Source organism: Nothobranchius furzeri, chromosome 10, assembly GCF_043380555.1.
Source record: "Nothobranchius furzeri strain GRZ-AD chromosome 10, NfurGRZ-RIMD1, whole genome shotgun sequence".
Classification (NCBI taxonomy): domain Eukaryota; kingdom Metazoa; phylum Chordata; class Actinopteri; order Cyprinodontiformes; family Nothobranchiidae; genus Nothobranchius; species Nothobranchius furzeri.
The window spans coordinates 67,722,503-68,010,860 of record NC_091750.1 but is presented as its reverse complement, the minus strand read 5'-3'; the positions used below and the strand labels follow the sequence as shown (position 1 = coordinate 68,010,860).

The following is a 288,358-nucleotide window of genomic DNA, read 5'->3' as shown; positions in this document are numbered from 1 at the left end:
GGAATTGAAACTCGATGGAAACAAAACTGCTCTATAATACATGTTTAAGTACTGTAGGTTTTTTGTCGCTAAGACCTGTGATGTCATTTTCTTTACATCTCCTGAATCCTTTCACCATAAATTAATTATATGCAGCTTTTCGATGTGAAACCGGTGAATCTCTACCTAATTTTAGCTGCTTGTATTCAGATTTTTGTTCTTTCTCTCATGATCCAAACATTGGGAACATAGATGGACTATAAGTCGTTGTAGGAGTTGGTAAATTGAGTGCTTTAAGAGCTTAATATATTACCTCTACTTATGACCAATAAGCTGTGATACTCTATATAAATATAGAATACCAACCTGTTTGGTCTTTGGATGTTTAATCAGAAGATTCTAGGATTCTTTGTTTATTCAGGGATTGTACACACTTTGTTTTGATTCAAGGAAAGAGTCAGGTTTGTAAAAGTAAGAATTTCTTATCCAAACAATTAAAACACGACAAGTTAACTAATATTTACTGTCATGTATGAATCTAGATGGAGGAGATGTGATGTATGGTGCCTTTGTGTGAATATGATGTTATCAGAACTTCCGGATCTAGGAAAGCTGAGTTCTGGGTGTAAAGGGAAAGAATTTGGTTTGCGTTAAGCTATGAAGTTGATTCTTATCAAAAAGGCATCAGATGCAATCACACTGTGTTCTACCTCGCCCTTCTCGGAGATCCTCTTCGCGGATCCGGAGGTCAGGGTGGTCGGATGACCTCTGGGCACCCAGGTCCAGTAGAATTACCACAGCACCGACTTCTCCAGTCCAGAGATGTCGCCAGGCACACAGGTTGGAACTAGTTTGCGTCTAGGAGACTCTTAAGGAGTCGGAACAATATCAGCATTGTTCTGCAGGAACCGTTTGCTGTGTCAGCTTTGCAGCAACCTCGAGGGAGTGTCAAAGATTGCTCTGGGTTAAAAAGACTTCACTACGGACAGCCATTTCCGTAGCTTCCTCTAGAACTGAGTCACCGTAAAGTGAGCTCTGTTTTTGTATTCTCTTATTATGATTTACTTAATAAATCAGAGCGTGCCATGTTAAGGGATATTACCAAGACAACCTCAGAACACATGCCTCCTTGAGAGAACAGATGCTCTGATCTGGGGTAAAGAAAATCTATGTGTCATGGGTTTAACTTAACTTTAATTTGTCCTTGTGTCTGGTGCAGATGATGATGGCCGTGTCATATCAAGCATTACTGATCCATATAAAAATCTTTGTAATACTTCATTTCATGCTTTCAGTAATTAAAGCACAGATCAATCAAACTTATTGATTTAAGCACAGATTAGTGAAAACATCATTATTATTATTATTATTATTATTATCCATATAACATTTGCTAATTTCATTTCATGAATGATCATCACATATAAGCTGAAGCACTCCTCCTATTAACAGTCCGTTCTGGCCTGGACAACGAGGCAGGCTTGGCACAGAAGGGCCTTGAGAAGGGAACAGTATTGTTGACACTTTATCATGTGTTCAGAGCTGCAGAGAGGCTCTGAACTCCAGCTGATGGAATGCAGGATCCGGCAGATTAAAAGCTAACATGCAGACTCCTGTCTCCGTGTCGACCAGATATTGAAGGGTCAAACTGTACTTAAAAACTGACCATTACTGGGCATTACATAACCCCCCTTTTCAAGGGCACGGGGTCCTGGCAGAAACCACGGGTCGTTGAATAATCCCAGAGGCCCTAGGGACTCATTCGAGGAAGGAAAGGTCAGTTCCCAGGCAGAGGCATCAGGAGTGAGGAAAAACAAAACCCCACACCAGAGAATAGTCAATAGTACTCCCAAACTTGAAGAGACAATTACAAACAAGCAAAGATAATTCCACTTAACATAGTCCTTAGGCAGTAAGCAGATGAGCAAGGACCGGGCGAACCATAGAACTCCAGCAACCACGGCAGGAACCACAGGACGTCCAAACCCAAACGAATTAAACGATTACATCATTGACTCGTGACTCGAGCTAAAGCCTCGATCCATTTGTCCATTTCTCGTTCCATTCCAAGAAATCCTGAGAATGTTACAAAGAGTCATCTCCATGTCGGTTCACAGCCTACAAGAGGACATTTCTGGAATCGAGCTGTAGAGGATGGACCTGTGTCCCAAACTGGAAAGACTTCCTCTTTACAACTGTTTAAAATGGCTGCATGCAGGGTTCTGCTTGAATAGATCATCAGTACTTTCTCTCTTTCCCCCAGGCCAGACTATCTGAAAGATTATCATTATTTCCCCCCAAAAAAGAAGCTCAACTTAATTTTCCATCATTTTAAAGCCTTAATTCAATGGGGCTGTTCTGAATGAGTGTGTGAGAGATAGATGTGTGGAAACCCACCCATCTGCCTTCTGCAAGGGTCATTTTCCTTCAACCCTGAGTAATTATGATCAACAGAGTATTCAGAGCTCACTCGTGCAATCAGCAGCATGACACATCTGCCTGTTCATCCCGGTCCAACCTCACATAATGTCCCAGCTCAGGTGTTTGCTGAAGGCAACAATAGAAGCAGATGAGAGTGACACTTTAACCTCTCCAATCACCTCTCCTGGCGTCACAGCAACCAATCATTTGTGTGGAAAATACAGTCGGCTGAATACCACCATGAAGGTTTATCGCCTCGGCTCCCAGTAGTGTGCGAATTTAATAAAAATCATTTACTAAGAAATTTACAAGAGGAGTGATATTTTGGAAACATGCTTTGAGTTGCTGGTAGTAATTTTTTTCCTTTTGCGTGGGGAAAGTCAGATTTTAGTGAATCCTTTACTTTGGCTTTCCTCAAATGGCTCTTTCTTTTGGAAATAAATAGATTGAAGGTCTTGAGGGTCTTGGCCAGCAAAGAGAAGGAGTTTACAGAAGTAGCTTTTTTCTTTTGAACCAAACTATAGGACGTGAGGGAGGTGCTGCAGCAATGACACCAAACCTCCTCCCCCATTCAGAGAGTTTTTCAAGCCACTAACAAACACACATTAACAAACACACCCACTCTGACGGAGAAACGGCAGCAGGCCTCTTAAGGTGCTTTTATAGGACACACCATGCCGACAAATCGGCGTAATATTACCGCAATGGTATGTCTATAAATGCGCAGTGCTGGCATGGTGTTGCGCGAATATTGCGGCATTTGTTCCGCCTCGCTTGGTAATAATATTGCCACATCAGCCCCTTGCCTCTGACAGCTAAACGCGTGCCAGGCTCTCTAATTCCTTTGGAGCGACTGTGGAAGGCCCCCCCGCAAAAGAGGGTGGTCGCGTTATTCATGTGTACTGCGCGTCGAGTGCCGGCCGGAATGAAAGCCGGCTGGACGAACGCGGAGACCATGGAGCGTTTGGCCGTGCGAGCAGAACAGATTAGTCGCCTTTTTACGGGGACGGTGAGAGACAGCCAGCTGTTCGACAGAGTAGTGAAAACACTGGCTGAGCGGGGCGTCAAGCGGGACAAAAAGCAGGTCACATCAAAGCTAAAGGTCCTGAAAAAGAAATTTCATCAGTCTGATGTGTCTTCCGTCTGACAGTGAATGCACGACCCTGTACGTCACATGCGGGGGGGCCGCCCAGCGACTTCCCTATATCCCACCTTGGTTTGAGAGGTGCCTGATGGCAGTTTATTCTAGCTTCAGCTTTGCTACTATAAATGCCAAAATCCTCCCCAGGGTGCCGTGGCAAATCCTGTTTTGAAAACGCTATGGTTCTATAAAAGCAGCTCTAGTCTGGAGGATTTCTCTCCTCCTCCTCCACCACTGCATTAAGGTCTTATTGGAGGAGGCAAGCGACTTCTGAGTTGCCCGAGGCAACCGGTGCCAAGCCGGATACAGGCTTGTCAGCTGCTCCAGACAGGGATGGTACCGTAACACACCACTGTACTGGCTAACATCACACAGCACTTAGCCAATAGCAATGGCTGATTAAAATGCAAATGTTGAGCAGACTTTTATCCCGAAGAGGGCAGCACGCTGATGGTTTTGAGCAAAGTATTTATATTTGAAATAAGATGCACTAAAATCCCCAAATAATTATGTCTTCAACACTATGAGAAACTCATTTATACAGTTTATCAGCAAAGAATTTTAACTTGGGTATGACTTGCTCTTGAAGGCCTCTCAAACGTTACAGACTTTACGGAAAGAAGCATTGGGTTTCTAGATTTGCAGAAGGCTGCTGCCCTTGTCTCACCGATCGCATGAAGAGGTGGAGGGGAATGAGGGACAAATTTGTTCGTGTTAAAACATCTCTGAAACCATTAGAACAATGTAAACACAAGAGTAAATACACCGTTGTGGACCGGATATGTGACTGTAATGGTGGCATGATACCTCAGAATAGCGCTACGCCTTCTGTTGCCCTGGCGGGGAATTGTTTTGCAACAATCCCCAGCTGACGGAGAAGTCTGAAAGCAAAACGTCTCTGTCAATGCGAGTGCTTCTGTCCCTCGCAGAGCTGACGGACAAGTATAAATTAGGCTTTAACTGGTTAGCTTTAGTTCTGGCGGAATTTTAAACTTAAATAGTGCAGTTTTTACAGAAGGTCAACAACAACCTGATGGGTGGATGACCAAATTCAGGATTTTCTTTCACATGACTCAATGGGACTCTGCCTCCTTGGGGTCATTCAGTGGCTGGCCTTTACATCATCTGCCCCTTTTGAGTTTATTGATTTGCTCTTAAAAATAATGTAAAGTCTATTTTAAAGATATTTCTTTGGGACTAACTGGGGATTTCTTTCTCAAAGATTTCTCAAATCCCTGAGATGATTTACCGTATTTTCCAGACCATTAGTCGCACTTTTTTTTCATAGTCTGGCTGGTCCTGCAACTAATACACCAAAGTGACTTATTTACCAAATTATGTTTACCGTGCTGCTGCGGGCCGGCTCCGGCCCAGGAATGAGCTCTCCCCGCCCGCTGGGAGGGTTTGAAACACCGCCATCCTCTACTGGAGACCGTGGCACGCTGCGCCCTGGTTGTTTATTCTGTTATTGTTACCGGTACTTGTCTTGCAATGTGTAATGCTTGGTCTCAGACTTTGTAAGAAAAATATTAAAAAATTTCCCCCAAAGTGCTACTTATATATGTTTTTTTCTTCTTCATTATACATTTTACGGCTGGTGCGACTTATACTCCAGAAAATACGGTATGCTACGTGATTAGTTAAATGTCTGAAATGTTGTTGCCAAATCTCAAACTGTAAACTCTGCTGCGCAGTGGTGGACTCCTATGTCCTCTGTGATCAGGGCTGTTTCTCAGTGTTAAGGTGTCAGACTCGAAGACTGGGTTCGGGAGTAAGAGCTTTATTTAGACTGCTGGTTGAAAGTGGTGCTGGAAAGGCTGGAGGTTGGATGAGGTCTGAGTAGGAAAGGTGGAGGTTAAGCTGTATTAGCTTCTGAATACTCTGATCATGGATCACGGTGGAACGATGACTGAGTGAAGAGCCGGTGTGGCGTCTTCCATATATAGACATGGATTGACGCAGGTGCAACGTGGAGGGAATCCCCGCGAGGGGCATGCTGGGTAATGTGGTCCAAGACGGAAGCCGGTCAGCTGGGAGAGCCCGGCCTGGGGGCTTGGACTCTGACCTTGCCTTGCGAGGCAATGTCTTGCGAGGCCAGGCGCCTTGCTTATGAGGACACTGTCCTTCCTTGGTCAAAGAAAATGGTTAAATGGTCATGTGACACGGGAGACAATGTTATATTTTATATGTATTAGTTTCAATATAAACATATAACCAGCCTTTAACTTTATAAATTGTGTATATCTTTATTAAATTAAATATATAAGTGAGTTACTACCCGCTAGTCACCGAAGCTGCAACTACTAAGCAACTAACCAACCATAGATAACTTCTTTAGATCTATAACAAACATTTTAAACTAGCTGACTTACTGTTAAACTTGAAAATACCATGGTGTATTCTGGGTAATTTTTGACCAAGGCTAGGCTACAAGACACCTCCCGTGTATCCTCACTCAGCTAGCTGAACGGCTAACAAACGGAGAACACACGCCTCGGTAGAACATGAACATTGGATCACGTCTTGGCGGCTCCCCATGACGTAGCTCCTAGAAAAGCGGTGCAAAGCCAAGACATCAAGGCAAGGTTCCTTGGCACTGAGAAACACCACTTGTCTTTGGGATGAAGATCTGCTTTCTGTCATTTCTTTTACACATGAAAAGTTTAAGTGTCCTCCCGCCTTCTGACTCGTCTAAAACCAAACTAACGCTTTTTGGTGATTTATTTATTTATTTATTTATGTCTGTTTTTCATCCACAGGGGCTCAAACCCATGGATCACAATGGGCTGTCGGATCCATACGTCAAGCTCCACCTTCTGCCTGGTGCCAGCAAGGTGCGTGTTGAAAACACTCATTGAAAACTAATCTGTCTTATGTATGCTCATCTTATTTATGATGGCAAGGCCGCCAACTCTCACGCTCAGTGCGTGAGACACACGCATTTGACCCTCTTCACACGCTCTCACACCACACCTCCAATCTCTCACTCTAAACCAATGCCTGCGCTCCCCAGACGCGCATCACGCACAGTGTGTAGGGTTATAAAAAAACAGATGATATTAATTATAGCATTAGCTACTGAACAACATGCACACAAACAACACTTAAGTAATTATTTTACTGGCATTATTTCACACACAGAATCCCATCTGTATAATTCAAGCCGATGGGTTTTTTCCGCTCTGGTTGTGAGATGGGCGGAGTGGTGAGCTCCACCTGCTGTTGATGGGATGGGCAGGCCCGGTTCTTTCTCCTAGAACCGTGAGCTGCGGCTGCGAGCGCCGCCAAAATGACATGCTTAATGCAGCCACGTCGTGGTTGCCAGCTGATGTTGACGGAGCTTCAGTCCCGAATGATTTTCTTTTGTTTTCACTCATCAGCCACAGATCCTCGCTCACAGCAAGCTGGGCTTCCTACCGTGGTGACTCACTCACATATTCCCTCTCCTACATTAGTTGGCAGCACAGTAAATTGAAACATTAGGAATCCTAGTATTTTAATTCACCGCTTCACCAGTACATTTTTCCTGTGTGTGAGATGAACCCCTCCTCCCTAGCCAGGTTACTGGTACGGAAGCCTGGAAAGGCCAAAACTCCTCAAACATTTTTTTCTTACTGGCTGATATGAATTAATAAAACAGAATAGAGTAAATTGTATCAGTCCCACAGTGGGGACATCCACTCATTACAGCAGCACACACACTTAGAGACACAGATTACAGTAAATCTGATTCCAGCCATGTTTGCTTTGATAACTTCAATAACTTCATGCTGATGAACACATGAACATAATCCTCTGTTTAATGGATGCAACTACATCATGAAGTTAGCTTAACATGATAGATTTTTTTTTCTTAGAAGGAAATAATAACTGGTAATATTAGGAATGACATGATATTGCCCACCATATTGCCCACTTCCGTACCTCTGACTTTACAGAGGGAAATGACCTTTGTTTAATACAAATGTTCGTTTTGTGAGGAAAATTGAACTTCTTCACATTATCTATCTATCTATCTATCTATCTATCTATCTATCTATCTATCTATCTATCTATCTATCTATCTATCTATCTGCTTAATAATGACTAATTCAGACTTAGTAGTTCATTAATATGCATATTAATTGGCAGCTAATTAATGGTTAATTTGTGTTGCCTAAAGTGTTACCGAACTTCGTATAGAGCTCCGGGAGTTGATGTCACTTCTCCCGGCATGCAACAGTTCACATCGAAACGGCGCCCTATTGGCAGGCAGAAGCCCGCAGCCGGACTATTTGTTATTGTCAGAAAACTCAATCAAACGGGAAATATGGTAGATTCCTGTTGTGCGCCAGGATGCAGAACAGACGCGGACGACATAAGGAATGAGCCATCTACAGGATTCCCCAAGATCTGGAGCGCCGCAAACGTTGGATCATTGTAATAAAATGCGCTAGTGACCGGGCTAAAATGAAACTGTGGGATCCCGAGAGTAAAGGTTTTCGCTTATGCAGCGACCGCTTCATATCAGGTACTTAAACCAACATTTCCTCAACTGTGTATGGTATTTATTTTAAATGCTTTTATTACGATTCTTAGTGGGCTTCCTAAACTTATTTTGGCGTGGCTTTTTCTTTCGTATTACTCATAGTAACAAGTAAACATCACGTAAAACGTTGCCTCGTGATTTCTGCGTGCTGTCGTTTACGTGTTTTATGATCACAGCAATTAACCGGCTAAGCTGTATTTAATTTTTAAGCAATGATTGATCAATTGTCAGATCACACATAAAAAGCACTTTGGATTGCTATTATCTGTCTCACCGAGACAGATCTCAGACAGATCCTGAGTCGCTCCTGCCTGACATATTTATTTTATTCACGGAAAAAAATCTAACTAGTGATTTCTCTTGGCGTTCAGTTTATACATTCAAACAGCACAGCACTCTATTTAAGCTACTTACATCTAAATCTGTTATTTGTCCATCCATCCATCCATTTTCATCCACTTATCCGGAGTCGGGCTGCGGGTGTCATGTTGTGGTGTAGATGTCTAACCCACAGAATCAGCTTGAGACGGGGAAAGTGTTTTAAATAAGAATTTATTAAAAGGAAACCAAGGGAGCAGCTTGAACGTAGCTGAGTTCTGTCACAAAGGGAGCCCGTGCGGGAAATCTGTGGACAGATGGGAGTCAGATCCAACTCAAAGGGGAAAACAAGGATTCGGAATTGTGTGGGGGACTTACAGTCTGGAGAGGGGGAAAAGTAGCTTGAGGGAGGAGTGGTCCGGTCTGGGCTGAGAGGGGATTCCTGAAAACTGAGATCCAGAAGGGGAGACGTGGAGGGAGCTGAGTTGGTGGAGATCCAGGGAGCTTAGGTGGGTAGCTGGAGGTGGTTCTGGCCAGGGAGCAGCTGAGAGACAAGCAGGTTGGAGTTCCAGAGAAATAGCCAGTCGGGGATAAAAGTGGAGGTTTGATCTGGTGAACGAGAGCAGGAAGAATAAAATGCAAAATCCAAAAATCCAAAACACATCTAAAATCTCAAAAATCCTAAATCCAAAAACAAATCTAATTCTCAAGAGGTTACGGAGCTCGAATAAGTTTCACAAGTGGCTGTTAGAAGGTACCCAGGTAGAGTAATCATCCAGCGAAGTGTAGGAGTCTCCCAGCTGCTTAAATACCCCTGGCCAGCTGATGAGCAGATCTGCTGCAGCTTGGTCACCTCCAGACACGCCCACCTGCAGAGGGAAAACTCAAAAGACAGGGAGTGACAGCAGGGAAATACCTCAGACCATGACAGCGGGGGCAGTAGCGTCGAGAGGCCCAGACTTCCCTCTTCCCAGCCACTTCGGCCAGCTCCTCCAGGGGAATCCCAAGGGGTTCCCCGGCCAGGTCCGGTAAGAAGTCCGCTCCGACAGCTTCTGGCGTTTTTAAAAAGTATCCCAGGGGCACGGTAAGGGTCGGAGATGTTTAGTCTATTTAATTTCTGACTATTTAAAACGATTTCTTCGGTTTTAAAGTGTGAAAAAAACTCCGACGAAGTAAAATCCAAGCCGATCCCGTTCAATTTGTTTACATTTGTTGCCTGCCAACATGGCGTCTACTCTCTGAGAGTCACGTGACGTCCGGAGCTCTATTGTGAGTAAATGGTATATTTGTTCCAGGAAGTTTTCTATGTTGCCAAAGCCACTAACACAAATCAGCTCTAGCCCACACCTTGGAAGGTTTAGACACCCTTGATTTAACTGATCTGCAATGATTGTTTAATACACTCAACATGAACGCTACCCCTTTGTTTCTGCTCCAATTTTTCATGAAATGGACTTAAAGATCTAAAATTCATTCTAGATACACAATATTACCTTTTCTCTCAAACATTGTTCACAAATCAGTCTAATTGTGTGATAGTGAGCACTTCTGCTTTGCTGAGATAATCCATCCCACCTCACAGGTGTGCCACATCAAGATGCTGATCCGACATCATGAGTAGTGCGCAGGTGTATCTTATACGCCCAGGACCTCCACATCCAGCAGGTTCACCTCCAAGATCGTCTGAGACCAGCCACTCAGACAGCTGCTGAAACAATTGGTTTGCATAACCAAACAATTTCTGCACAAACTGTCAAAAACCGTCTCAAGGAAGCTCAACTGCATGCTCGTCGTCCTCATTGGGGTCTTGACCTGACTCCAGCTTGTCACCGTAACAGACTTGAGTGGGCAAATGCTCACATTTGATGGCGTCTGCCACGTTGGAGAGGTGTTCTCTTCATGGATGAATCTCGGTTTACATTGTTCAGGGCATATGGCAGACAGTGTGTGTGGCGTCGTGTGGGTGAGCGCTTTGCTGATGTCAATGTTGTGGATCGAGTGGCCCATGGTGATGGTGGGGTTATGGCATGGGCAGGCATCTGTTACGGATGAAGAACACAGGTGCATTTTATTGATGGCATTTTGAATGCACAGAGATACCGTGATGAGATCCTGAGGCCCATTGTTGTGCCGTACATCCATGAACATCCCCTCATGTTTCAGCAAGATAATGCACGGTCCCATGTTGCAAGGATCTGTACACAATTCTTGGAAGCTGAAAATGTCCCAGTTCTTGCATGGCCCGCATACTCACTGGACATGTCACCCGTTGAGCATGTTTGAGATGTGCTTGATCGGCGTATACGACAGCGTGTACCAGTTCCCACTGATCTCCAACAACTTCGCACAGCCGTTGAAGAGGAGTGGACCAACATTCCACAGGCCACAATTGACAATCTGATCAACACGATGCGAAGAAGATGTGTTGCACTGCATGAGGCAAATGGTGGTCACACCAGATACTGACCGGTTCTGAGGCCCCAGACCCCCAATAAAGCAAAAAACTGCACATTCCAGAGTGGCCTTTTATTGTGGGCAGTATAAGGTACACCTGTGCACAACTCATAATGTCAGATCAGCATCTTGATGTGGCACACCTGTGAGGTGGGGTGGATTATCTCAGCAAAGCAGAAGTGCTCACTATCACACATTTAGACTGATTTGTGAGCAATGTTTGAGAGAAATGGTAATAATGTGTATCTGGAATGAATTTTAGAGTCCATCTCATGAAAAATCAGAGCAGAAACAAAAGGGTTGTGTTAATGTTTTTGTTGAGTGTATTTTCCTGAAGATTATCTAATGACATAAAAACAGACTCCCTGAGTCACATTTCCGATTTTTCATTACAAGTATTTGTCTCCTCCTCAAAGCTTCGAACCCCCAACGGTCTGATTGTTATGCAAAAGAAAAATTAAAAACCTTTAAAGATTTTTCAAACAATTTATGATTTATTAAAATTTGTAAAATTAAATCATATCTAAGAATTTGAATTTACAGGGAGTGCAGAATTATTAGGCAGGTTGTATTTTTGAGGAATAATTTTATTATTGAACAACAACCATGTTCTCAATGAACCCAAACAACTCATTAATATCAAAGCTGAATGTTTTTGGTAGTAGATTTTAGTTTGTTTTTAGTTTTAGCTATTTTAGGGGGATATCTGTGTGGGCAGGTGAATATTACTGTGCAAAATTAATAGGCAACTTAACAAAAAACTAATATATACCCATTTCAATTATTTATTTTTACCAGTGAAACCAATATAACATCTCCACATTCCCACATATACATTTCTGACATTCAAAAACAATACAAAAACTAATCAGCGACCAATATAGCCACCTTTCTTTGCAAGGACACTCAAAAGCTTGCCACCCATGGATTCTGTCAGTGTTTTGATCTGTTCGCCATCAACATTGCGTGCAGCAGCAACCACAGCCTCCCAGACACTGTTCAGAGAGGTGTACTGTTTTCCCTCCTTGTAAATCTCACATTTGATGATGGACCACAGGTTCTCAATGGGGTTCAGATCAGGTGAACAAGGAGGCCATGTCATTAGTTTTTCTTCTTTTATACCCTTTGTTACGGCCGCCGCCGTTTTGAAGCCCAGTGGTGTGCTGCGCACCGTTCCCTGTGCAGCAGCGCAGCACCACGGACAGCTACGCCTTGGGAAGCTGTCCTTACTCCAGCACCATGGACAGCGCCGGAGCGGCAGTCACGCCAGCTGGGGCTTCTCATCTCATCAGCCGGCCCTTTAAAAGCGGCCAGGTGGAGCTCATCAGGGGAGAGAAATGTTTGGTGTTGCAGAGGCAACGTGTGTTCTCTCCCCGTTGGCGGTTACCAGAAATTTTGTGGTTAATACCAGGTTGTGGTTTGCTTCTTGTGAAGAAGCAGCTTTAGAACCTTTTGTGTTTGGGATATTTGCAGTTAAGCAGTAGTTTTGGTTTTGGTGTGACTACAAGACCACCTTGTGGGTAAATTACCAGGTGGGGGTTTTCCCCCTTTTGAAGTCTCAGTTTCCTGAGCTATTTTCGTTGTTTAGGTAAACTTAAGTTAATTCAGTATTTGGTTTTGTCCTTTAGACAAACCTTATTTAATTTAAAGGGTGGGATTTTTTCCCCTTTTGAGTTTCATCCCCTTTTTAACTAAAGGAGATTTATTTAGGATTTAGGATCTAGAGTGGTTGGTCCTCTGGACATTTTCAGTTAACTAAGGATAACTTAGTTAAGTTCTAGGTAAGGGTTTTTTGGCCCTCACCCAAAGTTTTGTTGGCACCAAATTTCTGGTAACCGCCAACGGGGAGAGAACACACATTGCCTCTGCAACACCAAACATTTCTCTCCCCTGATGAGCTCCACCTGGCCGCTTTTAAAGGGCCGGCTGATGAGATGAGAAGCCCCAGCTGGCGTGACTGCCGCTCCGGCGCTGTCCATGGTGCTGGAGTAAGGACAGCTTCCCAAGGCGTAGCTGTCCGTGGTGCTGCGCTGCTGCACAGGGAACGGTGCGCAGCACACCACTGGGCTTCAAAACGGCGGCGGCCGTAACACCCTTTCTTGCCAGCCACGCTGTGGAGTACTTGAACGCATGTGATGGAGCATTGTCCTGCATGAAAATCATGTTTTTCTTGAAGGATGCAGACTTCTTCCTGCACCACTGCTTGAAGAAGGTGTCTTCCAGAAACTGGCAGTAGGACTGGGAGTTGATGAAACCAGCCCAAACCAGTACTCCACCTCCACCTTGCTGGCGTCTGAGTAGGACTGGAGCTCTCTGCCCTTTTCCAGTCCAGCCACGGGCCCATCCATCTGGCCCATCAAGACTCACTCTCATTTCATCAGTCCATAAAACCTTAGAAAAATCAGTCTTGAGATATTTCTTGGCCCAGTCTTGACGTTTCAGCTTGTGTGTCTTGTTCAGTGGTGGTCGTCTTTGAGCCTTTCTTACCTTGGCCATGTCTCTGAGTATTGCACACCTTGTGCTTTTGGGCACTCCGGTGATGTTGCAGCTCTGAAATATGGCCAAACTGGTGGCAAGTGGCATCTTGGCAGCTGCACGCTTGACTTTTCTCAGTTCATGGGCAGTTATTTTGCGCCTTAGTTTGTCCACACACTTATTGCGACCCTGTTGACTATTTTGAATGAAACGCTTGATTGTTCGATGATCACGCTTCAGAAGCTTTGCAATTTTAAGACTGCTGCATCCCTCTGCAAGATATCTCACTATTTTTGACTTTTCTGAGCCTGTCAAGTCCTTCTTTTGACCCATTTTGCCAAAGGAAAGGAAGTTGCCTAATAATTATGCACACCTGATATAGGGTGTTGATGTCATTAGACCACACCCCTTCTCATTACAGAGATGCACATCACCTAATATGCTTAATTGGTAGTAGGCTTTCGAGCCTATACAGCTTGGAGTAAGACAACATGCATGAAGAGGAGTATGTGGACAAAATACTCATTTGCCTAATAATTCTGCATTCCCTGGAGATTTACTAACTTGTATTAAATTAGCGGAACTGTGGAAAATGTAGGTTGTGTAATATCAAAAATAAATGAGTGAAATAGTGTGATTATTGTCACACAGCTTATGGAAATGGCTCATAGAATCAAAAACAGTCTGTTTACTCAGGAAATCTGCCAACTGTACAGAACATGTGGGATAATTGGAATCTGGAATAACAAAAATCTGAGCAACAGGATGCAGAATGTTGCCTGTTTTCATCTCATCCTGCAGTTACATTCAGACAGAGAAGAATCTGTGTGTTTTTGCACACATGCAACCGTTTACTCAGAATAAAGCTGATCATGAGGATAAACTAAATTCTTTTCATCAGAGACAAAAATAAACCTCCAGAAAGATTTTCTGGGTTGAAAATGAAGCCGATGTGTTCAAATGTCACCCGAACCATCACGCAGACTTTAAAACCCAGACGTTGGCTTTTCAACACACATGTATTCTCCTAGAAATGCAAAAATACTTGAAGTATTTCCAGCAGATTTCTGATTCTTACCTGATGCAGTGTTAAAACAGCTTGAAGGATGTCTGGGAATAAGCTGTATCATGAGCGATACGTGGCGAACCCACGGGAAACACGACCTTCTGCTTCACTCACAAATAAACAATCTGTTTTTGTCCGTTTTAATACTAAAGGTCAAGATGTTCACATTTGGTTTAGTATGACTCCCTGCAGCTCGTTTTCTTTCCCTGCTGATAAAGCGGAACATCTTCTGTAAGTGGCCGTCATAGCAACAGCATCTGGATCCACATTAAACAAAAAAAAACTTCACTTTAAAAGCAAATTTTAAGGTTCTTTTTAAGTTTTTGCAATGAAATGATTGTTTTGCTGTTTCTGTGACAGGTGTTTTAATCTCTCCTGTTATATTTAATTTACATGAGAATTTTCCGCTTTTCTACATCATGGTGGTTGTCAGAGCTAAGACGTTGCAACCTTACAGCTTAACTGGAATAAATATGAGTTGTCATGGCTTCTGTGACTAGCAAGTTCAATAAACCTCTCCCTGAAGGCCTGCTGCCTTTTGGATTTGTCTCCCATCTCAGCGTGAGGCCTTGCTGGAGGCAAAACAGGATGCCGTTGCCTCCCCGGTGCTCTCTGTCAGCTCCTCCTTAGAACAGCCATTAGGCTCGCTCTAAGAGCCTCATTAAGGCTCGCTAAAGAGGTCATGAGTTCTGCTGCACCCAAATCACAAGTGAAGTTTCACGCTCCGCCGCAAAGCCGGATCACCGCTTCATCACTTCTCAAACTACAATCAGCCTCGATGAAATACCCTTAATTGTTCAAGATTAAACTGTCGGACTCGACAGGAAATAAATACTGTAGGATGGAGACCTGAGGGTGAGTGGGCGCAGAAAGATACGTCGCCGCCGCAATTACCTCGTAAAGCCAAGATCTTCAATCAACCAATAGTTTTTGCAAATTACGTTTTACTTCGATATTATTAATATTATTACTGCCACAAGGCCACAACATGAATAACTGCAAATTATAAAGAAGGCAACTTCTAACAGGGATACTATAATTTATACTAAATGGCAAATTAATGTAATTCGGGAATGTTTTACTGTTTCCGTTCCTCCAGAATCTCCTAAATGCTAATTCAAATATCCAAAATATAGAAGCATCTTAAAGAGCACTGATGGTAAAATTAATAATGATAATATTCTACACGTCATATCTTGGCCAGAAGACGACCTGCTGAGGAAGCTTTGTCATGAAGATAAATTAGCTTTATTTATTTTGACTCTTAAGTACGTTAGAGAAGAAAAGCTTGTTTCCATTAGAAAATGTAGCTCTTTTATATCTAAATGACTAAAATGAAGCGGTTTTGCTTTTTTGTTGTCTCTGCAACATTAAAAGAACTTAGTGAATTAAATCTAGTTAAAATGCCTTTTAAGATGCTTTATGTTGTAGAGGATGGTGCATTTGTGCAGCTTCTCTTTCAAAACGCAGCATTCTTCCTCCTACACGTTTCTCCCTGTCAGGCTCATTAGAGCTCCGTCCAGCTCAGGTACGAGGGCCGTTAAAACTATGGCCAGTTAGAGCCAGGAACTAGGAGTCAAAGGGGAAATGTGTGTAATCATTGGCTGGAGAGCAGAGCCTTTTTAGCCTCTGCAGCGTGAAGTCATAATGACACTAGTTGCTCATTTGTAGCTGCTGCTGGGGGTGAAGAGAAGCTACAGATACGCTCATTATTTATTTAAGTCCTGTTTCTTTCATCAGTCCAGTTAAAGGAAGTAAATTTCAGACCATTCAGGACTTCAACACTTCCTGTTTTAAATGAAATCCCACTGCACCTTAACATCTACTGGCTTCAGTCTGATTTACTGACAAACGGGCCTTGAAGTCACTTAATGTCACCGCATGGAAATTTAGCTCTCTTCCTCACCCCCCTGCCTCCAAGCCACTCAATAACTTCTAACAAGAGCTTATGAAACAAAAAGGTGTTTCTGCAGCTGCACCATTCTGAAAAGAGTGGGTTTGTGTGGAGCTGCTACAGTAGTCAGCATGTTACCTGCAGCAGACAGCAGCCAGAGTGATCTCAGTTTGGAGAATCAGGCAGAAATTCTGAAGAGAAATCAAACTTACAGCATCTTGGCGTGTCGAAAGCCTGGGCACACACATCACGCGGGACTTGAGAACAGGAAGCGGGAAGTGACTCTATTGTTTATACATGATCAGATTAGCGTTAGCAACTCCACCATGGCAGCACACATTCAGCCTGTGTTATTAGTAGGGATAAAACAAAAACGTTTAACATTTTACCCAGGAAAGAAGAGCAAACGGAGGCAATGGAAGTCAGTCAGGGGTGGGCATTTGCATATCATGAATATTAATGAGCATCACTCCAAATACTGTTATCCCCCACCCCAGCTACCTTGTATTTCCAGAAACAGGAGTGCCGGAACATTTTTCCACAGAAAATGACTCACAATGCGTTATACTAGAGACCACAGCCGATTTTTTGAAAAAAAAAAAAAAAAAAACTAAAATAATAATAAAAATAAATAAATACAGTGAATGAGACCTTTAACCCTTTGGGCACCAGAGTTTTTTTTAAGAAAATATTCAATTTTGGCATGACTGATTTAAAAGGTTGTAGCTTGGAAATGGTTAGAGATAAAGGTAAACTGTAGATGCAAAAAATCTTCATTAGGACCCAAAGTTTGTGTTGGGAGCAAATTCACTCATGTAATTAGCATACTGTGAAGAGATCAGACTGCCGTATTGGAATGCATCATTTTTACAGATGTTCCGTCTTATCGCATATTATTTAGAAATTTCCATTATATTTAGAATTTTTTTGTTTTTATATAAGTATATAAAGCTCCTTTTTAATTTTAATTTAATGTTAGAATTCAATTTTTATGATTATGTGGCACACTATGACTTCCATATATAACGCATTGGCGTCTGCTGCTTTTCATGGCTTATATTTCCATTGCAGCTACGTCTGTTACATTAGCTGTGTGTTTTTCATCATTTCTACATCCATCATGTCCAAAAGACGGTGAAACAAGTGTCAAACCCAACGTTTGGAGCTTGTAAGCGCAGCACCAGCTGGCTGATGCTGCCGCAGCGCGCAGCATCAATCTTTCCAGCTGGATAAGTAATTTCATCATCAGAGAGTCAATATTCTGCTTCATATTCAGAGTCAGTCATGACCAGACAAAGAGATAAGTCAACAACGACCAGACCTGCCGGCAACTGTGAGTTTTATTCCTCTAATGTTCGCCCTCTTTGTGCTGCGCTCACCTCCAGACAAGCTGATTCCCAAAGTCAGAGACTGTCTTGGTCAGCTTGCTTCTCACACCAAACCTTCTGTCAGGAATCTTGGTGTGACCTTTGACCCAGCTCTCACCCTGGATTCTCATGTCAGTTCTCTTGTTCGCTCTTCCTTCTTCCATCTCAGGAACGTTGCTAAGCCGAGTCCCATTCTGTCCCGCTCTGAACTTGAGACTGTTCTCCACACCTTCATCTCCTCACGCTTAGACTACTGTAACTCTCTTTTCACGTGTCTGAGTAGAACCTCCCTGAACCGTCTACAGGTGGTTCAGAATGCCTGTGCTCGGCTTCTGACCAAGTCCTCCAAGCACACTCACATCACCCAGCTTCTCCTCCAGCTTCACTGGCTGCCAGTCAACTTCAGGGTTCATTTCAGGATCCTGGTTCTGGTCTATAGGGCCTTACATGGACAAGCACCATCTTACATTGGTGATCTTCGTAGTCCCTACACCCCCAGCAGGTCCCTGAGGTCCAGTGATCAAAGCCTACTGGTTGTGCAGCACCAGGCTAAAGGTCAAAGGTGACAGATCATTTGCTGCTGTGGCCCCCAGACTCTGGAACTCTCTCCCCCTGAGCCTGAGATCAGTGGACTCAGTGGTCTCCTTTAAAAACAGCTGAAGACTCACCTGTTCAAGCTGGCTTTTGTACGACCTTCTTCACCACTCTCTCTTTATTCTGCTCTCCCCACCTATTCCACCTTCCTCAGGATCCACTGATTTCCCTCTTTCCTGTTCACTCTCTCTCTTTCTTAACATTTTTTAATCACAATTGTCTATTTTTGCTCATTTTAAATATATTTTTAACTGTTTTCTAAGTGCTTTTTTATATTTTTACATTTTTTGTTTTTGTGAAGCGCCTCGTGATTTTTATCTTGAGAGGTGCTATAGAAATGATATCTTCTTCTTCTTCTTCTTCTTCTTCTTCTTCTTCTTCTTCTCTCCCCGACTGGGAACCTCTTGGTGGGAGGCGTTTCTCAAACTCCAAAAACTCCAAAACTTTCAATTTAAACACACCCATAAGTGTTGCTCAGCCCGAAGTTACACATCTCCACTATCCTCTAGTGTAAAGTAGTAACTTCATGAGGGATCATAGTTGTAGCTGTGGCTTGTTAAAGTCAGCATTGGTGCTTGTCGCAATATTGCAACTTTGGCACTTAAACGGTTAAGTTGTTTGCACATTAACCATCAGACGAAAACGCTGAGCTTTCAGAGGAATGACTCATTATTTTTGCTAAAAAAAACAAATGTGTCTGTGTTCCAGGCCAATAAACTTAGAACCAAGACCCTGCACAACACACTCAACCCCGTCTGGAACGAGACCCTGACCTACTACGGCATCACCGACGAGGATATGGTTCGCAAAACTCTCAGGTAACTAAAAGATCATCGTGTCCTGATGACTAAAAGAAAAGGAAATGGAGGGCGGTAATAAAAACTCCCAAAACTATCAGTGAAAAGTGAAAATGAATCAATGAAATGATAGCAGAGAGGAGAGAATGGAAAGGACGGGAAATGGAGGGAATTAAAGCTTAGAAAGTTGCAGAAATAAACCAAGGGAGAAAAATGAGTGATTTATCAAAATTGAAGAAAACGAGTGCAGGGGAAGGAAAATAAAAATAGATTGGATGGACAAAAAAGGCAGTAGGGAAAGAAAAATGGAGGAGGCAGAGAAGGATGATTAAAGAAAATAGCTGAATAGACATTAAAACAAAAGGACAAACAAAATAAAATACATTCTGTTTTTCCTGAAGCTTGACAGCGTTTCCTCTTTGTTCTGGTGAATAAATGATCATACTTTAGTTTTTACTCAACCTTTTAATCCAAAAAGAACTGACGTTCCTGTGTTTTCCTGTTGATTCCTGATAGTGTCAACACCCCCTAAGTCAGGAAAAACAGCTGCGGTTTTCTTTTTCCTACAACTGGACCAGAGAGATGCTGCGTCTTACTCATAAAAATATTCAATCATTTGCTGTTTCTATCAAAAAGAGAGCGAGAGGCTTAATTACAAATCTGCTGTAGAGACTTTTCTATATTTCAGCAGCCGATGAAGTTGCTGCTGAACTCTCAGGCGTGCTTATCAACGTGCTGCAGGTACGCCGGCCAATGTCGCCCATTTATTTTGTCTTTTCAAAGCTGCAGAATCTACTATATTGTTGCTGCTTTAAACTACTATAAAAGTGACACGTGACCTGATCCCTAAATAACGCCACTCATTTCTTATAAATGAAAACCTCACCTGTCCTGATAAGATCTGAAAGTGTTGTTTTTCTTCCTTGTTAGACTCAGTGTCGTATCATCCTCTGGGATGCCCATGACAAGATCAAAGGGAGTTTTCCAGCTAATTCAAAGCTTGTTTTTGTTTTAAACATCTTACTTATTGTAGACAACTTCCTCTGGAGAAATCCTTTTGCACTCGTTGCCTCTGAGCTCTAATACCAAAGCAACATGACAGTTATACAGGAATATTTCCATATTACGCAAAACTCACCTTTTGCATGTTTTTGTGCTGCGTTGTGGGTCTCTACTCCCTCTAGCAACATTCCAAATGTGAACTAAAACAGTCATCTGTTTTGTGTCAGGGACTGTTTTTAGGAATTTTGTGTCTAAAACAAGCAGTTTCAAATAATTCTCATTTGTGATGTCATAAGCAGACAAATTAGACCAGAGACAACTCTCACGTGCAAGAAAGAGCTGCTGTTGGAGGATCATCGGCTCTACTATGAGCTCCTCCTGGATATCTGAGCTTCTCGGCTTGCACGTGACGTCACACCACTCATGTGACCGCCCCCTTCACCATGATGGACGGCAAAAGACCGTTTACACCCGTTGAAACTCCAGTGAAGGTAGTCAAAACAAGCCAGTTTGTAGCCTTTTATGGCTTTCATATAGTTGATTTGACAGTAAAATGGTTTTAGCTTGCTGCGTGGTCGGCTGCACTAAGAGACAAGGACGTAAACTCAACTAGTTGTGTTTTTTTAACAACTTTGATGGAGACTGAGGACGGGGATGAACTGCAGCGTTCAATCAAGCGGACTAGCAGGCCTCAGATTAGCAGCTAACATGTTTTTAGCGAGTAAGATTAACGTTAATTTATTTCACGAGGAAGACGGGGACAGGGATAAATGTGATGTGTTTATACAAGTTATTGATAATCCTGATGGATGGGTATTTCACCACGGAGGCTGCGCTCCGTCCACTGTAGTGTAAAGCGAGACAATTATTAACAATATTAAAGCTCCGATGTATGATTACGTGTGTTAAAATTACGTTATTAATTTATATGAGCGTCGGCGTTCAGAGATCTTCTCATTCTGGTGTGAGAGCAGCAGCTGAACCCGGTAACACCAGCAGCAACAGAAGCTGGTAGGGATCCGGACTTTTTAACAATCAGCTTTGGTGTGAAGTGAAACGCTGTTTACAACATGAAGTTATAAATCCAGAGGGGTGAATTTAGGCAAAGTCAGCAACATGTTTACATCGGTGAACAGCTGCAGAGAGAACGTTTGCTAACGTTGGTAAGCTAGTTAGCATACCGCTCTCTATGAGCCCCCGCTAGATGCGCTACTTCTTCTGATAACTGAACTGGGCATGAACTAGTTGAAGGAATGCTGGAGGAGTTTTGTTTTTGCTTTGATCGCAAAAACAATTTCAGGCTCTACTTTTCCCTTTGTTTAGTAATCGTGTCGCTTTTGCCGTCCACCATGATGGACCCGACCCACGTGATTAGGTGACGTGGGTGCAAAGGGTCAAATGCAGCCTGAGTGGGGGATGAGTGGGCGTGGCCAGCAACAACTTGTGTTTTTTAAGTGAACGACTCCTCAGATAGTTCATTCAGGAAGGCACTGAAACTGTTAAGAATAAAACGACTTAAATTGTTTTATCTGAGAGAAATTTATGCGAAGAATTTCATGACGACATTTGGTATTGACAATAGACTTAAGAAAAAAGTCATATTATGCCTCCTTTAATAATAGAAAATTGTTATTTTGGAAGAAATTTTAACAGAGTCTGGACTTGACCCAGAAAGTCCAGGCTTTGTTGTTAGCACCGTTGCCTCACAGCAAGGTTTTCGGTTCAAATTCCAGCTGTGTTATTTCTGTGTGGATTTAGGATGTAAATCTCATGCATGTGAGGGTTTTGTTTGGATACTCCTTTGTTCTTCCAAAGATCAAAAACATATAGTGTAGACATATAGTATATGGTAAATGGCCTGTATTTTTATAGCACCTTCTTAGGGATCTACAACCCCCCAAGGTGCTTCACAACACAGTCAGTCATTCACTCATTCACACACTGGTGGGGAGGAGCTACGTAGCTACAGCGGCCCTGGGGCGCACTGACAGAGGTGAGGCTGCCGAGCACAGATGCCACCGGTCCCTCGGACCACCAGCAGCAGGCAAGGCGGTTTAAGTGTCTTGCCCAAGGGCACAACAGTGTAGACATAATAGTTTTAATTTGAATCCCATGGAAATGATGAAATTATTAATAAATAAAGCACAAAATTACTGGTAATGTTAAAAATTAAAGCTACTTTAATAGGGCAACAGTATACTTTTGTCTCGACTCTGCTGAGACTAGCCGTTGGCTTATCAATCAATGCAGGACAAACTATAATTCTTCAGAGGTCATTCAGAAAGTCTTTAACACATTTCAAACATCTGTAAAGTCCATTAAATATCCAACCTCGTCAGGAATATTAACGTTTTAAATCCTAAAATTACTTTCTACTTGGATTTGTGTGTCTGAAGGATCTTGAAATAGATGCCATTGAACAAGATGACCTAATCCAGGCGGCCGTGGTTCAAAATAAAAATTTAGTTTTAAATGGTTTTGATGTAATCAGGAATGTCATTTTTAGCCAAACGAATTGGCTTGTCATCTAAAAGTTTTTCTTCTTATTTGGGCCTTTTGAGGCTTTTGATCAAGTGTATGACTGAGTGCTTCCTAACTTTTAATTATCTCATTAGTCCCCGTCATTCCCTGCAGAGTGACTTGCCTTTTAGCTGTAAGTTAAATCTTTGGTGAGAGTTTAATCCCTGGGTGATGGCGTCTGGATGGAAAACAACTGCTTTTATGCATTTTTAAGCTTCATTTCTGTCTTTCCTCTGTTTCTAATTAGGATCTCAGTTTGTGATGAGGACAAATTTCGCCACAATGAGTTCATCGGGGAAACGCGAATTCCCCTCAAGAAGCTGAAGCCCAACCAAGTAAAAAACTTCAACAACTGCTTGGAAAAGCAGCTGCCGGTGAGTCCAGCCTACTTCATACAGGTGCTGTGCCAGGAAGGGTAATTAAAGCCAACCAGTGCCTCTACCTGATTACTGTATACTGATGTATTGATATTTTTTAAATATCAATATAATTTCAAACAAGAAACGAGATGCAGCATCGTTTATATCAGTGTATTTCTAGAGATAGCCGCCGCAGCTACTGCTAGCTTGCTCCATCTCTAAGCTGTCATTACATGTTTTCTCACACATCTGCGCTGCCCTAATCGTTGCATTTGGTTTCATGGTTTAAACTTTTTGGGACATTCATTCGTATTTTAGTGAGCCTTTTTGCCTTGGCAGCTGGCGGAGCTTTGTTTATCCTGCTTGTGTAGAGAGATAGGCCAAACCCCTCTCCTGTGTCAGGAAAACAGGTACAGAAAGCAGCAGTGATACCAGGCAAACCTATGGAGATGTGAACCTACATGTGTGTTAACAGACAGCTGTACCAGTTATTCTAAAGCTCAGACTTATGGAGAATGGCACTAAGGTATATGTTTGGTAAGACTGAATACATTTTCATGCATTTAATCAGCTGATGAATTTATGTATACAGTTTCAAAGGAAAGCTTGAAGGGAGTTAACTTGAAAATATTATACAGGAGAAAAAATATAGATATATATTGTATGTCGTGTATCGGAATTCAGTTAAAAGATACTGAGATATAAGTTTTGGTCCATATTGCCCAGTTCTACCTCTACCCGAAAATTCTGGTCTTTTAAAAAATAATAGAAAAAAAATGTATTTACTTTTGTGTTTTTTGTAGTGTTGGTGCCACAGCCTACTTCGTTTTTATTGCATCACCTGAAAAATCCTGTGAACATTGACTCAGTGTTGAGAATTAAAACACATTTTCATTGGTGAGGGTTTTAGACGACGGTTTTCAACAATAAAACTAGATTTGTCTTCTGGTTCAGATGAAAGTATAAATTGGGGGCTTCCTTGCTGTAGTTCTTTTTTAAAACACAGAACAGTTTTGTCACCTGTTTTCCCGCTACGTTTCGTTTGCGGCTGCAGACTTCCTCAGGCTGACGCTGATGGAGGCGTCACTTCCTTCTCCGTTTATCCGCGGGCAGCAGAGGATGTTGTCGCCCTCTGCTGCTTGCTCTCCCCTCTCCGACGATGCAGTCCCATGCACGATCCAATGTGTAAACTCCATCGTCCCTGTTCATGGTCTCACATCCACGTCTCCTTGTCTCGATAGCTTCTTTTATCCATCTTTTGTATTTTTATTGTTCGGTGTTTATGATCCTTGTGTTGTCCCAGTCCAATACGGTATTTTCTCGTATGCAGTGATCTGTTACGGCTGACTTCTTTATTGTGCTTTCTGCTTCTTCTTTTGCTGCTCTTGTGTGTTTTCGACTTGCCTCTTTCTCACACTCCTTTCTATGTTCTATTGTTCGTGTGTTGAGATGGCGTCCGGTTTCTCCTATGTATGTTTTATTGACGGGTTCGAGAAAGAGGGAGCACATCACCCCAAATTTAGCTTCGCTGCACTGGCTGCCTGTGGTTTTTAGGGTCCAGTACAAGGTTCTTTTATTGGCTTTTAGAGCTGTACATGGCCTTGCTCCGCAGTATCTGTGTGAGCTTTTAGTAACTTTCTCCCCGTCTCGGTCACTGAGGTCAGCCGACCAGTTTCTCCTGGAGGTGCCGAGAACAAAGAGAAAGCTCAGGGGTGATAGAGCTTTCTCAGTAGCAGCTCCAAAGTTGTGGAATGCACTCCCGATTCAGATTAGGATGGTTTCATCACTGTCGGATTTTAAATCACTCTTAAAGAGTCATCTGTTCTCAGTTGCTTTTAATTCAGTTTGAGAATGCATCTGTTTTTAGTAGCTTTTGTCAGTTTGATATGTTTGTTTTATCATGTTTTTACCTTGTGATGAACTTTTTATCTTGTTTTTAGAATTTTTAGGGAACTTCTGTTCGTTTTGTCTTGTTAAACACTTTGGTCAGCTTTTATGCTGTTATAAAGTGCTATATAAATAAAGTTGACTTGACTTGACTATTGCAAAGTTTGCATGGGATTTCGTAAATGACTCCACATTTAAGTCCAGCTGGTATTTTGTCTTTTGGGTGCACTAGTCTGTTTCTAACTGTTGTGTATGGTTTTGTTGGTGTGTTTATGTTGTGTTTTTTCATTGTTGCTCTTATTTTTTCTGTTATGCCTTTGATGTATGGTAGGGTTATCACTGGTTCTGGTTCTTGTCTTTCTGGGTTTCTGGTTCTTTGCTTAGGTTGTTCTTTTCTTTCTGTTTTTGTTTGTTGTTTTCCTTTGTTTATTGCCCATGTTGGGTATCCGCAGGTCTTTAAAGCATGTTGTATGTGTTTGTCCTCTTGTTTACGATCTCTTTCTTCTGTTATTATGTTTGTTCGATGATATAATGTTCTGATTACTGACATTTTGTGTATGGTGGGGTGTTCTGATGTCCATAATAGATATTGGTCTGTGTGTGTTGGTTTCCTGTATGTGTTTATGTTTAGGGTCCCGTCGGTCTGCCTGGTGATTTTCATGTCCATAAATGCTATTCTGCCTTCTGTTTCTGACTCATAAGTGAACTTTATGCTGCCTGTGTCGTCAATGTTATTCAAGTGTTGTGTTAGTGTTTCTGTTTGACCTTTTGGTATGCTTTTCAGTATGTCATCCACGTAGCGTTTCCATAGTTTTATTTTGCAGTTTGGGGGGGCGGTGGCTATGGCTTTTTGTTCCAGGTCTTCCATGAAAAACTCGCACAGGGTGGCTGTTAACGGGTTACCCATGGCGAAGCCTTCCAGTTGTTTGTATATTGTGTTGTCGTATGTGAAGTAAGTGGAGTTAGCTACCAGTCCTATCAGTTGTGCTATGTCATCTGCTGTGAGGTTTGTTCTTTTGTGTAAAGTTTTGTCTTGTCTGATTCTGTTAACTACTATGTCTATGGTTTTTTGGGTTGGTGTTTTTGTGAACAGGGATGTGACGTCATGTGAGATGAGTATGTCGTTGTCTTCTATTGTAATCTCCTTTAGTTATTTTGCCAGTTCTATGCTGTTTTTGCAGTGTTGGTCTGTATTTCCTAATAACGGGCTGATGATTCTGCTGATATCGCTTGCCATATTGTATGTTGGTGTACCTATGCTGTCAACTATTGGTCTAAGTGGGGTGTTTTGTTTGTGTAGTTTTGGTGTTCCATATATTCTTGGTGTTATGTTTGCTGTAGGTATCCAGTGTTTGTACATTTTTTCTGTTATTTTGCCTTTTTCGTGCAGTGGCTTCAGTAATTTTTTCATGTTTTTCTTAATGTTTTCTGTTGGATCTTTTTTAAGTATTTCATATGTATTTTTGTCCTCTAGCATCTGTTTCATCTGTTGTTTATATTTTTCTCTGTCCATAACTACTGTGGTTCTTCCTTTATCTGCCGGTAGAATAATTATCTGTTCATTTTTGGATAAAGCTGTCATGGCTGATTGTTCTTCTTTTGTAATATTGCTGTGTTGAATTTGGCTGTTTTTTAATATCCCAACTATGTTATTTCTGAGTTCTGCTTTCTTTCCCTCATCTGTGATCTGTTGACATGCTAGTTCTGTTGCTACAATAAATTCATCATATGGTATTTCTTTTGGTGTGACTGCAAAGTTTAAACCTTTCTTTGATATGCTTTCTTCTGCTTCTGTTAGTTCGTATTGTGAAATGTTACATACCCATGAGCTTCGTGTGGTGTTATCTTGTACTTCTTTTCTCTTTTTCTTGTTTATGAGTTTGTTTAACTTCTTTATGTGTCTTTCTTTTACTTTTGTGAACTCTTTTTCCTGTTTTTCCATCATGTGTCCTTTAATTAGTTCATCCATTTGTTTTAACAAGTTTGTAATTCCTTTTTAAGTCCAGGTGTCTCCTTTCCAGTTTGTCTTCTACTTGCTTCTGTTTGGTTATGACGTTCCTTATCCTCTCCTTGAGCAGTGCTCTCTGTGCTCTTTCTATTATATTTTGTGCCGTCTTGGTCCGGATCGGTGTTTTCAGCTGTAGGCTTGTGGGTGTGATGTTTTCGTCCCGGCATCTTAAACAGAAGCGAAGATGGTTTCTTAGACGTGCGCGTTTCTGGTGTAATCGCTCCAAATGGCAGAAATCCTTCGTTCCTTGTTGTCCATATTTCTCTTTGAACATCTTAGGTTTGTTCTTGCTGTGTCGTATTTCTAATTCCATGCTGTAGTTCTTTTTTAAAACACAGAACAGTTTTGTTACCTGTTTTCCCGCTACGTTTTGTTTGCGGCTGCAAACTTCCTCAGGCTGACGCTGATGGTGGCGTCACTTCCTTCTCCGTTTATCCGCGGGCAGCAGAGGACGTTGTCGCCCTCTGCTGCCCGCTCTACCCTAAAAATTGGGGGCTTGTCGGGGATATGAACATAGGACTTTGTTTGTGCATGATACTGGTGATGACCGTCATGTTCAAAGCAAGATTTCTCAATTCTGACCCACTTCACCATTAAAAATTACATAAATAGAAATCACTACTCCACAAACTTGATTGCGTCTTTTGCTCCTCGATTATTTAATTTAAAGCTGGGTTATTAATGTGTCCAATATATCTAAAGTTTGAGTTTGTTTAAATGATAGGAGGGACATTTAATATTCAAGCTACCGTAAAATTATTATTGCAGTTCTGAAATCCTTGAAATTGCTTGAATGTTTTCATTTATAAGGTTTTAAGAGTTGTTGAAACTGGTCCTAGCTCAGTAACATGCATGAGGCCAGGAAGCAAAATAACAGATTTGTTATTTTTCTGCCAGAATTAATTCCATCAAGCACTTTTCTGATTATTCTAAAGCAGAATCTTTAAAGAAATTGTGGATAAAACACATTTTCTTGTCGTCATTGTTTTTCAGTAAATCATCAAATCTTGGAAAGTCTTGAAAACTTTCATTGAATGTGCTTGAATAAGGTTCCGGGGAAACTTCCTGATAAAGGAGATGATTTATATTCTGCACCTCTCAAGTGGACTGAATATTGTCATGCACATCCTCCTGTTGCCTCTGTTTCCTACAGAATGTTCAACCTACTGTTGTTCACTGGTTTGTTTCTGGATTTGGCTAATTTTGTCTTTGTCTTTAAGCCCCGCCCCCTCCACACAAGTTCCTGGGTGAGGTAAAGCCCCTGGCCTGTCCAAACACATGCCAGTACTCAACAGTAACCATCTAAGTTACTCTGCATATTTTTCTTAAATTTTAAACCATGTAGGCAGATTCCAGAAGTGCAGTCAATCCCAGTTCAATGACACTCTACTCCCATGCTCTCATAACACATAATCCACTCCAGCAGCCCACTTATAGACTCAAAAACCAGCTCTGTGAACTGTTTTGTTGTTTAAATAAAGTCCTCATGGAAGGTCTGATCCTGTTTCTCCTCATCGCCACAAACCTGTGACTTTTGTTGGAACAAAACTCTTTCATTTAGATTTTTACGCAAAAACAGGCTTTCTCCAATAAAAACCTGCTATGTAAGGAACTGAATCAGTTTCTGTTCTCTGGGGAGTGGGTGCTCCCTGAATGGTCATTGCTGCAGAAATAACAAAAAAATCAGCATTTACTCATTATTTTTCTGAAAGGTGTAAAATGATTCTGTAATATTATTGGATGTTTGGGATTAGTGGCAGTAAAACATTGCCATGGGAAACACAAAGGAAGGTCAGAACTGTGTTGCCCAGCAGTCACTGAAATGTTGGATCTTTAATCAAAGAAAACAAAAAGCTGCTCATTTTGGTTGTGATCAGCGGCCCTTAAATACACCCACAGTTGGGCTACATCAGAGTGCTTTTTCTGTGGGAAAATTAGTAAATGAAACTCAAAGCACACTGATCCTACTGCTTAAAAGACCAAGTTTACTGAAAGAAAAATATTTTTTTTATGTTTTTGAAGGTTCTCAGTCATCCAGGTCATTGTAGTCTAATGAGCTTTGAAAGAAAAGCGTCTGGACTTCTTTGAGTTGCTTGAAGGCGTTTCACCTCTCATCCGAGAGGCTTCTTCAGTTCTAAGGTCAAATGGTGGAGAGTCCCAGATTTAAACCCAGTGGGAGTTTCCCCCCGAAGAGGGAACAAAAGACCCCCTGATGATCTTCTACATAAACACATGAGCCAAGGTGTGAGGGTGGGTGTGGGTCCTATTCAGCCAGAGTTTCGGGTGAGCTCATTGTGAAGCCTGGCTCCACCCTATCATGTGAATTCCTGGGTCAGATGGCCCAGGATATGCGTGGGCGTTGAGGCATCTGGGAAGGGATCTCAAAACTGGATTATAGATGGCAGACAGTTGGTGTCATCTTGAGTAGGAGTCATCTTTGACAGTGAAATGTCTTTTGTGCAGCACTGTAAGCAGCTAACGAGAAACTGCTTTTTTCAACTAAGGAACATCTCGAAACTTAGACGTATGGTGTCAAGAAATGATTTGGAGCTCCTCATTCATGCCTTTGTGTCTTCCCGTTTAGACTATTGTAATAGTTTATTTTCTAGTCTGAACCAGAAGGAGCTCCATTGTCTACAACTACTGCAGAACTCTGCCGCAAGAATCCTGACGCGCACGAATAGGAGGTTTCACACATCCCCCAACCTAAAGGAACTTCATTGGCTGCCTGTGTCTTTTAGGTTCAAGTTTAAGATTTTGGTTCTTGTTTTCAGAGCCCTGCATGGACAAGCTCCCTCCTACATTAGAGAATTGATCCAACCCTACACCCCAGTGTGGGCTCTGAGGAGAGGATCTTAATCTGCTTAAAGTTCCTCACACTTACTATCACACTAGAGGTGACCGTTCATTTGAAGCTGTAGCTCCTAAGCTCTGGAATAACCGGCCCCTCACTCTGCGTTCTGTTGATTCTGTTGACAAGTTCAAGAGTGAGCTTAATACTCATTTATTTGTTCAGGCATTGGTCTAGTTGTTTTAGGGCTGTTGTGTTTTCTTTGTGGTCTTGGCCTTTTACGATATGTTTTTATTTATTTTTATAAATTGTTTTTATTTATTGTTTTTATTCACAGTTTTTGTTTTCTCACTTCTTGTTTAAACTTTTACAATGTTTTCAAGCACCTTGTGGCTTATGCCTGGGAAAGGTGCTATACAAATAAAGTTTACTTACTTTTTCTCCACAGAGATCGGCTCACAAGGCATTCATTTCTAATAGAGACCACTGCAGATGTGTTGACAAAACGAGTGAACTTGGTCTTTGAAATGCATTTTTTTTATTTTAACATTTAATTTAAATGACTGTTTTTGTCTTCTGTCAGACTTTCACTACCTAAAAGATGTTTTTCTATATTAACTCATTAACTGCCAGCCGTTTCCTGATCAGAAAAGCCCTTCACTGCCAGCATTTTTCAGCGTTTTCACTGTTTTTTTTTAAGTCACAGAACGTTGCGCCCTAGGATGATGTCAACACCAAAACTATCAAAACAAAGAGGAGACTCACCTCTCACATCAAGAAGAATCTGCGTGTTTCAAGCGTTATCCATTCTTTCATAATCAGTTGTCGAATTGTGATCGGCAGAAGCTTTTCCAGTTCGTGCCTCACTTTTTTACAGCAGTGGCCCAAAACGATCTCCTAACACATGGATGTTCTGCTTCCTGGTCATGTGATGTGTGACGTACGCGGATGAAGATCGGCTTTAGAGCTGAGATGTGTGTTCTCACGGTGCGGGGGCTCGTCCGACGCCCACACAGGAAAAAAATGTGAACGGTTGGATTTAAAATGATGACGTTTGTCATCAATGGCAGTTAATGAGTTAAAAACATGATGCAGTGCAACATAGCATTTATATAAATGATAATAACCCTTTGAGTCATTTTGAGTTTATTCATGTTGCTTCAAGGCGAGTTAGATCTGAGTTTAGCCGTTTGCAGAAGCAGAAGGAGCTTCAGGCTTTTGGATAAGGATTTCTGTCGGCGCAGCAGGACGTTGGACAAAGCACAGACTATTGAATTATCTCCTACAGCTCACTGCATTGGACTTTCTGGTGGGTTTGGCTCAATTATAAAGCATTTTGAACACCTCGTCAAAAGAAATCAGGCTGGGGAAAAAAAATACCAGGAAGACATGTTGCAGGTAGAAATGGGACCAAAAGATGTGGGAGATTTAAATAAAACCTGGAAAAATGTTGGCGCAGTGGAAAAGTGAAAACCAGCAGCTAAATCTGGTGGTACTTTTTTCCTCTCTGCTCAGCTGAACAATGAAAAGTTTAATCATTTGAGACAGACACTAATTAGTGGCTCACCCTGTTATTTTACAAAATGACAGATTTAATTCCAGTTTGGATGTCATTTTGTCTAATTACCCAAACGACCTGAAAGCTCAACCCGAGCTGGACTTACGCTTCAGTGCTGAACATCCAAGTGTTGCTATGCAGATCCTTTTATTTTAGTCCCTAACATGATTTTGACCCGTAATCTATCTTAGAAACTTCTGGCCTTCATGATAGGATGCCAACATTTATGCCGAAGTTGATTTTTTGGGCGTCCCCGTTACATCATATTGTCCTCTACAAAGTGTGGATCACAGCTGATCCAGGGCTGACCTATAGGGAGAGATGTGCAAAGACACAAAAAGTTCAAGGATTAAATCTGCAATATTTAAACTGTGTACGTGTCTGTCTTCTGCTTCCTGTTTTCATTATGTGAGGGGATTAGTGCATTAGTATTGATGCGCTCAGACTTGTCATTCTTCCATTCATCACATTTCAGCTCCAAATGATCACAGGACATTTTTAGATATTTTGTCACATTCGACTTTGCCAACTTTATTTTATTTTATCTAGCCTTCAAAGTGGCGTTACAAGTGCAAAAGCTAATCTTTTTTGTGTTTTTGTTAAAAAAAATAAATATAAAAAATCTAAATCTAAATATGAAGGTCACAACACACTCGTAGCAAAAGACTCTTATTTAGAAATATGCCAAATTGTAAAAACCTTTTTTCTTGCACACCGACTCCCTGTTTGGACATCCAGGCTCCCATAGCAGCTCTTTTCTGCTTTTATAGCTTTCTTTGTGTGACTGAAGTTCTAAATGAAGTTTAATTAATCAGATAGTTACTCAAACATTCTTTCGACTTCATTTGTCATAACAATTTTTATGCTCGTTTTTGTTGATTCTAATAATTTTATTTTTGTAAAATTTTGTCCTTCAATAATTTAAATCTCTACTAAACGGCTCAACTCAAATGGCATGACAGTCTCCTTTACATTTCTGCCATGAACTTTCTCTCTACGCTCTTATTTTGACGAGCCAAACCTCAGAATTCCCGGGGTGTTTTTTTGGCTGTAAAGGAGGAACAAATGTGGTTTGTTTCTCAAAAATATTAAAATGATTTTTTTGTCTGAAATGAGTCGTCCCACTGTGGCACCCCTCAAGACTAACAAAGGGTTTATTTTAACATAATCCAAAAATACATCCAGAGGAAGTCTAGCCACCTAATCCCCACGCTCCTTAACCATAAACCTCCTTCTGTGATGTCATCACAGCTTTGTCTGTAACTGGAATGCCGCATGTGTCTCAGCTTCTCCTCTAGGATCAACACAGCCTTGAGCTCCCCACTGTTCTGACGGGTGTTGATCCCAGGGATCCGATCAGGACATTGGCAGGATTTGTTTTTTGGAACAGCTTCCTGCTGCAGCAACACCGTTGTCTCAGAAAGGTTCAGATGCCGAACTGAATCAGACCAAATCACTTATAATCTGAAGATTAGACGATGAAAGTGATAACTGAGATGAGATCTGCTCACAATATTTGTGATGTGATGTTTGTTTTCTTCTCCAGTTATGTCAGAGTGAGAGGACGAGAGTCTGAAGCCAGAATCAAACCAAGCCGCTACTATTGGAAGCTAGCATGAGACACAAAATTTCAGGAAAATCTGCAAATTATCTGATGGAACCAAACTGAATTATAAGTTTTATGAATCAAGGTCATGTAGCATAATGTTTAAGTGTCATGCAAAATAATTTGATTATAGTCACAAAGTGGTGTAATAATATCACAATTTGACTCAAACCCCAGATGTGTAACGTCACAATATGAAGCTAATCATCGCCATTATATTCGATGTGTGTGTGTCCACCGGGTACGCAGTGTCGCATCTTGGATAAGGGGGAAACTCTGGCTGCCAAAAGGGAAGCTAACGCAGAACTAACAAAAAATAAGTAGTATGTCAAAGTTGGGCATTTTATGCAGTGCTCCTTTATTGTGCAGAAGTCAGTTTTTTTTTGTGGTTATCAATTTCATATTTTTTAGATGTTTGCTTGTTTACTTGCATGGATTTGTTTTTTGAGCATGGGACAATGAACTTCCTTTGGGTATTTTTAAATCCTGAAACTGAACCCTGAATTGAACCACACAGTGAGAGACGTCAGTAGGTTTTTTACGCTGTGAGGAGACAGCGGAGAGCAGCCGGCCAAAAGCCTGTCCAAGGCCCTTGTCCGAACAACTCTGGCGTGTTCTCTTTCTTCAGCTGGTTTTATTAAAACACAGGCAAACAAGGACAAAGAACAATCCATCACTGTCCACACTTAACCAATAACACTCTTTTCTATCTAATGGGCTCGACACACGGGAGGCGACATCGCCTCTCCTCCATTCATTTTCAATGAGACATGCGCGACAAAGCGATAATCGCAGGTCTCCCTCCTACAAAGCGAAACACAAAAAACGTGCGTGTGAAATTTTTGTGCTCGTGCACATGTCGTGCACGAACGACCCAGCAACGCGATCCCAGAAAGTTGAAACATTTTCAACTTTTCATCACTGTCGCTCGGACGAGGACCAATCAACGGAGGTTTCATTCATTGACCAATGAGCGGGCAGGATGCTCCGTACACCTCCAAGCAAACATGAAGGAGAAGTTGACTATTATTATGTTTTATATAGTAAAATCAGAAGTAAGATTTCACATAACTCTAGCAACACCTTGTGAAACATCATATCTACCACTTTATTAACTCTGAACCGCTTGAATAACCTTAATTCCCTCCAACCTGACACAGCCAAACAAAACAACGGAAGTTTCAATTTCGCCATGGAACAGAACGTGTAGACGGTTTTGCCGCTGCTGCGGGTCGCCTCCCGTGTGTCAGGTAATAAAAGCGATGGCGACAAATTTCGCTCATCGCGGTCGTTTGTTGCCTCCCGTGTGTCGAGCCCATAAGGCGGGACCTTCTAAAAAGGAAGTCTCAAGTTACAGGGGTGGCTGCTAGCTTCCCTGTTGCCAAGCAGACCCTTCCCAACCCCCTACAGATAAACATCAGGCCGCATACCACAGAGCCAAGAAAGAAGAGGGAAGAACTTTGTGGCTTACTTCTACTTCACAACATATGATTAACATGTGATTACTTAAAAAGGAACATTTAAGACAATGATACATTAAAAATCTCCAACAACTTCCGATTGAGAGCAGCTGCGCTGCTCATAATCACAGACCTATACGGCTCGGGATTGGACCCCTGAGGGGTTTGGACCTTTCATAAGAACGCTGACAGGTGAAGGAGGGGTGTGCAGTGGAACGGGGAAAGCAACAACAGAGCAACAGCGGGATCTACGTTCCTGAAACCAGCTTGGATTGCGGCACAGGCACTTTCTGTCTCCTGGGAGAGACCAGAGGACGCCACGGGAGGATCCAGCCGTGAAACCAAAATAATTCTACGCCCGCCAAACAGCTAAGTAAAGGAACGTGAAATACTGTTGCTGCAACCTGCGTGCCTGTGGATTCTGGGGAGAAGTGAACGCTCCCCCTGAGGTATTTCCTTGTGTTTTCCTCGGAGAGGCAGAGGCGGAGCTGAGGAGAGAAGAGGAGTGGGACAGCGGCACACCCTCGGCTGATGACGCATTAGGGCGGACGTAATCGTTGAAGGGACGAGGCAGCCCCAGAAGAGGAAGTCGATCCATATTTGGGAGACTTTATTTTATTGGATATTTTACATCATACATTTTAGATATTTTCTATATTAGCTCTTGTTATTTTACATGTCACATATTTTAATCCTTCCAGTGTTTCCTCTGTGGAGCCCTCTGCCTCGGGACCGGTGGTCGGTGGCAGTGGCTGGGGCGTTCCTAGGGTAGTGTCCAGGTAGTGGTGGGGGTTGCCACCCTCCCGCCCAGGGCGCCCTGGATTGGTGTCTTGGCTGCTGCCGTGGATCTGCTGCTGTCGAGGCAGATGGCTCCCTTGATGGCGGGTCTTTCATTACCTGTCCAATCTGAGCTCAGCCTAGTGTGTGTGTGTGTGTGCGTGCGTGCGTGCGTGCGTGCGTGTGTGTGTGTGTGTGTGCGCGCGCGCCTGGGAATGGTTTGTGGATTGGGGGTGAAACTGTCACAATTGTATTAAGTGTGGAAAAGGGAGGGAATGTGGGTTATATGGGTCATTTTAATCTGTTAAGCACTTTGTGTTGCATCCTATGCATGAAAAGTGCTATATAAATAAAGTTTTGATGTAATTTAATTTGATTCTGGCTAAAAGCAACCATTAGATTTGTTTAGCTATGGGTTAGCTCAGTTAGCTTGTAGATACTTTGGTGTTAGCCATCTGTCCCCACCCTCAAAGGCCCACTCTCAGCTTCATTTTTGTATTTTCCATGAGTGACGAGACGCGTGACACAGTCAAGATGGCGGTGGTTGGAACTGCCCACTGGGCATCAATAACCAGCTCTGTGGCTTAGTTGTAGAGCTTCTGCCCTGGGACCGAGAGATCGGGGTTCAAATCCCAGTTGGGTCACACCAACGACGGGGGACCCAGTGCCTCCCTGCTTGACACTCTCCTTTAAGGAGTTGGATTGGGGGGTTAAACCACCAAATAGTTCCCGAGTGCAGCTACAGCTGCAACTCACCGTTCCCCACGGAGATGGGTCGAATGCTGAGATGAATTTCACCAGTGTGTGATGACTAATGGGACTTTAATTCAGCTCTTCAGAAACCTATGGGTGATGTTTCCAGATGGACCCCAGATGTTCAACATGACTACTGAGAGATATCTGTCGTGCAATCATCAAATAGAAATAAAGATTTCTCTTGGATCCCTGACTTTATCTGCTGGAGGTAATATACTTACTACTCATAGCTACTCTTCACAGCACAAATAGTTCCCTTTTTAGTAAAATCTCTCTTGTTGTTCTTGCTCAGTTTTCATCTGGGGCACTGTCTAGTCCCTGGAAGCCATTGAGGATCATTATGTTGGATAACGTTGTGCCTTGTTGCTAGAACGTTTCGCTCAGGAAACAACAAAAGGAAGCATACAATAAGATTCATCATCCGCCATATTAACTAGCACTTAAGCTGCTTTAATTCAAAATGATGTTGAGAAAGTCACATTAGAGGTGTCCGGTTTTACTTTGCATTCAATTGAATTAATAGACGTACTCTGCTTCATCATAATTGAGTTTCCCTGCTAACCGAAGCAGGAGTAGCTGGAAAATGTAAAGCAAACAGAACAGCACATTAGCGGGCTGGTGCTGGAGTTTATTAATGGAAAGTAGAGGAGCGGACTCACTGTAAAGAGAGCACAGACCTTTGTCTTTGAGGCGCAGAGGCCATTTAATTGATTAATAACATTACAGAGTTCATTTGATTTTAACGGTGTAGGATGCAAAAATGTAATAAGTGACAAATGTAGAATAAGACAGGTTTGTTTACCTATTTAGTCAGGTGCATAAATAACCTAACACACTCTTTTTGTTATTTTGATTCTGAAATTAACTCCGCTATGATTTATTGAGCATTTTTAAACATGAGATATCAAAAAGGATGCTAATTTATATCGTGCAACATGACTCAACGCGTCACAACTGCAGCTTTTCACATCAGCAGCCTGCAGGGTGTCGTCTCTTTATGGAGCGCGGATATCCTCATTTGGGTAAAAACGGCCAAACAGCGTGTGATTACACAAGCCAGCGACTGAATGTTGTTCATGTGCCATTTCAGGAGACCTGAGACCGTCTAACGATTAAGCTCAGATTTCCTCCACCTGCATGTTTTTTCTCATAATCAGAAACATCCTGGAGTGGCACGTACGGCCCTGAAGTCGGAGCATTTTTATATTCCGATGCTAAAAACTCAACTGTCGAGCTTTTTTACTACTTCTATTAAAAAACGAAACAAACTCAAGGTTTGTTGTCTCCTTCCAAAGTTAAAGAGCTTTTAAAGGACTCGTAAAGTGGCATGCAATGAGGACATTTTCTGAGCATCCTTTGGAGAGAAGACAAAAAATGGATTGGACAGTAAAATGAGAGAGTTTAAAACGTCCACGAATTCAGGGAGACGTCACTGGTGATTCATGTGGAGGGAGTCGGCTCCTCTGGGATCTCTGATTGAATCCTGCTGCGAAATCTGCAGGAAGCATTTTCAACAAACTGTAGTGGAGACGGAGGTCTGTGTGATTTTATTATTTGTGTGTTCACGTCAGGTAACAATCACAGATTTTTTTGCCCTAAAATGGCTCCTGAAGCAAGACAGAGGAGCATTTTCACATGAAACACAGATTTGAGGAATGTTTCCTTTTCCCAGGAATGATGTGATTGATGATGAGTGACGTTTTGCTCCAGAAGGGGTTCATCTGGGGATTTGCCTCTGACTTCTCAGGTTAGCCTTGGGAGGGAAGAGCCTGGAGTAGAGCTGCTGCTCCTCCACGTTCAGAGCAGTCAGCTGAGGTGGTTTATTTACTAGAAAAAATTTAAACCTTGTTTGGTCAAACAATTCCTCGTTTAACTTATTACCTGCCAGCGTTTGTGAGCATTTTTACTGGTTTGTGAAGAGCCACAGAACATTGTGCTCCATGACCATGTAAACACCAAAACTACAAAATGAAAGAGTAGACTCGCTTCTTACACCAGGAAGAATCGGCGCGTTTCTAGCTTTTTATGTTCTTTCACAATCCGTCGTTGAAGTGTGAGCTGCAGAAGCTTTTCTGTTTAGCTCCTCGCTTTTATTTTACAGCAGCATCCCAGAAGGATCTCCTTATTCATGGATTTTCTGCTTCCTGATCACGTGGCATGTGACACACGGGTGAAGACCAGCTTTAGAGCTGTGATGTTAGCTCTCAAGGTGCTGGGGGGGATGGGCCCCCATTTTTTCCAAAGTCAGTTTTGTCTCCTGCAATTTTTACCATCCAAAAACTGTATTATGCAATATTAAATGGAAGCTGGTTGAGTACTGGGACCAAGCGGAAAACAACCGATTGTGTTTTATATATTTATACTGCAAAGACACACCCCCCCAATGGCTGGGGATCGTTTCCAGGCCTGCCCCGTTAAATAACACAGTTGATGTATTTAAACAACTTTCGTTGTCAATGGCAGTAAATGAGTTAAAGAACAATGCTCCCAAATAACTGATCAGCAGGGGGCGCTCTGGAGCAAATTGAAGCCTAAGAAACTTAAACTTTTTGGCTTAAAGCTTCATCTGACCTTCAGTGACAGCAGCTAGAGATTAACTCATTAACTTCCGGCTGTTTCCTGATCGGTAAAGCCCGTCGCTGCCAGCGTTTTTCTGCTTTTTCACAGTTTTTTTAAGTCACAGAACGTTGCGCGCTAGGATGATGTCAACGCCAAAACTAACAAAACAAAGAGGAGACTCACCTCTTACATCAGGAAGAATCCATGCGTTTCGAGCGTTATCCGTTCTTTCATAATCCGTTGTCGAATTGTGATCGGCAGAAGCTTTTCCGGTTCGCGCCTCACTTTTTTTACAGCAGCGGCCCAAAACGATCTCCTAACACATGGATTTTCTGCTTCCTGATCACGTGACATGTGACGTATGCGGATGAAGATCGGCTTCAGGGCTGGGATGTGTGTTCTCACAGTGCGGGGGCTCGTTCCGACGCCCACACAGTAAAAACATGCAAATGATGACTTTAGTCATCAATGGCAGTTAATGGGCTAAAACAAGATCACTAAGAGATCAGGTGATGATTGATGGCTATTCTTCTTCTGCTGAAGCTTTTAAAATGTTTTCTATAATCAGTGAGGCGTCCAAATAATCACAACATGTGTTTGTTCAGTGAATCTAATAGTTTATCCATAACTGAGTGGAAGAACGGAGCGGTATTCCTATCATTTTTAAAAGCGGAAAACCACAATGAAGAAACCCTAAATGTCCACTTTCCCATTGCCTCTTTCACTTTCAAGTAGCTCTTATAAGCTTGAAGTTGTTGGGCTGCTGTGCATTTATTCAGTTGATAGAAACGGCCTTATTCTGTTTGTGGTTTTAAAAAAAAGCGCTGAGGCAAAGGGAAATCCGCTGCATATTCACACAATCATCAGCCGGCGTAGAGGTGCTCACAAATTACATTTCTAACTGACTGGGTATAAAACCCTCTGATAGCTCTTTAGGGTCTGCATGTCTGTAATTTTTAGATGCTGAAGTGTGTATTTCTCTCCCCCGAGAGCCTGGAGTACTCTGAAGAACCAAAATAGCAAAAAACGCAAAATTACATGGATGCTATGGGAAATCTATAAACATGCAACACGCTTGGTCTGAGTTAATCAAGAATTCACTACATGTATGTTACTGTTATTGTCGTATTTGGAATGTTTTATGCTCAGCGCCTTTGCAGGTGTGAAAAGCACTACACAATGATTGATTGATTTCTGATCTGTGGGTTAGGGTTAAGGTGCTTCAATTTATTTAGAAAACTACTGATGAGCAAATAAAAAATATGTTGGTGATTATTATGATGATTATGGAAGCCCATTCCTGACACATAAAAGAACCTATACGTCTCATGGTGTATCATAATTTTGAGTGTAAAAGTCATTATTTAAAGTGACTGTGTGTATTTTCCTTGGCGATAGGGGCAGTACATACCTAAATCATTGCAAGCAAGCAGTATTTTTGTGTTTGAGTAAGACCTTACCAACGGGTGGCCAGTAGGGTCAAAAATCCCAGGGAGCGCAACCTTCAGAAAAAAGACAAGCAGGTCACTGGCAACGAGTGCAGAGGTAAATGTGTAAAACGTTTATGAATGGTGAAAGTTTTTTAACCGTTCATTACAAATCAGTAAATGATTTTTGTCCTCACAGGCTTCCTTAGAAGGAAACATGGCATCAAATATGGTGTCACCCAGAGACTTAGGGTGTTTCTCAATGTCAAGGCGCCTGGCCTTGCGAGGCGATGTCTTGCGAGGCCAGGCGCCTTACTTACGAGGACACTGTCCATCCTTGGTCAAAGAAAACTGTTAAATGGAACAGACTTGCATCACGTGACCGCGGCTTCCACGGCGGTCACATAACATCATGTGACACGGAAGATAACACTATATTTTACACGTATTAGTTTCAATATAAATATAAAATGAGCCTTTTACTCTTTAAATTGTGTGTATGTTTATTAAATTAAATATATAAGTGAGTTGCTACCCGCTAGCCACCGAAGCTGCAACTACTAAGCAACTAACCAACAATAGATAACTTTTTTGGATAAAAAAAAAAGATTTGAAATCTGTTGACTTACTTTTAAACTTGAAATTTTCCCCCGAAGTAGCTGCCGGCGTCTGATCCGCCATCCTTTTGAAAATACCGCAGTGTATTCTGGATAATTTTTGTCCAAGGCTAGGCTACAAGACACCTCCCGTGTATCTTTGCTCAGCTACCTAAATGGCTAACAAACAGAGAACACACACCTCGGTAGAATATGAACATTGGAACACGCCTTGGCGGTTCCTGATGATGTATCTCCTAGACAACCAAGGCAGGACCAAAACATCAAGGTGAGGTTCCTTGGCATTAAGAAATACCCATTGACCCGCCCTCATGTACTTTAGACAAAATTTGGTTATATGTTAGGGCAGGGCGATATGGGCGAATTTATATCACAATACTGTATATTGAGGATTTCACCTCGATAACGATAAATGGACGATAACTACAGGTATGCGCAAAAACACAAGTAGTCCACAAGATGGGGCTGTCACATGTATCATGTTGAGTCACATTTTTACGGGACTCAAGGTTTTACAGGTTCTTAAAGGGACATGAATGTCGCCAACCTGCACACATCTTTTCTTTTTTTTTATTATCAAATTTATTGACATGGGAAAAATCATCACAATAAGAGTCAGAAATGTCGATATCCAGCCCTATTATATGTTAAGAAGCTGCCAGTATTTTTCAACAACACTTCAATGGATGTTTCCAGAGATTGACGGTAAAAACTACACATTGTCTCTTTAAAGATTCAAAGTCATTATTGTGACTTTTAGAAGTATAAACATACCATGTGACCTTTTCTTTCTTTTACGTGGCATAATGGGCTTCCATGTGTTAGTATAAATAACAATAATAATGTCCCCTGCCCATGAAAAGAAAAGAGAATAAGCACAGTTTCATACTTAGACGCTGCACTGTTTTCTCATCATAATAAGCATATTCATATTTTGAATTTGACACTGTACAACACTGTTTTGCTGTTTTACCCCATTGCTTTCTTGGAGATGTTTACTCTAAACTTGGGAGGAAGAAATGTTGCTGCCCTACCACACTTGTTGCTGAATCTCTTGCACCAGCAGCCTCCAGGCCATTGTAAAACTTCTGTCTGGTCTCTAAAAGCCTTGCTTCCGGCTCCGTTTGTGAGACTCTGCAGTATTAGAGCTCCTATTTTTGATGCGTCTTGTTACGTTTCCTCCGTGCCATCTATGAACTTTTCAAGTTGCGTGCCATCTGTAGACCGAGGCGAGGGTCAACATTGTTGGCGGGGTTGAAGATACGTGGCATGACTAATGCAACAGCCCATCAGCGAAGCAGCCAGTTTGGGACTATCGTCTCCTTTTGGGGGCTGCATTGATCCCAGGTCACAGAAACATTATTAGAAACAAACATGTTCAAGTCGATTTGTTGGACCTCATTAGTTCATCTCTACACACGGATCCTCAAATGAGTCGATTTCCGTCGAAGCAAAAGTAATAAACCGGTAGAGGATCATTACTGAGGTCCTGTTTCCACTGTGTGGAAAGAGTTTTATCTCTAAGAACATTATGAGGACATTAACTCATCATATGCTCTCAAAACAGCATCAATCAGCTTATCACTGATTGGATGATATTCAAAACACAAATGTCAAGATTGCAATTACTGCACTAGCATATCTTCACAAAATGAGTCCTCCTAACATGCATATTCGCTTTTTAAAAAGCTAAATTAGAATATCTGTTTTTTAACTGCTTGGAGGGTTTTTGGTGCCACGGATCTGATGGTGTTGTGATGATTTCTTTTCTTTTCAGGTCAACAAGACTGAAGACAAGTCTCTGGAGGAACGTGGACGGATCATGATCTCTCTTAAGTACAACACACAGAAGTCGTGCCTGATTGTGGGCATCATTCGCTGTGCTCACCTCGCCGCCATGGATGCCAACGGCTTCTCTGATCCCTACGTTAAAACGTTAGTCATAACTTGTCATAATTTTATCTGTTAGCTGATGTTATCCTACTCTGAGAGCTATCAGATTTGCGCTCAACATCCATTAAAATTAATTAACTTTTAGCTATTGTTGTGAAAATTCAGTTCGCTCTGGTGGCCAACAGGCTTTTTGATTGCCTAGATGTCACATTCAACAGGCAGCATGTCCATTTGTCCCCAAAAATCCGACCAAGACAGTCAAACATGTTTGAAAGCCTGAATTTAGGATTGTAGCGATCCCGACCAGAGCACTCTTAATACACCACGCAAGGTAGGATTATCTGATAAGATTATCTTTAGAGTTGAAAATCGGAAATCGTGCACATCCTTCAGATTATCAGAAGGTGATGAGCAAGCCAAAAAATACAAACGTTCTGTGAAGATATTGCAGTCTCCACATTTCTTTTGACGTAAAACCTTAAAGCAGCCGTGTCCAAAGTGCAGCCCAGGGGCCATTTGACCCTGGTGCATTTTTATACAATTATAAAATAAAATAAAACTTTTTTTTGTGCCAACAGGCGAAAAAACACAAACATTAAATCGACAAGTGTGACTTTAAAGGTCATAAAATGAGTTTATTTGATCTAAATGTTAATGATCAAATAATAAAACCAATTCTAATATCAACAAATCATTTCATTGAGCTCAAAGTGACTCTTTAAGGTCACCAACATATCTCAGAAACAGATGCATCAGCCGACTTCACTTCTCGTCCAAACACTGGAGTTCTATTTTTAGTGTTCGTGCAAGACAACGTGGAAGTGTTGGAATGGATTGTCTGCCAGAGCTGATGTTGTAGCAGAAAGGAAGATAACCTGTGATTATCAGCAGCATGAGAGAGACGGCGCGCGGGGCCGTGTGATGGGCTGTAATTTGGAGGAGAGTCCTATTTATCTCACCTGAACATTTCCCCAAGTCTTTCATCTGGCTGAGCAATGGAACTGCAATTAATTTCTGACTCTGCTGTGCACACCTTGAGAACAAAAGCGTGACTTGTTACGGTAGGAGGGGGTGCTGAGAATGAGTTTTGTAGCCGTTGAAGGTTGAGGGGGTTCTCCATGACGCCTGAAGGACACGGAGCAGACCGTCAGAGATGAACCGAGGAGTGAGCAGGAACACGGGAAACGTGTCCGCCGTCAGATAAACCCACGAGCTGGTCAGAATGTGTCTGTGTCGCCTAAACGGTCAGGGGTTTACATTTTCTTACTGAAACAGGGTATCAGTAACGAATAACATAAACGGCCTGTTAGTCGATGAGACAATCATTTAGTTAAGAAATAAACTAAATGGTCTTCTTTTTGAAAAATGTCACAACCCAGTTAAAAACTAAATGAACTTGTCCTCAGTTTATTTAAATTTTCATTCCCGGCCTCTACAAAAGACGGGAAAGATCATTTCTCACTTTCCGAGTCTTCCGATGACTCCGACCAACAAATCTTTCCCACAACTTCCAAACGGGTTCAAAGACTGGAGCAACAGGAGGATGCAACTGTTAACAAACCAGGATCCTAAATAAATAAATAGATAGTAAATGAAACAGCTCTGATGGCTTTGATGCATTGATGATTAAAACTAAATTTCCTGCTGGCGTGAATCAAGTGCAGAGTAAGGATGAGCAATCAAACAAAGAGCTGGACGGAAAACAAAACTCTGGTTTGCATTCATGATGTTTTCTCGTGATCCCAAAGGTGCGAATCACTGGGAAACTGGGGTTTAAACTCAAAGCTGCAGTCATTTCTCTCCAGATGTTTTAGCTCTTGAGATAAAAAGCTGGCTGTCTCCAAGAAATGAAGAGAAAGTCCGGGGCCCTCATTTATCAAAATGTTGAAAGAAACTGTCCCAATATTCCTCCCTAGGAATGAAATGTAGAATGTTCGTACGAACAGTCAAAAACCTGATTTATGAAACAGATCATGCGTTTATGTTGTGTTTTTTTGTATATAAGAGACTTTAACACAAACAAATTCGTCTCTCATCCTCCTCCACCTCTTCATGCGCTCGCCACCTCTAATCCCACGTTTCCCGTCATTTCCGTCCACAAATAAAACGCTTGTCTTTTCACTCCTTCAGTCACGGGGGAATTAAACATTCATATTTTTAGAGTTTTTTCACGACGTATTCTTCAAGCTGCTCCATGTCTGCCACTATCCTCGGCTTTCTTTATGTTTTTGAGGGTGCAATGTCGGCGGTGTGGACGACAGTGACGCCCTGACCAACCACAAGCTTGCGTTCTCCGTCTCGACGGACGGATGTTTAGAAAAGAGAGCTCAACTCTGTCCGTCCTTGCGGGGGCTCTCCAGCTGGCCCGCAAGGACGGATAATGGCGTTGCGTTTCCCCGCACTGACGCAGAAGCACGACTCAGGCATAACTTCTAGTTGCTGAAACAGGAGCGCCAGAGCTTTTTCTTTAAACAGAAAACAAATGAGTGAACGAGATCTGTAATGTTTCTTTTGAGAGTTCACTCAAAATAAACAAACCCAGATGGGCAAAAGAATCATCCATTTATTTTAAAAAGGCCAATTTTATAACAACCAGCTGATGTAAAACTGTTTGACTGAGCTGCAGGAAGTCATTCGGATTAACGTTCAGGCTTAATTCTCTCAGCCTTCATCAAAGCAGAAGCATAAACCTCTGAATGACAAAAAACAGACAGGAAAATCCTGTATGGTAACTTCCAGGGGAGGTCAGTGGTCTCGTTACATGACAGAAATTATTGAAACGTCCTCATCGACAAGAACGTCTGCTCCCACCTCTCCCCAGGGTGAAGCTGGAGAGGGATAACCCGCTTAGCCTTCCTTATCCTGGGAAATAACGTGTGTGTGTGTGTGTGTGTGTGTGTGTGTGTGTGTGTGTGTGTGTGTGTGTGTGTGTGTGTGTGTGTGTGTGTGTGTGTGTGTCCGTCCTATGAAACAAGAGGGGATGTGGTGTAACTAAAATACAGTAAAATATCTAGCAGGAAGGGTGAGAAATAAATTCAACCTGCTTTTTGAATAATTTATAGAGACAGAAACGACAGTCAGATCCCCACACAAGCTGATTGTACATTCATAAACACACACACACACACACACACACACACCGCTGCACCCGGGGCAACAGTGGCACCAAGAATCTGTTCTCACCACTGACTCACCGGCTGCAGTCGATGCAAACAGAAAACAAGCTAAACACTGCTGCGTGTTTTCTGAACACCTCCATAATTAAAAGTGGCGTTGCTTCCGGTTTCCTAGATTTACTTTTGTTGTTTCAATCCTGCACAGCAAATGTTCATTTTCTGTTAAATACAACTTCACAATTGACAGACTTTATTCGTTCTTCTGCTAACTTTACCATTCGTACATGCAGGAAAAATGGCATTTTAATTTTATTCAATATTTTCATTTCAGCGATGACTCAAAACTGCATCATTAAATAAGCAATAAACAAATTTGTAATGATACAAAATCATTTTAGTACATCTAAAAGGAGCTGTAAGAATGTTGCACTGAAGTTTATGAGGACATTTATCAATAATTCTTCATTTGTCTCGTCAGAAAAATAAGAAATCTTTGTTACAATGTCCAGATTGAGTTACCAGCAAAAGGATCAAATCCTCCCAGTAAAACAAGGGAACCTATTAAAGCCAGATAATGGGGTGATTTGGGTCTAATGTGCTGATGGCTGTGATGCATCTGTTTGTGGGTTTTAATGCAGGGTAGTGCCACAGCACCCCCTGGAGGACAGAATTATGCAAATCTACATATGACGGTATCTTTGAGCTGTTGGCGGAGTTTCGTGATGCTGATTCTGTCATCATAAAGTCACATCACAGCCTGAGGCTGCTACTAAGCCTTCTCCTCTGCTTTCCAGGTACCTGAAGCCTGACGAGAACAAAAAGTCGAAGCACAAGACTGCTGTGAAAAAGAAAACCCTCAATCCTGAGTTCAACGAGGTATGAAAAAAGAGAAAAGCATCTTTTTTCTCTGAAACCTCCCTGCAGTTCCAGTCAATGTGTTATTTTATGTCTGTTACCCTTCTCTTCGGTTCTGGTGCTTTTATGTGCTGCAGCCTCAGCTTCAGCATCTCTACACAAAACACTCAGATTTTGACCTTTTCTGATCAAATATATTTACAAAAACCTACACAATCTGATACGTTGAGTTTAAATGTTAAAGAAAAGCCTCGATGTGATTTTTCCCCATTTTCCCCATCTTTAATATCCGCTGTAGTCATCATTTTTCCAGAAGGATATTAAATGCCTCCCGGGTTGCGTCGGGTTCCTCGGTATGTCGCAGCACAGGAAATATCCACCTGTACACAAACAGACGTGGCTGGTCAAACACTCCCACAGGCCAGCAGCTTGACATTTCCTTTGACATTTTTGGCACCCGTATTCTTCCATCACCTCTCGGCCTTTCTGTCGGAGACGAGCATCGTCCGTGATTAAAGTAGAGCAGAAACTTCCATTAAACCACACGCTGAAATGTTCCTCTGTAAATTTAATGATTCAGATAAACATCAAAGGTTGTTTTTTTTTTATTCTTAACTGCGTTTTTTAAATGTGACTTTAGGCCTGTGATATTCCTGAGGGAGTTTTGAAAATGCCTTGAAACGTTTGCCATGGGTAACATGGCGGCTGCATTGTGGAGCAGCTGGCCACACGGTGGCCTTGCAGCAAGAAGGTCACAGGATCAAATCCCAACTGTGACCTTTCGGCGTGGAGTTAGCATGTTCTCCCCAATGGTTTTCACCTGGTGCTCTGGTTGTCTCTATTGAGGGCATCCACCACTCGACTCGGCTTGCCTTTATGCATTTAGGTGGATTTTTCATCTCAACTGAGAACGGCTCCTGTGGGCGGGCTCGTCGTAACTTCAAGCACGATGTGATCTGTACGCAACAGAAACACAACGCAACAATGGCAGACCTGGTAGTGATGCTGAACATTCTGCTTAAACCAGGTTCACAATTAGTCGATTTTCAAAGCAAGAGAGACCATTTACAGAGTTATAAAAAATCATGGATGTACTGTTTTTGGTCCTATGGTGTGTGGTGTGCAGAAACTCCGCTTTCCCTCACAGACATTCCCCGCTGAGACGGGAGATTTTACAAGTTAAAAGTGACGTTGATGTGCGCAAACATGGCGGAAGAGCCATGGTTTTTGATTGGCTGGATGTAACGCTCAACACGTTAAAAAATCAGACCAAGACGATCTAACACGTTTGAAAGCTTTATGATAAGAGCAGTCCCGGCCAGAGCGCTCTTAACACACCACACAAGGTAGGACCATCTGATAAGATTATATTTAGAGTTGTTAGTTGGTCCGCATCCTTAAGATTACCGGCCTGATTACCCTGTGGTATGAACCATGCTTTTGTCAGACTCTGAAAGGAAGAGACTTTTAAGTAGAATTACTGGCATAAATGAACTTTTGAACCATATTTAAATTTTTTAAGTTTCACCTATAAAAGCATAAAACAAGGTACCATAGAATTAAAAGGTCATTAAAAACCTGAGTGAACAAATGGGTTTTCTGCTGCTTTTTAAAAATACGCAGGTTGAAGAGTGCAAGGACAGTGGCAGAGGCTAATTTAAAAACCTTTTTATAAGTTGAGTTAATTTGATATTTTTTATTGCAATCCTCTTTTCTCTGCAGGAATTCTGTTACGATATAAAATATGCAGACCTGACTAAAAAGACCCTGGAGATCACTGTGTGGGACTACGACATTGGCAAGTCCAACGACTTTATAGGTAAGATCAGGTGATGTCAGCTCTGCTTTCGTCAGAGGTGATGCTGTGGGATGAGCTGGAGTGATTTTCAGAAACCTCAGCAGCACAACTGGCCTTCTGTCTAGCTGAGAGTCCATATGTTCATCCCTTTAAAGCCCGAGGACGGAAAATTAAAAAAAGCAAAGTGAGCAGGCATCAAATTCTGCTTCAAAGCACAAATACTCTTCGCAGAATCTTTAAGACACATTGTTTATGATTCTTAGTCGTCTTGGGTGGTCTTCCTGCTTCTTTTGGTGAAAAGTGAAGCCACACTTTGTCTACAGGAGCTGCCATGTTGAGTCATGTTGAGCTGAAAGTCCCGCCCACTCAGCTGCAGACAACCACGGTGTTGTTAAGCATCAAATAACAGCTCAGATGTTTTTTTTTGTTCGTTTGTTTTTATAATCTAAATGCAAACTCCATCTGACTTCAGCGTAAACACTCTACAGGTACTTTGGGGGATGCAAGGTCCTAGGAGGATCTAAAAAGTCTGATTTAAAGACAGAAAATGCACAGAAAATTGCAGTAAGGTTAGATTTTGTCCTTTTTGGCAGCAGTGCAGTAGTCTCCATCACGTCTTAAAAGGTTTCTGCAGAACTCGATACCCAGAGATGCATCAGCTGTGTTAAACCAGGAAAAGATCTAAAACATGCTGGTGATGATGTTGGACATCTTGTAGATGTCCAGCGTTTCTCACCGTTTTTACTGTTTTTTTAAGAGTGACAGAACGTTGCACGCTAAGATGACGCCAAAACAACCAAAACAAAGAGGAGACTCACCTCTTACATCAGGAGGAATCAGCGCGTTTGGAGCGTTATCCGTTCGTTCATAATCCGTTGTTGAATTGTGATCGGCAGAAGCTTTTCCGGTTTGCGCCTCACTTTTTTTACAGCAGCGGCCCAAAACGATCTCCTAACACATGGATGTTCTGCTTCCTGATCACGTGACGTGTGACGTATGTGGATGAAGATCACCTTTAGAGCTGAGATGTTTGTTCTCACGGTGCGGGGGCTCGTTCCGACGCCCACACAGTAAAAACATGCAAATGACGACTTTAGTCATCATTGGCAGTGAATGAGTTAAATATGCATGTCCCAACCCACCGCAACGAGCTGCTGCTAATGCTAGCCAGAGCTGCTGCTAACATCCTTGTTAGGCGAGAAGAAAACAACACTGTTGGAGCACACATGAAACGTTCCAGGATGTACCGGGAATGTCCAGACTTTAAAATAATGCCCGATAAATCCCTAGGTTGTCTTTTGAGTTATCCAGATTCTGAACACAGCTGAACAGAGTTTCTAGCTTCAGGCACCATCATAGTCAACGGAGTAAACCAACCAATCAACATGCAGTTCATTTAAATTCATGTCCTGGCCAAATGGGCGGGGCAAACCGCTCTTTCCATCGCAGGGCTTTATTATGGGGTTGCGTTTGGCCATTTATCGCTCCAGGGCCACGTTGAGCCCCAACAAAGTTTCATGTGTTATGTGGAGGCTCAGAGAAACAACATAGTTCTGGGACCCCTTTCATCGTCTTACTCTCAGCTCACAGTAAATGCCAGTAAAATACAAACACTCCTTCTTATGGATCACTAATGTCTCCTCTCCCCCTCTCAGCTGAACAAATCGATTTTGTATTTGACATGTTGATGTATAACTTCGATGTCATACTGTCAGATTGATTCTTGTTCCTGCGGAAGTTTTTGCTGAGAGTTCATCATGTGACTGTGTGTGTGTGTGTGTGTGTGTGTGTGTGTGTGTGTGTGTGTGTGTGTGTGTGTGTGTGTGTGTGTGTGTGTGTGTGTGTGTGTGTGTGTGTGTTAGGTGGCGTGTCTCTGGGTATCAATGCAAACGGAGAGAGGCTCAAACACTGGTTTGACTGCCTCAAAAACAAGGACAAAAAAATTGAACGCTGGCACACGTTGACCAATGAGTTACCTGGATCGTTAAACGACTGACTGAAGACCTGCATCCCGGCCCCCTCCACCACCACCCACACACAGACCTTCATCTTCTTTGGATCTTCCTCATGTCGGACACCTGACACCTCCACTTGGGATTATACTACTGTCAACAAGGATCGACTAAAAAATATCCAAATCTTATGTTTATCGTCTACAGCAGAGATATCCAATCAGCAAAGTAAATAACAGGGACTTTTGAGTTTATTCTGAGGCTTTTCAGCTTTCTTGCATGATCGGCGAAGACAAACGAAGCAATTGGTTTCTGTTTGATGAGACCTCTAACAGCAGCTGAGTAAATTTCAATAATCCCTGCAGCAGAGGAAACCCTTCTCTACTCTGTACCATCTTCTAGGTCAGAAATAACAATAAAAACGCAGGAGAAAAAAATCCATGAGAAACTGAAAGAGTAGCAAATATTTTCTTATGAGCAGAAACATGTAGTGAACCTTACCTAGAAGAGTACCGGGGCAGCAGAATGAAGACGTTGCACTTTAACATGATTGTAAACGCTGAACATGGCTTGTTTCAGACACGTTTTCCTTTGAGTCGTTCGTTTGCTTTAAAACTGTTCTGGTTCAGTCCGGTCCACTTTGTCCTAGTCTCTGATCCAGTCTCTCAACAAGGGGACATAGCCTGGAAATTGAGACCTAGCGCCCCCTTGTGGTTGGCTGCAGTATCATTTACTCCATTTATTTAGCCAACATTAAAAAGCAATTTTTTTTTTTTAATTCATTTGGGACAATAAGGTAATATTAAATAGTAAAAGTTAAATTACTGTAATGCTAATATAGAAGGTTTTTTATATTCACAGTTTTGGGGGATTTTTTCTCTATTTTATTAATTTTTATTTTTCAGTTTATTTTATTTTATGCTTCAAAGATATTTTACAAAGTGAACTAATGAGGGATTTTCCTGACTTAAACAACTGAACTACTCCTCAGATCATTTTTTAATATTCTCTGTTCTTACCTTGCTGCTGTCTGTCTAAATCTTCATTTAAAGGACTTCCAGCTCCAAATATCAAATGTGCCCTGAGTCCACAAATGAAGCTGGCTGCATTCTTAAAGGAGATATTTTGCCTTTGCTTTTGTTGATGATCACACGGACCTTTCAAAGCTGAGTAAGGCTTCAAAGGAGACATTTATTCTATGATCAAAATCTGCACATCATTTTTTACTGAGTTGGTGCCAGAATAAGTCGTTTATTCGCCACCAAAATACTTGAAGAGGCTAAGTTATCAAAATTGTTTTTACAAAAAGGCATCTGCGTGTTTTAAATAATCAAAACCCAGATGTTAAAACGGATCTTCTTCAAGCAGCAAAACTCATGACTTTTATACACCAGGAGCAGAAAAACCATTCAAAGTAGAAAAAATGCAGGAGAATCTTCTTTTACATTTATCCTGAATGCAGACGGAAGATGGTGCAGAAAGGTTAATGATGGAATAACAAATAACTCATCAACCTGGTGCACAGCAGAGCTTGAGGAACAAGGAAAACATGGAGGACAGGTTGGAAGATGGCAGCAGAGTTTGGGAAAGATTAGAGGAAACTGTGGTTTATTGACAGCCTAGTGAACTAGACCAAATTCTTGCTTTGCAAATAATGGTCTAGGCATGCTCCATTGGAACCTCAGCAGCTCCTACCAAGACTCTGGCTAGCCAATCACAGCTCTCTAGAGGAGTTTCAAACACATAAAGAGCTGTGATTGGTCCATAATGGTGGGCCAATCATAGTGCTCTATCTGCTTAGTGAACAAATCACAGAGCTTTATCCGCTTTGTGGGCCAATCAGGGCACTTTATATGCCTGGTGGGTGGGATGATGCAACAGAGTGAAACAAGAGTATGTCACATTCATTGTCCAGTGGAATGCCGGGATCATTTGAAGGACAACGGTAGAACCCGCCCCACAACCGAGAGCCGTCAATGGAGCATGGCCAGACTAAATAATACATTTATTTAGTCTGGCTTGCCAGGCTAGATTATTGACTCTTTGCACCGACGTCACCTAATCACGTAGGTCCACCATGGTGGACGGCAAAAGCATGTAAGCAGTGAGCGACACGAGTACTAAACAAAGGGAAAAGTAGAGCCTGAAATTGTTTTTGCGATCAAAACAAAAATAAAACTCCTCCAACATTCCTTCAACTAGTTCATGCCCAGTTCAGTTATCAGAAGAAGTAGCGCATCTAGCGGGGGCTCATAGAGAGCGGTATGCTAACTAGCTTACCAACGTTAGCTTACGTTCTCTCTGCAGCTGTTCACCGATGTAAACATGTTGCTGACTTTGCCTAAACTCACCCCTCTGGATTTATAACTTTATGGTGTAAACAGCGTTTCACTTCACACCAAAGCTGATTGTTAAAAAGTCCGGATCCCTGCCAGCTTCTGTTGCTGGTGGTGTTACCGGGTTCAGCTGCTGCTCTCACACCGGAATGAGAAGATCTCTGAACGCCGACGCTCATATAAACAAATAACGTCATTTTAACACATGTAATCATACATCGGAGCTTTAATATTGTTAATAATTGTCTCGCTTTACACTACAGTGGACGGAGCGCAGCCTCCGTGGTGAAATACCCGCCCATCAGGATTATCAATAACTAGTATAAACACATCACATTTATCCCTGTCCCCGTCTTCCTCGTGAAATAAATGAACGTACTCTTACCCGCTAAAAACATGTTCGCTGCAAATCTGAGGCCTGCTATACTCCGCTTGATTAATCGCTGCAGTTCATCTCCGTCCTCAGTCTCCATCAAAGTTATTAAAAAAACAAAACGAGTTGAGTTTACATCCTTGTCTGTTAGTGCAGCCGACCACGCAGCAAGCTAAAACCATTTTACTGTCAAATCAACTCAATAAAAGCCATAAAAGGCTACAAACTGCCTTGTTTTGACTAGCTTCACTGGAGTTTCAACGGGTGCAAACGGTCTTTTTGCCGTCCATCATGGCGAAGGGGGCGGTCTCATGAGTGGCGTGACGTCACGTGCAAAGGGTCAATAGGCACTGGGGGAGGTAGGTTAAAGCCTAATGCATGCTTTTGCATCGGTACAGACACACGTAGCGCCATTATCCATTAGCTGTAGACACGGAGGAGCTTGAAGAATATGTCTGAAACTCTGAAAATATGGATGTTCTCTCCACCCGTGATTGGAGGAGGAAAGATACGCAGCAAGCGTTTTATTCAAGAAATGAACCGATGGGGCAACGTGGGTTTAGAGGTGGCTGGCGCATGAAGAGGTGAAGGAGAATGAGGGACAAATTCGCCCATATTAAAAAGTTTCTGAAATACATGCAAACACAATGGTAAATACACTGTCTTGGACCAGATGCATGACTGTAATGGTGGCAGTGTACCCCAGAAAAACACTACGCTCTCTGTTGTCCTGGCAGGGAATTGCTTTGCAACACTCCCCAGCCGATGGAGAAGTCTGAAGGAAAAACGTCAAAGCGTGTGTCTCTCGCTCGCGGAGATGATGGAGAAGCATAACTTAGGCTTAAGGCAGGCACAAGCTGATCTTAGATAATCAGCAATAGGAATCTGTAGAAATCCAGTTCCTAATCCAAATTTGGGAATCATCTGTTACATAAGTCTAAAGATCTATTGAGTTTTCGGAGCTGAAAAGTGTGTGAACCCTAACCCTCAACAGAACGGTCACCATCAGTGATCAAGAACACTGGCAGGCCAAAAGTAAAATGAAGCCCAACAAAAAAAAATAAACAAACGTCGATCTCACCGTCCTCCATGATCCTTTTTCAGATAATTGTGTTTTTGACTTTGTGGCGTTGTCACCATGAATCAAACACGTCGGCATAATCCACCCCAGAGTCTGGAGCTTTGGGGCGTCTTAGGTGTCTGCACACGTGACGAATGACAAAGATTTTTACACCTCTGCTCATCTGTCATTATTAGTGCAGATGATCTGCTTCAAAACCCGATCTCCCACCTTGAAGGAAAGTTGGTTAAAAGTTTTGTTTTCCAAACTGTGATTTAAGTCACAAGTTTTACCTGATATAATTTTATCTGACAAACAATCCTGTCTTAAGCCTGAGTCATGCTTCTCCGTCAGATCCGAAAGGGAGAGACACGCACGCACGCACGGACTGAGACATTTTGTCCTCATACTTCGTCTCCAGGGGAGTGTTGCAAAGCAATTCCCTGCCAGGACACCAGAGGGCGTAGCTCTGTTCTGTGGTATCCTGTCATGTGTCGGTCCAAGATAGTGTGTTTATATTGTGTTTTTTGTATATAAGAGACTTTTTAACACAGACATATTTGTCTCTCATCCTCCTCCACCTCTTCATGCGCTTGCCACCTCTAAACCCACGTTTCCTGTCATTTCCATCCACAAATAAAACGCTTGCTGTGCATCTTTTCACTCCCCCAGTCACGGGGGAATTAAACGTTCATATTTTTAGAGTTTTTTCACGAGGTATTCTTCAAGCTTCTCCGTGTCTGCCGCTAGTTATCCTCGGCTCTCTTTATGTTTTTGAGGGCGCAATGGCGGCGGTGTAGACGACAGCGGTGCCCTGACCAATCACAAGCTTGCGTTCTCCGTCTCAACGGACGCATGTTTAGACAAGAGAGCTTGACTCCGTCCGTCCTTGCAGGGGCTGTACTGCAGGCTCGCAAGGACGGATAATGGTGTTGCGTGTCTCTGCACTGACGCAGACGCACGACTCAAGCTTAATCCAGACTTTTGGTGTCCAGCGAGCCGAGGAGGAGATGTTTAAAGCAAAACAATTCAACTGATAGTAATTCAAATGGATGAAATAACTTCAACCAGCTTCTCAGATTTCACCAAGAATTTCAATCCCGTTTTTAGAGCTGTCAGGTTTTAGTGAGGATCGAGGAGTCAAGTGGGTATCCACCCTTTGGTCAGTAGACCCACACTTCAGAGGTCCTGGATTCAGACATGTGCACTTTGATAATACTGATCAGAATGTGTTCACCTCTGGTCACTGTTCTCATGAATTTAGAAAATATCCATTAATCAAAGAGTCTGTCTCTGATTTAGTAAGTATTTGAGACTTCTTATAGGCTGGGGTTTTGGGTTCTGACTTTGTGGGAAGCAGAATGTCCAGAACTTCTCAGTATTTGATTATAGTTGTCTTGGTTTTACTATTCTACTGAACTACCCTCAAAGACTACGTGATTCTCAGTAGCTAAAGCAGAAACATCTCTGGTCTTCAAGACCACGTCTACTCACAAACCCTTTTCTACTTGTTCTCTTTTAAATACGATTGGTCAGACTGAGTTTTTCATGCAGGCTAAACGTGAAAATAGTCTTCTAACCTCATTTCCTGCTTTAGCCACTGATAAAAACGGTGAAACTCTCTAGTCAGATCTAGGTCATACTGAAAGTTAACATTCATGGACTCACCCATCTTAGCTCATGACAGGGAAGGCTGTTGCTGGTTTAGCGTCCAGGAAACAGCAGAGAACATCTCAGCTAACAGAAGCTAACCATTAGCATTAGCAACTCCACAGCATGGCAGAAATCCTCCAGGCTTGTGTTACTAGTGGAGATAAAACAACAATGTTGCGAAACAAACTGAGTCACTGGTAGAGTTGTGTTGCTGTTAGCCAATCAGAGGCGAGATGTTCGAATGTCAGTAAATAAGGCTCAGCTCTGCTCTGGCTAACTTCTACTTCCTGGTAGGAATTCTCCTACTTCTCCTACACAGGTCAACAAGGTAATAATGTGTACTAGAAACCTCAGATGTGTGCAAAATAAAAGTGAACTTTGCTAATAGTTTATGCCAGTAGCTGGTAGAGTTTCACTATTAAGGGATTAAAACTTTATTTAAATCGAGGACTGAAATCACTTCTGTAGCGGTTGCAGTGCTATGAGGGTAGAAACAGGAAAACAGAAGAGCCTGAATGTCCAATCAGGAGGAAGCAGGGAAATTTGAATTTTGTTCAGGAGCAGCCATGTCTGAAATCAGCAATACTGCAAGAAGACTCGCTGCAGATGGAAATGCTTGAAATAAAAATGATTAAAACAGCTATTTTCACACGTAAAGTCCAAACGGCATCTAAAACGTCCCAGAGATAAAGTTGGTCTAAAATTCTAGATGGAGTGGTTTTCTGTATTTACCAAGGGGTGCTTTATAAACCAACAGCTGACCTAAGAGCAGAGCCCAGGAGTTAAAGCCAAGCACCCCCAAGTGGCTGGTTCCAGTACACATTTAAGCTCCGCCCCTTCCCTGTAAATTAGACATTATCCTTGTTGTAAAAATAAATATCCAACTTTTCCGGGTCTTTCCTTGCTGCTGAGATTACACACTTTTTATGTCTAGTATTAGTTATTTCATGCTTTAAAAAACCTGGTTTTGCAACACATTCTCATTCCCATAGCATCAAAAACAAACGCTTGGTCAGCCACCGTCCGCGTCAAACCCCTGACGCCAAAAGTGCCCTTTTTTCGTCACTTATGTACGAAAAGGGGGGTTTTCTCCTTTCTGACTGCAGATCCTGATGATGACATGCTGATGAGATGCTGCTGTGAGGTGATACAAAACGCAGGCGAGCCATTTGGGCTGCTGTAGCAACCTGGTGACATTCACACCGTTACCGAGTCAGCTTTAATTTCAGGAATCAGCCCAGAGCTCAAGATAGGTTAGAGCTCAGAGGAAGTCGCCAGGCACGGCGAGCTGCTGGTTCAACGTAAGAGGCTCGATCAGCAGAAGACCGGAGTGTTGATCCCTTGATGCCACACAACCAGGCAGCTCTGCAGATCATTGTTTACACAGCAGAACATCACTTTCCACAGGAGCATTTTCTCTGCTGTAACGTGGAAGCGAAAACTGTTGCGTGTCAAGATCGTAACAAAGTTTGCATCAAATGTAAAAATAAAGCATGTATTGTTTACAACGGCCTGTTTTTTCTGGCTTTTGCTGCAGAAATGATCTCAGCGATTGTTTAATGCGAGCTTTGCAAAGACAGGCGCGGAAAAGAAGGGCCGAACTTTTCTTACACCTGCAGCGTGTGTGTATTGTTAATATGTTGTTGCGTTTAATGAGGTTTTTTTAAAGTAAGCACTTCTTCTGTAAATGTATCACACAGAATGTACACGTGAAACTCCTCCTGATCCGCGGCTGATCATCCGAGAATGCTTTTGTTTTTTTGTGGAAGTGCATATCCACGACTAACGATGGTGGAGGTCGAAGCCCAGCAGCACACCGCCTGGAGCAATGTCTCTCAAGACAGATAGAAAACCTAAAACATTACTCTGAATAATTAAGCTTTACTCATTCGTGTTGACACTTTCAGCAGGCTGGGATGCATGCCACGTCTTGGAGTTTGTGACCTTTTCCTGCATGCCCACACTCGCCCGCTGCACGAAAACGGCAGACAAAAACGTTCCCAACAATCAGAATTCCTGTCAGGCTTGCAATTCAGCTAACAGCTTTATGTCATTACCTCATGTCGCTGTAACTGATAGCCCTGGCATGTTTGTTTTTCAGGGGCATGTCGATTCTGCCGGCACGGCTGACTTTCCTTGTAATCACGTCAGTTTAACTTGCTGATTGCAGCCGGTTGATGGCGAAGAGCAGCCCGATGTCCCTCCCCTAACTAATATCAGTTTCTGTGTTATTGTTTGAGTTATTCCATTCCCTTTTGACACTACCTTCCATTTAATTTGACTCCATCATATCACACCTTTATGGCCGGGGAATGAAGTGTTGAATGCATCCCATCAGGCCTCACCTTTCTGTTTTCTTCAAGTGTTAACAGCCTCCTCAGCCACATTGATTTGTCAGGCACAAAGCCGGCTGTGAGACCTTGTTGGCATCTCAATCTTCTCCACGGTGATCCCTCTCTCTCTCTCTGGTGAATATGTAATGAAACCCACACGTGGTTTTGAGTTTGTAACCCGTCCGCCTTCGTGTGCAAGCTCGATATTATGGAAGAAAAAACCTAAATGCATGCGTATGTTCATGGTTTTGTCATGAGATGACTTTGCCTAATGTTTGATACTGTTTTCTGTAAAAATTAAACAAAACGAATAAAAACAAGACCGTGGATGATCGGAGACAGCGCTAACAAACCCGTCTTTCTTCTGGACAACGTTTTGTACCTTTGAACTCTTCTCATGTTGCCTGTTTGGCTGCTGTATTGGTTATCTGGAGGCGTGACTTGACGTGAATTAAAATCCCTTCTTTGTTGTTTTGTTTTCTCTTTAATACTCAGGCACTTGTTCATTTTACTGGTTTTTTGAATGTATGGATTTAAATGCATTGTATCAAATTAAATCTTAGTCCTTTGCCAAATGAAAAGTTGTGAGTGTTTTCTTATTCCTGTCAACACGTCATCCGGTCCGTTTTAATGGAGAACATCTCACCTGCTGTAGTGGGCTTTGTGAATGCCCTTTGTTTGGGGAAACAAAGATTTTTAAGGAACAATAAGTGATCAGGAATTTTTTGTATTTACTTTAATTAAATTCAGTTCACTTTCATCACATTTAAAACCTCATATAGCAACAGTTTATGTAATTTTAGCTAATCTAAATCTGAGCTAAACCTCTGAAATGCAGCTAGTGTCCAGGCGGGGTGAAATAAAGTTGATGAAATTGGTTAAACTTTATTGTGGGCGGAGTCACAAGTGGGTAGTTTAAAGTAGCTTTCTGGAGTTTTCCCCTTTCAGAAATGATGTATGATTTTTAAGAAATCTGTAAAACTGATTATCTTATGTACTGCGATATCGTGTAAACAATACATCTATTTTATTTATTTATGTTTTATGCTAAGCACGCCCCCTCCCTCGCTGAGCTCTGTGCTATAGGAAACTGAGCACCGACCAGAACTAACCAATAGCGTTAGACTACTGCTTACCTGCTTCTAATTAAAGGACGTACCTCGACTGATGCAGAGTTGATGAACTTTTCACGGATAAGTAAAATCTCTAAAATATATGAAAATACAACATGAACATAATACTTGTAAAATAACGTGTTTTAGTTCTGTTTGTCGGCTACAGAAACACATTTATTTACAAGAAACGTGAAGTCGCCATCTTAAAAAAACGTATCGACAGACTTTTTCTGTGATATGCTTGTCCGCCACTAGATGGTGGCATCGGATAAGAGAAGTATTCCAGAAAGAGACTTTAAGGGGCGTGGCTAATTTGCCAATAACCAAAAGATTTGGCTTGCAGATTGGAATTTAAAATGTAGTTGAGCTAAAATAATGTTAAACGTTAGTTTATGTCCATTTTGAATAAACTTCCATTTTAGTGTGATGAAGGTGTTATAAAAATAACATAAATATAAAAAAAGCTGCATCTGTTGTACCAACAATTTCCATTTGGTGTCCTACATATTTGCTGTTGCTGAGCTAAGGGCTGCTACCAAAAACACATCCAGGAAATTAAAAATATATATATTTTATCCAGTTTTATGGTTATTTGCTGCAAAAATCACAACAACAACATCTAACTGTTGTTAGCTTATCAGTTTAGTCCGAACTCATCTTTTTTTTCTCCAACCTGACGTTTTTCAAATATCTTCATACAACAGGTAAAAAACTGTTATTCGTGGATAAAATAATGATTATGGGGGTTTTGTAAAATGGCAGGAATCTAATTTGGGTTTGATTCCATTCAGAATAGCTATTAATTTGAGAGTTTGGTCAGAACTGATCACTAGGTCACCAAAATGAGGTTTTTGCAATGAGCGAAAAAAGCAAAAATATGTGTACAATTTTCAAAGAAACTCTCTGGAAAAGAGTTTATCCGTTTGTTCATTTTCAGCTGCTTATTCAGACCCCAAGCCACCTCAACTGGCTCTTCTCGATGTGGAGAAGCAGCGGATCTACTCTGAGCCCCTCCCGGATGACCTTCTCACCCTATCTGAGGATCTAACTCATTACGGCTGCTATTATTTGTACTCCTGACCATAGGTGAGGGTAGGAACGTAGCTCGACCGGTAAATAAAAAACTTCTCCTTCCAGCTCAGCTTTCTCATCACCACGACGGACCGGCACAACGCCCGCATCACTGCAAATGCAGCACCAGTCTGCCTTTTGATCTCACGCTCCATCTTTCTTCAGAAGTTTCATTTTTAAAAATCTGACATGTAGAACCTGTCCTTTAAAAGTATAAATATATATGTATATATTAGTGGAAAAGTTAACAAAATACATCCCATTAAAATAGATTTTAATGAGGATGCAATGAAAGTGAACACTCAAAGCATGACTCATTTCTCTTGGTGAAGATCGTTTCACTCATCCGGCTTCATGCGAACGCTGCACACAAACAGGCGGTTCCTGCCTTCATGCGTACTCGTGTTCTGTGTTTGGACTGAGAAGCAACAGGACCTCCTTTATCGCTGCGCTTCCTCTTAATAACAAGCCAGATCATCATGCGAGCTAGTGTCTACATACCTAAAACCTCTAAAGCTTTTGTTTTTCGGTCGAGCTTGATGAGCAAGAGGACTACAGATTTACAAAGCAGCCTTCTGATCCTTAAAAGTAAATTTTGATGCACAAATACGTCTGAGAAACTTTTAATGGGCTCTATTTTCGACATGCAGGTTCGTGCTAATACAGCACACAATGTTTATTTATCTGTCAAATCAGGTAAATTCTTTCATTAATTTTAATTTACCCATTGATCTGAGATTTTCTTTTAATTTGCTAAATGTTCCTCAATTTAGTTTACAATTCAGATATTTTGATGTGGTATTCTGGGGTTCTTTTGGAGAAATCAGTATCATTTTCGGTCAGTCCTTTTCCACAGATTTATACAGAAATAATTTTATAAACTTTTACGTTTCTGTCAGCATTGCATTTTGGTTATTCCATCAGAAATATATTAAAATTCTGTCCAGAAGGGTCTGAGGCTGCATCAGAAGAGCTTTAGCTAGCTGCTGTTGCAACTATTTGCACACGTAAACCATTAAATTCAGTGTAAACAACTGTGAGATGCAGAAAGTGACAATAAGGAAATAATTTTCTGATGACCTGTAGTTTTTTTTTTGTTCAAAACAACAATCCACATTGTTCTTAGCACTGCAGATACTAGCCTCTAGCTCATCAATCTGGTCATTCACTGTTGATTCGTTGGAGGTTTTTCAATCATTTCCATAGAAATCCTCTTCAGAAAAATTAAACAATCACTTTATTATGCAGCCTTAATCCCGAGGACCTTTGATTAGTTTTTTTTTTTTTTTTTTTTGAAAAACAGAACATAATTTCTTCTGTAATTTATTTGCTAAATGAACCTTGGTGAACTCTGGAGCACCAATCAATGCCACATAATACAAACAAATTCAGATGCATCAGGTCGGGATTTATTTGAGTGATGCTCTGAGGTCTAATCGATTGGGCCCCGGGAGCCGATCCCATTCAGAGCCCAGCTTCATTGTTTGAAAGCCGTTCTAAAAGACAAGGCAATTTTTCTGTCCTCTGTAAGGGCATCACAAGACAAAGCAGGTAGATCCAGATCTTTGTGTCTGGAGGCCAGCTACTCCTGCAGAAAATCATAAGACTGTGATTGCGATGCCAAGAACAAAAAAAAGTCATTTGGTTGTGCGGCTATCTCGTGAGTGTCTGTTGGTATCAGCAAGTCTCTGTGAGCTGACGCCTGTTTAACTACCTAGGTTTACGTCTGGACACTGATTAAATGATCAATAAGAAGTGATAAAAGCTAACATTACAAAACGCTACAAAGGTCAGGGTATAATGTCTAAAACATCCACACATTTCACTGAAGCCTAAAGTGGCATCAGAAAACTGATTTGGCGGCTTGGTTCCTGCCAAGGACTACTCCAGTTTGTGTGTTCATGTTTTGAGCCAATAAATAAAAATTCCCATAGCTTCAAGCCTGATTGGGTCTGATGGCAAAACAATCCTCCAATCGTGGCTAAAGTGTGGCTTAATGGGACAGACACAGCCAACTGGTTTAGAGAACAACCACCTGCTAAAGTACGGGTGCTGAAGCGGAACGTTTCCACAGATTTTACTCATAGAATACACACGTGTGAAGTTTAACACGTGGGAACATGTTGGAAAAACACGATGTGGGAAAAACATGTGACTGCCTATGTTTTGCACACATTTCCTGTAGGAATTTAGAGTATTTTGATGGTAATAACAGGCGTGTTTCCACTGGAGTTCCAAGTAATTTTACCGGACCTTTCCGGCTTACGCATGTCTCCATTTCACCAGGCCAGCCTAAAGGACCACCTTGGGTCATTTCAGAGACCAATCCAGTACCCGTATTGGGGTACGTACTCTGAAATAGCCTGCTACAGTCTCTGGGCGGGACATGTGGATTGGTTGTAACTAAGTGGGAAATTACTTTATTAAATTGCTGAAGTTGCAGAGTAGAAAGAAAATAATCAAGCAGCGTTGATGCTGCTTTAAAAATCGCCGTTTCCAAACTCTTGCTGTAATTCGTGGCGCTCTGTGGAGAGCGTTATTTAAAATACGTCACAGCCTAGAAATCTAGACAATCTGTATCAGTAACTAAATATTTGCTCTGCAGGTTGGTCTAGCCACACTCCACTGTAGACTCAGCAGGTCTACCAGTCTAGCCCAAACAGTTGTAGATGTTAATGTCATGATTATAAAACCAGTGTGACTCCAGCTGAAAATGTGTGCATTTTCATGCATTTTGATGTCTAGTTTGTAGCTCAGAATCAGAATCAGAAAGAATTTTATTGCCAGCGCTCCAGCGATCCAGAGTATAGGAACTTGACTCCACAGTACAGCCTGACCAAGATTACACACACACATAAAGACAGGACAGATACAGGCAGACCGCAAGAGCAGCCATAACGGCGCTCAAGTTTGTAGCTCAGTGAGATGCAGGCCTTAGCCACTGTTCTACCTCTGCTGCTAAATTATGGTAAATGGCCTGTATTTGTGTAACACCTTCTTAGGGTTACACAACCCCCAAAGGCACTTTACAACACAATAATTCATCCGCCCAGTCATACACACATTCACACGCTAGTGATGATGAGCTGCAGTGTAGCCACAGCTGCCCTGGGGGCCACTGGCGGAAGCGAGACTACCGAACACAGGTGCCACCGGTCCCTCCAACCACCAACCAGCAGGCAAGGCGGGTTAAGTGTGTAATGTTAATAAATAGGATGTTGGGTTATGTAAACAGCTTCAAGAGCTATTTATATTATTAACACCACTTGTGACCAGTAAGCTGTGATACTCTAATTATAGAATATCACCTTGCCTGGTCGTTATTTGTTTTAGTCAGAAGAGTCTAGGATTCGTTTGTTCATTAAGGGATTGTACACACTTCGTTTTGATTCAAGAAACAGTCAGGTTTATAAAAATAGTAATTTATTTACTAACAATTGAGACTGTTTAAACTATTATTTACTGTGAGTGGATGCGAACTAAAGGATGGTGTCTGGAACTTAAGTGTAAATGTAATGTAATCAGAATATCCGTATTTCGGAGAGCTGAGTTCTGGATTTAAAAGAGTTTGGTTTGCAAATAAGCTAAGTTGTTTCTTATTAAAAGCATCAAGACGCAATCTCTCTGAAGTGTCTGCCTCACCCGTTCTGGAGACCCCCGTCTGGATCCGAGATGTCAGGAGGAGTGATGACCCCAAGCACAAGATGGTTAGAGCAACCTTATTGCGACCAGGTCGGTCCTGAGATGTCTCCGGGTCACAACGACTGATGAAACTGGTTGCGTCTTAAAAATAACTGAAGGAGTTTTGCAATGTCAGCTTTGTTCTGCAGGAAACTATCTTGTTGTTATCAGCTTCGCAGGTGCGAAAAAGGTTTAAAAAGGTTTTGACGGCGCGTCAAAATCTTTGCTGGTTAAAGAGGTTTGCTCTGATGGCCGGTCTGAAGCTCGCTCTAGAACTGAAGGGCAGACCAGTGTAACAGAATGAAATGACTGTTTTCCACCAAAAGTAATTTCCCCCCTCTCCTCTGACACAGGACTAGTCTGCATGAGATATGGCCTCAAGGTCTCATGCATTTGCTTCTAAACTGCTTCTTTCCAGCTCAAGAGAAGAATGAAGAAAAGGACTCTCTCCTTTTAATAAGTCAAAGAACTCTATTTTTAATAAAGCTAATCAAACAAAGTGTTAGTCAATAAATAAGATGTGAACCAATCTGTGAAATGAAAATATTGATTACTTTATTATAATCCTATAGAATATAATAAGCAATATGACTTTAAATGTTTCCACTAGAGACTGATCTCATGTAGCGTTAAGACATGACACATTGCTTTTACTGATCCAATCAGAATCTTCCAGATCTGACAGAGGCGTGGTTTAGGTGGTGTTTGGTAAATCTGTCACCTTTTCATTCGACCATAAATCAAAACATTCGAAGTATAAAACTATGCCCACGCCATCTTTAGTGCCAGTTCAAAGCGTTCTAGAGAAGTTGACGGAGTGGCCAATCCGTAACTTTCCTCTTCAGCCAAAAGAACCAACGACAAGCTGGATAAAATCCGTTGCTGTTCCAAATGCTGCAACGGTTCCTTTCAGAATAAAAGCTGAACCAACACGACCCAGATTTGGGTCTCGCTAGATGCCAACAAAATCGTCGTGACCCGGAAGTATCTCAAGACTGGTTTGAGTCGGCAACCGCTGCTTTTCCTACCGGCTTCGGTTCCAGAGAGGGTCCAGCTGGACCTCGACATTCCTGATCTAATGGGGACTTCCACAAGGGTATGTAGACTGACGGAATGGCGTCGAATGTGTTTATGAATCTCCTAACCAAAGCTTAGCGCGAAGACATCACCTTCATTTCTCATCAGAACTTATCGCTTCTTCATATTTGCTGGTTCTGAGCAACATTCCACATCACCCTATTTACCGTCTCATTCACCTTAGTTACACCATACATTTAATGTTAAAGTTAGTCTAGTTTTAATTTGTTTAGTAATAAATCTTTAAACTTTTAAAACTCGACTCTCTCTTCTGTTGTCTCTGAGTTAATACGAAGCTGTTGTCTAATCCCTGCAATAAAAAGTTCCAATCTTCTGGTTAAAATAACCCAACAGATCCATAAGGTTGATTTCATATTTCCTAAACAAAATGAATAAAAAAAATTATTCCCCACAGTTTCAAAAGGCATCAGCTTAATACTGGCTAATGGTTTGAGCATTAATTCAAGAAAAAAAGTAATTAAGGTCATCTATAATATTCAATATTTCCATGGCTTGTTTTGAATTACCAGACAAATATAAACAGTTTTGAGTGCAAATTAATTATAAAGCTCATCATTTTGATAAGTCAAGATTGAATAGAGAAACATTTCCCTGTTTGTTTCTATAATCTGAGCACACAAAGGGAATAACCTGCTGGGAAGCTCATCTGTCACATGATTAATTATGCTGCAGATGAAGAATTATTGTTAATTCCTGAGGCGCTGAGTTCAGTCCTGTTGCTGTTTGTTTGCATTCCCAGACTGATCTGAATTAACTGCACCATAACTACTCGTCACAAGTGAAATCCTTTTTTTTCTCCTCCCGGTTCAGATGTATTGACACTGTGGTCTCAATTTTCTCTCCATTGGGACAGCACTGCTCCGCTCTTGTTTGTTTAATTAATAGTTTGTCGTTGGCTGTTACAAATAATTGTTCCTGCAATTAGAGCCTTGGCAGGAAATCCAGCAAGAAAATAAACAACTCTTCCTGCAAAAAGGATCATTTACGCTTTCTGGGCCCGAATTGGAAACTAAAGCTAATGAAATGCAACAACAAGGGTTCTGAAAGGTCAGAAAACCTGCAGAAGCTGCATGAAAAATTCTTTTTTATGACATAAATCTATCCAGTTGTCCAAGAGAAGCAACCCTTTCCAGCTCTTCCCAGTGGGACGTGGACAGAAACCCTCCACAGGGAGGCAGGCAGTAGGTATCCTGAACAAATCGAATGTCTGCACCACCTTGAATGATTCTTTTCCACGAGGAGGAGCAGCTCTGCTCCAAATGCCCCCTGGATGAGAGCGCCATGCCTCATCTCAAAGGCATTAACCCTCTGGAGGCAGGTGTTACAGATTAGCAACGTTAAAACCTACCTACCTGGTTGCTCCACATACGTACTTCATGAGCATTTTATGACTCAGAAGTTCCCCTGAAGGACTTAGTTGTTCGTCCTTTTATCAAAACTTATTTTGAGCCTGAGAGGGTTAAAGCCACCTTTAAAGGAGAAGCAGCACATCTTGTTTCTTTGGCCATAATCTAAATCGCACAAGCATGCAGGTGGGGATTAGGATGTAAGATACTGAAATACCCATCAGACACCCAACTGAGGACAGTTTCCACCTTTTTCCTTCTTCTTTTCCAGAGCTAGTATTAGAACCAGCCACAAGGGGGCACTGGCTTTGATTCAGCTTCAACTACCACTTTATATTAGAGCAGGGGTAAACAATCCTGGTCCGGGAGGGCTGGTGTCCAGCATGTTTTAGTTTTAACCCTGTTTCCACACCTGATTTTAATCAGCAGGTGATTAATTCTGCAGAGCCTGATGAGCTGCTACACAGGTGATTCGACCACTGAATCAAGTGTGTTGGAGCAGAGAAACCACTAAACGTGCTGGAAACCGGCCTTCCGGGACCAGAATTGAGTTTCCCTGTATTAGAGTGTCCCTTTTTTCTGTTCATGTCAACAAATGACACCCACTTGTACATTTGGCAAATGTGCAGAAATACCCCAATAAAGTTTCAAACCTGCATCCTTCTTGTTAGGACAAAACACGTGTTGCAGCCCATATGGCAAATAGAGGCATATAATCAATTTTTGATGCTCAAAATACCCCAAAAAGTATAATTATTTATCTTAATAACAATTTATGAGGTTCCACTTTATCCTACATTGTCCAGTAACAATAAAACACTCTTCTGTGTAATATTTATGTTTTTTACTCATGATTTGGAGCCCTAAGGTGCTCAGGAAGAGCTGTGTTTGTGAGCACAAACATCCAGCCTCCCTGTAAGGAGTCTGGAAAATCACGAGTGGGACGGTGTGCACGTGCAGCAGGTAATCCTCCAAATCATGTGCAGCGAGCATGTTTGTGTGTTGATAAGAATTGTTGCTTCACCCTTGTTTCTGCTGACCTGGATGTTGCTTTCCACTTCTGCTTGTTTTGTTCTCTGGATAGAGCCAAAAACACTGATCTCAGCACAAAAAAGCTGTTATCACAGAATTCAGCCTCATTATGTGGTATTATTGTCATGCAGCAAACAGAACACTGCAGTCTTCACACGGGTTTTGTGCTTCTGTTCCTTTCTTTGCTTCTTCTCACTTGCTTACCAACCCAGTTCGTGTCGAGTTGTTCCTGCGTCACCTGAATGAAGTCTGTGAGGAGCACCTAGAGCAGGATATCCAACCCTTTTTCTGACCCATTTACTAGTCTTCGTGTTTATGCTTCTATACTGTCTCTGTACTTATTTTAAAGAATCCTACAAATTGAAATAATAGCAAAGTAGAAATACTTTTTGAAACAAATATATTGTTTCTAGATTGTTTCTCTTTTTTAATGTAATGCAAGGTGTCCTGTTGCGTTCTAGAGACAAAGCTGTGTCAGACTTTTTCATTCCAAATAAAACAATAATCAAATTCTCTTTTCATCATCCTCTTTAATACTGTGAATGCATTTCCTCTGTGACCTCACAGCAGGGGTTCCACCAATTCATTCAGACCAACTGGAAAAGCAACAGGACGCCAATTACTGTGGAGCCAGTGTGAAAACATGCATCTAATAGTGTGCACAAGTGAATTAATTCTAAATGATCGTGAAAAACTTTAAATACTTTATTGTTATAGTTTAATTCATATTTTAAAATACTGAATTTAACTCACATTGTGCATACATTACATGTTGCATGGCATGTTTCATTTATTTGTGACTACATTCTTAATTTTACATCTTTATTTTTTTCCCTTGTGAGTCTAATTGAATCCTACAGTGATTGTGTTATTTATGTGTTTTAATAAAGTCTTCATGCCCGGTGGGATCTCACAGTGTCAGCTCAAGTGTTTGCTCAAATTAGAAAAAAATCACAGCTTAATCTGTAAAAATGAATAAATACTACTGATAATATAAAAAGCAGCTGCTTTGAACTGGGGTCTGCTGAAATAGGAAACAATTGTAAAAAATCAAACGAATCTTGCTACGTGTTTCTAAAATTACACGTTTCCTGTAGAAAACCACATTTCCCTTGATGCCACGCTCCAGCAGACCGGCCCCCTCCGTTTGAATGGCAAGTTGTTTGTTTCACTCCGACCAGCTGCTAACTATTCCAGGAGAGCAAACATGGGGACAGGTCGTCAAGCAGCTGAAGGAGGATTACACAGCTACTTCCGCTTTTGCCTTTTTTCTTCAAAATAAAAGCCCACTGTCCTGCCCCAGAAACGGCATATGGTATTTTCTTAAGCTGGTTAAAATAAACTTTCCCACATTTCTTATTTATGTACATCTTCACTATTATTTGGCTATGTTTTAAATTTATTTACAGAAATTGTCATTTGTTAAAGCCTTGATGTTGCTGATTCCATCATATCTTGGGCACCTTTTATGATATTCAAATATTTCCCATCTCCTTAAAATCCCAATATCTTTCTGTGGTTAATTAACATAGTTTTTATCAAACGTTTCATTATTTGATGAAGGGCAGGGCCACACTACAAATAAGGCTCATATAGAGTTTGTTAAAAGGCAATTAATGCAGCTTCATTAGAAACAAATTTAATGACCTACATGTAATGATTTAAGTATGTGGGGTGTCTGATAACACAAAAATAACATGTGTGTCCTTGAAAATGGCTTTTTTTAACTGACATAACTTGAATGTATGCTGCCAACACATGAGCGGAATAAACATGTTTTAACAGTGAACACGCAGGAGAATGAATCAAGTTTATTTATGAAAGTGTTGATTGGTGTGTTCGTGTTGTAACAACTTTAATGGGTTGATTGTCTCGACATTTGCTGAACCCGATTCGTTGAGCCTTTTATTGTGAAAACCCTTGCGCGGAAGTGACCGGGCTTCCGTTGTGGGTTTGGCCGCAAGGTCCGGGTTTTACCTCTTTGCTTTCTTTATTCCTCCCTGCCTCCCCGTTTTCTTTCTCTGTTTAATGCGCCCCGGCCTGCCGTATGTGTCTATTTATTTATTTATGCATTCTGTTTGAAACTATTTAGCTTATTTTTTGTTTGTTTTACATTTTAGCCGTTCATCAAATGAGAAGACGTAAAAGATGGAGCTTCATATTTTAGAGCACAGCTTGAAAGTGGCGAGTATAGAAAAAGAGGGGATCCAGATTTGCACTCACGGATTAATGAAACTCGCCTTCTTGGCCTCCAAAACAAGGTGCGTAACTTCTCAGACGTTGTGCCCGAATAAAACTGTTCAGTCATTCTTATTTTGCATGTTTTTAGGAAGTGTTAAGGTTCGCGTTAACAAGGCGCACTGACGCCGGCGGCGGCTTGTTAAAGGTGTTTGTCGGTGCTCCTTCCTCTGCTGCCTTAAACATTCAGACATTCGTGTTATTATTACCAGAGCAGCGCTCTCAGGCCTGTTGTTGTTCTGTTGTGTCATTTAGCTTTGTGCCATCTGTAGCTGGCTGGACTGCGGTCGCGTTTCTCTGCAGCTCGTTTCCCACAAAATAATTATTATAAACAAATCAGCCAAACTTGTGCAAGAGGGTAGACTTTGACTGGTACACCCTAGGATGTTTACTGTCATCCCGCCTGAGGAAACTTTTACTAAAGTAGCTCATGTGGTGTCAGCAGGCCTGTGTGCTCCCCTTTGCCTTGTGCTTTGATGATTTATTCACCTGGCACTTATTTCACTGTTTGTTTGTTTGTTTGTTTTTCTACAGCTGGAAAAGTCCGAATAGTTGTTGCAATCATCTCCCCCTTATTGTGGAGAAGTCCCAGATTAAAGCTGATGGGATCAGTTACTGATAACAGCACAATCCCTGCAGGTTACTCATTACCTGACCTGATGAAAATGTTGGTCTCACGTGTTTTTGTGCTGCATAATTAAATCAGCATCACTGACTATCTGGGGTGAAATGGGTTTGATAAGTCATTCTTCCAGTCATGTTTTTAGCATGTCTGAAGTCTCATCACTGAGAAAGTGGCACGTGGCAGGTGTGGTTTTGTTTCAACAGTTAAAGGGTTTAATTATTATAGATCCCAAAGTAAGCAGGGATATTCCAATGCACTGTGATTGTTAAATATATTTATGCTGGTGATCTTATGTTGAGAAATAATGCATCCTTTTAGGTCAAATCTTGGGGAAAAGGTGTGGAATCAGAAGATTTTCGCGGTCTGTTCCGCTTTGAGATGATGACTGACTCTCAGCTGCTACATCAGATTTTAGCTTGATGTTTGTAAACCAGCTGAGTTGGAGCCATCTTTCTGTTTGCTAAAGATGTGGCGGCCATCTTGAATTGGACTGACTAGTTGGTTTCATTCAAATCCTTCTACGTGTAAATAAATGTGCAGGAGAAATCATCATAGTCTTTTGCCTTTTTGGTGGATAATGATTGTTGTTCAGTTTTTTTCAAAGCAGTAGGGATGGACAATGTATCTGTATCGGCCGATGTTAGTCATTTTTTTAACATATCTGTTCGATAAATAAAACCGAGCTGACATTAACATCCGATATTTTTTCCATCTCGTCTCCATTTGTTTGCCTGTTTCAGAGGGTGAGGAGAGTGATGTGTAATTGTTTAGTCATGTGAACATTGACTGAAACCATCTCAGAACCATAAATGTGTGTGTTGTGTGTTCATAATAATGTAAATTCAGCCTTAATCATTTAATTCTATACTAAATCTGCTGATTTTAGAAGCATTACTGTCAGTATATTGTAGGGCTGGGCGATATGGCCTAAAATCAATATCACAATATATTGAGGATTTCACTTCGAAAGCAATAAATGGACGATAACTACAGGTATGCACAGAGACAAAAGTTGTCCACTAGGTGGGGCTGTCACATGTATTACATTGACTCACATTTTTACGTGACTCAAGGTGGTACAGCTTCTTAAAGGGACATGAACGTTGCCAACCTACACACATCTCTTCATTTTTTACTATCAAATGTATTGACATGAGAAAAATTATCATGATAAGGGTCAGAAATTTTGCTAACGGTAAATTTTCGAATTATTGACCAGCCCTACTATACCGGTATCGGCAAATATTGGTTATCGGCCATAACAGTGATCTTAATATCGGTATCGGCCCCAAAATTTCATATCGGTGCATTACTACAAAGCAGGACACATTAAATTATAATTAACGGTCTAAACTCCTAGAGGTCGACCAATAGTGGTTTTTTCATTGCCGATGTGAAGGAGACTTGATCAGCTGATGGCCAATACGTATTACCAATTTTTTTTTTTGGGGGGGTGGCCAATACTGGATGTTTTCCACTATTTTCTTGCAGAAATGTCACAAATAACATCAGTTGGTGCACAAATTTTTTAACGCTGAATCCGTTTTTGAACAATGAAATTTTCAAACTGTTAAATCTTAATTTTGTGCACGACTCGGTGTTAAAATTAGGGATGTCCGGTTTCAATATTGATATCGGAAGTAATTTGGCATCGGCCCAAAACAGTGTATTGGATTATATTGGACTGCATTAAAAATCTCAGGTATAAGCAGTTTGTTAAGGTTCACATTTTTGCAAACAGTCATGGTATAAAAAAATGTCTTTTTATTGGCTCATGTTCTCTGAGTAATATGACTCGAGCAAGCCTTTTATACATTCCACACTACCGTATATGTAAAAGTATTTGAGCTGATGTCATAAAGGATTGATATCGGTATTGGTCAATACTGAAGGCTGCAATATCGGTAACGTATCGGCTGTGAAAATGTTGTTTTGGGACATCTCTTTAAAATCAGACTTCTAAATAAAGTTAATCAAGCAAATCAATAAACTGACCAAGTATTACATATTCAAAACTGGTAAATAAAAGCTCATTTTTGTTGAAAATAATTTCAGAGCATTTATTATGCAGATATTATTTAGGAATGTAAATAGTAATTTAAATAAGGTCCTGAATCAATTTCATCAATTTCCCTCTGGGATTAATGAAGTATTTTTGAATTGAATTGAATTGAAACAGCACCAGGCTGCCCGGAGATATGCCTGACGTTAAATCAGCTTCACTACAGAGGTATATTGGCCGATGCTGATATTTTTAAAAAATTGTAAATAGCGGTCTCCCTCTACTCCTTACTGCTCTTTAACTGCATTGAAACAGCACAGTGTTATGTTTGGGTATTGACTAGGGCTGTAGCGAAGCGTTGATGACGTCGACGGCTCGATTCTAAAAATTCGTCGACGTCAGATCCGGTAGTCGACGCACCACGCCCACTTGTTGCATCCCCAGGAGTTTGTAAATACAGGAGGAATCTGCCTGTTTTTCCTCTAGTTCGCCCTCTTCTCCGCCTTCACTAACATCTCCACCAAATACCGAAGACCCGGAACAGTGTACGTCCGCTACTAGATTCCTTTGCTGTTTTGCCCGCCTTCGTCTCCCGGCAACGGACAACAACTTCCGGGGTCATATGCGCTGCTTCTTTTCTATCGCAGATGTAGAAAATCACCGGGAGCGTTTCTCGCTTCATAAAGGAGCTTCTTTCAGACATAAGGAGAGCTGTTTTTGTGGTAGCAGTCTATCCTCTGTGCTGGTCTGTTTGCTCTGGGTACTTTTGGTATATTTAAACTTGGTAACTTGAACTTAACGTTGGTAAAGCTACTGTTAGCATCTTCGCTAACAGCTTCTTGCGTTGGGATCAGCTGTTTTTTTTGTGGTGCAGATCTCCCTTTTATTACATTTAGAGTGTTGTGGGTTTTCGGTTTAGTTTAAAATATCAACTTGAGTTTGGTTTAACCACCCAGTTTAGAGTTTGAACCTTTGGAGATCCGTATTTTGGTCCAGAACCCTGTAATCTTTGCCCAGTGGGACATCCCAGGTTATTTGTACTTTGTTTTAATTCCCCACAGGCAGAATTAGTTTTATTATTCCCAACCTGTGGATGGAAAGATTTGTTTTTTTTGTAGTCTTAAATAAACCTGATCATCATTTTAACTTTTAAATCCCACGTTATTGTCCCTTCCTTTTTGCACACGAGCCAAACTCCCCAGGAAGGGTCGTAAGACCACTCGCCTCACGCACATAAGTGACCAAAACAAAGCAGCATGGAGACACTCCATCTTCAACCACCTCTCAGGCAGCAGCCAGCACTCCCAAGTTCTACACGTCACCAGAACATAACCAACCGCAACACAATAAAAGCAGTGTTATACAAAATGGAAGGCCTGTAGTGTTTATTCTCTTACAGTAACAATTTATCAAATTTTTTGAGGAGTTTATTAGATTTTTTTGGTTTTTATTAACTGTGCAATAGAAAAATAATCATTAGATTAATTGTCTAAATAGTCATTAGAATGGTCGACTATTCGATAAAATAATCGTCAGAATAATCGTTTTAAAAATAATCGTTTACCCCCAGCCCTAATATTGACACCTTAATGTATAATAGTCACGTGATCGCAGGTCCTGCTGAATGTCAGATTCCACGTTTTCTCATCAAATGTTAGGGATACCTGAAATGTGTGAGCCACCAATCACAATCGTTTTTACTCTGAGCAGTGTGATGGGTTTGCCTTGTGTGAGATTTTGTTGTTTTCCTTAATCAGTTATTTAATGTGTTAATCAACAACATACTGCAGTTGGTTCTAGCTGCTCACGTGACAACAGCAGGTGGCACCTATCGGCCAATCAAAAGTTTGAAGCTGATATGTGGATGGGAATGGAGGTTCTGATGAAAACTTTGTAAGAAAAAGACTAAAGGAAAATTTTTGAAGGTTTTTATCTATATTTTATGTTGGATTTTAGATGTACGACTTGCTGTGGACTAGCCATTTTATTTGAGGACATTGATTGGGCCCTTGTTGATGTAAAAAGACTGGAAGAATGTAATTTACACCCACGGTTCTTAAAAACATCTACAAGTTAAAGGGTGACTTTAGAACAATTTAATAAAAAGTTATATTTTTGAAAAAGATTCCCTCCATGGGGCGTTTAGAGGTGTGCAGAATGAAGGAACAGTATTTCCTTTAAAAGCTATATTTAATTTTAAAAATAATCAAATATCTATTTTGACGGGCATGACGCTGGGTTTATGTTTACATCTGTCAGCCAACAGGGGGCACCGTTGTGGGTTGCCAAACAGTCCGCTTGGCACAGCGAGGCTGGCCCTGTGGAAAATGGCGGATCTGCAAGTCGAGCAGCTGCCTCTGAGCCCAGAAGATGTTATCCTTCTCAAAAGAGTAGTGTAACAAGTCATTTGATTCAGGTGCAGGAAAAACATGAAACCTGCAGGATGGAATCCCTCAAGGACCACAACTGGTGACCCTTGGGTTTTATACAGTTCTGCTTCTTGTTACTTCACTTGATTGTGAAGGAATAAACCTGCAAAATTTGTTTAGTCATCTTTTCATTTTCATTCAGTTTATTTGGAAAGATTGTGATAAAAAGTAGGAACACCTTCTTTTTTAAAATAAACACACTACTAAAGGGGATATTTATTCATCTATTTAACTGGTTTCTGAGTACATTTTCCTTCCTGAATGATATTTATTCACAGACTTGGCTATTAATGACTGTAACTGCTCATGAAGGATATTTTGTTTTTTGTGGAATAAAACGCCATGCTCCAACTGATGTTCAACTGGTTCTTTATCTTCTTGTTACCAGCAAACACCGTGAAAAACTACGGTGAAATGAACAACAATAAACACAAATATTAATTTTAGAAACATAAACTTATAACTCAGATATTAATGCAATACAGATAAATATACAAACACACCGTGTGCGCCTCTCCACTTAATATTCACAAGCAATTTCAGTCCATGTCCACTTTTCTTTATCCGATGTGAGCTTCTTCTGGTCGCTTCTCCGTGCTTGTGTCAGTTAATCATTCGCTCCGCTCGCGCGCACCTTCCAGTGTCAAATTTCAATTCAGCCAGCAGGTGGCGTCAAATCAACAAAGAAATTAAATTAAATATTTCCACAGTTAAATCAAACAAATGACAATGAATAACCACATTTAACTGCGACAGCTACACTGCCACCAAAATTACAATGATTGAAATTCACTACACATTAAAGAACTTTAAATCTTGTAATTTTCAATAAAATAACTATCAACCATAAATCTTTGTTATGAAACACACAGAAATCAGTAACTTGATAAACTCAAATATCACATTTTAATGTTGTATCAAATTTTGTACTTTACTGTAGTTTAGGACTCACTTTTAACCAAAACCACTAGTTTTTGAACAGGTCTCTCCAGAAAAGATAGTTGTCTCAGACGTTCACCTTTGTTCCCTAAATCTCTTTGACCTACTTGGATCTTAACCTTTCTCACTGATGGCTCCTGATTTGTCTCTTTTTGCAAGTCTTTTAATCCTTGCTACCACATTAAGTGCTGTGATCCAATCAGAGCATTTCATGAACCTCTCAAGAAACCTGTCTTGCTCAATAGCATCTGTTTTAAGAACTTTTACCTCTGGGTCACCAACAAGAAGTTCTGGAGATTGTTGGTTCGTGATAATTTCTCTTTCCCAAAGGAATTTAGGTCCAGTGAGCCAGTTTGAGTTTATTAGCTCTGCCACCTTGAGGCCTCTAGATGCGTGGTCAGCTGGATTTTGATCAGCTTTAATGTAAAACCATTGGTTTGGGTCTGTAGTGTCTCTTATTTTTTGAACTCGATTTGCAACAAATACATGAAAGCGACGAGCATCGTTTTTTATGTACCCAAGAGTCACTTGAGAATCTGTCCAGAAAAACTCCTCGTCGATTTTCCGCTCAAGCTCTGCTCTAAGAAAGTTACTAACAAAAGCAGAAACTGCAGCTGCAGTGAGCTCGAGGCGCGGGATTGTGACTATTTTTATAGGTGCCACTCTGGCTTTACCCATAACTAGAGCACAATGCACTTGTTCATCTGTAACAAACCTAATGTATGAGCATTGTCCATAGCCACTGCTGCTAGCATCAGAAAAATGATGCAGCTCAACCCTTTTGATTTTGCCTAGGTTCTCAGGAAAGAGGCATCTAGGTATTTCGACCTTTCGAAGATTTTCCAAGTCACAGAGCCAAGCTTTCCACTTGGTTTCCAGTGCGGAAGGAACAGGTTCATCCCATCCAACTCCACTTTTGCACATTTCCTGGAGTACTTGTTTTCCTATCAAAGTGTAGGGTGAAAGAAATCCTAACGGGTCATACACACTTGCTACTGTTGCTAGAATTCCTCGGCGTGTGGCTGGCCTTTCTTTGAGGGCTCCACTGAATGTGAACACATCGGCTTCCACATTCCATTTTACTCCCAGCACACTTTTCATTGGAACTTCAGAGTAGTTCATGTTTACATCCGTAGTGTTGCCAGCTCGCTCAGTTTCAGGAGTAACACTCATGACCTCTTTGTTGTTGCACACAAATTTGTGCAAACGCAACTTCCCTTTAACACAGAGTTTGAGTGCTTCACAGACTAGCTGCTTGGCTTTCTTATCTGTTTCAACACTGAGAAGCCCATCATCCACATAAAAGTTTTTGTGAATGAAACTGGCTGCCAGTGGGTAGTCCTTTTCGTTTCTTCTGGCGAGATGTTTCATGCCAAATTTAGCACATCCAGGCGATGACGCTGCACCAAACACATGCACTCGCATGCGATATTCCTTTGGCTCAGTATTTGTATTTCCATCCTTCCACCACAAAAACCTTAAGAAATCTCGATCCTCTGGATTAACATGGAAGCGGTGAAACATTTTCTCCACATCGTACATTATTGCGATTCTGTTCTCTCGGAATCTGCACAATACTCCTGCCAGAGTATTGATCAAGTCTGGGCCTGTAAGTAAGTGGTCATTTAAAGAGGTGTCTTCATGTTTAGCAGAGCAGTCAAAAACAACTCTAATTTTTTCTGGCTTTCTGGGGTGATACACACCGTGGTGTGGAATGTACCATGTGTTACCATCCTGTGGTGTTTCTTCTGCTTCCTCTGCATCACCATCTTTAAACACATTATTCATGAACTTTATGTAATCTTCTTTGTACTTGGGGTTCTTGTCCATTTTCATTTTCAAATATTTCAGACGAACTGTTGCAAGCTGCTTGTTATTTGGAAGCTGTGGACGTTCTTTAAAAGGTAAAGGCATTTCTAAATGACCTTGCTCATTGTAGTGAATGTTTTCATTTAGCATCTCTAAAAACTGAATGTCCTCTTGAGATATGTTCCCTTCTTTGGGGTTAGTGTCCAGAAAATCAGCTTCAAGTGCTTTAATCACAGATGCAGGTGTAATAGATGGCAATTCCTTTACTATTACACGATGGCAGGTCCCAGTTGCGCCCACTGAACCTGTCCATGGCTTAATGGGTCCCACAATGCTCCATCCCAAGTCTGTTTTAACTGCATAGGGATCATAATCCTCTCCTGGTATGACCTTCCTTGGTTTTAGAGCTCTTGTACAGTCATAACCAATGAGGAGAGCTACAGGACAGTCCAAGAGATCTGGCATTTCATTTGCAATGCTGAGTAGGTGGGGCCATTTTTTTGCAGTCTCTCGAGTTGGAATACTGTTTTTCTGAAGTGGAATGTATTCTCGAGTATATGTAGGTGGCAACTCAATATACTCTTGTGAGTGGTACCCTCTAACTCTCAGTCCTTCCACTCTTTGACTAGGCACAATAGAACACCTGTCAGTTATGGTTGTCAGCTTTAATTTAACGGGTCCTGTTCTTGCTTGTAATTTTTCACAAACATTTTGATCAATAAATGTATTGCTGCTTTGGGTGTCTAGCAAAGCATAAACCAATGTCTCTGGTCTATTTGTTGAAGAAGAAAGCCAAACTGGGACAATCATTGAAGTGCAATCACTGTTGTCCAATTTCACACTGCATGATACAGTGGCTGCATTTTCCTCTTTCGGTAACGTCTCAGGCTTATCTGGTTGTGGATGATCTTCATGAAGAGGAGAAGGGTGCTTCCGCTTGCAAACATTACATGTTACTCTTTGTTGACAGTTCTTGGATATGTGACCAACACGAAGACAACCAAAGCACATATTGTTGTCGATAATGAACTGCTTCTTTTCTTCAAGAGACATTGCTGTAAACTTGTCACATTTGTAAATAAAGTGATTTTGCCTGCAGCAGATGCATTCAATTTGCCTTTTATTCTGAGTTGAGGAAAGGTTGGGTTTGGATTTTTTGTTGATCTGTGTTGCAGCTGTGGCCTTTTCATTTGTTGACACATTCGTTGTTATCAGGACACTGGCTTTCTGACGTTTTTGTTCCTTTTCAGGTTTTTCAAATGTGTTCTTTAAGGCAAACAAAGAAGAAACTGGATTGCATGCTATTCGTGCTTCTTCTGCCACAAAGTCAGCAAACTCTGACTGTGAAACCTGGATATTCCTTTCCTTCATCTAACAGTTTAGACACATGACGGTTCCAGCGGGTTGTTGCCCAATCAGGAAGTTTCAGTAATAATTTTTGATTCTCCTCACAATCATCCAACACTTTGAGGCCCTGAACATGGGGCATAGCATTCTTACAGGAAACAAGGAAATCACTAAACTCTCTCAGCTTTAGTGACTCTTTTGGTCCGATCTTTGGCCAACTGCTTAGCTTTCCCCGAAAAGCTCTTTGAACTACAAATGGGTGGCCATAACGGTTGTTCAGAGCATCCCAAGCTTGGTTGTAAGCTTCCTCATCACTGCGATAGAATGTCCCTTCTAAAACACCAAGAGCTTCTCCATTAATGTATTTCTTCAAGTAGAAAAGTTTATGGGCTGAATTTGTGCAACTAGTCTCAATAAGAGCCTTGAAGCAAGTGCTCCACTCAGTAAACTTCAGTGGGTCTCCTGTAAAGGTAAATGGCTCTGGTATTGGAAGTCTAGTCATTGCTAAAGACTCCTTTAAAGCTTGAACTAGAGATAACTCACTTTCTTTTGACGCTACTCTAGTATCACACTTGGGCACTGGAAGATATTTTGGGATCTTGTTGGTTATACCTTCAAAGTTAGGAGGTGCCGTACTCTGGATAGCTTGGGTGTATGGAGGACTGTTAAGAGGTTTGGGAAGCTGACTAAAAGACAAAGTACCTTTTACTTCACAGTTTCTTATTTCAGCATTCAATTTTGATTCCTCTTCAGCATACACATTGTATTCAGCCTCAATAACCTCAAGATCTCTTTGCTTTTCCAACAATTTTAATCTCTCTTGTTGAGCTAATATCTCCTTTCTTTGGGCAGAAATTTCCTTTTCCCTGCTTATTTCAGCTCGTTTAGATGCCAACCGTGCAGCTGCCTCTGCTTTCTTTGCAGATACCTGACTTCCTTGCTTACTATAACTGTTCTGGCTACTTTTTTCAGCCCTAGACACAGTTGAGCCATACATTGACTTAGCATCTTCTCTCTGAAGCAACTGAAGGAGTGAGTCTTTTACAGCAATTGCATCAAACTCCTTGTCAACATCTGCATAGCGCCTTTTCAGAAGCAACATCATTTCTGTGGAAACTGAAGAACAGCTATCCATCTTTCTTCTGAAATCTTGAGATGGAGTAGTCAGTGTACGTAAAGCTACATAATCTTGCTGTAGGTCAGATTCACATTTTCCTACTGATTTGATCATTTCAGTTAACTCTGCTTTTGAACATTCCTTTTTAAGTTTGGACCTAGAGAGTTGAATCTCTGCTTTAAAGTTTACATATGTTGACATAAACTTTCTTTCTTTACTTGTTATCTCAGACTGTTTAAAGTCACGCATTTTTTCTGTTAGTTTTCTTTGACGCTCTGAGCGTCTCACCTCTGTCTCAGGTTGGGATGGTGGCTGAGTCAAACCTATTTTATGTATTTCAAGGTCTGCATAAATTTCACTTAAGCGTATTTCAACTTCCTCTCTTTCTGCATCTTCAACTTCAGTTTCTAATTTCTTTTCTAAATGTAACTTTTCAAATTCTAAAGCTACAAGTACTTCCTCTAAAACACGAGTTTCTTGTACACCCTGCTCCATTGTGAACAATATTTTAAACCAACAGCTAAGAACAATGAAAGAAAACTTAACATGAGAACACTACTTCAAATTTCAAACTGTAAAATAGTAACAAACCTTTTTTCTTTTTAACAAACTTTCAATAATATCTGTAGCATACACCGTTAATGTCCGTTTTTAAACAACTTTCAATATCTGTAGCATACACCGTTAATGTCCGTTTTTTAAACAACTTTCAATGTCTGTAGCATACACCGTTAATGTCCGTTTTTTTTTTTTTTTTTTTTTAACTCATAGATACAGTCTGACCTGGTTTCGTATGATGTTGAAAGGCTCTGCAAAACTGCTCAATTCCCAAAACGTTGTATCGGCCCTCTTTATTTCATGCGGATTGGGCCGCAGACTGTGGACTGCCGTCTTCAAAGCATGGCATGCAGGGCTCTGGCTGCGTACTTCTTAACAGGACACGTTTTTCACTGTAACTGCTCATGAAGGATATTTTGTTTTTTGTGGAATAAAACGCCATGCTCCAACTGATGTTCAACTGGTTCTTTATCTTCTTGTTACCAGCAAACACCGTGAAAAACTACGGTGAAATGAACAACAATAAACACAAATATTAATTTTAGAAACATAAACTTATAACTCAGATATTAATGCAATACAGATAAATATACAAACACACCGTGTGCGCCTCTCCACTTAATATTCACAAGCAATTTCAGTCCATGTCCACTTTTCTTTATCCGATGTGAGCTTCTTCTGGTCGCTTCTCCGTGCTTGTGTCAGTTAATCATTCGCTCCGCTCGCGCGCACCTTCCAGTGTCAAATTTCAATTCAGCCAGCAGGTGGCGTCAAATCAACAAAGAAATTAAATTAAATATTTCCACAGTTAAATCAAACAAATGACAATGAATAACCACATTTAACTGCGACAGCTACAATGACGATCAGTTAAGTAGTGTAAAAGTTATTAGTCATTCCTGAAACACTTTGGACAAATTTAAAGGGACATTTCATTCTGTGACATAACGTTTTAGGGAATTTCTGAAGCGTGTCTAGCTGGCAGCTATCCATTTATGATTACATAATTTCATAGCACTTGACTGGAAGAACTCTGGTTTTGTAACCATTTGTTTCCCCTCTAGTTGTTTACCCTTCCTTTCTCTGCTGTTCCTTTTGAGCAGATTTGCTTTTCCACCTGATGTTATTGAAGCTCTGTGCGGGTTTTTATGCAGTTTGTTTTCAAATCATCTAGCATCCCTTCACTGAGTTATTTTAAATGTAGGATAACACTTAATAATAACGAAACTCATTAAACTTCTTGTTTTGCCCAAAGCTGAAAAGTGTCAGTCCTGAAAACGTCTCCTAGCGGTCGTTTTGAGGAAACACGAGTGAAACCTGGCAGCCAGGGATTGCATAATCCTCTACAGTCAGATCGGTGGAGGAGGATGTTCACCCTGTGGGGTTTTCCATCTTTGTTCTAAAGACAGGGTCATAAACAAACAGAACTCGACCAAAATACATTTATTTGATAAACATCCCAAAGCATCTGTGTTTAACCTCCCTGAATCGGTCGACCATTTGGGCTCATCAGTCTTTGTTTAGTCGTAGTTTTGTTGCTATGTGTGCACCTAAACACTGATAGTCGGGAGGTCAGAGCACATCAGCATCACCTACAGGATCGTATTGTTTTGAAGTTTTATAAAAACAAAGTTAATCCAATTGGCATTCATATGCTAATTAGCATGTGGCTAACAGTAACAGTCATTAGAAGTGTTATTCTAAGACATTTGAATAAATCAGCTTCTCAGCAGGTTTCTAAATACTAGTGATGCATCAGCTGGTGACTTGACCTAACTAGTCTCACAAACTCCCAGTGTACCCAAACGCATCACAAAATAGCACTAGAATGAAAGAGGCTCCATGGCAAATAGTTAAGCTACAAACATCTACTAACAGCAACCTGTTTTAGAAAAGAAAACTCAGTTTTCTTTTGATTTCATTGACTTTGAGCAACTAAACCACAAAATAACTCTTTTTCTGCTTATGAACTGTATAACTGGGTCTTTACAAATGCAATCTTTCTGTTTCTGTGCCTTTTTGACATGTTTGTGTAAACTTGATTAAATCTAGAATCTAGGTCTAAAATTGTCTTAGTGCTGCCCCCTGTGGCAAAACAGCAGCTACTGCATTTTAAACTTGTGATTGGCTGGGACCGGTACAATTTCACGTCATCAGTACAGTCTCCTCTCACTCCCCCTCCCTCCCAGGATGGAAATTCCCCACACTTGGCCATGCCACTCTGTGTCTCCTGGCAACGCCCACTTTCATGGCATTTTTTCATATCTTGACTAGGGATGGAGTTACATTTTCTGATTGTGTGCAGTTCTTCTTTAAAGGAACGGTGTGTATTTTCCCTGGCAATAGGGGGCAGGAGATGCCTAACTCATTGCAAACAAGCAGTATTTTTTTGTTCTAGTAATCTAGTTGTCCCCGGAGCTCGGAATTTCCGAGCAGGAAATGACATAACGGGCTTGTTTTACGTTCCAGCTTTCAACTCGGAAAAAATGGATGCCACTAGTGTTGTTGAGTACTAAACCAAAGAATTATACAACCAAGAATTCTCCGCATCTAAATATTGACACACACGCGCTTCAACAGTTGCCACATACAACCAGAAAAACATTACAAAGCAAATGTAAAAATATAAACGCCTGGAAAATTACAAAACCATAAACACCGGTCAATTTGGTAGCAATGTTAAGTTTGTCAACCACGTAACTATCCATGACAACAATAGACAACTTACGGTGCTGTTAAATTGCAAAAAGAAAGTAAACAGAACATATTAGTGAGAAAAATATATAGACGATAACTACTTCCTGGTAGCACTGGGCACAGCCATACTTAAATTTGGGATCTCGGGGTCCTCTTAAAAACTATGAGCTCGCAGCTTGGAATTCCGAATTCATTGCGTCATTTCCGGCTAACTTATCTCGGAAAAACGAGTTTTGAAGACTACTGGAACACACCATAAGACCTTACCAACGGGTGGCCATTAGAGTAAAGAAATCCCTGGGAGAGCAACCTCATAATGACAAGCACGTCAGACTTCCTTTCATCACTGAAGATGTAAATGTGTAAAACAACGTTTATGAAGGACAAAAGTTGGAGGGATGTTGGAGATTGCTGAAGGGAAATGTGGATTTTCTGCTGTTTATAGGGCTGCAACTAACGATTATTTTCATAATCGATTAATCTGTCGATTATTTTTTCGATTAATCGGTTTGTTATTGTTTAGCTATTTAACCTATACAAGTGATGGATGCATTTCAGTTAAGAAAAAAAAACATAAGAGAATTGTGCAGTTGACTGCAATCTATTTTATTGCACATGAACACAGTCAGCAGTATAAAATGAGCTAAACAGTGCAAAATATCAGTCCAGAATAATTTTTTAGCATTAGCTGGAAGCCTGCTCCTTCCACCATGGATAGTGGCCTCATATCTTTTACCAGCATGTTTAGAATAGAGTTTGTAAGTGGTATGAATTGCTGGGGGGTGAGTGTCTTGTTCCCCATGTAGTTGTCCATCGTTGCTTGTTTTTTTTCTGCATAAAAAACACAAATAGACTGAAATAAGTACACATATAAAATAAAGCAGCACACACACTACAACACTAAATCAATATATTATTTGAATTAATTAACAATATACAGTGATCATTTATTTTGAGGGTTACGTTCTACAAAATAGCCCGCAACAGGAGATATTCAGAAAAAAAGTCTAATTTTTTTACTATTAAAAAGCTCTAAGTAAGAAGCTCATGAGGTTTTTACTTTGAGTCGGGAGTGTTTAAATTAGCTAGAAAAATGTGAAAAATGTTTATTTTGTGTAATACTGTTTAAGAAACATGATAAAAATGTGTTGTGAGGCGTTTTACAGCGTTAGATAGTAAAACAGCCTTTTAATAGTAAAAAATGACTTTTTCTGAATTTCTCCTATATTTAAAAATTGAAAGCGTACAACTATGCCGCGTTATATTCACCTGGACACAGCTCGTCTGTATATTTTTCACCGCGGAGTTGTCCTTTTTTGAATGAGGAACATAGTTATGGGTTTGTGCCGTTTTTCTCTTAACGAGAACATTCTTATAAACAGACGTGCTGAATTTGGCAAGCGCATGACACAACACGGAGGAGATTCACGATTGCATCTAGTCAATCAGAAGTAGAACACCGTAGACTGACGTGGCAAAAAACATGTTTAACATCCACTATAACAAACTAAGCTAAAACACTAAGTCCAGCTTGTTTATTTCCTGTTACTTACCGGGCTGGCTCTTCCAAATGACGGCTCACTTGACCGCGGTGCTCTTCCTCTGCTGCATCAGCCCCCACATGTTTTCGTCTCAAATCTTCACTTAGGGACGTCGTGCTTCCGTGCCATGCTAGATGGTTTTTGTATATTATGAAGGTCACCCGTCTTTTCAAGGCATCTAGAGTGAAGTTCTCCCATACTCGTGAGGTTTTTGTCCGGGGTTTCTCTTCAGTTTTGTCGCTTCTATTTTTCTTCCGTATTTCCTCTTGTTCCGCCATCTCTCACAGCAAGTTGAGCGTCAGTAACGTGATACGTCATGAAAACCGAGGGCACTCATTGGCTCATTTCTTCTTCTACAGCTCCACTGGTAGATCAGTGGCTCATTACTGCCACACACTGGCGGCAAATTTAACAGCTTGTAACCGATGTCAGATTGTGGTAAAAATAGACTTCATGCGGTAAAATATGATTATTAAACAACTAATCGATGACTAAAAAAGTTGTTAACTATTTTAATAATCGATTATAATCGATTAAATCGATTAGTTGTTTCAGCTCTAGCTGTTTAGTTAACAAATTGGCCGAAGGTGATCTGCTACTGCCAGAAATACCATCTGGAGGAAAACCGTATCATGTTGTGACGGCTGTAATCCTTATTTCATAGGTTTTCGGTGTCTTATGTGGTTTTTAACGGCTAATAATGCAGGTTAATCAGTAGAGATGCAGCAGATTTAGAGAAAACTCTGAATCGACCGTTATTTAGCATTATCGGCTCAGTTATCATCTGAGAATTTGTAACTTTTATGTTTTTTTTTTTTATTTAAAGTAGCAATAAAAATCAGATTCGTCAGCTGTTTATAGAGGTTTACAAGAATCAGACATCAACTTTAAAACACAATCTGTTCCAGTTTTTTTGTTCTGAACCATCAACACTGATTTTGCATAAATTCCATGATGACGATGCTCACAAAGAACTACGATTACCAGAGTATAATTTATTAATTAGTTTTTATGTATGATCATTCTGGGAATAAAAACATCTGCATGGAAGATTTATTGTTGCTAGCATGGATTGGGGTGTAGAAAAGATGAGATTATTTTATTTCCTAGTTTTATGTAAAATAATTTAATACTGTATTCACATTGGATTTATGCTCTTTTGTAGTTGATGCTATGGTAGATTTCCGTTGATAATTTCTCATAAAAAATTCAAGATATTTTCTTTGTTTTTGGCATTTTATGAATTTGTTTTGTAAATTTCATCAAATTCTCAGACTAAACGGGACTTTCGTGCTGAAGTTGACCTGCAGTGAATGACGGTCCATTTAAAATCTTGTGAAGTTCCTTGTGTTCTCATCGAATGTGAGCAGCGTCAGCCAAATGTGCAGCGATTGCTCCCCGTTGAGATGCAACATTGTGAGTGATTGTTTGCTTTGTTGACTCGTGTGTCCAACAAGGCCGGCGCTGATATGATTAGAGGAGCATTATCGGTCCAAACCCGAGACCACCCCGCTCAGAGCTCTTCGCACTGATCTTCCAACTCCACAAAACAACCTGCAAATCAAAGTGACACTTGACAGCTCATTTAATTAAAGTGAAAATACGACCGTTCCCTCCGACGGATCTGTTCAGCGCCTCCGTGTTGTTCTCATCGTGTTCTTTCACACCTTTCAGCCAAATTTAAAGGATAACCATTCAGCGCCGGGCCCATAAAGAATGTGATTATCACAGGACTGATAAGAGACGTCCTCGGCTAGGTTTTCAGAGTCAAGGAGATCTGTAGGGACGTTCTTCATCTTCTTGGAACTGGTTTCTTTTAAAGTGCTGAAACTCAGAGGTAAACAACAGTCTTACTGAGGTCAATTGTGGAGTGCAGAGTTTCACATAAGAATCTATCTGCAAATGGCTTTCGTCTAGCGTGACACAAATCTTCAGCTCATTTTTAGTAAAATTCTTAAAGAAATGTATGTTTGCTGAGGTTAAATAGGTATTATAAGAGATGGTTTACAAGTATTTAAAGCATAAGACTGACATTGAGGCAGATTGAGACATCCCAGATGTCAAAACAGAACGCTACCGCAGGTCATTCATTCCCACTGCAGTAAGAGTGTAGAACTACTGGCATTATCCTTTTCATGCCAACACCTGTGCACTACCGGACGCACGTTTGTATGTCTGTGTCTTATGTTGTTTCTTCTTGGGAACTCTGTTTTCTGTTTATTTATTTTTTTTCATTTCTGAAGGGTACAGTAATAGCCTTCTGCCTTTGTATGTTTACCTGCATTATTATTTTTGTCTTTTCTCCAAGTGTATATGCTGCTTTAATAAGTGAATTTCCCCACTGTTGGAATAATTCAGTTTTATTCTATTCTAAATATCCATAGTTCCCGTTGTAAGAAGACTTTTGTTACAGATTTATATCTACAGATGGCAGAGTTGCATTTTTAGTAGTAATTGTAGCTTCTACTCCTCGAGATGTGCTCTGCTCTCCTTCCTTACATAGCTTTTCACACAGGTATGGAAGTTAAATGGGTTTATTAACTCATTCACTACCATTGACGACAAAAGTCATCATTTTTAAATCCAACCGTTCACTGCCAATGACGACAAGTCGTCATTTGCATTTTTTTACTGCGTGGGCTTCGGAACGAGCCCCCGCACCGTGAGAACAAACATCCCAGTTCTAAAGCCGATCTTCATCTGCATATGTCACACGTCACATGATCAGGAAGCAGAAAATCCATGTGTTAGGAGATCGTTTTGGGCCGCTGCTGTAAACAAAAAAAAGAGGTGTGAACCGGAAAAGATTCTGCCGATCACAATTCAACAACGGATTATGAAAGAACGGATAACGCTCGAAACGCGCAGATTCTATTATGGACATCAGAACACCCCACCATACACAAAATGTCTGTAATCAGAACATTATATCACCGAGCAAACATGGTAACAGAAGAAAGAGACCGCAAACGAGAGGACAAACACATACAACACGCTTTAAAGACCTGTGGATACCCGACATGGGCAATAAACAAAGGAAAACAACAAACAACAACAGAAAGAAAAGAACAACCTAAGCAAAGAACCAGAAACCCAGAAAGACAAGAACCAAAACCAGTGATAACCCTACCATACATCAGAGGCATAACAGAAAAAATAAGAGCAACGATGAAAAAACACAACATAAACACACCAACAAAACCATACACAACAGTTAGAAACAGGCTAGTACACCCAAAAGACGACTTAAATGTGGAGTCATTTACAAAATCCCATGCAAACTCTGCAATAAAACATACATAGGAGAAACCGGACGCCAACTCAACACACGAACAATAGAACATAGAAAGGAGTGCGAGAAAGAGGCAAGTCGAAAACACACAAGAGCAGCAAAAGAAGAAGCAGAAAGCACAATAAAGAAGTCAGCCGTAACAGATCACTGCATACGAGAAAACCATATAATGGACTGGGACAACACAAGGATCATAAACACCGAACAACAGAAATACAAAAGCTGGATAAAGGAAGCTATAGAGATAAGGAGACGTGGATGTGGGACCATGGACAGAGACGATGGAGTTTACTTATTGGATCGTGCATGGGACTGCATCATCGGAGAGGGGAGAGCGGGCAGCAGAGGGCGACAACGTCCTCTGCTGCCCGCGGATAAACGGAGTAGGAAGTGACGCCACCATCAGCGTCAGCTCAGAGGAAGTTTGCAACGAAACGTTAGCAAGGTAAAGAGAAACCATTTCTGTGTTTTAAAAAGAACCAAAAATGGAATTAGTTGACCTGATAATTAAAGTGTCAATGGGTTAGGGTTCGCCTTTTGAGCATAAAATTAAAAATATATATTATTATATTTAGACAGTTTAAAGCACAGGAAGACACAAACTAATGAACTAAATCATTATTGATCAGTCACACGAAGAAAACGGAGAAAGATGGTGCTGCGGAGCACTTAAAAACACAGAAGAAAGCTGCCACAGAAGCCCAGATGTCCAAGCAGGAAGGGAGTGAGCAGGAAAAGCTGTTTGTTGCTTGCAAACAGAACATCGCTGAGCATAACTGACAATAGTGGGATGTTTTCTGACATGTGTGCCCTCATTTATGTGCTCAATTCTCAAAACATCACAAGAAAGCTCAGCAGGGACACGAAATTTGCAAAGAGCAATGTGGTAGAGAGTTTTAATTCTTTGTACTTGTGGTCATCAGGAGGCAGAATTAAAATTAGCTTCACCACTAGCGCCTATTAGCTCAAACGAGGATAAAATGGTCACCAAATAGCTGCTGGCGTGGTCGTTCCAGACCGTTTACCTCGTGACGTGTCGGTGAAAAAGCAAAAGCGGGTCGGATGCTGAATGCTGTTGAGTCACAGGTGTGTTGTGAGCACTGTAAACCTCTGATGAATCAATAGGATGAAGGACTTCTGGTCTCCCTGCCTGCATGCTTTTACTGGAAAGAAACCTGATCTGTGGTTAGTTTACCCCCAAGATAAAAGAATTCAAGTGCTTCCAAAACACAAGCATCAGCTGGGCTGTGGTTTATGAAGGGCAAAAATGCCCAAAAGCCTTTAAAACACGTACATAAAACCACATTAAAGCCAAAATGATGGAGCGGTTTTTAAAGATGAACCCAGATACAGGACAGAATTTACATTTAAGAATGTGAACGTGTTCTTGGAGGGAACGGTTTTGGTTCCTAGACTCGTGTTTGTGTTTTAAAATCTTCTCTGGATCATTGAGATTCCTCTCACAGCGAGGTTCCCCCCCTCGTGGTGTGGAGGCTTGTGCTGGAACCAGAACCACGCTGTGTTTTATTGGTTAGACTTCTGTGAGCTTGTTTTTATCTCATCGATGCATCTTTAGATGGATACATCTCATATTTTATAGCTATTTTCAGTTCTCCTGAATGTTTCGGGAAACAGACGTTGATTTGTGTTTTATGTTGATCTTCCCATGAAATATGAGCTTTCCTAAAGCCGATAAAATGTCTCTTTGTTTCCTTCCTTCAGATGCAAGTTTTTCAGTTTGACAGAGACTCCAGAGGACTACACCATCATTGTGGACGAGGAAGGCTTTAAAGGTGGGCCTCACTCTGTTTGGTCTGAAGAAGTCGCCGTGGCAACCATAGATTGGGCAGCAGGAAGGGACATGTGTGTTCTGCAGTTCTGTGTAACGGCGTAGCTCAGGCTGCCGGTGTTTGAGCACACTTTGTCATTACAGACACGCGGCCGTGTTCTGTGGTCGGCTGAGTGAGCGGGTGCATGTCATTACTCGCTCTTGTCCACGCTGACCCTCTGTGGTTACCCCGGAGACCACATGCTACCTGTTGCATAAACCGCTGCAGGTATTTTCTACCGGTCACTGGCTCAGAGTTCACGTCAAGGCTTGTTATGGATCATTATTTCAATAATTTTCTGGATAACTTAAAATAAAAAAGTCTGATGAATCAGTAACTTCCACCACCCCTAAGTGGTTTTGTCTCAGACCATAGGCATTTTTTTAAAATGAGAAATAGAAAATTCAAAAAAAATTTGGAGGCAAAACAATCATTAATTTAACTTTGGGTCAAATTTTATAATAAAAACAAAAAAATACATTGTTTGGTGATGCAAGAACCTAAACCACCCAACGGTGTTATGAACACGTATGTTGGATATCGTCAGGAAAACACTGGAAAATCTGCAAGTTTCAGGTTGGTTTTTTTGCCGCTTTTTCCCTTATTGATTTGAGGATAATTAAAACGGATTCTGAAATATTAATGCAAAAAAGAAAAAACTTTTTTTTTATTAAGGTTACTAAATCATTCAATCACTTTTGTTTGCTTTTGGCCACCAATAAAAAGTTTTACTATTTAACATTTTGAAGGATTTCCACACGTTTGACTCAAATAAAACGTTATTTATATTCTTAAATGGTTTTGAGTCCACTTCAATCGAGCCAAGTCGTTATTGAATATTGAAGTTTTATTATGGTGCCCGTTCGGTCCCACAGTTCTGGTTTGTGAGACTTGAGGGATGAAGCCGATAAATATCTCTGGAACTGCTGGATGGATTCTTTTTGTTTGTTTGTTTGTTTTGTTTTTTTGTGAAAATCTGGGGCGTTTCTCAATGTTAAGGCATCTGGCCTTGCGAGGCGATGTCTTGTGAGGCCAGGCGCCTTGCTTACGAGGACACTGTCCTTCCTTGGTCAAAGAAAACTGTTAAATGGAACAGACTTGCATCACGTGACCTCGGCTTCAACGGCGGCCCGCAGGGCTGCCAACTCTCACGCACTGTGAGACACACGCTTTTGACCCTCTTCGCATGCTCTCACGCCACACCTCTAATCTCTCATGCTAAACCAGCGCCTGCGCTCCTCAAACGCGCATCACGCACAGTGCGTAGGGCTTGTGAAAAAAACATATTAAAGCATTAGCTACTGAACAACATGCACACAAACAACACTTAAGTAATAATTTAACTGGCGTTATTTCACACACAGAATCCCATCTGTATAATCCAAGCCTATAGGTTTTTTTTTTCCCGCTCTGGCTGTGAGATGAGCGGAGCGGTGAGCTCCACCTGCTGTTGATGGGATGGACAGGCCCAGTTCTTTCTCCCAGAACCGTGAGCTGCGACTGCGTATGCCGCCAAAATGACATGCTTTATTTAGAAATGCAGCCGTGTCGCCAGCCGATGTTGACGGAGCTTCAGTCCCGAATGTTTTTCTTTTGTTTTCACTCATCAGTCACAGATCCTTGCTCACGGCAAGCTGGTCTTCCTACCGTGGTGACTCACTCACATGTCCTATTTTATATGGCTCCGCCCTTTAAGCCTCGCCTATTGGGAGTTTGTCCCCGACAACGACCAATGACTGAAGAGCTTTAATGTACGCCTGCCTAACAGGTGGGCCCTGGTCCTATAAATAGGTATGAGGACCAAGGATCGTCTCCTTTTAGTTCTTCAACTAGACCTGACTGCAACTGAGCTATCTTCAACTATCTCTCTACAACCATGACGAGCGAAGCAATCCGACTGTGCCAGTCCTACAACGCGGCATGCATTATGCCCGGCGACCTCCATGCCAGATGTGACATCTGCCTCGGGCCTAGACTCGCCGGCCTCACCCTTACACCCCAGGCAGCCTGCTAGAGCCCTGTACTGAAGCCCTAGGCCCTCGGGTCGGCCCTCGGGCTTTGGGCCAACGACTGTGCAATTACCTCGGACACGGGCTGGGCGCCTTTATTTTTAATCGAATTCATAAAAATAATTTAAACACAAATGCAGCAGTAGAGCCCTGCGCGGGACTGTTTTCTTCATCCCGCTCCTGCCCGCTCCCGCTGAATTTCTGACAATTACCCCCTGCAACTGCAACGTGTGTGTTACACTCCCGTCCGCACCTGCAGCGTGCATGTCTACTCTCGCCCGCAACCGCAAAACTCTTGAGAAATTATTACCTCACAATAAAAGAGATGCATTGAGTTTGCGTCCTCTCTGGTCCTGGAGAAAACATGTCACAACCCGCGGCTCTTCCATCCATCTGATGCGGCTCTGTGCTTGTAAAATCGTGAATGGATATTTAAATAAAATGCTTTATATTTTACTGAATTAATTTTACATCTGTAAGTCAATTCTATGTAAAGATTATCTGCGTGAACCTGAACAGGTCCAACCCAGTCTTACTGTGAGACCGGGTTGACGGGTCACGCTTGTGCGTAATCATATGTGCTTTCTGAGCTGAAGAGATTCTGGAATTCTCCTCAGATGGCTCATAGATGTGTCGCCACATTGGAGACAGGAACAAGCACTATTCAGCCAAAGTTTCATAATCTGGGAACATTTTCTAAGTGACAAGTCTCTCTGAGAGACCGGGTTTGGAAAACACTCGCTTCAGTGGGAGGAACCTTCCCACATGCGCTCTGGTTCTGCGACGCGCTCCAAGCCAATCTCCACAGCTTCAGCTCACTGTGCACATATGCGCTGACAGCGAGCTGCGCTGAGCAGCTCAGATGTTCAGATGGGAATCTTTTCTTGGGTGATTTAGCTACATCTGCAATGTGTGTAACGAATAAAATGTCAGTTCGTCTGCATGCGTCGGGGTAATTCTTTCTATTCTTTCTCCGTCAAAATAAACCGTCAAATACGGGAACTATCCGGTCAACACAACACAAGCCCTGCTTTTAACTGTTCTGTTTTCTTGTGAAAATTGTTGGAAAGAGATTAAATTTAACTTGATTACCACCAGAGTCAGTGCGCCGTTATCTCCGTGACGGTAAATGAGGGAAAAACAAATTGATCGGATCCTGCACGTCTTTTAACACATTGGTCAGGATTGACGCACTTTGTTTTCATTTAGTTGGTTAAAAAAAGTCGGGCTCGGGCCGGGCCAGAGAATCCTGAAAACCTTTTCGGGCCGGGTCGGGCTGGGGCTCCACCCCCTCGGGCCGGGCCGGACACGGGCTCAGATTTTAGGCCCGTGCAGGGCTCTACAGCCTGCCACTTTTGCCAGCTCCTGCCGGCGGCCGAGAAACTCCGGCGCGTGGATTATTTCATCGCCATCTCCGAGGGCGGGTTCGCGGCGCCCAACACCGTCCCACTGGAGGAGGCCATGGACTTTTTTGACACCGCACTAGCTAGCTGCTCTGACACGGAGCAGATTAGCTGCGTGGGGTGCTCACACTTGTCCTCGGAGGCTGCGGACCTTCAGGCTCCCGAAAGGGACCCGAACTCACACCTCCAGGACAGCCACACACTGCTCCCTCCCATCCGAGCGTTGCTCCAGGAACTGCCCGCCATCATGTCGGCAGCGGCGAGTTTCAAAGGACTAACGGTTCCCGCTCCTGCTATGTCGGACGACTTGGCGGGCAGGTTTGGCGCGAAACCGACTCTCTGCCCTGACCCAGTGTTCCCGCAGTTCCCGGCAGCCATGGAGTACTGGAACGGCTCTAGAGCAGAGCCCACCCGGCTCAGGGCTCCTGTGTCCTCCTACACGTCTATCACTAAGGTGGAGAACCTCACCTAGCATGGCTTCTCAGTGGTTCCGCCCTTGGAGGCTGACTTGGCTTCCCTGCTCGGACCCAAGGTTAAAATGATGGACAGGCAAGCGGTTCCCGCTTCCAGGAACGACCAGCAGCTGGCACGGTTTGCTGACCGTTCCCACCAGTGCACTGTGCAGATCGGCGCAGCCTCGAACAACGTGATGCTACTCGCCTATGGCATCTCCAAGGCGGCGACGTGTGACCTGCATCTGCAAGTCGGCTGATGCCATTTTGAACTTGTGTGCTGCCAACCTGGTCTGTGCAGCTCGCATCTCTGCCTGGCAGACCCTCATCCACCGGCTCCTGTGGCTTGGAGCTCTTCCGTCCATCCCGGAGCAGCGCCACAAGGAGATGCTGGAGGGCCCAATCAGCTCGGACATGCTGTTTGGGTCCAACTTCAGAGACGCCGTCGAGAGGGCTCAGAGGTCGGCTGACCTCTCAGCCACTGTGCGCAGCCTGGTCCGACCCCGGCCCGGTCACCAGCACCATGCCTCAACCAGAACCTGGGAAGATCACCGGGGTGCAAAGAGACGCCACGCTTCGTGATCCAGCTCCAGACCAACGCAGGGTCAGCCACCGGCGGTGGACCCGGAACCTCCGATTCTCCAGCCAACGGCGCAGCGCTCCAGACCAACCAGACCGCTTGCCCCGACCTGGACTTGGCAGTCTCAGGACGTCCGCAATAAGAATCCAAGGAAAAGACTTCTTGGGGGAAATGCATGTCTTTGATTGTGATGATTTGTGTTTTGAAATAAAACATTTAAATTACTTAAAGAGCAACATCCTGTCACAACCTTGTACAGACGGTTCGAACGTACCATCTACTGTTCTCTTACACGTTTCCCACACCAAGCACAACCTCTCCCCTTACACACCTGTCACGGGCTAGGGTAGAGTCGCTACCAATCTCCTCCGCACCGCCTTCTCGGTGCGAGAGCGGCGGCCAACCAGCGGTAAGGACTATGTCGTTAAGTGGCGCTCTGCCTCCAAACGGCGCCTTTTCCCCACTGTGACTGCTGCAAATCTGCACAATGACGATTTGCTGCATTCATTACAACCACCAAAACGGGCTGTCATCTATGATCACCGCCTGTCTGTGCGCGCTTCGGAGCTTTTCCCACGCTCGTGCACTGGGGTTCCTCCGCATGCGCCTGATGCGCAGCAGCACTCTACGCGCTCGCCGGCACCGCACAGACGTCCACTGAGACACAACTCCGCGACCGGCCCTTTCCCAGCCAGCCCCCCATGGACGGCGGTAGGGGCCCGGACCTGGATTTTGGACACGTTGCAGGCCCAGGCGCCATGCACGCGCCTACTGTCAGAGCGCGCCCACGACTGGAGCCGCGTGTGCCACATGACCAAGTGGATTTGGGACATCATTCGCAGCAGCTACAGGCTGCAGTTTCAGTCCCTCCCACCCCTGTTCTCACGGATTGTGGAGACGACACTGATGTCGGCCCCTCACGCTGCCACCCTCGAGGCGGAGTTGAGGGAACTCCTGTCGAAGGAGGCCATCTCCAAGGTTCCACCAGGGGAGGAGAACATAGGTTTCTACTCCCGTTATATCCTGGATCTGAAGAAAAATGGTGGCTCCAGACCGATCCTCGATCTGTCTGTTCAACACCTTCATAGCAGTGAAGCATTTCCGCATGCTCACGATCAAACAGGTGTTGGAGTACGTGCGCCCAGGCGATTGGTTTACGTCCATAGACCGGAGGGACACATACTTCCACGTTCCGATTGTTCCGAAACACCGGAAATCCTGCGCTTCTCAGTTAGCGGGACTCCGTATCAGTACAACAGACTCCTGTTCAGATACTCCCTAGCCCCACGCACCTTCTCAAAGTGCCTGGCGACGGTGCTGCAGCTGTTACGCATGGCGGGCTTGAGGATCCTGTTCTATTTAGACGACCTGCTCCTCCTGGCCCGTTCCCAGACGGAAGCGGAGTCACAAACAAGGACGCCGGCACTGCATCTGATCACTCTGGGCTTCTCCATAAACTGGGAGAAGAGCTCCGTGATCCAGACCCAGTCCATCGTGTTCCTGGGCATGGCCCTGGACTCCTGCTCCATGACAGCCCGTCTTTCCCGGGAGAGAACCGTGTGCATCCACAGCGCACAGTCACAGCGCTGTCGGTAATGAGACTTCTGGGCATGATGGCGGCGGCCCACGTTGTGGTGCCGCTCGGTTAATCACACATGAGGCGCATTCAACGCTGGTTCAGTCACCTCAAGGTGGACCCCATATGCCACAAAAGGCGCATGATACTCGTCCCCACTTCGGTGAAGGGAGACCTACAGCATTGGTCAAACCCCGACACCCTGCAGCAGAGGATTCCTCTCGGGCAAGTGACGTCACACGTGCCTGTGTTCATGGATGCATCCCTGTCGGGGGGGGGGGGGGGGGCACGTGCTTATCCCATTCTGTGGGCGATCGGTGGCCCCCACACGAATGTCCACATAACGTTCTGGAGCTCATGTCGGTGCTTAATGTTACCCTACATTTTGCCCCCCTCCTCCGGGACCAGCATGTCCTGGTCCACACGGACACCTAAGTCGCCGCAGCCTACATAAATCGCCAGGGCGGGACTCGATCAGCCTCACTCCTGAGCCTGGCCAGGGAGTTATTGTGCATTGGCCCCGTCTGAACCACTGGATCAGGCTACTCTTGAGATTTTTGTCTCTTAAAACAGCCCTCTTGTTGACTCTTACATCTTTTAAGAGGGTGAGCCACCTGGCTGCCTTTTCTGTGGCCCCATCCTGCCTCAGGATCCGGGATGACGGGGGTTCGGCTGTGTTGTGTCCCAACCCAGCGTTACTCCTAAGAGCCTTAACAGCTCCTTTAAGTCCAGATCCATCACATTGGAGGGATTCTTTCCCCCTCCTATCAGCTTGGAGAAAGAAGCGGCATCTCATTTGTTATGCCCGATACGGGCTCTCAGATGTTGTTTCCTGCGCCGCTGCCCTTCGCCGCACAGATCAGTTGTTTGTGCACTACAGGGAGAGCTCCCTTGGCCAGCCCATCTTCACAGCGTCTTTCTCATTGGTTATGTGATGCCATCTCGCTCACATACAGTTGTGGTCAGAGGTTTACATACACTTGTAAAAAATATAATATAATGGCTCTACTGAGTGTCCCGTTATTTCTAAAACTCTGATTTTTCTCTGATAGAGTGATTGGAACAGATACTTCTTTGTCACAAAAAACATTCATGAAGTTTGGTTCTTTAATGTCTTTATTATGGGTTAACAGAGAAAAGTGATCACATTTGCTGGGTCACAAATATACATACAGCAGTGCTAATATTTGGTTACATGTCCCTTAGCCATTCTCACTTCAATCAGGCGCTTTTGGTAGCCATCCACAAGCTTCTGGTTGAATCTTTGACCACTCCTCTTGACAGAATTGGTGAAGTTCAGTTAAATTTGATGGCTTTCTGACACGGACTTGTTTCTTCAGCACTGTCCACATGTTTTCAATGGGGTTTAAGTCAGGACTTTGGGAAGGCCATTCTAAAACCCTTATTCTAGCCTGATTTAGCCATTCCTTTACCACTTTTGATGTGTGTTTGGGGTCATTGTCCTGTTGGAACACCCAACTGCGCCCAAGACCCAACCTTCGGGCTGATGATTTTAGGTTATGTTGAAGAATGTGAAGGTAATCCTCCTCCTTCATTATCCCATTTACTCTCTGTAAAGCACCAGTTCCATTGGCAGCAAAACAGCCCCACAGCACAATATTCCCACCACCATGCTTGACTGTAGGCATGGTGTTCTTGGGGTTAAAGGACTCACCTTTTCTCCTCCAAACATATTGCTGGGCATTGTGGCCCAAAAGCTCGATTTTTGTTTCGTCTGACCACAGAACTTTCCTCCAGAAGGTCTTATCTTTGTCCATGTGATCAGCAGCAAACTTCAGTCGAGCCTTAAGGTGCCGCTTTTGGAGCAAGGGCTTCCTTCTTGCACGGCAGCCTCTCAGTCCATGGAGATGCAAAACACGTTTGACTGTGGACAATGACACCTGTGTTCCAGCAGCTTCTAATTCTTGGCAGATCTGCTTTTTGGTGATTCTTGGTTCACTCTTTACCCTCCTGACCAATTTTCTCTCAGCAGCAGGTGATAGCTTGCGTTTTCTTCCTGATCTTGGCAGTGATGAAACAGTGCCATGCACCTTATACTTACAAACAATTGTTTGCACTGTTGCTCCTGGGACCTGCAACTGCTTTGAAATGGCCCCAAGTGACTTTCCTGACTTGTTCAAGCCAATAATTTGCTTTTTCAGATCAATGCTGAGCTCCTTTGACTTTCCCATTGTAGCGTTTGTGGGCGTTTGTATCCGATGAGCCCTATTTACCTGACCTAAGAGAAGTCACCAGCTGTAGTCACTCATAATCACTCACAAGAAGTTAAGAGGCCATGCTATGAAGCTCAGTTCACTGACACGTTTCTATGTCACCAAAATTGCTAGTTCATGTTGCTGTATGTATATTTGTGACCCAGCAAATGTGATCACTTTTCTCTGTTAACCCATAATAAAGACATTAAAGAACCAAACTTCAAGAATGTTTTTTGTGACAAAGAAGTATCTGTTCCAGTCACTCTATCAGAGGAAAAATCAGAGTTTTAGAAATAACGGGACACTCAGTAGAGCCATTATATTATATTTTTTACAAGTGTATGTAAACTTCTGACCACAACTGTATGTCTCTTCAGGGTTGGATCTACCGGAAAAGCTGAAGGCTCACTCAACGAGAAGCGTATCGTCTTCCGTGGCGCTTTTTCCTTGACATTGAGAAACACCCCTGGATTAATTTTCTGAGTCAACCCAATTCAAGATGGCTGCCACAGCTAATCAAACATTTGTAGATAAACTTTCATTTGTTAGCTGAGTAGCATTCACACACACACTTCTTAAATGGATTTATGTGGTTCTGAAAGATTAAAAGTTGTTTCTGTGAACTGAAACTTACCTACTTTTTTATATCTAGGTACCAACTCAGAATCAATGAAGGGAAAAAAACTAAAGGCTTTTAGTTTTATCTTCATCTGCTGCTGAAACAGGACAAAGCTGCTGCCAGTTCTTGAATCTGCTAATCCAGATTCCTGTGAAAGATGATGTCTGATGTTCTAGAGGTTTCTGTTTCCTCTCACAGAGCTGCCCCAGTCGGATCTCATCAGCGTTGCAGATGCCACGTGGTTGGCTCTCAACGTGGTGTCAGGCGGCGGCAACGCTTCCAGTTCGCAGCCCATCGGAGTCACAAAAATTGCTAAATCCGTCATCGCTCCGCTGGCCGACCACAACATCTCCGTTTTCATGCTGTCGACGTACCAGACGGACTTCATCCTGGTGAGTTGGGATGATGAGGTGAACGGACCCAGATTGGCCCTAATCTGAGGAGTGAGGGTTACTTCCAGGGTTCTCGACATAATCAGACCTTCAGATGAAGACTTAAAACAAGAGAAGTTGTAATTTTATCCATACGGATTTCTTCTTGAGGTTTAAATGTGGTAAATGTAAAATCTGTTGTTGGTCTTATACCAACTTCATTTAATTTGATCAAAACTGCGTTTCTCTCACTTCACAGAAATCCTTCTCTTCTCTTAGAGCTCACAGCTGATGAGCTTCACAGCATGGCAGTGCATGTGCATTATTCTTCTTATGCAACTGCTGGCAGCGCGGTTGTTTACATCCACCACAGAAAGGCAATAACACTGGATATAGTGTACCTTGCATGGCTCCGTTGATTTTGATTCCAGAGGAAATCCTCTTTGGCCACAGGGAGTCTCTTTTTTTATTGCTTTTGTGGAAAAACAAGATCTGATGACTGGCTCTTTTTTTAATCCTCTAAATGGAAAAAATAAAAGCTGTGTCCATGTTGATAATCTGTTACGTAATGGGGATCAGCAGCTCAGGCTATTTGAATTCAAGGTAACATTCTTGGGCCTGTTTCCTGTCTCATTCCTGATTGTTGGTGAGAAACAGAAATATCCGACCTGAACAGAAAAACCAGCTCCATTGGATCACTCCGAGTAGAAAAGGAAATCCCTCGGTGGGGAAATGATGGTGTCACAACAGGATTAACAAACTAGAATAAAAGGCTATGCATTTGGCATGAAATCCGATCGAATTGACCTCATTTCAAAGTTTAAAACAGGCAGAGCATCAGATTAGGGGTGTAACAATATCTGTATTCACGTATTCTGAGTTTTTGGCACTGCGCTGCATTTCAGCCAGAAACTCCTGCAGCTTTGTCCAAATTCAGCCTTATAACCCTAACCTGATCAACCCGGTTTCGGTACAACTCCAGAACGGCTGTGAAATTGGCCGCCCTTATCTCAGCATGTGTCCCATCGTAGCTCAACAGGTTGAGAGCGGGGTTGTCCAGTAATCGGAAGGTTGCAGGTTCGATCCCGGCTCCAGACAGAGAATTCTGCTTGGGCAAGACACTTAATCCACCTTGCCTGCTGCTGGTGGTCTGAGGGACCGATGGCGCCTGTGCTCGGCAGCCCCAGGTCAGCTGTGGCTACATCGTAGCTCATCACCATCAGTGTGTGAATGTGTGTGTGAATGGATGAATGATACACTGTAGTGTAAAGTGCTTTGGAGTCCTTACTCTGAGAGGTGCTCTACAAGCGCGGGTCATTTATCATTTAGCAACCGTGATGCTGAAACTTCGTTACGTTACCCATTGCAATTTTAGGCACACCGTCACGTTTCTGGATTAAGTCAGCCACTGCAGTGATCTCTAATGTAGAAAAACGTAACTAACGATTTTTCTGTGGTGCTTCTCAGGTTCGAGAGCGAGACCTGCCTATGGTCATGCACACTCTGTCTTCCGAATTCACTTTGCTTCGAGTCGTAAACGGAGAGACGGTTGCTGCTCACGATCTGGGAGTCACCAACGGATTCGTAAAGCCAAAACTTGGTGGGTGTTCGTGCTCTTTTGAGCGTGTTTCTCTAGATTTAAACTGTAATTTTAATAATTTCTGGGTTTTATAATCTGTCCAAGTCTAAAATAAGTTTACATTTATTTGTTTTATTCTTCTAAGTTTTTCTGTAGAAATATATTTTTATTTAACTGAGTTGAAGAATTTCTGTACACCAGTATGAGATGGTGAAGGAAACGGCTCCGTTATCTGATCATTTTGAGGTCATTCCGGTGTTTTTTTTTTTCAGTTCCCCGTCCCATCATCCACCCTTTATCCAGTCCCAGTAACATGTTCTGTGTGACCAGTTTGGATCCAGACACGCTGCCCTCGGTGGCCACGCTGCTCATGGATGTCATGTTTTACTCTGGAGGGTAAATCACCTTACTATAATGCAGCGCTGGATCTGATCCAGCCACCTTTTCATGCCGGAGTTTTGGTTTCTTTTCCAGGTCCAAAGAGCTTGGAACGTCCAGCGAGGACTCGAGCCACATCCGCTTCTTCTCCTTCTCCCTGATCGAGGGTTACATCTCTCTGGTGATGGACGAGCAGACGGCTCAGAGGTGAGCCGAGCCGAGCTCAGCTTGTTTTAGTCTCTGCTGAAGGGTCACTGGGTTCATACTGGGGGATAAATTCGTGATTGGTGTTTGAGGGGGTGATTAGCTTGTTGCTAGGCGATCACACAGCACTCGAGTTTGACTCATCGGCTTTCCTTCGAGCTCCTGGTTTACTATCCATATCCTCCCTCATCAAGCAGAGAGCCAAACCCGTACCTGTCTTTAGACCGCGGTGGAGCTGAAACAAAATTTAGGACCAACATGTTTTAGGATGTGGGTTGAATGTGGACCAAGTCAGGCTGAGATCAGCACTCTGGGGCCTTGTTACTATATCACTTATTCTATAAGAGCCAAGACTGAAAACAACGTTTTGTTTATGGTTGATGCAACACAAAATTTCAACCAAAAACTAAGATACTGATTCTTTGTTTGAAGGTTTCCAAACAATGTCCTCTTCACCAGCGCCTCGGGGGAACTCTGGAAAATGGTCCGCATCGGGGGACAACCTCTAGGATTTGGTGAGTATTTTTAAGCTTTGGTCTAAGTGATGGGTCCAGCAGCAACACTGATGCGGACCAGCTCGCATTGGCGGAACGGCCTAGCAGGAGTTGATGTCAGTAGACCAACATAGTGAATGATGCAGTAACGATGCGGTTTGTGTCATGCCGAAATGAGGCTTCATCTCGTTGGTTGCCACAGTAACTCTCTTTTCACGTGTCTGAGCAGAACCTCCCTGAACCGTCTACAGGTGGTTCAGAACGCCTGTGCTCGGCTTTTGACCAAGTCCTCCAAACACACCCACATCACCCCGCTTCTCCTCCAGCTTCACTGGCTGCCAGTCAACTTCAGGGTTCATTTGAAGATCCTGGTTCTGGTCTATAGGGCCTTACATGGACAAGCACCATCTTACATTGGTGATCTTCTTAGTCCCTACACCCCCAGCGGGTCCCTGAGTTCCAGTGACCAAAGCCTACTGGTTGTGCAGCACCAGGCTAAAGGTCAAAGGTGACAGATCATTTGCTGCTGTGGCCCCCAGACTCTGGACCTCTCTCCTCCTGAGCCTGAGATCAGTGGACTCAGTGGTCTCCTTTAAAAAGCAGCTGAAGACTCACTTGTTCAAGCTGGCTTTTGTATGACCTTCTTCACCTCTCTCTCTTTATTCTGCTCTCCCCACCTATTCCACCTTCCTCAGGATCCACTGATTTCCCTCTTTCCTAGTTACTCTCTCTTTCTTCACATTTTTTCTTTTAAATCCCAATTGCCTATTTTTGCTCATTTTAAATATATTAAACATTTTCTAAATGCTTTTTTATAGTTTTACATTTTTTGTTTTTTTGTGAAGCGCCTCGTGATTTTTATCTTGAGGCGCTATAGAAATGATATTTTCTTCTTCTTCATAGCAACTTGTTGATGAGTTTGTAAACCTCGCATTACTTCATAGTGAAGTTATGATTTAAACGCTTTGATTTCATTCAGGTTTATTTGTAGAATCCAGTTCAGTAAGTTTAAGTCTTTGCAATAAATGCTTGTTTTTTAAAGTCCAAATGAACTTAAAAAAGGGCTTTAAAGTTAATGAAAGGTCATTTTAATGTCTTGTTTTCTAGATGAGTGTGGCATCGTGGCTCAAATATCAGAACCTCTGGCAACCGCAGACATTCCAGCTTACTACATTAGCACCTTCAAGTTTGACCACGCCCTGGTAAGAGAACGCCTCACAGCTGTCGGTTGTTTGGAGAAAAGTGACAGAAAGTGTCAAATTAAAATTTTGAAGTCCCATAGTCACTTGGACAAATTACATCTCTGCATTTGACCCATCCCCGTGGGGAACAGTGAGCTGTGGCTGTGCTAGGGAACTATTTGGTGGTTTAAACCCCAACCCAACCCCTTAAAGCCTTAGTGTCAAGTAGGGACAATGGGTCCCATTTTTAAAGTCTTTGGTATGGCCTGAATGAGGTTAGGACCCCGATCTCACAGCTCAGGCAGGACACTAGGCCACGGAGGAACCAACATTAATGTCATCATCCCTAAAATACAGCAATTTTTAGATGAATGTGTTTCATGTTTTCAGACAAGGTCCTAGTTGGGTTCTAACCTTTTGCATAAAATCCAGAATACTCCATTCACCACAGCTAACACCACCGGTTCTCTGGCTGGAAAGTCAGGAAGCATCAAAGCATGGGTCAGTGGTATAAACTATTATTGCTGCAAAGACCATCCATCCATTTTCTTCCACTTATGCGGAGTCAGGTTGTCGGGGCAACAGCCTAAGAGAGCCCCCAGCTCCTCCGAGGGACTCCCAAGGCGTTCCCTGGGTCAGGCGTGGGGAACCGTGGTCCTCGAGGGCCAGTATCCTGCATGTCCTTGCTCCCACGGTTCTGATTCACCTGTTCAGCAGTTCATCAGGCTCTGCAGAAGCCTGTTAATCACCTGCTGATTTAAATCAGGTGTGTTGAAGCAGGGTTGAAAGTAAAATATGCTGCATAGTGGCCCTTGATGGACCAGGGTTCCCCACCACTGCTTTAGGTCTTCTCCTAGTGGGATGTGCCCGAGCTTCCCACCCTATCTCTAAGGGAGGAGAGGACACCCTGCCGAGAAAACTCATTTCGGCTGCTGGTCATTCGGTCATGACCATAGGTGAGGGTAGGAATGTAGATTGACTGGCAAGTAGGGAGCTTCACCACGACAGATCGGTAGAACACCCGCAGCACCAATCTCACGCTCCAGCTTTCTCTCAGACCCCGAGATACTTAAACTCCCCCACTTGAGGCAGGACCTCACCCCCCTTTGGGGAGGCACACCTGTTCTAACGTTCCAAGCACTTAAAAGCCAGACTTATCTATCAGACGTGAAACCGGGGGTGTTTCTGTCTGCTAGAAATAAAGCTCTAAAGAAGTGTTTAGTGAATGCTGCTGCTTGTTTCTTCTCCAGGTTCCTGAAGAAAACATCCAAAGTGTTATCAAAGCTCTGCGGACCGAGAGCGCAGCACAGTGAGGGGAACCGTCTCGTCTTCGGTCATTTTGTTCAAAAAGTGCCAAGAGGTGGTTGCTGTGGATCAGCTCTGAAAGGAAGGAGGGGAGAGTTTAAAGTGTTGCAGGGATGCCTTTTGTTACTCACCACCAACCATTTCTTTCCTGCTGCCTCAAGTTTACTAAACCCAAAATGTTCCTTTACCTCTAAAGCTGCTTCTTCCCACCCCCAACAACATCTACTGTAGGCGTTACGTAATTCCCCTCCAGGAAGTGTGACGAATGTACTCAAAATGTAAAGGTATATATTTATCGAGCTCTCTCGCCCCACAGGTCATTCTCGCAGTGCCAAGATGTTCGAATGCCTAACCTGATGCCTTTGTCAGATTATTATACGTGTGTGCAATTGAAGGAGACGACTTTACAGACAGGTTGAAATGTTCTAGAGCGTCGTTCACGCTGTGAGCAGCCCGGCTGTCGGCTTCCTTCGGCATTGATAACCGACTTTACACCTCAGGTGTTTGATCCGGTGGATTACGCTGTGCTGCTTTTAAAAAGGAACTTGATTTATTTAGCTGTAGTTTGGACTGAACACTCCAATCAGGTTTCTGTGCATTCAATCAAATTGCTTAACGCACAAACCTAAGTGCTGTAGAAAAATCTAAATTCAGCTTTTCGAGGTTTTAGATCAAATATTTAGTTAAACTAATCAGTCTGTATTTTACACCGCAGGAATAATGTTAAAGGTTAGTGGAGACCCTCTGTAGGTGGCTTCTGTTGAGTGAAATGTCCCCGTCCTACAGGACTGATGGGCTAACGGCTAGGCCACAGACTATAGTATGACTCTGCCATTTTAAAGCGTTATTTTATTCATCTTCTTGTGTTTCTTTACGTAAATATCAGAGCTGTTTGTACAGCACTTTGCTGTGCATCTGAAGGTCGGGTACGACTGGAATCCTCTTTGCATAAATAATCGTATGAAAGTCAGGAGACCTGAGCGGTTTCAAGAAGTTAGCAAACCCTACTCCAACTCTGATTGCTGCCATCTTAAAATGGTTTTAATCTCAAACATCACAGCTTTATGTAACATTTAGATGATTATTTCTGATATTCCAGTCAGTGCTACATGTTGCTAATGGTGATAAGATATGGGTATAATTAGTTCTGAGACAGGAACACACTCTGGTCTTAACTGTGTTTGAACTAGCCGTTAGCCCATCACACCTGAGGGAAGTTAACCATTTCTAAGAACAGGCTGTTCAGGAACAGTAGGATAATAAATAACTGAATTGTTTTAATTAACTTTATAAAAGTAATTTTGGATTTTGCTTTGACGTCAGAGATGTTTAGTTTGAAGTCGCTCCCCCCCTCACTATACTACTGAGTCGTTTTTCCAGCTGAACATCGACTCCTGACCGTCACGTTGCTCACAGTGTGAAGGCGCGGCAAGAAACAATGAACATGTTTGCATCTACAGTTGTAAATTACTGAGCCACTTTCTACAATGTGCTAAACATAAGCTACGGTTGACACGGGGAAAGGAACGTCTCCCTCCGATTACCCGGTGTCCTTCTAGGTCTTGAAGCTGCCCCCTCTCCGGCTCCAGTCTGCACTTTAATGCAGGTTCCACTCCCCACGCAGACCTGCTGTACTGATGTGAAACAGAGAGGACTCTTTACACTCATGGAACCCAGACAGAAAGCTGTTGGTCTTATTCCACACTGATGATGTTTTTCTTTCTTTTTCCCACTAAACTGCAGCCCTGATCAGTAGAAATCATGTATTTATCAGTGTTAAAACACCAGGAAGGTGACTTTCTGATTCCATTTCAGTGAAACATGTTGAGAGCTTTTCATTTGGAGCTTCTTGTGTGAAAACGAAATAAACGAGCTGTTTTTTGACCCCGTTGTTAGTGTTGCAGGTTTTTTTTACTCGTCTCTAAATCTGGCTTTAAGAGCCTCCAGTTGGCTGTGAAGAGAAAAGATGGATCATTAAGTGTTTGGAGGTTATTTGGTTTTTCTGGGAGCTGGAAGGAACACGGAGAAGATCTCTGAGGTTTTGGTCTGATAAGAACGCTAACAGGAGACCTCATGCTGCCGCAAAAAAAAGCTCCCAACGGCAGCGGTCACATTGCACAGGACGATGATTTGTTTTGTTCTGGTAAAAAAAAAATAAAAACAACTAAAGCTGCTCTGAAATTAAAACCCATTTTATTACAATACTACATTTTAAAGTACAATAATGTAAAAATGACAGAAATAGATTAGATTGTTGCTTTTATGTCCTTTTTGTAGAATAAAGTCCAGATTTGGGTTTGAACATAGGATTCAGATACAAATTAAATCTAACTTTAAATAAACCACAACTATAGGGGGATCACACTCCTCAGCCTCCCTGGAAAGGTCTACTCTTAACGTACTGGAGAGGAGGGCCCGGTCGATAGTTGAACCTCAGATTGAGGAGGAGTAATGTGGTTTTCGTCCTGGCCGTGGAACTGTGGACCAGCTCTATACCCTTGCAAGGGTGATGGAGGGGGCATGGGAGTCTGCCCAACCAATCCACATGTGTTTTGTGGATTTGGAGAAGGCTTATGACCGTGTCCCCAGGGGCACCCTGTGGAGGGCGCTCCAGGAGTATGGGGTGGATGGTCATTTGCTAAGGACCATTCAGTCCCCGTACCAGAGGAGCGTGAGTTTGGTCCGCATAGCCGGTAGTAAGTCGGACCTGTTCCCGGTGAGGGTTGGACTCCGCCAGGGCTGCCCTTTGTCACCGGTTCTGTTCATTACCTTTATGGACAGAATTTCTAGGCGCAGCCGTGGTGTGGAGTGTGTGGAGTTTGGTGGCAGGAGAATCTCGTCTCTGCTTTGTCCGGATGACGTGGTCCTAGCTTCATCAGGCTCTGACCTACAGCTCTTGCTGGGGAGGTTTGCAGCAGAGTGTGAAGTGGCTGGGATGGGGATCAGCACCTCCAAGTCTGAGACCAGTCTGAGTATCTCGGGGTCTTGTTCACGAGTGAGGGCAGGAGGGAGCGGGAGCTCAACAGGCGGATTGAGGCAGTGATGCAGACGCTGAGCCAGAAAGCAAGGCTCTCGATTTACCAGTCGACTGACCGCCCAGTCCTCACCTATGGTCACGAGCTTTGGGTAATGACCGAAAGAACAAGATCACAGATTCAAGCGGCCAAAATGAGTTTTCTCCGTGGGGTGGCCAGGCTCAGCCTTGGGGATAAGGTCATTCGGGAGAGACTCGGAGCAGAGCTGCTGCTCCTCCATATCGAGAAGAGTCAGTTGAGGTGGTTTGGGCATCTTGTTAGGATGCCTCTTGGTCACCTCCCCAGGGAGGTGTTTCAGGCTTGTCCTGCCGGCAGGATGCCCCCTGGTCGACCCAGGACTCGTTGGAGAAAGAACATCTCCAAACTGGCCCAGGAACGCCTTGGGATCCTGCCAGAGGAGCCGGTGGAGGTGGCCGGGGAGAGGACGGTATGGAACTAGTTGGGATGCTGCCCCCGCGACCCGGGTAGGCGGAAGAAGACGAGACGAGACAAAAACTCATCGACATAATCTAGCTCATGATGCCAAAATTTTACTAAAATCAGCAAAAAAAATATTAAAAACCAGCTCGACTATGTCAACAAATCTTAAAACCAGGTGTCTGAGTCCATGTTTTCTAAAACAGCCTGTAGCTAATGACCAGAAAAATGCTGCAGGGTTTTTACCTCTTGTCCCAAAACAACATTTAAGCACTTTCAATGTGAGTTTTCAGGTGTTGCTGCTGACTGAAACCTAAACGGTGCATGCTCAAATTTGACTCCCTTGTCCAAAAATATACACTGATTTCAATTATTTTAATAAAAAATTTAAGCACCTGCAAATATTTAAGGCCTTCTCAAGCTTCTTTTATTAATCTGAGCTTTTTGGGGAGAATTTTTGCTGTCGGGTGAAAATTTGAGGGTCTTGTTCGTCATTTACTTATTTCAACGGCTTTCGGAACATTTTTTGTAACTCTGACTAAAAATCCTGAAAATAACGTCTTCCATATTGTGGGGGATGCGTTTTGTATTAGCGGATCTTTATAAATGCGGGAACAAAGCACCGACCTGTTGTTCCATTTTCTGGCTCCAGTAACGTTCCCGTGTCCTGCAGCAGGTATCGTCTGACTGAGCAAACAAAACAAAGAACAGCCACACGGACAGCAGCCGGAGGGCTTCTCCAGTTGCAGAAAGCCTCTCTGGAGATCAGAGGCAGAGGAACAGACATTAGTGTTTTCCTTCATCTGGATCAGCTTACGCCTTACATAACCCTCTTCAGCTCACTGGCCTCCTCTTCCCGTTCAACTACAGTTAACAAAGGAAAAGCCGGAGCTGAAGAGGAGCTTCTAGCTGCAGACAGAAATGCATCACTCACCAGCCTGAGCTGAACCAGTCCTCCGATAGAAGTGAAAACTTAACGGGATAAAAAAAATCCTGCATTGCAATCAAGTCTAAATTCAAGTCATTAAAAGGAAAGATTCAATTTTTTCCTGAAATATGAAGATCACAACCTCTAGCGCTTAAACCAAAACAACTGGGATTTCCCCCGGTGGATGGCTGCAGCTCAAGAATTAGGCCCCCACCATAAAAGTGAATAATGTTCCTGAGAAAAACAAATAAAATAACCCCTGAATATCCAGAATGAGACAAAACAGGTGGAGAAGTGTTAAAATGTTTACTTTTGTTAACGTAACCAAGTCAGATTTGAAAGATCACAGATTTTATAGTCAGTTGCATATTTTTTTACTGTTTGAGTCATCATGAGGAATATATGTTATAAAATAAATCATTTGTACGACCAAACTAGACTTTAAAAAGGTGAAGATGGGAAAAGGGCAGATTTTGAGTTAAAGGGAAAGGTCCTTCCCCCCAAAAATGTCACAAAACAGAGAAAAAATAATTTCTGAAACTGCAGCGAGAAAACGAGTCCTAAAGGATGCAAATTCTTGGTTTCAGTTTGAATAAACCAGCTTGTCCACCAACATGCTCTCAGATTACAAAGTGAGCCGTGTGAATCCTGCAGAAACGACTGCCCTGCACTCTGCTTGACGTCACTCGAAGGACACGAGGGTCCGCGTGCCTGCGGGCAGCAGCTGGACTCGAGACTCCGGACCGGACTCGGACTGGCTCCCCGAGCTCCAGGTGGTCAGCAGGAAAGCTCACCCAAACACCTAGTCTTTCCTCCATCACCGAGGGTAAACACGACCTCACAGGAGGGACTTCACCAGCGCCACCATGTGGTCAACACCACACGCTACGTCCAGCACCTGCCCCGGTACGGTCACCTACAGCAACACAGAGGCCAAAGGGTTAGAGAGCGTAACTCTTCTTCTGTTGACACCTGCTTCAAAACAGAAGCTTTCACAGTAGATCCATGCATGAGAGGGGAAGAGAGGATATTTATTCTCAATCTTCTTTCATTCTGAATGATGCAGAGACTCGACACCCACAAGCCCTGTTTAAATGCTAATGTACATCTGTGGCGTTAAACTGGAAATCCCTGCAGGGAGACCCAGGTGGAGGGACTTATATCACCTCTGCACACACTTTCATCAAGACAATCTTTTCAGTAGTGAAACATCAAACTGACTGCCAGGCATTTTAGATCAACATATACAGAGACTGATTAATATGGCAACACAAATAGGAAAAAAACATCAGCCATCCTTCTGAGTCACAGAGAGAAGATGAAAAAAAAAAGCATGGGGGTTGTTTTCTTACTCGCCACGGGAAATACTGGTCATCTTTCTTTCCGATGCCCAGACAGCCTCTCAGGTTCTTCCCCCAGACGAAGAGCTCTCCTCGATCTGGATGGAAAACAGAAAAATAACTTTTCAACAGTTTTAAACGGATGGGGCAACAATTTAGCATCATTTGTCAACATTAAAAAGGTCATGTTGAAAAAGCTGACATTTGTTCTTATAACATTTTTTTTTCTAATTTCGGAATAAGATATAGCGCAAGGAGAAAAAATATGAAATATCCCAGAAAATTATAAAAACCGTTTTTAATATTTACTTTTAAAAATATCAAATCAAATGTTTACCAGCTAAAAATAATAAGTTACTGTGAAAAATAAAAATTTTAGTTGACAGCAAATAAATAAAGAGGAAAAAAACAGAACATTTTCACTTATAGGCAGTTGTGTTCCGGGTTCAGATAGGTGTATGTGGTGACCTCTACTGGTAAAGCAGCAGAATGCAACTAAATCAAATATGCAAAGCAATAAATGAGGCTAATGAACCGATGGAGATAATGAATGAAGATCAACATCATTCATGTTTTCTGCTGAAGCATATCGGGGTCTTACCTGTAACTGCAGCGAAATGACTGAGGCCACACCTGATCTTACTGACGGCCACCGAGGGGTTAAACTCCGAGCGTCCAAACAGAGTGGGAGGAATCATCTCTGGGGTTGAACTTTCTGACAGGTTTGGACCTTTTCCCAGAATGCCGTAGCCCCAAACATACACCTCCCCCTTTTCTGTAACATTTAAGAAACACAAACAAGCACCTTTACAGACACCTTTGAATTCAGTAAACAACTAAATATGCCAAACAATTACTGTAAAAACTAAATATTTGCTAATTTTTTACGTTTGAGACAAAACTAACACTTATGCAAAAGTTATTGTTGCAACATTTAGGCAAAAAGTATCTTTTTTTTTTTGGTTGCGATTTCGTTGTTCCTGGCCTGTCGGACTTTCCACACCAGTGGCGGATTGGCCATCGGGAGCACCAGGATAATTCCCGGTGGCTTGACTGACAGCTCAAGTGGCCTGCTTGGTTTTGCTGCCAGCTCACAGCTTATGGCTGAATAATCTTAGGAAAAGATTTGAGATTTTTGCAGAAAAAATGGCGATTTCGATGCGATTCACAATTTTCTTCAAACCAAGTTTCTGCACAATATTAACAAATGTACAATAACATTTGTAGACATGACAGGAAATGACATCATACCATCTAAACATTAAAAGTCCTTTCTCTAATAATGCAAGGAGGTGAACGAAAGGTATGAATTTACTTCAAATGTATTTTTAGAGGTTCTTTGCATCATTTTACTAAGGCAGGCTGCCTGGACGTTTTTCAGGTCCACCTGAATATTGTTTTCTTATAAACACGCCACTATAACATGGAACACGACGCATTTTACATTTTTACTTTCAACCGTAATTCAGCAGCAGTTTGTGCCATCAGAAAATTGATTTTAAAATAATGTAAGTTCTGCTTTCAAGCCCTCTCAGTGCGATTACGGGAAATCTTGTTCAGCTGTTGCAGGAAGTGGGCAAACCTCCACCTCACACTCCTGAGCTGAGCAATGAGCAGCAACAGACGACCACGGTCATTATTACAGGTCCTTCTAAAAAAATTAGCATATTGTGATTAAGTTAATTATTGTCTGTAATGTACTGGTACACATTAGACTTTCACATATATTAGATTCATTACACACAACTGAAGTAGTTCAAGCCTTTTATTGTTTCTAATATTGATGATTGTGGCATACAGCTCATGAAAACCCAAAATTCCTATCTCAGAAAATCGGCATATCATAAAAAGGTTCTCTAAACGAGCTATTAACCTAATCTTCTGAATGAACTAAACACCTGTAAAAGATTCCTGAGGCTTTTAAAAACTCCCAGCCTGGTTCATTACTCAAAACCGCAATCATGGGAAAGACTGCCGACCTGACTGCTGTCCAGAAGGCCATCATTGACACCCTCAAGCAAGAGGGTAAGACACAGAAAGAAATTTCTGAACGAATAGGCTGTTCCCAGAGTGCTGTATCAAGGCACCTCAGTGGGAAGTCTGTGGGAAGGAAATTGTGTGGCAGAAGACGCTGCACAACAAGAAGAGGTGACCAGACCCTGGGGAAAATTGTGGAGAAGGACCGATTCCAGACCTTGGGGGACCTGCGGAAGCAGTGGACTGAGTCTGGAGCAGAAACATCCAGAGCCACCGCGTACAGGCGTGTGCAGGAAATGGGCTACAGGTGCCGCATTCCCCAGGTCAAGCCACTTTTGAACCAGAAACAGCGGCAGGAGCGCCTGACCTGGGCTACAGAGCAGCAGCACTGGACTGTTGCTCAGTGGTCCAAAGTACTTTTTTCGGATGAAAGCAAATTTTGCATGTCATTCAGAAATCAAGGTGCCAGAGTCTGGAGGAAGACTGGGCAGAGGGAAATGCCAAAATGCCTGAAGTCCAGTGTCAAGTACCCACAGTCAGTGATGGTCTGGGGTGCCATGCCAGCTGCTGGTGTTGGTCCACTGTGTTTTATCAAGGGCAGGGTCAATGCAGCTAGCTATCAGGAGATGTTGGAGCACTTCATGCTTCCATCTGCTGAAAAGCTTTATGGAGATGGGTATACATGTACTTATGTGTTTTTTAGGTATTTTTATTCTCATTTATTGTGGTTGTTGTCTGTTTTAGAGAGCGAACATCTACCGAAGACAAATTCCTTGTAAATTTAATTTTACTTGGCCAATAAATCTGAAATCTGAAATCTGAGATGAAGATTTCACTTTTCAGCACGACCTAGCGCCTGCTCACAGTGCCAAAACCACTGGTAAATGGTTTACTGACCATGGTATTACTGTGCTCAACTGGCCTGCCAACTCTCCTGACCTGAACCCCGTAGAGAATCTGTGGGATATTGTGAAGAGAAAGTTGAGAGACGCAAGATATCTAATATATATGAAAGTTTATCAGTGCAATACAGACAATAATGAACTTTATCTCAGTATGCCAATTTTTTGAGAAGGACCTGTATTCCTGCCGGTTCGGTTTGCTGATTGGTTCTTTTGTTCGTGTGTCGCATCTTTCTCATCTTCTGGTTGGATTTTCATTCTCGTCTTTTATTTGTGACAAAAATGTTGATTCAATTCAGCCAATTAAAGTGTTTTTTTTTTTTGTTTTTTCATTTTTGTGCAAAAAAGTGTTTTTGTCTCAACAGAAATGAGAAAAATGTTTCGCCAGCAAAATTAACATTAAGTTATTTCCAGTGTAACAATAAAATTTTTTTACTTCAAACTATAAAATTGGACCAGAAAGATGAAACCTTTTTTTTTTTTTACAGTGAATATGAATAAAAACTCCCAGACATTTATGAACTGAACAACCTCCAGCCACTGATTAAAGACACCTTGTGAGGTGTGACAACCATGAAGTCTCAGACCTTGGTTTAAAGTACTTTAATATAAACTTACCATTGAGGACAGCGACCTGCGTGCCTCCACACGCTGCCTGGACCACCTTACCACAGCCGTTCAGAGGAAGATGACGGGGTGAGTTAATCTGATGACAAACAACAGCTTGGTAACTCTCAACAATCATTTGCCACAGAACACAAAAACACGCAGCTAATCAAATCTGGTTAATTTAGAAACACGTTCATTCTGAGAGCACCTGGAACAGCAAGGTGGGCAGAAAAGTGCACGCTGACGCTCCTTTAAGCCACTTCCACAGATAAACAATAATCTAATCCTAGTAAGATTTGGGTTTTGGTTACAACTAAATTAAGCTGTGGTCTGCACTGAGCGACGGTCAGAGGCCGTGACCTGTATCTAATATGAACTCCTCACCTGTGTGGACTCGGTGACGGAGGACAGCTGCCTGTATTCAGAGTTCCCCCAGCCAAACAGCTCTCCGTCTCTGGAAACAGCCAGGCTGCAGTCGCCATACGAGCTGATCTGCTGCACCTCCACACCGGCCAGATCACCCCCCACTTCCCCCGGCTGGGAGCTGACGTTGTGGTGCCCCAAACCTGAAATATCAGAGATCTGTCAAACTAACAATCATTCGTTCATTCATAGCAGCTTCACTCAAAAAATGAATTAATTCTAAATGAAAACAAACAATGAACAATACGACTAGTTTTTACTAATACATTTTTGTCTTCAGGCCATCTTAAATTGGTCTTGCAGCAAAACCCGACTTTTCCGTGGATTATAAAGTGAAAGCAGGTGTGAAACATACTGACCCGTTTGACCATCTGCACCCCAGCCGCATGCAAACACTTTCCCGGTGTCAGTGAGAAACAGGCTGTGGTCCTGTCCACAAGCCACCTGGGGAAGAAATACACAACCTCCTCACACACTCATACTTGTTCCTACAGAAACACGAGGACATCCATTAGGGACGTTCCCCATGAGGTCCCTTTATCGGTTTAAAGCAACAACAAAACGTTTTTAACATCTCAAGCTTTTGCTTTCAAACTGGGTTCAGTGGTTCTTCAGCGATAAACTTGACCAATCTAACACTGGACAGCACTCTGTCGCCCTCTGCTGACTAGATACTGCACTTAACAGTTTTGTTGTTCGGGTAGGAACGTTAGTTTCTTCCTGTTAAAAGGGAGTTTTCCTTTCCACTGTCGCTAAATGCTTGCTTAGTATGAGGATTGCTGTAAAGTCACGGACACTAGTCAGTGACTTGATGCAACCTGCTGGGTTCCTTATATAGGAAACATTTTTCTGATTGGCTTAATGACCTGACCTGTATTGGAATGTTTACTGTGTGAAGTGCCTTGAGACGACTCGTCCTGATTTGGCGCTTTATAAATAAACTTGAATTGAAAAAAAAAAAACTTTACGGACAAAGCCGTTTACTCTGACAAGAGCTAATTTAAAAGGTTAGTTAGCTTTTTCTGGTCGCTAATTGTCAATAAAAAGCACCAAGAAGATTTTTGGTTTTTCTGCTGCCATCACGGTGGAGCCTGGAAGTACAAGAGTAATATGTTTGGAAGTGAAGTAAAAAGCTAAAACCAGAGTGAACATCACTGCGGCCTACACTAGTTTGGGGGAGCTAAAGAAGGCTACAACATCAGGGACTGATGGTGACCTGGCTTTGTTATTTTTTTGTCCACCAGTGTGGATCTTTTTACTTTGTGGCTTATTTATCATCAGTTGGCTTGTGTTAGCGTTAGCGCATGATAACAGCAGGCTTCTGCAGGGTTATTAACAACAGTTTTAATTCTGCTATCAACCAGTAGGACAGACAAGCAGGAAAGGTAAGTGTTGCTTATGAAACAGAAATTAAACAGTTTTCTTTGGTAGAAAAAAATAAAAAAAATAAACACTTTAAACAAATGTATTCAATGCCTGAAATTTGAATTCAGAGAAAGAAACAGACGCAGAACCAGAAGCAGACTCAGTCAGATGGTCTGTAGCTCACCTGGATGACCCGGCTGCTGAATCCCTCCATCCTGTGGATGACGTGGCTCCCACTGATGGGATGTGAAGAAGAAAACTAATTCACTTGACAAACCAGTGGCTTCATTCATATTAGATTAAACAAATTTGGCGAGTCAGGGCAGAATTATCACAAATGTGATTTCCCTCTTTATTAAGTTGTAGCTTTTCAAAAAATATCAGTAAAATTCCTCTGAATGTCTCAAAAAAATATCTGAGCTAAACAGGAGGTCTTATTACTAAAATCTATCCTCCAAATATGTCAACATTAAGAAAAATAACTTTAAGTGGCTGATTTTCTGTTTTAGGCTTGATAATTGAATTCATCTGGGGCACAACCCACAATCAGGTCAATTAGATCAGAGAAAAGCTTCCTAAATGAGCCTTTGTGCTCAAACCCATTCAGTAAATGTGAAGTTATCCGACTTAATTCACACAATCATTTTAATTTTACTAGCTCAAACAATTATGTGGATCGTTTTTGTACATTTAATCTGCAGAATCCTTGTTTATGTGTTAAAGAACAAGCTGAAGATGATATTTTTAAGCACTAAATCCTTATAGCAACACACCTGTAGACTTCATCATCTACTATCCTCCTTCCACACTGGCCGTAAGCGTTGTTGCCCATGCTGAAGACTATCGAGATAAATGAGAGAATAATAAAACAGGACGCATCAGAAGCTGATGGAAAAAAACTCATTAGGGATTAATTCAGGTCCATTTTGGTTTTTTAGCAGCTTCCAATAAAATAAAACAGAAAAATACTTAGAAGTTTCAGTCAGAGGAACCCGAGTAATAAATCATATGGTTTTATCCACTTAGCTGAAACTAACAGTTTTAACTATATTACCTAAGTAAAGGTTACTTATAGAAACAAATATGCTGAGAATTAAGCCTGAGCAGGAATAAAAGAGTGAAAAATGAAATGAACAACTTCTGATAAGTTGATTTAGTGAACACTAAAACATTTTAATTAGTTTGATTTCGCATCACTCAGTTATTGTTTGTTGCTGGAAAGAAATGAAGTTGATGAAGTGCAGCCAGGAGATGCATTTAGCTACAACCACGCAGGCAAAAATAAAGAACAAATTAAAAATCCGTGTTGAGCAGAACACAGAGCGGGTCGGCCATGACTCACGGTTATCTGTCTGAATTAGAACTCTAATTAACTGCCGCGCAGCAGAAACTTGAACGCATCACAATAAAACGGGTTCCGGTTTGGCTTCCAAACCCTCTGGTGGGCAGAAATTACACTTACACAGATGTAAAAATGCATCAGAATGCTAATTTACTTAATGAACCAGCGCTCGTTAATGGGCTTTTTGGATGAGATGAAACAATCGTATATGTGTAATTAGAAGCAGGTGGACGATGGAAACAGAAACAGGACAGGTGGACTGAGATGGTGCATTCCCAGGTGTTTCAGGTTCTTACCACCCTCCTGATCCGTGAGGACCAGGGAATGAGCTCGGCCACAGGCAACCTGGATGACCCGTGTCTGCACGGGCTCGACAAGAGGCAGGGCCACCGGGGACGGCTCCAAAACGTAATCATAGCTCCGATCTGCACAGAGAGGTCACAAGTAGGGTTGTCATGGTGTGAAAATTTAACCTCACGGTTATTGTGACCAAAATTATCACGGTTTTCGGTATTATCGCTGTATTTTTTAAAACGTGCTACATTTTCTAAATAAACCCTGTATATCAGGAAAATATTGTCCTCAGTTTGTGTCTAAATTTAGCCTAAAATGTGTTATTTTGTAATTATGTTGTTTATTTGTTTACATTTTTCCCCCTTTAGTCTTTAAAATACCAATATTTGCCCATAACTTCTTATTTTTTGTCTGTCTGATGTCATCATTTTAAAAATATTAGACCAGATGATACTCAGTACTCAAGTAGCCTTCTAATCAGATACTTTTTTACCCTTACTTGAGTAATAAACCCTATATCAGGAAAATATTGTCCTCGGTTTGTGTCCTTCCAGTGAGCTTTGCAGATGTGGGAAAATGTCATCAGGCAGTAATCATTGTTAAATTCATAATTATTCTCGGAGAGAGACCAACTCTTATCTGCCCCTGGGAGCCCCGTAATGCATAGCGTCATTTCAACATGGCGGTGTCCGCGACACGGTTCATATGCAGGTAGCGGCGCTGCGGCTGCTTTACATAGCGACTCGTTGCATTCTCCCTCAACCCAAATCCTCGGATCACGCATTTTAGCTAAAACGCTAAGATTAGCTTGCCTTGCGTTGACTGTAGAGTTGTGGGTGATGGTCACGCAGATGTGTCATGAGATTTGAAGCGTTGCTACCTTTCACAGACACTTTTTCTGAACCTGTTGCAAACAGGATAGCCGTCTTCTGTCAACTGTCCCTCGGCATTCTTCAAATATCCAAAAGATGCCCGTACTTCCCACTTTGTCTTCTTTGAGGGATAATAAATGTCCTGAGCGCTGCCGTCTCCTCCTTTGGCCATTATTTCAGCTTTAGCTTCAAGAAAGTTTTGGTTGTAAACAACAAAGCGCGCATGTGCCGCCGGCAACTTCAGCAGATGATACGGTGGCTAGTAAGGGTCACCGCGCCTACACCGCAGCCACGGTAATCCATCGAGATTTATTTTTTTTAAACAAGATGGTTATTCTTATTGTCAACTTTTTTACTGGGGTTTACCGCTACACCGGTTACCGTGACAACCCTAGTCACAAAATATGCTTCTGAAATGGTTTCAAACCCCGATGGGGTTTTTTTTAACTGCTAAACAGTTTACAAATGTTGCACGGGTGCCGTTTTTTCATGTCTTTAGTTGAATGAGGAAAAAACGTTCATTTATGACTCTTACTGCGGTCTTGCTGGGTGCGCTGGAAGCCCAACTGGGAGTCCTTGTTCAGGCCCATGCCCCACAGCTTGGATGTGTCTTTGGTTGAGGATGCCATGAGAGTGAAGCCGTAACCACAAGCAGCAGAAGTGATCTGCAGCAGAAGAGCAGCAGATTTATTCAACTATTCAAAAGTAGATCATGTATGGAGATCATGGTGGCCTAAGAGTCCCATTTTATCCTGATCATACGTCACGTTTAGCAATTATCCTCAACAATTAGGCCCCGAAATCAGGTTTACTCAGCTGAGACTGATTACTGAGACATTAAAACTGCTACAGGGGACATCGAGTAATAAAATACACACCCCACTGCTCTGCAGTTAACCTTGTGTTCCAGATCACAGGAACATAACTAAATGAGACCATGTGATGCCTATTTGGTCAATTGTTATGAAAGAAAGGGCCAAAGTCTGACACCGAGAGAAACTCTATGTATGTAAGCAAAACAAGGCATAATTATTTGGATGAAATTATTTTAACTGAGGCTTTAGGAAACAACATCTTCAACAACAAAAATCCCAAAAGCTTTTGTGATTTAAAAGATGTCGTAACTTATGACGTTCACCTGCTCTGCTGTCTCCAGGCGGTACGGAGTCAGCTGATACTTCCTGGGATTTTTCCTGCCGCTGTCCGGCACCACAAAGCTGGGGATCCCAAGGGCCCCGGTGAAGCTGAAGCCCCACACAAATACTTTGCGTGTTGGCTTTCTGTGCTCGCCGACAAACTGGAAAACTGGACTAGTGCTGTTCTTCTCCTGAGGTCGTGATGCACCAGGGAGGGTGGCATAACCACAAAGGTTAGGGCTCACGCTTATGTGGCGAGAACACAGACGCACGCGTGGAAAAGCCATCATCCTGGACAAAAACACACATAACAGGGAAAAAAAAGGATATGCATGAAATATTATTTGTAAAAATAAAAGGTTTTTTTTTTGCCATTTTTAATGAACTTGTAGAAACATCCATCCATCTTCGGAACCCGCTTTGTCCACGCAGGGTCGCGGGGGGGCTGGTGCCTATCTCCAGCAGTCAACGGGTAAGTAGGGAGGGTACACCCTGGACAGAGAGCCAGTCCATCGCAGGGCAACACAGAGACACACAGGACAAACAACCATGCGCGCACACACACACATACACACACACACACTCACTCACTCACTCACTCACTCACACCTAAGGACAATTTGGACAGACCAACTAACCTAACAGTCATGTTTTTGGACTGTGGGAGGAAGTCGGAGTACCGGAGAGAACCCACGCATGCACAGGGAGAACATGCAAACTCCATGCAGAAAGATCCCAGGCCGGGAAGCGAACCCAGGACCTTCTTGCTGCAAGGCAACAGCTCTAACCACTGCACCACTGCGCAGCCCCAAATTGTAGAAACATATCTTTGAAAATATTGAAATGTGAAAATAGTTTTAAAAAAATTTAAAGGTGCATTATGTAGAAATGAAGTAAAAATGTCTGTGGTAAAATTTGGTTACTGAAACCACTTTAAACAACTTAGGAGCTTTTTACCGTTAGTCGTCAAATTACAATTGTCGGCGCTGCAGTATTGGCTCGCAGGAGACATGACTACCCCACACTCACTCAGGGTTTTTCCTGCATTAAAATTTGTGTGGCAGCCACCTCCAGCTAATTTTGTGCCGCCCCAGCCTGATTTCACTCTGTCCACAGCTATATGGATGTTATTTTAACTGCAGTTGCAGAGTTGCGCCACAAGAGGGACGCTGTATCAGCAGCGGTGCACCGAAAAGCACTAAAACTGCTGCAGAAATAAATCAAAAATAGCTTTTCTCGCTAGTTGGTACATATCTATGGTTGGTGCTAGTGACGTCCTGATTTTCCCCCAGGCTCTTCCATATCAGAGCAGGGCTGTACAGTGCGACGAAAACAACTGTCTGTGCGTGTCTGTCTATTTTTAAACGTAGCACTGGTGCAACATCTTTGAATTTCTGTTTTCCCCAGAACTTTATTGAACAAAAGTAAGTTACGTGTAAGAAAAATGCTTTTTTACTGGCGCACAGTGTGGTCATCTGGATGCAGTGGAGGACAATAAAGGAACCAGCAAAGGCAGAACCGGTACAAAGTCTGGGATCAAAAGTGCAGCTACACTCAGATTGGCTAATGCTAAAGTTAACGGATAGCAGTCTCACGATCAAGTGGCGCACAGAAAAATATATGATGATGATGGTAAAACTAAGAAAGACTAAACTCTACAAGCGGATGAAAATTCCCCACCATCCTGTTTATTCTGCATCCTGCAGCGCTACGGATCAGAACCGCTGCAGATGTGAGTCATATTACTGCTGGCGCAGAAAGTAAGGCAAGCCGTTGTGGTATATTATTGAGTCTTTTATAATAATTTGCCTTTTAAAAAGTGAGTCAGTTGAATACACAGAGTATGCATGTGCTGGCGCATGGTCAGGATGGTACCACCTCTGCCTCAGTTTGAGCCAGGAAAAACCCTGTCACTGATGGTAAATAGTAGCTATGTCCCTCCTCCCTTTGTTTTGAAAGGAGAAAAACTGTCAATCCCCACAGCCAGCTGGGCATGGTGGCGCAGTGGTTAGCACTGTTGCCTCGCAGCACGAAAGTCGTAGGTTCAAACCTCGGCTGCGGCCTTTCTGCGTGGAGTTGCGTGTTCTCCCCATGCATGAATGGGTTTCCTCCGGTTTCCCCCACAGATCACAACATGCCCTATAGGTTATAAATTGTAAGTCGCTTTGGATAAAAGCATCTGCGAAATGAATAAACACAAACATTCAAAGTGTTTCAGTATAACCTTACTTCCAAAATGACTGAAGCAGACGCTTCTGGGATTTTCTAACTGTAAAATCCTCACTACATTCTTACATACTGCACCTTTAATGAGGTATTTATAATGTTCATGTTTGATATTTTATTTATGCATCCTTATATTTTTAGAATTAAAAGTAATGTATCATTCAGTCAAGTTTAGTTTTATAATTTAAGTACAATTATGCCAAGACAGGAAATTCAGCTGGAAGTACTACGTACCTGTTCGAGGTTTCTCAAAATTGTATTTTGATATTACACCAAGTTTGGTGCTTTCACGTATGCTATCTTTGCTCACATTTTGTCGAAAACCTTTAAATTGCAAATGTTTTTCAAACTGCAATATGGCCGAGTCTTAGAAAGGCTTTTATAAATGCGGATAATTTAATAAAATGTTTCCTAACTCCTCCGTGCTCAGGAAAACATGCAGATTTGAGTTAAATTTAAGGCTTAATGAACTGAGTTCCACCTCCGCTTCGTGTCCACGCAGCCCTGAAACTAGGGGTAAACTTACCTTTTATCGCCTTTTAACGAGTGTTTTACAACGTCCGAACGACTGGTTATGAGCTCTGAATAAATTACTAAAGCATAAATGAAAGTCGACTAATATATTTCAGGGTAGTTTAAATAAGAGCTAACAAACATTTTCCCAGTACAGTTGTGATCACAGCTAACGCTAAGCCCTTAGGACAGAGCGCCACCTGCTGGACTGGAGGGTACAACACCACGACTCAACATAATTGACCTAAAGGGAATTTGAAACCAGAATCAGAATCAGAATAGGTTTATTGCCATTGTCCGTGAACAAACAATTCACAAACTAGGAACTTGCTTTGGTACTAATGTGCTACATATAACATGAACAATAAGATTAAAAATAGAATAAAATAGAATAAAACTTTCAGCTATAAAAAATGGCTGGTAATGGTAACATGGCTGATAACGTGATGTTGTGTCAAGTACAGAAAACCAGCATGGTTTTGTGTTTATAAGCAGTTCACAAGTCTAACTGCAGATGGAAAGAAGCTGTTCTTATGGCGGGAGGTTCTGGTCCTGATGGACCGTAACCTCCTGCCTGAGGGAAGCGGCTCAAAAGGTCTGTGACCCGGGTGAGAAGGGTCAGCTGCTATCCGACCTGCACGCCCCTGAGTCCTGGAGACGTACAGGTCCTGGAGAGATGGAAGGCTGCAGCCAATCACCTTCTCAGCAGAGCGCACAATGCGCTGCAGTCTGTGTTTGTCCCTAACTGTGGCTCCAGCGTACCACACAGCGATGGAGGAGGTGAGGATGGACTCAATGATGGCCGTGTAAAACTGCACCATCATCTGGGCCGGCAGCTTGACCTTTTTCAACTGCCGCAGAAAGTACATCCTCTGCTGGGCCTTTTTGATCAGGGAGCTGATGGATGGCTCCCACCTAAGGTCATGTGTGATGGTGGTTCCGAGGAAGCGGAAGGAGTCCACAGTGGTGACGGGGAGGTCAGTCAGGACGACGGGGAGAGATGGGGCTGTGACTTTCCTGAAGTCCACAATCATCTCCACTGTCTTCTGAGCATTAAGCTCCAGGTTGTTGCTGCTGCACCAGTACACCAGCCGATCCACCTCCCTCCTGTAGGCGGACTCATCACCGTCAGAGATGAGCCCGATGAGGATGGTGTCGTCCGCAAACTTGATCAGTTTAACAGAGTCATGGCTCGAGGTGCAGCAGTTTGTGTACAGGGAGAAGAGCAGAGGAGAAAGTACACAGCCCTGTGGAGATCCTGTGCCAATAAAAATATAAACATCACACGAATCAAAAATAAATCAAAATGTTTAAAAACAAGAAGCAGAAATAAGTTTAAAATGCTTAAAAAAGGATGAAAACATTGTCCACGTTGACTCAAAAGTTTGTTAAATAAAAAACTATTCCCAGAAAGAACATTAAGAGCTGCAGATGCTAGATTACTTTATTTTTTATTTGCTAAATTACTCAAAGAAAAAAACAACCCCAGCATGCAAAACCATTTTGTGTAATAACAAAACAATGGTAGGAATTTCCTTTCAAATTAAAGATGACACAGCTGAGAGTAAATTTAAAAAAAAAAAAAGAAGTAATTTGTATTAATGCGTTCTGTTTAGATTTTCTTTAATATTTTTAGAAATAATTCACACTTTTTCTTTTTACACAGATCTCTGTTAAAAAAAACAAATTTAAAGAAAATTCTCTATTTGCATAGAAATTAATTTTCCTCAGAGGGCATCATGGCATGACTAATTAATGTAACACAGTGGAAGTATCTGTTTGTTTCAGCTGAGGCCGATCATCTACTCTCATCTCAGATTATAGCTGACTCTGGAAGTGAGTTAATGGTGCAGCTCTGTCAGGTGAGCACCCGAGCTTCACCTGAGTTAAAACACCCGAAGAGCCACAGGTGAAAAGGTCATACCTGCTTCAGCTGGAGGATGCGTTGCACTCTGTAGAGAAGTGACGCTGTCTGTGGGTTGGGTTAGGCTTCTGCCTCTTAGAGGGCATTAAAGAGCATAAAAGTGTCAAGAGGAGCTTTTCTGTAGCTATAGACTGTTCCAAATGCACTGCAAGTTTGCATTTGCTCAGTAAATCTTCTAATAACTGAACATAAGCTGTGGCACCATAAAGCTGTATTTAAACTCATTAAAATCATCATTATATCAGATCAGGTGAGATCAAAATGTTTAAAACTGCTCATTAAATCACCAATGCAACTTTAAATAGTTGCACAAGTTCTCGATAAAAAACAAAACAAAAATAAAAATATCAACGATATACATACATATATGTATCGGGGCTGCATGGTGGTGCAGTGGTTAGCACTGTTGCCTCACAGCACGAAGATCGCAGGTTTGAAACTCAGCTGCGGCCTTTCTGCATGGAGTTGCGTGTTCTCCCCATGCATGTGTGGGTTTCCTCCGGGTGCTCCGGTTTCCCCCACAGATCACAACATGCCCTATAGGTTATAAATTGTATGTCGCTTTGGATAAAAGCGTCTGCCAAATGAATAAAACATAATATATATATATATCTATATATGTATATATATAGATATATATACAAAATTATGAGTCAGTTTGAAAAAACAGCCATGTTCGAAATAAAAAATGTATTATCACAGCCTCGTTGGGTTTTTAATTTTGCTTTAGAGCAAGAATAATATCAAATCATGAACAAAAAGCTACAACTACATGAAAAATAAACATACAAGCTTACAGATTTCCTATTTTTAAATATAAAGTAAAAAATATAATGTTAAATATAATGAAGTGGTGAAAATCTGGCAAAATACTTAAATTTAGAGATTCTATGTAGGGATGCACCAATTGCAGTTTTTGGCCGATCACCGATCTTGAGACAAACCTGACTTGCCGATACCGATTTTAGTCAATACCGATTTTTGTCGATACTGATTTTGTCTAAATTAAAAGCAGATTACGTCAATGTTTGAATTTCCTTTTATTGAGAAAACCAATATGAATATGAAACATTACCAGATTCAACTGGACATGAGGTCATGTTCTCAAATATAAATTAACATATAGCATTGCTGTTTAACTACAAAATCATATTTGTTCCATTAGACTTTCAGTTTTCTAAATTTGAAAACCAAACCTTTGTACCTGTTTTGACACATTTGTCCAAAAAAATGACTCCATAGCAATAATTTGCTTTAACTAGAACTAGGGGCGAACTGATTGCAGGTTTTGGCCGATCACCGATCTTGAAAAAACCCGAGATCGGGGCAGATAGATCGGTTGGCTGTTTCTAATTCTACGTTATCTTTTGTTTATTTCTGATGAAACTCAATAAAGATTTGAATTCAGTTAATAAATATATTCAGTTAAGAATTTTAAAATGGATCAATCCTTATTAATTATTCAAATATTCAACAACTTAAATGAAATCATCCAGAAAATGAAGATCAATGAGAGGATACGTCCTGAATGAGTCCCAGCAGCCTGGCACCACCCGACCTGTCCAAAACTAAAAGCAGGTCTCTGCAGAGGCTGTAATCTTTTAAGAGGATCGAGTGTGCGATCCAGGGGGAGGGATTCGGGATGTGCCAACTGTCCATGGTGGTGTGCACATGGCTTTCCTGTCCACCTGAGCTGTGGACAGTTAGTGGGACACTTTATGACTTTATGGGACATGAACAGGGACGCAGGCTGAGGACGCCTGACAGAGATGACATGGGTCACGAGTTTTAGGACAACTGGGACAAAGGGGAGTTAAGGTAAGTCTGTAGAGCAGCCATGCAGGATTTAGTCTTCTATTTTTCCACCTATTCTGAGATAAAATATTTTGCATGTTTTTTAAAGCCTTCCATAATAATTTGCAGTTTTATCATCAATTATCTGAAAAAATTACAAAAATAAAAACACATTTTCTGTTGTTCTTTGAGATATTTTGTGTGAAAAATAGCATAAATGCAATTATAGGACATTCTAATTTTGGATTAAACAAAAAAGTTGTTTGAATGTCAAGTTTTAGTGGAGAATATTTGGGGGCGGAGTCTGATCGGGCCATGAGAACTGACCAATCAGGGCAGAGATGACTCTTTCTACAGTCTAGTTTTTTTTTTTACAGAATAACAGAAACAAGTGATGCTGAATAGTAATAATAATAATAATAATAATCATCATTATCATTATCATTCAGATCCAGATGGACATGCCGGTGTTAGAGGTGGCCTGCAGCCTGATTGGCTGGCTGAGCCTCTACCTGCTGTTCTGCTGCACCTTTCCTCATCGGGGAGCTGAGTGGAACTGCCGCCTGGTCACGTTGACCCACGGGGTCCTCATAGTGCTGCTGACAGCATATGTGGTGTTTATTGATGGACCCTGGCCCTTCACACATGCAGGTCAGTAGTATGGAGATGCAAGGAACCTAAAACTGCACCATGAGGAGGCGTGAATTTAAACTTTTACTCCAAAGAGGCTCAGATTGATGCCCCTTCAGCATAAACTCCGTCATTAAGCCGTTTTAAGAGGTTATAAATAAATATTGGTGCTAATTTTAGTGGCTGGTGTCCTGAGGGTTCAAACAAGCTTTGCTGCACCTTTTCTTACTGGATTTGCATGAAGTAAAACATTAGATCAATAATTTTTTTTTATCAGTAAGCCATATTACTTAGGTCGTTAAATGGCAGATTAGCTCTACCACCACAACAGCAGTTGTTGTGTTTAGTGCAGGAGACAGCAGTGATCTCAGCTGGAAGAATCAGGAACGTCAGAGAAGAGTTCATGTTTGATCAAAGTGAACCCATTAAATAATTATTCCTACCAACAAAAACAATAGATTAGAAAATATTTGCGTTAGGAAACCTGAAGCAGCCACGGAGCAGAGGAAGCTATAAGTTAGTTTAGAAATTAAAGACTTTTTTCATGTAAAAATTGACATAAAAATACTTTTACCAATTTTAACTGGAAAAATACTTTTTAAAATATCTGTGATTCTGACGCAGGTAAAATACTGACTCTTACTGACCCATGCGCTGCATTAATGAAGCCTTAAATCGGGGTCGGGCCGTCCTGGTCCTCCAGGTGCCACTATCCAGTCTGTTTTAGTTGTTTCCCTGCTCCAACGTACCTAATTAGCCTGTTCAGCAGCTCACCAGGTCCTGCAGAAGCTTGTTATTCACCCGCTGATTAAAACCATGTGTGTTGGAGCAGAGAAACAACTAAAACATTCGGGACAGTGGCACTTGAGGAGCGGGATCGCCCACCCCTGATTTAAAGCTTTTAAATTAAAAACTTTTTTTAAAGAAAAGCTTAAAGACCTTTCCTCTCCTCCAGGGACAGAAAACACAGATCTCCAGGTCTTCTCTCTGGCCGTCTGCCTGGGCTACTTCTTCTTTGATCTGAGCTGGTGTGTGTGCTACCGCACCGAAGGCCCGGTCATGATGGCCCACCACACCGCCAGCATCCTGGGCATACTGCTGGCGTTGTTCACAGGCGTGTCGGGCTGCGAAACCTGTGGGGTCATCTTTGGCAGCGAGATCACCAACCCCCTGCTCCAGAGCCGCTGGTTCCTCCGCCAGCTGGGCCTGTACGAGGGCCTGCTAGGGGACGCGGTGGACCTGCTCTTTATTTTACTCTTCGCCACGGTGCGCGTGGGTGTGGGGACTGTGATGTTCTACTGTGAGCTCACCTCCCCCAGGACACTGATGATTATGAAGCTCGGGGGGGTAGTGATGTACCTGCTGGCGTGGGTGTTCATGGTGGACATAGCTAGATTTGGGTACAAGAAAAGCAGAGCCAAGTATAAACAGTGGATGGAGAACCATCAGCTCAGTGGCATCAACACAGAAAACCTGCTTCAGACTAAAAGCCACTGAAGCTTTAAAATCTCATTTATATTTGATGGTTTGGACAGAGCTGCTATGTGCAGCTATTTTATATGCTGTGACTTATGATAAACACTGCTGGAGCCAATTACTGCGGAGGGCACTCTGGGAGGGGCTCTACTTAGAGGTTAAAGGTGGCCTAATCAAGCGACAGGTGTGTGTGGCTTTGGAGACAAACGGTTTGACCGTGCAGGACAGGGGCGTGTCCAGGGAGTGGCCTGGGGTAGCACACGCCACCCTTAGAATTTGATTGGCCACCCCAGGTGCCACCCCCACTAAGTTCCAGTTCAAATTGACTTTACAATGTCGACAAAAGGCTTGGGTTATAAACTCCAAAAAGGTGTGTGGTTGCATGCTCCTTTCACATTGTTTTCTAGCCCAGGCCTACAGAACATTTCTGTAGTATTATTATTTATTTTTCATATTCACATAAAAAGTATTTAGTCCCACTCAACTCCAGATGGTGGCAGTAATGCAACAAGAAGTGACTTGCTAACCACCACAAAACTAGAAGATGAAGAGAAAAAATGGTGATTGTGCAATGTGAAACTCAAAAATTTAAAAGAAAGTAAAAAAAAATAAACGATTTGTGTAAATACGTAAATAAGCATAACCATTGGTGCCACCCATGCATAAACAAGTGCCCCATATGGGCCACCCCATTTTAAAATTCCTGGACACGGCTCTGGTGCAGGATAGTGTTGGCATCAATATTCTCTGAGTTTTGCTTTTATTTTCTCTGCCTTTTTACTTTAATAAATGGATCAGCGTATCCGAACATGCATTTTGGACTGCCCTTTTATTTGTAAGGACATTTCAGCCCAGTACTCATTGTGCACTTAAGGCATGCCTTATCCAACAAAAAGGCCACAACAAACACTATTATTGCTTTATATTAAGTAGTTTCTGCTTTTCATTTTCTAATTGAAGACAGAACATTTTTCTTTTTTGACCAGAAAACATAAAAACTAAGATTTTATTCATCTTCCTAACTGCTTTTCATCAGTAGGGTCTCCAGGAGCGTGTCTAGGGACACTCTGGACAGGTCTCCAGTCCATCACAGAGACACACACAAACATCATGCTAACTCCACAACAAAAAAAGGCCACAGATGGGATTCAAATCTGTGACCTACCAACTGTACCACCATGCAGCCCAAAATATTAATATTATTAATAAACCATAACTAGTTTATTTTTAATCCTTTTTCCAAAATAAAATCTGCTGAAACATTTTTGCTGTGATGCATTCAAGTACCAGATAATAAAATCTTTTATTTTTCAGTGCTTAACTTTGATTCTGAAAATTAAATAAAAACAGATGTTTTCGTTTTAGATTACAAACATCTCCAGACACATCTCACAGACAAAGTCAAACCAGAGGCGCCGCGAGCCAACTGGCAAGGCAGACAATTGCTTGGGGTCCCCAGGTCACAAGGGGGCACCAGAGGATTTTGATGTCAGAGCAGCAACAGTAGTGAAAAAGTGAAAAGGAAGAATTGGTTCCCAATAAACAAAAAGTCCATGAGCGCCATAATTAGAGCTTTAAATAGGCTGCTGGTAGAAGATAAAACATGTTCATATTCAGAAACTAAATTAGAAATGAGACAAATCCACCTTTTATTTACTTAATGCCTTTTTTCCAATTTTTTATTTTATATTCGGGCAAACTGCGACTCTTAGAGTCATATAAACATTCAATAAATGACATCAGTGCAGACAAGAGAAACATTCGAGGTTATAAAGATGAAACTTCTAAGGTCTCATTGAGGGAAACTGGTTTTAAAATCATTCAAGAATATGTAGATTTTTGTCCGACGCCATAAAAATCCCACTTCACCACCATATAAGACACCTTAAGCTCATTTTCAGTTTGTTTGTTTTGTTGTCAGTTAAAAAACATTAAAATAAGATGAAAAACCAACATTTAAATATGTGAGAATAATTAGTGGTGGTATGTTACATGATATCATGGTGACAGGAATAAAAAAGCAATGCTTACAGTTATTAATCTATGAGGCTTTTCAGGGATCTTTTCCCTAATAATCCACTTTAAATCAAAGCTAAAGTGAGATCGGTGAAGTTAGACTTCTTCCTGATCGAAAACGAGCTGCAAGCATGTTCATAAAAACCAGCTGCAGAAAACCCACAAATGATTCAGTTACTGTGGCTTTCTTTCACCACATCAGTTATTTTCTGCATAATATCTTGAACTCATAAGAACATGATGGAACGTAGAGGAGCTTTCTAGATGATGCTACATTTCAGGAAATTTAAAACGCAGAAGCTGGGTGCTCGTCCCTTTTAACTACAAAACCAAGTAAACCGTATCTCCACATGAATTGTGTGTATCTTACGGCAGTGACCATTTCTTTAGGAAAACCTAAAAATCCATCCCTTTCTGGTAAAATGAAAGAAAAAGACCTTAACTCATTCACTGCCATCTTTTTAATGTGTGGGCGTCGGACGAGCCCCCGCGCCGTGAGAACACACATCTAAGCTCTACAGCCGATCTTCATCCGCATACGTCACACGTCACCTGATCAAGAAGCAGAACATCCATGTGTTAGGAAATCGTTTTGGGCCGCTGCTGTAAAAAAGTGAGGCGCGAATTGGAAAAGCTTCTGCCGATCACAATTCAACAACGGATTATGAAAGAACGGATAACGCTCGAAACGCCCAGATTCTTCCTGATGTAAGAGGTGAGTCTCTGCTTTGTTTTGGTTGTTTTGGCGTCGACATCATCCTAGCGTGCAACGTTCTGCGACTCTTAAAAAAACAGTAAAAATGGTGAGAAACGCCGGCAGCGAATGAGTTAATTATGAGCAAAAAATAAAATAAAAAACCAAAAAAAAAAAAAAAAAAGAATAAAAAAACCTAAATCGTGACTAAAAAATGGGAATGTTAGGAGTTCTGATGTGGCTGTCCAGAAGAGCAAGTTGATTAGGATCCAGTATTCAGACTACAGTTAGGATGATTTGTGTTCATTTTCACCCATAAGCTGCTAATTCAAAATAAAATGATTAAAATAATGAATAATTCAATATTCAGAGACTTTGATGCTCCAAAGTTTGAACAGATGACGTTTTTATATTACTTCTGCCCTGCTTTCCTGTTTCTTCTAAACTGTATTTTAATTATTTTATTTTGATATTATATACTACCTCTGCTGTAGCGTTTAGACTGATGATAACCTCCCATTTTAGCACAAAAACTTGTTATTGGAGCCTATGGAAACCCATTGTCCATATATTAATGTCGATGGTTGCACCGTAAACTACCTCTTCCAACTTATTCTTTAATCTTAGTAGAACCATTGACCACTAGGGGGCAGCAGGAGGAAATGGTATGTTTAGTTTTATAAATAAATCCCATGTACTTTAGGAGATTAAATCAGAAATTATGATCCTTATTTTGAGCTGCTTTTGGGGTTAAAGTGGTCATTTTTCAACAACCTGATTTGTGTTGGTCTTGCGATTTTCTCCAATAAACAAAATTTTACCAGACTAAACCTTTGAACTGGTTACCGTCAGCCTAATTTTTCACCAAGTACAAGTTCAAGCTAAGCGTTTGGGTCCTGGATGATCTTAGAACAGCAATAATCCAAAAACACGGCACAGAGGAAGGTTCAAGACAAGAAAAGGGCCAACACGCTCTCCAACTTCACAAAAACAAACACAGGAGAAGAAATGCTAAATGCTTCTGAAGAATAATAACTTTCAGGATTAATGAAAATTGATTTTTTGGTAATTTCCAACTAACACGTTAAATTAAATTCCCTAGAGATCAGATTTTGGTTTATATCGGAATATTTTTACTATAAATAAAAAAAATAAATCCTATAAAATTCTTGAACAGTATTATCATTTGTTTTCAAAGTTAAAGTTTCCTCTTGTGTTCTTATTTAGTGATTTAGTTTCTGAGCGTCGGGTTGGTTTAGAGTCACCTCAGCGTTCTTTAATCATCTGCAAAGCCCGACGTTTATAAACGGTAGCTACATTTTCATCTCGGAGCAACTTTCAGTATTTGACAGTTGCTTTTATTCTTATGCTGCGCTGAAGCATCTCATAATAGTCTCTTCATCTCTATGTACAACAAACCCTCAACTTCTTTCCTGTACTGTACATCCAGTGTTTGAAAGATTACTAGTTGAGCAGGGTTAGTCCTTTAAATAAGCCGATATGTTTCTCAGACGCTGATTGGTGGAACTCCAGGCCTCTACAGGTGTGTCAGAGGAAGGATGGAACGAGGTGAGACGGCCCTTCCAGAGGAGATCAGGAGGTCTGTGGTCACTGAACTCCATCTGAAGCATTTAAAAGACAATAAACAACATTAATATGGATGCAACATGGAGAGGAATCAGCTGACTGAATGAAATGAAGCCCACCATAGTTGTGGACGGAGTCCTCTGCTGGACTGGGCTGGATTCTCTGCAGCTCTTTGTACTTCAGCTCTACCTCCTGTAAGAACATTAAAACAACAAAAACTCATACTTCATTCAAATGTGTCCAGTGGTTTGTGAGATTACTAATAAACACATGTACACACACATGTACACACACAGAAGAAAACACATTTTCTACTAGCTTTGCATCCGTTCAATTTGAGCTGAATAGCAGTTTTGTTTAACTCATTCGCTGCCAGACGTTTCCTGATCGGTAAAGCCGTCGTCAATGGCAGTGAATGAGATAAAAATCAATTAAAAAAATTGTATTTTAAATGCAACTGTACAGGAATGTATTACCGTAGCAGCACAGAAAAAATATCTCACTATAAAGACATGTTTAAAACTTGTTACAACAAGAAATTACCTTGTAAAAGGTCAAATAAAGGTGCTAAAACCAGAGTGAGCATCAGCGCGGGCTACACTAGTTTGAGGGAGCTAAAGGAGGCTGTAAAATATCAGGCTGATAGTGACCTGGCTTTGTTGCTACTGGACTTGTAAGTAAATATTTTTTGGTTCAACAGTGTGGGTCTTTTTACTTCGTGGTTTATTTATTAGCAGTTGGCCCTTGTTAGTATTAGCTCATTGTTGGCCCTAGCTACATGAGAAAGACACACAAGAGCAGCAAAAGAAGAAGCAGAAAGTACAATAAAGAACTCAGCCGTAAACGATCACTGCACAAGAGAAAACCACGTACTGGACTGGGACAACACAAGGATGATAAACACCGAACAATAAAAATACAAAAGATGGATAAAAGAAGCAATCGAGATAAGGAGACGTGGATGTGGGACTATGAACAGAGACGATGGGGGTTTACACATTGGATCGCGCATGGCGATGCATCATCGGAGAGGGGAGAGCGGGCAGCAGAGGACGTTAGCAGGCAGCAGAGGGCGACAACGTCCTCTGCTGCCTGTGGATAAACGGAGAAGGAAGTGACGCTGCCATCAGCGTCAGCTCTGAGGATGTTTTGCAGTCGGCAAACGAAACGTTAGCAAGGTAAAAAAAAACTTTCCTGTGTTTTAAAAAGAACCAAAAGTGGAGACTGGTGAAGTTTGTGAACCGCTACATAGAAGTGGATAGTAATCAAGTAAAAATATTACACATCGTGCCTTTAATTTCTTTTCCTCACTCTGACAACGATGCACTTCTACACAACCGTGTGTGTGTGTGTGTGTGTGTGTGTGTGGTGGTGGTGGTGGTGGTGGTGGTGGGGGGGGGGGGGGGGGTGAATACGCTGGTTATTGTGACTGGCTGTATCTGAGCTACCTTCAAATACTGCAGGTTGGCCTGTAGGAGGCGCAGGTGGGTCATCAGCTGCCTGCTGAGGTCGGGTCCACTGCTCCCTGCCAGCGATGAGGAGGACAGCAGCTTCCTCATGTCGATCCCAACCTCAGCTTCAGCATCGTTCATCTCCTCTGGGCCTCCTTCACAATCCAGAACCATGAAACCACCTGGTGAAAGAAGAAAATTAACAAAGACCTAAAGAGTAAAAGCTTCCTGCACACTCTGGTGCTGCGTACCATTACATTGGGTTTCCTCGGACTCCTCTGTGGGGACAGACAACGGCTCTGCCTCTGAACTCTCAGACGTTCTAATCCCGTCAGACTGAGCAGGGGAACCCTGATTTGCCTGATCCTCTGAGGCGCCGCTGGGTTTACCTTCATCTGTCTCCTCTGCCTCTCTGCTCATCATGTGACTAAAAATCACCTGTTTCAGCATCAACACTGAAACACAAGATTATAAAAATGAATCTCTGTCATTTAAAAATATGAGATGACAGAATATGTGATCTTACGCGTCTGCAGAGCCTCTTCAGCTTTAGAGGAGGAGGTGTTAAACTCAGAATGATTGTTTTCAACAACAATCTCCTGCAGAAGTCTGTCCGCCAGCTGCCCATCCAGAAAAGCCTCCACTTCTGCTTCATCCACCTCTTCCTCCTCCTCCTGTAGTCTATTGGCCACAACCAGAACTTCTTCCTCATCTTCTTCCTCCTGAGACAAAACTTTCTCTTCATCTTCTGATTTTATGTCTTCAAAGGGGTTGATGGGAGGCTGGATTTCCAGAGGAGAGTCTTTATCTGGAATCCAGACAAGTTTAGGCTTTTGAGTTCAGGTTTTAGTCAAATTTAACTAAATAAACATGAAAATGAAGCTGGTGGTTCATAGTGTAGCAAAATGGCTTTGGCTCAACTCACTACATGAACTAAAAACCAGTTTAAGCCTCAGAGGAACCACCTGCTTTAGTTGGTCTGCCGGTTGCATCATGGGTCTTGTAGTTCTGTTATGTGTGTATAAACTTAAAATCCTCAGATAGAACTACAACGCAGAACAAATAAATGCTGCAGACGCATCTCTCAACAAGAAGAAATATTTTTAAATTAAAAAATAAACAGAAGTTTAAACGGGACGTGTGTTGCGTCTACCGCCATAGAGATGTATGGATTTGGTTTGGACCGTTTATAGTGGCAGTAGAGACTCACATGTTGCATCTACCGCCATAGGGATGTATGTTTTTTTTTTGGACAGTTTATAGCGGCAGTAGAGACTCACATGTTGCGTCTACCGCCATAGGGATGTATGGATTTGGTTTGGACCGTTTATAGCGGCAATAGAGACTCAAATGTTGCGTCTACTGCCACAGGGATGTATGGATTTGGTTTGGACCGTTTATAGTGGCAGTAGAAACTCACATGTCGCGTCTACTGCCATAGGGATGTATGGATTTGGTTTGGACCGTTTATAGCGGCAGTAGAGACTCACATGTTACGTCTACCGCCATAGGGATGTATGGATTTGGTTTGGACCGTTTATAGCGGCAATAGACTCAAATGTTGCGTCTACCGCCATAGGGATGTATGGATTTGGTTTGGACCGTTTATAGCGGCAATGGAGACTCACATGTTGGGTCCACCGCCATAGGGATGTATGGATTTGGTTTGGACTGTTTATAGCGGCAGTAGAGACTCACATGTTGCGTCTACCGCCATAGGGATGTATGGATTTGGTTTGGACCGTTTATAGCGGCAATGGAGACTCACATGTTGGGTCCACCGCCATAGGGATGTATGGATTTGGTTTGGACTGTTTATAGCGGCAGTAGAGACTCACATGTTGCGTCTACCGCCATAGAGATGTATGGATTTGGTTTGGACCGTTTATAGTGGCAGTAGAGACTCACATGTTGCATCTACCGCCATAGGGATGTATGTTTTTTTTTGGACAGTTTATAGCGGCAGTAGAGACTCACATGTTGCGTCTACCGCCATAGGGATGTATGGATTTGGTTTGGACCATTTATAGCGGCAATAGAGACTCAAATGTTGCGTCTACTGCCACAGGGATGTATGGATTTGGTTTGGACCGTTTACAGCGGCAGTAGAGACTCACATGTTGCGTCTACCGCCATAGGGATGTATGGATTTGGTTTGGACCGTTTATAGCGGCAGTAGAGACTCAAATGTTGCGTCTACCGCCATAGGGATGTATGGATTTGGTTTGGACCGTTTATAGTGGCAGTAGAGACTCACATGTTGCGTCTACCGCCATAGGGATGTATGGATTTGGTTTGGACCGTTTATAGCGGCAATAGAGGCTCACATCTTGCATCTACCGCCATAGGGATGTATGGATTTGGTTTGGACCGTTTATAGCGGCAGTAGAGGCTCACATGTTGCGTCCACCGCCATAGGGATGTATGGATTTGGTTTGGACTGTTTATAGTGACAGTGGAGACTCACATGTTGGGTCCACCGCCATAGGGATGTATGGATTTGGTTTGGACCGTTTATAGCGGCAGTAGAGACTCAAATGTTGCGTCTACCGCCATAGGGATGTATGGATTTGGTTTGGACCGTTTATAGTGTCAGTAGAGACTCACATGTTGCGTCTACCGCCATAGGGATGTATGGATTTGGTTTGGACCGTTTATAGCGGCAATAAAGGCTCACATCTTGCATCTACCGCCATAGGGATGTATGGATTTGGTTTGGACCGTTTATAGCGGCAGTAGAGGCTCACATGTTGCGTCCACCGCCATAGGGATGTATGGATTTGGTTTGGACTGTTTATAGTGACAGTGGAGACTCACATGTTGGGTCCACCGCCATAGGGATGTATGGATTTGGTTTGGACCGTTTATAGCGGCAGTAGAGACTCACATGTTGCATCTACCGCCATAGGGATGTATGGATTTGGTTTGGACCGTTTATAGCGGCAGTAGAGACTCACATGTTGCGTCTACCGCCATAGGGATGTATGGATTTGGTTTGGACCGTTTATAGTGGCAATAGAGACTCACATGTTGCGTTTACCGCCATAGGGATGTATGAATTTGGTCTGGACTGTTTATAGCGGCAGTAGAGACTCACATGTTGCATCTACCACCATAGGGATGTATGGATTTGGTTAGGACCGTTTATAGCGGCAGTAGAGACTCACATGTTGCGTCTACCGCCATAGGGATGTATGAATTTGGTTTGGACCGTTTATAGCGGCAGTAGAGACTCACATGTTGCGTCTACCGCCATAGGGATGTATGGATTTGGTTTGGACCGTTTATAGCGGCAGTAGAGACTCACATGTTGCGTCTACCGCCATAGGGATGTATGGATTTGGTTTGGACTGTTTATAGTGGCAGTAGAGACTCACATGTTGCGTCTACCGCCATAGGGATGTATGGATTTGGTTTGGACTGTTTATAGCGGCAATAGAGACTCACATGTTGCGTCTACCGCCATAGGGATGTATGAATTTGGTTTAGACTGTTTATAGCGGCAGTAGAGACTCACATGTTGCGTCTACCGCCATAGGGATGTATGGGTTTGGTTGGACTGTTTATAGCAGCAGTAGAGACTCACATGACAGCACAACAGGAACTCTAGATGGTCATTTTTAGTCTATGTTAAGATTTCTTTTAGATGTAAAGCACACTAATTTTTTCGGTGACATGACAGCATATAAATAGTATTTTATTACTATAAATATGAGCTGCATTAACATTTACTAGAAGACCCATAAAAACTACGGGCCTGTCGTTTTGTTTCCTCTGAGATTACCTGAAGTGTTTTCACTCAGCATCTCGCTGGGTTCGGCGCTCTGTTTGGGCATCTCATCACTCAGGATCTGAGCTGCCTCCTGGTCGGCTCTAAAAACACACGTAACTGTAAACAACGACACAAGTAAACAACATCGGTGCTTGTGGTGTTGAAAGAAGTAGACTCACTCAGACTGAGCTGAAGGACTTTTGTTGTTGTGAACTATGGCCTTCATGGTGTCGGCCTGTTGTGTAATCAGAAACTGCCACCTGGGCGATTAGAAGAGACGGGACTCAAAGTTACAAACAAACAGGTTTGATTTTTAGTTTTACAAATATTTTACATTTTTATAGCAAGTCTCACATTTCCCGGTCTGACACCGTCTGGGCCATCAGCTCATACATCTGAACCCCATTTTCTGACATGGACAGGACAAAGAAGGACTTGTTGTCTGATGGAGACATTTTTTTAAACTTGCATTAGTTTTATACACAAAACACACAAAATAGTCAATATGAAACAAAACGTCAGCTGTTGGCCGTACGCGTTTTGAGTTGATAGCATGTTATAAACAGGAAAACTGATTGTTTAATGTCTTTTAATGTTCTTCAGCTTCTTAATGAAAATGTGATGGAAAAGGAAGTACCAGTTGCGACGGGCCGAACCAGGACCGTGTTGAGTTTGATGACGGGGCTGAAGATGTGTTTGGTGTCGAGAGCACTGGCCAGGTTCTTGCCATGAAATTTGAGGACCAGACGCTCGTCCTGTTTCTGCAGCAGAACCAACATGTCTTCCAGGAGGATGGTGTAAAGTTCTGAAAGGAGGATATTAAACTGGATGTTCTGTTTGACTTCACGTAAAATACCAGACTGTTTATTTTTATGTTTATCCCCATAACACAATGTGTTTATATACCAATCATCTTGTCTCTGACTTTCCAGAAAAGAGGTCCCTCGTGAACCATTTTCCTCTTGGTCAAATCTATATTCTGCATAAAAACAACCAGATTTCAATAGAAAATGTTAGTTGGTTTAAAATCCCACAGAGGTTTTCACAGGGTCAGATAAAAGGAGGTTAGTTTTTATTCTCTGAGGATCAAGAAGTTTTAAAAGATCAGTCCATCGCAGGGTGGAGTGAACCACTTTTTAGGCAGACAGAACTGTATGTCATCTGCATAACAAGAAACTTTAAAATTCAGTGAAAACAGACCCCAAAGGCTCCAGGATAGAGCCCTGAGGAACTCCGTTGTTGAACGTGAGCTGCAGATTTAAAATAATCATCCGTGGTTTGTCGACAACAATTCAATGACCCGAATCTCAGCTGATAGTCAAATCTTTTGTGAAATTATGACAGTTAAATATCGCTTACCCTCAGCTCCAGGATCACAGGATTTTCACTTTGTTTGAGAGATGAGACGTCCAGTCTCCGTTGATACTCCTCCAGTCTCTATTGAGAAAAACAAAAAGCCCTTTGTCCTCTAAACTGCGTACTCCTCAGTAGTTTTATATTAAAATCTAAATACTCTAATGAGCTCACCTGTTTGTTTTCAGCCTCTTTCACTGCCTGGTTGACATGGTTTAGGATCTGTTTACAGCAATTTCCGGCTTTCTTCACCTTTTCCTTTTCTTCTCCATCTTCTGAAAAAACAAAAGCACCAGTTTGATGAGGATGACACCCCCCCCCCCTCCCCCCGTAAAATACACATAACCATACCTGTGTATTTAGCGATGTTCTCCAGAAGCAGAGGGTATTTTGTCACTCTTTGCATTTCCACAGGAATGATGTCTTTAAGCTGCAGCCGGCGGCACAGGCGGTTACTCCTCGCTTCCTGAGAAACGACAGAAAACAGAGGACAAAGTGAAATGTGGAAAATTAAAGACAATCCTGAGGTGAAACTTCTTCGGGAGCTTGTTCTCATGTTCGTCGTCTGTTTCATGCTAAAGTAAACTGCACTGCCAGCTGTTTTCTGCTGACCTGCATGAACAGGTTGAACTTCTGGTCTTTCTTCTGCCTGGTTTTGATGAGCTCCAACGCTGACGGCTGGTTGCTGCAGAAAGTTCCCACCTCTGTTTTTATCTTCTCCTCTTCCTCCCCGCTGAACTGAAATCAGAAAACATCAAAAGCTAATTTGCGAGTAAAACATGTTATTTTATCCAAGATCTCCTCTAAAGCTCAGCCCTTACCCACGCCAAGAGATCATCCCCGATCTGACCAATCACTGATGTCTCACTTCTTTTCCTGATTGCTGTCATCTGCTCTGTTATGGAAACTGTGAGAGAGAAGATGTCTGTCTTCTTCTGAGCAAACTTCAAAGAGTCCAAACGTGAGAATTAAGTTACCGTGAAGCTGGATGATTTCCTCCAGGTTAATGAAGATCTGCTTAATGTCTTCAGGTGGGAGGATGCCATCTCTGTTCAGCCTTTGGCAGAAAACACAGTCTAGCACCCTCAGCATATGCAGGTGAGCGTGCTCCGTGTAGAACAGCTCTACAGGATGAACACATGAACCCACTCATGTCAGAGCATGAACTAGTTGCATATTCTGCCCTTTTTGGGTCAAGTGTTGATGACTGACCATTGATGACTTCCTGCCGTTTGATCTCCTTTGGTGTTAAACTCGCCAGGACTTCTCGACTGACGAGTTTCTGCCAGTTCAGAGGGTCTTCCTTACACTCTACCTCTCCCGCCTGGTCGTCTTCGCTTTGTAATTCAGAAGAACTCACCGTAGACTGAACATCCATCCTGATGACAGTCAGGGAAAACCAAACATCTATTTACTGCATTAAAATGTAACATTTTTGAGTTTCGATTTCCTGTTTTAGGACAAAAAACTTCTTTTAGCTCAGGACTAGTCCCATCTTCTCACACACCGGAAGGCCTCCGGATCTTCCTCCCGCTGGTTTAGATTGGAAGAGCTGAAGTCAAAATGAGTGCTGGTTGGACTGGAGGGGCCATCCTGTGGGTCTCCAGATGGTGGACCACCGCTCAGTCTCGACTGGATGCTGATCGGAGACACGTCTGCAAAAAATATGAAGGAAAGATTGAGTGCTTCTCCTCTTCTCCGGACTTTATCTGATTTCTTCACGATCAGCAAGCTGAGGAACAAAAAGCGTGATTTTCTCACTGGAGTCCATCTCCTGTCTGCTCGTATTGGAGGCCTGACTGCTGAAGGAGTTGGGACCAAGCGTGGCGGTCAAAGACACAGGCTGGCTGATGGCGCATGAGACCTCCTTTGGCTGATTTGCTCGGTTTAGTCCAGAACTCACGCCAGAGTGGTCGGGAAGTTCAGGTATCCCGATGGACCCCTGGGGGAGTTTTGGTGAATGTGGCTTATTCTGGTCTCCAGCTTCAAAAGTGAAAAAGACCAGAAAATTATCAGACATCAACATCATTTTTCAACAGTTCACCTGTCCTTAGGTAAGAGTAGAACGACTCATTAAGACGCTGAACTGGAGATTTCTCCTCACCGTGCATGGAGTCCCCTCTGCTCAGGCGAGGGACCAGGAAAACTGATATGGGAAACGGATTCTTCTTAAAATTTCCCTCACCTTCCTTGTCAGGTTTGGAATTTTTTCCCTATGGAAAAACAAATCAAACATTGAAACTGATCACAATTTCTTCACTTACAGGAAGTCAGTCTATCACAGAAGTTTGTTAAAAATTTGTGTTGCACCTTCAATTTGGGTATGAGATTGTTGCGTAGACGTTTATGTTCAAACCAACGCGGCTCCTTCACTTTCACCCCCAGGTGCTTCATATAAGTGAGAATCACATATTGCATCGTTTGGCTGCACAGAAAATTAAATACTTTTTAAAAATATATAACAAAATTCACAAATAAATGTGGAAACGGCTGGCATTCCTCACTAATACACTCAAAAACTAATAATGAACATGTTCTACAACAGCTTTTCTTCTGTATGTCAAATGAAACTTTGTTGGGGTTCAAAATGGCCTAAAAGCCCTGATAAATGACTAAACACAACCCTATAATAAAGCACTATAATAGAAAGACTAGGCTGTCATGCCAAGTCAGCCAGGACATGAGTATTGAATGAGCTGTGTGCTGATTGGCTAGTTTACTCTGTCGCCTCTATGACGCTGCCTGAAGCTAGAAACTTTGTACAGCTGTGTGTCGGGATAGTTTAATAGACAAGCTATGGATTTATTCTGGATATTCCCAGAACATCCTGGAATGTTACATGTGTGCTCTGACACGCTCCTTTCTCTTTTACTGTTTTGTCTAAAAGGACGTCAGCAGCAGCTTGGGTTAACCTCAGCAGTAGCTCGTGCTAGCGTTAGTGTTTCTTGTGCTAGCGTTAGCAGCAGCTTGGGTTAACCTCAGCAGTAGCTCGTGCTAGCGTTAGTGTTTCTTGTGCTGGCATTAGCAGCAACTTGGGTTAATCTCAGCAGTAGCTCGTGCTAGCATTAGTATTTCTTGTGGTAGCGTTAGCAGTAGCTCAAGCTAGTGTTTTTCTGTGGTTAGCATTACCAAAACTGACCAAGATGATACTTTAAGAGTTGGAATATGAATCATTATTAATGATGTTGGTTGGTAAATGTGAGCAGATAATATAAGATATTTCTTCCTTCTGCCCCTTGTCATTCAAATGTGTCTGGTATTGATGTTTTTTTCTTTTGAATGGAAATAATAAAACAAAGAAAAAGTGGGTTGGGCCATGCCAGTTTAGGAGATGTGTCTATGCCTAGGACGTGTTAAACCTAACTGACAGATTATCTGTGACCATTACGACATTACTAGTTTACACGGACAGCACACACTTTTTGGTTTGGTACATTAAACCCATCAAGATTCCCAAATTCAACATTAGCCAGGTAAACGTGGGTTTTATATTCTAGGACCCCTTTAAACGTTAAAACACTTCACATGTTTTGGTTTGATTCACATGAAGTTAGCTAAAATTGGCACGATGTCATGTAACTATTCCCCGTGTAACAGGATTATAATTAACGATTAAACACATCCAGTTAAAAAGATGAATAAAACAGCAGAACAGAAACTAAATGACTTTCCTGGAGTAGATGACACAGACGGTCCTACGGCTAACTGAAACACTTAAAACTAAAACCAGCCCCCCCCCACCCCCCACCCCCCACCCCCCTCACCACTTTTCCTCTTCTGAGGGTTGAGGTGACGATCTGTAACAGAACCAAACGTTAACACAAGGATGTTAAAAAGCACATGAACAAGTGTTTCTTGTGTTCATGGACTCACAGGACATGTTCAATCATTGAGAGGATGGGCTCAGCACAGGAGCACTCCTTCTCCAACGCCTGCTGGTCTCTTCCCTGCTCCAAGTCTAGCTTGGGCAGCTCGTCTTCAGCCAGAGTCAGACCCATGCTGCGCTTCTGTCTACACATGCAAATATTTCAATTCTCGCATGTTTTAGTAAAACATTCAGGCTGACGGGGAAGTCCGAGTGTCCACTACCTGAAGTCTTCCAGGTTCTTGTGCAGCTCTGAGGAGAGCGACTCCTGCAACTTGTGGGTGAACTGTTTACAGAGATTCTCTGGAATCAGCTCCAGCCTTCGCTTTTCTAACACAAACAAAACAGCTCTGTTCAGTCAGGTTTCACCACCGAGGTCTGAAGCTTTTAATGAATGCTGCATCTTCACACTCTGGTGTCTTCCTGGTGTTCGTTTGACCAGTATCAGTTCAAAACGTCCACCGGAACACAGCAGATATTATCTGAATGATGAAAATGTGTGTTGGACTGAAGTCAGTGCACGCGGTCAAGAAACTTAACCAAAGGTACCCATTTTTAACTATACTCCCATTATAAACGACTTGTAATTTGTTAATCTGCTTTATAAACAATCAATAATTATTCATTTTGTTAATGTATGTACATTGATGAGTCAAGGCTTTGTCACCGATTCTGTTCATAACCTTTATGGACAGGATTTCTAGGCACAGCCGAGGTGTTGAGGGCGTCCGTTTTGGTGGCCTGAGGATCAGGTCTCTGCTTTTTACAGATGATGTGGTCTGCTGGCTTCATCAGAACGTGATCTCCAGCTTTCGCTGGAGCAGTTCGCAGCCGAGTGTGAAGCAGCTGGGATGTCAATCAGCTCCTCTACATCCGAGACCATGGGATTGAGTCGGAAAAGGGTAGAATGCCTTCTCCGGGTCAGGGATGAGGTCCTGCCTCAAGTGGAGGAGTTTAAGTATCTCGGGGTCTTGTTCACGAGTGAGGGAAAACTGGAGCGTGAGATCGACAGGCGGATTGGTGCTGCATCTGCAGTGATGAGGGCATTGTACCGGTCTGTCGTGGTGAAGAGAGAGCTGAGTCAGAAGGCAAAGCTCTCAATTTACCGGTCGATCTACGTTCCTACCCTCACCTATGGTCATGAGCGTTGGGTAGTGACCGAAAGAACAAGATCACGGATACAAGTGGCCGAAATGAGTTTTCTCAGCAGGGTGTCTGGGCTCTTCCTTAGAGATAGGGTGAGGAGCTTAGTCATCCGGTAGGGGCTCGGAGTAGACTCGCTGCTCCTCCACACCGAAGGGAGACAGTCGAGGTGGCTCGAGCATCTAGTTGGGATGCCTCCTGGACGCCTCCCTGGTGAGGTTTTCCGGGCACGTCCAACTGGGAGGAGACCTAAAGGTAGACCCAGGACACGCTGGAGGGACTATGCTCCTTGGCTGGACAGGAAACGCCTTGGAATTCCCCCGGAGGAGCTGGCCCAAGTGGCTGGGGAGAGGGAAGTCTCTGCTTATGCTGCTTCTCCCGTGACCCGAACCCGGATAAGTGGACGATAATGGATGGATGTTTATTATCTCACTCAAGAATGAAAAGGAGACAAAAATGACTAGTTTCTTGCCAAATAGTGAGCCAAATCGGTCCACCTACATATATACTCAATACAGAGTTGCTATATTATTATATCTCAGACTAAGTTAGTACCTTGTAAGCACAATTTGGAAACATAAAGTTTTATCATATAATTTTGTACTTCATCATTATGCAGCATTATAAATATTCACATTTATGAAACGGAGACGTAAAGTGTAGCATGTTAGTCATTTTGGATTTGGCTCACTATTTGGCAAGATAACAGTCTGTTTTAACTCTCTCTACCCCTTCATTAAAAAATCACAGTAAACATGTAAATGATTTTTAGTTTACAGATGCATTAATAACATATCCATTAACTAATTATCAACCATTTATAAGGAAAGCATTTTTGTTACGTGGTACCAAAAAAAGGAGAGTAAGATTCTCAGTTTTATCCTCAAAATTAGCTTCAAACATCAGCTGTGAAAATAATTAAGATCCACGTATCAAAAGGTTTATTATTATATCTTCAAGAAGCCTTTTCTTATTAAGTGTGAGTTTCTGTTCCCTTACCCAGTTCCGCCGTCACCATGTCGGGTACTGGCACCTTCAGGTGCTAGACAGAAAGAGGAGGAAGAAATAAACAAACGATACCTGATAAAATCATTAAAACACTATAAAAGAATAGACTAAAACGTAAAGAAGAGAGCCCAACTCACTGCCGTTCGGTCTATAAACAGTGAGTGGAACTCCAAAAAGAAGCGCCGACTTTCTTTGGAGCTCATCTGTTTGTGCATGTCAGCGTAGAGATAGCAGAGCTGAGAGGAGAGGAGACGGAGTTTTAGCCTTTAGCTCATCAACAGGGTGCAGCTGCAGGTAAATCAGCACCGCAGTTCAGTTCTGTGTTTACGCACCAGAGGAGCGGGGTCAAACTGGGACACCACGTAGTAGAGGAAGACAGCGAGGTGGGCCGGCCGACCCTTGAGCGAGTCGATGCTCTGGAAACAGCTGCATTCATCGTCAATCTGAGGATTAAAAATCACATCGTGAGATTAAGATATTGTAGGTGAATCAGGAAGCTAAAAAGGGACGTACCTGCTCCTGCTGGGAGTCAAAATAGTCGTCCTCGGCTCCTATTATCTGTACGTTGAGGGTGTAGGGAGGACTGCCCGCGATGCTCTTGGTGTTGGAGCCCTACGGGACACATGCAGGGAGAAATTCTGGGTTTTACGACTTGGCTCTACACTTCCTTCCTGACCTGTCATGACCTAAAACCACTGAACTAGAAAGAGTTCTTGGTCTTTGTCACCACTTCCGTAAACTCTGCGTTTGGTGTTATTGCCAAACGACTAAGCATTAGCTAATCAGTGCTGCGGCCTTTTAGGACATAATGACCAGTCATTTTGCTGCAGCATGGCAGAGGGAACGGACCAATTAAAGCAGACTGTGGGCTTTTGGGAAGGGGCGTGGCCTCCCTAGCTATGCTTTAACAGGAAATGTGTGAATATGCAGCAACAAATAGCACTTCCCCAGATGTTTTTTGGAAACGCTGATCTTCCTGATCTTCCTGATATACTTTATCCTAATGTCTTCTTCTCTAAACACAAGTACCCGTTGAAACAGGCTTTTCTGTCGTTAGGACTCTCTGATCATGAGTCAGTGTCTCACAGTCAGACTGTTTCCCAAGAACGATTTACTACCTTCTGGTAAACGATTCAGGCATCTGAGACGCAGACTGAAACATAGAAAACTTATTCGTCCCAATTTTTATGACATTGTTCTATTCATTATTTTTATGCTGGTTTAAAATAAATTGGCTTTATGCTAGATGATTTTTGGACGGGGCGAGTCACGTGGGGTTTATGACTGCAAACAATTTGTAACAGTTGTTTGACTGCTGTACAAAATTCTTGTTGCACCATCATTTTTTTTTATTTCACCTAAATTCTTTACCATTTGGACGCAAATCTCTCAAACTCTGACTTGTGAAAACTGAACTGAGACCGCTTCTGCTATTATTTTAGGAGTAATTTTGTCTCGGGGAGTGTTTTGCACACATTTAAATGTCAGGAGTAAGAAAAAAGCCCTGAGGTTTGTGCAAATTGTTTTGAGGAAAAACAATTTGAGACATTTTATAACATTTTTTTGCAAATACGGCGCTGAATTAAGCACCAGCTGTTGATTTTTTAACTATGTTTTTACTGATAAACATCACTGTGAGTAATTGGTACTCAGTCATTATGTCTTCTCCCACACATTCGGGAAATAAAAACGTGAAATTAATTAGACCAGTACACAATGCTGCAACAATCCTGTGCAAGTTTTCATGCAAAGATGTACAAATACGATGGATTATTCGGTGTATACATATGTTTGGGTGTGTCTTAAAACTACACGTTGACAGTATTGACACCAACCATCATCATCTCCTATATTCAATCAGTCAGTTTTAGAGCATAAGGATGACCAAACAGCAATTAGGTTCATTTTGTCTTCATGATTAACTAATATTACTTTTTCTGTTAGTGAGACAATCATTGCGTGTGTTTAAAAAAAAACATCAAATGCCCAGTAACTGAGACTAAAACCTAATAAAAAGCACCAAATAACTGATGTTTTCTCAAAATTTTACGACCTAGGAGATTATAGAATTTTGAAATGTTTGTATAAAGTCGACAAAAAGCACCTTCCAACAAATTTGATTATACGATTTATGGAAAGAAGGAGTAGTTATGGTTTGAAAGGCAACAAAATATACACGATACCAAAACCTAGGATAAATATAAAGGAACGTTGTGTATCAATGTATGGAGTCAAAATGTGGAATAAATTAAGTACCGAAATCAAGAATACCAAAACAATAAATACCTTTAATAGACATGTAAAAAATGAAATGCTTAGCTTATATGATGCTATGAGATAGACGTATTTATGAAGTAGAGAGAATGAAAGGGAAAACACACTTTTATGTTTGTTTCTTTTTAGCTGTTATTTTTGGTGTGTTTTGTTTTGCATTGATTGTTTTCTCCTTTTATTAATATAAGAAGAAAACATTTTTTGCTGTGTGTGTATTTGTTTTCTCTCCATTTTTTGCCTAAGTTAAAACAGTAAACCAGGTCAGACATTATTTTTAACTATAATAACTTTGTTGTCATTTGTATTTATTTTGGTTAAGGGGAACAGATAACAGAAGTTGTGCTTCTTTCTGTTCCTTTTTCATTTTTTGCTTTTGCAAACCTGTTTTGTGTTTTGTTTTTATTTGTGAACAAATGAAAATAAACTTTAAAAAATAAATTTTTGGGGGGCAGATTTAGGTAAGAAAATGTTTTTCTTCGGTGTTGTAAAACGTGCTAAAACCACCTGAGCGCTGTAACCTGGTGAGTCATTTGATGTGTGCAGAATTCCTGACAAGGAAGATGTTTTTTTTTTTTGCAAACATTATTTTTAAAGGTTGACAGTAGGGGCAGAACTTAGCATCCTTACTGGAGGAATGGGGTTCTTGTTTGGGAGGGGGGCCGAGGAACGCGTGAGCGACTTACAGAGTCAGGAGTGTCTTCGGTATCAGGAGACGAGCAGAAATCCAGGTTGTCTCTGTGGTCGACGTCTGGACTCTGACAAACAAAAAGCAAAACAGTTGCACTAAATTGATTGTTTAGTCTGGTGCTGCATGCTGGGAAATCCCCCGGAGACTGTAAAGTGGGACCATTTTCATGGTGATGAAAGGTTTCTGTAAACAACGAGGCTTCAGGGAGGCTTTGTGTTGCTTTTAACATTCATCTACAACATTTTACTGATAACTCCTGATTGCACGCTGTATCTGGTAAACAAATAGTAAAAAAAAGTCCATTTTTACTCTCTGGTTTGAACTTTGACCTCTAACCCAAAACAGGAAAACAGAGAGAAGCTCTAAAGTGTTCACGTACACGCTGGACGAGGGATCCTCGTTTGGAAACAAGATAACTGAAAATAGGAAAACGGCTTGGTTAAATGTTTTGTTCTGATATTAAAAAGCCCTTTCGTCCTTGAGAGAGAGAGAGAAGAAAAGCATCTAACAAAGGAAAACCAAGACAAGACTCAGAAATTATGTGTCATCATGCTCACAGCATTGTTGATGATGAAGGGTCCACCTTCAGACCTAAAGGGGAAGGTTTGCTCCTTCAGGGATGGAGGATCTCCCTCCTCATCCTCATCATTCCTCAATCCAGAAACTCTGTCCTGAAACAAAAAGCAACTCTAAAGAAAATCCAGAAATCTGCCCTGATGTGGAGCCTTTACCAATGACCAATCACAAGATATCCTGGACAGTTTAACCCTTTTTCTATTGATCAGCAGAGGTGATGGGATTAGTTTCCATACCTTTTCCTCTAAAATCTGCAGCTTAGGGTTGTTTTTATTGAGGGTTTCTTCTAGTAAATCTTCACTTTTGGACATAAAACACAGCCCATGTGACCGGAGCTCCTCACAGCCAACAGATAACGCATTCGTTTCAGAAAAACATCTCTTGCAGGAATTGCTGCACATTCCCTCCCAGAAAGGACAACACTTCAACTTCATGGTTGTTAACTGGATTCAAGAGTTTTAGATTTGGGCAAGCCTCTTTTTTAGGCGTACGTGAACTCAACAGAAGTCCGAGCTGATCCTGGAGCAGCTGCAGCAAATAACAGGAAGTTTGTTTACATTCAAAAAACGGACGAACTGAAGGAAGCTTGTTAAACACTATTATTTACACTTGACCCCTTTTATTTGACGTTCAAATGCAGAAGAGTCGAATCAAGTATAGGAGAAAGGACTTGTAGTAGAAGCATCTTAAAAGAGGCTCTTCAGGTTTGTGGTTTGGACTTCTTTAACTCTAAAAAGTCTGATTTATAGGTCTAAGATAATACCACCACATTTTGATTACTCCGGTCTGCTTAGGGACCTGTCGCCTGCTGATGACATCATACTGTACCAGGGGTGGGCAATCCTGGTCCTTGAGGAACGCTATCCAGCATGTTTTAGTTGCTTCTCTGCTTAAACACACCTGGTGTGAATCTGCTGGTGATTAATGGGCTGCTGCAGAGCCTGATGAGCTGCTGAACAGGCGATTCATCCAGGAATCAGGTGTTGGAGCAGCAAAACATCTAAAACATGCTGGATAGTGGCCCTCGAGGACCAGGATTGCCCACCTCTGCACTGAAGCAACGCCACGTCTTTATCCAGCTAAGAACTAAAACCAATATCAGTCTCCATCAACAAAACAACATCAAACATTTTCCAGACTCTTCCAACCTTTAGGACACTTTGGTAGTTCCAACTCCATCTTACCTCATTGTTTGGAGAGCAGGTCAGGTGGTTCTGGGGGCTGAGGAGCGTGCTTTTACTCAAGAAGCTAATCTGGTTTTCACCTGACAGAGCAGGTGAGTTTGGTGCTGAAGGGGTAGAAGGTGAAGGAGGCTCTTTTTCATCATTCGGTTTCTCCTTCTCCTCCTCCAGGAGGAGCTGAGAAAGTCCTGGAGGCCTCCCCAGGACGGTCAGAGCTACATAGGAGCCCGCTGCAAAACAAAGGAACAATAATTCGAGAAATATCGGTCCACAGATTGAGATAAATAAATGCTTTCATAAGCGCTGACCCAGTTTTCCACATCTGGTTTATGTTTTTATTGCACTTAAAAAGAGATGTTCTCAATAATAACACACGTACTTTAGTCCTAACCCTAACCCCTTCTTTCCACGGGAGCCGTCAGCAGCACGTTACTGCAGCAGCACGTCTTGCTCGCGTAAGCTGCTGCTTGGCCCTTCCCACGAGACGCGAAGCAGCAGGGGAGCAGCTGTCACCAACAGAGCACGAAGTGACACGAGTGACTTCGTCAGTAAACACAACAACAAGCAGGAGAAAACTACAACATGGCTCCGAAAGGTTTGTGTTTTATGTTCTGTCCGTTTAATAATTGCCAATACGGACCTGAAAAACAAAGGAGACCGCTAGCTAGGTGATAACTTCTCACGGGGACGCAGAGTTAGTAACTTTTTTTAAAGTAAAGCAACCGAAGGCAGTACGTTTCTTTATTCTGAAAATCTCGGGAGCTTCTCTCCATTTCCGCGTCCGATTTCCTGTCTTTCCTTCCCCAAAAATGTCGAACTTGACCCGTTTCAGAGGCGTCGCGCAATAGAACCGGCGCGTAAAGGCCGCGACATGCTGCTCCTGAGACGCGGCCGACTCGCGCTGCTGACGGCTGCCGACGGCTCCAGTGGAAAGCAGGGGTAAGACTAAAAAAATCACTAAAATATGAAATATTTGGCTAAAATAACAATAATTTAGCAAAAACCATTTAATGGACTTTATATATGTACTTTTATTAGCACATATATAAAGTACTAGTGTATTTGAAAGAAGAAGAAATACAAAATGTTGAACAATTCAAATACCTCGGGGTACGGTTGGACTCAAAGTGATCTTTTAGAAAACGTGCAAAATATAGTCAAAACTGTAAATTATAATTAGCGTAATTTTAAACATATAAGAGCGTCCCTGACAGAAAAAGCAGCAAGCACATGTTTACATTCAACGATACTGTCTCACGTTGGCTACTGCATCACCAGCTGGTCATTTACTGCCTCCTGTTATCAGACCTGTTGAGTCCTGCTATAAAAGGGCAACGGAGATCCCGGACAAGAAGCCAATCTTGTATCATCACTGTCTGATCCTGGATAAATATTCTCCACTGAGTTTTTAAACATTTTAAATCTGCTTGCCTGGTCTATAAAGTTATTCATGGTCCAGCCCCTCCACCACTGCATGATTTTATTATTCAAACATCACAAAGAGTAACTCGAGCTACAGTTAGAGGTGACTGTGAGCTCCCGCTTGGGCGGACAACTTTTTCTCCAAATGTTCTGTCGTTCCAGGGCTCGACTTTTTGGAACAGCATTCCTACTCAAGTGAGAGGAAGCTCAAGTGTTGTTACTTTCAAAAGGCAACTGAAACTGTGGCAACAGGAAACTCAAAGATGCAATCGTAGATGACGCTTTTATTTGTTTTTACTCTTGTCTTTTTCATAAAATATGCTCCTAACTGGTTTTTGTCTTTATCTGCCTCATCTCTTTTAACATTAACCTGCCAGAGGACTGCAGATGGAAACTAGCCTAGGGCTACAATCTGGCATACTTACAGTTGTATTACTGTTCATAAATATGCATTGTCCTCTCTTAAAATAAAGTAAGTAAATAAATAAATAAATAATAAACTTTTCTTATGTTTTTGGAGAATGACTACAAGCATGAGCTGCCAAATAGGTAAAAAATTCCCTTTAATTATGCTTTATTGGAAAAAATTATATTTGTCTCAGCAGAAACATAAAATATCTAGATATTTACTCACAAGTTCAAAATCTAAAGTCATGCACAAACTAGTTTATAAACAAAAGATCAGATCAAAGGACATCAAACGGCTAAAAGTTAGAGCAGGATGCTTACATTTGATCAGATCCACCACCTCAATGTGATTTGAATGCGTCACTAATCTCCCGTTAACCTGTCATAAGATAAAAGGTAAACTCAAACAGGGATGAATGTGAAGCATTCAGTTAGGATTAGCAGTAGGAAAGCCACTGGAACAGAAAAATGCTAACACGATGATTTACAGACTCACTAAGGGGACTTATAGGAAGCTGATTTAAAGCAGTTGAACAGAAAGAAAACCTTAATGATCCTGTCTCCTGTCTGGACACCAGCTCGCATCGCAGCTCCATCTGTAACGTACGACAACCCAAAGTCACGTTTATAAAGATCTGCTGTCCTCAGGTGCACATGTGTGTTTGATCTTTACCTTCTTTAACCAGCTGAACAAACACCGGGTTGTCTCCACTTACTGTCAGACCAAAGCCATTTTCATCTCTCTGGATGATCACACAGCGCTGGACCAATCCTTTCATTTCAAAATAAAAACAATTCATCAGATTCATTTAAACATTAATAGAACTGAGCTTTTATGTTATCCGTCAGTTGGAGACAAGGAGACCGTCGACTACTGGCCAAATTTACCCTCACACTTCTGGAAGCGGTCTGGAACGTTCACGTTTGGAAAAGTCTCCATAATTTGGACTGGAGACGACGTCTGATTGGTTTTCTGTTCTACCAGGTCCATGAGTTGGAAAAGCAGCTAGTGTAACTGTTGGTCTTGAAGTATTTGTTGTGCATTAGGGAATTTTATAAGTTCAGTCAATAAATAAGTAAATATAATTGTCATGGTCTGCATCCCCTCATGTGTCTCCTTGTGTTCCTCATGTGTCCCCTTGTCTGCAGCCCCTCCAGATTATCCCTCCCAGGTCCTGTGTTGCTTTGGTCTCCCCCAGTCACCCCTCTGCAGTTTTTCTATAAGGTTCAGCTTTTCATTTATTTAGTCTCTTTAGTGTGTTTCTTTCCCCACCGGTTTTTGTAGTTTCCTTCCCCCTTAGAACATTAGTTATTTAGCTGTCTCTTCTTGTCTTTAGGTTTTTGCTCTTAGGTCATGTTAGTTTCCTCTCCCTGATTAGTTAATTGTTTTCACTTGGTTTCTCTCCCCACACACCTGCAGCTTATCTCCACTCATCCTGCCCCAGTGTATTTAACCCTGTCTGCGTTGTCTGTTGTTGGGTCATTGTTCGTGTCACCCTTGTCTCATTCCCCTTTCGGTTTCGTACGTTTTTGTTATTGGAACTTTTTGATTTTTGTTTTTGGCTCCCTGCCTCTTTTTGGATTTATTCTTTAATAAAGGATTTTACGTTATTTCTCCACCCTGTTGTCATCTGGAATTTCTGCATCTTTGGGTCCTAACCTCCTCCTGGCTCCCAACGTGACAATAATATTGCATTTCATAGCCTTAATTCAAGTTTAAAATAGATTTATGTTTCTTTGGTACAAATTATAAAGTTATCTGTTTTAACTGCCATTAAATCCTCATTCTGAACTCCTATGTAATGTTGGCACTGAAGTCTCGCGAGATTTCCTGTTCCCGCGAGATCGGGCAGTGGTGGGTGAAAATCTCTCAGAATGTAAATGGAGATATGCAGCGCTCCTTTTGTTGCTGGTAGTGATGCGGAACAAGGTTAGAGGCTAAAGAACGAGAACAAGGTGATCTCAAAGGATTTAAGAACCTCTTTTCATGACAAGCAGCCAACGAGGTATATGTTTTATTTGTTTCATACGATTTCATCACAGTTTAATGTCAGCTTGCCTTATATTCTTAATGTTACGCTGGACATTTTTGGTAATGTGTATTTTTATTCTGTTTATTTTAAGTTCTCACGGCGTTGTAGCGTGCCCTAGTCCTGTGATGTTATGGCATGATGTTGATGGCAAAGAATACGACGTTACACTGACGAAGCTTCAGGAGGACTGTTCATGAATACATGCCCGTATCAAAGAACCTGCGTCTGTGATGTTGGGAAGAGATCTACAGCTAGCATTAGCTAGTTAGCACTAATTTGTCAACAAACACACTAGTTACTGTTAGGAAGTGTGCCATTTGTGCAGATGGTAAGTAAGCTTGAATTGTTTAGGACCTGTCAAGAAAAAAAAAAAGCAAAGTGCTTCACAACACAAGCAGAAAGGTCAGAAGGGAGGCTCCAGTCGGAGGACTTCAGCAGTGCAGGATATCTGTGGGGCACAGCCAGCCAGGCCTCGGCCAAGACAAATCTGGCGACACAATCCAACAGGAACAAGAGGAACCTTCATCTTATCCTCAGCCCATCCGATGTCCTCTTAATAAACAAACGTACTCATCATGAAACTCAGAAATCCGTGAAGCAACATGAACCTTGTTCATTTTCCATACACAAACATCCTGAAATCTAAAATAAATGTTTTATTTATTTCAGTCAAATGCAGCCATGGTAGAGGTTCAGTGATTCACAAACTGCCATTCCGGTTTCAGGTTTTGTTGCTTTTTACTTGCACTTGGGAGAATCATTTGAGTGGATAATTGGTTGTCTTCTGGACTCCACGAGGAGCCTCAGGACTTCAGGGTGAACAAAAGGGTAAAGGGGATTAATGTCAACGCTGAAACCGAGGCAACGATCTGAACAACTTGTTTCTGAGCTCTGCCAACACCCACAACGTCCCAGTTTGCCTGTGTAGCACCATCAGAGGCCAGAGCTGACAAACCGAATAAGAATGAAAATAACTTGAGCTGACGATGATTTGTTTTGTTTAATGTTTTTTTTTACTTTTCTAATCATTTTCACCTTAAATAGATTTTTTAAGGTAGAATTATAAAATACCCAAAATTCTACAATAAAAGGAAGATAAAGTACTTTTCACCTTTTCATTAAAGAGCAAGTCACCCCCTACCAGAGTATTACTCCACTCCCACTTCCTGATTGAAAAATGCAACAAATGCTGTTGCCTAGCAGACCGAGAGGGCGGAGCCGCTAACAAATACACACACGCACAGGCTCACAACGACACTGTGACATCATATGGTACCAGCTAACATTCTAGGGTACCTCTTAGCCATTAGCGATGGCAGATTTAAATTCAACTGCAGCGCAGAGTTTTTACCTGACAACGGCACAACACTGACAGTTTCAGGTAGAAAATTAAAATTTTAACTAAAATGCACTAAAGTGCAAAACTATTGACTACACGTGTCTGCAGCACGATTAGACACGCATTTATATAGTTTATCAGAAAACAATGGTGATTTGGGGGTGACTTGCTCTTTAAGTCATTCGCTGCCCGCCGTTTCCTGATCGGTAAAGCCCTTCGCTGCCAGCGTTTCTCACTGTTTTTACAGTTTTTTTAAGAGTGACAGAACGTTGCGCGCTAGGATGATGTCGACGCCAAAACAACCAAAACAAAGAGTAGACTCACCTCTTACATCAGGAAGAATCCGCGTGTTGAGTCGTAAGCTTGGAACTTTGGCTGAGATTCACTTTGGCACAGAAGGTGGATTTGATCAAGGAGAAAGTTGACGGATCAGCACGGATTGGGATAGATTAATTACGCCATTATTGGATTTAGAGGGGTTGAGGACCAACAGAACTTTAAGACAGAGAGGAAATTATCTCTGTCTGGCCCCAAAACACGTTCTTATCTGAATCTGGTGCCCTTGAGCCTGTGAGGCTGAAGTGATTACTCCCCTTCAAAAGAAATGTGGAATGCTGCCGTCGCCATGGCAACTCTGTCTCCCTATCCCAGCCTGGGCAGGACTGTGACCGGTGAAGGCCATTGAATCGTTTCCAGGAGTCACTGTGCTTTCTAACCCTAACTACGTCCAAACGGAGGTGACGAGCGCTGCTCATCGCCGCTGCATGCACTGATGTGTGGAGAGTCCCCAACCCTACCACCCCACCTAGTGGACACTTATGTTGTGTGATGTCTGAAGTCTGTTGCATTTCTGTCTGAGGTGTTTTTTGCATAGCAAAGCTGCCCTCCCTGTGGAGGGTAACTCTGAAGTGCCTTTTTTTCCTCCACCTGACTCTAACCTCATGTAAACCCTCTTATCTCTATTAAGGTAGCGCGACTCGGGTTGCGAATGACCACAGTCACCAATTCTTGTCATGTGTCTATGCCTATGTATGTCTGATCTCAGAATTGTGTGTACTGAAACTCTAATTTCCCTCTGGGATTAATAAAGTATCTTTGAATTGAATTTGAATTATCCGTTCTTTCATAATCCGTTGTTGAATTGTGATCGGCAGAAGCTTTTCGCGCCTCACCTTTTTTTACAGCAGCGGCCCAAAACGATCACCTAACACGTGGATTTTCTGCTTCCTGATCACGTGGCATGTGACGAATGCGGATGAAGATCGGCTTTAGAGCTGAGATGTTTGTTCTCACGGTGCGGAGGCTCGTTCCGATGCCCACACATCATGCAAATGACGACTTTAGTCGTCAGTGGCAGTGAATGAGTTAAGATTAATTAACATCAATTATTTTATGAATTAGTGTCAGATTATCTTATCTTATTTATCATATTTAAAGGTTGAATATGGAACAACTTAATGAAACACTATAGTTTTAAAAAAATCCCTCCACAGGGCGTTCAGAGGTGTGCAGAATGAAGGTACAGTATTTCCTTTAAAAGTTATATTTTAATTTAAAATAATCAAGTATTTTTTTTGACGGGCACAACACTGGGTTTATGTTTACGGCTACCAGCCAGTAGAGGGCACCGTTGCAGGTTGCCAAACAGTCCGCTCGGCACAGCGAGGCTGGCCCTGTGGAAAATAGCGGACTCGGCAAGTCAAGCAGCTGCTTCTGAGCCCAGGAGATGTCATTACCATTCTCAGAAGATGAGAGACCATAAAAGATCTCAAACCAGACTCAATTTAGGTGAAGCCTACAACAGATGGACACAAATAAAAATATTCACATATCGACAGTGACCCTGGTGACCTGACGGCTGGAAACCTTATTTTATTGTTGCAACTACAACCTCCACACACTAGATGTCCCTTTGGTGTTTGTGTTCCATGTTTAAACTTTAATTCTGTTTTCTGGAAAATTTAAAATAAAGAAATATTTACTTTTGCACCTCTATAATGACTTACATGACCTCTAAGCTTGATGAGAAATGACAGAGTGATGTTTGAAAATGTATTATTATGGAGGTGAAGAAGCACAGCAGCAAGAAACCTCCTGCATAAAATCAGAGATAAAAAACCCACTACACTACACCACTACAGTGAGTGGTAACACATTAGAGCACAAATACAGCTGGTGATCTCACCTGTCGGGTCAAACTCGTGTTTGAGGGAGACGGAGGATTTCCCATTCTTTGGTCTTTTATCTGTGAGGTCCTTGTTGAAAATGCTCGGGATCCTGCACAAATAGAAAAAAACATGTCATCTCCTGACATTTTAGGAATTCAACTCATTTTACTTTAGTACCGGATAAGGTTTCCCACATATCCTTAATGCTGTGGTGTTCAAACTGAAGAACACGAAGTCCAACATCACCAAACTGAAGGTACTTATGCACCTTGCGGATGCAGACTAAGGAAAGTAAAAAGCAGAACACTTAAAGAACTGCAGTGGTCTCTAGTAAAATTCAACGCCTTGTGATTCAGCCTCTGTGGTCTCAGGCGCTCCTGTTTCAGGAACTAAAGAGCCAGAGCAGAGGGGAGCAGAACATGGCAGGATTTGGAGTCTTATTTCTGGATATTTGGACATCTTTCCTCTGATTGGCTAACAGCAGCACGACTCTTACCACTGACTCGGTTTGCTCTACAACGCTGATGTTCTCAACATTTAACACAAGCCTGGAGGAGTTCTGCTGTGTGGCGGAGTTGCTAATGCTAACAGTTAGCTTCGACTAGTGGAGATGTTCTCTGCTGTTTCCTGGACAGCCTTCCCCACCGTGAGTCAAGACGGATGAGTCCATAATAATTTTCAATGCGACGAGAAACTGACGTTTCTAACCCGAGCATTTTACTTTCTATTTTTTGTTGGCGACTAATGCAGGAGAAATAGGAGTAGAAGGCTAATTTCACGTTTGGCCTGCATGTCACACTCAAGTGACTGATATTTCAAATAAAAACGTTTTCTTTGTTAACTTGGTCTTAAAATAGCAAGTGCAGCACATCGACTGTTTATGAGGAGAGCCTAACAAGAAATTCTACCTGTAATAAACACGGAGTCACGACTGGAGAAATAGTGACCATATTAGTGAACAAGCAGGTGTTGTGTAAAAAATCATTCCTCCTCCTAAGTGAGTCTCTCGTAACTCTGTCTCTCTCCTCTTTTTAGTTGGGTGAATCGAGTCAGATTATCCACAAATTAGTCTGTCCCAGATTATTAGCAGCAGTAGGTCTGTGGAACTTTTGAATCAGACAGATTATAATCTTGCACGGGATTAGAACAACCTAAACAAGCTTCTGTCTGTCTGTCTGTAGAAACTTAGATCAGATTTGGAACCAAACCAGAATGAAAGGGCCAATGTGTAATTTTTATCGTTATTCTCTGGAAATATTCATCAAAATGTTGTTGAAAATGAATTAAATGATGCCCAGTTGTTGAAAAATATTGACGGCTTCTTAACATACAGTATAACCATAAAATCAGGTATAAAATACATGGGAGCAGGTCTAAGTCTCAGGGCAACGCCATATTCCGGAACTGCGCTGCTGTGGGTGGCTGCATGTTGGGGTAGCTCTGTTGACTATATGTAAGTTTTGCCTTTTCTTGGACATTTTGCCTTCTAGCTTGTCAAGACAATCGGTATTTTTTGGACATTTTACTTTTCTGTTTCTGGTGCTATGAAGCTTGGAGGATTTTTACTGCTATTTTTTCACTTTTTGAGCATTTGTTATTATGCGTAACCATGGCAACAAGCTGGTTTACTATTGGGAGCAGCTGATTAACATTGGAAAGGCTGAAATAATACCTCAACTGAAGCCACAAATCCCAAATGAGCTAAAACGTAAGAAGCGTGGGTGCAGAGCGGGAGCAAAACCGAGACAGAGAAAGAGGAAATTCAAACCATCTCTTCCATCAATCATAATGGGCAATGTGAGATCACTGGCCAACAAGATGGAGGAACTCCAAGCCCTTTCAAGGACTCAGCCAGAGTATCGGAAGTGGAGTGTTATGTGTTTCACTGAGACGTGGCTGCAGGACCATATCCCCGATTCCAGCGTCTCTCTGCCAAGATTCCTGACTGTAAGAGCAGACAGAGATCTGAAGAGGAGCGAGAAAATAAAAGGAGGTGGAGTGGCAGTGCTTGTCAACAACAGATGGTGCCATCCAGGTGATGTTTCAGTGAAATGTCGTCTCTGCAGCCCAGATGTTGACCTCTTGGCAGTAAGTTGTTGCCCATATTATTTGCCAAAAGAGTTCACCAGTGTTGTCTTGGCAACCGTTTATATTCCACCTTCAGCCATTGCTGAAAATGCACGTGATGCCATCAGTTCCATTGTCGCTAAGCTACAAACCCAGCACCCCAATGCATTTGTGGCTATATCTGGTGATTTTAATCATGCCTCGCTCTCTGCTACACTTCCAACATTTCAACAGTTTGTCAGCTGCTCCATCAGAGAAAACAAGACATTGGATTTGTGTTATGCAAATGTAAAGAATGCATACATGTCCAAAACAAGACCTCTTCTGAGACAATCAGATACAATCTTGTTTTTCTCTGCTCAGAATACAAACCACTTGTTCAGAGGCAACCTGTGACAAGAAGAAGTGTGAGAAAATGGTCACAGGACGTTGAAGAAGCCCTGCAGGGTTATTTTGAGACCACAGATTGGATGACTCTGCCAAGGACATGAATAGGACATCAATGCCATGACTGGATGTGTCACTGACTATATAAACATCTGTGTAGACAACATCATACCCACCAGAACAGTGAGATGCTTCGCTATTAAACCCTGGATCACCAGTGAATTGAATAATCTGCTAAATGAGGAAAAAAAGAGCCTTCAAGGAGAGAGACAGGGAATTATTGAGGAGTATACAGAAGCAACTGAAGATCAAGATCAGAGACAGCAAGGAGGCATACAGGAGGAAGCTGGAGAATAAACTACAGAGGAACAATATCAGAGATGTCTGGTCAGGGATGAAGAAGATCACAGGCTTCAAGCAGAGGAAGGATTGCACAGATGGCAGCCTGGACACAGCCAATTAACTGAACAAGTTCTTCAATAGGTTCAGTTCAGGAACAAACCCAGCATCCTCCTCGCCTGTCCCCAGCCAATCAGAGACCCCATCCTCCTCTGATCCAAAATGTCCCTGTCACAGCAGGCAGCACCGTGAGGGTCATGTTCTTTGATTTCTCCAGTGCATTTAACACAATCCAGCCTGATGTACTTTGCCAGAAACTCCAGAAGACACAAGTGGGGCCTCAACTATTGCCTGGATTAAAGACTACCTGACAAACAGACCCCAGTTTGTGAGGCTGAAGAACTGCACATGAAACCAGGCGATCAGTAACATTGGAGCACCACAGGGGACTGTACTCTCACCATTCGTTTTCACCCTGTACACCTCAGACTTCTAGTACAAATCAGAGACCTGTCATCTACAGAAATGCTCAGATGACTCAGCAGTTGTCGGGTGTATCAGAGATGGACAGGAAGCTGAGTACAGAGAGATGGTGGAGCACTTTGTGGCAGGGTGTGGAAACAATCATCTGACCTTAAATGTGAACAAAACAAAGGAGATGATTTTAGACTTCAGAAGAAACAGGGTGGAGTCAGGGAGAAGAAGTGGAGGTGGTTAAGGAATACAAATACCTTGGAGTTCACCTGGACAACAGACTGGACTGGAGAAAGAACAGTGAAGCCGTTTACAAGAAGGGACACAGCAGACTGCACTTCTTGAGGACGCTTAGGTCCTTCAATGTCTGTAGCAAGATGCTGCAGATCTTCTAAAAGTCTGTTGTTGAGAGTGTAATCTCTTCAGCCATCGTCTGTTGGGGTAGTAGCATCAGAAGCAGGGACCTGAAAAGGCTCAACAGCCTAATAAAAAAGGCTAGTTCTGTTATGGGGACGACTGTGGGACCACTGGAGGAGATAATGCAAAGAAGGATTCTCCAGAGAATCAAGAAAATGATGGACAACCCTGAGCATTCTCTTCACTAGACTGTCCGACAACGGAGGAGTGTCTTCAGTCAGAGGCTTCTTCAGTTTCACTGCAACACTGACCGCTACTGGAGATCCTTCCTGCCAACAGCCATTGTAATATACAACAACTTTGACGACTTGATGATTATTATTATTATTCTGAGCTACTACAGTGATCACTTTCCCTCTGGGATTAGTAAAGTATTTTTGAATTGAATTGAATATTAGACGCCATCTTTCCTTCTACGGGAGCCCATGAGGACAAAATGCATTTACTGATTTGTAACAAATGGTTACAAAACTTTCACCTTTGAGAAACGTTGATGTTTTACACATTTACCTCTTCACTCATTGCCACCGATGAAAGGCAGCCTGATGCACTTCTCAATTTGCTGAAGTTTGCACTCCCCAGGGCTTTTTGACCCTAATGGGGATCCGTTGATAAGATCTTACTCCAACACAAAAATACTGTTTGCTTGCAACAATTTAGTTATCTACTACCCCCTATCACCAGAAAAAATAGACACTGTAACTTTAAATGGACTGGAATGACATTAAACATTAAATATTCATTAAACTTAATGAAAACAAGTAATGGATCCTCCTTCTTTGGGACTAAAGGGGAATTCCTGCCTGTAAATGACTGCGTGTTTTGTATTTCTTTCTTTAGTCTGGAGTATTCATCACTCATTAATGAGAAAGGGATTTAAAAAATTTTACTTTTTATTGCAAAATTTATTTCTAAACTCACATTATTGACAATCGGATGAAGTCCACAAGAATTTTGTCTAAAATAAAACTGTGATTTCAGTACAACGGACATGTTATTTTGTTGTTGTTGTCGATTTATTATGAAAAAGTTACTGGAGTTAAATTAATTTGGGGATCAAAATATTTTTCTTTGAAAAACACATACTAGTCATATAGAAGGGAAATGACCATAAAGAGTCCAGCAGTTACCGACGAGCCAGAAATGTTTAATTTTTGCTATTAAACACAGATTCGTTTTAGTACCCGTTCAAAAATCCAAAGATATAATGAGAACTACATTTCTTTTGTTTTCTGTAAATCTTTACACACAAAATGTTTGAAAATGGTATCATGCATTTCACTCAAAGAGCAAGTCACCCCGTACCAGATTCTTACTCAACTCCCACTTCCTGTTTGAAAAAATGCAACAAATGCTGTTGCCTAGCAGACCGAGAGGGCGGAGCCACTAACAAATACACATACACAGGCTCACAAATACATTGTGACATCACATGGTACCAGCTAACCTTCTAGCCAATAGGGATGGCAGATTTAAATTCAAATGCAGTGCAGAGTTTTTACCTGACAATGGCACAACACTGACAGTTTTAGGCAGAAAATTTAAATTTCAACTAAAATGCACTAAAGTACTAAACTGTTGACTACACGTGTCTGCGGCACGATTAGACACGCATTTATATAGTATATCAGAAAAAAGTTGATTTGGGGGTGACTTGCTCTTTAATGGATGGATCAAATATTTTCTTTTGTCTTGGTTTTGAAAGTAACTTTTTTCCATTATCGGCAATAAAAACAAGATTATGCGTCTATCAGTTCTGAAGGGCTGCACAAAATGACCTCAAAGGCCACAAACAGCCCCCTGGCCATTTTTTGGTCTTAATTGATTGAAGATAAAGTTTTGTGAATGTAAATCAGATAAAACCAGGACAGCGTTAAAGAAACAGAGACACTTTGGGTGCTATACATAACTGTTTTGGACAGAATCAGCCTGCTAAGTAGAAGTTATCGTCTGTTATCATTCCTAGATAAAGTTAATGGCTTTAGTGAGCGGTTATCTATAGATTAAAAGGGACGGCTGCGTTTGGGATGTACAGAGACTGGTGCAACATAAATAGACTACTCTTCTTTTACAAAAGGGGCTCCACTAAGCTGGGAACTAAAATGCATCAGCAAGACTGATAAAAATAAATGTCTAACCTGCTGTAAAAACTTCAACAATCTCTACATATGGACTGTAATTAAAAATGTTCGTTCAAGAAGAGGAGATTCCCTCTCCTGATTCTCCTCTTCTCTTCCTTCAAAAACAAGGGGTTTTGTTTGTCTTGCTGCTCCTCCCGGAACAATGGGGGTCCCGGGCTTTAGACAATGGCTTCAACGTCACAGAGCCTGCTTACTACAGGGCGACTTTGTGGGACAGATTCCCGGAACCACCAGGGATTTTGGCACAGCTTCAGCTTCCTGAATCTAAGGGCTGCAAAATAAAAACAGAAAAGGAGGAGGAGAGCTTCATCCCAGTGTTAAATGAAGGATATACACCAGATTCAAGGAGATAAGGTCCTTTCGTGTTGTGTTGAGACTAAACACGCAGCCCAGTGTTTAGTCTGATTTTAGACTCATGTTGCAAATAAAAAGGACAGAAATGAGTCTAATTTAAAGATTTTACCTTGAAATCTGAAGGTCCACCGAGGGAGCGGATAACAAAAGCAGACATCCAGCTCAGAGTGGAGCCAAAGAAAATTAACAAAAAGATGCTAAATTTCTAACTTCAGCAAGATACCCTCAGATAATCCATTAATTTATGTTTAAATCCATTTTTTATCTTTATTCCTCCAGTGACATAAGTTTACTTAATTACACCCACGTGCAACAATGGTTTATAGAAAATATTCCACTCACTTATTCTAAAATGTTAATTATCATATGTATATTTATTATGAACATGTTTAAAACAAATTCAAACACTTAATAAAAGTAACCTAAAATGAATTTATGATTTGTGAGATTAATGTTAAACCAATGTAGCGACAGGTCAGATCCTCTCCCTCAGCAAACCTGCTATCTTTGTTTTTTGGATTAGTGTGTAGGAATCCTCCCGATGAAGATGCTTTATGTCTAAATCAAATGATCAGTTGTTTTTATTCTCTTTTATTGTCATTATTCTCAAATAAATGGAAGTTTTCTCCAAAATAACAAAGCCCTAGCCGGTTAAGATCCTATTTAAACGAACAACAATACCCGGTGACTCAACGCAACCTTTCCTCTGAGCGCTCTGCAGCTCCTCGCATCATCACGGCTGTTTGGTCATCAGCTAAATATGTTGTTGCAAAACATTTCTCACAGGGTTCCCAAGTTTCAGCAACACTGACATAAAGGTCAGCGCTCATCACATGTTCGTCATCAGCTGGATGAGCTCCAGGAGCTCCGAGCATGATGCTGGCTTTGCAACAAATTTCAATTTTAGAGGTAATATTATTACGCTAATGGTCTTCTGGGGTTGGATATGTTGTCATTTAGAGTTTTGGGCTTAAAATAAATGAAAATTTTGTACAAAATTTGCAGACATTGTTTGAATTTGCATTTAAGTTACAATGGCAAATCTGCAAAACAAGCTAGCCTTAAACATTTTTTTCATGTCTCTTATCAACGTTCTAACATGGTAAAGCTATAAATATTTTGTGGTGATTAAAAGAAAAAATTTGAATAAAACAAAATGGTTCTCTTGCATTTGTCTTAAAACCTCAGCCAATAACATGGCTCGGAGCAAAATCGACCATTGGACAATCCGACTCTATGATCTTGCCAAAATTCCCTGGGTCCTCCATTTATTACACACTCATGTATTTAGCAACAGAACACCACTGGTGTGAGGTTCTCTGCTCAATAACATCAGAGAAGGAGAAACAGCCAGCTGCTATCACTTTTACTTTAGGCCAAACTACCAGAGTCCCAAAAAGAAAAACACCATCTGAAGTCACGGACAACAAAAGAAGTTTGGACCTAGGAAACGGTGACTGGTGTTTAGCACTATTTTGTTTCATTTGGCAATGCGCATTCCTATGTAGGGGGGCGTGCCCTAGGGATGATAGCCGAGGGATGGGGTGAGAGTATTGTGGCTGCGTTTGTGTTTAAACGCTAGCTTGTTTTGCAGATTTGCTATTGTAGATTTAAAGCTGTGATGGCAAATCTACACAACAAGCTAGATTTTGAACGCAAACATGGCCCCAATCCACTCACCCTTGCCCTCGGGTATCTTCCCTGGTTCTGCATCTACTGGAAACAGAAATCCAAATTGCCAGAGGAAACAAGATGGCGCTAAACACCATTCACCATTTTCTAGGTCCAGATGTCTTTTGTTGTCTGTGACTTCAGATGGTGTTTTTCTTTTTGGGACTCTGGTAGTTTGGCCTAAAGTAGAAGTGGTAGCAGCCGGCTGAAATCCCAGTGTCACGCCTACAAGATCCCAAGTTTTATTGATTTTTTTTCTTTGCGCCATTTCCCGAAGAAGAAGCGGGAACTACTGTGTTGTTGCTTGTGATCACAGCCGGCAGGCAGCGAGGAGCAGGCAGGGCAGGGTGGTTACAGCTAGGGATGTGCGTACGGATAAAGCATTTTTGACGAATACGAGCATGAAAGGAGTAAAACTCGTAAATATCTATAAGGAAAATCCTCATTGGGTAACTGACTGTCTTCACGCTCCGTGATTGGCCAGTCACATAGAGCGCCCGCCCCTCCCTCCACACAAAACTCTGCAGCCGGAAGCTCAGTCAGCTCGGCCCATGCAACCACGTACACACACAGACAGTAACGGATCTCTGTGCTTGCTTCGCTGTCTCTCATGTTTCTTCAGTGCTCCCTAGGTTTTCTTCAGCTCGACTCTTTTTCGGTTGAATATTTAAAGTTACTTTTATCGTAACGTACTTGGTGCATTTGACAAGACAGAGCTGAAAACGGCTCGTGCTGCGTCGGTCACTGCCTCCGCTCCGGTCGGGTTTTTTAAAATTATTAATCTCTCTCTCTCTCTCCCTCTCTATCTCTCTCACACACACACACACACACACCTCAGTCAACATTGTTTTCTTTAACTGTGTGTGGGAAAAATGCCAACAACATTAGGAAAAAATCTGTTTAATCAAATTAAAATGAAATGGTTCTAGTATTTCATATTTCCTAGTTTCTACTGCATGAGTTCAGATGTATTACTTCATGCACTTAAATATTAATGTTCTGATTTTGCTGAAAAACTTGTTCTGTAACAGTTCCTTTACTATTGTGATCAAAAATATTTCATCTCAGTTCTGGGCTGCTCTGTAAATAGTTTTAAGATAAACAATACACATAGCAACTTCTGATCAATCCATACCAATTTCAGATTTAAAATAATGTATTGATGTAAACCACACCCACTAATTTCCAAGTAATAAATAAGAGGTGCATTCATCTGTGTATTTCCTATGATCTGCATTAGTGATATTTTCAGCACCAGAACAATGAAGCAAAGAAACAGATTCCTGGGTTTATGTTAGTAATTTTATTTATTAGGTGCATTTGACCTGTTCTATTTTTCTCTGAAATGAGATCAGATCAGTGCTTCTATGGGTTGTCTCCCCTCAGCACTAGAAAAATGTACTTTATTATAATGTTCACTGTAATGCATCTTGATGTTCTTAACAAATAAATTAAATCAAAGATATTGGTCAGTAATGCCAAATATGTAAATTTGTGTTTCAGTCATTTTTATACTGGCTTAAAATTACTTCATTAAGTCTACTAAGCAAGGGTGTAGAATGTGTTTAATTGGGCCAGCCCAGTAATGATCTTGGACCAAAAGAAAGGGGGCAGTAAGTCAAATAAAGGGGGGCAGAAGGAGATGTTTTTCCAGAAGCCAAGAAAAATTAAATGCTAAACCCCCCTGCAAAGTGTGTCACTGAGACAGGGCCGCTGCTAGGCTTTTGGAGGCCCTAAGCTTGATTGGCCAGGGAGGGACCCCCCCCCCCCGCCCCCCCCAACAGAAATTCACCCAAAACGTATTTAATATCTTGTCATTTATTTTAAAATTGGAATTTAAAAAATGGAATACAAAGGATATATTACATTTTTTATAGCTCAAGGCAGAAACAAAATAACACCAACAGCAGCAACATATAAATACCATATAAGAAATATATAAAACTTTCTTCAGAGCAGCATTACAAAATATTAACATAACAACTGTAGGTTCTTAAATTTACCAAATAACCTCAACAACTCCTCATTACCTGCTGGAGGGTTTTCCAAGATGGGTGTGTGTACAGTACCTTCTGACACAATTGCTGTGTGTTGGGTCTGTGTAAGGTCATTTGAGGGTTCAACATAGTGTGCGGAAGTGGAAGTAGATGGCTGCTGGAGTTTTTCCAGGATGCTGGTCTTGTTGATCAGTGTTTGAAAATGGTTCCTCATCTTCAGAATCTCCCTCCTAGCTGCACGGAACTCCTCATAAATATTTAAAGAGCAAGTCACCCCCAAATCAACTTTTTTTGCTGATAAACTGAATAAACAAGTGTCTAATCGTGCTGCAGACACGTGTCGTCAATAATTTTGCACTTCAGTGCATCTTAGTTCAAATTTAAATTTTCTGCCTAAAACGGTCAGTGTTGTGCCGTTGCCAGGTAAAAACTCTGCACTGTATTTGAATTTAAATCTGCCATCGCTATTGGCTAAGAGGTATGCTATGATGTAAACTGGTACATTATGATGTCACAATGCCGTTGTGAGCCTATGGGTGTGTGTATTTGTTAGCGGCTCCGCCCTCTCGGTCTGCCAGGCAACAGCATTTGTTGCATTTTTCAAACATGAAGTGGGAGTGGAGTAAGTTTCTTGTAGGGGGTGACTTGCTCTTTAAGCATTGATCCTGTGAATGTTTTTGAAATGTTAAAACAAATGTGATTAGCAAAAGTTAAATAAAAGTAAAAACACATCAGGATTTTCTAATGATTTCTAGTGAATGAAACCTACCTTTGTGTCGTCCTTCTTCCTCCACACTATTATTCTAAATATTAACTATTTACTGATTTATCAACAGGATTGATTCAGTTATTAATCTATCAGTCCAAAGTTTTACATTTGACACATTTTATGATTCATCATTTTGTTAACACCGTCAGAAAGTAACATTTGACCCCTGCCAGTACGGCACAGCCACAGAATGATAAAGATGACCTAAAAAGGGCTGGTAATTTGTCAGAGCTTTTTTGAATCATACAAGAGTAAACATACGGAAGTAAACATAGCCAGCATACTTGTTTAATTAGCAGTGTTTAGTTAATAACAAGGTTACTGTGAACCACAAAACATACTGGAGAACAATGGGTTGTTTGCTGACAGACAGCTGATAAGCTACAAGGAAACAGCCAACAACAACATGGTAAAAAATACTTTTGAAAGATGAGTAATATTTATAGAACATTGAATTCATGACTCACTTCATCCAATAATTAGATTTTCTGACTGACACGTCTCCAAAGCTCAACTAAGATGTGTATGTCAGTAACCTGCCGTTACTAGAGCTAGTCTCTTAGTGGCACCGGAATATTTACAAGCCTCAGCACAGAAGCTCAGACTCCAACTAATTCACCTGCCAGGCTGCCCAGGCAGCTAATAAAGACGAACTTACCAGCAAGGGATGTACGGGCGTCATCTCTCTGTTTTCTTTTCTCAGCTCCAGATTCGTGTTGTCTCATCATCGGCCCTTCAGTAGCGCCGCGACGTATCAAATAAAAACACTGCGGTGAAGCTAAACCTTTGGGCTGTACCATTACTCTGCGGGCGAGTGGGGGGAGGGGGTAATGTTTGTAAATTATAAGAATAGCTATTTTGCCCGAATTTTGACTGACAGGCTACATAATTAAGAAAACGCTCAACGGCTCAAACGGTGGGCAACTAATTTGTATGTAGGGCTGCACAATTAATCGTAAATATATCGTTATCGCGATACCAGCATGCACAATATGCATATCTCAAAGAACAGAAAAATATCGCAATGAGCGGTCAGCTCAAATGTTTGCTACACATAACACATTCTGTCAAACAAACGGGAGCATGATGTTTTTTTAACAAATCAAATCAATAGAGCTACCCGTTTGGCCAATCGGGTGGGTTCTAGATGCCCGCCCCCGAGGTGGACGGCACTTCATTTTGATGGTTAGCAAACACCTGAGTTAGCTTTGTTCTGCTCGTTCTGCTGATTCTGCTTTCACCGGGATCCACCGATCGCCTTTTCTTGTTCATTTTCTTTTTCCCTTTCCTCACATCTTTTGCTTTTCTCGTTTTTATGATTTTTTTATTTTTGATTTTGATTATTTTTGTTCCTGAGTTAAGTTTTTATTTATCGCAAGTAATATCGATCGTCATCCCAATATTAATCACTGCTATCGAATATCACAGGTTTTCCTGATATCGTGCAGCCCTATTTGTATGTTTTATGAGCAATATGCTACTGTAATAATAACTCAACTCTGTAATAATAAATATAAACAATATTAACATAAAAGTGAGACGTGTCATACCCCCCCCCCGCCATGAAAAATGTTTTAAGCTCATTCGTTTTGCAAATTAGCCATTGTAGCTTTAATAATGGCAGATTCCTGGAAGGTCTGATAAAGAAATTTTTGCGCTGCTTTGGAAGCACTCGCGTACAAATAAAATAAATATTTGAAATAAGGAACTGAAAATGACCTGAACGTTTTACTATTTAATTGCCCCTCTCTAAATCATGTTCATAGCTTCTCCGTGAGTTCTCTTTAATATCCAGAAAACGCAGATGAGTCAAGGACTCTTGGTTTATCTTTAGGGACAACAACCATTTAAAAAAAAAGCTTTTCTGTGATTTTTTTTTTTTACTTTCAACAAATTGTCAAAGAACAAGATTACAAAATAATTACTTTTTGCACAAAAACAAGTCTTAAACTTCTTTAACCATTTGAAATTCTGCTTAATCAACTCGTCGAGCACATGCACGCCCCAGCTGTCATCACCCGAAATAAATGAATAAATACATGTTTAAATTCTGGGAGAAAGCAGTATGATTAGAGCCTCCTAAAACCACTTGTTTGCTTTTTCATCCTAACACTTGGGGGCAGCAGTAGCTCAGGAGGTAGAGCGAATCACGGGTTCGATTCCAGCTCCTGCCAGGGGCATTCTGCTGTTGTGTCCTTGGGCAAGACACTTCACCCAACCTGCCTGTGTTGGTGGTGGTCAGAGGGGCCGACGGCGCCAAATGGCAGCTTCGCCTCTGTCAGACCGCCCCAGGGCGGCTGTGGCTACAAAGTAGCTTACCATCACTGGCAGTGTGTGAATGTGAGAGTGTGTGAAAGTGTCTTTGAGTGTCCTGAAAAGCGCTATATAAGTTTAAAAAAAATACACCACTGAACTCCCACCATGAGTGTCTAAACCCAACATGAGCTTGTGACGTCCGACGAGGAAGTTCGACTAACAACGAGCAACACCAACATAGAATCTATAAATGCTTTTAGTTGACAAAAGCTCTCGATGCAGCCTCTTTATTGTTCATCCTCAAAATGTATAAAGGTAAGACTTTAGATTCTTAACTTTGCAAACTGGAAGTTATTCAACAGTTGGCAGTGATAGAAATCTAGATACACTTATATTCGATGGTCATAATTAAACTGTGGAAGGGAACATAAAGAGAAGCAGATTGTTATTATAATCTAACTGCAGCTCATCATCCTGAAGTTCTTTTCAAAATAAGGTTATTTTAAACCCGAGCATTTCCTCCTCTGCCTAGCACACGCTCAGAGCGGCTGGTAGAGTCGAACAGGAAGGGCCGGAGTTCTGATGACCCTTAAAGACATTGTTCAGCCGTGATGTCACCACTTCCTGTCATTACCACTGAGCTGAGGAGGGATGGGGGGGGGGGGGTCTGAGCATGTCTGACTGAAACAAAAAAAGGCCTCTGACAGAAATTATTATAAACCGAACCTCATAAAGCATCAAAAGCAAAGATCACAGACAAATATTTAACTTTTTCCAGTTAGGCCTCAAATAAGTATCAGCATCAACAGATTATGGTCGACATTTGTGGCCACACTTAGGACATCCCTGCTCTACAGAAATACAGCAGGACTGATGGGTGCCTTTAAGCTTTTAGTATTAATGTGGTTATATGGGACAACTCTTTGGGCTGATGTGTTCAACTTCCCTCATTCTTAATCTAAAGTCCAGCATCAGGCTGCAGATCCTGATGACGCACTCAAAGTGTCATAGCAACATCTGATTTACAACCTGTCAGACCGAGTCATTTCTGAGTGCAAGTGGTCCTCGTGTAGCCCACAAATCTGAAGCAAAATGATTTTGATCTGCATGTCGGTCTCGCTGCTCTCCACTAGAGCCTCAGTAGACCCGACCAGTCTTGTGTCTAGACAATCACAGCACTCTTATCAGCTTAGTGGGCAGGATGATACGAGAGAGTGGAACAACTAAGATAGCGATAGTTAGTTTGAAGCGGAATTTCCAAAAATGGAAACTTTCACGCACCCAAACAAGCACCACATGATCCTGACAGATCTACATCACTCAACATTCATGGACTCACCCATCTTGACTCAAGACGGGGAAGGCTGTTGTTTGTTTAGCTTCCAGGAAACAGTAGAGAACGCCTCAGCTAGTAGAAGCTAACGTTAGCATTAGCAACAGCACCACACAGCAGAACTCCTCCAGGCTTGTGGTGTTTGTGGTGATTAAACATCAACGTTCCAGAGCGAACATAACCAGTGGTATAGTCATGTTGCTGTTAGCCAATCAGGTGCACCAGAGCTTTTTTCACCTGAGAACGACTTACAAGGCACTCATTTCTACTAGAGACCACTGAAAACGTATGAATAATAAGACTGAAGGACCTCTTTAAAGAAGGACTAACTAGCTGCCAGCACAAACACTGGAGTGCAACGATAACGACAGTGGCCTTCTTCACAGCTAAAATCCTTGGGCATGCTGGTAAAGCATCAGGAGAGATGACATAACTGGTACAACATGGTGCTTTTGGAGTCCAATAACAGTGAGTACAAATACAAAACACAGCTGGAAGACCTTCAGACAGAACACACCAGCACTGATATTCATGCCACAGATGCCAGATGACAGTGTCATGGTCTGAGGTGAGTGGTTCATTCATGACCTCTGAGTGCTTAATTGCAGATGAGTGGCACTGAGGAGCGGGCAGCTGCAGCCAATCTGTCATCTACCAGTTGGTGTATAAAAGGAACAGGGAGACGACATCACCTCGCCGGATGATTGCTCACTTTGGTACACTCGAACCTGAGATCATAAGCCAACTCTCGAGTTTTAGAAATCTTGCACTTGTCTTGAGCTTTAGCATATTTGTGATTCCTGTTCCCTGTCTTCAGGTATCCTCGCCATCACCACCTCGTCAGCCATGACCACAGATCATCTCACTGGACCACGTCTCCCCGCTCAAACTGACCGACCCGCTCTCAGCTACTCACCCCACACTCACCTTCGCTCATCTGGATTCCCCTCTCAAGCTCGACCATCACCTCAGGCCCGACCACCCTCCTCGTCTTCCAGATTCCCTAACCAACCTCCACACTTCAACCTCACTCAGCCCCTCGCCTCGCGTTGACGGCGCTCCTTCAGTTACCCTTTTCTAAAAAATATTGTTTACCCTTTTCATCCAGTCTCCGTGTGTGATTCTGAATGTCCTGGGTCAGGAAACTAAACCAGAACATGACAGACAGATTTATCATGAACCCAGTTCAGATCAGCTTTTTCAGTTGGACATCAAGAGCATAATCACTTCTGTTATAGATTTTGTGATAAAAAAAAAACGCACAACGACATTGATGCCTCTGAAGCCCATTTAAGCGTTACAGCATTCAAAGAACTAATAACTATCAAGACAAACAGGATCACTATGGTTTGAATGCTTTTCAAACAATAAATAAAACCTGGCGATCGACTGATCGAACACCTAAACAAAACAGCTTCATTCAGACTCTTAAACCACCAGAAAGAGGGGAGTGTGATCAGTGAAAACAGCTGTAGCTCAAAAGTGTAAAGAAGCTCCAAATAGCAGAGTAAAGGTCAACATTCATGTCAAAAATGTATCATACAGCTAATTTTTTGCTCTTGATGCCATTTTTCCAACACACGTCACCATTTTCCACCCAAAGTGAAAAAGTGGGTCTTCGGTAATAAACCATATTTGCCCTAATTAACTAGAAAGTTTAGTTTTCCACCAGAGCCGCTGAGATCTGTGCCGTTTGAGGCAATATTCATGTCACATAAAAAACCCAACCCCTAAAGGCAGTTCAATCTGAATTCTCCTCTCGTAGGAGCGCTTGAACAGCATTCAACGTGTGACCTAATCACTGCGGGAGTTGGCAGCGACTGTTACTAAGCAACAACACCCCATTTTCTCATCACAAGATTGAGCAATTGCCTCCAAAATCCACACAGATGTTTGTAGTATAGAAAATAGAATAAAACTGAAGATTCACGACTTTTTTAAAAGGTGTCATTTATTTAGTTTCACTGAAAGGATGCTGCACAGGAGAACATCTGTTCCTTTGGTCCAAGTTGATCAAACTACGACTATATAATTACAGCTTTTGATAAAAACACTTTATTCCAGATATGTTACTCATTTGGTTTGTAAAAAGCTTCAGGTGGAAAATAAATTAGCCTAGTTTAGCAGTGAGACAGGAGTTTAAAGAGCAAGTCACCCCCTACCAGAGTATTTCTCCACTCCCACTTCCTGTTTGAAAAATGCAACAAATGCTGTTGCCTAGCAGACCAAGAGGGCGGAGCCGCTAACAAATACACACACACAGGCTCACAACGACATTGTGACATCATATGGTACCAGCTAACCTTCTATGATATCTCTTAGCCAATAGCGATGGCAGATTTAAATTCAAATGCAGTGCAGAGTTTTAACCTGACAACAGCACAACACTGACTGTCACGTTGCGGGTGTGGATGACGGCGGACCAAGTGTGGAGGAGCTGACCAGGAGGCAAAAATGCAGGCTCGGATAAAGCAAAAATGGTTTTAATGGCAGAGCGGGAACGACAGAACAAAACAACGCTGACAACAAACAATGATCCGACAAGGACTGATACAAGAAGGGAGGTATAAATACACAGGGGAAAATCAGGAACACATGGGCAGGTTAACAAGGGGCAGGTGAGACAAATAAAAACTAATCAGGAGGCAGGGGAGAGTCACAGTCAGGGAGGCAGGAGCAGATTGAGACAGTACCCCCCCCCCCTTAAGGGGCGGATACCAGACGCCCACAAAACCCCCATTACTCTGGAGACTCGGGACACTGGAACTCAGGACACTTGGGACTCGGAAGACTCGGGAAACTTGGACTCGGGAACTGGAACACTTGGACTTGGGAACTGGAACACTTGGGATTCGGAAACTGGAACACTTGGACTCGGAAACTGGAACACTTGGACTCGGGAACTGGAACACTTGGACTCGAACTGGAACACTTGGACTCGAACTGGAACACTGCAGCAGCAGGCGTGGGACCCTGAAGAAGCTGCAGCAGCAGGCGTGGGACCCTGAAGAAGCTGCAGCAGCAGGCGTGGGACCCTGAAGAGGCTGCAGCAGCAGGCGTGGGACCCTGAAGAGGCTGCAGCAGCAGGCGTGGGACCCTGAAGAGGCTGCAGCAGCAGTCGTGGGACCCTGAAGAGACTGCAGCAGCAGGCGTGGACCAGGAAGTTGATGAACTGCAGGAGCGACGCGAGGAAACCAGGATCGGCGGCAGGTACTCGACAAACGGTCAGAGCAGGTGCACATCAGGATCCAACTGGGTCCACAGGCGGAGGCTCGGGTGAAGGGAAGCAGAAATGGAGCGGGTAGACCAGCCCTACCATCTCGAAGAATGTTGGCGTGCATAGGGGGTTTTACCTCACCAAAACTCCAGGATCCGCAGCTTCTGTGGGAAAACAGGATGGGGCGAAACAGCAGGAGAGGAGAATGATTTTGACCACCCCGAGAACAGGTAGGATGCGTCAAAACCCCTCAATGGGTTCAACCACCCCGAGAACAGGTAGGATGCGCCGAAAACCCCTCAAGTCGAAATCTCCCTCCGCTGAAAAGGAGACAAGCAAAAAATAATCCTCCAGGCAGATGACTAGAGCTCACCACAGGTCCAGGTTGGTCGGATCATTCTGTCAAGTTGCGGGTGTGGATGACGGCGGACCAAGTGTGGAGGAGCTGACCAGGAGGCAAAAATGCAGGCTCGGATAAAGTAAAAATGGTTTTAATGGCAGAGCGGGAATGACAGAACAAAACAACGCTGACAACAAACAATAATCCGACAAGGACTGATACAAGGGAGGTATAAATACACAGGGGAAAATCAGGAACACATGGGCAGGTTAACAATGGGCAGGTGAGACAAATAAAAACTAATCAGGAGGCAGGGGAGAGTCACAGTCAGGGAGGCAGGAGCAGATTGTGACACTGACAGTTTTTGGCAGAAAATTAAAATTTTAACAAAAATGCACTAAAGTGCTAAATTATTGACTGCCATAGACATATAAATATTGGACAATGGGTTTCCATAGGCTCCAATAACACGTTTTTGAAGTCAAATGGGAGGTGGCCACCACCGCCATGTTGACCGTGTCACAGGTTCCGTCAAAGCCCAGACAATTCCACAAAAGGGAAGAGAGGTGGAGCTGAGGGTGTGGCTGGGATCAACTGACGACACCCGGTTGAACTAGCTACAAGCTAACCTGAAGCTAACCCCAAAGCTAACGCGGAGGTGGGAGCTAAGCTAACGGAGGTAGCAACCTAGCTACAACCGGAGTTAACTGTGCACAACACCAGAGCTTCTGAGTCTGAGATACGCCGGGCTGACCGCTGGGTAAAACCGGGTGGAACACAGAGGTCTCCCGAGAGCTCCACAAGCCGATAGTCGGAACCCAGCTCCACCAACATGTTATATTTCAACCCATTTTCTAAAGTGCAGCATTATGTTAAATGCACTGGGCATGGTTAAACAGTACATGTTAAAATCTAAGCTCAGCTCGGCAGTGACCTAAAATACATAAATATAATTTAACTTACCGAAAAAAATGAAGTGGAGACTCCTTGGACGCTCTATTAGTGCAATTAATGCCACAGCAAGTCATTTTGTCCAACAATTGCACAAATAATATCCAAACAAGAATACACAAACGCAGAGACTCAAAATCCCGGAGCAGTTTCCAAGCCAGACCGAGGCTGTACTGAGGCCTTTCCACGGAGCTAGCTTTGTGGTCACGTGGGTCTGAGGCGGCGGTCACGTGTGCCGGATGCTCATTAATTATACAGAGTTTTAGGCTTTCAATACACTTTAACAGAAGAGTGAGAAAAAATTCACCCCCCTCAGAGTTGTCATGAGTGTAAACTAGATCATTTAAACCAAAAACATGTTTTGGTACCAGGCTGTAAACATGTTTATTTCTGCTGTAAAATTGGTATTTTTAACATGGGAGTCAATGAGGATTTGCTCGCTTCTGACACCAGCCCCTAGTGGATGAGGGTGGAACTGCAATTTATTTCATTTCGGCGTTGGCCTCAATTTTTCACCCGCATTGTGGGGGCTTGGTGACTACATATGTCTGCAGCTTGATTAGACACGCATTTATATAGTTTATCAGGAAACATAAGCTGATTTGGGGGTGACTTGCTCTTTAATCAAGTTTCCTCAATGAATATTTCTAACAAACTGATAATAAACAGGCTGATAATTTATTTTCTCCAGCTTCTTGCACTATAATATTTATTCTCTTCAACATGTTTTTATTATTTAGACGCTTCATTTTGATTTATAAAGTTTCAATTTTGCATTTTCAGTTATTTCTTTTAGGAAATGTGACATTATCGCTTTATTTGATTGTAAACAAATTACATTTTTAACTGTATGAGGTCTGACTCATCTAGCTATGAATAAATCAAATGACACACTTAAAGCCTGCAGCTCAAATCCTTCCTCTCCTTTACTGTTAAGTATGAAAAACACAGATTAGTCAGAAAAACCCATCTGGAACACATCCACATATTTAAGGCACAGTATATGATGAAATATTACCGTTGACACTATCGAGATGTCAATTATCTTAAATAGGAGTTATTTTCATCAGCCTGAATTTATACCCGGAAACAAAATGCCTGTCCTTGCTCTGACTAAGCGTGCCAACAGCGTCTTAGGCAAAGTTGTAGCTTTATGGGCCTTGGTAGTCCAGCGGTTATGGTGTCTGCCATCTGTGTTTTGTCATGTGCAGATGTAGGTGCGACTTCTGGTGTCGGCAGTCACTTATGTAGCCAGCTGAAGCAATTTCCTGTTTTTATATTTTATATTTATTGATTATTTTCTGCAAAATATTTAGTCTCTAAACATCTTTGAATTTGGTCGTTTCCAAGCAGCATTTTAGCTGATTTACTCAGCTCACCTCACAGGAACTCACACTGGCTAAATAAACAAAGAAAGCAAAACAAAAAAAACTGTTTAAATTTTAAACTGTTTACCAATAAATGGTTGAGAACATCAAACTGGCAAGTGTAGCTAAAAAATTAAGAGAAAGGTTACTGCCAGGGCGTGAACCTGCACTAAACCACATGCCAGCCCAGCACTCTAACCAGTGGACTCCCAAGTCTGTTACCTGATGACAGTCACCTAATGGCACTTACACATTAGCGTCGGCACGGCCCCAAAAGGTACCGAACGGCACGGAAATTCGGTTTCATACACAGGTCAGATTAGCGTTTTCGGGGCCGAGGCGACTCTTTTTCTCAGACCTTCTCCCCAGCGGTCAGACTGGGACCGAGGCGACACAACGGACTGATTGGCCGGCTGAAATTACGCCTATCACCTCCGATCTGCGAGAAGAATGAGCCAGCGGGGGGTGCTGGCTGCTGTTGAGTAAACTTTTGTCTGTAGCATGGAGCTGCCGTTCTGGAGCTGCCGTTAAGTGTGGGAACGGGAGAAAAGAATAGCTTTGTGTGTGTGTGTGTGTGTGTGTGCGTGCGTGCGTGCGCCTATTCTCCGCATCGGAGCTCTTGCCCTGGCAAGCAAACAGCTGCTCAGGGGAGAAATCGGTGTGTGTGGGACAAGATTATGAGGACACACACAGCAAATCATTAAAATAATGTAGTTCCGAGTCTCCAAAAGCAACACAGCTCACGTCTGCCTTTTGTTTACCTTATGGAGCGAACTTTCTCGCACGCCCACAGACTCTGGGATCTCCGCATTCCTGAGAAGTCCCTCAGATTTACACCGCCCGTTCCAGACCGACCGCGATTCGGTCTGGAACGAGCAACAGCATTAGTTGCATTTTTCAAACAGGAAGTGGGAGTTGAGTAAGAATCTGGTAGGGGGTGACTTGCTCTTTAAATTACAATTATTATCAAGATACTTGGTTAGGAGCCAAAATGACAAGTTTAGGAGTAGAACTGGACTTAAGTCCAATGTGTGATGTTCGATATCACAGTAGTAAACGTTCTCTATGTCTTACATAAGTGCAGCAGAAGCAGGATTTTGCAACAACGGATGATAAACAGGTCCCATCCTGAGAGAGATAAATGCTAGACTGTGGGGCACTACTAGAAAATGTGATTTAATCAGTGAATTTTTTCAATGTATACATTAATATAATAACTAATTCAAACTATTTTTGCAGACTGCTTTGAATTCTTATTTGCAATAAAAGTCTTGCTGATGACTGATGACCAGTAGCTTAGAGCTGAATGCAGTCTCCTATCAACAAGCTACAAAGAATTAATCTAGTGGTGTGCAATTCTGGTCACCCAGGGCCACCGTCCTGCATATTTTAGAGGTTTCTCTGCTTCAACGTTAATCAGCAGGTAATTAACAGGTCTCTGCAGAGCTGAATGAGCCGCAGAAATCGGGTGTGTGGGAGCAGGAAAACAGCTAAAACATGCTGGATGTGGAGGACCAGGATTGGACCCCACTGAAGTCAGTTTTATCATTTATTTTCTGAGAAAATGACAAAAGGCTGTGGTTATTCTTTTTGCACTATGAGGACAAACGATTATTAAATGGCACCCATATGTTTAAAATATTTTTACAGGCATAAATGACCAATCTCTTAGTGTCTGATTCATTTCTCTGTAAACAAACAGGAGAAATTTCAGTTTTCTACACAAATTTTAGCCCAGTTATTTTGACATTTACATGTTTATTATGGTTATGGAGTTGGATTATTAAACTGCTGGATTTGTAAACCCTGGATTAAAGTTTTGAAACATAGAAACCAGCCTACCTGTCAGTGAGGGATGGCTGTAAACCACTCATTGGGATTCCCTTGTTTGTTTCTGCAGAATTCATCCAAATAACAGTTCCATAATTACGTCCGTCTGTCCGAACAGTTGTTTTATTTAGTCTCCATGGAGCCTGAGTGCATCGCAGAGTTCAGCGTCAAGGGTTGTTCTCAGAAAACTGAAACATCCAGGAAAAGTAACAACAACCTGATGATTAAAATCCAAAAGGTGCAGACACTTTTTGGCCCTGCTGCTTGAGGAGGGGGTTAGTTAGCAGCTTGAACAGACATCTGGGAAACTTGAAACAAACAAATGTAAGTTGTGTTCCTCTCCAACCTTCCACACTCTCGTTCAACCGTCGAGTTTAAAGGAAAACGTTTCATTTTGTCTCAGGAAATACTTCCATGACTCTCCAGTCTACTCCTGCTTCCCGGAAAAGAAGAAAACGTAAGACTTTCGTAGAAAAACAGATCCAAACTGTATTTTATTTATTTCCGCTGCGCGTCCTCCACGCTGATCCGCAGGTTTTCTGGTGGATTTTTCACTTTAAAGTTTAATAATCTGCTCAAAGTGCTCAGAAAGTCGCTCCGCTGCATGATGCAAATGGAAAAAGGAAATGCTTCGCTCCCCCTCCCCAAAACCATCCATCCCGGTGCGTTCAAGGACTCCTCGGATTTCACCAAACCATCCAAGTCCTGCCCCTAACTCCACTTATGTTTTTATACAAAATCTCTAACCATAAATCTACCCTTTAAATCCTGATACACAAACATAAAAGAGTTGTTTTCAAAAGACTGATCTGTTTGTAGGCAACTTTCAACAAAACAGCATTTTATTAGATGAATATACCATTGGAATAAAAAAAACACTGTGACATCACAGGAAATGAGTCACTGAAGAGAGAAGCTTTATTGCACACCTCAAGTGTAAAAAACGGATTGACAATGAGGAGCCGTTTATTAACAACTCTTGCAACCACTTGTTTTTCCGTTAACAATCTAAAGTCAGGCAGATCATTCTCATGCACCCCCTCCTCTATCATGGTGATGAACAAATACCACCAAATATTGACACCAACAGAACTTAAAGGATAATTAAAGAACAGGTATCCATTGAAACACAAAAATAAAACGTCAAACCATAAGATAACACTGAAGAACTCTGTAACTAACACTTATGACCTATTACCCATAAGTCTGTGCCCCCCCCCCCCCCGAGCAGGATGCTTGGCTCTGCTACGCCACATAGCCCCCACCAGAGGGGTTAGTCGTCCCCGACAACCCCATCCTCTACAACAAAGTTCCTCAGATGAGCAGGTCGGCGCCGCTGTCAGGTCAGGCGTCTAGTGCTTGAGTCCCTCAGTGGACTCTGGCTGGCTCCGTCCTCCCCTCGACAGCAGCCACTGGGACGCGGGGCCGGTATGGAGCAAGCCTGTCCTGATGCAGCACCACCAAGCATCCCCGCTGGGACATGTGCACCCGGTATATCACATTGGACAAGCGAGCCACCACTTCTGCCGGTCCCCACCAGTGGCTGCAAAGCTTGGAGGATACACCTTTCTGACGCTCAGGACAGTAGACTCACACCTTATCTCCAGGTGAAAAAGGCTGTCCACGACACTGGCTGTCATATGCTCTCCTTTGGAGTATGTTAGAGTTGGCTTGTGCCTGCCGGGTGAACTCGTGCACCACCCACAGCCGCTCTCTGAGTCACTGAAAGTAGTCAGTCTCCGTGCCCCCTGTAAGCTCCGGCTCTGGTGGGGCACCAAAGACCAGGTCCACTGGGGTCCTAGGCTCTCGTCCAAACATCAGAGCAGCCGGTGTGCACTGGCTGGACTCCTGCACAGCCGTGTGGTAGGCCCAGAGGACCAAAGGAAGATACCGGCCCCAGTTCCTCTGATGGCGATCAACCAGGATGGCCAGCTGAGTGGCCTAGGTCCTGTTGAACCTCTCCACCAGTCCATCGCTCTGTGGATGGAGTGGAGTCGTCCAGGTTTTCTTCACCCCAAGCAACCGGCAGACTTCCCCGAACACCTGGGCCTCGAAGTTGCGTCCCTGGTCACTGTGGAGCTCAACGGGGACCCCAAAGTGGGTGAACATCTCCTCGACCAACTTCTCAGCAATTGTATGGGCAGTTTGATCTGGTACCGCGGTACGCCTTGGGCCACTTCATGAAGTAGTCCATTGCTACAAGAACGTAGCGATTACCAGCCTTGGTGATGGGAAAAGGACCAAGGATGTCCACCCCGACACTCCATGGGAGCCCCCACCAGATACTGTTGCAGGGGAGCATGCAATCGCTGAGATGACCCTTTTGGGGAGGTGCACAGGTCACAACAGTTCACGTACAGTTCCACATCTTGTCTGTTCCCTGGCCAGTAGAATCGTCCTCTGAGGCGACACAGTGTCTTTAAGATTCCAAAGTGACCAGGTCGATGCCGGATCTCAAAGTCATAGGTCTGAAGGATCTCTAGCCATCGAGCCACCTGGCCTTCTGGTTGTTTGATATTCAAAAGCCAGGTCAGCGCGGCGTGATCAGTGCGCAGCAGGAATCAGCTACCCTGGAGGTATGGTCGGAAGTGTTGGACTGCCACCCCCACTGCCAACAGCTCTCATCGAGTCACACAGTAATCTTTTCTTCCCGCTCAGGGCCCGGCTGAATTAAGCCACCACTCTTTCTCCCCCAGGTCCGGCTTGGGAAAGGACTGCTCCCACCCCCACATTGCTGGCATCTGTGCCCACTACAAAGGGAACCTGTGCTTGAGGGTAGGCTTGGACAGGGGCTGCTGTGAGGGAGGTCTTAAGTTGGTCAAAAGCAGCAGCACAGGCAATGTCCCAGTGAAAGGGCTGCCCTTTATCGGTAAGCCGGTGGAGGGGGCTGGCGATTGAAGCAAAGTCCTTGATGAAACGGTGGTAGTAAGAGGCCAACCCCGGGAAGCTGCGTAACTCCCGAACGTTAGCTGGGGTGGGCCAATCCTGCACAGCAGTCACCTTTGCTGGATCTGTCTCAACTCCTTGAGCACTGACCACATGACCTAGGAATGCAGTCTTCCTCTGCAGCAGGTGACAGCAGGGTTCAGCCGTAATCCAGCTCCTTGGATGGTGTCAAAGACCTCCTGGAGATGGGTCAGGGCTTGGTCAAAGTCCACCGCGTGTACCAGCAGATCGTCAAGGTACACCACACAGCGGGATTTGGGTATGTCAGCTAGCACCCTCTCCATGAGTCGTTCAAACGTTGTGGGAGCATTGCACAGTCCGAACGGCATCACCTGGAACTGCCACAGCCCTTGTCCAAAGGTGAATGCCATCTTGGGCCTTGCATCAGGGTGCAGCTCCACCTACCAGTATCCGCTGCGTAGGTCGAGGGAGCTAAACCAGCTGAAGCCGCTGATGTAATCCAATGCACTGTTGATGTGGGGAAGTGGGCAAGAGTCCTTCTTTGTGGCTGCATTAAGGCGACGATAGTCCACACAAAACCTCCATCCACCTGACTTCTTTCGGACCAGGACAACCGGCGCCACCCAGGGGCTGTCAGATGGCTTGATGATTCTGGTGCTCAACATCTGCTGAACCATCTCTGCTGCCACCTGTCTCTTAGCCATTGCCAGCTGGTGAGGTCGCAGGCGGATAGGGGCTGCTGAGCCGGTGTCAATCGGGTGTTGCACCAGACCCGTCTGGGTACAGTCCTCATCTTTGGCAGCAAATATGTCCACATATCTGCCTAGCAGGGGCTTTACTTGGACACTTTGGACTTGATCCAGGCCCTCACAGCTTCACCACCAAACCTCTTTAATGGCTTCTGCTGTCTCCATTGATGGGGCCGCTGGCAATACACTCTCGGTTCCAGGAGATAGCTTGGGCCGATCTAGTGGTTGGGTCAAGGCGACTTGGGCACTTGCCTTTTGCACTCTTGGTCTATTCTTTCTTTGACCAGGTTGGAGTTCCACCGTCAGAGTTCCCAGGGTGAGAGTCGATGGGGCAAGTCGACTACCACTCCCCAATGAATCAGCAGATCCAGACCAATGATGCAAGGTTCCTGGATCTGGGCCAACCAGAATTCGTGCCTCAGTTCTTGTCCCTGTACTTCCACCAGCAGCTCTTTCCTCCCTTTCATTCCAGCTGTTTCTCCTGTCACAGTGGTGAGCTGGGTGCCAGTTGGTGATCAGATCTCTGGGAGTGGCCCTGAAGTGCCTGGAAGGAGGCCAGGTTGGACCAAAGAGATGGTGGACCCTGTGTCCACCAACGCCCGGCAGGGCTGTCCATTGATGTTGCAACTCAGGTACAGCCCTTTTAACCTTCCTGGGTACCCAACCAGAGTGCATTGTTCGTGGGGAGGGGCAGTGATTTGGAGTGATTGTCCCCTCACAGAACCACTCCTCTGTTGTTTCCCAACGGCTGAGTTCCTCTGCCCTTTGGAGCTGGTGCGGGGCAATCTCGGGCTATGTGACCAGGCTCGTCACACCGATAACAGCGGTCACTCAGAGTGCTTCAACGCCTCCTCACCATAGTGGGCTGAGCTTGAAACACCCCTTCTGTCTCCTCTTCCTCTGCAACATCAGCTTGGCGGGCATGCCGTGGTGGGCTGTGAGCTCATGCAGGATTGGACCGTTGAATTAGTATCCTCTCTGCTTGCTCTGCTTCTTGGAGAGCATCCATGAGAGTGTGGGGTCTGGCCAGCCGAACATGTTGCCGCAGGCGTTCTGGTGTGAGGCCTTTGAGGAAGGCATGGAGTGCCAGTTCATCACATACCGCCGTCGAGAACTGGGGATAACCCCGTTGGGCGTGGAACCTTACATCAGCGGCAAAAGTACCCAGACTCTCGTCCTCTTTACGGCAGCGGCTGGTCAACTCCTCTGGGCTCTCATCTGCACACAGGCATTTGCCAAACCTCCTCTCTAACGCTATCATCAGGGATTTAACATCCCGCTGATCTTTTGGAGCTAGGCCAAGGAGCACTTGCAGGGCTGCTCCCTCCAGAGCCAGTGCCAGATGTGCAGCAGTTTCATCATCCTCCCAGTCACTGTGCCATGACGCCAGCCGTATCTGGGCGAGGAAAGGTTACAAGGGTGTCGCGCCAATGTACTTGGGTAGCTTGGCGGGTGTCTTCGGCCCCACTGTACACCGTCGCTGGACCGGCATCGAATCTGTCTGGCACAACCTGTCTGCGCCCAACTCTGATGTCTGGAGATTTGTTTCCTCATAGTTTGATGAAGGCGCTGCCTGCCTGAGTTCAGCCCCCCTCACCACCAGGGTGCAGTGTGGCCTAGGTGTACTGTCCTCATCCACCAGGGGGCTGTGTGGTCTGGCTGCGATATTCCCATCTGGTATGCATCTCTCATCTTTCAAGGGGTTCCCATGTATCCTCTTATGTCTCAACCCCACAAGTTGGTAGTTTTCTTGGATGATCCTGTTCCAGTTCTTCTATCTCTCTCTCCATGTTGAGATTGGCCACACCTCACTTTTGACACCTAACATCACAGGAAATGAGTCATTGAAGAGAGAAGCTTTATAGCACACCTCAAATGTCAAAGACTGATTGACAATGAGGAGCCGTTCATTAACAACTCCTGCAACAACTTGTTCTTTCCATTAACAATCTAATGTCAGGCAGGTCATTCTCATGCACCCCCTTCTCCATCATGGTGATGAACAAATACCACTAAATATTGACACCAACAGAACTTGAAGGATAATTAAAGAACAGGTATCCATTGAAATACAAAAATATAACGTCAAACCATAAGATAACACTGAAGAACTCTATAACTAACACTTAAGGCCCATTACCCATAAGTCCTTGCGGCCCCCCCTGAACAGGCTGCTTGGCTCTGCTGCCACAATACATTTGGCACTTACCTTCTGCAGTTCTTAGATCATCCACAAGGAGGCAGACTTTTCCAGAGGTCACGAATGATTTTGGTTTCCTCTGTTACTGTTGTTTTTCATAATTTAAGACGAAAAAGTTTTTAACAGTCAAAAATATTTTACTTAACTTTTTAATAACTGCATGTTTTTGTAGTTTTTTTGCGCATCTTTTTATACTGAATTGAGCTGAATAAAATAACCCCGAAAACGAGGAAAACTTTAAATTGATAATGAAACTGTTACTCACTACAGTTTGTTGGCATCTACCATACCTTTGGACTTTACCACAATGAACGTTGTTTAGGAAATTTGTTTCAGCATACGTATTATTGAAATTACCAACTGAGGAAAAAACTAAGAAAAATAGGTCAAGGTCACAGTTATTTCTAAAGCACACTTATTATTGCTTCTGCAACCCAAAGTGCTGCACAACACAGAAGATAAAATCGCAAGAAAGTATAACTAAAAACCATAAAAAATAGCAAGTTAGGATAAAAACAGCATTACATCACACAATCATAAAATCAATAAAAATGAGAAAGAATGACAATGACAAAATAAAATCATCCTACATAAAAGCCAAGTTGAATAAATGAGTTTTAAGCAAGGACTTAAAGACATCCAGATTTTGTGAGGACCTGATCTGCAGAGGAAGAGCTGTTCCAAAGTGTAGGACCGGCCACAGAAAAAGCCCTATCTCCTCTCGTCTTTAGGCGAGCCTTTGGAACTGACAATAAAAACCGTGAGCCCGACCGCAAATTCCTGGCAGAAGTGTTGGGTGAAATAAACTCGAAACATTTTTTCCAGAGCTTTTCTTTTTACCGAGGAGTCAGTACCGTGGTCCACCAGTAGAGGGAAGCAAGACACTTACAAACAAAAACAAAGCCTCCTCACCAGAAGAAGAAAGCATCCGCAAGCTAGCCGATGCAAGTTAACAGTCAACGTAAACATTGACACGTCTTTGAGCGTTTTATGATTATTGGATCGATTTTAGTTTTATTTTTTTAATGCATCAACTCGGAAATCACCTCATGATGTGAGATAAATACTGTTCTGATGATCCGTTCAGTTTGCTAGGCTAACGGATGTGGAAAGGCCTGCTGAAGTTGATGCCCTGCTAACAAACGGTAAGACATTTCATTGAGTAGCTTGTTCTGTGTTCGTGCTTCCAACATTCTGTAACATTTTGGATCCATAAATTACACAAAATTGTCTTTTAATAACATTTTCAGCGTTTTTTTTTCTTTTAGTGGATCCTGGAACCGTTTCCAATAGTGCTGGATGATTCATTTCTCGCTGTTCTATCAGAACCTCACTCAAAAACTTTAGACATTTAAGTCAGGCTTAGCTTGCGTTTAAGTTACCGACTGTGGGAGATCGACAAATACAAAGTAGTCATAAACTATTTGTTGTGTAAGTTTCGGCTATAAAGTTGTGATTCGGAAAGCGTATGTATGTATATTCACCAACTATAATTGTTTGGTCATTGTTCTGCTAATGGCCAAATGGGGTGTTCAGATCAGCCATTTAAAGCACTTTATAGTTGTTTACATGTTTGCTGGCAGTTCTGTTACAGATACAACCTGATGAATTTTAAACCCGAGTTTTCAGCGAGCAGAACCACTCAGTACTGGATGACAGGCCTTTAATAGAACCCTAAACAACACAAATGGGTTTAAAAAGACAAAACTACAATATATATATAATATATATTATGTATATATAATATATTTATATATATAATATATATATATATATATATATATATAATATATATACCGTAAATCCTCTAATATTAGCCTGTATTTAATTAACTGCGGGTATCATATTTTGGCCGGTGTCTTAGTCGGCGGAGTTGAATAATGGCCGTTTTTTTATTGTGGCCGGGTGGAATGTGGTAACAAGCAAGTACGGGGGGCGGTTGTGTCATCCGTCTCACTTTTGATTTGCCAGTGATAGACCGCGAGGGTAACTTTAACCGTGCGGAGATGAAGAGGAGACGAAAATTTGATATCAAGTTCAAAGAGAACGTGCTGATTATGCTGCAGAACACTCTGGGGAGCAGTAGTAGGGGTTGTATGAACTAGTCGACTTCACCGCTCTATAGTGACTTATTATGCCTGTCATCGACTAGTCGCTGTCACGTGATAATGACCGGCAAGAAGCAGTCCTCGGACCTGCAAAATGAGACGAGAAAAAAGCAAAACATAACAAAAAAAATGGGACACAACACCAATATAACAAAATCAAGCTATCACTGCGTCAACTTGATGAAGAAATATATAATCAATCATTGTTTAACTAAACAGTCACACGATAATATACCACAGTGCATTGAGTGCCCACCATAGTCTTAAGACATGTGTTGAACGTGCCCAAGCCCATACTTATGAGAGCACCATGTGAGCACCTGTGTGTGTACACGCGCTTGTTTATGTAAGGTTTATCTATAGGAGCGTCCAATAGAGAGTGTGAGGGACCACAGATCTGCCCCCCAAAGACGCGTAGGAGACGGGGGGGAGCTCCAAGTCCCAGAGATCCAGGCGCTGCCCCAGAACACAGGAACCCCAAGGAGCCCGCAACCAGAAAGGCCCCCGCCCCCCTCGAGAGGCACAGAGGATCGCCCCGGGGGGCCACAACCAGCAGCCGGCAGAGCCCCGGGAGATATCAGCGGCAAGTCCTCAGGCCTGCCCGCAGCCTCCCACCCCCTAGCCGGCCGAGTCCGGGACCCAGCGACCCGGGACCCAGGGGCGACCACCCCCGCCGGGGACCCAGCAGAGCCCAGGGACCCAGACCCCCCCAGGCCGCCACCGGGATTGATCAGGCAGATGCCAAAAATCTTAAACTCCCTGACCCGGGAGCCACGAACACTCAGGCAGACCAAGGCATCACACCCCCACCAGGTGTGACAGGGGGGAGGGGAGACGAAGATCTATATCATCAAAGGAGGTCCCAGGAGAAGGGAGGAGTCAAAGGCCCCACCTGACATATACAGTCATACACAAACACAGTCACACACTCCCTCCCTCATGCTCACACATGCACATACAACCAAAGACTTACAAAAATACACGCCGGACACCCATTCATGCTCCCCATACACACCCTATTCACTCTGGTCCCGGTAATGCTGCACATGGGGTACAACCACCACCGGTTACCAGAGTTTGACCCTTTCTGCTGGGGTGCTGATGAGCAGGCTCCCCCGCCCACCGCCGAGCACAGCAACCCACCACCCCAGACCCCAACCAGACGGCCAGATCTCCCTCCTAGTCTCCAGCCCCAGGCAGCCAAGCAACAACAGAGGTGTGCTAAGACCCCCTGGTCTCCCTCCACCTGCTCCAACATAGTGTTGTGTGTTAATGAGGTGTATTCTATTGCTGTGGTGAGCGGGCAGTGCGGGCATTTTCTGGCCTATGCCAGCTGATGCCACTGCACCACCCTACTTGCACCCACAGCCCTTGGTGTCTAAATGCAGTTTAAAATTCGAAGTGGGCACCGGCACTCGGGAGGAGGCTGAGAACTCCCCCTGCCAAGTGCCGTTGAATGTGCTCACTCCCAAGGCCCTAAGTGTATGTTTGCGTGGAATGTCGTCGGTGGAAGTGCATAAGGTGCAAATAAAATTGGGGGGCAGGAAGCCACAGGAATGCGGAAATGGGGTCCATACCCGCACTCCTCGACTTGTCCACCCCCCAAGGTCCTATGTGCATGTTTGTGTGATGATGTGAGGGAGCAGGAGGAGAGAAATAAACGGGGATGGGGAGGAATGGCTGGTAGGGCTTAGCCCTCCAGGGAGCCAGCTCCCCCACTGACCCCAATAGGCACCTCCGTTGTCATACCGCCGCCCAGGGCATGGAGACCCCAGCCCATCCTGCCAGGGCCCAAAGCAGCAGCATCACAGAGCCCCACAGAGCCCGAGGGAGCCGACCCAGCCCCACCCCAGCAGAATATCTATGCCCATCCCTGCATTTGCACAACTTCCAGAATATATAAGACATAAGACATCCAGGTAAGGTTGGGTCCTCCCCCTCCTGGACCTCCCCCTCCCCTGTGATGGGACAACAGAGGAGCCAGGGCCTGCCCTACGCCCCCGAACCCGGGCCAGGTACTTCTGCGTATTCCTGCCTTCTTCCCGGCAGCGTACATGTAGGGACCCGACCCCCAAGGCCCAGCCCAGATCCCCACACGGGGCCGGCCACCCCAACACCCCGAGCCCCCAGGCCCCCACCCAGACCCACCCAGGGGCAATGCAGCCGCCAGGCAGTAACCCATGGCCGCCGCCAAGACCTCCAAGGGGCCCCACTCACAACCGCCAGCAGTACACCCCCCGAGGCAACCCAAGCACCTCCAGAGGGGGGCAACAGCCCCCCAGTGCCAGACATCCCCAGTGAACCCATCCCCAGGGAACATCCAGATACTCCAAACTCAGACCCTCCACCCCCCCACCCACATCATCCCGCAGGACATCATCAACGGCCCCCCATCACCGCTATGTGATGGAACCGATCAAAGGAGCCCAGAGAGATTTATTTGAAGTGGAAGCAGAGGCTAAATCAAGTGCAATATGATCTAACAAAAGATTTCTATACTGGTTAATGCAGAGATTTTCTCTATTTTTCCAATTCAAGAGGATAGTTTTCTTAGCGATGCATATGGCAGTCAGAACCACGTGAACCAAAGATTTTTCAATCGGGACATCATCCAGGTTTCCCAGTAAACAAAGAGAGGGGGTGATTGGGATATGACATTTCAGAGACTTTGACAGGTCTTCACATACTCTACCCCAAAATTCCTGGACAGGTGGACAGGACCACAGTGCATGAACGTAATTGTCAGGAATGTTGTTTGTGCAGTGTGTACAGATGTCAGACGACACAAACCCCATCTTGAACATCCGATGACCTGTATAGTGTACTCTGTGTAGAACTTTGTACTGAATTAATTGTAAATTGGGGTGTCTGATCATTTTAAAAGTTTTTAGACAAGTTTGGGACCAGAAGTTCTGGTCAAAGCTGACTGATAGATCCACCTCCCATTTTTCAATAGGGATTGCTATTCTATCGTCTATTTTGGACAGTGTCTTATATACTTTAGACAGTAGTTTAGGGGGTTTGAGATTGCAGAAGTCTAAAACCCTTGGCGGGGTTTGTAATTCTATTTTATTGAGCTTAAATTTTTGTTTGACTACAGATTTGATTTGGTGGTATTCTAAAAAGCTATTCTTTTCTATTCCAAATTGGGAGACTATTCTATTAAATGGGATGAAGTCCAATCCTTCATATATGTTTTCCAGGTATAGGATTCCTTTATTTTTCCAGTCCAGAAGGTTCATCATTTTATTATTTTGCAAAATATCAGGATTATTCCAGATAGGTGTGCGTCTGCATGGTACTAGTGAAGACTCTGTCATTTTAAGATACTCCCACCATGCTGTCAGAGAAGTGCTGATACTAATACTTTTGAAGCCTTCATGTTTTCTTACGCTTGAGCTAATAAATGGTAAGTCTGAAAGCTCTATCGTATTGCAAATTGTCTGTTCTATGTCTAACCAGGACTCATCTAGTGGGTTATCTTGCAACCATCTTGGTATATATTGCAGCCTGTTGGCTAAAAAATAATAATAAAAGTTGGGTAGATCCAGTCCTCCTCTGTCTTTGCTCTTCTGAAGCGTTTTTAAGCTAATTCGTGGAGGTTTATCCTGCCAGAGGAATTTGGTAATTGAGGAGTCCAGAGATCTAAACCAGTCAGCTGGTGGTTTGTTTGGGATCATTGAAAATAAGTAATTTATTCTGGGTAAGACCATCATTTTAATTGTAGCAACTCTTCCCATCAGTGATATTGGTAAGGATTTCCATCTAGCAAGATCATCCTCCACTTTCTTTAAAAGTGGGATGTAGTTTAATTTGGTTAGATCTGCTAACTTGGGAGAGACATTAATTCCCAGGTATGTGATATTACCTGACTCCAGTTGAGTATTAAGTAAATTGACAAAAGAGAAATTAATTGGTAGAACTGTTGATTTTAACCAGTTTATAGAGTAATCTGAAACTTTTGAAAAAGAGTTTATCAGTTCTATTGAATGAGACAGAGACGATTGAGAATTCTGGAGGAAGAGTAAAACATCATCTGCATAAAGACTGATCTTATGTTCTATTTTATTACACTTTATCCCTTTAATACCTGTTGTTTGCCTAATTGCTGCTGCTAGTGGTTCGATAAAGATAGCAAACAGTGAGGGGGAGAGTGGGCATCCCTGCCTGGTCCCCCTCTGAAGACAGAAGCTAGCTGATATTTGGTCGTTCGTCCTAACACGTGCAATTGGCGAACTGTATAATGTTTGTAGCCAGTTTATGAAGAAGTTCCCAAAACCAAATTTATGTAAAGTTGCAAATAAGAACTTCCAGTTAACTCTATCAAAAGCCTTTTCTGCATCTAGAGATAATATACTAGTTTCTATGTTTCTACTGTAAGAGAAATCTATCAAATTAAGTAATCTACGTGAGTTTGTGGATGACTGTCTACCTTTAATGAAACCAGTTTGGTCAGGGTGTATTAAGAAGGGGGTTACCTTCTCTAATCTTTTTGCCAGGGCTTTACAAATTATTTTGAGATCAACATTAATAAGAGAAATTGGGCGATAGCTGGTTGGAAATGCTGGGTCTTTGCCTGGTTTTAACAAGAGACTAATATTGGCTGACTAATATTGGCTGAAGCAGACTCTTGTTCATTATTGTTTATTTTTGTTGAATCCCCCCCCCACCTAACCCCCTCTCTCCCCACCTTTTCTCTTTTCCTTTCTCTTTCACCTCTGTCTCCGTGTCTGGTCGAAATTACAAAGCATTCAAAAACAATAACAATAAAGTTTTAAATATCAGGTGCGACATTAAAAGCAGACTCTTTGATGCTCCACCTGAGACATTAAAAGCAGATGCTCTGATGCTCCACCTGAGAGTAAAACTGTAAGGCTTGTTACCAGCATTCAGACATCAATTCTGCTTGCTTCACAGCCAGACAGGACACGTTAAAAAAAAAAAAAAAAAAAAAAAAAAAAGAAGCAGTCCTCGGAAAAGACAGCAGCCTGCTCTCAGCAGGTGACGAGCTCCTGCACGTCGGGAGGCAACGCGCTGTGCCAGAGTGTCGGTACTGACACCCGCCGTAAAACGGACATTTAACCAAATTGTGACGTTTACCCTCTTGCAATTTAACCTTCCCCTCGCCCCCATCCTAACCTTAACCAGCTTGCGCATGCACAGCTCTGATTGTTGACGCGATTCAGACATCTGCATCCTGAGCACGGCCACAGTAACATTATCAAATCAGGTGTCGTCACCTCAAAAACTAATTTAACACGCGATCGTTCATGTCAGCTCATTTCCTTTTATGTTTTCTGTCTTTTATTCTTTTATTTGTGCCTGATGCGTTTCACTGCTGTGGATCGGGGCGCATCACCTGTTTTGTCCTCGGTGACGCACCTAACTGATGTGGCCGGCAAGCAGCGCGCACTCCGCTGTTTTTGCGGTCGGTAGATTTTTTAGAACTGCAGTTCAAAGGTAACTCATAAGGTGAATATATATGAACCCAGGTAGCAGTTTTTCTTTAGGATTGAGAGGAGATGCAGGAAGATAATAAACAGGCAGGACAGAAAAATAGTCAAATAAAAACAAGTTAGTTTTTTTACCTGGTGGTTGTAACAAACAGACACCACTGAAGGTAATCAGAAGTGAGGAACAGAAAATGAAATAATTATTTTAATGTTTAGAGCAGCAGGAACTCCGAGAGGCTGCAGGCGCACCAGTGAGTGTGCGGCCGCTGCGCAGGGGGAGGGGGGAGAGGGCAGAAGCAGAAACTGCCTTTGTTAAAAGAAATGTGTTTAACTTTGAAAATGTGGGCGCAATTTTAATTGTCAAAAACTCCAGCGAACCATTAGTTAATTTTGCTCAAATAGAAATTGAGGCCTGCCTCTAATTCTGGTCCTCCTTCCAATAAAGGCCTGGAGCTTGATGAGCTTGAGTCAAATACAGACCCGGGCCTGTATTAGAGGATTTACGGTATATATATATACATATATATATATATATATGTATATATATATATATATATATATATATATATATATATATATATATATATATATACATACATACATACAGTGGGGTAAAAAAGTATTTAGTCAGCCCCCGATTGTGCAAGTTCTCCCACTTAAAATGATGACAGAGGTCAGTAATTTACATCATAGGTACACTTCAACTGTGAGAGACAGAATGTGAAAAAAAAATCCATGAATTCACATGGCAGGATTTTTAAAGAATTTATTTGTAAATCAGGGTGGAAAATAAGTATTTGGTCAATAACAAAAATTCAACTCAATACTTTGTAACATAACCTTTGTTGGCAATAACAGAGGTCAAACGATTACTATAGGTCTTTACCAGGTTTGCACACACAGTAGTTGGTATTTTGGCCCATTCCTCCATGCAGATCTTCTCGAGAGCAGTGATGTTTTGGGGCTGTTGCCGAGCAACACGGACTTTCAACTCCCTCCACAGATTTTCTATGGGGTTGAGGTCTGGAGACTGGCTAGGCCACTCCAGGACTTTCAATTGCTTCTTACGGAGCCACTCCTTTGTTGCCCGGGCGGTGTGTTTGGGATCATTGTCATGTTGGAAGACCCAGCCACGTTTCATCTTCAAAGCTCTCACTGATGGAAGGAGGTTTTGGCTCAGAATCTCACGATACATGGCCCCATTCATTCTTTCCTTAACACAGATCAGTCGTCCTGTCCCCTTAGCAGAAAAACAGCCCCAAAGCATGATGTTCCCACCCCCATGCTTCACAGTAGGTATGGTGTTCTTGGGATGCAACTCAATATTCTTCTTCCTCCAAACACGACAAGTTGAGTTTATACCAAAAAGTTCTACTTTGGTTTCATCTGACCACATGACATTCTCCCAATCCTCTGCTGTATCATCCATGTGCTCTCTGGCAAACTTCAGACGGGCCTGCCCTGGACATGCACTGGCTTCAGCAGCGGAACACGTCTGGCACAGCAGGATTTGAGTCCCTGCCGTTGTAGTGTGTTACTGATGGTGACCTTTGTTACTGTGGTCCCAGCTCTCTGCAGGTCATTCACCAGGTCCCCCGTGTGGTTCTGGGATTCTCGCTCACCATTCTCATGATCATTTTGACCCCACGGGATGAGATCTTGCGTGGAGCCCCAGATCGAGGGAGATTATCAGTGGTCTTGTATGTCTTCCATTTTCTGATAATTGCTCCCACAGTTGATTTTTTCACACCAAGCTGCTTGCCTATTGTAGATTCACTCTTCCCAGTCTGGTGCAGGTCTACAATTCTTTTCCTGGTGTCCTTCGAAAGCTCTTTGGTCTTGGCCATAGTGGAGTTTGGAGTCTGACTGTTTGAGGCTGTGGACAGGTGTCTTTTATACAGATAATGAGTTCAAACAGGTGCCATTAACACAGGTAACGAGTGGAGGACAGAAAAGCTTCTTAAAGAAGACGTTACAGGTCTGTGAGAGCCAGAGATTTTTCCTTGTTTGAAGTGACCAAATACTTATTTTCCACCCTGATTTACAAATAAATTCTTTAAAAATCCTGCCATGTGAATTCATGGATTTTTTTTTCACATTCTGTCTCTCACAGTTGAAGTGTACCTATGATGTAAATTACTGACCTCTGTCATCATTTTAAGTGGGAGAACTTGCTCAATCGGTGGCTGACTAAATACTTTTTTGCCCCACTGTATATAATATATATACTGGTGTATATATATATATATATATATATATATATATATATATATATATATATATATACCTCCCAGGGGAGGTGAGCTCACTTTAGGGACTAAACTCAACCCTGGTTTTGCTGCGACCTCAAATCCCATCAGTCTTAAAGATAAAGGAGAATTTTGCTGACATTATGTTTATTTTCTTCTCAGCCAATGATTCAGCTGGAGAAACCAGTGCTGACTGGTACTATGCCAGTGGTATGGCCCACCATCCTCGACCTGGGGAGGGATGAGTGCAAAAGAATCCTCCGTAAACTGGGTAAGATTTATTATGGCAGAGAAAGTTGTTGTTTAGAAAATGCTAATATACACATAGATATATGCAATAAATGTGAGTGTTTAGCTTGATAACAGGGTCCTAGCACTACCTGATGTTTGATGGTCCTGTCTGCAGAGCTAGAGGCTTATGCTGGAGTCATCAGTGCTCTGCGAGCTCAAGGAGACCTGACGAAGGATAAGAAGGATCTGCTGGCGGGGCTCACTAAAATCCTTGGGTATCTGGTTCATATGACACCTACATGATGTAGAGCGGGAGGAAAACAATCAGGATTTATTGAAGTGATATTTTTTTCTTATTTCCTGGCATCCTTCTCCTTTATCCTTCAGCATCTCTACGGAGCGACACCGTGCAGAAGTCCGCCGGGCCGTCAACGATGAGCGCCTCACCACGATTGCATACCAGTGAGTCTGAAACCATCGAAGGCTTTGTGATAGTGCCGTTCGCTTCGCACAACTGAAAATTAAGGGTTGCACCACTGTTTTTCCCAGCATGTCGGGTCCCAACAGCTCGTCTGAATGGTCCATCGAAGGACGGCGGCTCGTTCCTTTGATGCCCAGGCTGGTCCCTCAGACGGCTTTCACAGCCACGGCCAACGCTGTGGCCACCGTCACGGCCCATCAGAACGCCTCGCTTCTCCTGCCAGCTGAAACGGGAAATAAGGAGGGTAAGGTCAAGTTTTCGCTGATGTTCATTTACTGTTTTTAAACGCGCAGAAGATGATTTTCGGTGCTTTTCTGCCCTCCCCCCAGAGGTCAGCTCTAATACCAAACCACAAGTAACTGAAGGAAAGCCCTCAAAGTCTTGAGTTTTGGGACAACTTTTCCTTTGTTATAGGGCTGCACAATATATCGAAAAGTTATCGTCATCGCGATAACAGGACGTGCGATAGGCCCATCGCAAAGCACATCAAAAACGGCGATAATTGTTTGGTTCAAACATTTCCATTTGTGTCATACATCAACTTTTTGTAAACCAGCTCTGTTTTTTACGCGGAAGTATTATTTGACCAATCAAATGCAGCCCTTCTGACATGCGGCCAATCAGATGGGTCCGTTCACGTAATACGCCCGCCCCCTACATAGATCCTTACCCCAAAATTCTACTATCTCCGCTCTGCCCCCGCTTTCCGCTGCCGCTCGCTTCCCTTGTTCGTCATGCTGGCTCAGATTAACGAACGCACTTTGTGCTGAGGTTTCTGGAATCAGCGCTGCTTTCAAACGTGAATGTGAGTCCGCTCGGTGTCGTTAAGCAGCTGATAGTAACCGGGCTGACTCCGACACGTGCCGGTGAACAACCCACCTTCATGTCGCTAGTGTTCCACCGGGTGGTGATGTTAGCCCCAGGCTCCGGTTAGCTTCCAGCTAAAAGGCTACAGCACTCCCCTCCCAGTCCCACCCTGCTAAAGAGGGCCTGGAAAAGTTCCCCCACACATCAAAGTGATTTTTCATTTATGAGCTTTTATAACCTTGTTAATCAGGATAGTTGATTTGCTGCTGCACATAAACTGTCAGTCAGAAGCTCTGCTAGCCGGTTATCTTAAGAGGAGCTAGTTCAATTAGTTAGCTTGTTATCAGGTTCATAGTTGCAGTTTCACCATCTGAGCTGCTTTTTAAGATCTAGGTAAACTTGTTCAATTTGGGGTTAAAAACAAATGTTTTCACATATTTTCCATGTAGTTTTTTGCCAGTTCCTCTTCTGAAAGGTAGACAATTGTTTTTCTCTTTCCCTCAGAAAATCTTAATATTCTCCTAGTTTGGCCCAGCACAGATCACTTCCCAATAGCAGCAACAGCCTTATATCATAACCACATAAGTGGAGAAAATGTTCAGTAGCAATGAGAGAATTTGCTGTTGCATTTAAGTGATGTTAACTATTATTTAACATTTAAACTTATTTTCAGATTTTTTTTATTTATTCTAAAAACCCTGGTAAGGGATGTTTTTCTGTATTTGGAGCATCAGAAAAAGTTTTATGGTGGAGGTGATGTTTTAAAGTCACTGAGAAACTGCATGTATGCAGTTTGTTGTTTTGCTGCTAATACAGTAGCAGGTGCAGCTGCATGTTTATGCAATAAAAATGTTATGTTGTAATGGAATTCATGCATTAGTTTTTGTTTGCTTTGAACCCAGAGCAGACGTCACACGCCAGACGACATCAACACTGCATACTTTACTATTTGTTCATTTATCGTGAGTAATATCGATATCGCAATATTAAGCACTGTTATCGAATATCGCAGGTTTTCCTAATATCGTGCAGCCCTAGTTTGTTACCTTTATTTTGAAGATAACCGGAAGTTTGCTCCGGAAGTGCGGCTAGAGATGAAATGGCATTAAGTTCATATCTCTCGAGGCTTACGTAGCTCTAGGTTTGAGTTCTGGGTTCCTCTCTGCAGTATGTTGCTGCCTGGGGAATAGCATCAGGACATGGTCAAGTGTGTGTGTGGATGACCAAAAACCACACACATGAGCAATCATGTTAATCAGCTGCTATCCTGCTTCACTTGTCCTAACCCATTGGGAATAATAAAGAAGCCAGGAGTACAACTGCAATTTCCACTCCTCCCCTTCATACTCTGAGGGCGTTAAGCGACGCTCTGGCTGGCATTTTCAGTGTAAAGCGAGTTTCAGCCCTGATCCAGCGCCATTACAACCTGTTTATAGTGTGCCTTTAGTACAGTAACATTTCTTTCTTCTTTGCAGTCATCGTATGCTACTCCTACACAAGCACCACCTCCACCTCCACCAGTGCCACAGCATCCAGCGGGCTCGTAGGAGCAACGGTAAAGTCTCCACGACCCGTCAGCCCTTCATCCAACGTGGTGGTGCTGCCCAGCGGGAGCACCGTTTATGTGAAGAGTGAGTTTGAACGTTCATTTTTGCCCCTAAAAACCGTTGGAGGTGTAAATCACTAGTTAGATCATGATACAGTGGCTTTTAATATCGGGTGTTTCAGTCACAGTACCATTTAAATTTAGGATCCACAGATCAACAGGAAACGATATTAAAAGTGACTGAATGCAGTCATTTCCCTGCGGAGGGACGGTTTCTTCACCGACTGGTTTCTCACTGCTCGCCACAATGCTGCTGGCGTCTTCGTTTAACACACTGGGCGATGTGTAGGACAGGTGGAAGATGGCAAAAAACGTCTAAATAGAGCACTTGTCAAAATAAAAGTGCGTGTGATAAATAGTTATTCTATCTGGTGTTTCCACTTTAGATCAGTGTTTTGTTAAACTCCTAATTACTGGAAACAAATCAGCTTATTATCCAGGATATCTGTAGATCCTAAAAGTCAAAGCCTTAAACGAGCTTTTCATGATTGTGGCCTTAAGAATCGTTTAAAAATGACAACCCTTAAATCCAGAGTCCAAAAGGTCGACCACAGACACAACAAACAAACCTCTATAATAGATTTTGCTGATTTATAATTGGAGAAGTGTTTGCGTGTCGTAAAGTCATTGTGTGTGTGTGTGTGCTTGCGTGTGTGTGCGTGTGTGTGTGAGGGGGCTATTTTCACTTTAGCGTGTGGGCGCATGAGCCGTAGGGAAGTGCAGATTTTGTGTCTTGTTTTGTTTTTAGTTTAGACAAATTCATAAACTTTCAGCCTCTACAGAGTATTTTATCTTGTGGGCCGTTCCCACCTGTACCTGGTCGGCCCCAGCCTGGCCCGGTTGATTCCACACATCCTTGCTTATGTGTGCAAGGAATGCAGTCAGAGAGATTTTCAGCTTCTAGTTAATCAGCATGATAATGAATGATAATGAATTGAGCATGCCGGTTTATGCTTGACGCGTCTGCGAGGTTCGCACGGCTCCGCACGGCAAAATTGCGTCATTTTAACAACCACGCCCCTCCACCGCGCCTCCGCACAGCCCAAACTTTCCGCACCGCGCACCTAGGAAATTTTCTAACCATGCTGATGGTCGGACGCGGAAAAACATGGCGGACTGGCAAGAACTAGTATGGCAGAGGTTCGTAAATACAGACATTTGTATGATTCAGCTCTCAGAGATCACCGTGATCAACATGTTGTTAATAATTCTTGGAGAGAAATAGCTCGCACTGTCGGAAAAGACGAAGACGCTGTTAAAAATGCTGGAATGCCATGTTGTAAACAACAGTAATTTCTACTTCTACTATGGTGTAGTGTTGGATGCATGCTGTAGAGCTCCATGCTGCCCCCTACAGTTTGGGAGAATATTGGCTCACCGCAGAGACAAGCCGCATGAACCATAAACGCTGCAAGTTGTGAAGCGCGTTCCATCCGCGAGCCGCATCACCAAGCGGAAAGTGAATGCGTCAAGCATAAACCAAGCTTGAATCCCATGTGGGCTGATTCTACCCCACCAATCAGAGGCTTGCTCTAATGAAATTGGAATCTAATGGCCTATTGATGTTCGTGTTTTTTTTTTTTTTCAGTTCCAATTTTAGACAGAAATGTCTGTGAGGTCACATCCTTTTTTCTTTCTGGGAAAGTGGACTTTAAAAGTCCCTAAAGCTGCAGAAAGCCTGTTAAAGTGAATTGTGTACATCATAAACAAATAATTAGTTTGAGTCTCGGTCTTTAGGGCAAACCTGAAAGCTTTTAGGAAATATTTTAGAAGATTACACCTTTCTGCCAGCAGGAGGCACTAATAACCCGTCTAATCATCAGGTGGGTTCATATAAACAACAGTCGGTTTCAGCAAATGCTTTGGAATCGTTACATTTTGTTTCTGCAAATTACAAATTCTCACTATTTCCTCTAAACTTTCCCCTGATTTTGATGCGGTTATTTAAAACGTAAGAGGCTTCTGCTGGCCTGGAGAGTGTAGTTGGCTGTTGAAGTAATGGATGGAGGAAAACGGCATATAAATTACATTAAATATAAAGTGTAAATATGCAGTCTTATGGATATTTACTGGATAATGTAGATTTGAACACTTAGTGAAGGATTGTCAGATTATTTCACCGTCTCTGGCTGCACAAATCAAAACCTAGTCATAAATAAATTTAAATATTTCATTCATTCTCTAAATATTATTTTGTCTAACCCCCCCCCCCCCCCCCCCCCCCCCCCCCGCGCAGGTGTCAGTTGCTCTGACGACGACGAGAAGCCACGTAAGCGACGACGCACCAACTCATCTAGCTCTACTCCGGTGATGCTGAAGGAGGTTTCCAAGGTTTCCCCGCCAGTGTCGAAGAACATCACGGTTCCTGTGAGCGGCAGCCCCAAGATGAGCAACATCATGCAGAGCATCGCCAACTCCCTGCCGCCTCACCTGTCCCCCGTCAAGATCACCTTCACCAAGCCCACCATCCAGACGACCAGCGCTACCACGCAGAAGGTGAGCGGCGCTCCTTCACGCTGTTTGTTTTCACGCGCTCTTTAACACGCCTCTCACACGTTGGAACCTCCTCGTGTTTGATCAGGTGATCATCGTCACCACTTCCCCGAGCTCTGGCTTCGTGCCCAACATCCTGTCAAAGTCTCACACACACAACAACGCCGCCGCCAAGCTGGGCGCCACCTCCACCATTCTGACCACGCCCACCCAGAAAGTGGTTTTCCCTGCCGGCTCCTCTTCAAACACCGTCGCCGTGACAACGGTGGTCTCCTCCACTCCGTCGGTGGTCATGTCAACCTCGGCACCATGTGGGTTTTTAATCTATCGACTCATCACAGAAACAAAAATCACAAAATGAGCTGAAAACCAAAAGTAAAATCTGAATTTAGACGAGTTAAAATGTCTCCAGATGTTTTTTTTTACTCATGCTTCTGACTTCTGACGTTCAGTTTGTTGCTGAGAGCTTTTAAAACAAAGAAAGCAGGTAAAAGAGTCGAGCGTTAAAGCTGAGAAGAAAACATAAAACTTGATTTATGAGTCAGAACGAGTCCTGAAAGGCTTCACCCTGACTTATCTCTGCTCTGGTGCAGCGTCAGTGGGAGTGAAGGTGGCTTCAGCCAGACTTCCCTCACCGAAGACCCTGATGGGCTCGCCCACGCAGATCCTGGCTCAGTTCTCCAAACAGCAGTCACCCAAACAGCTGCAGCAGAGTTCGCCTTTAGGCGGCTCTGGTTTGCCTCAGAACCAGACAGCCCCCACCCCACCAGGAGCCAAGCCCACCATTCAGATCAAACAGGAGTCCGGTAAGCATCACCGGTTTCACTTTCGTTTCTGCTTCTCCTCTCTGTTTTGACTTTGAGACGATGTGTTTTCCTTGTGATGGCTGAAGGTGTTTGTGTTTTCAGGGGTGAAGATAATCACTCAGCAGGTGCAGCCCAGTAAAATCCTGCCCAAACCTTCATCTGTAGCGCTGTCCAGCAGCAGCTCTTCACCCATCATGGTCGTCAGTAGCAACGGCACCATCATGACCACCAAGCTGGTCACCCAGCCAACAGGTGGGGGGGGGGGGGGGGGCGCAAAGGTGCAATAAGTGAGAACTGTACGATGAAATGTCTATATAATGTTAGAAGGAAGGTCATCCTGAAACAGATTTCATTTTCAGCTGGCTAGGGGGTAGTCAGTTTTTCTTCTTTCAAAAAGGACAAAGAGGGACATAGTCTTTGTTTACAATCTGTGAGCCTGCGGAGTGGCCAAGTCTGCGCCGGCATTTGTAATTCGACACATCTGCCAACAGAAAGCTCCAGAGTTGTAGACAGAATGTTAGCCAGTAAAAGGAACGACCCAGAAGTTATATCTGGTACCGCTAAGAAGCCACGGCATCTTTTTGTTTTACACTAATATCGGGTGAAGCAGGGTTAACTAACAATGCTAACAGTGAATTAGGAACATAGTTGTCTAAAAATATCTACGGCTACTTTTTAAATTACCAGCAACTTGATATTATAGTGAAATGTGTATATCTACTCATCAATTCACTGTGTACGACTTGCCTTTGCTCGTCATCTAGAATCTTCTGGCGCTGATCCGTAGCCGCCAACAGTTGCTCTGAGCGAACTTCTTTGTTTTGATTCATGGACTGCAGTACCCAACTTTGACCACAGGGTGTCATTCTTACTTCATGCACCTTCAAGCAAAGAATTAGGATATATGAACTGTTTATTTGTGCGTTCAGCCACCCAGACCACATACACGAGACCCACAGTCGGCCCCAACATCGGCACCAGAATCTCAGCCTCCAGTGGCGGCACCACCTACGTGAAAACCACCAGTGGCAGCATCATCACAGTGGTTCCCAAATCTCTGGCCTCTCTGGGCGGGAAGATCATCAGCAGCAACCTCAGCTCTGGTGAGTCAGAGGGCCTCCCCCAGACTGCAGCGACACCTCTGGTGTCTCCAACTGACATGAGAACTTTTTTTTCTACAGGTACAACAACTAAGATCACCACCATCCCCATGACGTCCAAGCCGAACGTCATCGTGGTGCAGAAAACGACGGGCAAAGGAGCGACCATCCAGGGACTGCCGGGCAAAAACGTGGTTACGACGCTTTTAAACGCTGGAGTGAGTCGGATTACCATTAGAGAAGAAAGAAGTCTGTAAAAGAGAAAATGTAACCCTCCATATTTAACTGAAACCGAACAAAACAGGATAAAACTTCATCTAAAGCAGGGGTCCTCAATTATAACGGTCCGAGGGCCACACACAAAAAAGACCCAGAAGCAAGAGGGCCAGTGTGTGTGTGTGTGTGTGGGTGGGTGGGTGGGTGGGGGTGTGGGGTGGGTGGGCGGGTTGGATTGCTGGCTGTAATGCACAAAACACACAAGCTTGCAATATAAAGCAGGGCAACACCTGTCCCCTCCCCCTCCAGCTCGGCTGTGTGACTGCACTAACCTGTCCTGTGTGACCCTCACCATGTAACCCTCCCTCACCATGTAACCCTCATGTGGGGGGCGCGCAGGGTTTGGGGGCCACAAAGAGAGGGCTCGCGGGCCGGACATGGCCCACGGGCCGCCATTTGCGGACCACTGATCTAAAGCATTTGGAAGTTTTCAAATATGAAGTTAAACTTTATCATTATCACAACCAGAAATATGGTGCTGCTGAAACTACAAGTGAAACTGGGCCAGAAGTGTTTGCATGTTGTAAAGTCATTCTGTGTGTGTGTGTGTGTGTGTAAACACGCCTGTCTATATATTCAGTCTCTAATTTAGCTTCTCAGGGGAATTTAGCACCACTGTTCAGAAACCCCCTAGCATTTCACCCTTAAACCTCTGATGAGACCGCCTTAATCTCTCTGGACTGTGATATGTAAATAACAACTCAACCTGATGTTTTTCTTTCACTTCACTCAACCGGATTTAACCCACTACCCATGGAAACACCCGCTCTCCGCATCAGGCTGCAGCCGAAACACAATCTCCAGCTGAGTTTGTTGGGTTATTTGACTAAATGCCTTGAGGAGTTTAGGAAAAGTAAATATTTGCTGAACTGAATGTTTGTGGACATTTCTACAAAAGCAGAATTTATTCCCTCAGGAAGTAAATATCCCTGCAGCTTGGAGCTCTGAGTGATTTATTGATGTTTATTATTACTAAAGAAACACAATCTTAGCTTCTATTACTCATTTGTAGCTGAGAGTCTCGCTTTAGATTTACAAAATGCGGCTGAAGAATTCTGGACACTGAGGCCCAATCCCAATACTCGCACTTCTGTCAAGTGCACTTGGAGGAAGTGTGCAGTAAAGCTTTGATTGCGTGGGACACAAGTGTGCAAAGAATTGCTGAATCGGGACAGGGACCATTGCATCATCGATCTCAACGCATGCCGGGGATGCTGGTTACTGTGATACTTTAAAAAAAAGCTTTACTAATAACTTTCAAACAATTATATGAAATTAATTTACATTCTTTGCTGTTTTGTCTAAAACATTCAGTGCATCAGTTACTCATCCTAAAATGATTAGAAAGGACATATTTTCCGAAAAGGCACTCGAGCCTTTTCTTTCGCAACAACCGATTGTGGGTAACACATTGCACCCAAGTCAGCATCGACGTGGACTTGGGTGAGGTGAGGATCAAGGGTGCAAAAGGGGCGTGATCAACTTTCGTACTTGAGGGACACCCTACACACTCGCACCCCTGGTCAGGCTCGTGCAATTGAAGGGTGCAAGTGTGGAACTGCGAGTATTGGGACTGGACCTGACACTTCAGTGGTGTCCAACCCTGGTCTTCCAGGGCCACCGCCCAGACATCGGAGTCGGTGGTTAACAGGCGTCTGCAGAGGTGACTCAACTACTAAATCAGCTGTAAAATGACTAAAACATGATGGAAAGGGCCCCCCAGGACCAGGGTTGGACACCACTGATCTCAGTTCAGCTCGAAAACTTCCTGATATGAGTGGAAAATAGTAATATTAGGAGTGTGTATCACATTTGTTGAATAATGACATTTGATGCCATTTAGGGTTAGATTGATTCATCAGGCCAATATTTACCGTTTTTTAATGTCCGCATCAGGTGATATACCTCTTCAGTAGCCAGTTTTAAAACAGGAACATCGGCCTGAATAAGTTGTTTTAATACTTGATTAATTTGTTTGATTAACTTTGGTTAAATGTTTAATTTCAACGCTGAGCTCTAATTAAACTGATTGATCATAAATGCTGCACATCCACTGTTTTTAACCTAACCCAACTTTATTTCAGCATGTAAATAAGGCAGGAGACATCTCGGTGTTGGCCATGAAAATCAGCCCAAAAGAAATCAACCAGTGAACCAGGACCTCTAAATATCTATATCAGCGACAGCAAAACCCACCTTGGTCCACCTCTACGTACAAACCCTTCATTTTCACCCCAGAGATTTGAAGTAAAGTTGATAAATGATATTAAAAAGCTATTTTTGTGATTTTTTTAAAACGTTGGTTTAGGCCATCTTGAAATTGGCACGACTCCAAGAGTGACTCGGCTGTAGGTCTGAACATTATTTTCCCAATTACACACACCTTTACCCCCCTACAGCTGCCTGTAATGAACATAAATCATGTGTTCACAGGGCGAGAAGAGCCTGCAGGCGGTGCAGGGAGCCAAACCCGCCATCATCACCACCTCCAGACCCATCACCAAGATGATCGTAACGCAACCCAAAGGCCTGAGCTGCGGCTCTCCGTCCACCACCACCACCAAGATCATCCCGACCAAGATCGTCTACGGTCAGCAGGGCAAGACCCAGGTAATCATAATAATAATCCCCTCATGTGACCATTTACACAAGTGGATTCATGTGATCATATGAATGACGATCACACAGCTGCTCTAAATGTGATCTGTTCCATTATGACCTGCTTTTCTGTGGAGGACACTCACTTATTTCATCATCATGTCTGCATCTGACATTTTCCAGGGATGTGAGAGCCGATGGCAACGTTAATAAGAGAAAAATCCCCTGTTCTATAAATAAAAGTATAGCTGCAGAGCATTTTTTTAAGTTTATTTTCATTTATTCACAGTTAAAAACAAAACACAAAACAGGTTTACGACAACAAAAAATGAAAAAGGAACAGAAAGAAGCAAAACGTATGCTTAAACATTTACTTTTCCTCTTTCATTACTTCCTAATTGAGTGGGGAGGGGGCGTGTTCCTGTCACCTTTACCAGCTGTGGATGATCGTTCTTTTGAGTCTAGAGGACAAAAAGCCTCCTAACTTGTTTTATTTCTATTTTAGACTTAAATATTGATCCTAAAATGTTGTAAAAGCAACACTTTTGGTTTGTTTATGACCCAAACAAGGTCATTCCTGCTTTGTTTTGTTTTATCTGAGTTACTTAATAAGCATGTATTTCTGCGGCGTTTACATGTGGATTTTGCAACTCGCAGATGTTGCAGTCATGTGTTGTTGTCTGTTGTGAAAGATTTGCTGCTGCTCCTTTCTGCCACTTGGGGGAGATGTGGTAGATGGAGAGTTTACTTTTAAAGCACCTTTCAAGATAAAATTCCACAGACACTTCACAAGCAGAATAAAAATGAAGATCAAAAAAGGGGAGAAACAAACATCACAGGAGAAGGAGGTAATGAGCAACAATGGAGCCACAGGAGTTCCCTCAGAAGCCTGAAAATATGAGTTTTGCTGCTGTTTTCTCTCTTCTCTGCAATACCCACACCTGATAAATAACCACATCAGGTAAATACCCACATATATTAAATAGCCATACCTGTTAAATACCTTGTCATTGTCATTGTCTTCCTCCGCTTATCCGGGTCGCGGGGGCAGCATCCCAACTAGGGAGCTCCAGACCGTCCTCTCCCCGGCCACCTCCACCAGCTCCTCCAGCAGGACCCCAAGACGTTCCCGGACCAGATTGGAGATGTAACCTCTCCAACGTGTCCTGGGTCGACCTGGGGGCCTCCTGCCGGCAGGACATGCCCGAGACACCTCTCCAGGGAGGCGTCCAGGAGGCACCCCAACCAGATGCCCAAACCACCTCAACTGACTCCTTTCAATCTGGAGGAGCAGCGGTGCTACTCCGAGTCCATCCCGAATGTCCGAGCTCCTCACCCTATCTCTAAGGCTGAGCCCGGCCTCCCTACTGAGGAAACTCATTTCGGCCGCTTGTATCCGCAATCTCGTTCTTTCGGTCATTACCCAAAGCTCATGACCATAGGTGAGGATTGGGACGTAGATCGACCAGTAAATCAAGAGCCTGGCTTTCTGGCTCAGCTCCCTCTTCACCACGACAGATTAGCTCAGCGTCCGCATCACTACAGACGCCGAACCAATCCGCCTGTCGATCTCCCGATCCCTCCTACCCTCACTCGTGAACAAGACCCCAAGATACTTAAACTCCTCCACTTGAGGTAGGACCTCTCTCCCGACCCGGAGTTGGCAAGCCACCCTTTTCCGGTCGAGAACCATGGTATCAGACTTGGAGGTGCTGATCCTCATCCCAGCCGCTTCACACTCGGCCGCTAACCTACCCAGCAAGAGCTGAAGGTCAGAGCTGGATGAAGCTAGGAGGACCGCATCATCCGCAAAAAGCAGAGACGAGATTCTCCTGCCACCAAACTCGACACACTCCACACCACGGCTGCGCCTAGAAATTCTGTCCATAAAGGTAATGAACAGAACCGGTGACCAAGGGGTAGCCCTGGCGGAGTCCAACCCTCACCGGGAACAGGTCCGACTTACTACCGGCTATGCGGACCAAACTCACGCTGCTCTGGTAAAGGGACTGAATGGCCCTTAACAGAAAGCCACCCACCCCATATTCCTGGAGCATCCCCCACAGGGTGCCCCTGGGGACACGGTCATAAGCCTTCTCCAAATCCACAGAACACATGTGGATTGGTTGGGCAAACTCCCATGCCCCCTCCCATCACCCTTGCAAGGGTATAGAGCTGATCCACAGCTCCACGGCCAGGACGAAAACCACATTGCTCCTCCTCAATCTGAGATTCAACTATTGATCGGACCCTCCTCTCCAGTACCTTGGAGTAGACCTTTCCAGGGAGGCTGAGGAGTGTGATCCCCCTATAGTTGGAACACACCCTCAGGTCACCCTTCTTAAAGATGGGGACCACCATCCCGGTCTGCCACTCTACAGGCACTGCCCCTGATAACCACGCAATGTTGCAGAGACGTGTCAACCACGACAGCCCTACAACATCCATAGCCTTGAGATACCCAGGACGAATCTCATCCGCCCCCGGTGCTCTGCCACTGTGTAGTTTGACTACCTCAGCAACTTCTGCCCCCGAGATTGGACAGTCCATCCCCAGGTCTCCCGGCTCTGGTTCCTCCTCAGAATGCGCGTAGGTGGGATTGAGGAGCTCCTCAAAGTATTCCTTCCACCGTCCGACTATAGCCCCAGTTGACGTCTGCAGCTCCCCATCCCCCACTGTAAACAGTGTGAGCGAGTTGCTGCCTCCCTCTCCTGAGGCGCCGAACAGTTTGCCAGAACCTCTTTGGAGCCGATCGATAGTCTTTCTCCATGGCCTCAACAAACTCCTCCTCGGCAACTGCCACTGCTGCACCCCGCTTGGCTATCCGGTACCTGTCTGCTGCCTCCAGAGACCCACAGACCAGCCACGCCCTGTAGGCCTCCTTCTTCAGCCTGACGGCTCCCCGAACCTCTGGTGTCCACCAGCGGGTACGGGGGTTGCCACCACGACTGGCACCGGCCACCTTGCGACCACAGCTAGCAACAGCCGCCTCAACAATCGCAGAGTGGAACAAGGCCCGCTCGGAGTCAATGTCCCCCACTGCTCTCGGGACGCGGTCAAAGCTCTGCCGGAGGTGGGAGTTGAAGACCGTCTTGACAGGATCTTCTGCCAGGCGTTCCCAGCAGACCCTCACTATGCGTTTGGGTCTGCCAGGTCTACGCGGCATCTTCCCTTGCCATCTGATCCAACTCACCACCAGGTGGTGATCAGTTGACAGCTCCACTCCTCTCTTCACTCGGGTGTCCAAAACATACGGCCGCAGGTCAGATGATACGACTACAAAGTCTATCATCGACCTGCGACCTAGGCTGCCCTGGTACCAAGTGTACCGGTGGGCATCCTTATGTTCGAACATGGTGTTCGTTATGGCCAAACTGCGGCTTGCACAGAAGTCCAATAAGGAAACACCACTCGCGTTCAGATCAGGCGGGCCATTCCTCCCAGTCACACCCTTCCAGGTCATGCTGTCATTGCCCACGTGAGCATTGAAGTCCCCCAGCAGGACAATGGAGTCCCCTGATGGAGCACTATCTAGCACTCATCCCAGGGACTCCAAATAGGGTGGGTACTCTGAACTGATATTTGGCCCATAAGCACAAACAACAGTCAGGACCCGTTCCCCGACCTGAAGGCGCAGGGAAGCTACCCTCTCGTCCCCCGGGGTAAACCCCAACACACAGGCAGAGAGTCTTGGGGCTAACAAAAAGCCAACCCCAGCCCTCCACCTCTCACCCGGAGCAACTCCAGCAAAGGACTTGGGTTCCAGAGTCAATGCTCTGTGTCGAGGTGAGTCCGACTATACCAGCCGGTACCGCTCAACCTCTGCCACAAGCTCCTGCTCCTTCCCCGCCAGCGAGGTGACGTTCCATGTCCCAAAAACCATTTCCTTGTCTGGGGATCAGACCGCCAAGGCTCCCACCTTGGTCTGCCACCCGATCCACACTGCACCGGACCCTTCATGTTCCTCCTGCGGGTGGTGGGTCCACAGTTGGATGAGCCCATGTATCCGGTTCGGGCTAGTAGCTTCATTATGCGCGCACGCACACACACACAGACACACACACACTTTTCTCACAACTCCGCTGTCCCTCAGCCACGATCTCAGGACTGAATCTGATCCTTTTTCTTTTTGAAAGCAGCTCTTTTAGAGGTCGAGTTTCAGCTCGACGGTCCAACAATGAGAGAGAGATAAAGATCTGAATAGAGCCGCCGCATCAGGTGCTTTTGTCGACGGTTTTATATCCGAGCTCTCGCCTGTGCTTGTTCTTTTCAGATCTTTTAAAATCATCCATTATTCCGCTTCTGAAGCAGCTAATTAGTCGATCTAACAGCAGAAACCAATTCTGCACAAATTCTTGTCATTTTCTAAAATGTTAAAACGGACTGCCGTGGGATTTGAAAGTTTGACAAAGAAACGGCAACTAAATGCGAGGTGGTTAGACTTAAGCCTCCCAAATTTCCCCACTACCAGTTTTCTTATATTTTTAGGGGAATTTAAGTGAAAGTCACAGCTGTACCCAGACAGCTTCAATCTCATGGACTTCTTTGTTTTTTGCTTCCCTTTTTGCTAAAAGCTGTAAGGGATGATAACTAAATGTCATGAAAACAAATTCTGCTTCCTCACAAACCTTTGTCTCTGTCATCACTGCAGAATCAGACTCATTAACAAGAACTCACAACAGGCTGAGTGACTCATCTTACTAACTCTCTGATACGGTTCATATCCGCCCACAGCAACCATCCTCTCCTCGGTGGCGCTGTAACCTTAAAGCTGTTCTGCATAAACTCTGATAAACATCCTTTTTTCTTTTGAGTTATTTTGTCACTGTCTGCACCAAAAACCCACTTTCCAGTGACGAAAGCAGCACAGAGTTGAGTTTCTGTGATATTAAAGCGTTTCTCACGTCGATTGTTTTGGCTGATTAAGATCCGTGACGTGACATTTAGCAGCAGACAGACTTATGACTGGTGACTTTTGGGGAATGACTAGACTTCAGTCTTTATAATCGTCATCATTCAAACTCCTTTCTGCAAATTAAGGCTTTATTTTGTAGCTGGAGTTCCTGTTAGGAACCAGATCATCAAATCAGCTTTAAAACGGTCACAAACTTACAGTTAAGCTCATAAATGAACCTTGTGATGCAAGGCTGGTGTTATCGTATTTGATGTGTATGAACAATGATGTCGGTGAAGCATTCATTTTTACATTTGCTGTCCAGAAAATAATCTAAAAGATGTAATTTAGAACGATTCAAACTCAAAATTTGCATTTTTTGGGCTCCAAACTCAACTACAAACAAGAAAAATGAAATACTAAAATTGAAAAAAAAAAGTTTCTTAATTTCATTCCAGGTTCTCATCAAGCCTAAACCGGTTTTCCAGACGGCGGTGGTGAGCGAGCAGACCCGGCAGCTGGTCACGGAGACACTGCAGCAGGTGAGCCGCTCCGCCGAGGTCGGTCAAGGTCACGCCACGGGGCTAGACGGGTCTGTGAAGGAGGACGCCGGCGTTGTCACGGAGATCAGCAGCTTAACGGGCGAGGCCACTCAGAGCACATCTCAAGGTACGCGTCACTCATCGACCCCTCGGTCTACAGATGATGTCACAAATCTGTCGGTTCTTTGAGCCAAAACCAATAGGGATGTCCCATTCTGATATTGATATCAGAAGTAATTCGATTTCGGACCAAAAACAGTGTGTCGGATTATATCGGACGGCATCAAAAGTCTCCGATATAAGCAGTCAGTTAAGGTTCACATTTTTGCAACCAATGGTGAAGAAAAAAATTGTCATTTTTGTCATACTTACTGTTATTGGCTTTTGTTCTCCGACTGAGTAATATCACCTGATCAAGCCTTTCATGCATTCCACGCTACAAAAAGGTTTAAGTATGTATGATTTGTGCTGATATCATATCAGATTGATATCGGTATCAGTCAATACTGAAGGCTGCCATATCGGTATCATATCAGAAGTGAAAAAGTCGTATCGGGACATCCCTAAAGCCAACATCTAATATAGGGCGGCACAATATATCGCAAATATATCGTTATCGCAATATCAGCGTGTGCAATATGCATATCACAAAGAACAGATAAATATTGCAATGAATGATCAGCTCAGATGTTTGCTACACATAATGCATTCTGTCAATCAAACGGAAGCATGATGGGTTTTTTTAACAAATCAAATAAAGCTCTTCACCCATTTGGCCAGTTGGGTGGGTTCTCATAGGTCAGATGCCCGCCCCCGAGGCGGATGGCACGTAATTTAGATGGTTAGCAAACACCTGAGTTAGCTTTGTTCTGCTCTTCCTGCTGATTCGACTTTCCCTGGGATCCACTGATTGTCTTTTCTTGTTCATTGTCTTTTTCCCTTTCCTCACATCTTTAGCTTTTCTCGTTTTTAAGATATTTTTTTCTCATTTTTTAAATGTCTTTTTTATTTATTTTTTTGATTATTTTAGTTCCTGAGTTAAGTTTTTATTTATTGCAAGTAATATCGTCATTGCATTATTAATCACTGTTATGGGATATTGCAGGTTTTCCTGGTATCGTGCAGCCCTAATCTAATAGGTTTTTACACCAGACCTAATAACATCTCTAGAGATGATGCTTCACATTTTGAACAAAATCCTAGAGAAAAAGCCTGATGTTGTTGAAGCTTTTTGTCCCTTCTCTCCCGACCTTTCTACATTCCTGAATAACATTAATATTTATAGCTATGATAAAAGTGGTTGAAGTTCAGCTTTGATGGCTGGGATTCATTAAAAGTGTCAGCAGATGTTTCCAGTGAAAGGTCTGGACATGGTGTGAAACTTAAATGGCTGCAGGAAACGGTCTGAATCGGATCCTGCAGAGTTTTGTGACTTTTACCTGATCTTCGGTATAAAACCTGCCTTTAGCCTCTGGTTTATTGTAGGGTTTGGGTTAGGGTTGAACTTTCAGGCTCAGAATTTGTTAAAAGGACTGAAGTTGAAGCTCTCACTCACTTGTTCAGCCCATAAACCTGCTGTGGTCTCAAGTACAAATGAGTGCCTTGTGAGTTGTCTTGTGGAAAAATGCTCTGGTGCTCCTGTTTCAGAGGGTAGAAGCTAACTGGAGAGGGGGTGCAGAAATCACCAGAAGTTGGAGTGATGTGCAAATATCTCTCCTTCGGCCGCTTTGCAACGTTGATGTTTTATTTCCACAAATAACACAAGCGTCTTCCACCATGTTGTGGAGTCGCTAATGCTAACCGTTAGCTTCTCTTAGCCGAGACGAGCTCTGTTCTATCCTGGACACTAAATCAACAGCCTTGTGTGGTCACATGTAAAGATGGCCGAGGCCATGGGAGCCATTTTTCCCTGTGACGTAGAAGGGGTTGGCCAGTAGTAGCGTGTTAGTGTGCCTAGTAGTCATTTATTATCTCTAAAGCCGTGCAGCAACAAAAGCTACTAATCCTGGGATTAATTTAATTTTAAAAGTTAAGTTAAAGTTTACCTGAACAGTTACTTTGTTTACTTGCTGGATGATCTTTCGTTAAACTCTTGTCTGTTTTTAATAGTCCCGGTTTCTTTCTGGTCCCTCCTCAGAGCCGGTAGTCCACGTGGTGTCTTCCAGAGAGCAGGACTGGACAGAACAGGAAGTAGCCGTGGAGTCCAGCACTGCCATTATATACCAGGAGGTTACAGCTGGGGAAGCCCAATCAGCTACTTCCACCATCAAAGCATTGGTGGAGCTGCAGCAGACATCAGGTGAGACACAGTTTGTCCCATTACACATTTGTTCCTTCACTTTGAATTTTAAACTTCATTTAAAGCCAAATATCCAACCAAGAAACCACTGGCACCCGTAAACGATAAGCTCATTGAACAAAAACCAGCAGAACCAGGTTGTTAGTCAGAGCACGTGCCGATACACTTCCAGTCACGCCTGACTGATCAGTGATGTTTGAGGTAAAAACCCCCAAAAGGAACGTCTTGTTGCCTGAAACACTTGAGTTTTGCAGCACATCCGGATTTCAACCAGAGATCGTCATTAGTCTTAATCTGTAACAAAGGACCAGCTCGGATGATTAACGGTTTAATTATATTATAATAATACTGGATTTTTCTGTAGGGTGAACATGAATCAATAACAAATAATCAGATTTGATTATAATAAAAAAACTGACTGCTTTTTAAAACAGCAGTTTTATTGTTCTCGCTGGTTTATTTCTATTTTAGTTTCACTTTTATTTTATGTTTTTTTGTAAACAAACTACAGGAGCCCGCTGCACATTGGGGTTCGTGGGGCGGGGGGGTCCCATTTTGTCTTGATTGTGAGATTTTCGAGGCTATGAGTCTGAGGATGATGGTTGTGTCACACTTGTCTTTACGGTGTCCTAAAAAAAACTCCGACCACAAAATAAAGCAGCTGCCTGCCAGCTGTTGACTGAGGATCTGCTTGAAGTTGTTTAGCGAAATTACTGAGACCTTTACGGCGCTGAGCTAAAAGCCTGCTTTCAGTTCTCTTGTTGCAGTCACCGGTAGTTTCTGTAGTTTGGTCATTTTGCAGGATTGTGCCAGTTCTACAAAACCTCAGGCTTAAAGATCTAGTTCTCGGCCGGGTCTGTGACCGACCACTGGAGGTAAATAATTTCTGCTTCTGGTACAACACAGCGTCCAGTGTGACTGAGTCGTGCTTCTGCTGGGTGTAAGGGAGTTATGATCAGTGCTTTTCTCTCACATACGCCTCTTCCTTCATGCACGACAGCCGAGTTAGTCGCTATCAGAACAGAAATCTTACACATCACGATCGCAGCAAGTCCTTCAAGCTAAACTCATCATTCACCATCTTCTGAAAGCTAAAGTGTTTGTTTTTATCGGCAGTAAAAGAGAAAGGCGAGCCCAGACCCAAGCAGCCAACCATCGACCTGAGTCAGATGGCCGTTCCCATCCAGATCCCGCAGGAGAAGCCAAGTCCCGACTCACCAACGCCGTCGACCTCTGAGGCCGAGCCGGGCGCTGAACAGGTCCAAGCAGGTACTTCTAAAAATATCCTCCGCCCACTTCCTGTTATGTTTTACCCACCAAAGTTTTCAGTGGAACCAGCAAAGCTTCAGAATAAAACCTCTGGGTTGCCACACACCTGCACTTCCTGTTTTGGCTGTTCTGTGTTGTGTGACGCACCTGGGATGCTAAGATGTGTGAGTGCCGTCATGCGTTTTATTTCATCAACCGACGGCCTGACTGAATTCACCGCAGGTAAAACCAGCCGAGTGGGAGAGCCCTCAGAGGAAGACGATGCGGTCATCTCTAGCCAGCTTCTGGAGAAGAGCAGCAGCCAGGTTGCCATGGTAACCAAACCAGCCACAGCCTCCCCAGCGGCCATGGCATCGCACCTGGTGAGGTTTTCCGAAAGAAAATTAATCAAAAAGTTTTGAGGAATGTCACAAATGTTGGGTTTTTATGTCTGCTGCTCCAGTGTTTTTATGTTTCCATGGTTACTGAAGTGGAAATGTAAGCTTTTGTTGAGTCTTGACGACTTTTACTGATAAATACTTTGAGTTTATGCAGAGTAAAAACATTTGCAGTGTTGGACCTTCTTTTTCAAGACTTCTGTAGTTCACCCTGATGTGCTGTTGACCAGCTTCTGGGCCAAATCCTGACTTATGGCCTCAATGGTGTTAAGGTCAGGGAAGTTTCACGGGCCTGGACCCAAAACTTCTATGTTTTGTTACTGAAGCCACTTAGTTCTGATTTTATCTACGTGGCCCTGTGCTCTTGTCATACTGGAAAAGACTTGGTTCCCTAATCGGTTGTTGGATGTTGGAGGAGTTCCTCTGGGAGGATGTTTTGGTATCGTTCTTTATTCATGGCTGAAAAGGGGCTCATTATTAGTTGTGTTTCACGTTTGTAACCTTTAATAATCTGTGTTTGGTTTCAGCCAGCAGACCGTCGGGGTAAAACCGAGACGGCGCTAGATGTGGCCGAGCTAGAGGGGGACACGTTGGACCCTCAGACGGGTTTGTTCTACCGCTCTAACCAAGCTGCTCCTGATACGGTCAAACACACCATCCAGTCTGCGGCAGCTCAGCCGCCTCCCAGTGAGGCCGAGCCAAGTCGGCATAGCTACGCCACCACCCAGCAGGCCCCGCCCCCACCGCCACAGCTGCAGAGCAAACTTCAACTTGGCCAGCCTTCATCTTCCTCCTCCACTCCTCTTCTGACTACGAAAATCACAAAACCACGAGATCAGACTCCGCCCAAACCTCAGACCTTAACACAGAGCCCCAAAGACAGACCTGCTCCAACAGCACCTGCTCAGGTCGCGACAAAGGTCACGACCTCGAGCACACCAACCAAGCCCCTGCTAACACCACAGCTCCCAAAGCTACAGCATGCCCCCACCTCCCTCCACAGGCCTCTGCACACAGCCATGTCCCACCCCCCTCCCCTGCAGGCGCACCACCCAGTCAGCACGGAGAAAACCACCTCCAGCCAGGTGAGTTTATGCTTTTTTTCCCCCCTGCTTGCAATCCTAGAAAGCAGCTGAGATTCCCGTCTCAGATAGATGTCTCATGTTGGGGATTTCCCTCCCTTCTGAACCATAATTGTTCCTTTTGCATGTCTTCCACGTAGCAGCCTATCATCACGCAGAGCGCCACCATCACTAAGATCACCTTTGGCGGTGCCCACCACCCATCACCGGTCTTCAGCAGTGGGGAGGCAGCTGCCAAGCTGATCCCAGAGTCCAGCTCAGGCGCTTCTGGCGCCAAGCCGTCTGTGTCGGACATCCTGAAGATCTCCATGATGGAGGCGGAGATTGATCCGAGCACGGAGGCCATGATCGTGGATTCTTCCAGCGACTGCAGCCCACTGGGGAAAGCCCTGGAGGTCCAGGCCGTGTCGGGAACGTTGAACTCGGGCCAGTTCATCAGCAGCTCGGGGTCCAGCGTGCACCACTCCCATGCCAAGCCCCGTCAGTTCAGCTGCGTTCAGGGCCTCACAGCACAGAGGAGCAAAGAAGATCTGGAAGTCATAGAGGTGTGTTTCTCTCTACAAAGCCCTGTAGATCTTAAATCACCTGATCTGAACCTGTTGGTGCATCTGTCATGTCCTCGGTCAGGAGTAATCCTGAACAGCCTTGCAGGAAAAATGCTGCCTAAGATGGCACTGTGCAAATGAGTCAGGTTTTACAGGAAGAGCAAGAATAAAAACAGGTATCTGTTTGTGGAAACTTGCTGAATCATTTGAAAATGCTCCAAAACGCCCTCAGGTAGACTGATCCGGGTTGATCCGGATCTGGTTGAAACATGAAATTGTGAGTAAATCTGCAAACTTTCAGTTGGAATCGCACTGAACTGGTTTGCATGATGCTAGCCGGATTATGTGGAGATTTGGACGTGATCACGAACAAATTACGACCGTTGTGCAGATTTGTGTCACATCTTAGCTTCTCCTAGAGTCCAGTCACATTGCTGACAGAGACAAACACGACAACTTAACTGAAGCTGTAATCCAATCCACACAGGTGATTCCTCAGTATTCCATCCTGCCGGACTCCAGCCAGTCTAACGTGGTGGTGGAGCCCAGCGGCTTCCTGGAGATCACCAACTACACCAGCCAGCAGCTGGAGGAGGACAGCCCCATGGAGCAGGAGGTGGACAGCAGCAATGACGAGGCTGCAGCCACAAGCCCCCCCCGGCGGCCATAGGCCTCTCGCCCTAGGGCAAACTCCTTCTCTACTTCTGACCTGGAAGGACTTTGTGTAAAATATTAGTTTTAGTCCATTTCTAAAAGGTGCTTTCTGCTCCAAACACACAACGTTCCAGTCGATCGCAGGACTTATACTCATAAAAATGCATCTCAGACTCCCATCTGTGTCGAAGGACAACTTCTCTCATCATCTTAGACCAACTTTCGAACACTTCTGTGATTTAAGGTTCCAGGAGAGGAAACTTCGCTATAACATGTTTAATTTTTTCAGAAAAACGTGAAGCAGCAGCAGGAAGGAGACCTGAAGGAACAATTCATGTGTTGCTGTTGGTGTCATTAAAAAGCTGTCGTCCTTGTTAGGAAACGTGTTCTTGACCTGCAGTGAGATTTTCCACAGGTTTGTCTTTGCATAGAATTATTAAACCGAGCATTTCTTTTCTACCTGTTTTCAAACTAGATGGCTAGTTGTAAAAAAAAATATATTTAATCTGTATAATAAATTAGCCAAATCGAACAGTTCTGTCCATCTTTTCATTGGTTTCAATGTTTTTTTTTATATTATTTTAACAAGTTCAAACTTATAAGTCCACAATGTTTTCTGTTGCATAATATGCAAAGATTGAAACTGTAGCATCCCAGCCAGCATACTTAGGTGGGCCCCATATGGAATAAATATGGGCATGCCGTGTGGGTCCTAAAAGGATTTGTCTGTGGTTTCCATGGTGGCCCCACAGAGGTTTGCCAACAGATTTTAATGGGCCTGTGCTTGAGTCAAACCCACTGAAAACCCATGTAGGGGCCCATGGGGCCACTTTGGAAACCACGGACAAACCCCGTTGGGACCCATACAGCTTGCCCGTATATATTCTATATGGGGCCCACCTATGTGTTGGCTGGGATTTTCTTTTATTTTTTTAAAGATACCAATTTAATATAGGGTTCACAAATCTATCTAGGCAATTTTCCTGCAACAAAATCTAGAAAAATGACATGAATAATATTTATGGATTGGGTCGAAATTATTGCTCAAACTAGATATAAAACTGAAAGTTCAGCCAAACTTTGTGGCATGGTGTGGAAACAATCATCTGACCTTGAATGTGAACAAAACAAAGGAGATGATTTTAGACTTCAGAAGAAACAGGGTGGAGTCAAACACTGTTTCCATCATGGGAGAAGAAGTGGAGGTGGTTGAGAAATACAAATACCTTGGAGTTCACCTGGACAACAGACTGGACTGGAGAAAGAACAGCAACACCGTTTACAAGAAGGGACACAGCAGACTGCACTTCTTGAGGACGCTTAGGTCCTTCAATGTCTGTAGCAAGATGCTGCAGATCTTCTACAAGTCTGTTGTTGAGAGTGTAATCTCTTCAGCCATCGTCTGATGGGGTAGTAGCATCAGAAGCAGGGACCTGAAAAGGCTCAACAGCCTAATAAAAAAGGCTGGTTCTGTTCAGGGGACGACTGTGGAACCACTGGAGGAGATAATGCAAAGAAGGATTCTCCAGAGAACCAAGAAAATTATGGACACATCTCTTCACAAGACTGTCCGACAACGGAAGAATGTCTTCAGTCAGAGGCTTCTTCAGTTTTGCTGCAACACTAAACACTTTATACGTGAGTAGGACTAGTTTAACAGTTTAATTTTTATATTTAGCTGAACTGTGAAATGAGCAGCATATGCTGAATTCAGAAACTGATTGCTGAAGCTGCTGAATAGCTGAAGTGAAGCTGAAACTAAGCTAAACTGTCAAAATTAGCTGAATGTATTTAACGATTTAGAAGCAAAAATCACCAAAAAGTGTAATAAAGCTCATATTGTAGGTGAAGAATGGCGAAAAAATGCTAAACAGCAAACAAATAACTGAAATCTTGCAACGTTGTTTAAAAACTAGACAGTTGAAATGTTTACACACCTGGCATTTGAGTAAGAATAGTTTATTAGTAACATTTTCACAATTAGCTGAACTGTGAATTTTAGAAACATTTGCTGAAATCTGAAACTAATTAGATTAACATATGTTCAGATTGTGTAATGGATGGATGGATGAATGGTTGGATGGATAAAATGATGGATGGATGTTAGATGGTTTATTGGATGGATGAATGGATGGATGGATGGATGGATTCATTAGACCAAAACGATCAATTTGATGTATCATTTGTGTGGGTGTGTACTTCCATTTAGTCAGAAGATGATTGAACTCTCTCAGCCAATCAGAGAGCTGGGATGGGGTTGGGCGGTTTCCCGCCTTCTGATGGTGAAAAAAATGTAAGTTACGTTTCTAGTTTTACGTACAGAGCAGTCAGAAAGATCAGAAACAGCAGTAGGCTCAGTATTAGGCTTTTTACATTAATTTCGATGAGACTTGTTTGGGGTAATCCTTATGCACCTGTGTTGCCATGGTAACAGATGACAGAAATCTGCCTCAATATGGTGATGTCCAATGTCACATGACCTTTTTACAATTTAAATAATGTTTGTATTTTAAAGTATGTTTATACAGTTGTTTCTAAAAGTTTACAAAAAGTTGTCGCTACGCCTGTTGCCATGGTAACTGATAATGCATTTAAAAGTTAATACAAGATTCTGGAGGCCAAGCTGGTCAATTTGATGTATCATATGTGTGGGTACTCAGTCCTGTTTGGGCAGAAGATGGTTGAACACTCTCAGCCAATCAGAGAGTAACACTGTTTTCCGGCCTTTTTCTTTAATAGTGGAGTCCTGAAGCTGTAATGAAATTAATGGGAAAAGCTGCAGAGAGAGACAGAGAGAGAGAGAGAGAGAGAGAGAGAGGACAAGCTTACTTAAACACACACACACACACCTATATACACACACACACAACCACTCACACACAAGCACACACACGTACACGCACACCCAGAGACACATAGACGCAAGCACACATAAACAACATACACACACACACACACACACACACACACACACACACACACACACACACACACACACACACAACACACACACAGAAAGATAAGCAAACAAAAAGACAGGCCTCTTAATTGCTTACATTAAGTTAACGAGCGAGCTGCTTGTGGTTACTCTCGTCTACTCACTCAGACTTCAGCTTGCAGCTCTGAAAGAACGTGTCACCATTTGAATTGTACAGCTCTGATTAGAAAAATTCAAAAAGCGTGAGCGGCAGAAGACTTTGATGGTCATCTATGTCAATTTTTAAGTGCCTACCATTAATTTTCTAGAAGCTATGATGAGAACATTTTAGCTGTCTGAAGCAAATCGGAGGAGAAAATCTCTGTTCCTTTAACGTGGGTTTCATTGAGACAGAATCAGGGTCTCTCCTCCTTCTGAGGCTTGTAGAGAAAGAAATGTAGCACTTAAGGACAAAATGAAAACCTTTCTGAAAAGCTGACAAAACTTCCTACTTTTTGAGATATAATTTGTTTCGGTACTCCAAACGGTCTGGGCGTTGGAAAGAGTTGTTTCCAGAAAATGTGAAGGTCAAAAGTTAGAGTGCGGAATTTTCAGTTTAGAGTGGTGAGACATTTTTTAAAATTTAAATATTCTCTAACAACTGAACCGTACGACCACAATGTTTGGAGTACAGTCGTGATTTATAGCTCAAAACGAAGGTATATCCGCTAGCTGTAAGCCAGCCTGCGTCTCATTTCAATCGGACTTACGGTTTTCTCAGGACAATACCAGAAATGGCGCAAGGGAGGGTCACTGCTCCTATGTTTCCCCATTCTAATTTTTATTTTTATTTTTCTGAAAATCTCAAGCCGTACCTCAACTTCTACCTGTGATTTTAGAAAAACTGTAATAGGTATCAAAAAGGTTTTTTAATCAGTAATAGCTGAAAGTGTTGTGAGTTTGTTGAAACTTGAAAATTGTGTAAATAGTTGAAGACTTGTGGAAGTAGTTAAATGTCAAAAAAACGTATGGAAGCAGAATAATAAACTATAAAGAGAAAAAGGAAAACAATAGTTTCAAACAATTATTGATATCAGAAAATATACCAACACTGAATGCAGTTTCACAACTCTGAAACACAAATTAAATTTTTAATGATTTATTTCTTGTGTGTAAACTTGAATTGTTTTCGGTCTAATTCATGAAAATGTGAAGTTTGGGATACTTCTGTTATCAGGAGGTCAACACTGATGAATAAACGCTAAACAAAGTAAAACCTAATCTAAATGTCCTCCACATTTCTTCTGATTGAGCTCAAAAATGGTATTTTTTATTGCTGTGACATTTTGAAACAAGTCTCAGGAACCATTTCTACACCAGCAACCATCATAAATCCAAAAGCAGCTCAGGAAACCTAAAAAAATGGTTTCAGGGTCTGGCTCCTATAAAATGGGTTTAGTAGCAGCAGAGTTGGGTTTCGTGTTTTCAGCTGTAAACGTCTTACTCCACACTCCATGTTGGCATTTTTCCATTCCATGTTGAAAACAATCCGCCTCCCCGGTGCTCAGATCCAGCCTTTGGACTCTGACTGGTCGACCTCCAGCCTGAAGACATGTGGCTTTATTTAAAAGTCCCCCCCCCCCCCCCCCACACACACACACACACACAGATGGATGATGGGGCCAGACTTACAGCTTCCTCAGTCTGCTGACTCACCTGATGGCGACACACGGAGCATTCAACAAAAAACTCATTCTGCTTTAAAAAAATAAAAAAATAATAATTTCTAAGATTTTTGGTGATATTTTCAATCAATCAATCAATCAGATTTATTTATAAAGTGCTTTTCAAACAAAGCGCTACTCAAAGAGCTTTACAAAATGACCCCAGATTTAGGGGTCATTTTGATAACAGGTTAAAAACATTAACAGACATATGCAAGCACACGCACGCACGCACGCACACGCACATACACACACACACACACACACACACACAGGTAAAAATTATATTTGGCTGAGTGCAGATGAGCCAAGTATGGTAAGGCAAGGAAACGCCATCAGAGGAGCCGTCTGCCCCGGCAGCATCAGGTCTTCCACACAAAGTCAGGGCGCTCAGTGGAGGGGGAGCATAGACCCCCCACCTCCACTTGAACACTACCTATAGAGCACCCAGGAAGCTACAGTCGACCACTGCTCCCGGGGCAGAGGGCCCCTACAGAGGAAACACTGAATTAAAATGAGTAAAAATATAATAAAAGAGCTAATATAAGGGACAAAAGTTAGAAAATAAGTAATAAATAAAATCATATAGACAGTAAAATAATAATATTAAATAATGAAAACAATGCTAAAATATAATCATATAAAACATGCAAAGCAAGCAATAAAATATGATTATGTAAAACGAGAAATAAAACTGTAGTAAATATTTAGATAAAAGCTAACTTAAATAGGTGGGTCTTGAGCCTGGACTTAAAAACATGAATGTTCTCCGCGGCCCTGAGGTCCTCTGGCAGCTCGTTCCAGAGGCGAGGGCCATAACACTGGAAGGATGCCTTGCCATGAGTGTGTGTCCTGACTTTAGGGATGACCAGGAGACGCCTGCCAGAGGAGCGCAGAGGCCGTGAGGGTTCATATGGTAAAAACACTTCTGAGAGATAAGAAGGCCCAAGACCATTAAGACACTTAAAACCATTAGAAGAACCTTAAAATTCATCCTGAAACATATGGGGAGCCAATGCATTGATTCTACAACTGGTGTAATGTGCTCCCGCCTCCTGGTCTTCATCAGGACACGTGCTGCCAAATTTTGTAGAAGTTGTAAGCCTGAGATGCTCTTTTTGGGAAGACCAGAAAGCAGGACTAGTAGTCTATCCTACTGGTGATAAAAGTATGCATCAGCATCTCCGTATTGGCCCGAGTAAGAATAGGGTGGACTATGGCAATATTCTTTAGATGATAAAAACCTATTTTTGTGATATTTTTAATGTGTAGGATAAAAGTCAGCTCAGAGTCAAAAATCACACCCAGGTTCTTCACTTGTTCAGATGGATTAAAAGACAGAGATTGTAATTTTGGTAAAAGCTTCTCTCTCTGGGCCTCAGGACCAATGACTAAAACTTCAGTTTTGTCCTGGTTGAGCTGGAGAAAGTTCTCTGCCATCCAGGATTTGATGTCTAAAATACAGTTAAAAAGTGCATCCATTGGCCGAGAGTCATCAGGAGACACATAGATGTACAACTGTGTATCATCAGCATAACTGTGAAAGTTGACCCCGTGTCTCCTGATGACACCGCCAAGAGGGAACATATAAAGATTAAAAAGCACTGGGCCTAAAATTGAACCCTGGGGCACACCACATGTAATCCCATGGACCCTAGAGGAACAGGTATCCAAACTCACCATGAAAGTCCTGTCTGTGAGGTAGGATGTGAACCATCTATGTACAGCACCAGAGAGGCCGATCTGTTTTAAACAAGTTAAAAGAACAGTGTGGTCTACTGTATCGAAGGCAGCACTTAGATCCAGTAGAACCAACATTGTCAACTTCCATTTGTCATAATTTACTCTAAAATCATTTAAAAGCTTCAGAAGGGCCGTCTCGGTGCTGTGGTTCACCCTAAAACCAGACTGAAATTTCTCTAGGACATTATGAGTGTTTATGAAATCATTTAGTTGATTTAAAACCAACTTTTCTAAAATTTTGCTTAAAATGGTAAGTTAGATATCGGTCGATAATTGTTTAATTCATTAAAATCTAAATTGCTCTTCTTCAACAGGGGCCTCACCACCGCCCTTTTAATGTCATGATCCACCCCGGCCTCCCTGACTGTGTCTCTCCTGCCTTGATTACCCTTATTGTTCTCACCTGTCCCTCATTACTCTGCCCATGTGTTCCTGATTCCCTTGTGTATTTATACCTCCCTCCTTGTTGCTGTCTTCGTCGGATCATTGTCGTTTTGTGCATGTTCGTTTGTCCTGTCGCTCCCGTTCTACAATTAAACCATTTTATTTTTTCATCCGTTGCCTGCTCTTCTGCCTCCTGAAACCCACCACCACACATGGTCTGCCATCTCCACCCGCAGAACATGACAAGTCTGGCTTGCCAGGCTATGATTTTGTTGCATACGGTTTAAATGGACCTTCTTTTACTCTGATGAAACAAAATAAGGTAAAACTTTACAATAAGGGTCCCTTTATTAACATTACTTAGTGCATTATTATGCATTAAATAATAAATAAAGTAATGACTGCTTAAAATTAATGTTAATCTTAAGTAATTAACTAAGCAGACACCCCAGCACTGACCAGGAAAGGGAAACTTTTTTTAAATAATGTTTAATAATGCACTAGTTAACATTAATAAAGGGACACTTATTGTAAAGTGTTACTCAGAATAGTTGACCATTATTTAAAAAAAAGGCTCTAAAAGTGTTGTGAAGAGTGAAGGTGTTACAGGAGGGCTAATTTGCTGGATCTGAATTGGAATGATTTGGAGAATATTCAGGCTTCTATTTATTTAATTTAAATATGTTAACAATAGTAACACTTTAAAAGAACTGAAGTGTTCCATCCTACAAACATAAAAGTCAATGGATTACTTTTTCCTACAATAACCAGATAATAAAAAGAAATTATCAAATCAATTATAGTTTTTAAAAGTTCCACAATATGAAATGCTAAGGTCCATGTTGCATTTTGGGTAACGTCTTTAAAAATGTTTTTAAAGTGTAGCATTTTTACGTTTTGTATATTTTCTTTCAATATGATATTCTCAATATGGGAGGATAACATATTGAAGTAAATCAGTATGCATTCAAAAAGCTAGCTAAACTAAGTTGTCTGAGTTAAAAGTCACTTAGTTACATCACCCATCTTGTATTGGGTTGGCAAATGTTGTAATTCTAGATTTATTTCAAATTAAGTGTCACTAATTTAACATTCTTGAGTTATTTTGCCAACATTCTCAGAAACAGCCAAAAACCTTATTGTCTGGTTGGAGACTTTTTGGTTGCAGGTGATAATCAGGAAAATCAGCTCTGAGATAAATTGACAATTACAAGTTAAATTAATACAATAAATCCTTTGGAGCCCCCCTAATGAATTTTAAAAACATTATAAGAACCAAAATTTTGTCTCTCCAGAAGGCTACAGAAGGACAGATTTTTATTTATATGCCTATTCTGAACCTATTTTGAGAAGTGCAACTCAATAAAATTACCATAAAATATTGTTTTCAGTTTTTTAATTAAGAAAAATACATTTTTGTGGACTGTAAAGACTTTAAACTTGACCATTTTGGCCATGGTCTTGAAATGTTTGTACACTGACCGCTGGGCTAAGAATTCAGTCAGGCTACATTGTCCTAAAGATTAAGAAAGAGGTTTTCATATTTCTTTTTAATAATCTTGAAAATGTTCTAAATTTCTTTATTCCTTAGGTGTAAGTAGCTTATATATTTTTTTTCTCTGAGGACTGGAACATTAACATGACTCGTGACCTGCTGCTAATGCTAGCTACACATCATTCTAATGGCGGAAGGTACTCCTTTGTTACTAACTTTGAAAATTTTCAGAATTGTTAGACAACTGAATACTTTGTTTTTAATTTTATGAATGATGTGCTATAACTTATTTTCCAAGGACCGGAACAAAACATCTCCTAGCATGTTAGCAACAAACTAGCTAAATTAAGCTAGCATTCAGTTAAGAAGTTTAAAGGGACTTTACGGAGCTTTGAATTTTTATGCTCGCGATTGCCCCCTTAGGCCAAAAGCGTAACGGCAGCTTCAATAGTAGGCTCGTGCATGAGGCGTGCATGCTGTACGTGCACACTCCTTAACGAAAATAACAGCTGTGACAGTCCCGTGTGTGTGTGTGTGTGTGTGTGTGTGTGTGTGTGTGTGTGTGTGTGTGTGGCCCGGAGGACAGAGGACAGGAGAACACGCAGCTAATTAAATAATTTGGTTCTGTACCTTTCTCTTCAGCACAGCCAACAAAGGTTTAAGATGGGTCAGTCTCCCTGCATGCTCAGATCATTCCCTTCTCTTGCTTGAAAAATTGTTCCAAAATGAAAGTTGAACCCACATCTTTTTTATCTGTGAATTCAATGCCGTTCGGCGAGTTTCAAATAAAAATTTGGGCATCTTACTGTAAAAAAATTTACCATTAATGAAAAAAAAGAAAATCTGAATAAACTATGTTCACATCCAGAATCGAACCCAGGTCTACTGTACAAAAGTCCAATGTCTAACCAGTTGAGCTAAAGCACCAGTGACATCTTTTGTATCTGTAACATTTATATCCTTGATGATAGCTGAAACAACGTTCAAAGAACGGTTCGGAGCGAAAATGGCTATTTTGTTGCTAATTTGCAGGAAATATCTAGAGGAAAGTAGCTAAGGGTCCTAAGAAATGTAGCTAGGTTCATCACTAGGCGTTAGGAACAGCGACAAAGTCGCTGAGTTGGCACTGCCTCTCTCTCTGCTGCTAAAGCTACTGATAGCAAATGCTACGGAGAATGCCTGAGCGTGAACGTGTATGAAGCAGCCTGCTCGACCCGAGCAGCTCTCTTTTTCTGTGATTTTACAGAAAAACAGGCAATCACAGTAAAAATGCCAGGGCTCATTCTACAGGACCAGGGCATTGCAGGAGAATGTATGAAGAAGACATTTATTATTTCTATACATGTTTCCATAAAGCCCCTTTAAGATGCTGGTTTTACATGTGACTCCTGACCTGAATGAGATGTCTCAAACATTTGTAAACATACAGTTGTGTGTGTGTGTGTGTGTGTGTGTGTGTGTGTGTGTGTGTGTGTGTGTGTGTGTGTGTGTGTGTGTTGGATCTGGTTATTAATGGCTGTTGGAAGGTTTATAGTTTGTACAGAATCGGGAAGGAGTTTTCCTCCAACATGCCTGTCGTTTATCACAGGGAGGCCTTAGCAGCATTCCTCCAGTTTAGTTTACTTGATTAATGTCTTTTTGCCTTTTAGTCATGCTGAGTACAGGATTAGTCCTTCATTCCACTGGAAGTCTCATTGTGGTTAAATGCTAAATATGTTTACTGATGCAGCACACCGTATGCTTTATGGCGCCACAGTGGTTCTTGTTGATTGCTACACTTTTCCCAGCTACATGGCATCTAAAATGTCTTGTAAAATCACATTTTTAAAATACAATACAGATCCCAATTATTTTATTGGGAAAAAAGTGATGAATAAACCTCTTAGTCAATAAAACCCCTCAGGATTTTTTTGAAGCTGGCGTATTCAACTCCCAAAGGCCCGTTTGCGTATTGATGTCCTGCTCATAAAAATAAATCAGCCTAACATAATCGGTCTAAACAGAATGTTCTTGGAAAATGTTCAAAGTCAAGTTAAGTAAATAAGTCTTGTTTCATTTATATTGTTGCAGAAACAGCAGATTCCACAAGCATGACACCATTGTCCGATGTGTTTGCTTTTCGTCCGCTGCCCTCCATGATGTCTCAACACAAGTCAGGACAAAACAACAACAAAAGTTGTGTCACTCCAGGGAAGAATGTCACCTCTGACCTTTCCCATATCCCACAATGATAAGATAGGACAGTGGATGTTGTGTGAGGGTAATGGGATTACTAAGATAGAATAATGAGAAGCTGACTGCTTCCAATTTGTATGTGAGGCAGGAGGTCATGGAACAAGGCCGTCAACTGCAACATCCAAGTTGCAAAATTCCCAGAGACAAAACAGACTGAATTCCGTACGCAATGTATTTACGTTAGAGTGCTCTGGTTTGACTTAAATACCTCGTATTTACAGTATTTGCTCATCCAGGTGGAGGCAGTGGCAGTAGCAGGGAGGCTCAGATGATGAAGGTGTCGAGGAGCAGCAGTGTGTGATTAGATGATTGCTCCCAGGTGTGACCAATCAGCTGCTTACAGAAGTGCTCACCAGTGGGCAGGGCTTTGAGAGTCAACCCAAATCACCTGCAGAAGGAGGCAAACAGAAGGGAGGGTATAAAGCTGTGGCTTGTGTCCCAATTTCAGGGCAGCATCCTTGTAAGGACCCATCATAGGCCGGGTAGGACGGGTCCTTCGTCAACCGCTTCTAGCAGCCTTGACAGCACTCAACAGAAGTTAAAACTAAGTCTAGGAGCAAAACATGAAATATCGGTCCAAGCTTGTTTACAAGGATTTCTCTCGTGAGTTTTATACAAAGAAAAGCTTAGGGCAGGGGTGTCCAATCCTGGTCCTGGAGGGCTGGTATCCTGCATGTTTTAGTTTGAACTCTGTTTCAACACACCTGATTTCAATCAGCAGCTAATTAATAGGCTTCTGCAGAGCCTGATGAGCTGCTGCACAGGTGTTTCAACCACTGAATCAAGCCTGTTGGAGCAGAAAAACCACAAAACCTGCTGGATACTGGCCCTCCAGGACCAGGATTGGACACCCCTGGCTTAGGGTTTAATTTTGTGCTGCCATGTATGAAAGGTGTACTGAACATTTTTAAATCATTGTCTTGAACCAGTTGGTGCTAAAATAATGATCCTACAGGATGAATGAGTAGTCTCTCAGCTCCCTCCAGTAGTTGTCGGGTGATTACCACATCTGCAACTTGTGTCTTTCTGGACCGGTGACCTGAAGTCTCACGAAAAGCAGAAACCCTTCAGTGTGTCCCCTAGAAAATTTTCCTGCCATGGCGGGTGTGTGTGTGTGTGTGTGTGAGACCTCTTTCAAAGTATGTCTGAAAACGCTTTTGTATTCTCTGGCATTTAAGTGGCTACAGGTTTCTCTTACGCGCGGAACGTTTAGCCCTTTACGGCAATCCATGTATGCAGCACAGAACAGACGAGCTGGAGGTGGTTGGTGTTTATTGTACTGTGTTCATCATGGTGGAGGAAAAGAACGTCTGACCGGAAGAGGGGTCAAACAAGAGTCAACACAGCGAGGAGTGGGCGGGGCATTTAGTTTTTATGACAGTGATTTAAAACAAACCCTAGGGGGTATTAAAGCAAGCCAAGAGTCCCTTTAATATGCTTACATTTATGCCACTTACACACTAACGTCGACTCCATTCGGCTACGCCCTGCCAGCCCGGCTGCGTTCGTTCCACACCACCTTAGAAATGCGGACGTGATTAAGCACATGGGCGGTCTGTGATATCATGAGTGCATCTAAGAGCACGTGGGCGGGGCAAAAGAGCGTGAGAAGTCCGCGCAGTCTCCATTATTAAACAAAAGCGGCCTGAGCAGTCTTGATTTTGGAGACTCTCTGACTCTGATACTGTGTGGCAAAGTGGAGAAACGAGGGCTCAGGCAGGATTCGATCCCCAGACTCCCGGGCGAGAGTCGCGCACACTAACCAGTCAGCCAAAGGGACATCCCCTTGGCCAAATAACCAGGGCGCATGATCAATCGGGACACTCAGGACGCTCACACTGTCACAACTGCATCCTGCTTTGCTGTGTCTGGCAGCACTGTGTGTGTGTGTGTGTGTGTGTCAGCAGTGAGGGACAGAGGAAAAACTGCTTCTGTCAGATGCTCGTTAACTCCACAGCATCCAGAAGACAAGAATCGTCTCAAGGCACTTCAGAAAGTAAACATTTCAATACATTTCAGTTCATTAGGCCAATTAGTAAAAAGTGTCCTATATGAGGAACCCAGCAAATTGCATCGATAATAAAGAATCGTGCATGCGGGAAGCCAAAGCGGTAGATTCTTTCAGCCAACTGAAGGCTACTTAAGGCTGAAAAGACGTCTGGTTGCTCTCGGGAAAATTCAAGGCTACCTAAGTGAGAAAACTCCCAACCCGGTCCAGGCAGAGTGGAGCTGATTAAACTGTGATTCACTCCTGCTTCGTTCACATTTTTCAAAGAACAAAATCTCTCATCTGACTCGCAATGACTCCAGTAAGGCTACACCAGAACCCGTCCTTGAAATATGTGTAAAATGAGGACGCATTTGTGGGTCTTATTTTGAGGATCTTCCTAAGTAGAACACTTTTGTTGCTTCGTTGAGATGCATTCAGCCTTAAAATGTAGCCTTGGAAGAATACAGCCCGTCATTATGTCCAACCCTGGTCCTCCAGGGCCACCATTCTGGCATCGTCAGAGATCATATCAATGTCCCAAATGCAAATTATAGGGGACTGTCTTTTTGAATTTTGGGGGTAAAAGCACAAATGTTTGGGTCATTTTCAATAAATGGAGGATAAAGATGTTATTTCGTGTGTTTGAAGCTGACGATCTCACTTTCCACTCCAGTTGCTGATGTGTGACTCAGATACCTGCGCTTTGATCAAGTCTTGTCTTCCAGAACAAGTTCTTCTGATCTCAGCATGACCAAACTATGAGTGCAGGTTTAATTATGAGCCAGAGCCTGGTCACGCAGGAGAGGATGAAAGGACTGAATGTCTGTTTCCAATTAAGGAAACACAAATATTTTCCATGCGCTTCCTCTGACTGACTCTATCCGTGCTCATGAACAATAAATTCAGAAAGGTGGTGGAATTTTGGAACAGGGAAACAGGAAAACTCTTCGGAAGGAAATGATGCCTTTTGGTGGGGTTGGTGCAGCTGTGAAAGCCCCTCCATAATTTTGTTTTGTCTTTGTGTTGTGGATTAATGAAATTACAATCTGGTGGATCTGCAGTGGACTTGATTTGAGAAGAAAATAGTTCCCTTTTACTGGATCGTGACCATGATTCTCCCGGAGGAAAAAAGGCCTCTATTATTGTCTATTTTTTCACTTTGCCCCGGAGGAGCTTCTGGAAAAATAAACAGAGCTGCAGAGCTCTCATTTGATCTCCCAGTAGTTCACTTATGTGGAACTCTGCCTGTGAGGGAAAGTTTCAGCACTTTAGTCAGATGTAATCAGCTTCAGCGATCCATTCGGCCAGTTATTGAGGTGCAAATCTTTGTTCTGTAATTCAGAGTCCTGTTGATGCTGTACAATAGGATATTACTTTAACACTGCAAATCTCAGAGGGCTTTTAGAGCAACTAAAAGCTCTAAAACACCACAGGCAAATGGGGAAGCATGGAACAAACAAAGAACTCAAAAGGCAAATTCTAAGGAATTCATTTCAAGAGGAAACAGGAAGTAAAAACACGTCACAATAAAACACCTTCAGTTAAGTGTTTCATCACGCTCTGTGTCTGGTCCCTCTATTATGGGGTCACCAACTCAGAGGAAGTGACTGAATCATTTGATTGAGGTGTGTGGAAGCGAGAAACTTTGTAAAACTTTCAAGATGGTTTCTCTGAAGGACCAGAGATTCTTGTTTTAGCGGCATGTCCACAGATCCTATTTGGTTCCATCAAGCTGCCGTCTGACCATCCTTCCACCCTAATTTCAATCAGCAGGTGATTAACAGGCTTCTGCATAGCTTGAAGAGCCGCTGCACAGGTGATTCAGCCACTGAATCAAGTCTGTTGGAGCACGGAAACAACTAAAACATGCTGGATACTGGCCCTCGAGGACCAGGATTGGACACCCCATCTCTTAGTGCTTAAATCACAACTTCTGGTTTGGAAACAGCTGGACAGGAAGTGAAGCCAGAGCTGGGCTAGCTATATTAGCTAGTATACTAATCTGTTCTAGTGTGACGTGGCCTTAGCGGGAGTAGAGCAGGGGGTTTCCAGGGTACATAAACCCAGTCCTCCCTTCTGGATCTCTGATCTAGTGGCTTCTCAGTGGGAACAGAGTCTGAAGAATTCCTGACTAGAAGTGGACTACGAGGAGTTCGTCAGAATCTTGGAGGCTCTGCGGTTGTTGTCTAGATGCTTTGAGTTTGGAATTATAGTTGAAAAGATGTCATGGTAAAAAGGTAAGATAGTTTGACAGCATTTGTTGCATCCAGCACTCTCCTGTATTTTGGAGGCGTGGCTTAGGAGGTGGGGCCTGAACAAAGAAAGTGGACCTTTTAAACTGTGTCAAAATGGTCAAAATGTAGCTTTCTTCAATGGCTTTTTCCAGGATCATCGACCCTACATTTAAAGGTGCATTATGTAAGAACGAAGGCATCCTGTACTGCAGCCCATTTTCAAAACAAATGAGTCCCTTTCTCACTCTCCTTCAGTGAGTTTCATGGCCGTTGCTAGCTTCAGATCAGCACCAGAAGACTAGATGACAAGCAAAACAAGTCATAGACAGGTTGATGAGTAGATAAATACATCTCACTATAATATCAAGTTGTTGGTAATTGAAAAAGTGGCTTGAGATTTTATTTTAAGCTGATTTTAATGTGAAACAAAAAGATACGGTGGCCTCTTAGAGGTAAAAGAAATAACTCCGTTTATTTTACGGGTTTAGGATCTTTACAAAAGGCTGCTGCATTTTGCCAACTGCTCTTGAATTATAAATGCTGGCGCTGCGGCGTTAGCTAGCACAGACTCTGCAACCCTGCAGGTTCACAGATTGTAAACAATGACTATGTCCCTCTTTGGCTTTTTTAAAAGGGGGAAAACTGACACCCCCCCAGTCGACTGAGAATGAAATCTGATTCCATGCAACCTTCCTTCCAACATAATTGATACGTTAGACTGTTTTGTGATTTTTTTCACTGTAAAAGTCTTACATATTGTACTGTTAGGTTCTCAGGTCAGCATGATTTGATGTTTTTGAAGCTTTTGTGCTGAAACAAAGGACTAAAAACTGCCTGAAAGCTGCAGCTTCTGTAAGACCGTGTCACTAAAACACAAAGTAAATCTAAAAAAATCAGACTACCACAAACTTTCAGATCCTCTGAAGATGAACTCTTTCCATTTTGAACCTTCAGGTCAAAATGGTGTCTTTTACACAAGAGAATATAAAACACAGATTGCTCTAGCTGATGAAAATAAATGAAACAGATCAAACTGTTCTGTAAAATATCACAAAGTTGTGTTAATTAAAGTAATTAAGAGGGATCATTTCCACTTGTATAAACACCGTCTAGACGGATCCAGATTCCAGATGAAATAAGATTACAGCCGGGATTTCCTGCAGCGCTGCAGAAGAGAATAAAAGAAGAGAATGAAATAAACCCCAAATAATCCCAGCAGCAAGCCAAATGGTAAACTTTCAAGAAGCTGCTTTACTAACACAAAAGCCCATTTCCAACTAAATATTTTGCCAAGCTACATTCTGTCTTGACAGTGATAAAGAGGCTTTCCCCCCTTTGACGTAAAACAGGATGGCCTGCGGACAACTTCCTGTACCACCCTGGACAGTAAATTAGGTCGAGGAAGTCTCCCCTGGGACGGGGAGCGGGCGGAGGGTCTGAATCAGCCGCTGTTAAAAGCTTTTTGGTTTGACAGTTCAGATAAAGCTGCTCTTACTTAACAGAGCTGGAAATCTTGCATGAAGCTTCAAAACGGGAGTTTAAAGAAAAAACATGGCAGTGAAGCAGAGCGAGCTGTGGTAGAGAGGTCAAAGGTGTCGTATTGTTTAAATGTATGTACATTTAGATATCAACCTGAGCATTACATCATAACGTTTCTGACAGAATCAATGTGTTGCTTGGTATTGAACAGGACAACTGAAAAAGATCCACTTAAGAGAACTAGAATAAACTAATCTGAGTCACATGCCTCAGAAAAACAATAAAAAGCTTCACTTATACTTTTTCTATTCCATTTTATTGTCATAATGCAACTAGAATCCTTAAACCATTGTGATCAATTACACAAATGTGGGCAGCAGTAGTTAAGAAGGTAGAGCAGGCTGTCCAGCAATCGGAAGGTTGTTGGTTTGATCCCAGCTCCTGAATGCTGCAGTTGTGTCCTCGGGCAAGGCATTTAACCTGCCTTGCCTGCTAGTGGTGGTCGAAGGGACCGGTGGCGCCTGTGTACGGCAGTCTCGCTTCTGTCAGTGTTCCCCAGGGCAGCTGCGGCTACATGGTAGCTCATTCCCACCAGCGTGTGAATGTGTGTGTCATGTTCTGCGTCCTGCGTCCCCCTCATGTGTCTCCTTGTGTTTTCCAGCCCTCTCTAGGTCCCCGTCATGTGTCTCCTTGTGTTCCTCATGTGCCTCGTGTTCCTCATGTGCCTCCTTGTGTTCCCCAGCCCACTCCAGGTTTTCCCCTTAGGTGTTCCCCTTAGGTTTCTGTGCCCCTTTAGGTCTCTAGCTCCCTCCAGGTTTCCTTAAGGTTCCCCCTTAGTGATTTCAGATTTAGTTATCCCATCCCTGTTAGTGTTTTTCTTCTGGTCTCTAGTTTTCAGGTTTAGGAGTTCACTTATCTTTAGTTCTCTGTAGATTAATTTTACCTAGTCAGTTTTTCCCACTTAGTTAATTAGTCTCACCTGATCCCTTCTGATCTCACTCCCCACACACCTGTCACCTGTTTCCCTGATTGTTTCCCTCTATGTATATAACCCTGTCTGCATCTCAATGTGTTGTCTCGTTTCCCTCTCTTGGTCTCTAGGTATTTGGATGTTCTCCAGGTTTTGATCTTTAAGGGAGCTCTTCGTCTCTTGGTCTCTAGGTTTGTGCATTAGGATTTTTGGATTTAGGTTTTTGGCTACCTGCCCTCTAGGATTTTACTTTTGGACAACTATTCCTAATAAAGGATTTTACGTTTTTCTACTACTCCTGCCTTGTGTCATCCTGGTTCTGCATCTTGGGTCGTAACCTCCTCCTGGGTTACATCGTGACAGTGTGTGGATGGGATTGTGCTGTGAAGCGCCTTGGGGGGCTGTGGAACCCTAGGAAATATACAAATACAGGCCATTTACCACAAAGAAGAAAACTGCACCAGAAGAAATATGATTTTCAATAACAGAAAATTTGTTTCACCAATTCATTCTGATAGAAAAGTTTGGCATATTTTCTTTGAGGTTTTTGTGTCTCAAACTAGTCGTCAGTGCAGACCAGTGAGATAAAAGTTTGTCTCAAAAGGGCTTTTCGGGGAAAATGACATTAAAATGATCAGAAAAGTGTCTAACGTTAGCAACAATGTTGGTCCATCCCTTTAAATCCATAATAAACGCACCTAGAATGAAAGGAATTCAGATCTAAAGACCAAAAAGTAAATATTTTTGTCTTCAAAATAGGAAAATAATCACTGATTATTATTTTATGATGCTACAATATGAAAGTAAAAGTTATCTGCACACCTTGCTGCTCAGGGGAGCCTACGTTTATTTATGTATTCATCATTTATCATATTTGTCATCTAGAGTTGACAGATATGACTCCTACAAAGGGAATCCACACCATTTAGCGGCAAGTTTACACATTCCCCACAGCATAGGTCACCCAAACGCACCGCCGTGCAGCCAAAAATAAACTAAAGCAAGAAAGTACCTCGCTGTTGTCTTATTTAAATCATTTTAAAAGACAGAGCCTGAATAGAGGAATTATAAATTACATAAAAACTTTGCTGGGTGACACACAGAGGACAGTTTAACTGACAAAAGTAGTCCTTGAAGTAGTGGCAACCAGACTGTAGTTATTTAGTAAAACGGACATTTAACCAAATTGTGACCTTTACCCTCTTGCAATTTAACCTTCCCCTCACCCCCATCCTAACCTTAACCAGCTTGCGCATGCAAAGATCTGATTGTTGACGCGCTCCAGACATTTGCGTCCTGAGCACGGCCACAGTAACAGTATCAAGTCAGGTGTCGCCACCTCAAAAACTAATTTAACACGCAATCGTTCATGTCGGCTCATTTCCTTTTATGTTTTCTGTCTTTTATTCTTTTATTTGTGCCTGATGCGTTTCGCTGCTGTGGAGCGGAGGGCATCACCTGTTTTGTCCTTGGTGACGCACCTAACTGATGTGGACGGCAAGCAGCGTGCACTCCGCTGTTTTTGCGGTCGGTAGATCTTTTAGAACTGCAGTTCAAAGGTAACTCATAAGGTGAATATACATGAACCCAGGTAGCAGTTTTCTTTAGGATTGAGAGGAGATGCAGGAAGATAATAAACAGGCAGGACAGAAAGAGTCAAATAAAAACAAGTTAGTTTTTGTACCTGGTGGTTGCAACAAACAGACACCATTGAAGGTAATCAGAAGTGAGGAACAGAAAATGAAATAATTATTTTAATGTTTAGAGCAGCAGGATCTCCGAGAGGCTGCAGGCGCATCCGTGAGTTTGCGGCCGCTGCGCAGGGGGAGGGGGGAGAGGGCAGAAGCAGAAACTACCGTTGTTAAAAGAAATGTGTTTAACTTTGAAAATGTGGGCGCAATTTTAATTGTCAAAAACTCCAGCGAACCATTAGTTCATTTTGCTCAAATAGAAATTGAGGCCTGCCTCTAATTCTGGCCCTCCTTCCAATAAAGGCCTGGAGCTTGATGAGCTTGAGTCAAATACAGGCCCGGGCCTGTATTAGAGGATTTACGGTATTCTCAAACAAATGAACCGTATGATCACAATGTTTGGAGTACATTCATGATTTATAGCTCAAAACGAAGGTATATCCATTAGCTGTAAGCCAGTGTGTCTCATTTCAATTGGCCTTATGGTTTTCTCAGGACCATGCCAGAAATGGAGCAAAGGAGGGTCATTGCTCCTATCTCTGCCCATTATAATTTTAGTGATTTTTTCTGAAAATCTCTAGCCGTACCTCAACTTCTACCTGTGATTTCAGGAAAACTGTAATAGATATCAAAAATAATTTTTAATCAGTAATAGCTGAAAGACTTGTGAGTTGATTAAAACTTGAATGAAGTCTCTAGGTTAAAGTTAACCTATAAGAGTAAGAGTTCAAAAAAGTTATAGGATTTAGCTGAAAATTGAGCAATCCCATTCATTTCAATGGGACCAAAAATCGCAGAAAAAGCTGAATATCTCAAAAAGTATATATATATATATATATATATATATATATATATATATATATTTTTTTACCATGTCCTGTCTGGCTGTGAAGCAAGCAGAATTGATGTCTGAATGCTGGTAACAAGCCTTACAGATTTACTCTCAGGTGGAGCATTAAAGCGTCTGCTTTTAATGTCACGCCTGATACTTAAAACTTTATTGTTATTGTTTTTGAATGCTTTGTAATTCCGACCAGACACGGAGACAGCGGTGAAAGAGAAAGGAAAAGAAAAGGTGGGGAGAGGGGGGGGGTTCCACAAAAATAAACAATAATGAACAAGAGTCTGCTTCTAGACCTGCAGAAAAAGACAAAAAAAAAGCAAAAGGGCTAAAAAAATGGGACACAACAACAATACAACAAGATCAAGCTATCACTGCGTCAACTTGTTGAGGAAATATATAATCAACATTGTTTAACTGAAGAATCACGATAATAAATCACAGTGCATTAAGTGCCCACCATAGTCTTAAGACCTGTGTTGAACGTGCCCAAGCCCATACATATGAGAGCACCATGTGAGCACCTGTGTGTGTACACGCGCTTGTTTATGTAAGGTTTCTCTATAGGAGCGTCCAACAGAGAGTGTGAGGGACCACAGATCCACCCCCCAAAGATGCGCAGGAGACGGGGGGAACTCCAAGTCTCAGAGATCCAGGCGCTGCCCCAGAACACAGGAACCCCAAGGAGACTGCAACCAGAAAGGCCCCCACCCCCCTCGAGAGGCACAGAGGATCGCCCCGGGGGGCCACAACCAGCAGCCGGCAGAGTCCCGGGAGACATCATCGGCAAGCCCTCAGGCCCGCCCGCAGCCTCCCACCCCCTAGCCGGCCGAGCCCGGGACCCAGGGGCTACCACCCCACCCGGGGAACCAGCAGAGCCCAGGGACCCAGACCCCACCAGGCAGCCACCAGGATCTATCAGGCAGATGCCAAAATCTTAAACCCCCAGACCCGGTTGCCACGAACACAGGCAGACCAAGGCACAACCCCTCACACCAGGTATGGCAGGGGGAGGGGGGACGAAGATCTATATCATCAAGAGAAGTTCCAGGAGAGGGGAGGAGTCAAAGGCCCCACCTGACATATACAGTCATACACAAACACAGTCACACACTCCCTCCCTCATGCTCACTAAAAAAGGCTTCTCTCATTAACAGGAGTACAGCTGCAGGCCTCCAACAGCCAGGGGAAAAGGCAGGAAAACAGTGCTGCTCTCTGATTGGTTGAGAGTGTTCAATCATTTTCTGTCCAAGCAGGATCGAGCACCCACACATTTGACACATCAAATCGACCAGCTTGGTCTCAGGAATCTTGTATTCAATTTTAAATTTGTTGTGTTACCATGGTAACACAAGTGCATAAGTATATCCCCAAACAAGTCTTATTGAAATAAATGTGAAAAGCCTAATATTGAGCCTATAACATACTGCTGTTTCTTATCTTTCTGAGCTCTATACACTTAAAACTAGCAGCATAGCTGACATTTTAAAACTAGTCAGAAGGCAGGAACCGCCCACTCTTCCTTCGCTGCTCTTTCATTGGCTGAGAGTTTTCAATCATCTTCTGCCTAAAAGGAAATATGCACCCACACATATGATACATCAATTCAACCTGCTTGGTCCCAGGAGTCTTGTATTAACTTGATATTGTGTTCTGCGTTACCATGGCAATGTACTTAGCAACAACATTTAACAAGATTTTAGACACAACTGTATCAACATACTTTAATATAGAAATGTTATTCAAAGTTTAAAAGAGTCATGTGACATTGTGCATTGCTTTATTAAAGCAGACTCCTGTCATCTGTTACCAAGGCAACACAAAGAACTACAAATCACTTTAACCAAGTCTCGTAGGAATGAATATAAAAAGCAGAATATTGAGCCAACAGACTCCTGTTTTTGAACTATCTGTACTTATAACTAGAAACAAGTTAAATTTGATTGACCGTCAGAAGGTGGGAAAGTGCACCGCTCCCTGCCAGCTCCCTGATTGGTTGAGAGGTCAATCATCTTCTGGCTAAATGGACTTACACACCCACACATGTGAGACATCAAATCGATCGGCTTGGCCTAAGAAATCCATCCATCCACATATAAATCCATACATGCTTCTATTCATCCATCCATCCATCCAATAAACCATCTAACATCCATCCAACAGTCAATTTATCATTTCATTCATCCAACCATTCATCAATTCCATACTAAGTCTGAACATATGTTAATCTATCAGTTTCAGATATCAGTAAATGTTTCTAAATTCAGAGTTCAGCCAATTGTAAAAATGTACCTATTAAACTATTCTCATTCAAATGCCAGCAGTTTAACATTTCAAATTTTGAGTTTTAAATCAATGTTCAAAGATTTACGTTTTCTGCTGTTTAGCATTTTTTGTCCATTCTCCACCTATAGTCTGAGCTTTATTACACTTGTTGGTGGTTTTTGCTTCTAAATCTTTAAATACATTCAGCTCATTTTGACAGTTTAGCTTAGTTTCAGCTTCACTTCAGCTATTCAGCAGCTTCAGCAATCAGTTTCCAAATTTAGCATATGCTGCTAATTTCACAGTTCAGCTAAATGTAAAAATAAACTGTTAACCTTGTCCTACTGAAATAACAGGTGTTTAGACATTTTAGCTGTCCAGCTTTTTAAACAATGTTCACAGATTTCAGTTTGCTGCTGTTTAGGATAATTTTTCTCTATTATTCACTTACTTTTTGTGCTTTACTTGGTTGTTGGTGCTTTTTGCTTCTACATCTTTCAATACATTCAGCTTATTTTGACAGTTTTGCTTAGTTTCAGCTTCAGTTCAGCTATTAAGCTGATTCAGCTAACAGTTTAAGCTATCCAGCATTCAAACAGCATTTCTGCAAGAAATGCAATTTATCTAGTTTCTGTTGCCATTAGCTAAGCTAACGATTAACATTAGCTAACCTTCAGTGTGCAAACATACACATTAATCTTAAACAAACCTATCAAGAAAGTAAAAGTTTGAATGTATAAGACAGAAAAAGTCATTAAACTTTCAGCAAACCTACAGATGTGATGTTTAAAATGCTACATATTTAGGAAAACTCTAAAAAGAAAGAAGAAAAAAATACAGTATTTATTGTTTACTGTATTTGAGTTTATTAAAATATATTCATGATGCATGACTTACACAATATCACAGTTATGTATGTTGGAGCTTTGCCCCAGAAAATAATCCAAAATGGCACTTTGACATTTTCATGTCAGATTAATAGGAACAGCACCTCAGATCTGGGATAAACAGGAACAATATAACAAAATAAATTACATTTACATATCTTTTGCATGGAATACTAAAAATATTAGCTCTTAGTGTCAATAGTCACACAAAACAGGACAGAAATACACAAACACAAGTTTAAAGTGCAAATAATAAATTGAAACAACTTCACTTAACCATGTTTTATAAATAGAGCATTTTCCTTCACAAACCTTAATAGTGTTATCTTCATTTTCAGCTATATTAATTATTTCATTAGAGACATGACCAAGTTCCTTTAGTCTGCTCCTCTTGTTTCAACAACTCAACCCTAAAAGGTAATTTGTTTTATTAATGACTCTCCAAAGAAAGAAGGATGCCAGTCTGATTTATAAGGAACTGGGTTCACCAAAGCATAAAGACTAAAAACCGAGGATTTCTTCTGCTCTAGACTAGATCTTGTGTTTCCAGATTCCCATGTTGTTGCACAAAAAAAATTAAACATTATTTATATTGTGTTTTACTAATTTTTTGAGACAATAAATAACTTTTAAAAGGGTCATATTTAGGGACAATCCTTGGAAAATGCCATTCTGGGACTTAAAGATTCTACTTGCATAAATGAACAGTCCTGTTAAAAGATATTTAATGGTTTGTGGGCATTCAACAACCTCAAATTTTTGATCTAGGGGAACATTTGCACTGGAAACACAAGATTCAGAGAAGGTGGTATCCTTGGATTTCAAGTTATTTGAGGCTTAAGAATTTGGGATTGTGGGAATATTCTAAACCAAAGATGTCAATGATCGGATTCTTGAATCGTAGGAATTATTTTCCATGTATTATGAAGTAAGGATGTTGGCCCAACCGGTTAATCAACCAGCACCTTCAAAGGTTTCCTACTTAACATGTTCTTGGCTTATTATGTTGTTTTCAGTCTTTATGCTAACCTTTCAACGCCTGATGCTGCATTTTAAGCAGTTTGACTGGTATCAGTTTCTGTCTACAGTACAAAATAATCTTCTCTGTTGATGCTACCATCTGCTGAAAGCGTTTTAGTGTTGGTCCTTTGTACATTCAATAACCTGGTGTCGGGGACACGTTTAACACTGCTAGTTCATGTTTCCTTTCACTCAAGCACACTTCTGTCACACGTCTTTGCAGTTTGTGGGGAAGGTGACAGCCACAGGTTTGTCCTTTTCTTCGGGTCTCTGAAGATCACGAGGCGTTGAGAAAAGCACAAAACAAAAAAGTGAAACTTCCTTTCAAATCCACCGTGTATTGTTTCAGGACACTGTGAGGATTGAAAGCTGCATTTCCCTAAATTAGGCTTTCAAATGTTGAATGAAAGTGACACGTAAAAGTCCAGTCAGAAAGTCCACACTTCTATGTTAATGATAATTTTCTGTCACTCAAAACTGCTGGTTTTGTTAGTTTTTAACTTGTTATCCATAAACGTTGCTGAGTTTGTTTGACTGACACGTCCCCGCCGATCTTATTGTAGTGGAAACCCGTGATCAGAGGCACCAGACAGCACATTCACATTTAGATCCTCCAACAGGTCCCCTCGGACTGACATGCGTACAGTTGAGTCCTTAAATTTGTAGTTTTCCTTCGCTTTAAGCATGAAAGCCTCTGTTGCGTTTTCTTTTCCTTAAACAGTAACATCTAACCAGCATTCCCAACAAAATGAGCAGAACTAAAGATAACATCACAACAACCACCGTGTAGTTGGGTATGTCTGGCTGGTGACACATTTCCTTGGTCACCTTCTCAATGTTGACTGGCTCTGAATGATCCCTGTGGACACAAGTCACTCTCTCGATGTCAGGAACGACGACTGCGGAGTTCTGCACCATGTGGAGGAAACCCAGGTTGTCGCAGCAGCTCAGCGGGTTGGAGCCCATGTACAGGGTCTTTAATGAGCGTTCCAAGGCGAGGATAGTGGAGTGGTCCAGGGTTACCAGGTTGTTGTTCTGCAGGTTCAAGGACTCAATGGAAGACTCTTTGTTCCACGTTGGCAGAGTCGTCAACTGGTTGGTGGATAGGTCAACATGTTTGAGACTCTTCAGTGAGGACAGGTCAGTGTTCAGGCTTGAAATGTAATTTTCCCTAAGGAGGAGGTGGACCAGGGAGTGTTCCAGACCAGAGAGAGAGTCTTTGTCAATGTCTAGTCCTGCATTTAGAGACAAATCTAGCAACTTCAGCGGGGTGTTCACAAATGCATGAGCAGGAAGGCTCCTCAGGTTATTTTCACAAAGAAACAGGAAGTGCAGGTTGGGAACAGAAGAAAAGGAAACACAACCAGGAGATTCCTTGTTTTGGTCCATTAGTGGCGGTTCGTGCTGGTTCTGCTGAGAGCTACAGATCTTCACATTATTTTGTTGGAGCTGCAGGTATCTGATGTTTGGTAGTCTTTGAAATATTTGCTGATCCAGATTTGTGAGGTAATTTCCTTGTAAGAGGAGCTTTTTAAGAGACGGAAGAGCATTCTCTCCAAACGTTAGACTCTGCAGTGAGTTATGGCTGAGGTTAATAATCTTCACTCTCTCTAAAATGTCTGTGGAGGTGACAGAAAACATGCTGATACAGTTATTGCTCACATTCAGGACCTCAAGTGATCCCATATGGTTAAAAAGACTCTCTGGTAAATTGATGAGTTTGTTATAACTCATGTCCAAGGATCTCAGATGATTAAAGACCAAGTCTCTCTGGATTCCTGCACTTCCCGTGTTGGTGACATTGTAAAGGTTGTTTCGGGACATGTCCAAAAATTCAAGAACATTATTTTCTGGGAGAAGAGGGAAGTGAAGCATTTGGTTTTCACTCAGATCAAAAGAGCGAAGTTTAAATGAATTGTTTGTCTGCGCACTTTGAAAGAATTCAATGCTGTTCTTGCTGAAATTGAGAATTTCCAAGTTGTGAAGATTGAAGTCGATAATGCATGTGATTGAATTCTTGGACAAATCGAGCTCAGCCAGGTGATCTAAAGGGTCAAACGCCCCGTCTTCGATCTCCATGATGACGTTATTGCGGAGGTTGATTTTCCTCAAGGACAAAGCTCTGCTGAAGGTGCTCTGCTCTATTTTTGTGATGCTGTTGCTGTTCAAAGAAAGGTTTGACAGGGATGGAGATTCAGCCAAAAAGTAGTCCGACATGCCCGTGTACAGCCCGTTGCTTGAAAGGTCCAGTGATTCCACGCCTGTAAGAGGTCCAACGTTTGTTTTGGACTGTGCAAAAACATTTAAATGATTCTTGGAGAGGTCCAAAACCCTCAGAGCCTTCATATCTTTGAAGAGACCTGGCTGGATGAAGTGAATTCTGTTGGAATGAAGGTTCAGCTGATGGAAGTCGGTGTGGAAGCCTAAAGTTTCCTGTGTGAGGTTTTGAACCTGGTTCCGAGAAAGGTCCAGCATTTGGACATCCCGTGGAAGGTTGGCTGGTGCACTTTTGAGGCTCAAATCGCTGCAGAGCACATCCATCTGGACCTGTGGGCAGAGACAAACACACAGGTCTGATGATGTCGGCACACAGCCAGGCACACAACAAATGTTCAAGCAGAGGATCAGTTTATGAGGCAGGGTTCTGGCAACAAAAAGGTCTTCAGAGGTTTAAAAAGGTAAGTTTATTAGATTTGTTCTCTACAATAAAAAAGAACAACATCTAAATCTTTTCTCATTTCTTTTCTCTTTTTACCCTAATAAATTGCGATATTTAAGTTATCAGTTAGTTTATAATAGAAACCACATGTTCACAAGATCCAGTGTCCTAAAACAGCTCATAGAACGACCTCCTCCTTTTTCTCTTCGAAGCACAGAAGAGAACACTTCCCTTCTTGGCATATTTAAGGAGTTGTGTAATGGGCCAAGGCTGTAAACAAAAACACAGATCGCTTCACCGCAGATCTGTTATCAGGAATCACCGCAGATCTGTTATCAGGAATGGAGGAACAAATAAAGAACATTTGTTTTATGGTATCACTGACAGCAGGAACTCTTCTCAGTGACAGATGTGTACTATCAGAGACGGCCTACATAGACAACAGCTGATTACACTCATCTCTCACCGAATGAATTCAAATCTGAACATTTTACGTGGTTTAAGACGGGTGTAGTCAGATCACTCCAGAAAAACATGACTTCACGTTTGAACTTCTCTTTTTGCATTTAAATATAAACTGATGATTAAAAATAGCTTTTGTGTTTCAGTTTTGGCTTCATCTCTTAGACCTGAAAGTCTATCTCCTTTCTTTGAAGTGATAGTTTTTGTTCAGCAAAGAGAACATCAATGTTTCAGAAATGTAAATTTGGCTCGTTTTACAAACATTCAACCCGTTTTATGGTCCCTTTGAGGATGTTCAGAGCTTTAAGCTCTGTAGCAGCGATTGAGGTTGATTTTGGTTCTGCACGGTGGAGTTTTTTAAGTCTTGGATCGCAGTCCACCCGCTAATGCCTTCAGTCAGCTAAGACTTCCCCATTTCATTTACACCTACTAATTAAAATAAACAAATCAGGATAGAACAAAGGCATTTAACAGACTTTTATAAAATTGGAAAAATGGTTAATTCCCTCAAAACATATTTTTTTATAACTCTAACCTGTTTTTACAAGCATTCCGCCTCCACTCACTGTTAACCACTTTCACAAGAAAACCAAGAATATCAATATAAATTTCTGGGTTGCTGGACCAACCCTATGATGGTTCTGTTACAAACCAATTCTTGCTCTGTTTGTATCTCTATGGCTGATTAGCAGGGATGTGCATTAGTGAAATGTTGGCGATACGATACGTATCACAATTAGGGATGCACCAATATGAAATTATGGGCCGATACCGATATTAATATCACTGTTATGGCCGATAACCAATATTTGCTGATACCGATATACTGACACTAATGCATCTAAAAGCAGTAGATTTTGTATAGAATGAACATTATTAAAGCTGAATTTACATTATTGTGTACACATACCACACACATTTATGATTTTGAGATGATTACAATCACTGTCACATGACTAAACAAATACACATCACCCCCCTCACCCTCTGAAACAGATAAACAAATGGAAATAAGATGGAAAAATTATTGCTTGTTTATATCTGCCCAGTTTTATATATTGGACCGATACCGATACGTTAAAAAATGACTAACATCTGCCAATACCGATGCCGATATATTGTGCATCTTTAATCATAATACAGGGGAGATGATACGATACATTGCGATACATTCAGTCAGACAATATTAGTGATTTTTAGACTGAATTTATAATAAGAAAATCCAATAAACAGTCCAAACTGATACTTAACGTGTTTAACATCAGGTATCTGAACCATAATAGAGGGATTTACATTTCAGTGGTGGAAACAAAACCCATTGCACACTGCTGCCAACTAGTGGTCGGCGTTTGAATTGCACCAAAAGAGAAGAAAATACACAAATGTTTGCATGTAGAATTAGATACACGGCTTTTGAATATCAATATAATATTGCAGGAAAAAATATCACTATATTTTGTCATATCCATATTTTCTAATTAGTAAGTATCCACAAAAATAAAAGCACAAATGGGATTCTAGACCAAAAGTTCTTGAAGTTTTCAGCTTTAAAAAAGAAAATATTGCTAAAGCCAAGGATACAACAAAAATCTAAATTTGTTGTGCTTATGAAAAATTATAACTTTTATGACAATTTCAAAGAAAATAAATAACTGAAGAATTTATTTATTATTTGATTTGATTTCTGGAGATGTATCACTGCTTTAAAGCAGCTGTCTTGCCGCAGAAACAACAGGAAAGAGACCGGAAGTGACACCAGACTGGACAGAAACTGGAAATGTCGATCTGGCCCAAATGCATGATGGGTACTCATACTACTGACCTGTTCTCTATTTCAGGCCCCATACAAGAGATTTAAAATAGAATGATGTTATTCCCCCTTTTCTTTCCTTTTTCCTCCTTAAAAATACCCTGCTGCTATATCATCTTACATCTATGTTTCACTCCTCTGTCATCACTTTCACACACAAACTATTGTTTATTTTGATTTATGACAGCATTCACCTGTCCTGTCTGGCTGGAAAAAAAAACTTCCAGTGTTTCCTGATATTTGAATAACATTTGCAAAAGCCTCGAGCCGTGATCTGCTGAGGGACAATTACCATTCCCTTCCTTTTTAAAAATGGGATTTATAGGATTACATGGAATTAAAGCTGAGGGAAATTTAGGAGATGTTCAGGAAAATGCAGCACTTTTATTGATGCTGATCCCAGTGGGAAAACCTGATGTGATACTCTGGTATATTTAGAAACATGATGACCACACAGAACTATTGTGGCACACTTTTACTTTCAGTGAGAGTCTATTTTAAGAAAAGGTGACATGAAACAAAGCTCGTCCCAGGTTGATTCTCTCGTTTTTAATTCACTTCCATTTGGTTTCTGTGGATCTCTGAGAGGCTGCATGACTGGAAACTTCCCGTTTTTCTTAGAAATCAGAAACACCAGGAGATGATGTCGTTACTGACCAGACTTTTTCCAAGAAAAGACACAAATTAAAGGTAATCATCTGAGAATGATGGAGAAGTCAAAAATCATCTAAATGACCAAACTTTTACAACTTTAAAGGGATTTATATATTTTCATATTATTGTGACTCGTGTTTTTGTGTAAAAGTTCATAAATAACGAATCTATGCCTAATTATATGACCAGCAGCAGAAAACTGTAGAAAATCTTGTGTATTTGGGATCATACCATGTAGGAAATTCTCTAAATTCCTGCTGAACTGGAAGTTTGAAGTTTTTATGCTCGTGATCATCACTCAGGCCTAACGCGTTACTGCAGCTTCAAAAGTAAGCTCGTGCATGAGGTGTGCATGCTGTACGTGCACACTCCTTAGCGAAAATAACAGCTGAGACAGTCCCGTGTGTGTGTGGCCCGGAGGACAGAAGAACACAGCAAAATAATAAAAATAATGTGCCTCTGTCTCTGCAGCTGCACTTTCTCGTCGGCCGCCCGAATGTGCAGTGTGTGTGTGTGTGTGTGTGTGTGTGTGTGTGTGTGTGTGTGTGTGCGTGTGTGTGTGCGCGTGTGTGTGTGTGTGTGTGTGTGTGGCCCAGAGGACAGGAGAACACGCAGCTAATTAATTAAATAATTTGGTTCTGTACCTTTCTCTTCAGCACAGCTGACAAAGGTTTAAGATGGGTCAGTCCTCCTGCATGCTCAGATCATTCCCTTCCCTTGCTTGAAAAATTGTTCCAAAATGAAAGTTGAACCCACATCTTTTTTATCTGTGAATTCAATGCCGTTCGGCTAGTCTCAAATAAAAATTTGGGCGTCTTATTACTGTAAAAAAATATATCGTCGTCGTCTTCCTCCGCTTATCCGGGTCGCGGGGGCAACATCCCAACTAGGGAGCTCCAGACCGTCCTCTCCAACGTGTCCTGGGTCGACCCGGGGGCCTCCTGCCGGCAGGACATGCCCGAAACACCTCCCCAGGGAGGCGTCCAGGAGGCATCCTGACCAGATGCCCAAACCAACTCAACTGACTTCTTTCAATCCGGAGGAGCAGCGGTTCTACTGCGAGTCCCTCCGGAATGTCCGAGCTCCTCACCCTATCTCTAAGGCTGAGCCCGGCCACCCTACGGAGGAAACTGTTAGGTAATTTCATTGTCCCATCCAGGGTTACCTGAGGGAAAGTTCAACACGTAGGGGTTATATTAATAAGCCAATCGATTAACCCATACCAATCTTTACCAATAAACAATTTAGACTTTGCAAAGTGGAGAGAGAGATAAAATGATTCACATGAGTCGGTAGGCAATTCGCTCTCTCAGCCAGAACCCTCAAAAAGCATTTATTAAGGACACAAAAATGGTAAAACGCACACACATTTACACACATTGCTTTAGACTCTCGAAAGGGAGACAAACAGGCGTTGGCACAGGGCGTTCTTACTGATAAGCCAGGACTGGAAAGAGGCAAGGTCAAACGCCTGCCTGTTGCCAGGGTAAAATAAACTGGATGAAGCTTTCGTTTAAAAAATAATAAAATAATTAATAAAATAAAAATAAAATAATAAATTATGTATCCATAATTTATCCAACAGAAACTCATTTCGGCCGCTTGTATCCGCGATCTCGTTCTATCGGTCATTACCTTAGATGAGGATTGGGTCGTAGATCGACCGGTAAATCCAGAGCCTGGCTTTCTGGCTCAGCTCCCTCTTCCCCACGACAGATCTGCTCAGCGTCCGCATCACTGCAGACGCGGAACCAATCCGCCTGTCGATCTCCCGATCCCTCCTACCCTCACTCGTGAACAAGACCCCGAGATACTTAAACTCCTCCACTTGAGGTAGGACTTCTCCCCCGACCCGGAGTTGGCAAGCCACCCTTTTCCGGTCGAGAACCATGGTCTCAGATTTGGAGGTGCTGATCCTCATCAACAGCCGCTTCACACTCGGCCGCGAACCTACCCAGCAAGAGCTGAAGGTCAGAGCTGGATGAAGCTAGGAGGACCACATCATCCGCAAAAAGCAGAGACGAGATTCTCCTGCCACCAAACTCGACACACTCCACACCACGACTGCACCTAGAAATTCTGTCCATAAAGGTTATGAACAGAACCGGTGACAAAGGGCAGCCCTGGCGGAGTCCAACCCTCACCGGGAACAGGTCCGACTTACTACCGGCTATGCGGACCAAACCCACGCTGCTCTGGTAAAGGGACTGAATGGCCCTTAACAGAAAGCCACCCACCCCATACTCCTGGAGCATCCCCCACAGGGTGCCCCTGGGGACACGGTCATAAGCCTTCTCCAAATCCACAAAACACATGTGGATTAGTTGGGCAAACTCCCATGCCCCCTCCCATCACCCTTGCAAGGGTACAGAACTGGTCCACAGTTCCACAGCCAGGACGAAAACCACATTGCTCCTCCTCAATCTGAGATTCAACTATCGATTGGACCCTCCTCTCCAGTACCTTGGAGTAGACCTTTCCAGGGAGGCTGAGGAGTGTGATCCTCCTATAGTTGGAACACACCCTCAGGTCACCCTTCTTAAAGATGGGGACCACCACCCCGGTCTGCCATTCCACAGGAACTACCCCCGATGACCATGCAATGTTGCAGAGACGTGTCAACCACGACAGCCCTACAACATCCATAGCCTTGAGATACCCAGGACGAATCTCATCCGCCCCCGGGGCTCTGCCGCTGTGTAGTTGTTTGACTACCTCAGCAACTTCTGCCCCCGAGATTGGACAGTCCATCCCCAGGTCTCCCGGCTCTGGTTCCTCCTCGGAATGTGCATAGGTGGGATTGAGGAGCTCCTCAAAGTATTCTTTCCACCGTCCGACTATAGCCCCAGTTGACGTCAGCAGCTCTCCATCCCCCACTGTAAACAGTGTGAGCGAGTTGCTGCCTTCCTCTCCTGAGATGCCGGACAGTTTGCCAGAACCTCTTTGGAGCCCATCGATAGTCTTTTTCCATGGCACCACCAAACTCCCCCCACGCCCGAGATTTTGCCTCGGAAACTACCACTGCTGCACCCCGCTTGGCTATCCGGTACCTGTCTGCTGCCTCCGGAGACCCACAGACCAGCCACGCCCTGTAGGCCTCCTTCTTCAGCCTGACGGCTCCCCTAACCTCTGGTGTCCACCAGCGGGTACGGGGGTTGCCACCACGACTGGCACCGGTCACCTTGCGACCACAGCTAGCAACAGCTGCCTCAACAATCGCAGAGTGGAACAAGGCCCGCTCGGTCAATGTCCCCCACTGCTCTCGGGACGCAGTCAAAGCTCTGCCAGAGGTGGGAGTTGAAGACCGTCTTGACAGGATCTTCTGCCAGGCGTTCCCAGCAGACCCTCACTATGCGTTTGGGTCTCGCTCACGGGCCCCAACCCCAGGCCTGGCTCCAGGGTGGGACCCCGGTAACCCTCCGGGCCGGGTACTCCGACTCTTTGAATTTACATCCATGAAAGATCCTTTGAACCGTTCTTTGTCTCACCCTTCACCTAAGACCAATTTGTCATGGGAGACCCTACCTGGGGCACAAAGTGCCCAAGACAACATAGCTCCTAGGATCATTAGGACATTCAAACTCATCCACCACGTTAAGGTGACAGTTCAAGGAGGATGTGTATGTTCACAACTGGAGTCGAACCCAGGTCTTCTGCATGAGAGTCAGACATCTTACTAGGTGAGCTAAAGCACCAGTGACGTTCAATCTATCTGTAACGTTTATATCCTTGATGACAGCTGAAACAACGTCAATCCAAAGAACAGTTCGAAGCGAAAATGGCTATTTTGTTGCTAATTTGCAGGAAATATCTAGAAGAAAGTTCTACAGAAAGTAGCTAAGGGTCCTCAGAAATGTAGCTAGCTTTGTCACTAGGCGTTAGGAACAGCGACAAAGACTAAAGCTATGGCTAGCAAATGCTACGGGCTATGCCTGAGCGTGAACGCGCATGAAGCAGCCTGCTCGACCCGAGCAGCTCTCTTTTTCTGTGATTTTACAGAAAAATAGGCAATCACAGTAAAAATGCCAGGGCTCATTCTACAGGATCAGGGCATTGCAGGAGAATGTAGAAAGAAGAAATTTATTATTTCTATACATGTTTTGACTGTCAAACTTCCTTATAGTCCCTTTAAAGGTTGTTTATACATCTGTAGTGGTCTCTAGTAGGAATGAATGCCTTGTAAGTCGTTCTCAGGGGTAAACATGTTCCTGTGCGCCTGTTTGAGGATGTAAAAATCAGCTGGAGGAGAAAGTAGCTTTAGACGGCAGGATTTGAACAGTTATTTCCTGATAGTTGGACATCTTGCCTCTGATTGGCTAACAGCAACATTCCATTTTTGGTTCTTTTTTAAACACAATTAAGGTTTTTCTTTACCTTGCTGACGTTTTGTTTGCGGCTGCACGCTCATTTGGAGACAAACACAGAAAGAACGTACAAAAGATAACAGCTACATGACTCTACTACTGACCCTCTTTGCTCTGCAATGTTGATGTTTTATAAAAAAAATCTCTAAAAATAATTAAGGTAAATTTTGTTTATTTTAATTAGAAATAAAAATGAGGGGAAAATGCAGTAACAGTTAAAGAAAAGTGAGTACTTACCACTTGGCATGGAGGGAGGTGTCGGCGTGGACGCGCGAGCGTGGCGGGACAGCTGATCAACAGCAGGAAGAGCAGCTGGAGGACGGCCATGGCGCTGCTGCACAGAGAGAGTCCAGATCACAGATCAGAAACTCATGAGTGCAGGAAGCATGTTGGAGGTGATATGAGTGAAAAAGGGAAGGAAGTGCGCCCTGGCTGCCCACTCTGACCTTTCACTGATCTCACGTTTACGTTAAACTGGCACCTATGGAGCAGAGCGACTCAGAAAACCAGTGGGTTTCCATCCATGCTCAGTAATTTCTCTGTTATTATTGTTGTTTTGAACGACGAGGAGGAGTCTCTGTTTTGTCTTACTTCAGTGGCTCATCGTTTCTACGGCTCAAAATCTTTGTTTCCCGATGGTTTTACTTCTGAACAAACCAAAACAGCAGAGCCGAGCAGACAATGTGGGAGTCATTAGTAATGAAGTAATGGTAAGTACCCATGAGGACGGGAGGCTGATAAGCATGTGAAAATTTCACAGAAACAAAAACGTTTTCAAGGCTTGGAAACAAAAAAAAAGGGCAAATTCTTGTCTGATTCAGTGCAGATTTGATTAATCAAAGCGGCCGTGTGTCCGAGACAAGAACAGGAACATCTTTGATTCAGAGCTGCTTTAATCTCTCCTCTCTAGAAAGCAGACAGGGTTTCACAATCTGATAAAACATTAGAGTGTTTCCCTCTTTTATAGCAATAATTCTCACACATTTCAATAAAGAAATTACATTTATTATTTCAGTTATGAATGTTTGAGACCCCAAAATTGTGTAATGATTTAATTATTAATCTAATTCATCTATATTGGCTCATAAATATTTACATGATTCATTTAAAAATGACGAAAACCAGAGGATAGAGTTACAGAGGATATTTTTCTGTAGTTTAAAGGCCAGATGTTCTATTTCTTTGTTACATGTATCCAGTTTGTTTTTGGAAAAAATAAATAAATAAAATAAGGAAATATTAAAAGACAAATGAAACTAATCTCTAATAATCAGTCTCTATCTGATAAATCCACTCGGGTTCTGCTTTAGCACATGCATGTGCGGTTTAATCCCAAACAAAAGAAAAGTTTAGATTATCTTCACCTGTTCTGAGAGAATATCTCATTTTTTGCAGTAAAAGAATCTGTCACATAAATAAAATGAAGTCAGAGGCGTCGTGTTCTCAAGAAAAGGACCAAAGATTGATCTGAAAACTCGTTTTTGTTACACTTCAACACTTTATTTCTGCAGGAATCGTACTTAAGCTGCTTTATTATCGACTGTAAAAGTGAAGCGGGAGTCTTTTATTTTGATAAAACCACAACCTAAACCAATTTTATAATTTCCTGTTTAAATAAAAATTGCCTCTCAACCTCCTATAATTTGACATTATTATATTAAAATTAAATATTTTCTACCTTATGAGCAACTTAATTCAGATAATAAAACACACAATTAAATATTTTGCCACCTTTTATGAAACATTATTCCTGAACTAAATCCACATGACTAAAGCAGCCCCTCCATGTAAGACAAGCTCCACATTTACCTCCGTGGGCGACTAATCTTCTCTGCAGCACCTCTGATTTCACATCCTCAGACGCTCACTCAGATTGATACCGACGCCCACAAACCGAGAAGCTTGTTTGACTCCTGCTTCCACATCGGCCCGACTCCGGCTGCTGTCCAGCCATCACATCCTGTAAAAATATCCAGCATCGCTCTGCCTCTTCCTCCTCCCACTGCTCATGGGGAAACACCATATAAGGGGGCTGGGAAGTCCAAGGAGACAACCCACAACCTAAACTGGACGATTTCCTCTCACACACCAACTCCAACTTGGAATTTGGGGCATTTTATTTGTCATTTATCCCATTTTTCTGCCTCTCTTCCAAAAACAGCCTTACTTGGGGATGTCTGAGATGAGACTCGAGCAGAAGTTACTGATAGATTTACTCATTTTGAGAGGGAGCGACGGGGAATAAATCACACATCCCCTTCACAGCTGTGGGAGAAAAGTGCTTGTCATGTGGCTTTGATCAGACTGTAAACACACATCACCGTAACGATGACGAGTAACACAACCAACAGACAAAACGTGGAATGACTGTACAAGTGTCTGGATGGGAAAACGTGAGAAAAATACAGATCTGCGAGATTTAATCTCTTGATTTAGTCTGAAATTATCAAAAAATAAGCAACGTTACAATTTTGTGGCACTACTTCTTAAAACCGCAAGTTAATATTTTCACTGTAGAGAACATAAGGTTCCTAGTTTATAATAAATGAATGACATCAGACGCTGGGTCTCAAACATAAATCAACTCCAGACGTAGTCTGAGTAAAACAGATTCAACTAGGAGGAAAATCTGGGATTATTTAAAGAAACAAAAGACATTCAGACTGACTGAAGAACTGTGGCGGGGTCTGAAGTTAGTTGCTTCGATCAGATTTGTAAAACCAGCCAGACGGATTGAGACATCCATTTAATCTTTTCTAATTCTGTCTTTCACAAATTTAAACCCCTTTATTTCTGGTTTTAGTCTTACATTAAACTCTTGATCTAATTCTTTCAACCTCATCAAGTTTTACTGTAATCTAGATTTAAATCACTGAAGCTGTTCCTGTCTGTCAAGACTCAAGTTCACGTATTTTAATTTCTATTTACCTCTAACAAACAATCTGTCAGGATTAATTTTTCACTTTGTTTACTTTTTGCCTTTATGACGAATTTAGTAGCATTTTACAATTAGTTACTGAGAATTACAACATTTTTATTATTATTACATATAAAATCTGAACTTTTGCCACACGAGGGCAGCACAGATATTTATATTAAAAATGTCTTCATTGAGTGTTCTGTTCTGAAAGAAATATATGGGAAGATTAAATAACAACTCTATTTCTTGAAAGGATCCAGAAACACTGAAACGTTTAAAACTATCTTCCACAAAAGCAAAAATCTAACTTCACCGCATCTTTATTTACACAAAATGTAGCTGGACTACATTAAAATTTGTTTTAACTTTATAATATTCAAACCTTTAGCTGTGCGTGTTTTATTAATATTTTTATGTATTGCAACAAGCTTCATTTACATTTAAAACACAAATTAATGTTTTACAAAGAGTTAACATTTCCTTATAACGTATTATTATTAAAATTATTGCTGTTAATTAGAACACAGCTGTATGGTTGCATTGCGGTGCAGTAAATTGTTCCAATTCGTTTTGAAATTATATTACTATTTGTACAAATATTTTGTGTTTTCTGATTTTAATTATCTTTCTTCTCTATTTTGTTGTTTTGTTTTATGATCATTTTGACTTTGATTGTTTTGCTGGTCTTTGTGAAGCACTTTGTGTCTTCACTAAGTAAAATGTATTTATTTAGCACCTTTCTCTTGTAAAAACACCAAAGTGCTGCACAACAAAACTTATGTGATAAGTGCTATATAAATAAACTTTACTTACTAATTTCAACATTTAGATGGTTTTTATAAATGTAGAAACTAAATATGATGATCTTGAATACGGCTAAAACTCTACTACAATGTAATAAGTGTTATATGAGTAAACTCAAAGGGATGAGGAGAAACGTTTGGTGTTGCATTTTCAGAACGACTAAAAAAATGCAGCACTTAAACAAGAATTATATTCAGAATGTTAAACCAGAAGAAAACATGTCTGCTTTTATTTTAAATATTGTGGAGGAAGAGTTAAGAACTGTGTCACTAACAGAAGTACCAACAGTAAATATAATCGTATATAAAGCAGGACTCTTACCTGGTGTTTAGTCTGCTGCAATCGTAGGTCAGGTTTTAAATTCGCCATCCTTTCATTCTTCATCTTTTATGTGCAGTGTCGTTTCTCATTCACATCGCCTGGGTCGTATTACAAACGACGAGCTCGGGGGCTGGTCCATTACTGACAGGTGTTGTGCCAAAGTAGTTACCCCCCGTCAAAAATTGTTTCCCCATTCATTATAGATTGGGGGGCACACATTTTGGCAGCTGGTGCCACACAGCCTGATAAAATCTGTATCCCTCCTTAACTTTTGCTGTGAAGAAACCCTCTGCGACGTTACTGTAGTTATTGGTTATACTGTGATTGATTTTGCAAATAAACTATTTCGTGATAGCAACGCCAACAAAAACAAAGTGTAAACCGAGTGTAAATTCACCGAAGAGCGACGTGTTTCCATGATCACGTCTGGTTTTACAGTATTATAGTATCAAAGTATTTTTCACTACAAAGTATTCCCAGCAGGTTATTCCACACGGCACGATACAACATCACGAAACTATTGGGGAAACAATTTTTGACGGGGGTAACTACTTTGGCACAACACCGGGATTCCCAGACTTTTGGTTTCTCTATTAAAGACAAAAAAGCGCCAACTGCTGGAGGAAGGTTTAACGCGGTCTCCATCTGTTATGTACACCTCGAGAAAAACATTTCATTCAGTGGAGCATTTGCTTCAACAAATTAACCAGTAATTTCACGGATAAATCATGGAAAAACCATAACTCGGTGCTTTTTTTTTCTTACCTTGTACATTAGTTCAACGCTTCCTTCTGCTGGTTAAATTATCTCTGAAACCACTGGACGTATTTGAACAAAACTTTCAGAAAGTAATGTTGGTCTCTCTTCCGTTAGACCAAGCACGGGTACGGAGTAGATGGAGTTAAACACCTTTTAAGTTGACAGAACGAGGAGACAAATGATCAGAAGTCCATTCACTGTTTCGCCGCTCATGAGGGGGAGAGTCTCTGCAGCAAGTCCCGCGACCTGCTCTTGCCAGATGCTTCGGACAGACTCTCGCCGTTCTGCTGAAAACGGCTGATTTTTATTGAAGATTACAGGAATGTTACATACGTAGTTTGCCATACACACACGTAATTCTGCCATCTGCACCTGCAGACGCACGTCAGCTAATAGCCTTGTTAATGAAAGACCAATTCATCCCAAGGACATGCAACCTTGAGATGATCAGGACACATCCTGCAACATCCTTTGCTAACAAAGACAGTTGTTCTTGTATTGAGGAACTGAAGGAAGGAACGCTTTCACTCCCTTATGCAGCTGTTCAGCTTGAGCAGAAAAGGCACAGAGAGGTTTTCGATATTATAACAAGATTCCATGAAAAGGCATATAATAATGTATTTATGATAATATATAAGGAGCATAAGTGAGAGATACATATTTGTTCATATAAAAGAGCTTATAATAATATATGAAAGAGCTTATATGAGAGATATATATTTTCAATCCCCCTTTTGAACTCTTTTAAGAGTTCAATAAAGATATAAGAAATCAAAACAATAACACCAAATTCCATCAAAAAGAATCCGATAAGCAAAGTTTTAAAATACAAATACAAACAATCAATCAGGCTACAGCTTCTCATATTTCCAGCAGTAAACTAATACAAAAAAAAAACATGATCATATTTTTAACTGAACATGTTACAACATGTATGGATCGCATGCAACTCCATATGAGGGCGAAAAACCCTAATTATCATATGTTTATAGGGAAAATTCCCCCATGTCCCCCCATTTGTCATATCTCAATTTTGGGGCGAACACCTGTTGGCATAGAGTGTGCATGCCTAGGACATCAATGATCAACAAAAAATAAAACAAAACAAACAAAAAAATCATAAAAATGAACTGGTGAAGGGATGGTTACATAAATCACTGAACATTCTCACACTCTAACAACATCTTCTTCATCATGAGAGTCATCACTATCATCAGAGAGTTCCCCTCCCAAATAGATGTTAGGATTGGCTAGTAACAAGGGCATCTGGATAATTGGGTCAGCAGGTGGAGGGTGTAAAATATTACCCTTGTAAAATAAATGAGGGTGTTAAATAGAACCCTTGTAGAATGTTCATAGGGTGGTTACTTCTTCCCCCTGTTGAAGACCCTTCACTGGCTCCAGGCAGCTGCAGGGGGTGATGATGTCATGATTCTCGTCCTGCAGGATGTGGTGGCAGCTTGGCATGCTACTGCAGTCAGCTACTTCTCTTCCTGGTTTTTGGATCCTTTCTCTGGTTAGGCAGATGTCAGCTGCTTCTCGTCCTGGTCCTTGGGTATTTTTCTGGTCAGGCAGATGTCAGCTGCTTCTCTTCCAGGTTAGGCTCCTCCCGTCCAGCCGGACAGCGTGTGATGTCCTCTCCGTGATCCTGTATGGCTCGGTCCACCTCGGCTCCGTCCACTTCCTTTTGGTGACTTTTAGCAGGACCCAGACGCCTGGCACCGAAGGCGAAGCCTCTTCGTGTGTGTAGTTTTGGTCCAATGAAGGCTTTCTCGACTTGTGCAGTCCTTGATCTCGGCAGATAGTTGGTAGGAAGGCTCACACTCCGGCCGGACCAGAAGTTCCCCGGACCGATCGCCTAGGGATTAGAGGTTATGCACAAAAATGTCCTAGCTCTTACTGACCCTAGCCTCTGATACCTTCAACATCAGACACATACAGTTACGAACAGCAAGCGCAATTAAAGGTACAGTGACATCACGACATGGACACACACAGACACACATACACAGAGAGAGAGAGAGAGAGTAAGAATGTGTGTGGGAGAAAGAAATGTGTGGGATCCATTTTGCCACCAGCATCTCCACCTGTGTCACAGAGAAAAAATTGCAAAGAAATTAAAACATAAAGCAAACAACAATAATTCAATGAGTATAAATGATCAAACTAAAATATACAACCATGCATGGGTTTTATAACAGTTCCGGCAACACTGGAGAGGAATCCTTGTATAATGAATTCTTAAGATGTCCTTCATCAATTAGAGGTTATAGCCAAATTGTTTCAGGATCCTGAATTTGAATTTGAATTGGTTAATTTACTCAGAATAGTCCAATGTCTTTGTTGATGTTTCTCAAGGCTCGGCCATGCCCATATAGATAAATAAACAAACAAACAAGACAAACACAGTCAAACACACGGTCCATACACGTCTCTGTGCCCTCACACACCAAGCAAATGTCAGACTGAAGCGAAAGTGTGAAATACTTAACCTAACGCTAAATCAGTGGAAAGAAAAAATAAGACCTAAGGCGTGTAATCAAATTAATCCAACAAAACTTCCCATAACTGCTGTTCTAAACTCACGTTGCGGTGTGATCTCTCCAATTAAAAATTAGGACAACCACTTTTACTATCAATTCAACCAAATAGTTTCAGGTTGTCCCTTACCTAAACTACCTGTCTTTCTTACCTTCTTTCTTTCTTTCTTTCTTTTTTAGGAACACTACTCGCACAAGAAATCCTAAGAATTAATTCACTACTTAAAGTTAATTCATAAATAACGAAACTGCAGTTACAGGTTTGTTTGTGCATAGTATTGGTAATCAGCAGTTTTTTTCCTTATCTCCTCATCTAGAAGTGTTTCTGTGCTACTCCTCCATCTATAACACAAGTTAGTATCATCCTTAAAGCATCTGAAATTAAGCTGCATTGCTAAATCAATAACGTGTTTTGTGCTAAGAAATACTCCCCTATCCTCTTCCTTTTTCCAGTGGCGCTGAATGACAGATTTTAGATCAATTTAACGTTTTATCACTATTACGTTTCATTTAATTAATTTTGCTTTTTCTCTCTTATTTTTGTCTATTTATTTATTTATGTTATTTACTTATTTATCATGCCATCCTGTGATGATAATCTTAAAGACTTTTTAGCCAATTGTCGTCAAAAAGGCCAATTAAAAATATTATGTTAAAGATTTCACAAGATAAAAATGTGAACATAATTTTTTATCGAATGAGGGGTACAATTATTCAATATTTTTGTGACATTATTTTCTACGTTAGAACTTACAGCTGATAGAAAAATATAGGATCAGCTAGGTTTGGCTAGATCTGTTGGGAAACTCAACGGAGCTGAAACAACACTGTTGTCTCGGATGAGATGTTCCATGAATCATTTAGTCAGCTGGATGCCAAATTATTCATTTAATGTTTATTTTTATGCAATGAATGGAATGGGATGGAACGTTACTATAAACTATCCGGAAATTTGCGCATGTTTGCTCGAAGGAGAGAACTGTTGAAGCCTAAAGCGTTCTCCTAGACTTATAAATAGACACCGTTTCCTTAACCAATGAAAATAAGTGATGACGCTGATGTATTCCGTTTTGAAAAGAAAATAAGGCTTTACTGCATGTCCGCTGCAGCTGAGAATCCTAGGACAATAAAGATTATATTGACGTCCAATGGTGAGTTGGGCTGAAATCCAGGTTACTAATCCTATTATTTATTTATTTATTGATATTATTATTATCTTTTTTTAGGCTAACTTTCTCAGTTAACTATGTTCTACAGTAGTTTAGTAAATTTTCCACAGTTCTGACATTTCATCAATTCAACTGGTTGTTGCCAAAAAGCCTTGTTCATTACCTGACTGCAGCAAGCACTCTTTTACTGGGTGTAACCATAGGAAACAGTCTCTTTTGAGCCTCTCTTTGTAAGTCCAGGATGACCACCGTCATTGATTAAAGTTCACATGTTAGCACACATGCTCCCCCTTTTGTACTTTGTTTCATCAGCAGCAGGGCAAATAAGTTTCTGCCTCTTTGCCCATCTTGTAGTGCTCCCCGTCTTGATGTTATAAGTCACAGTTTTTGGTGAGGGCTTCCAGGTTCTCTTTGTATAGAAGTCAGACCCAAACATTCTTTGCAGCTGGTTGTGACAGGCCCACCCAGTAAAGTTCATGCCTCCACAATGCACAGCAAACGTTTTCCTTAAATATGTTGATTGAGTTGAAAGGACAGAACTTTCTTTTTTACAAATCAAAATCAACGAAGGTTTCTAATATTTAGTCAACTTTATTGACTCAAAGGTAAATCTAGACTATTTCCTATGCACAATTTTTCTGACTCGTCAAATCGGTTCTACACAGGTTTTAAACTTTAGGCACAATCTATCCCAAATGCAAGATCCCTCCTTTCATTTTTTATTTATCTATTTTATTTTGGGAAAATAACTACCAGTTTTTTACTCAAAACAGCCTAGTACAGTTTCTAGCCAGGTTACAGGAAATAATACTTAGTTTATCTGTTTTTTCATTATTCAGCGTCCCAAAATCCAGCCATTAACGTTAATGGTTCTTAAAGTTGAGGCAAGACAATTATTGGATTTTGTTTTATAGCAAGATTTAACAAATATTTTATTTCCTTACTGATTATTTGTTAATTTTATGGTTTTCATAAAGATGATCCTGAGAGGTTCAGAGCTGCTTTTCGCAGCACCCTGTGCTATTTTTAGACTGCGGAACTCCTGTGTGTAAAAGTGGGTGGAGTCAGGTCCCCAGGCTGAAACTCCAGTCATTCTCACTAGATCTGTCCGAGAGGAAGGATCTCCTGAATACCCTAACCAGAAGCCTTAAGGTACGTCCAAAACACCGAAAAATATCCTTTCTAAAGTCACAAATGGCTTAAAACTGCATGTTACACAGAAAAACTGTGAGAGCGAGGGAGTCCAGCTGACTCCACGGCCCATAATCAGACAAAATACTTCCTTTATAACCACGACCATACAACTTTTGTATTTTAAGGGATTTTCTTGTCCTCACACTAACGATAAATTCTTTTTCTATTGTTTCCACAGTCTCTTGAACTAAATAACCGTCTAGCAAAAACATGGACCGCACCCTGTTTCTCAAGCAGCTGCTCCCTCTATTAAAAACTGAGTCATTCAGAAGATCCAGCGAAAGCAGCTCATGCAAGAAGACACGCATCCACTCATTCACATGGCACAGACGACATTCTTTGTTTGTCACAGTCTTTTTTTTTTAAAGTAAGTCAGTTCGTCACTTATTTATTCTCTCTCTATATATATATAATATTTTAAGCACAGAATTTATTTAACACTGCACTGGTTATTTTCAGAATTTATTGCTCACTATGCTTTTAAGCAGGACTTATGTAACATTAGAGCAAATCCAATTGCAATTTTTTGAGAGCACTCTGAGGAATAGTTTATATATTTATTTTCTGCAGATCTGTTTTGATTTTACTGTTTAGCAGCTTATCTGACTTTATATATATGTATATCCATATATTTCTGAAATAAAGCTGTCATATACAACCTTACTTGCATTTCTTATTGTTTTTTTTTTTTTTTTTTTTTTTTTTTTTTTTTTTTCATCTCCAGGTCACTTAACCCCCAGATCGGGGTCACTCACATGCTGCCCCGCACACAAATGATTATCACGCTTGTACACTACTTATGTATATATATGTATACACATATACATATGTTACTTTAAAAACCTTTTATTTATTAACTGGTGGTGTTCTGTTCAAAGACTGATCAGAACAGGGTTGCAGAATTTGAATTTTGCGTAGCTCCAAACATTAATTTTAGCACTGCAGTGTAATTTACATATACGAGTTGCAACTTTTTAAAGCTCTTATTATCTTATTTATTTATTTTCTGGTACCGCATCAGGCCTTCACACACACACACACACGGAGCTCCCAAAACTCTGCTCTGCATTCTGCACTCTCCTAGTGCTGCACTTTCAATCCAGAGCCGTAAGCAGCCTCTTGCTGCGCCTCACACACACAGGCTGAACTCAGCTTACACACACAGTGAAGCTTGTCTACAGCTGTGCCTTTTTTCTCTCGATTCTGCAGCCTTCACTTCCCAAATCTTTCTCCAGTTACCTCTACTGTTAACATCTACCCCTTTTTCTTCATCGCCTCTTCCGCTGACTTTCTCAATAAAACCTTATTTCTCGTGGCTTCAACTGGGCTGCTTGTCATATTTAAACATTGCTCATTTTATGCAAAAACAGCCAAAAGCACGCAGAAATAGCCAAAAGCACTGCTCTCTTCACACAGAAGCAGTCAAAACATTTATCATCTTATGCAAAAACAGTTACCTCAGAACATTTTTCTCATCTCATGCAAAAGGTCCTTGACCTTAAAAATCCAGGGAGCTCTCTTTTAGCCTCCCCTTCCCTTAACACAAAAAACCAGGTCCTTGACCTTAAAATCCAGGGAGCTCTCTTTTAGCCTCCCCTTCCCTTAACACAAAAAAACCAGGTCCTTGACCTGTGGACTTTTAGGGTTCCCACACCTATGGATCCAGCCAAGCTTTATATAACCTTGTTATATATTCTATCCGCTCGTCAGCAAATAGTGTGGTCAGCCACGACCTGGAAATGGAACTTTAGGGCTACTCTATTAGCCCTGGGTCACCATCCCTTCATCTGTACTATTTCCTTTTCTCATTTACTCATTAAACCATTAGAAAAATCCTCATTTCATTTCACCATTAAACCATTACAAAAAATCTCTTATTCTTTCTGCACTTGTCTCCACTTTCTTCTCCAACTATTATTTTAGGACCTCAGCTACTATGATTCCGGACACAAAAGGCTTTGGATAAATCCAATGAGCAGATTTTAGAAAATAAGGTTCTGCTCACCTTGTTTTCCACCGCGGTGTTCTGTGCCAAGATCGTTCACTGGGTCGGTTGGTCAAATTGTCCTCCAAAAACTCCTTTTTCTTCAAAAAGAAAAAATCCTGTTCGTGACGCCAAATTTGTTGGTCTCTCTTCCGTTAGACCAAGCACGGGTACGGAGTAGATGGAGTTAAACACCTTTTAAGTTGACAGAACGAGGAGACAAATGATCAGAAGTCCATTCACTGTTTCGCCGCTCATGAGGGGGAGAGTCTCTGCAGCAAGTCCCGCGACCTGCTCTTGCCAGATGCTTCGGACAGACTCTCGCCGTTCTGCTGAAAACGGCTGATTTTTATTGAAGATTACAGGAATGTTACATACGTAGTTTGCCATACACACACGTAATTCTGCCATCTGCACCTGCAGACGCACGTCAGCTAATAGCCTTGTTAATGAAAGACCAATTCATCCCAAGGACATGCAACCTTGAGATGATCAGGACACATCCTGCAACATCCTTTGCTAACAAAGACAGTTGTTCTTGTATTGAGGAACTGAAGGAAGGAACGCTTTCACTCCCTTATGCAGCTGTTCAGCTTGAGCAGAAAAGGCACAGAGAGGTTTTCGATATTATAACAAGATTCCATGAAAAGGCATATAATAATGTATTTATGATAATATATAAGGAGCATAAGTGAGAGATACATATTTGTTCATATAAAAGAGCTTATAATAATATATGAAAGAGCTTATATGAGAGATATATATTTTCAGTAACCATTAAACAGTTATTTAAAATTTACTACCTGGTCGCCGCTGCTAACTAGCTTTATAAAACACAAATAAATAGCTAAAACGCAATCAATTTAAAATATTTCGGCTAAATTTTATCGTGGTACTAGCTAAATCTAGTCTTTCCAAATCTCGCGAGATCTCGCATTACGTTGGGTTTTGATTTTGACGTACGTAAAACCATTTCAGGTTAAAACTCAGAAATCAGTAAAAAATAAAAGTACTTAAAACGGTCCTGAATGTTAAAAAGCTTAAATAATCTATAATTCTCCCAAAAATTAATTTCAAATAATATTAAGTAGTTTTACAAATTTTAATTTCTTTGCTTTTTAGAATAAAACAGATTTTCTTACAAGAAACTTTAAAATAGTAACTAACTTTATTACCAGTATCTGTGATTATTTGCTTAAAAAAAAGCTGGTTCAGAGAAATTAAAGAAAAATAGGCTCAATGATCATTAAAATGTTATAAAAATGATTTTTCTTTTAAATACAGCAGTATTAAATATTTGGTTTGTTTCAAACGGTCTTCTTATAAACAATTTTTTTAACTGAATGAAACATTTTCCGCTTTTTCACAATTTATCCAAATTTGTAAGTGATTCAAATATTCAGATGTTAAAAATAAACGAAAAATGTATCCTAACTTAATGCTACATCTTAGTTGATCCCCCTTCTCACTGCAGTGTGACGCCCCCTTCTGGACGCTCTTGCTCTGTAGGTACTGGTTTAAAATACTTTTAGAGCACTGATCCTGTTTTTAAGATCCAACAATAAAGTCCAAATATAATAATAAGAGCAAACACGTGAATATGGCCAGAAGTAGGTTTTATATAAAATTTGAGACAGTGGATACAGAGGCGATATGCTTATAAAAAATACAATCAAAAGAAAATAAATGAATCTTTTCTCTTCTATTTCAAGCAGATGTTCAAGTTAGCAGATGAAATGTAAAAAGGCACTAAATGTACAACATTCCAGTTTTAAAGAACAGAGGCCATGATCGTTCAGAGAGAAATAAAAACAACAAAATCACAGGGAAATGGTTGTCTTCGTAATGCAAGACATAGTGCAGGTTTTACAGAACACATCAAACAATTAAACGACTATTTACCATCAAATAAACACCGAGCACATACTCATCGTGGGCGAACAGTTCATCCTGCGTTCGCTCGAACCCCCAGGAACTGCACGTAAAAGCTCCTTGGAATAACTGGGAAACATAGTTTCTCATAGTTTAATTTTTACGTCACAATTTTCACAACAGCACTAAACACTGCAGGCAGTCACAATCGGGAGAAAAGCGACCAGCAGTTTGTGGTTTGTTGGTATCATACACGGTTGGTCTTTTCTCTGTTTGGTCGAGGTGCATGCTGCTGCGTGGCAACAAAAAAATAACAGGAACCAAGAAGAAAACAGAAAAATGGAAGACGACAGTCTGCATCAGGTGGAGTCAAAATGAGCTGAAATCAGGATTCCTTTAGTCAGAAAAAAACTTCATTCAAGTTCACTGAAAACCACTAAGATGCATTTATGTTTACTGAGAATAAATGCATCAAAACTGTTTTTACATTTAATCATTTCCAGAAATCACATCAAGTTATTTTAGATCAATTTACCAGAGCTAAATTTTTTACGGATTTTTATGAGCATCACAGCTCTTAAGGCAGTAGATTTTAATGTTTTTAGGTTTTAACATTAAAACTTGGCAGAAACGGGTAACATTTATAGTTTTCAGTGACATCCCAATGATGCAGTCAACTTTAGAAACTCAACTAAGAACATCAACTCATGTTGGTGACTTATTCTAAATGATCACCTTTTCTAACTATTTGATCATCTCTTGTGAGCGATACGGTTTTATAGTTTTTACATTCAGGTTTGTAATGATCAATCACCTTAAATTTCCTTTCATTCTGTTACAAGTTTCTGCAGATTTCATCTCCTCCCTTTAATCTCAAACTTTTCTAACACATTCACCGTAAAAAAAAAAAAACATTTTCCTGAAACTTGATTAAAGATCATGAAATAGGCAGAATCACATTTTAGACGTTAATATTTGGTTCTTTAACGTGTTGAAACGTGGCACAAAGTCAAATCTGGACCCGCGCTGATTGGAAAGGAGATTCCGAAGGATGTAAATGAAAACAAATCTTGGTAAAGCCCGAAAGCCAGGATAAACATTCAGAGAGCATGTAAACTTTCAGCTGGAACTGAACAGATTTGGAACTTTAAGACAATTTTTAATGTTTTTTTGCAAAATCTTTTGATGCCATTTACTCACAAGGTGTCGATTCATTTGGAATTTGTATAGAATTACTTGTTTCAGTTGCAGATTTGTTGCGCTCGGAATGTCAGATTTGTATTATTTTGGTCCTGATTTAGTTTCTTAGTTCTCCAAACCTTCCCAAAGCACTTTTTGACTCACAGGGACTAAACTGAGAAGAGTTTGAGAGGAGCTCCAAAGGCTCTCTGAGAGGAAATTTGATCTCGGCTCACATGAGAAATTTGAGAACATTTGGGAAGAACCTTGGGAACCTTGTTGCAAGATGTTTTTGTTCCTTAAAGAAATTCTAATTTGCAACATAATGAGTTCTTAATTAAAAAGAAATCTAATTAGAACTTTTTTCAGATACTGTTTTTCTTATTTCCCCACCTGCTGACTGAATAAATCATCAAGTCGGCTCATTCTGAATCAGTCCTGAGCAAACTGCACGTTTGTTTGATTTTACAAAATAAAAGACAAATAAAGCAACTTTCTTGACCTCTACAGCAAAACCAGCGTCCTCTAGAAGGACGTCCACAGCCGAACCACACTGGAATGAGTTACAGTAAACAGCACAAAATCTTTAAACGATGAGTTCAACTTAAATACAAACACGGGTCGGCGTGGAAAGTTACTGTATTCTGAGTCACGAGCTGCAAAACAAATCATCCTCATAGGCGATGGAAACAAACATACATAACAAATTTGGCTTTTAAATGCTTTAAGACAAAAGGAAATAAAAACTGACATCTGGAATGCATTTAAAGCTCGACAGTATCTGGAAAATAAATCTGATATTTGGCCCATAAGTGAGAAAAATAAAACTGAGATTTACATAAAATATAGATTAAAAAATAACATTAGTATTATGTTTTGCGTGTTAGTAAATTATATGCAGTGTGTTTGGAAGTTGTTTCATTAAGCAAAACCTCCCAGTTTTTATAAAAGAAGAAAATTCACCTCAATTGAACTTTTTTTTTTTTTTTTTTCAAAAATGAATTAAAAATACTGAATATATTAATTTTAAAGTCACAACCTTAGAGGGCAGTGAAGAAAAAGAAAAATGAGCGGGAAAGACAGTGGGTGGAGATTTGATTTAAAAATAAAATTTAAAATCATTAACTTAAAAACAAAATCACGACTTAAAGAGGATTTTTGTTCCACTGAGGTGAAAGTTCCACGGGAGTAAAAAGGGTACCACAACAACATGCCAGGAGTTGTTTTTTTTTTTTTTTTGACGGTGAGCTGGAAGCATTCACAGTAACACGACGTGGGACGGCTTCTCCTAGCTGAGTAAAAGTACCAACTTCACTTCACGGATGTTAGAAGAACTGCATGCAACGTTACCGCGAGCGATGTCCGAGCTACGTCTATATGGAATCAATATGGAAACGCGCCACGGTGGAGACAAAACAGACTGTTGCACCGAGTACATGTACATTAATATGAAAAAAAAACATGCGTTTAATCCAAACTTTCATTTATTCAGATTTTTGTAAATTTTACTCGACTGGTATCAATTTTTCTTCATGTTTCAGGGTTTTTTCAGTCACTTCTTTCAACCAAAAAGACATTTTTTTATTCTGATCGACGTCTTTCACATTAGAAAGACTCAAAACGAGCAGCTCAACAAGAAAACCTTTTTATATTTTTTGCACAAAAATCACTGTGCACGCTCCGAGGTTTCGTACATATTTGGCGATTTTTGTTTTCACGTTTCTGTATTCTGATAAGGGAGATAATTCCAAGGATGGGACTGTTCTTTGCAGCTTTTCATTTCGTTTCTGGTTCAGAGTTCATTTAAATTATTCCGTCTCTAAACCAAAAAAGCTCTGAAGGCAGTTAGTATGTGATCAACGCAGATATGTAACAAAACTTTCAAACACGAGAGGTTTAAAAGACAAAGAACAAAAAAGAAAACTCAATATTCGCATGAATATAACTCATCTCCATGCTAACAAAAATAAATATGCAAGACTCTGGTTGTTCAGGACCTGAGGCTCGTTTTTCTTTCATTAGCACCTGCTAGGAAACAACTATACCTGTTATTGTTATTTTTAGAACGGCAGACCCTTTTCATGAGGATCAAAACTTAACGGGTCCATTTCCATCATTAATCCTACTGTTTGTGTGTTTTTGTGATTTAAAGAAAAATAAACATTTTTTTTGGTGCACACTTCAAAGGAAGGGGTCCTAAAAACATTTTAATGTGTAGTTTGGTAATAAAAGAAAGACATTTTTCTAGCAGCTATTTAAGGCGGAAATCAGAAGTTTAGAAACACCCGGCATAAATCTAAACAGAAGAAATTGATTCCATCTGGAGGAGGCAGACGCTAACGTGACCAACTACTCAAATGAAGGGTCAAAAAGGTCACGCGCCTGGTTCAAGAGAGGTTTTTATGATCAAATTAAAGTTTGATAAACACCAAGCAGGATATCGGAGGCTGAAGTGACCATGAATTAATGGAGATCATTTAAAATATAAAGATATATTTTAATAAATATGCAAAAATTTGTTGTAAGAATGTGCATTAAAATAAAAAAACAGCCAAACAAACAGCTACTGATGTGATGTTGACGGTTTATGAAAGTGGATTTAGTGGCGTCGGTGCAACGGTCTGTAAACGCATCTCAGAGTGAGAGGGGATTAAAGAAAGTTTACAAAATTAAATATTTTTAGTTGGAATGATATTTTTATTTTGATCCCTGTACTTGAGAACTCCTTTTTAAAAGGCTCGTATGATGGAGTGGTTTTTTTTTTAGCCGTAACAACAAAGTACGTTAAGACACTATCATGTAACAGCATCATGCGTTCAGAGGACAAAATACGGAGAAAAGAGAAACGACACCAGTTTTGTCCCTGTTGAACGGTTCCCACCCTCCCTGTGAGCAGCTAACGGAGGTCTCAAACTTTTTAGTGTTTTCTTTGTTTCTTTTGGTCCCCGTCTTCAGTTTTTACAAATGTCAGCGTAGACCACCGGCTCGATCTTGTGGAAGGAGTTTTTACTTCCTGAATGATCCAGCTGGGCGTATATCACCGGGCCCTAGAGCACAAGAGAAACAGAATCAACACAGATCAACTAAACCATAAAAAACAGCAACAAACGAAGGCTTTTATTCTGTTAAGCTAGTTTAGTGTGAATTAGTGCTCAAACATTCATACACACAATCCAGATTGTAATCTTTAGCTTTGTGCATGAGGAGTTTGCTCGTTTTCCTGCATTTTCTGGCATTTTTGGTAAAACATCTCAGACCACTGATTAGATTTTACTAAAACCTCCAGACAGAAACAATTCCACACATCTACCACTTTTAGAGTCAACCCAAGTCCAAATGGGCACAACAGCAAACAGAAACATGACTGACTTCAGCCTGGATGCTAAACAAAACGATGCTCGGCACAAATGTGAATGGAGGAGACAACCCAGAACCATTCATGTGAGCTGGAACCAGTCAAGCTGTGGCCTCCAGTGGATTTGGTTGTACCTGTAGTGGACCTGAGGGGCTGGAACACCTGGAAGCCTCTCGGTTGGATTCTGCCTTCTTTTGCGGCCGCAGAGACTGAGAGCTCGCGCTCTCCGGGGTGGTGCATCTAGATAAGGGTTACCATTTGCCGTGGTGTCGAGCAGACATTGGGACGCATGATGCATAAGACACGGGATAAAAAATAAAGCAGTGAGAGATGAACACATGAAATAATGCAGCTACGAGGAAAACAGAGACAAGCTAAAGGTGGAAAGGAGCTTCTAAAAAGGTTACGACTGGAAATAAAAAGACATGAAACTCTTTGGATGGCGAAATAACGATAAGACGCCTCATTACAATCACAATAAATATCAAAGAATTTCTACCAATATTGATCTGTCCATATTAGTAACTAGAAGGTGGAAACATAAATAAAAAAGGTGGTGTAGCCTTGTATATATCTATAGACTTGAAATCAAAATTAGTTGAAAAAATGACCATCTGTGAAAAAAATGTTATGAAGTAGTAACTATAGAAGTTAGTAATGTTAAAGAAAAATACGGTATAATAATTAGTTGTGTATACAGAACACCTGGTTCTGATGTGGTAAACATTTACTGACAAAATAAGTGAGCTGGTTGATCCAGTCAAGAATAAGACCTTATTTATGTGGTGATTTTAATATAAATTTAGATAATCTTGGGAGACTAAAAACATCCGACTTTGTTGACTCAGTGTTTAGTATGGGTCTTTTACCCTTAGTCACCAAACCACCTAGGATTACTACACTGAGTGCTACTATTGTTAATAATATTTTAACAAATAAAAAGCATGAAGTTATTAAGAGTGGTATATTGATGACTGATTGATATCAGTGACCATTAACTCATTGGGTAAAGCACAAAAATAAATTCAAACACAAGAGATAAATCTATTAAAGCTATAGATGCACTTATTTATAACCTCAGGATACAAAACTGGAAGGAAGTTTATGTTAAGGATGTTAATGTTGCATATGATAAATTCATATTTAATAAACGCTGTAAATTACAACAAACTAAGGTTGGCAGTGAACTACATCCTGGGTTGACTAATGGCATACATAAAGAATGCCTGTGTAAAGAAAAACACTTCGTACAGACATTTTCTTAAATTACAGACGAAGGAGGCAGAGGAAGGATATAAATAATCTAAAAATAAATTAACCACAATCATAAGGAAACACAAAAAGAATTATTATAGTGAATTGTTAAGCAGAAATTAAAACAATTCACGAGCTACATGGGGAATAAACAACCGTGTGACCAGGGTAAATAAAGCTGATTCTAATTTGCCTAGTTACTTTGTCAAGGGGCACACTGATATTTAAGATTTCAAAGAAGTCACTAAAGAGTTTAATGACTTCTTTGTAAGTGTAGGGACTAGTTTGATAATTCTAAAACCAAATGTGGAAGACAAACTGAATACTATTACAGAAAATCCTCACAGCATTCACCTTACTAAGGTTGAGAAGAATGAAGTGATTGATATTGTTAAAAAACTGTGGAAACAAAAGATCTACTGATAATGAGGATTTGGATAACTGAAACTGCTGTTGAACCGTTTACAGATTATATATGCAATTTGTCACTTTCATTGGGAGTATTCCCTGATGCAATGAAAATTGCTAAAGTGGTCCCATTATTTAAGAATGGTGACAAACATAATTTTACTAATTATCGACCAATATCATTGCTTCCACAGTTTTCTAAAATTATGGAAAAAATCTTTGTTACACGAATGGATAAGTTTATTGAGGAAAATAGTGTTCTAAATAATGGACAGTATGGCTTCAGGGCCAATCACTCAACTGCTTTGGCTATAATCAGTGGCGGATTTAGCAATTTGGGGGCCCAAGGCGAACACACACATGGGGCCCCTTACACAAAATTTTCGACAATCTTATCTTTAACTGGATTTGTGAAACTCTCCCCTCTTCTGACATGAGTTATTTTCCATTTTTATTAGTCCTCCTCTTTTTTCCTGTATTTCCCTCCCTTTGAGCGCGGGACACACTTCTTTCCTGCAAATACAATTTCACAGGTGTTGCTAATACCTATGATCCTTCAAGGGATGTGCTCAAAGAGGAGTTCAACATTATGAATGAAATGTAGTGTTTTATTTTACAAATACCATTATAAACACAAACTTACATCTTAAGAAACATTATTTTAATAACGACACTGCTAAATTCTTTCCAACAGTATAGATGTGTAGTGTATTTTGTCCGAATGGGTTTGCCGTACTTTGACGTCATCGGCAGTCGAAGGACCCCGAGCCGATCTTGCACCCGAGCAGATCTTGTACGGACACCGGCAGGAAAATAGGTCAAATCTCCAGCCAGAACTTTTTAAAAAATTCCACAGGGAACCCATCTGAGCCAGGGGATTTTCCGTTTGGCATTGACTGGATTGCTGCCCATACCTCACTCGGGCTAAAGGCTGCATCAAGAGAAAAGAGGTCCTCTTCCGAGATAGAAGGCAAAGAGATATTATTTAAATAAGCAGCTCCATCTGGATCACACCGTCCTGCCGAATAAAGGGATTTATAGAAATCTCTAAAAGTCTTGTTAATACTTGACGGATCATAAATGGCTTCCCCTTTATCCATTTTTATTACAGTAATGGATCGCTCACTAATCTGTTTTTTCAATTGGAGGTGGCTCGATCTGTTGCCAAATTCATAATAGTTCTGCTTAGTATAGAGAAGCAGTTTTCGAGCGTGGTTAGTGTATTCTATATTAAGCTTAGTTCTGACAGCAATTAATGCCTTGAAATTTTCTGGGGTGGGAGATTGCTTATGGATCTGTTCCAGCCTAATCACTTTGGATTCAAGTAACCTGTTTTTCTCCATTGTTTTCTTTCTGAAAGAGCAATAGGAGATAAGCTAACCGCGCACGGTAGCCTTCGCTGCATCCCATATTATAGTGGGCGAAACTGGTGAAAGGCTATTTTCTGCCCAATATTGAGAGAGACTTTTTCTTACATAGGCGCAAGAGGAGTCGTCGTTTAGTAGTGATATATTATATTTCCAGATAGGGGTCCTAGGAATGTCAGAAATTAAATCACACTGTAGAGAAACAGGGGCATGATCCGAGATGGTGATTGGGCCAATTAAACAAGATTGAACAGAGTAGAGAAAGTTTTTAGGGGTAAAAAAGTAATCAAGTCTAGAGTATGAATTATGGGGATGTGAAAAGAAAGAGTAATCCTTCGTATTAGGGCTCGGCATGCGCCAGATATCGATTAGCACAGAATCCGTGCATAAACCTTTGAGAGCTGACAAAGCCCTTGGGTTGGATACCGGCGCCGATTAGGATTTATCCAACCTGGCATTTAGTATGCAATTGAAATCGCCACCCATAAAGCCCAAACAATCACAGTGCTGATTAAAAAGTAGCACTATTTGAGATATAAAGTTTGGTGAGTCTGTGTTGGGGACATAAACATTGAGTATAGTAATGGGGCGTCCAAAAATCAAACCCTTAGTGGGGGAACTTCTCCAGGCCCTCTTTAGCAGGGTGGGACTGGGAGGAGAGTGCTGTAGCCTTTTAGCTGGAAGCTAACCGGAGCCTGGGGCTAACGGTGGGTTGGTTCACCGGCACGTGTCGGAGTCAGCCCGGTTATTATCAGCTGCTTAACGACACCGAGCGGGTTCACGTTAACGTTTGAAAGCAGCGCTGATTCCAGAAGCCTCAGCACAAAGTGCGTTCGTTAGTCTGAGCCAGCATGACGAACAAGGGAAGCGAGCGGCAGCGGAAAGCGGGGGCGGAGTGGAGATAGTGGAATTTTGGGGTAAGGGTCTACGTAGGGGGCGGGCGTATTACGTGAACTGACCCATCTGATTGGCCGCATATCAGAAGGGCTACATTTGATTGGTCAAATAATACTTACGCGTAAAAAACAGAGTTGGTTTACAAAAAGTTGATGTATGACACGAATGGAAATGTTTGAACCAAACATTTATCGCCGTTTTTGACGTGCTTTGTGATGGGCCTATCGCACGTCCTGTTATCGCGATGACGATAATTTTTCGATATATTGTGCAGCCCTACTGGGCAGGGTCAATATGGTAAAAATGAACAACCTCCCACGTCTTATTTATTTCAGAACCTCCCCTGTTATTTACCCCCCTCGTTCATTAAATCCCTCAACTCGGAGATTTCACGTTTTATTTGGAACAATAAACATCAACGAATAAAATTTTCTACGCTTACTAAATCAAAGCAATTAGGAGGCCTCTCCCTACCTAACATACAATTTTATTATTGGTGCTCGCAACTCAAAACTATATGAGACTGGTTCTCGAACAGAGTGTCATCCCTGTGGGTTGAGTTGGAAACTCTGGCCGGTCTCCCTAGAAGACTAACCTGCCTTCCTTATATTGTTAAGTTCGACCAGGTAGACTCTCTCAAAGATAATACATCGGTTTACAATACATTATTGGCCTGGAGGGATGTTTTATTTCAATCCGGTCCCCTCTGGTCTTAAATCCAGATCTACCGCCTCACATTCGGAGTATTGGCCTTCTGGGGCTAATGGTAATACTGGTCACAAAGACTTCAACAAATACCTTCAAATCCGTCATTATACTGAATCCCTGTTACGGTCTGCCTCATTTCGTTTCCAACTAACTGAAATGGAAAATACTTTTACTCTTTCCAGATCCCCTAGGGGCCTCCTCTCTAAGTTTTACACCTCTCTACTTAGTCTGGAATCTTCAAGTTTTGATTCTGTTAAGCGGGTGTTGGAGCGTGATCTGGTGATGAAGATTAACCCTTTGGATTGGCACAAGGTCTGTACGGGAGCTTTCCCTAAAACTACCTCCATTGCCATACAGGAACAAAATTTCCGATTTTTCTACAGATTTGATTACACACCAGTTCATCTTCAGAGGATGTTCCCCACCCGCTACAGCCTTTGTAGTAAATGTAAGACTGCCAAAGGAACATTTTTCATCTTTTTTGGTCTTGTAATGTTATTCAGGCTTTCTGGAGGCAGGTTCACTCAGCAACTCAGGACATTCTGGGAGTACGTTATCCATTGTCACCCTTGTTCTACCTCCTTAATGTTGACCCCCATTTATTAGCCGCACATAAAAAAATCCTTATTAGTTATTCTTAGATTTCTTGCCAAGAAATGTATTCTTTTTGTCTGGTTATCATCCCAGCCCCCCACGCTTAGCCTGTGGGTTGCTCAAATATCCGCCATCCTTCCTCTCGAAAAGTTGACCCATGACTTGCATCATAAATATGACCCATTTATGAAGATTTGGGGGCCCCTTTGCTCTTTTTTACTTAAACCATGACTGCTCTGTTTTCGTCTTTACCGTTCCTATGCATATATATCTATGCATGTGTGTATATGTATATTGGTATGTATATGTAAGTGAATGTGTAGGTGTGTATATGGACATATGTGTATGTATCTACATATAAATGTGTTTTATCTCTATTTACCTACCCATAGCTTGCTCTAACCTCGTTTTGTGTACAGTAACGCTAAGCTGTACAGACACTCTTTGTACGTTCTGTGCCTTTATTGTTTATATATATATTAGTTTTTTGTTTTTTTAGTTATTATTATCCATCTTTTTTCTTTTTTTCTTTTTTCCTTCCCTTTCTTATGTAAAACATTAAAATGAATTAAAAAAAGGTTCTTAAAAACACTGTTGAACAACAAATGTTTTCCAATTAAAGTTTTTGGGTCGTTTAAAGATTTATGAGGTAAAAAGGCCTAAAAGTACGACATCTGGCTGATTAACTACATAGTGGAAAAGCGTGAAATATTAATTCTGTAGATAAATTATTCACTGTTCAGTATAATAATGATGAATAATTTAAATAATCTTTTGTTAAAAATATTTCATTTTATTTTCACATAAAAAAACAGACCGATTTAAAATAATAAACCTCTGTTAACTAATTTTGATAAAAATTATTAGACATGATCTGAATGTGACGACAGAAGAGGCAGAAAACCAACATAAACAATCTCAACGACCTCCTTAACACCATTAGTAAAACTAAAAGATGATCAGTGATGAAAGATGGCAGATGATGGAAGTTTAGCTTAGAGGAAAACTGGTTAGTTGGTGTTAAACATTTACTGAAGTAATCTGATTACTGTGGGAAACCTTTGACCATCTCTTCTTACTCAGCGTTCAGCGAAGAGTTCAGTTAATTTGCCCAATTCTACATCCTTCAGTCTTCACGCTGTGAGGGGTCCGTGCAGCTCCAGACTTTTCTAAAACAAATCAGCTTGACCTGATTTTAGTTTTGGTCTTGCCAAAAAGATAACACTTAGAAAAACGGATTCCAACATTCTAGTGGAGGAACTAGGTTTCAACCCTAAAGCCAGTTTCTCAGTGGGCTGTGCCTAGTCGTGATTTAGGTAAGACAACGACGCTAACGGAAGTTATGGTGAAAATGTGTGAAAAACATGCATACGAATGGCTTTTAGAAGGTTTTCAGAAGATGCAGGACTGGTTTTGGACGGTTTAATTAGAGGACATTAACTGGATCCATGTAGATGTAAAAAGCCCATTTTGGTTTAAGATGGCTCTGGTCCATCAATAATAAGGCTTTAAACCTTGGTTTTGACATTATTTTGCATTTCTGAGGGGTTTGACTGTCTACAGTTATGATTGTGATAAATGATGAATGACCCACACTTGTATAGCGCCTTTCAGAGTCAGAGGACTCCAAAGCGCTTTACAATACATTCATACATTCACACACTGATGGTGATGAGCTACAGTGTAGCCACAGCAGCACTGAGGCGCACCAAAGTTGACCACTGAGCAGGGTTGATGGTTTATTCCTTGAGGTCCACGTGGCAGGGGTGAGGAGTAAGCACCACCTCACCCCTGCCACATGGACCCAAGGGATAAACCATCAATCCTGCTCAGTGGTCAACTTTCCTCGCGGGGTCACACCCATTAGGACAGTGGGAGGGTTAAAGGGACAGGAACACACCTTTCTATTTCCAGGAACCACACGGGAAAAACAATTTCTGTAAGTCAGAAATTTCGATAATACATTTTCGATTTATTGCCCTGCCTTAAGACTTATATTTATATTTTTGAAAAGTTGATTTTCTCTGACCTGATACACACCCACTGTACTAGATACTGTGTGCACATGAATGGGCCAACACAAATTTCTTGCAAAAATCAGCTGCTTATAGAGCCTCAAGACAGGAACATATTACCCAAAGATATAAAGCATTAACATTTTATTATATTATCAGTTCAACCTGAATGTTTTATGTATTTATTGAAAAGAAAACGTCAGACTTGTTTGATTGAATAAAGTCATGTATGTGAATTGGACCCCAGGATGTTTAGTAACAACTTTGGTGACAATTAACAGGGATCCTAATAAACCAGTGAAACCGAACCCTAGTGAACGTTCGGAGACATTTTGAAAGTTTCTCGCAAAATCTCTCCTCCAAAGTGTCACAGAACAGTGAGACACTGGCTTAATCCTCCTCAGATTAGAGTAAAATGATGTGGCTGTAATCAGATTACTTGTAAATGCTTCTGCAGATGTGAACAGAGAATGTTAGTTGTTAGGACACAAAGATGGAGGAAAATGGCCGACACCAGAGCAAAGAGCAACCCCAAAGATCTCAGGTGGAACCCACAGGAAGGAGGTCGGGTGGGTCAACATTCCTTCAGCTCGAGAGGTTAAAGCTCTCAGTTAAATGAAGTTCATGCTGGACGTGGTCAACGAACTGAAAGGAGCTACATCTAGTTTCTGAGTCGTTTTGAAGCAAACTGCGTTAACTCATTCACTGCCAATGACGACCAAAGTCGTCATTTGCATTTTTTTACTGTTTGAGCATCAGAACGAGCCCCCGCGCTGAGAGAACAAACATCTCAGCCCTGAAGCCGATCTTCATCCGCATATGTCCCATGTCACGTGATCAGGAAGCAGACCATCCATGTGTTAGGAGATCGTTTTGAGCCGTTCCTGTAAAAAAAAAAGTGAGCCGCGAACCGGAAAAGCGTCTGCCGATCACAATTCAACAACAGATTATGAAAGAACGGATAACGCTCGAAACACACGGATTCTTCCTGATGTAAGAGGTGAGTCTCCTCTTTGTTTTGGTTGTTTTGGCATCGACATCATCCTGGCGCGCAACGTTCTGCGACTCTTAAAAAAAAACTGTAAAAACGGTGAGAAACGCTGGCAGCGAAGGCCGTTAGCGATCAGGAAACGGCTGGCAGTGAATGAGTTAATGATTAGTAACATCGATAGAGAAAAGATTCAGCTCAGGTGAAGAAAGCCACCCAGCTCCCGTGCAGAGACAAAATCATGAAAACTTTGTCCCCTTAAGGATTTTTGACGTGTCCCACAAAAGAGTTAACATGCAGGCATTTTTATTATTTACTGTTAAAAGACTCAGAATCAAGAGCAGCAGAGAGTCAGAAACCTCTGCTTTAATACTCAGGGTATTAACAGAAAACATTCCTACAATCTCAGACACAAATCAGGTAAATATCAGAGGAGAAAAGTGATTTCTGATGGTTACTCACCCTTCGTATTCATGCCGGTTGTGGAGAATCCTCATGGTTAAGCAGGCAGCCACAGCGATGATGACGAGCACAAACAAAGCACCACAAATGGCTAGAATTATGATGGTGGTGTTGTTCTGGGGGAGAGATTCTGGAAAAAAAGACAATACTTAGGGTCCAAAACCAATGGAGTAAATAAACTTCACTAATAACATCTATGTGCTGAATTTCTCATAATAAAATAAACCCTGGAGAAACCGACTTCTGCTTCTGCATCAAGCTAAAGTCAGACGCGCTTATCTAGACACCAGTCTGGGGTCATGAGCTCCAGGACGCAACACTCTACCAGAGTTCTGTCCAGTCCTGGTCCTTCAGGACCGTTACCCTGGGTCGCTCAGACACTAAATCAGGTGTATTTGAGCAGGGACAAAAGCAGAACAAAAGGAGGTGCTGGTGGGGTTCTCCTTTACAAACATGCTGACCCAACATGGAAGGTGCAGCCACTGATCTGGAGGAAAAGCAGCTGCTATCCTCCGCCCGCTCCACCACCCTGTGGTCTAAAGCCTGGTTCATGCTTCTCCGTCAGCTCCGCAAGGGACAGACACGCACGGATTGACGGAAGTGTTTTGCTCTCATGCGTCTCCGTCTTCTGGAGAGTGTTGCAAAGCAATTGCCCGGCAGGACAACAGAGGGCGTAGCGCTGTTCTGTGGTATCCTGTCATGTATCGGTCCAAGATGGTGTGTTTATATTGTGTTTTTTTTGTATATAAAAGACTTTTAACACGGACAAATTTGTCTCTCATTCTCCTCCACCTCTTCATGCGCTCGCCACCTCCAAAGGGGTCACACCCTGGACCTGGTTATCTCTTTTGGTCTCCCTGTCATGAACCTTGAGACTTTGCCTCCTGTGTTCTCTGACCACTCTCCAATACTCTGTGATGTTACGTTGCCATGTCCTGTCCCTGTGTGTGAAGCTGCAGCTACTAGGTTCAGAGCCCTGGATGCAGAAACTGTTGCAAAGTTCGTGGACTGTATGTCTGTAAAGTTAGAGACCTTTAACCCAGATCCATCTAACATTGATCACTATTCACAACACTTTGATGTACTTTGTAATCAGGTCCTGGACGTGGTTGCCCCTCTCAAGCTTTGCAAGTCTAGACCTAGGAGGGAGCCTTGGCTCTCTGATGTCACACGGACTTGTAGATCCTCTGATAGAAAGTGGAAAAAGGATGGCCTACAGGTCTCGCGTGAGTTGTTCAGAGCATCTCTGGTTGCTTATCAGGATGCTGTGAGGGCTGCTAGAACGGCCTATTTTGCAGACATCATTGAAACAAACCAAGAATCCCAAGATGCTCTACAAAACACTGAACTCTGTTCTGGTGTATCAGGAGCCTAGCTCCATGTCTCCTACAGCTGCTGGAAACTCTGAAGCTTTTCACAGATTCTTTGTTGATAAAGTATCGGGCATTAGAGCAGCTATTTCTGGTAACTCTATTGACCCTGTTCCAGTTCCTACATCACCACCCACCCTGAGCTCCCTCAATACCGTTTCTTAAGCCCTTTTCAGACAGACATTCTGGAACATTTGTGGACAATTCAATCCGGTTTTTAACCGGAACTGTGTTTTCAGACACACCACTTTTGTACCGGAACTTGTCCTTTCGGCTGCGTTCACACAGCAGGGAAAAGTTCCAGATGTCTGACGGCCGCGGGGGGGTGGGGTGGGGAATCGGACTCATGTTAAGAAGAAGAAGAAGAAGAAAATATCATTTCTATAGCGCCTCTCAAGATAAAAATCACGAGGCGCTTAAGCATAATTCTGCGCACACGAAGACGCATAAGAGACCTGGATGATGAAGTTCAATGGTTAAAGGAATCACTGAAGCGGTGTGAAGCGCTCCGTCGCGCGTCTAGACGGTACCGTAGGAGGCGAGCTGCCGTGGTTCGCCGCATGCTACAGCAGCGAGCTATCTAGGTGCACACAGCGTCCCCCGGTCCCCTCCTCCTCCCCCTCCCTCTTGTCCGGAACTCTACCTCACCAGTCTGAAGCAGCCACCCTGTCCGTAACAAGTCTGGACCTGTTACTAGGGGCTTCGTCCGGTTAAATTCCGGAACACGTTATCCGGATGTTTGTATTCAGACAGAAAGGTCTTACGGACAGATTCCGGAACATTTCCGTTTTTCATGGCCTGTCTGAAGGGGGCTTTATTCTGAGCTGAGTAAGCTTGTTGCAAGGCAGAAGCCATCTGGCTCTCCACTTGATGTTCTGCCGCCTCATCTCTGGAAGGCCGCCTTTCCGTGTCTTGGCCCTTCACTTGGTCAGATTATCATTGAGAGCCTCAGCACAGGTGTGGTCCCAGCTGCTTTGAAAGCAGCAGTTATTCGGCCGACCCTGAAGAAACCTGGTGCTGATGTCTCTGTGATAGAAAATTACAGGCCTATCTCTACCATGCCTTTTACATCAAAACTGCTTGAGAAAGTCATTTATCAGCAGCTGGTCTCACATTTAGCTGACTCTGTTTGAGGTTTTTCAATCAGGGTTCAGGTCTGGCCATAGCACAGAGTCGGCTCTACTGAGGGTCTTAAATGATATCTATCTATCACTAGATCAGGGAACATCTGTGCTGCTTCTGTTGTTAGACCTGACGGCAGCCTTCGACACAGTTGACCACGCGATTCTGCTTGATCGCATGGAAGGATGGGTTGGGATCAAAGGGTCTGCTCTGGATTGGTTTAGATTGTATCTCCACAACAGGACATTCTATGTTAAACTGGGTGATGTTTTTTCTTCTTGGGAGGGGCTCCGCTGGGGGGTCCCACAGGGAATCCTTGGTCCTCTTTTGTTTACCATTTATCTGCTTCCTCTGGGGTCAATCATTCGTAAACATGGCCTATCATTCCATCTCTATGCTGACGATTGCCAGATTTACTCTCCATTGTGTCAGGAGAAAGAACACTCCATCCAGTCCTTTGTGTCCTGTATTAACGAGGTAAAGTCTTGGCTAATGGCCAACTATCTGCATCTGAATGAGGGAAAGACAGAGCTCATTGTTTTTCACCCCCAACAGCAGGAATGTGGGTCGTTATGTTGATCTTGGCCCTCTTTCTCCCTACTCAAAACCAGTCGTCACCAGTTTGGGGGTGAAAGTTGATGCTGGACTTAAATTTGATGCTCACACCAACTCTGTGATCCGGTCCAGTTTCTTTCACCTGAGACACCTTGCAAAAATCAAGCCTATGCTGTCAAGAGCCCACCTGGAGTGGGTACTCCATGCTTTTGTAATTTCTAGGCTTGATTACTGCAACTCTCTATATGCAGGGTTGTGTCAGTCATCACTGCGTCGCCTACAGGTTGTGCAGAACAGCGCAGCCAGGTTCCTGACTGGAACCAGGAAACGGGACCACATCAGTCCGGTTCTGGCCTCCCTGCACTGGCTTCCAGTTTGCTATCGTTCACACTTCAGACTCCTCGTCTTTGTTTTTAATTTCTTCCAGGGTGGTACTCCCCCCTATCTAGCCACGCTCCTGAACAGACATTCCCCATCAAGCTCTCTGCGCTCCTCTGACCAAGGCCTGCTCGTTGTCCCTCGTTCTAGGTGTCGTAGTCGCGGGAACCGGGCTTTCTCAGTCCTAGCACCGTCACTCTGGAACCAGTTGCCACCCTCAGTTAGGCTGTCCCCATCTCTGCCAGTCTTTAAGTCGCCTAAAAACCCACCTCCTCCGCTTGGCGTTTCCTGAATGTGTTTGAATTTGGCCTTTATTTATGTTGAATTTATTTCCCTGTTTTCGTTGGTTCACTCTATCCCTTGTTTTACCCATTTGTCTTCTACTAGAATGTTTTACCTTTTTTTGTAATTTGTAATTTGAACTGCTTTTATTTTTGATTTATTCACCATATTTAACTTTGTCATGTACAATGTTTAGCGCCTTGGGCTACCCGACAGGGTTGCGGAAGGCGCTATATAAATAAAGCTTTGATTGATTAAACCCACGTTTCCTGTCATTTTCATCCGCAGATAAAACGCTTGCTGTGCATCTTTTCACTCCTCCGGTCACGGAGAATAAAACATTCATGTTTTTAGAGTTTTTTCACGAGGTATTCTTCAAGCTTCTCCGTGTCTGCCGCTAGTTATTCTCGGCTCTCTTTATGTTTTTGAGGGCGCAATGGTGGCGGTGTAGACAACAGCGGCGTCCTGACCAATCACAAGCTTGCGTTGCCCGTCTCGACTGACGGATGTTTAGAAAAGAGAGCTTGACTCTGCCGTCCTTGCGGAGCTCTCCGGCAGGCCTGCAAGGACATTGCGTGTCTCCGCACTGACGCAGACGGAGAAGCATGAATCTGGCTTTACTCTACGCTATGGAAAGATCTGCATATGGTGATTAACCCAGCTCAGCGCATCATAGGCTGACCCCGCCCTCTCTAGATAGCACGGCCAGCTCCGGGAGTCTCTGCAGGGTTCAGGGAAACCTGTCTATGTGCTGCCCCATCCTGGAAAGATTCTGTGTGACCTCTGACCCTGTGGCAGATGGTGCAAATGCTCTGAATCCTTTAAAGCAGGGGTATTCAGCTCTGGGCCTAGAGGGCAGCTTTGCAGCACGTTTTAGTTTGAACTCTGTTTCAACACGCCTGACTTCAATCAGCTGGTGGTTAACAGGCTTCTGCAGAGCCTGATGAGCTGCTGCACAGGTGATTCAACCACTGAATCAAGTGTGTTGGAACAGAGGAACCACTAAAACGTGCTGGATATCGGCCTCCAGGCCCGGAATTGAATACCCCTGCTTTAAAGGTCTCATCCACTCATTTTTTCAATAAATCTGCTGCGGTGTCTAGAATGAATGAACATTTTACGAGTCGTTTTCTGTGGGAGAGAAGCTCTGATGCTCCTGTTTCAGGGGATAGAAGTAAGTCGGAAGAGTGGGGGGTGGAAAACGACTGAATTAAGATTCCTACTCATGATATCTCACCTCTGACTCGCCAACAACAACGTGAGTCTTTCGCTGCCTTTGTTTGCTCTTCTTTCTTGGGTAAAAAAACGCAACGATGATGTTTTATTTCCACAAATAACATAAACCTGAACGACTTCCACCATGTGGTGGGGTAGCTAATGGTTAGCTTCTACTAGCTGAGACACGCTCTGCTCTTTCCTTCTCTTGGGCGGTCTCAATCCAAGGTGTGCGGGCAACAGATGCAAATTTTCTGTGGCGTAAAGGAGCCTGGCCATTTCTGACCCATCTCCTCTCTGCGGCTAATGAGGGGTTTGGAAAACGTGTCACCTTCAGCCTGCAGGTGCAACTCAAGAGTGACCAACTGTGTTTCTAAAAGAACAAATATCTCACGGTTTCTCAAAGAAAAAGACCTTTAAAGAGGCCGTCTATACCCTGGTTACTAGCACGACAGCACCAACCCCCAGTAAAAACCACTGGCCTTCAGGTAATTCATAGTTCGAAGCTTCTTCTATAAACGCAACCGGTAAACTACAAAACGTTTATTCTTAGGTTGTCAAAAAAAAAGCCACCAAAAGGACAAGTTTCACACTTTGATGCTTTCTCAGTGATGAAGATGAGCTGCAGCACAACCAAGCTGTCTAGCGTTTCTCAGAAGTTCTTCAGAGACATGAGCCAGCTTTTAGTGGGGGTGTCTCTCAGTGACAGCAGCTTATTGCAGGACGAGCATAAAAAGCTTTTGATATCAAGTCTAGGGCTGCTCAATTAATCGAATTTTAATCACAATTACTATCTGAGTTTTGAACGATTATGCAAACAAAACAAGGCGATTATTTGCTCCTTCCGCTTGCGCTGCCCTGAGTTGCAAATGAAGCGCTCCTCTACAGTGTTGCCAACGTAGCGACTTTGACGCCATTTCCAACAGCTTTTCAGATCCCCTTCTTGACTTTTTAACTCTTAAAAGTACCTAGCAAACACCTCAAAAACATCTCTGGTAACCCTTAGCTTTTTTCTGGATAACTGTCGCTTGCCCCTGATTGCTGTGAGACCGGGTTGGGGGTGCAGCTGTGGTTGGGACAATTATTACATTAACTGATGGACTTGTAAATAAATAGTTTATAAATAAGGTAGAAATAAGTTCCTCACGCTGATAAATAACTAATCCCTCTGAGGACACGGTGCTAGTGCACACTCCTACAGCACCTTGACATGACTCAATAAATGTTATGCAACATTTTGTGAACATCAATTTATTTACATTTATTTGTTATAAATGCCACTGTATAATTCTTGCTGTCAGTATTTGCAAGATATTGGTATTTGGGTCTGTACTGGTTAGACTTAAATGAGTTAAACCAAGGTCTATAGCCCTTGGGTCATAGACTATGAGCTATAAGTATATTGGTCTTTTTATACTGGGAATCAGGAGTTATTTTAGTGATCATCTTGTTTCTTATTTAGTTTTGTCCTGATTGTGCCCTGAGCAATTTTATGACTGAATAAAAACAAATAAAATCAACATAAATTGAAAAATCGCCCCTAAATAATCGAGATCTCAATTTCAGTCACAATGATCGTGATTATTGTTTTTGCCATAATCGAGCAGCCCTACTAGTGACGATAAGCTTCATAAGCTGTGAAAACCACGAACCCGCTCTGCTGGTCAGCCACGTTTGACTGGAGCACACGTGTTCTATATTGCACTGATTTTGTTTCCTCAACACAGAGAAACAGCAAACTCCCACCACCGCTCAACCGAAGGATAACAAGTCATCACGCAAACTCTCTGACTTCAAGCAAATAAGAAAAACAAAACAAGTACAAGCCTGCTGGGTTTCTGTTCCAGGGCCGCTTCTACAAACTGGGAGCTTCTGCACAAATATTTCATCCATCACACTAAAGGTTTTCACTGTTTACCTTGTATTAAGTGCCATTGAGGGTAAAAGAACCATGAATTACTTGTTGTGATCATCACACTTTAAAATCACCTACATCCCTGAATTTTTGCTGGGGCGCTGCAGGTTTCTCCGGTGGCGCGGTTTGGTTTATCCTGAAGGTGTTGAGAAGGTTTAGAGGTGAGTAAAGTGAGATTTAAAAGGAGATTTCCAGGTAATCCAGGTGTGTTTACTGTGGATTTTCAGCGTCGTTTTAAATCAACTACAGGCTCGCCCTGATTGTTCTGACCAAAAAGGCTCTTTTAGAATAAAAACAAATTCAAAAGACATTTCTTCAGAAGTAAAAAGCCCACAGCCCAGATAGTCACCTTTCAGAACCACCCTGAGCCTGGTCTGAGCCTGCGTTCCAATTATGTCCGGCGGGTTCTTCACATCGCAGAAGAAGGTCCCGTTGTCGCTGAACTGAGCCGGGTTCAGCTGAATCGAGACGTCCTTCTTGTTGATGTCTCCGATGAACTCAACTCTGTCTTTGAACTCGTCTGGTCCCGGAAATCCCTTCCCATTGAGAAAATAGAATATCTAGGAAAAAGGAAAGATTCAGACGAATGTTGGGGAATTATTGGCTCCTCCTTCTGTTGCTGCAAACAAAATAAAAAATGTTAAAGCAGCAGTTCAAAATATTAACAGCTTCTGATTTTGACATGGACGGGACCAAACAAGAGCAGCGAAACCATCAGCAAAGCTCCTGTTTGCTGATTAATGAGCTCCTGGCAGGCCGGAGTCTGACCAGAGACTAGAAATCCTGCAGCAGCGTTAGAACTGAAAGTGAAACATGGTTTTCTTTCAGTCAGAGACTCACGGCTCACAGAACAAAAGCTTTTTAACTTTTAAAATAATAAATCTGATCAAATTTTCACACTGGAGCAAAAAATAATAAAAACACCCCCAACCCCCGGTGTGACGATCTCCAGACCTGTATGCAGACAAACCTCCGTCCTCATTATGCAAACACTTTCTAACAAACCGAGTGGCAGTTTGTTAGAAAGCACACGGCTGAAACTTCAGAGGACTTAGCTCCGGCTCATTGTGCAACGCCCTCTGCTTACATCTGTTCTGGCATGACTGCGCTGCAAATGAAAGCCCCGCAGGTCATGCCATTACAAGTACAGGGAGGCCCCCGCCCAGTCCGATGGGTCTGTAAACAAGAGGTCTTTAAAATGGGACATGATCCAAGCTCTCCAGAAACTTGCAGCTGCATCTGCGTGTAGAAATGGGACTTTTCTGTTTCTGCTAATTCAGCATTCTAAGCCCCGTTTGTCCAAACAAGAAACATGGTGTTCAATTAAACCTCCATAGTCACAGGGCTGAATTTGTTTGTTTGCTGTGGGTAGATGACCCGAATAAAAACACTGCTTGCAAATTGGGCAGCAACAGCAACATCAATGAGAAAAGGAAAACACTGAACGAAAAGTAAAAGCTGGGTCACTGGTGACACCGAATCAGCAGAAGGAAACAGCTGCAGCTTTTCTCCGTGATCCAGATAAAACAACCCCAGGAAAACACGCCGAGTCAGTGGGAAACCTTCCCAGAGCGGATACGAGCAGTGGGGACTCACCACAGTCGGAGATTTGGAGAAACGAGTGTCGGGCTCACTCGACTGGAACGTCCAGGTCATCGAGGTCAAGCTGCTGACCACTTGGTTGGTCTTAAAGGTGCATCGTAGGACCCCCGTGGTGCCGTTCTGCACGATCACCTCGGCGTCGGTGTAGATGTCGATCGCACACGCAGGCTCTGTGGCTTTATTTTAAAAAAGGAAAATAAATAAAAAGGTTTCTGGTGAAAACCGGTGCAAAAAAGCTCAATTTACGTCTGCAGTGGGGAGGGGGGGGGGGGGGGGGTTACAAACGGAAATCTGTCCTGCATCACAACAATGAAGAGCTCAGCGGGTATGGAGGACCCTTCCTGCCAAAGCAGACACTAAATCAATAAACAAGGAAGTAAAATGTAAACAAATAAACAAATGTGGAAATAACTAAATAATTTCCTCATTAATTTTCTATATTCCCCTCATTTATTTACCAACTATTTTAGCAGGAAGAGTCTTCAACAAGCAGGAGGCCTCAAATGAGATGATGAAATGTGGCTCGGGCGGCAACATGAACGTTTATCTGCTGGTGAGGGGAAGCTGTCGAAAGGCTCTAAACCTTTGAGAGGAAATGTGAAAGCGTGTTTTAGAGGAAGTGTCAACAGGACTGAGAAACTGTACGCAGACCCAACTTAACTACAGAGTTTCAAAACTTTCAGGAGTTTCTGATTTCCTTGAGGCCCTTCGTATTAAAACAATGGACAAACGTAATGAATGCATTTGTTCCAATAAACAAAATCCGCCGCTCTGGAAGGTTACCGCCACAGCCAGATTTTCATCTTTAATCAAAACAATTTTTACAGGATAAGAAGTGAAATTACTGGCGAAACATGAGTGAGTTGTATCAGAAACATTTGGTTTCAGGCTCATCTGTTGTCTCCGACACAAAACTGCAGCTAGCTGCAGAAAAACCTCTTCCTGTTGTTAAAATAAGGCGTCAAAAAATATCTTCTAATGCTAAAATCAGCTTATTTTTCTTTGACCTAAAATCTCCAGTCAGGCTTTATTATAGTTATTATCAGCTGGTAAATCCATCCAATAATCGCTCGAGCTGTAATACGATTCTATCAAGAAAAAGTAAGGACAAAGGTAAAATCTGTTGGTGCCAATAAATAATTAATGTATAGCTGAATTATTAACAAGGCTGTCTTATAAAATAAAATGCAATCAGTCATTTAGACAGTAAGGAAATAAAAGAGATGCTTTTTAGTCTCTCTGTGTTGTTTTAGCAACTAGTGTTCAGTCTTTTCTGGGAAGTTGTGCATAAAAATTATGTGGAAAAATAACCAGACGGTCACGTTAAACCTGAGTCTGTATCTGAGCCCTAGAAGGGTTTAATTCACCTTTAGTTTCATTTTAAACTTATTTCTTTTTCATATTGGTTTGTGATTAAAAGAATTTATTAAAAATGTCTCTACAACTGAATAATGATCACAGTTTATGTGATTTTGTGCAAATACTTTGAATTCAGGAGGTATGGATCCTACATTTTTACAGAAAATGGTAAATCATTGTTTTGTTTTTGACAAATTCAACAGATTTTAGATATATTTTATTGTTTGGTAGCAAAGTTTTCTGCCTGCAGAACAAAGCTGATTATGTTAAACATGTAACCCAACAGGTTACTTATTAATAACGTGCTCATGGTAGTTTTTCTAAGCTTACTGCACATTCACCTTCAGGGCATCTTGACAGCTTTACTACAAACAGTCAATCTAAAAGTTGCTTCTAAATGTTAAAGGAAGAGAGAAAGTCTTTGCTGTCTGCAGCATTTAGACTCGGGGTTGTCTAAAAAGACAGGGACAGAGATTCAGTGAATCAGAGGCAAAAGCAGCTTGAATACCAGACAAAAAGAAGGAAGTGTTGGGGGTCGTTTCCTCCCCAGTTACATGATATCAGTCTAAGATTTATAGCAAAACCACCGTAAACCACCTGTGTTTATAGCAGATAAGCTTCAGCTAGAACAAGATTATTCTGTGTGTGTGTGTGTGTGAGACGGCAAAAGACCTATAATGTAAAAATCTAAAATGAGGGGTCAGTCCACCAGCTGACGGAAGTAACCCTTTGTTTACGTTTCCTGACCTAAACGACAAATTCTTCTAAATTCAAGATTTTTCAGACAATGTATTTATTTGGATTTTATGCACTTATTAAGGGGTGTCAAACACTAGTGTTCGTTAAATATGGTTGAATATGTTAAAAATTTTAGGTAGTTTTTTTAATATATTAGATGTTTTCTGTTTCAGAACATTTTCTAAGATAAAAGCAACACTTTAAATCAACACCCATCAGGTTGATCCTTTTTTTTCATTATCAGTAAAACTGAATAAAAGCAAGGATACAACTTTACATTAAAATGAGATTTACTCATGTAAGCAGGTGAACTGTTTTCTATCTGCTTTTCATTCAGATGCTGAGATTGGAATAGATACGATGATTTATTGTGAAATCTCGGGCCTGCAGCTGAGTTTGAATTCGTGCTGCTAATAGATGAGTAAAAAATCTGATAGTAAATGCTGCTGCTGAAGAGAGGAACGAGGAAATCAGATGCCATCTCTTGGTTTGGAGGCTGGCCCGAACATTAGCAACACAGCTGATCGCCTTGGTGCTAGTATCAACAAATCCCTGCAAATATAACGCATCGTGATCCATAAACACTGCAAATAGTAACAATATTGGGGTGTAAATGTTGGTCAACTAAAAGAAAATCCTCTCTGGGTGACACGTAGACGTTCGGCTAACAAAACAACAAATATGTACAATAAGAGTCTTGATCTTGGATGCGTTTTCCGTGTTAAATGTGAAATTTAAAACACTTTTTGTAACCATCCATCGAGCTAGTGTCTTTTTTTAAAAGCCAAACATGAACGAAACGCACGTTTTCTTTTATCCATCTTCCAGAATAAGCCCACCGAAGGGCGGCAGCTACTGCTCCAACCATACTCCATTCAGATTTCCCCACATTTAACTGATGTGATTTCTAACGACTCAGCAGCGCTTGTGTAAACAAGCGACTACCGACCACTGATAAAACAAATTTATTCCCCAGTGTTTTCATCAAAAATTTAACCCGCAGGGGTCAAACAAAGGCGTTTAATCCGTGAGATTGAGGATGGGGGGTGTAAACGTTGGTTGGCGAACCTGATCTCCCACATTAAAGGCATTGCCTTCAATTCAAGCCTTACATTATAAAGATTTCGCCCATCTTTTGTTTCTAATACTCACCGAATACGACATATAAGACGAGTCCAGTCCATAAAATACCTCCGAGCGAGTTATTTAGCCATCTGGGCTCCATTGCGTTGTTGTAAACAGGAGTAGTTCCTCGGATTTTTTTCTCTACCTTTACCGTCCCAGTCTCTTCTCCTCTTCTTCGAAGCCACACATGCGCTGTTTAGTGAGGCGGGTACTGCCCCCGCCGGCCGACCTGATAACTGCAGCTACTCTCCACCAGCAGCTCAAAAATGTTCGTCATCTTTAAACTTGTCTTATTTAACAGTCTTCCAAGAAAATTATGACCAACATTATGTCTGTAAATCAAACAACATGGCTGTTTATTCTCCAAATGGGAAGACAAGTCATTCTAATGTCTTGATTTTTT

At 42.3% G+C, this 288,358-nt stretch overlaps 9 protein-coding genes and 1 long non-coding RNA gene across 14 annotated transcripts in view; 4 read left to right on the top strand and 6 right to left on the bottom strand.

Annotated features, from left to right (window-relative positions):
* doc2b (double C2-like domains, beta) overlaps positions 1–58,311 on the top strand; it is a 224,129-nt gene extending 165,818 nt beyond the window's left edge. The window contains exons 3-9 of the mRNA XM_054730968.2: positions 6,301–6,375; positions 18,946–19,055; positions 22,804–22,930; positions 42,139–42,296; positions 46,165–46,246; positions 47,948–48,044; positions 49,886–58,311. Of these exons, the coding sequence (XP_054586943.2) occupies positions 6,301–6,375; positions 18,946–19,055; positions 22,804–22,930; positions 42,139–42,296; positions 46,165–46,246; positions 47,948–48,044; positions 49,886–50,019 (783 nt within the window). The 3' untranslated portion in view covers positions 50,020–58,311. The remainder of the gene's footprint in view (positions 1–6,300; positions 6,376–18,945; positions 19,056–22,803; positions 22,931–42,138; positions 42,297–46,164; positions 46,247–47,947; positions 48,045–49,885) is intronic.
* A 10,667-nt stretch (positions 58,312–68,978) lies between these two features.
* On the top strand, positions 68,979–105,747 carry castor2 (cytosolic arginine sensor for mTORC1 subunit 2). Of its 2 annotated transcripts, XM_015961913.3 has the most exons (10): positions 68,979–69,118; positions 69,194–69,334; positions 89,390–89,460; positions 98,550–98,743; positions 100,190–100,322; positions 100,574–100,697; positions 100,776–100,886; positions 101,316–101,398; positions 102,485–102,579; positions 103,809–105,747. In XM_015961913.3, exons 2-10 carry the CDS (start codon positions 69,222–69,224, stop codon positions 103,869–103,871), a joined length of 987 nt encoding a protein of 328 aa, XP_015817399.1. In that variant the 5' UTR covers positions 68,979–69,118; positions 69,194–69,221; the 3' UTR covers positions 103,872–105,747. The 2 variants fall into 2 exon arrangements, with proteins under 2 accessions (XP_015817399.1, XP_015817397.1); XM_015961911.3 differs by having other exon boundaries at positions 69,045–69,334.
* Positions 74,366–80,321, bottom strand: LOC129152502 (uncharacterized). Its single transcript, XM_054730970.2, has 2 exons — positions 74,871–80,321; positions 74,366–74,771 (listed from the first exon to the last, which is right to left on the bottom strand). Exon 1 carries the CDS (start codon positions 78,484–78,486, stop codon positions 75,421–75,423), a length of 3,066 nt encoding a protein of 1,021 aa, XP_054586945.2. The 5' UTR covers positions 78,487–80,321; the 3' UTR covers positions 74,366–74,771; positions 74,871–75,420.
* On the bottom strand, positions 80,369–85,239 carry LOC139072272 (uncharacterized). The gene is made up of 3 exons (XR_011521837.1): positions 84,388–85,239; positions 80,739–83,665; positions 80,369–80,639 (listed from the first exon to the last, which is right to left on the bottom strand). It is a non-coding gene; the product is annotated as an uncharacterized lncRNA (long non-coding RNA).
* Positions 105,748–108,535: 2,788 nt separating the features above from the next.
* rcc1l (RCC1 like) lies at positions 108,536–121,453 on the bottom strand. Its single transcript, XM_015961909.3, has 12 exons — positions 121,256–121,453; positions 118,506–118,794; positions 117,903–118,032; positions 116,498–116,626; positions 115,633–115,699; positions 115,044–115,095; positions 113,854–113,938; positions 113,456–113,637; positions 113,081–113,168; positions 110,185–110,358; positions 109,596–109,681; positions 108,536–109,159 (listed from the first exon to the last, which is right to left on the bottom strand). The coding sequence occupies exons 2-12, from the start codon at positions 118,791–118,793 to the stop codon at positions 109,082–109,084; spliced, it is 1,359 nt and encodes a 452-aa protein (XP_015817395.3). The 5' UTR covers position 118,794; positions 121,256–121,453; the 3' UTR covers positions 108,536–109,081.
* Positions 121,454–123,852: 2,399 nt separating this feature from the next.
* tlcd5b (TLC domain containing 5b) lies at positions 123,853–127,878 on the top strand. The gene is made up of 3 exons (XM_015961907.3): positions 123,853–124,984; positions 125,410–125,611; positions 126,546–127,878. The coding sequence occupies exons 2-3, from the start codon at positions 125,416–125,418 to the stop codon at positions 127,085–127,087; spliced, it is 738 nt and encodes a 245-aa protein (XP_015817393.1). The 5' UTR covers positions 123,853–124,984; positions 125,410–125,415; the 3' UTR covers positions 127,088–127,878.
* Positions 127,879–128,703: 825 nt separating this feature from the next.
* On the bottom strand, positions 128,704–178,598 carry arhgef12b (Rho guanine nucleotide exchange factor (GEF) 12b). 3 transcript variants are annotated; one of them, XM_015961906.3, is made up of 36 exons: positions 177,967–178,598; positions 156,062–156,153; positions 151,178–151,276; positions 151,051–151,100; positions 150,826–150,883; positions 148,678–148,904; positions 147,475–147,588; positions 146,913–146,984; positions 144,469–144,567; positions 144,288–144,398; positions 144,093–144,191; positions 143,947–143,989; positions 142,029–142,134; positions 141,813–141,950; positions 141,704–141,736; positions 140,250–140,364; positions 140,044–140,152; positions 139,701–139,922; positions 139,447–139,594; positions 139,152–139,318; positions 138,917–139,063; positions 138,761–138,846; positions 138,552–138,677; positions 138,291–138,405; positions 138,114–138,214; positions 137,946–138,023; positions 137,493–137,565; positions 137,224–137,391; positions 136,941–137,028; positions 136,766–136,846; positions 136,599–136,687; positions 133,341–133,622; positions 133,072–133,269; positions 132,812–132,996; positions 131,483–131,555; positions 128,704–131,398 (listed from the first exon to the last, which is right to left on the bottom strand). In XM_015961906.3, the coding sequence occupies exons 1-36, from the start codon at positions 178,029–178,031 to the stop codon at positions 131,385–131,387; spliced, it is 4,071 nt and encodes a 1,356-aa protein (XP_015817392.3). In that variant the 5' UTR covers positions 178,032–178,598; the 3' UTR covers positions 128,704–131,384. The 3 variants fall into 3 exon arrangements, with proteins under 3 accessions (XP_015817392.3, XP_015817389.3, XP_015817390.3); XM_015961903.3 differs by having other exon boundaries at positions 133,066–133,269; positions 177,967–178,597; XM_015961904.3 differs by having other exon boundaries at positions 133,066–133,269; positions 138,114–138,211; positions 177,967–178,597.
* A 5,670-nt stretch (positions 178,599–184,268) lies between these two features.
* Positions 184,269–216,212, top strand: emsy (EMSY transcriptional repressor, BRCA2 interacting). 2 transcript variants are annotated; one of them, XM_054730972.2, is made up of 20 exons: positions 184,269–184,955; positions 193,783–193,891; positions 194,027–194,126; positions 194,239–194,313; positions 194,401–194,576; positions 196,615–196,770; positions 198,982–199,241; positions 199,327–199,549; positions 199,832–200,044; positions 200,147–200,296; positions 200,974–201,147; positions 201,226–201,362; positions 203,854–204,030; positions 209,401–209,581; positions 211,592–211,753; positions 212,870–213,022; positions 213,245–213,384; positions 213,927–214,484; positions 214,622–215,026; positions 215,514–216,212. In XM_054730972.2, the coding sequence occupies exons 2-20, from the start codon at positions 193,786–193,788 to the stop codon at positions 215,694–215,696; spliced, it is 3,729 nt and encodes a 1,242-aa protein (XP_054586947.2). In that variant the 5' UTR covers positions 184,269–184,955; positions 193,783–193,785; the 3' UTR covers positions 215,697–216,212. The 2 variants fall into 2 exon arrangements, with proteins under 2 accessions (XP_054586947.2, XP_015817387.3); XM_015961901.3 differs by having other exon boundaries at positions 209,371–209,581.
* A 22,278-nt stretch (positions 216,213–238,490) lies between these two features.
* lrrc32 (leucine rich repeat containing 32) lies at positions 238,491–251,497 on the bottom strand. The gene is made up of 3 exons (XM_015961900.3): positions 251,314–251,497; positions 249,742–249,838; positions 238,491–242,102 (listed from the first exon to the last, which is right to left on the bottom strand). Exons 2-3 carry the CDS (start codon positions 249,829–249,831, stop codon positions 240,234–240,236), a joined length of 1,959 nt encoding a protein of 652 aa, XP_015817386.3. The 5' UTR covers positions 249,832–249,838; positions 251,314–251,497; the 3' UTR covers positions 238,491–240,233.
* An 11,297-nt stretch (positions 251,498–262,794) lies between these two features.
* On the bottom strand, positions 262,795–288,160 carry mpzl1l (myelin protein zero-like 1 like). The gene is made up of 6 exons (XM_015961898.3): positions 287,983–288,160; positions 284,728–284,909; positions 283,481–283,691; positions 276,295–276,424; positions 267,736–267,841; positions 262,795–267,293 (listed from the first exon to the last, which is right to left on the bottom strand). The coding sequence occupies exons 1-6, from the start codon at positions 288,053–288,055 to the stop codon at positions 267,198–267,200; spliced, it is 798 nt and encodes a 265-aa protein (XP_015817384.1). The 5' UTR covers positions 288,056–288,160; the 3' UTR covers positions 262,795–267,197.
* Between the last annotated feature and the right edge of the window lie 198 nt (positions 288,161–288,358).

Coding starts and splice junctions, on each gene's coding strand:
- castor2 (XM_015961913.3), top strand. CDS start 69,222: ATGGAGCTTCATATTTTAGAGCACAGCTTGAAAGTGGCGAGTATAGAA. Junction 101,399..102,484: donor GGGACAACCTCTAGGATTTG/GTGAGTATTTTT, acceptor CTTGTTTTCTAG/ATGAGTGTGGCATCGTGGCT. Junction 102,580..103,808: donor TCAAGTTTGACCACGCCCTG/GTAAGAGAACGC, acceptor TTTCTTCTCCAG/GTTCCTGAAGAAAACATCCA.
- LOC129152502 (XM_054730970.2), bottom strand. CDS start 78,486: ATGAAGGAAAGGAATATCCAGGTTTCACAGTCAGAGTTTGCTGACTTT.
- rcc1l (XM_015961909.3), bottom strand. CDS start 118,793: ATGATGGCTTTTCCACGCGTGCGTCTGTGTTCTCGCCACATAAGCGTG. Junction 113,638..113,853: donor GGGTGCAGATGGTCAAACGG/GTCAGTATGTTT, acceptor CTGATATTTCAG/GTTTGGGGCACCACAACGTC. Junction 109,160..109,595: donor ACCAGTATTTCCCGTGGCGA/GTAAGAAAACAA, acceptor GTGTTGCTGTAG/GTGACCGTACCGGGGCAGGT.
- tlcd5b (XM_015961907.3), top strand. CDS start 125,416: ATGGACATGCCGGTGTTAGAGGTGGCCTGCAGCCTGATTGGCTGGCTG. Junction 125,612..126,545: donor CTGGCCCTTCACACATGCAG/GTCAGTAGTATG, acceptor CCTCTCCTCCAG/GGACAGAAAACACAGATCTC.
- arhgef12b (XM_015961903.3), bottom strand. CDS start 178,031: ATGAATTCTGCAGAAACAAACAAGGGAATCCCAATGAGTGGTTTACAG. Junction 144,399..144,468: donor TTGACTCCCAGCAGGAGCAG/GTACGTCCCTTT, acceptor TTTAATCCTCAG/ATTGACGATGAATGCAGCTG. Junction 139,319..139,446: donor GAAGATCCGGAGGCCTTCCG/GTGTGTGAGAAG, acceptor GACTGTCATCAG/GATGGATGTTCAGTCTACGG.
- emsy (XM_015961901.3), top strand. CDS start 193,786: ATGATTCAGCTGGAGAAACCAGTGCTGACTGGTACTATGCCAGTGGTA. Junction 194,127..194,238: donor GGGCTCACTAAAATCCTTGG/GTATCTGGTTCA, acceptor TTTATCCTTCAG/CATCTCTACGGAGCGACACC. Junction 213,385..213,926: donor CGGCCATGGCATCGCACCTG/GTGAGGTTTTCC, acceptor GTTTGGTTTCAG/CCAGCAGACCGTCGGGGTAA.
- lrrc32 (XM_015961900.3), bottom strand. CDS start 249,831: ATGGCCGTCCTCCAGCTGCTCTTCCTGCTGTTGATCAGCTGTCCCGCC. Junction 242,103..249,741: donor ACCTCCCTCCATGCCAAGTG/GTAAGTACTCAC, acceptor CTCTGCCCACAG/GTCCAGATGGATGTGCTCTG.
- mpzl1l (XM_015961898.3), bottom strand. CDS start 288,055: ATGGAGCCCAGATGGCTAAATAACTCGCTCGGAGGTATTTTATGGACT. Junction 284,910..287,982: donor CGTCTTATATGTCGTATTCG/GTGAGTATTAGA, acceptor TTTAAAATAAAG/CCACAGAGCCTGCGTGTGCG. Junction 283,692..284,727: donor TCTCCAAATCTCCGACTGTG/GTGAGTCCCCAC, acceptor CCTTTTTCCTAG/ATATTCTATTTTCTCAATGG.